Source organism: Lepidochelys olivacea, assembly GCF_965140295.1.
Source record: "Lepidochelys olivacea isolate rLepOli2 genome assembly, chromosome: 21".
NCBI lineage: Eukaryota > Metazoa > Chordata > Testudines > Cheloniidae > Lepidochelys > Lepidochelys olivacea.
The window spans coordinates 9577083-9811646 of record NC_140431.1 but is presented as its reverse complement, the minus strand read 5'-3'; the positions used below and the strand labels follow the sequence as shown (position 1 = coordinate 9811646).

At 49.7% G+C, this 234564-nt stretch overlaps 7 protein-coding genes across 8 annotated transcripts; 4 read left to right on the top strand and 3 right to left on the bottom strand.

The window, feature by feature from the left end:
- The first annotated feature begins 2791 nt into the window (after positions 1–2791).
- Positions 2792–41585, top strand: IP6K3 (inositol hexakisphosphate kinase 3). The gene is made up of 6 exons (XM_084611266.1): positions 2792–2896; positions 22835–23252; positions 35926–36133; positions 37535–37713; positions 38396–38571; positions 39762–41585. Exons 2-6 carry the CDS (start codon positions 23054–23056, stop codon positions 40236–40238), a joined length of 1239 nt encoding a protein of 412 aa, XP_084467392.1. The 5' UTR covers positions 2792–2896; positions 22835–23053; the 3' UTR covers positions 40239–41585.
- A 2686-nt stretch (positions 41586–44271) lies between these two features.
- Positions 44272–51799, top strand: UQCC2 (ubiquinol-cytochrome c reductase complex assembly factor 2). The gene is made up of 4 exons (XM_084611267.1): positions 44272–44486; positions 50234–50308; positions 50714–50783; positions 51597–51799. The coding sequence occupies exons 1-4, from the start codon at positions 44349–44351 to the stop codon at positions 51692–51694; spliced, it is 381 nt and encodes a 126-aa protein (XP_084467393.1). The 5' UTR covers positions 44272–44348; the 3' UTR covers positions 51695–51799.
- Positions 51800–51930: 131 nt separating this feature from the next.
- Positions 51931–133323, bottom strand: ITPR3 (inositol 1,4,5-trisphosphate receptor type 3). The gene is made up of 58 exons (XM_084611265.1): positions 133098–133323; positions 116521–116591; positions 104308–104429; positions 100573–100659; positions 99390–99548; positions 98657–98755; positions 98399–98482; positions 97764–97910; positions 96890–96985; positions 95798–95848; positions 94938–95080; positions 94282–94381; positions 93693–93853; positions 91732–91873; positions 90752–90913; positions 89720–89892; positions 88728–88847; positions 87525–87707; positions 86471–86722; positions 85812–85956; positions 85309–85456; positions 84233–84429; positions 83855–83984; positions 82841–82898; positions 82383–82548; positions 81620–81784; positions 80138–80206; positions 78783–78908; positions 77897–78019; positions 76896–77096; positions 75964–76215; positions 75411–75536; positions 74745–74870; positions 73843–73963; positions 73047–73231; positions 72363–72511; positions 72046–72154; positions 71584–71674; positions 70878–71047; positions 69583–69757; positions 69088–69269; positions 68402–68602; positions 66921–67031; positions 66291–66386; positions 65431–65532; positions 64393–64479; positions 63560–63670; positions 62927–63119; positions 60777–60902; positions 59718–59890; positions 59283–59447; positions 58559–58751; positions 57729–57824; positions 56876–57000; positions 56253–56418; positions 55125–55285; positions 54395–54556; positions 51931–53376 (listed from the first exon to the last, which is right to left on the bottom strand). Exons 1-58 carry the CDS (start codon positions 133184–133186, stop codon positions 53308–53310), a joined length of 7992 nt encoding a protein of 2663 aa, XP_084467391.1. The 5' UTR covers positions 133187–133323; the 3' UTR covers positions 51931–53307.
- A 23736-nt stretch (positions 133324–157059) lies between these two features.
- Positions 157060–167741, bottom strand: LOC311511136 (uncharacterized protein). The gene is made up of 6 exons (XM_084611507.1): positions 167137–167741; positions 166250–166368; positions 165554–165648; positions 163326–163447; positions 160308–160405; positions 157060–157334 (listed from the first exon to the last, which is right to left on the bottom strand). The coding sequence occupies exons 1-5, from the start codon at positions 167724–167726 to the stop codon at positions 160309–160311; spliced, it is 1023 nt and encodes a 340-aa protein (XP_084467633.1). The 5' UTR covers positions 167727–167741; the 3' UTR covers positions 157060–157334; position 160308.
- A 6015-nt stretch (positions 167742–173756) lies between these two features.
- BAK1 (BCL2 antagonist/killer 1) lies at positions 173757–209136 on the top strand. The gene is made up of 6 exons (XM_084611372.1): positions 173757–173894; positions 184549–184674; positions 196533–196668; positions 196823–196966; positions 200239–200419; positions 202240–209136. Exons 2-6 carry the CDS (start codon positions 184587–184589, stop codon positions 202342–202344), a joined length of 654 nt encoding a protein of 217 aa, XP_084467498.1. The 5' UTR covers positions 173757–173894; positions 184549–184586; the 3' UTR covers positions 202345–209136.
- A 140-nt stretch (positions 209137–209276) lies between these two features.
- On the bottom strand, positions 209277–222081 carry UNC5CL (unc-5 family C-terminal like; the record flags this gene model as incomplete). Its single annotated transcript, XM_084611580.1, is given in 9 exon segments — positions 209277–210623; positions 214169–214374; positions 215319–215364; positions 216761–216813; positions 217887–218018; positions 219678–219727; positions 220405–220669; positions 220671–220804; positions 222048–222081. Coding segments are annotated over 9 exon segments (1305 nt in total). The 3' UTR covers positions 209277–210238.
- A 1663-nt stretch (positions 222082–223744) lies between these two features.
- Positions 223745–228070, top strand: TSPO2 (translocator protein 2). Of its 2 annotated transcripts, none has more exons than XM_084611471.1 (4): positions 223745–224092; positions 225770–225996; positions 226772–226910; positions 227412–228070. In XM_084611471.1, exons 2-4 carry the CDS (start codon positions 225824–225826, stop codon positions 227592–227594), a joined length of 495 nt encoding a protein of 164 aa, XP_084467597.1. In that variant the 5' UTR covers positions 223745–224092; positions 225770–225823; the 3' UTR covers positions 227595–228070. The 2 variants fall into 2 exon arrangements, with proteins under 2 accessions (XP_084467597.1, XP_084467598.1); XM_084611472.1 differs by lacking the exon at positions 223745–224092 and adding an exon at positions 225455–225634.
- The last annotated feature ends 6494 nt before the right edge of the window (positions 228071–234564 follow it).

The following is a 234564-nucleotide window of genomic DNA, read 5'->3' as shown; positions in this document are numbered from 1 at the left end:
TTATTAGCCTCTTGATGGGAGGCAGCCCACAGTTCTCCCACCAATACAGGTACAAATTCCCAGCCCACAGCAAATAAGCAAAGTCAGGTGTCCAAGAATTTCCCCTGACCTCCATCTGTTGTGGTTTCTTAGAGGAGGTTGGGAGCTCTGCACCCACAAACCAGGTGACAGTATTGTTAATAATAATCCTGTTTATTACCGTAGTGCCTAAGAGCCAACTGAGAGGGGCCCCATGGTGCTAGGTGCTGTACATACATACACAGAATAGGATATGGTCCCTGCCCCTAAGAGCTTACGATCTGGATAGACAAGACAGAGGTACGGTGGGGCTGTGGGGAAGGGATATAACACCCAAGCAGAGTGAACAGTGTGATGGTAGCAAATGGCCTGAGATGAATGCATAGCTGATGGATGTGCTCTCCCCAATAACGTGAAGAACTCCTGCAGCGAGCAATCTGCGGGCAGAGAGAGAGCAGTTTGTCAGGCACTCGGGTTGAGTGAGCTTCTTGGCCGCTTGCTGAGGGCGGAGTTACGGCCTGGGCTGTATAAGAGGCGACATTTGGGAGGGTGCTCTTCTCCCACGGGGTCCTTAGGAGCCATTCTGGGCGCGGCGACTTGATGAGTAGCAGTGTGTCTGCTTGTGTATTTTATCTCCCCCAGACAAAGCTGGACTCTTAGAGCAGGGAGGTTTTGGTGGGGTGCAGGAAGTTTACGACTGGACTTGGAGAGATGTTAAAGAGCGGATCCAAGTCTAGATGCTGGCAAGTCAGCTACTGCCCTAGGAGCCTGTTCCTGATTCTGCACCCTTGACTTGGATGGGAGCAGGATTGGGCCCTGGGAGAATAAATGGACTTTGGCTGAACCGTAGGGTACTCATGGCCTTTCCGTGGCCAACTTGTCCTGATGGTGCACACCCACAAAGAAGCTCCTGTAGCAATTCCCTAATTCTGGGATGGTTTAGGGACAGCCCAAGGGCCGGGTCATCGCCCTGTCACTCATGTAAGGGGAACCAGAAAGGTCCTTAGCAGCCTCTTCAGCTCCCATGCCCCAAGCACATCTCTCCTGGTGCAAAGCAAATACCAAGCTCTTCCCCAGACCTTTAACTTGCCCATTGGGATTAGTCCACAACCCCGGCTCTGCTTTCTGACTCGGAGCATTAGCGGCTCGGCTTGGTTCTTCACCGCAGAGAATCCCCAGGACTTGAGCAGATTAGAAAAAAAGGCCCTAAAGCATGGCAGCCATTGCTGACACACCGAGCACAGATGTAGCTTCTCGTCATGACCCATGCAGGATTGGCACTTCTGCCGAACTGAAAGACCCCCTTGTGAATAGACCCAATGCCAGTTTAACAGCTGGGCATAAGCTCAGGAATGCCGAAGAACCACGCGTGAGCGTGATCCAGAGGGAACCACAGGGTCTGCCTGAGTCCAGCAGCCTCAGTAACCAATCTCTTTGCATTTACCACTGAGGAAGGATGGTCTAGTGGCTAGGGCACTAACCAGAAACCTGAGTTCAATTCCTTGCTCTGCCACAGACTGCCCCTGTGGCCTTGGGTGAGACGTTTATGGTATGTCTACATTGGGCTGGAAGGGTGCGATTCCCTGTTGGAGGAGACAGATCTGCACTCTCTCTGATTGAGCTAGCACGCTAACGATAGTGGGTAGGCGTGACACTGCAAGCAGCGAGGGGCTAGCTGATCCTGTCTGAGACCATAGATATGTACAGGAGGCAGTTGGCCACCATGGCCACCCTGCTACTTGTAACTCAGTTGAGCTAGCAGGGACATGCCTCCTTGAGCTGGAAATCACACCGCCAGCTCCATGTCATGGCCACCCCCTCAGTGGCTCTGTTCCCCTCACATGGCGATCACAGCACTGCCCTGCCTCACAGGGATGTTCTGAGCCCAAAAGCATTAAAGACTGTGAGGGGCTCAGATAGAAGAACCACGTGTGATCTAATTTCAGTATCAGAGACCAGCTATCGCTCCACAAGCCACTGTCTGGGAACAGCAGGCACAGAAGACCCCAAGTATTGGGGGTTTAAAGGTTTCCCCCAGGTCTGTAGACTGAGGCCCTGATCATAGGAGCTTGCAGAGACAGGCTGAGATGATAGCCCTGGGAGAAGGGAGACCCCTTCTCACCTCCATGGGCTGTTAACTCTAAAGTTGAATTACTTACCTGTGTTATTGAAAAGCTGGCAGATTTTTGGGGAGAACACATGCAGAAATGTAGATTCGGGGAGGAGGCTTGGGGTAAGGAATCCCCGGTGATGCTGGCCAAACTGTCCCTCTGATTTGTATTGTCTCTGTCTCTCTTGGGGGCTAAAATTATAGGCCAGGACTTTCAATAGGGCATAGCACTCACAAACCAGGCCAGATATTCAAAGAGGGTACGCACATTGGGAGCTGAGGTCTTTTGAAAATCCATCCCCAGTGGTGGGTGCCCAGCGCTTGAAAATCTCACCCTGAGCTCTGGTAAATTTGGCAATAAGGTCCACCTGCTCTAGCTGAATGCTGGGTTGTCTCTGAAAATGGACTGTACAGCCAGGGCATTTAGTATCTACCTCTATTCCATGTATCTATCTTTGCTGCTTCTCTGGGGGCTTTCAGAACAACCTGTTATCACAAAAAGAAGGGACTTTAAGACACAATCTTGTTTGCTCAAGTACTAAAGTGACTAGACGGTTCCTCACAGGGGGGAAAAATGAGATTAGCTTTTTCCCTCTTTCCTCAGACAAAGCAAAAGAAGAATTATGCTTTTTCATCTGTGCTGTGATGGTGGAGATAGAATGAGCCCGTTGCAGGCGCCTTTCCAGGATGCTGACTGTCTGTAACAAAGAGCTAATGGCACTCTTGCTGTCTGAGCATAAAAGCTCATCGTCTCCTTTACTGGCTTAGGTAAGATTGACTGAAAGAAGCCGGCTTTTACTGCTGTAATTTATAACTTGCTGGGAGTGCAGTTATTTTGCAGCCCGTGGCGTGCGGCTGACTCCACAGAGGCAAGAGAATGAAAGTTAGCTCTTGACCTTTCCACCAGATGTGTGCCTGTTTTCCCCGGGGCGGGGAGGAGATATGATAGGAAGGGATGGGCTGTCAAGTTAATCTATAATTACTGGCAGGTGGGCTGATGAGATGGAGGAGGCTCTGATGAGATCATTACATGGGGTGAAACTGAACCTCTGGTATTAATTTTGGTACGTTACATCCCAGAATCATAATAATGAGCCTGGCTAGGGCCCGCTGGTCAGCTCCTTGCTGCAATTAACTTCCTCCTGTGTCACTAAGTACAGGCAGGTTTCAGAGTGGTAGCCATGTTAGTCTGTATCAGCAAAAACACGAGGAGTCCTTGTGGCACCTTAGAGACTAACAAATTTATTTGGGCATAAGCTTTCATGGGCTAGAACCCACTTCATCAGATGCATGGAGTGGAAAATACAGGAGTGGGTATAAATACAATCTCCTTGTGGCCTGTGGAAGGGGCAGAGTTCTGCTGAGCGGGAGGCTCCCAGCCTCAGAGGGCCCGTCTTCACTGCAGAATTAGATGGGGTGATCTGCACCCAGGTGTGAGCAGCCACACTGCAGAGCTGTGCTTGAGTTACTGTGTCCTCACTGGTGCAACATGCCAGGTTTGTCGTGTTTCACCAAGCCCAGCTAGCCCCCAAGCAAGCTGCTCCTTCGCAAACCCGCGTTAAGCACAGCAGTTGTGTTGACAAGCCGTTGGAAAGCTCTCACCCCGCTATCTCGTGCAAAGCTTCACCAGGAGAGAGTGAGGGAGCCCTATGTCATGTCCCACAGCCACTCAGGGCACTCACCTGCAGTCCATGAGGGTCCCAAGGGGGTGGACCCAAGATACAGCATCCCCCAATACAGTGGTTTTCAAACCGTGGGTCGTGACCAGAACTGGGTTGCAGAATGGAAGGCACTGGATCGCGGCAGCTCTGGTCAGCACCACTGGCTGGGCTGTTAAAAGTCCCATCGGCGGTGCTGCCCGGCTAAGGCAGGCTAGTCCCAACCTGTTCCGACACCGTGCTGTGCCCCGGAAGCAGCCAGCAGCAGGTCCAGCTCCTAGGCAGGGGGGCCACGGGGCTCCGCGCGCTGCCCTGACCCCGAGCACCGTCTGGGGGGGATGGTGCCTGCAGACGAGAGCACCCCAGAGCCCACACCCCCAACCCAAAGCCCTGACTCCCTCCCACACCCCAACCCCCAGCCCAAAGCCCCCTCCCATACCTGGACCCCTCATTCCTGACCCCACCCCGCAGCCCTCACCCCCGCACCCCAGTCCTCTGTCCCAGCCCTGAGCCCCTCCCACACCCTAAACTCCTCATCCCCAGCTCCATTGGGTTGCAGGCATCAACAATTTTCTTCAACTGGGTTTCCAAAAAAACAGTTTGAAAACCACTGCCCTAATAAGTCTCTAGCTGAGCGCTTCTTTTGGGTGGTTCCCCAGGGCCAGCAGTCTGCCCCCAGCTCTGGGTGGGGGACACCTCTCAGTTCACAGCCCCCAGCAATGATGCCATCCTCCCCGCTCCCTGATGTTCCCTGCTGCACTCACTGGCCGACCACAGCCTCTTTTGGCCCTCGGGGGTGCCCGAGACCTGGACAGCTGCGACAGCAAGAACCCCGCCCCCCGTTGTGGTCCTGGCCCCATCCGCGGGAGACCACCAGAGTAAGACACCCCTGCTGCTGGCTTTTGCCTCTGCTGATCCAATGGATCCCGCTCCACCCTCTGCTCCGTTTATATTCCGCTCCTCTGCCTGCTCTGTCGTGCCGCACGCCCTGCCTCTCTCACAGGGGAATGTGCAAGAAGAGAAGCACCGGAGCAACCTTTCCTAGCAAGAATGGGGAGATACAGGCTCCAGTGAGCATGGGCCGACTCCCTCCTGCCCTCTGTGGCTGAGGTGCCCGTGGTGAAGCAGGAGGCTGAGATCTAGTCCCAGCCTGTTTAGTCTCAGGGAGACCAGCTGTTTCTCGGGGAAAGCCGACGCACAACACAGGGCAGAACGCTGGGTGTAAATCCCCCCAGAGGGACTGAGTGCGCAGTAGCTGAAAAGCACAAGGAGGGGCTCTCATGACGAGCCTGGCAAAATGGCAATTTATGAGCCCGGGGCACTGAGCACCCACGGTTAGCGCCGACCTCAGTGGGTGCTCAGCACCTGTGAAGAGCAGACCGGCTGTTTCGGACGTCGGAGCCGAGCTTCAGGCAGTGATGGGGCTGAAGTGTTGGCACCGGTCTGTTTGACCTCCCTTTAATGAAAAGATGCTTGACTTGTTTAAGGCCAGGGTGTTATAATACTGATATACAATGGCCATCTGTGTGGCCTTTCACGGTAGAGAAGAGCCAGGATTCTGTCTCTCGCAGGGACTTATCTGGCCCCCTTTCCCTGATGATATCTGAGCCCCTCACAGTCTTTAATGCATTTTCAGAATATCCCTGTGAGGCAGGGCAGTGCTGTGATCGCCATGTGAGGGGAACAGAGCCACTCAGGGGGTGGCCATGACATGGAGCTGGCGGTGTGATTTCCAGCTCAAGGAGCCATGTCCCTGCTAGCTCAACTGAGTTACAAGTAGCAGGGTGGCCATGGTGACCCAGACCTTAGCCCATATATTTCTTTCCTCCTTTGTTGTATCTGGCAAATAGGGGCCTGATCCTGTCAAGCCCCCTCAGCACCTCACAGGATCAGTCTCCAGTAGAACAGGAGAGTCCTTCAGCCTTCAGAGTAGTATCTTGATCGTGCTGTCGGTTTCCCATCAGTTTAAGGAATGACTGGTTTGTTTAGCGCTGAATCCCATTAATGATGGATCTAGCAGAGCCTTCTGGTACATTATGGGCATTCACCCACCTGTATTTTAAAGGCACATTCTCTGGCCACACCTGAGGTCTCTGTATCATTACCCCTCCTGTGTGTTCTTGGCCACTGTCACATATACATCCCCAGTGCTTGTTCTGCAGAGTCCTTGTCTGACAACCTAGCATGGGGCAGAGCACGCTTTCATGTGTGACCAGCTGCAACTCTTGTCGCTCACACGGCTGTCACCTGCCCTAAATAACTTTCCTCTGCACCTGGGAGCAATCAGGGACTCGGGCCAGGGAGAACAAGCCTCTCCTTTCCCCATCTCTTGCTCAGGGGGCAGGGGAGATGAGGGCTCCAGATAAATTAAACTCGTAAATTCTTGCTCCTCCAGTTCCCAGAGGGGACCAGGATTTGTTGTAGGACAAACTTAGTAAAGTGAGTGGAGAGAGACTAATTCCAAGGACACGTCTGTGATTTTTCTTTCCCTGCTTTGCAGGGTCTGGTTTTTCCCTATTGGCTTCAGTGAACTTAGACGAGAGGTGGATGCATCTCCTAGTTTCTTTAATCCAAGCACAATATTGATGTAACCTCTGGCAGCCCCTTTTCTCATTGCAGCGCTAGAAGCTGCAGTCAGAGCCGATTGCATTGCAACCAAGATGCGTTACCCCCCTGCCCCCAGAGAGACACCCGACCGTGCAGTCCTGAAACCACCTCCCCCTTAAAACAGGAAGCTTTTTAATTGGGGAGGGAAAGGGCAAATCAAAACATGATATAGAAGCACATTAATGCTCCCTTGTAAATCAGAGCCTTCTGCACACGAGGGCTGATTTGTCACTAGAGCTGAGCAGGGAACCAGTTTTCCCATCCCGAGAGAATTTTCAAGATGAAAAAAATTGTCTCCATCCCAAATCAGGACAAAAAGCCCAAATCTCAGCTCTCCAGGATGCGGTAATCTGAAGAAAAGCATTTGGATCAGGTTAATCGGAACGTCTCGCTTCGATAACTTGGCGACGGTGTGTTCAGCTTTTGACTCCTTCGCATTCTTTTGACCTTTTACGCTCTGCAAAACTGGCATTTTCTGACCCCCAAAAATCATTTCATCAGAAATTGCTCGTCCAGCTCTGCTTGTCACTGCGATTGTGGGTCCAGCCCTTGGATGGAGGGGGCTTCCCTGGCTGGTGGAATGGCTCTGCACCATCCCCTGCTTGTGGCAGAGGCCAGATAGGGTCTAAAAATAGCCACTGCCTAAGTACCGCCCCATCAGTAGGTACTGGGCAGCTAGCCCAAGCTTTCGCTCTACTGTTCTTGGAGGCTAGTTTGAGGAGAGCTGGTGTGCGTACATCTGCCTGAACACTGCCCTGCTGCTGTGTCGATTGTACCTTTAGGGTGTGCTCCTGGAGGTATGGCGTGTGGCCAGAGCATTGCGTGCACCTGCTGTTCCCTCCTCCCGGACCAGCGCCTGGGGACTACAGGCAGCCCGGTGCAGGTGAGACCAGCCCTGCTGCTGTTCTAACTCGGGTTGGGGGGCGGGGGGCCCGTTCGGCCCCGGCAGCCTGAAGGATCAGAGGAGCGTGAAGGTGTTATTAAGTCTGAACTCCGGCCCAGCTTGAAATCCTCTTCAACAAATGGACTTGGGGTTAGAGAGGGGCCCGAAGTGAAACCCTTGATCCCCAAATCCCTACACCTTCTGACCCAAGCTCGCCCCACCTTTACAACTGGCCGCACTGTGGGCCCAGCAGGAGCTGTGGGCACCCAACACCCTGCAGGATCAGCTCTTGATTGATAGAAAAGGAAGGAAACCCCCCTAGTGAATTTTGGGAGCCAGGCTTTGCAGCTAACGGGTCCAGGCTGTGCTTAGGATCCAGCCGGTGCAGTCATCTCTCAGGAATCCACCAGAACATCACATCATGTTAGTATCCCCTTGGCACCGACAGGGGGCCGCACAGCCCGCATGGAGCTTAAAGAGGCTTATTGCCTTGGGCCAGCCAGATAACCATGATGTTTTGCTATTCAATACTCGGCCCCTGATTTATTGAGCAATGCTCGACAATGCCTCCTGGCTTCTCTACAGAGCAGGATTCGTGACGGGTTTGAGTTGGGCAAGCGCCTTCTTGGCTACTAAGTTGATTTCTCTCTCAACCAGTCAGTGTAGTGGTTTCTTTCTCAGTCAGTGAACAGACACTGATACATCCCCATGGTTAATGGGCAGGAGGGGAAATGGCCTGGAAGGTGTGCTCTTGGGAGCCTTCTCCCCATGCTGGGACTCAGAGGGCCAGAGGCATCCCTGCACTGGGACTGTGATTCATTATTAGTATTACGCGGGCAATGCAGGGACCGAGGGGAGGGGCAAGCTATTTGGAGCCTCTGAGAGCTGTCCTAACTTGGGCCACTGATGAGATCCCCCCGATGGGCCACTGCAAGGATGCAGAATCGCCACCTCCCCCTTCCTCCTCCAGTCCACCCCAGAACAGCCCCGGTACCAGAGAATGGGGATAGGGTGGCCAACTGTCTAATTGCATAAACCCAAACACCCTTGCCCCGCCTCCTGCCCCGCCCCTTCCCTGAGGAGGGGGTTTGGGGTTCTGGCTCTGGGAGGAGGTTCAGGGCTGGAGCAGGGGATTGGGGTGTGGGAGGGGTTGAGGTGTGTGGGCTACAGCCGGGCGGTACTTATCTTGGACGGCTCCCAGTTGGCGGTGCAGCAGGGCTAAGGCAGGCTCCCTGCCTGCCCTGGCCCTGCACCACTCCCGGAAGCGGCCGGCACTTCCCTGGAGCCCCTGAAGAGTGGGTCAGGGGGCTCTGCCTGCAGGCACCATCCCCGCAGCTCCCACTGGCCACAGTTCCTGGCCAATGGGAGCTGTGGAGTCGGCGCTCAGGGCGGGGGCAGCATGCGGAGACCCACTGCCCCTCCCTCAGGGGCCGCAGGGATGTGCCAGCCACTTACGGGAGCAGCACAGGGCCAGGACAGGTAGGGAGCCTGCCTTAGCCCCGCTATGCCACCAGACTTTTGGCGACCTAAAATCTCCCTGTTTGGCTTCAGTAGCCTCCGGGAGATAGAGCCCAATTCGGGAGACTCCCGGCGAAACCGGGAGGGTTGGCAGCCCTAGGTGGGGATCCTGTGCAGGGGACACAGAGATGACTCTGTGCCCAGCATAGGGTCCAGTGCACTGGGAATACTCCTGGGTGAGGGGCTTGGTTTCTTTTTGCAGCAGCCTCGCAGTGGCAAAGGGGCTGCAGGGCAGCTGTGAACGTGGCCCTTACAGCCCGGCTTCTAGACCCAGCTTCCAAGCAATAATCCAAAGGGTTCTTGAGGGGCCTGATTCTCCCTAGATCGTGCCCTGCCCAGCCCTGTGCAATGTGGGGGTACAGCACTAGTGTTTTACATCACCTTGCACAGGTGTAAATGACCACCCCTGGTGTAGTTCAGCCGGGAGTCAGGCCTAGGGCACATAGGCCATTAAGCATAGGAGTCAGCATGAAAGAAGGTTTTTATAACTCCTACTTAGAAGTCTGATGACAACCCGATTTCCGTATGGAATTTTTCCCTTTGGCAAACGCTCATTCCCCTTTCCCCGCCCCTTCGCCAGTCTAATGCAACAGCTGCCGGCGTGGCTCCCTATTGTTTATTTCCTTTCTTGAGCGCCAGCAGCTTCGGTTATGTCACTGCAGGATTGCCGGCAGCCCCGGGATTAGCGCTTCTTAGCTAAATTGGCCAGCCAGGGCGTCTGCGGGGATCCTGTGTAAATCTTATCAACAAGGGGGGTTAGGTGTGGGAGGGATGTTCCTTAGTGATAGAGGGAAGCAGGCAGAGAGGTGAGGTGAGGTCAAGCTTGGTCGGTAGGGTCCCACCTGCATGCCTGCCTGCATAACAGGGGCAGGAGCCCTGCAGAGAACTCTTGTGTGATTTTGGCCTCAGGCTGTAAGTAAAGGTGCCTCAAGGTCAGGGATCCCTACAAAACCTAGGACCAGCTCGGGGGGCAAGAAGTCCTGGAAAACTTTTCCCGAGACTTGGAGTCTCTCCCTGGATTCTGTACCTAGCAGTGGAAAGCCACAGAGAACGCGGGAGCAGAGGAGAAGGGATCAGATGCAATTCCCTGGTAGGCTCCCTGTGGAAACACCATCTATTCTGGTCAGGGAGTTATAAAAAGAGATTGTATCACTTAGGAAAGTACAGAGCTGGGGGGGGGACCTGGTGTCATTCTCCACACACATCTGTGCAAAGTGGGTGTGAAACCCTGCCATTCTCATGGGGGCTGTTACCCCCACAGTGCACAACTGTAAATCACAGCGCAAGGTGCATGGCGGTGGGGTGGGGGGATTGAAGGCGAGTCTTTTCACTGCGCTTGATTCTCTGTTCCTCTGTTCCTGTGCTTGGGGCAGACATGGGAAGATGCAGATGCTTTAAGCCTCCTCTGCATTCCTTGTATTAGGACTCCATTCAGGGGCCGGCCTGCCACCACAGTGTAAGTTAGAGCAACTCCTGGGCTGCTCCTAGAGTCTGCTTTCCATAGCTCCCTCTGGGCTCTGAGATGCGGAGAACCATAATAGGGCAGTGCATTCTGGCCCCACCCTAATGCAGAGGCCTGGGAGGAGGGCCAGTGCAGAGCCTTTCAGTTGTGGGGGGTGGGAGGGAGTGGCTATTCTAAGGGGAAAGTTTCTGCCCCCTTTCAGGCCAGAGCAGCATAAAAGGGCCAGACAATAGCTGAGAATCAGATCCAATCAGTGCCTAAATAAGAAGGTGATAAGCATCTTAGAAATACCATTTCACAGATCAGAGAGGGCAGGATCCCGAAGTAATTCCACTGACATCAGTGGAATTACTCCAGATTTAAATGGGCATAACCGAGATCAGCATTCAGCCCCCGGCCTTGAACATACCTTCTTCACTCTGCTGGCCTAACTCCTCAGAATCACTTAAACCAACCGAGGAACTGCCCGAGGAAAATTTACTCAAAGTGAGGTCTCCAAAACCACATAAGATAAATGTTTTTTAAAAAATGCATAGGCTAGATGTTAGGACTAAAGAAAGAGATCAGAAATGACATTTTGTTGAGGGGGTTTCCTCGGGCTACGCAGAGAGAAAGACAAGGGGCAGGCTTTGATCAATTTTCCCAACAATTTTTCCTAACTGAAAAGGTTGTTTAATGGTTCTAAATTTTTCAGTGTCTTTTTTTTTTTTTTTGTAGCTGACCTTTCTTTCTCTCCCGCAAACCATCTCTTTTCAGAATGGAGGGGACTGACTCACAGCTGCCTTCACTTTGCGTGAGTTACCCTGGTGTAAAACTGAAGTAACACAGTGGGCTGTGTGCATACAAAAAGGACATGGCTTTAATTGTACCAGCGAAGTGAATGCGGCACAACCCTCCTAATGTAGGTGCCGTTATACAAGTGTAAATGCTTTTACCAGGATAGCTGTTCCTGTACGGGAAGGGAAATAAGTTAGACTGAGACAACTGCATCCACTCTAGTGGTTGTACCATATCGGTAAATAATTGTTATACAAGTACAAAAACGGTGCGTAGAGCAGACCTAAATCAGATGAGAATCTGGTCCTTTGTTTCATCTTCCAGATTCGTCATCTTCTGTCAGATTCTTAATCTCAGCCGCAGCCCCAGAGCATCAATTCAATTTCTCAGTGCTTTATGGTCCTGTTTTTCCCTGCCAGTAAGAGGGAATTATTATATCAATAGATTGTTATCTCAGCATCAAGATTTTCCTCTCAAATCCCTGCTGTTTTCATCCAGATCTTTTCAACTCCTTGTTCACTGCCACCATTGTGGCCTTAATTATGTGTAGTGATTTACGAATATCCACTGAGTTATTGTTTGATGAATCAGGGAGGCGGGGTGGAGATGAAAGCCGACAAGTGCCCTTTGTGATCACAGGGATTATTGTGGTGGTAGTTATATGACAGTAGTGCCTAAACAAACCACCAGTTGAGATTGGGGCCCCATTGTGCCTGGTGCTGTATAGACACATTAGTAAGAGACAGTCACTGTCCCAAGGCATTTATAATCTAAGTAGAAAACACAGACAAAGGAAGGAACAGATGGGGAAATCTAAGGCCCAGAGAGATCAAGTTATTTTACCCAAAATTATGCAAATTGGACTCCTGAGTCTGAGGCCCGCACCCTAACCACGAAGCCAGCCTTCCTCTCTCATAAAATTCATTTCTAGAGGCAGTTTGGGAGCAAAATGCTAAAGGCACCTCTTATCCATGGACTAGTCATGTGGGTAGGCGCTTGCCAGTGTGAGCAAGGGCTGCACAATCTACTCCTGGCTTGTTAGCAGATTTACTGGTGTAAAATCTGGAGCAACTCTTGATTTCAGTGAAAAGGTTCCAGATTTACGCCAGCGCCATTGAGATTAGAATCTGGCCCCTAATTTAAAAAAAAAAAAGGACGTCACCATGAGGTGTCCAGCACATTTTATCTAGTAAAGGGTTACACAGGCTTCGGGGATGGAGAGACGTGTCGTCACTCGATAATCTAATGCCACTGGGCAATGTTATATCTCTCCCGCTCTGTGGCCGGCATATGATTATCCTACGCAAGGTGGAAGAATTGGATGGTGGCGGCAGAGCTCTGGAGAGGTGGGTTTGTGGCTAAGGTATTAGGCTAGGACTCATCAGTTCCTGGCTCTGCCACTGACTGGCTGTATGGCCGTGGTCAAGTCACGTAGGATATGTCCGCACTGCAAACAGGAGGGATGACTGCGGTATGCGCAGGCCAACTTTGAGCTATCTCACTGAAAAGAGCCGTACAGCTGTTGTGGCACAGGCTATCCTGAGTACAGTCCCACCTGGGACCCAGGCCATTGCGGCTAAACTGCTGCTCTGAGTGAGCTGGTCAACCAAAGCTAATTCAGGTGTGCTGGCTAGGTCGACCCTCCGTCTGGCTTCTTCCCCACCTTTTACATGAGGATAACAAAACTACCTGGGACTGTCTTGTCCCTTTAGATTGCAAGCTCTCCAGGGCAGCAGGTTGTCTCTTTCCATGCATCTGTGCAGTGCTTAGCACGTTCCGATCTCAACTTCCAGCTGCTCCTATAATCCAGATGAGTACAGATGAGCACACCGGTTCTTGCAGAGGGCAGGGTAGTATTCCTGACCTCTGCAGGCGATCTGCTCTCTCACACATAACTTGAGTGCAAATGTTATTTAGGGTCAGAGCCTTGTCCAGCCTCTCTCCAAGTCCAGTGGCAGCATTTGCTTTGCTCTCCCGCTCCCCCGATCAGAACCTCACATGTGCCAACCACATGTGGCATAAAAAACAATGTCTCTTTGTTCTGGCTACAGCCCCCACTCCCCAGCACTAGGTGGGACACAGGTATATACATAGCTTTTATGGCCAGAAGGGACCATTGTCATCATCTAGCCTGGCCTCCTGTACAACACAGGCCAGGGAGCTTCCTCCGAATAATTCCTAGAGCAGATCTGTTAGAAAAACATTCCCATCTTGATTTAAAAAATTGTCAGTGATGGAGAATCCACCATGACCCTTGGGAAATTGTTTCAGTGGTTAATTACTCTCACTGTTAAACATGTAGGCCTTATTTCCAGTCTGAGATACAGCCATCTATCTCCATTTTTAGTTGTCAGCGAAAGGAACGTAGGGAACTAATATGCTGTCCTCACATACACTCTAAGGAACAATCCCACATTGGCAGGGAGCTGAATGAGCTAATAGGCCTTTTCCATCTCTCGCTCTTGAGTCAGGCACATTACAGGGAGATTCTGTGGGTATGTCTTCACTGCAGAGCAGGGGTAGGCATACCCATGTTAGCTTTTATCGACTTAGCATCGGTAACAATAATAGTGAAGACATGGCAACATGGACTAGCAACTTGAATATGTACCCAGGGTCCCTAGCCGGATTGTATTCGGGTTGCTAGCCACTTCTGCCACGTCTAAGCCACTGCATGCCTACCTGTGCTCTGATCACACTTTGACTTTGCAGAGAAGATGCCCTGAGTCAGTTTTCTCTAGGCAGCTGTACCACTAGCCTGTCAGCAGTGTGGTCTAGTGCAGGGTCCGTGTACCCCTGGGGCTACGCAGAGGTCCTCCAGGAGGTGCATCAACTACAGGCTGTATAAAAAGCACTAGTGAAGTCAGTACCTACTAAAATTTCATGCAGACCGTGCCTTGGTTCTACCGCTCTATGTATTATACCCTGAAAGGTAAGTACAGTCTTTATTTTCCAATCGATTTATTGTATAATTATATGGTAAAAATGAGAAAGTAGCAGTTTTTCAGTACTGGCGTGCTGTGACGCTTGTGTATTTTTGTCCGATTTTGTAAGCAAGTCGTATAAGTGAGGTGAAACTTGGGGTACACAAGACAAGTGAGATTCCTGAAAGGGGTTCATGAGTCTGAAAAGGTTGAGAGCCACTGGTCTGGAGGGTAGGGCGCGAGACAGGGAGTCAGGAGACCTGGGTTCTTTTCTCGGTTCTGCTGCTGAGTGAGTCACTTTCCCCTCTTTAGGTTTGTTGTCCCCTCTGTAAACAGTCTTTCTTTGCAAAGTGCTTTGAGATCTACAGATGAAAAGTGCTGTGTGAGAGCTAACTGGGGCTGGCTTGTCGCACCTCTGCCATTCTGCTTCCTAGTGCCGTTGCTTTCATGGAGCTGATATTCGCAAACCACAGGTGGCTGAAGGTGAAATCCCATTGTGTCACCCAGCCTGCCTCACTCCAGCAAAAGAGCACTAACATGTACGCACCCATCTGTCCAGGCTCATGGGATTAACAGATCAGAAGAATGTTTTTAGAACCACCTGGCTGGCTGTGTAGCTGGCTAGCTAATATCTGTCCCCAAACACCTGCTGAGTTTCACAGCCCGCCAAAGGTGAGCAAACAGGGGCCATATCCCCCTACTGATAGCAGCCAGCTTTGCAAAGGCCAAAGCTATCCCAGATGGAGCAGAGAGCCTTTTAAAAGGGAAGCAGGTGAGAGGCGAAAAACAATAGCTCAGTGAAGCTTTTACGAAAGATGATGCCGAAAATAAATTAGCGGGAAGCAGAGTTGTTTTCCTGGAGTGCTGATTGCAAAACCAAGCAAGGAGCTCTTACAACTAGCCAAGAAAAGGAACACACTGCTCCCTGCATCCAATGAAGTGAGCTGTAGCTCACGGAAGCTTATGCTTGAATAAATTGGTTAGTCTCTAAGGTGCCACAAGTACTCCTTTTCTTACTGCTCCCTCTAGGGATTCCCATGCAGCTCCCCTTTATTTGCCAACTTACTCCTAGCCAAGGCATCATTTTCTTTCCCTTATTGTTTGTGTTTTCTTCCTCCTTTCTCCCTGTAATCCCCTCCTTCCCCCACCCACTTGCCTCAGCTGTTGGCTGTACATAACCCACGGCTGCCAGGAATTTCCCATAAAGTCAGGTGACTCCCGCTGGATGTCAGCTCACTTCCCTGCCCTCCTCAATTCCATGTACCGAGGCTGGGCTTTCAAACTTAGGCTGCACTGAAGGGAGCCAACCGGGCTGACCAGCACCCAGACAAACTGGGATACTCATACAAAATCTCACTGCTGGGGTAAATGTCCTACCAGCCAGGCAGGCGCTGATGGGTGAGTATTTTTGTCATGGGGTAGTGTCGTGCGCTCGCTACACGCCTCCTTTAATAACTGCTTATTTGATTTTGCAAACGGGCAGGGAGATGATGAAGAGCTCTTTGAGCTTGGCCTGCCTTGGTAGTATGGATCGGCAAGCGGCAAAGGGAATGTAAGAAGAATGCAGGGTAACTGGCTGAAATGAAAATTCAAAAAGGGCTCATTAGACTGTGCAAAGATGAGGCTAATTTCCATTCTCAGTTGCCTTTCTGGGCTCTCCAGAAATCCTGTGGCTGACTGGCATAATTCTTACATATGCTTCATTATGTATTTGTATTATCGGACACAATCCCTTTGTGTTAGGCGCTGGACATATACAGAACAAACAGACAGTCCTAGCCCCAAAGAGCTTGCAGTTTAAATGTAAGACAAAGACAAGAGACAACCAGTTGATATAGACAGACAGGGGAGCAGAAATGCCTATGACCAGACAACACCTGGCTGTTGAATGGCAGTGTGGATTTGACGGTTGTGTTGACTAAACCCCAGGGATGGACAGAGCCGGGGCTATGTGGGAATCTCATGGATTTTGCTGGTTGCGGATTAGCTTTTCAAAGCCGGGGTCTGTTCTGATCCAGATCCCAATTTATCCAGACCTCAGTGATGGTGGGGGGAGTGGATTGGATAATTATTCTGAGGGCAAGATCCTCAGCTGGTGTAGATTGGTGTAGGGACATTAAAGTCACTGGAACTCCGCTGATTTGCACCAACTGAGGTGCAAGACACTAGTCTGGGTCCAATTCTGATTAATCCTGCCTGTAACAAAGCAAATTATTTTCCTTAGGTTGAAGAGCTCCCAAATAAAACACCTATTTGGTGTTCAGCTATTACAGGGATGATGCCTGTATAAGCACCCGGGTCGATGGATGGGGGCTCTAGAAATGGGTCTGCTCTAACCCCCCCTCAAACGCTGGGGTGTCTGAAAACTAGCTCTTGCTCAGAAGGTGGCAGATCCGGGCCTCCTCTTTGCTGTCACGTTGTGTATCAGTTTGTACATTTGCTCTAGGATGCAGTCGCTGAGCTGCTAAATGAGATGGGCTTTGGGGAGCTCTGCTTTAGTCTGTGCCTTTGACTCCAAAGTATTTTCCTGGCTACAGTGGAGCAGATTCCTCTGGCAGTCACGCTGGTCTAAATCCAGAGTAACGGCAGCAGCAGTGCCAATGAGCTAACTCTGGATTTACACCGCTGTCAACAAAATCCCAGTCTGTCCTGATGCATGTAACTAGGACACTTGGGAAAGGGGAGCCATAGCAGGAGGCAAAGCCTTCCCATCCGAGAACAGCAGCGTGTCTCGTTCAGGTTCACCCCAGGCCACGAGCTTCACTGCAGCGGGGGGAGTTAGGTAGGCTTAGCAGAACGGGCCCTGTGAGAGCAGCAGCCTTCCTTCGGCTAAGTTAGCATCAGCCCAGAACGGCGAGTGCAGTGTGCCGCGGAGGAGCAACTGGAGCTGACCCAGAACGAAAGGGTAAAAAGACACGGGTGTCTCCGTGAAGTTTCAGGCACCTAAGCAAAGGATGATGCAAGGACAGAACATTTATAATCACAACAACCATATGCCCACATGTCATGGCGCTGCACGGGCTGGGCAGCGTTGCCAAGGGCTTACAGAACGTTTACCCAGCTACCAGATCGTGACTGTTGCTTTGCACTTTATCCCAAACGCCCCAGCAATGGAAGGCAGAGGAAATATGTTTTTTAGCTGCCTATCAATCCAGGCTAATGCGATTTCTACCCTTCCTCCCTATGTCCTGCTGCTGTACAAAGCAGCTGAATAAATCCATCGGTGCCGCACACTGCATCTTTGCATCATGTTCATGAGGGACGTTGGCACCAGCCATAAACTTGATGAACATCAGATTCTTTCGGGAAGGGAGATGCAAGATAAAAGGGCTCAGGGCTTCTGGCCCTAAGGATTTCTGGGAGGATGGTTAGAGCTCCTTGCAGAGAACAGAGCTGTTCATTCTTGGCACTCTGCCCCCATAGGTAGCTATTCTTTCCCCATTTGGCCGTGGTCAAGGGAAGAGCAGAAAAAGCAGATTTTAAAATCCCTTGAGCGCGAATGTGGCACCTACTTGGCTGTGCATGAAAAGTCTGTGTGGAAATACAGCGAGGGCCGGATCTGAAGTTCAGGAAAAGGCTTATACTGATTCTGATGAATGTTGAATCCAGCCCAAAAGCAGCCTCCCGCCGAGGACACAAGGGTTTGTAAATAAGTCTGGGGCTCGGACGAGAAACCCACCTGTGCAAAAGAGAAGGGAGAGTTAATGATTCTAATAACGTTTGAAAAGGGGAAATTTAGGGCTGGTGAAACAAGGTCGGCTCCGGAGGCCTCTGTTGATCCACAGAGCAGGGACCCTGCATGGACAGCGCTTAGGGCAAACTGTTCCCACGCTGCTACAACCAGTGTGCCACATGCCAGAGCCCTGTGAAAGAGCGGGGATTTAACCTGACCGGTCAGCCCCCACGCTGTGTTGCAGGGAGGAGCTTTAGTGTGTTTTGAGGCCAAAGATCAAAGGGAAATGGTGTGGTAATACAGGATGTGGAAGAAATGTCTGTCTGTCTCTGAATCTGTAGCTATCTAATCTATGGGCCATATCCTCAGCTCCTAAACTGCATTAGCGCCATTGACGATTTATACCAGCTGACTATCTGCCCTGAAATCTGTCCGTCTACGGATTTATCAGCTCTGGAGCCTGGATTTATCAATAGACAGACAGATATTTTCTATTTCTTTTCGTCCAAGTAAAACATAAATAGCCCCCTAAATGTTTTTAACTAGATTGAATGAATGTCTTTATTTTAAATGCAGTAGAACCTCACTCAGAGTTACAAACATAGGGTTACCATATTTGAACATTCAAAAAAGAGGACACTCCACCAGGGGAGGAGGTATTTGCTCATGCCCCTCAGCCCCACCCCAACTCCACTCCTTCCCTGCCCTCATTCCAACTTCTTCCCCAAAGTCCCCGTCCCAGCTCTGCCCCTCCCTGCCCCATTGGACCCCTTCCCCAAATTCCCACCTCTGCCCCACCTCCTCCTCTGAGCGCGCCGTGTTTCCCCTCCTTCCCCCCTCCCTCCCAGCTGTGCGAAACAGCTGTTTTGTGGCGCACGCGCTGGGAGCTCGGGGGAGGGAAAGCGGGCACTCTCTCGAGTGATCAGCATTCACTTTCTTTCTCAAATGATCAACATTCACTCTCTTTCTTGAATGACCAACTCTTCTTTCGGGGAAAAATAATAATGGCAAAATCCCGGATGTTTTTAGATATTTAAAAATTCTTCCCAGATGGTGATTTAAGAACCAAAAAGCCGGACATGTCCGGGAAAATACGGACGTATGGTAACCCTATACAAACACCTCGGGAATGGAGGTTATTCATAACTGTGAGATGTTCTTAACTCTGAACAAAATGTTCTGGTTGTTCTTTCAAAAGTTTACAGCTGAACATTGACTTAATACAGCTTTGAAACTTTACTATGCAGAAGAAAGATGCTGCTTTCCCTTTTTTTTTTTTTAGTAGTTTACATTTAACAGAGTACTGTACTTGCTTTTTTTTTTTTTTTTGGTCTCGTCTCTGCTACTGCCTGATGTCATATTTCCGGTTCCAAACGAGGTGTGTGGTTGACTGGTCAGTTCATCTCTCTGGTGTTCGTAACTCTGAGGTTCTATTGTACAAGGCCAGATACTGTCTGTCTGTCTTTATTTTGCCCCATCACTGTAGAATCTGAGCAGTGAGATTTTTGCCTTGGGAAGAACCTAGTGGAAACTGAGTAAGGACCTCATGATTTGGACTTGATAATATATTTATTGTGCACGTGTATTGTAAGATCACAAATAAATAATATAAACTGCTTTCACTTTTAAAAGCTGGCCTGCTTGAATTGGTGGAACAGAAGAGCTAAGCCTGTGTGCATCATAGCCCTCTGCTGGCTAGAGTCTGCTGGCTTATAATTTATCTCTGCCTTGGGCAATACTTCCAACTCTTGTCCTCTAAAATGGGCATTGACTATAGGGCCTGACATCCGACACACCTAAGATAAGGAGTGTTTTTTAAATAGTGGAGCGTTTCCCCCTTCTAGTCCTTATGTGTGGGAAATGCAAATCACCGAAACACACACAAATGCACTTCTGTGTTTTCATAAGAGCTGACTGGGAGTTTGCGAACATTTTGAAGAAAAATGTTTTGAACAAGATTTTGAGAAAATGTTCAGGGATTTTGACCAAAAATATGGGGAGGAAAATTCACGAAACATGTTTCTTTTTTCAGACAAGTAAAAATTTCAAACATTTTGAGATTTTGTCAAAAAAAAAAAAAAGAAAGAAGAGGGGGGCATTTCCCGCTTCTTATATTTGGACTATCTCTTAGTTCTACCCACAGAGTCACTTTTTGCTACGTGGATTGCATCTCACCGTCTTTGGAGGAAAAATAAATCCCTGCAGTTTCTAATGAGAAAATTTGGAGGATTAAAAATGATTTGTAACCCTCAATGTTTTGGGTTTTTTTTGGCCTAAATATCTTTCATCACTTGAGATAATTTAAGCAACAGATGGGATTAATTTCAAGGCTCCCTTGTTTGAGACAAGCAGAGACACGCTACTGGTGACTCATTGAGGGCTCACGGTAACATTTATGTGGTCAGGATGGACTGCTTCAGAATGCCAGCAAATCAAAACAGCCCCTTTCACTTAGTGCAGCTCTTGTTCAGAGTTTTGCTGAGGTGTGAACAATAACAGCCTCGTGAAGCTGCTTTTATTCCTGACGCACATTGAGATGTGAAGGTTGCTAGGACGGTGAGCGCATTGTTTCAGTTATTTTCCAGCCTTGGAATATCTCCAAAGCAATACATGCTGGATTGAAATCACACTTTGTTCTCTGGCTTGAAAGGTGATTTACGATAAATCTATTAGCAAACAAACAAACAAAAAACACTTTAAAGAGCAAAATAATCGGTAAAAGTTGATGGAACTCAGAAATGTTAAATACTTTTGTTTGTTCTCGAGTGGCTCTAAAGACATACATTGAAAAACTCTCAGATAAATGGCTCAGCATTGTGCCTTCAGGAAGTAAGTGCTAGTTTAGACTGTATCTATGCAACGTTATGGCAAAAATCCCATTCTGTGGCATAGGGTGATGATAAAATTGGCAGGGGAAAGAAATCCTGGGAAATGTTAGAGCTTAAACACCTCAATTTGGGCAGAGTGGAGGGGAAGAAATTTCCCCCAGAAAGGGACTTGTTCTTAAACCTTTTCATCTCATTTCTCCTTGGGGACGAGTGTATGTTCCCTTAGTCCAGTTCATCTAACTTGAACAAGTCCTCCATGCGAAAACCAGGCACCCAAGCTGAAGTGTTCATTTATTCAGGGATTTCATTATTAACAGGAGAAAGTGTTGAAGCACTTGAGCGTTGATTCTCCTGGTGTTTTCAAGCAAGAGAACTTGTTAGATTGGGAGTCCACTGCTGCTAAAAGCAAATCAGAGCGTACAATGTTTATTTTCAGTTTGATGCCACATTGCAAAGAGGGAGAATGGCCCGGTGGTTAGAGCACTAGCTTGGGAGACCATCTTCAATACCTGGCTCCTCCACAGGGTTCCTGCGTGACCTTGGACAAGACATTTAATCTCTCTGTGCCTCCATTCTCCATCAGCAAGTGGGCAGAACAGCTCTTCCCTCCCTCACAGGGATATATGTGAGGATAAATGCATCGAAGATAGCAATGTGCTCGGATGCTGGGGTAAAGCGAACCATATGAGTACCTAAGATAGGTAGACTCTGCTATTCCCACTGAATAGTATCTTATGCCTTGAGCTCAGTGACACTTCTTGTACACTACGGTGTTACACAACATGGGGCAAGGCCACAAAACCTGTGTCTTTGGCTGAGAGGAAAGGAAGGGCAACAGAAAGGAATTTCTCCAGACCCTTTCCGTGCCCTCTTTTGACTGGAATGGTCAAGTGCTGGCAGGTTACTGGAAGGCCAGATCACCATCCCAGAATGTCTCTACCATGCACTTGTTTACATTCCCAGTGTCCCATTTCACTCACCAATCCTGCATGCATAAGAACACATCTCCCTCTCTGTTTTCCAGCATTGGCCATCGGAGTTGGGGCTGGGGAATTGCAAAGAAACTGTTCCTTCAGGTAGACTGGCTTTGTAGGGCCAAATTCATCTTCAGTGCAACTGCAATGCAGGCCCTTCAGCAGAGGGACATTCTGTGGCTGGGGGCTCTCCATGCCTTGGGGGAAACAAACCTTCACAGGTAGAGCGCTTCTGGCAGCAGAAGTCCTGTCCTCGTATTCAGCTGCCGTGGGGCAGAGTGAATTGGGCCTATTATTATTATCCCCAATAACTGAGTCTAATCTTGCTCCAAATGACATCAATGGGCAGTTTGGCTTAATAGAAATTGGGTAGGAGGGCCACCAGGACAAATACAGGGCTGTGTGTTTTTTTTCTAGTTGATTATTCTAGGCCTGGGGCCAAGTCCCATTTCTATGGAAGTCCATGGAAAGCTCCTATGGGGTCAGGATCAGGCCCTTTGGCGTAATGCATGTACTAGTTGTGGGTTTCCTTATGTTTTACCCCAGAATGGAGTATGTCTTGGAGAGATGCGGGGGGATTCGGGGTGGGAGCTGTTTATCAGCTTAGCTGTAGATTGTGGTCAGTGTTAATGTCACTACTGTTCCATCTTGACCTAGAATATCCTGATCCCAGCCTCCTTTAGAAAGGGGGAGGGAAACCTTTACTAATGTCCTAGTGTTAACTGACAAGGAATGTCCTGGTCTGAGGTTCCTCTAAGGGTAGGAGGTGGAGAAGCTTCCTGAGGAAGGGTAGGGGGTGGGAGATAGGCTTTATGTGAGAATGTCATTCACAGAGATTTCCAGAGTACAGAGGTCTTTATAAATAACCCACTGGCAGGGAATGTCCTAACCTTGGGACAACTTGAGAAAAGGTTGAGAACTTCATCAACAACGTGGTTTTAGCAGATCAGGATTATTATCCTAACCTCAGGTTACCTGTAGGAGGGGAAAGGAGCACCAAGATCATAGCTTGGTGTTAGCTGGCAGAAGGAATGCCCTGATCTAGCTAATCTCAGAGGGAGCCACATTAACCCGATAGCTCTCTTAGATTGCCCTTCCCTACTTTTTTTTGCCCCCCTCCACCAGATTTAAATTGGATCTGCAGCTCAAGCTCTGGACTCCAGCCATGTGCATGTATAGAGCTCACCTTATAAGGGTGGGATTTGCACATGCCTTCAATGTATAACTCTCCCTGCTTGCATGGGAGGCTTCTCTTGGGTTGGAGAGTGATGTATGCAGGAGCATAGGGGGAGCTATTGGAGGCAGCCTTAGCCTTGGGAGAGCTCCACTGAAAAGCAGGAAGGTGTTTGGAAGTGATTTGTTCCTGTTTTCTCACATTCTGTATTTATCCTTCACTTTGCAGAGATGTTCACTATAGCGCACTGAGAAGCCAGAAGACCTATTCGTGGTAAAGCAGCAAAGATCTAGGCTCCCTGGGGCTGATAAACCCAAGCCCATCTTCTGGTTGCTTCCCTGCAACAGACCCCGGTTCACTGCTACTTAAAAAAAAGAGGGCACTTCCATCAAGGAGCGTGTTTCGCTTTGGCCCAAGTACGAGTTGGCCCACAGGTCTCCAGATAGCATGGTGGTGCAGAATAAGTTGGACACGGGGGACCCCAGGAAAGCGGTCCTCTTGGAGCCATTCGTCCATCAGGTTGGGGGCCACATGAGCATGATGAAATACGATGAGCACACCGTCTGCAAACCCCTCATCTCCCAGGAGCAGTGGGTCTACGAGTCGCTCCCCACAGCCATTAAGCAGTTCACGGCTCAATACAAAGGTAAGAAGGAGCTGGATGATCCAGGAGAGAACTGCGGGGGCGGGAGAATTTATTAATGGTAGCCATGAGCAAAAGAGAAGATGTTAGCTACCCATAATTTCATGGATCCTTTCCTTCCCTTAATGAGACAAAGGGCCCGATTCTCTTCTGGCTTGTTGGGTTTAATGCCATTGGCTTCCATGAAGTCATTCCTCATTTACTCCGGTGTAAGAGGATATTCTGGGCCAGTCAACATACTTCCAAAATATGCCAAGCCCCGAGTGCCTTCACTTCACTTTTACTCATGCAAACTCCCATTCGTTTCAGTGTTTTGCCTGAGTATAGATGTCAGGATTTTGCTGTATGACTCCAGGACCTGCAAATGCAACTGGTTTTCTTTGCCTTTATTTTAAGCTTCCTGGGTTTGCAAAATTGAGTTGAGAAACTCACGTCAGGTTCTATCTCTTGAGTTCTCTGGTACTTGCTGTTTCCAGTGGGGCTGAAAATAATGCAAGAAATCCTTTCTTGTCGTATTTTGACTCTTAGCCCCCACTGGAAGCAAGTAGCGCATTACATAGAAAAAAATTAAATGCTATCCTAACATCTTACATCTTCAAAAAAGGCAGTTTCTCTTGTCTTCCAATTTTAATGGAGTCATTGAGGATGGGCAAATTGGGGGGGGAGGGAGAGAGAGAGAGAGAATGTGTGTGTAAAGGAGGTCTACTCTTTGGAATCTCCAACACTTAGTAGACTTTCTCAAAATTCTTAGCAATACTGGATGGTTCTTATACACACTCTCTTTCAGTCTTGCAATCACTGTAGAGAAAGTTGTGTGGATTTCTAAAAACTAGCAGATCCTCTCTGATGCCTAGATTGGGCGTCTTTCTAACAAAGAGTGCTCCTGTTCCACCGTAAGCTTTGGGCTAGATGCTGGAATCACTGTATGGCCTGTGTTATGCAGGAAGTCAGACTAGCGGCTCGTAATGGTCCCTTCTGAATCTATGAAGCAGTGAATTTTAACAAGAGGAGTAGGTGATAAAGCCTCAGTGCTTGCTAAATTCCAGGTAGGATTCCTCCAAATAACAGGGGTTTTGGCTGGACTCTCTAGAGGTTAGTGCTGCTGGGAAAGCATCACTCAACAGAAATGTGAATTCCTGCCAAGTGCCCCCTTTTGGAGCTTGGGTGTTTGAGCTAGTGAGTCATTTGAAGCTATCCAAAGGTTAACTGTTCATGAACATAAGAATGGCCAGACTGGGTCAGACCAAAGGTCCATCCAGCCCAGTATCCTGTCTTCCGGCAGTGGCCAATGCCAGGTGCCTCAGAGGGAGTGAACCTAACAGGTAACGATCAAGTGATCTCTCTCTCTCTCCTGCCGTCCATCTCCACCCACAGGCTCAGACTTTTTTGTCAGTGCTGGTGGGTGCTCATGCCCCCCCACCCTGCCCCCGCCCCGCCCCAACTCCACCCCTATTGGATCCCTCCCCAAATCCCCGCCCCAGCCCCACCTCCTCCCCCAAATGCCCCGTGTTCCCCCTCCTCCCTCCCAGGCTTGCCGTGTGAAACAGCTGTTTTGCGGCACAAGCGCTGGGAGGGAGAGGGGAAAAACAGGATGCAGCGGCGCGCTCAGGGGAGGAGGCAGAGCGGAGGCAGAGGTGAGCAGGGTGAGGAGCTGCCAGTGGGTGCAGAGCACCCACCAATTTTTCCCTGTGGGTCCTCCAACCCTGGAGCACCCACAGAGTCGGCGCCTACATCTCCACCCTCTGACAAACAGAGGCTAGGGACACCATTCCTTACCCATCCTGGCTAATAGCCATTAATGGACTTAACCTCCATGAATTTATCTAGTTCTCTTTTAAACTCTGTTATAGTCCTAGCCTTCACAACCTCCTCAGGCAAGGAGTTCCACAGGTTGACTGTGCGCTGTGTGAAGAATAACTTCCTTTTATTTGTTTGAAATCTGCTGCCCATTAATTTCATTTGGCGGCCCCTAGTTCTTATATTAGGGGAACAAGTAAATAACTTTTCCTTATTCACTTTCTCCACACCACTCATGATTTGCAAAGAGTGAGAGATTAGCGCTTAAGTCAATGTTGTTAGATCAACACTGTCAGTGCAGACACTGCGTCGCTTTCATCGACTCTTGCTGCCTTTCAGAAGCCGCCCCACAATGCTGCACACTAGCAGTTAAATCAGTGTAAGTGCTCCTGGTGAGGGGACACACCGCTGACACCAGCATATTGTGGATGTGTAAAACCGATTCAATTACTGTGGTGGCCTACAGCAACGTAACTTAAGTCAACTTACTGTTCTCCTATAGATTTGCCCTTTGTGTGTGGAAACTCTACACCAGTTTAAACTTGGCTCATGTAGGTGAATTAAGAGGTGCAAGCAAGGTGGATGTGAGCCAGGTTTAAACTGATATCAGGATGTCCACACACAAAGTTGCTCCAGTTTAATTATGTGGGTTGCAGCCTCACACCTTTAGTTAAACAGGTCCGCGCTATGGGCAGACCAGGCCCAGTAAGAGCAGCTCGAGGGAGAACAAGCGCTTGTGGCAGGTGTCATGCTGTCAGCTTCAGCCCACGCGATAGTCAGGATTCTGGGCCAAGGTCAGCACGGTGGCAGCAGTCTAGCCGGGAGGCGGGTGAGGCTGCCGAATTACGATCCAGGAAGAGGTGGAGGAGTAGGCGGTGCAAGAGGAGGGGAGGGCGCATGATCTTTCCTGAAGAGGTAGAAAAAGGAAAAGGGGACGAGGGGGAAGCCCGTTTGCACGTGGTGGTGACGAGAGCATCCAAAGACATCCCCATTTCACGTGCAGAGCCTCTTCCCGCCTGACGCAGCCGATCGGCTCCGGTAACGCGAGACTGAATCACCACGAGCCTGGTGGCATATTAGTGCTCGCGTGCTGTCTGCGTATATGAGATGCCAGTGACCAGCCTGGGAGAAACTGTCCTCCTGGCTGGGCATCACTGTCAGCCAGCGAAGCGAGTGGCTGCCTCAGCAACAGCAGCAAATAGTTGTTCGACGAGCAAGTTTCCTCCTCAAGCATTTCTCCTGGAGGGTTTTATTTTGGCCGCAACAAGAGGCGATGGAAAGCAGGGCTTGTGACGGCTGGCTGTGGAGCGTGTCTGTTTCAGAGACCTCCTGCCACTTCTCCTTACTAAGTAGCTGCTTTTGTAGTTGCCTGCATTCCCTCAGGGTGAAAGTCACCCCTGTGCTGAGAGCCCAGCACAAACTGGGCACTGCTCACATCATAAGAAGTTATAAGGGGGGTCTATGTGATCCATCCAAGGCTTGTGCTGTCTTGACCTTGACACACATCCCTGGTAATTTCTCTCCCCTAATAATACACCTAATTTCCCCTCCCTTGTGACCCTGACTGAGCTTTCTGTACTCCGCCCTCCTTGTCACTTGGCCTTCAGCTGGGGTAAGATCTTCCGTGCTAGGAAGCGAGCAGAGCAAGGGCCCTGCACCGTTATTCTCCTGCTTCTGAACAGCTGCAGAGATTAACATGAACTGGTGAGCTTGGCACCTGGGTACCTGCAGCCAGCAGGCGCTTCCCCACAGGAGGTCCAACAGAAGGGAGGGAAGCAGTCTGGGGGAGGAAGTGAGGTGGGGAGGGTACATCATGCCACTGGGCCCATTGTAGAAGAAGGATTATTATCATCACTGAGCTTCTGTCTCTTGCTGTAGCAAGCTCACATGGTGCTCCCAAATATCTGCCTGCTGCCAGCTAACTGAGCTCAGCGCACACCTGTGCCAAACGTGCATTGCAGCTGAATTGTCACCGATTATATGTCAGCAGCATGAGTCACATGCCTGTTGTTTTATTGCCAGTGGCTCGGGAAGAGGGTTCTACAGGAGAGTTTTTGGTGTGCTGGAGAAATGGGCCTGATCTGGTTGCCCCAACTCAGTCCACACCCCTACCCAACACCCATAGCAACCCAGCTTATAATTTCTCCGTATACACAGCACACATGTCCCTTATAATTTCTCCTCTAACTCAGTACACATTACATAGGCCTTATCACTCCTCCCTTAACTTAATACACATAGGCCCTTTTTTACACACACACACTCACACACACACACACATTCTCCATCGGCTTTAATTGTGCGATCTGTGGGCACTGAAGCCTCAACAACTGTAAAAGCGAGCCAAACAAAATGGAAGCTCATTCATTCCTTTCCTAGAACCCAGTACCTGTGTGTTTAGCCTGGGTAAGAATAGCAAGTTCTGACCCCCTAGTTAGCAGAAAATGAGAGAAATGTATGTAAAAGTTAGAGACCTCCAAGCCAAATGGTGCTCTATACAACTGTTTATCCGACAAGATATCGTGGAGGCCAGGGAGAAATAATACATTGCATTTCTATAGTGACTTTTGTCCTGAAAGATTCCAAAGCACAGAGAACCAGTGAGATGCAGCTATCTCCGGGGAGGCACTGTCAACCAGGAGGATGGGGCAGCCCATAACACAACAGTTTCCATGCTGAGAGGATGCCTTTTGTTCATTTGTGAATGTAAGCCCTTGAAATAGACTTCTCTTTATATACAGATAGCATTTAATTATCCCTCAAAAGGAAATGACTGATGCTGGCCTGTAAGCTGTCGTTCCCTCACTCAGCAATAACCTGGCCTTTTGTTAATGAGACTCCACCGCGGGTTGCCATGCAGAACTAGCCCAATGCCCCTGGGACAATGAGGAGTGAACAGGTTTGTGGCTGTCAGCCCCATCCAGCCTGGCCAGACTCTCACAGATAAAGAAAGTGTTCATTTTTTTAAAGGCTACTTTGGAATAATAGTCTCAGTTAAATTCCTGCATGCTGGCATCTATTAACCCTTTCAGTCTGAGTCGGGATATGAGTGAACTGATCTTGCTAAGAGACACAGCTCAGGGATGCTCTAAGCTATGCTGGTTTGTTGCAGCACCTCTAAGGGCCTTTATATATGTAGGGATTGCTGGTATACTATGTGTTCTGGCCATGCCCGCTCCTGATCTAATACACCCCTCTGCTTGGCGATGGATGGATGGAAAGAGAAGAGAGCTGGCTGTACAACAGGTGGGGATTCCCCCATGCCTGATCTTCAGAGGTGACAAGTAATTGTAGCACCAGTTGAAGTCAATGGAGACTGTGGGTTTCCAGCATCTCTGCAAATCAGACTCAGTATTTCCATTAGCTAGAAAAAGATAATTAAAAAAAAAATAGATTAGCCTTGAAAAAACATGAGTTTAAATTAGCTTTGTGAAACCAAAGCATAATAGTGAGATTTGGAAAACTTCCATAAGGTTTATCCCTTCCTGCTTGCCCCTTATTGCCATTGTTGCTGAGTGACTTCCAATCAATAACAGATTTCGTCCTTTGCTTGTGAGGAAGAGGAGTGTTCCATCTCCCTTTTACACAAGGGAAACTGAGGCACAGAGAGACTAAGTGATTTGCCCAAAGTTGCACAGGGAGTCTGTAGCAGAGCTAGCAATCAAACCCAGATCTTCAAAGTCAGACTCCAAAGACTTTATCGCCTTCCTACTATCGGTCCTTTAGCCCTCTTCCTGATGGGTCATTGGTAACCTTCACAGAAGACCACTGACTATGCAAACCTTAGGCCAGATCCTCTGCTGGTGGAAATCAGCATAGCTCTGTTGAAGTCAATGGGGCCTTATTGATTTCCACCAGCTGAGGATCTGCCCCTTATCTCCAGCACTTGTTGACTGGATGTCGGTGACCAGCAGCTGAGGTTTGACATTGATGGAATGAGAAATTGGAGCAGGGATAGACTAAACTTTTCACATACTCAAATCTCCACCCTCTCCAGTCCCTACTCTCCTGGGATCCATTGTCAGGGTCTCTAGATAACCAGACACATAATACCAGCTATCTTCTAACAAACTGAATCAGCTGCTGTGTCAAAGGCTAACCTTTCTGAGGTAAGAAATGACCCCTCTCTGCCTTCCAAATAAGCAACAAACTCTTTCTGTGCGCAAGATCCACCATAATGCCCCGTCTGTGCAATTTCAACATCCACCATAATGCCCCATGCTTTATGAGTTGACTCTCATTACTTTACAGTTTAAAGGGACACACCCTGTTCAGTGTAAGTCCAAATGTTCTATAAAATCTCATTTTAACCCACCATTGCATGAGTCTTTAAATTACTTTTTCCTCCCCAAATTTTTCCAGCGATGCCAACTCTCACTGTGGTATTGTGTCGCATGAAACTTAGTGTTTTTCTGAAAGCCCCAACTCCTGGAATCCTGTGATTAGGTGAGAAACTCAACTTTCATTTTTTTAAAAGAATAAGTTTATGTCCCTTATAATTGCAGAGAAAAGCTTGAAAACATGTCCTGAGTGCACCCTAAAGGCTCAAAAAACAGAAGACAAATAAATAGAACCCAAAACTTATTGTTTTTTGTTTTGTTTTGTTTTTTTAATTTCTTTGGTTTAAAAACCAATCTCCTGATTTGGGGGAGGCTGACCCATGATTTTGGAATGCTTGGTGTTGGAAAGAATGGATTTCCCTGCCATGTTTGCAACCCAGACACCACAGAATTGAAGTAATGTGTGGTAATTAAAGCCTTGATCCTGCAACTGTATCTGCATGGACCTTCCTCTGCATGCATGCAGAGCCCCAATTAAGTCTAAGATGCCCCAGGTGGAAGAAGGGACCGACCCATGCACGTGCAGTTGCACGATTGGAGCCTGAATTGATTAGAAATTGACCCAGCCGAGTTTCACTGTCCAATTTCTGTGAAATAATAATGAATAATAATAATTAATACCTAGCTCTTTTAGCGCTTCTCACCCATCGATCTCACAACTCTCTACAAAGGAGATCAATATCTTTATCCCTATTTTACACATTGGCCTGGTGGGTTTACATGACAATATTACACAGCTGCTTCAAGGAAAAGCACCTGCATTCTAAGCATTTTTCTGCAGCTCACCAGAATGCAGGACTGGATGAGCCTGACCCTGGGGTTTGTCCTGGAACTGTGCAGTGTTGCCTGGAGTAGGTAAGGCATCAAACGCCTGCAGATTTGGAGACAGCCTTGTTGTGTTGTTTTGTTTTTCCTTTTTGCCTGTGACATCTCGGTGAGTTTTGCAGTAAGGGGCGATAAAGCGGTGATCTGATCTTTCTCCAATCTATTGTTCTAGCACAGGTAGCTTTTGTCTCTTTCCCACGAATGAGCCACTGCTGGGAGAGATAAGGCTGTGCACATTAGAAAGAGGTGAACAAGGAGGAAGGGAAGGTTAAATGTCAAAAGGAATATTCTTGAGACCTCTGTCGCCAATTGGCACATATAGATGTCCCCTGTCTCTATTGTTAGCCCCTCTCGGGGCTTGGGGACCATTATGTAATGATGACACTGTGCATGGTATTGTTCAAATGTCATCATTTAAATCCAACACCGTGTTAGTGTTCTTTAAAGAGCATCTGCACAGACTTGGCAGCTCACTTACCCATTTCAGGCAGATTAGATGACCTTGAGACAAGCATTTTCCCTCCCTTCCACCCCACCCTGTCTCTCAGTGCTGTCTGTCTAGTTTTGAGCTGGCTACAGGATTATGGATTTATTTTTCAGACGCACTTCTGTTCAGATTCCTATTGCGCGTGGCAGTAAATAAACACACTTTTAAATTTAAAAATAAATACACGAGAGAAGAGGTAGCAAGCTACATAGCAAAACAGCTCCTGCAAATTGTAGAGATGCCTCTTGCATGCAGATAGCTTCTGTAAATATACTCTGTCTGCCTAGCTTGCTTTGTATGGAATGGGACAGAATTTTTGGTGGGACTGGAAGGAAGGGAATGGAAAGCACTTTAATGCGACAAAGCTTTGCTTTCAGATAATAAACCCACAGTTGGAATAAAAGAGAAGTAAAGTAGCAGCCAATATGCCTTAAACCATGTATTATATATTTGTTTTGTCAATTATGTGATATAAGCAAAATTCGCCCAGTCCCATAGTGCTATATAACATGAAACAAAATATATTTATTAAAGCTGGGATTTTCAAGGTGCCCCTTGCACCTTTGAAAAACGTCCCTGTTAATCTTCATATTAAGATATTTAAGACCTATCCATTTCATACTATATAGTACATTTAGGGCAAGACCAGCATGATTCAATGGAATTATTAGGCTGATTTACACCATCTGATGCTATGTAATTGGGACAGCTTTTGAATGTTGCACACAGCATTTGAGATATAGCTACAATGTATTTGATAAGTAATATACTCTGAAAACAGGTTTCAGAGTAACAGCCGTGTTAGTCTGTATTCGCAAAAAGAAAAGGAGGACTTGTGGCACCTTAGAGACTAACCAATTTATTTGAGCATAAGCTTTCGTGAGCTACAGCTCACTTCATCTGAAAACAGACTGTAGAGTTAACATTGAGGAGTCTTACGTTTGTCTCACAGTGATTGCATCGATTTACCTTAGATGAAATTGTTTTCTTATCTGCCTGCTATGCAAACTCAAACTGGGACTCTGAGAGGCAAGCTGGATGTTTTACTGGTTCTTGCATGATCATCTCTAATACAGATTTGGTAACTGGAATTTAGTTTACAATTCTGGGGGTGATGCACAAGCCAGAATAAAATCTAGCTCCCTCTCTTTAAACTGCGCTGGTGTTACAATGCTAGCACGAGGGGAGGGGGGGAAGATAAGGTCCAGATTTTCAGAAATGCTGAGCACCCACAACTCCACCTGAAGTGGATGCTCAGCACCTCCGTAATTCAGGCCATGAGCGCTTGTTTTAGTCTCTAGGGTGCCACAAGTCGTCCTGTTCTTTTTGCGGATACAGACTAACACGGCTGCTACTCTGAAACCTGTTTTAGTCAGCAAAGTCAGCAGATATGACTTTGAAGACAAGCAGGGGGGCAGTTCAGTGGAGTACGACACTGCCATTTTCACAGTCATTTCTGACGGTAATCTCTCTCTAAATGGAAAGAAGGGAGCCTCCATAATTGTTTCATCATATTTCCTTCGGAAAACAGAATTTCCTTTGTTCTAAACTTCGAAAATACATCTCCTTTCAAAGACTAATGAAACGGGGAGGTTTCCACCTAGGGATTTCTGGATAGGAAAACCAGATCTATATTTTGCCAAGTTGTGTGGTTCTTGCTGTTGGTGGCTTTTGTAGGTCCCTAAAGCCATTGTTACAAGCTGCTTTGGACTGTGGTTACCATTGTGGAAGTTGGAAATGACCAGGCACTGCTGTGAGAAGCTCACGTGGCTGGAATCCTGTCTAATATTGAAAGGGCAATGCTCTGACAATGCCTGTACTGCTGGACTCTGGGCTGGCGCGGCTGTGAGGAAGTTCACAAGGAATTGACAGAGGAGTCCTCCCTGTCAAATCAGGGCTGTTCTTAGCAAGGGGACCACTGCAATCAACCTTTCCCTTAAAGGTGATAGCTGCCTCGAATACAAGCCATGCCCATGAGTCATTTGTCATTTGAAGCGCTGAGGCAAGGGTCCCTGTTGTAAAACTTTGCTAAGAGAAGGGTAGATATGTAAAAGGTTGCATGGCAGAAAGGTTCAGCCATCTGATACCTATTAAAGTCAATGGAAGTTGCACAGCTAAAATACTGGGGGATGTTTTGAATATTCAAGGATGGTGCCTAATGGTTAGCACTCCAAGCTTTCGTAAGTCAAGCAAGAGAGAGGTATGTATCCAATTAGTGTTCTCTTCTGTTCCCCCCCATCCCCCCCTCCATGGCAAAGTATGGAGTGGTTGCAGAGGCAGTCTTCAATTCCTGATGGTCTTTAACTCCTAGGGAATAAACCATACAGTGCATTGGAAGGACAAGCCCAGGCCAGCATAGCTGATACACACAAAGGTAATTACTGTGGGCCAGTGTTCAGACCCGCACACACGCTTTAGCAGAACTGGCCCTGTGTATTTTCCTTAGTTTGCAATCGGAAGAATGTCCTCCAGCTGGGGCATTATTGGCTAATTCCACAGCCACTGATAGATTTCATGCTGCTGCCTACAAAAACCCCCACAAACCTTTTGGAATTCGGAAGGCTCTAAGTCACCAGGCTATCCTTTAACTTCAACAGTCCATTTGTTACAGTGCAAAGGGTGATAAAATAGGTCACGCTGCTAAGATACTTTTCAGAGTAGCAGCCGTGTTAGTCTGTATTGTGTTATGCTCAAATAAATTTGTTAGTCTCTAAGGTGCCACAAGTACTCCTGTTCTTTTTGCTAAGATACTGTTACGCTTGCTCTTGTTTCTAAAATAATCTGATAAAACTATTCAAGGCCAGCTTTCTAAGTAGTCAGTCTTCCTCTGTATTTTTCAATGGTAGTGTTTTTTCTTTTTTGCGGTCACTAAAAATGCCATTGGCCATTTATAAGAAATCTGAAGACTGACTTCAGTGGAGTTACATTAGAGATGAGTTTGGCTCAGAGCAATGGGGAAAACTGCAGAAATGAGCGAGAAATCTTTCGGTCAACAAAGCTATTTGACTACGTAACGTATTCATGGATGGATATATAATAGTTCTGCATGGCACTTGTATAGGACTTTTCATTGGCAGAGCTCACTGTGCCTTAGAAGAGTGTCTTTGTTGCCATGTGGGGAAGCTGAAGCACAGGGAGGCTTCAGCAGCAAGCGAGGGGCTCAACTTTGCTGAAAACCAAGCCCAAGATGTCTCAAATTGGGCTTCCCAAAAGCCCGGGTATCCAAAATTAGAGGCTACAATTGACACTGAGTCAAGGCAGAGCTGGGCCTGGAACTGTAGTCTCCTCGCCCAGAGTTCTGTCTGCCTCTCCTGGACAGAATGTTGAACCTGCTCAGATGCCACTGCCTGGAGAACCCTTGGAGACCACAAGACCATAATGCTGGTACAGGCAATGGGTCTGACTTAATGCTGAAGACCTATTACTTTGGAGCAGAAATTCCTTAGTTCTGTCCATGCTGATGACCATGAAGTCCTGTGTGGCCGTGGAATCATTGCAATAGGCACTTCCCGACCTGGGCTTTACTGAAACTCCTTATGCCAGTGCAGCACTTTTCCTGCAGACGTGGCTCTTCTAAGCTCCCGTGCTGTCGTGCAGACTGACATTTGTTTCACGGATTTCCCTCTCCCTTCCGACCCTCATTTTGTTCCCTGCTGCTGGAAAACTGCTCAAGAGCGAGAGACCTGAATGGCTCCTTGTCAGCGAGCCAAGCCCTCTAGAATCCTGCGTCTGGCCCTGTTGGTTTAGCTGTTACGTAGCTTGGAAAGAATGAATGCCCAGGGTGGAGTGGAGAATGCAAAGAACATGATGTACAGGACAGCTTCCATGTGAGGCAGGAAGGTGGGGGTTGGATGGAATGGTAGTACCTGGGGAAGAGAAAGGAGCATCTAAAAAGCCTGCAGCTATTTTCCAGAGGCTCAGGGACTGCTTACATTTACAGGGCAGAGGGTCTGATTTCAGCAGTTGCTAGAGCACTAAGCTATCTATAAGGTGGGTAGAAAGCTGGCTAGATTGTCGGGCTCAACGGGTAGTGATCAATGGCTCCATGTCTAGTTGGCAGCCGGTATCAAGTGGAGTGCCCCAAGGGTCGGTCCTGGGGCCGGTTTTGTTCAATATCTTCATAAATGATCTGGAGGATGGTGTGGATTGCACTCTCAGCAAATTTGCGGATGATACTAAACTGGGAGGAGTGGTAGATACACTGGAGGGGAGGGATAGGATACAGAAGGACCTAGACAAATTGGAGGATTGGGCCAAAAGAAATCTGATGAGGTTCAATAAGGATAAGTGCAGGGTCCTGCACTTAGGACGGAAGAACCCAATGCACAGCTACAGACTAGGGACCGAATGGCTAGGCAGCAGTTCTGCGGAAAAGGACCTAGGGGTGACAGTGGACGAGAAGCTGGATATGAGTCAGCAGTGTGCCCTTGTTGCCAAGAAGGCCAATGGCATTTTGGGATGTATAAGTAGGGGCATAGCAAGCAGATCGAGGGACGTGATCGTTCCCCTCTATTCGACATTGGTGAGGCCTCATCTGGAGTACTGTGTCCAGTTTTGGGCCCCACACTTCAAGAAGGATGTGGATAAATTGGAGAGAGTCCAGCAAAGGGCAACAAAAATGATTAGGGGTCTGGAACACATGAGTTATGAGGAGAGGCTGAGGGAGCTGGGATTGTTTAGCCTGCAGAAGAGAAGAATGAGGGGGGATTTGATAGCTGCTTTCAACTACCTGAAAGGGGGTTCCAAAGAGGATGGCTCTAGACTGTTCTCAATGGTAGCAGATGACAGAACGAGGAGTAATGGTCTCAAGTTGCAGTGGGGGAGGTTTAGATTGGATATTAGGAAAAACTTTTTCACTAAGAGGGTGGTGAAACACTGGAATGCGTTACCTAGGGAGGTGGTAGAATCTCCTTCCTTAGAGGTTTTTAAGGTCAGGCTTGACAAAGCCCTGGCTGGGATGATTTAACTGGGAATTGGTCCTGCTTCGAGCAGGGGGTTGGACTAGATGACCTTCTGGGGTCCCTTCCAACCCTGATATTCTATGATTCTATGATTCTATCCCTGGGTAAGTGCACTGCTAAAGTATCAAAGTTCTGATACAAGCACCTTGAACAGAGTGGGATAATAATGCAAGCAACGACTGGTCTGTAATGGCTCTGTGCAGGTCAACCCGTCGCCTGAGAGGGACATTTTTGCCACATTCACACGATCCTCCCTCCTTTTGTAGGTATCATCTCGGTGTGCCTCAGAAAGGACAGCTTGGGGAACGTAGGCCTGATAGCCAGCCCCAGCCTGCCGACCGACAACTGCAGCTCCTTGGATAAGGAGCATTCGGTGATGCTATGGCAGGAGATCAAGCGGACGTCAACCACCAGCAGTGAGCGCTTGTTTGTCGAATGGAGTCAGACACCTTTCCCAAAGACCATCAAAGACAGGTGGGTGCCCCATGCATGAGTCGAGGGGCTCTGAAGCAGCAGAAGCTCTGCTTGCAATCTGAGCCGAATACAAGACTGATCGCATTTATAGTCTGTGCCTTCTAGGCACGAAGCCCAGGTGTGTGGTATGCTTATGTTTGGCATAGGAATATTCCAAACAAATAATGGGCCGGCATCGGATCTTGCTCTGGTTTTGCAACGGTGTAACTCCAGTGGAGTGACTCCTGATTTACTGCAGTGTAAATTAGATCAGAATCCAGCCATTGGCTTCAGCGGCGTTCTCTCCCCGTAATCCCCCAAAACAATAGGCCAGATTCTGATGTCACTTACACAGGTGCCAATCTGGAGCGATTCCACTGACTAGTGGAGTCACTCCTGATTGACACCTAGGTGATTGTGACCAGGATTTGCATCTTTTTCACAAACACCTCTTATTTGATCTCCACTTGCCAACAGGCAGAATTGCAGTCCCTGAATTCTGGAGAGAGCAGGGGATGCTTTTCACCTCCTCTGCCAGGTTGCAGGGTGCCCCAAAGCAGCAGGAAGGAAGTGAGGCCATGGCTGTGCCCCGTGGCCCGCAATCACTGCCCAGAGAAGCTCAACAGTGACAAAAGCTGCACAAAGGACAGTGAGCTGCACCCTGTAAAAGGCTGTAAAGGGTACGTGTGCAGCCTTTACACTCATAAGAATACCTCCTGATAGTCTCCTTGCATGGAGCAGCTCTGGACCACCCCCAATGCTGGCTTATGTCTACAGCACTCAATGGAGCTCTGAACAGTTGCTCTGCTAGAATTGCAGGGGAGACCTGCCTTGACCTTTTACATTCTCAAATGTTTTCAGTGAGACGCAGGATCATTCACTCTAACTGGTTCAAAACAGACCCAGCTCAGCTATCGTTTAGGGGTACGATTCAGCTCCCATTAAAGCCAGTGGGAGTTTTGCCACTGACCTCGATGAGAGAGGAATCATACCCATAAGATGGATGAGACCAAGGGCTGAATATACAGGGAAAACGAATCCACTCTCCCCATCAGAGGTGGTCCCTCTAACCCACAGATAAGGCACGTTGGCAGGCAGTTTGTCTATGCTGCCCCTGTTAAGGGGATAAATGGAGATCCCAGGCTTCCGTGCAATGAATCTGGGCCCTTTCACAGAAGCCAAACTCGCTTTAAAATTGCAGTGAAAAAATATTGGCACCAAGCAACCGCCTAACTTCCTGAAAAGGACTTTGGTTCGGTAGCAAAGGATCCCTGCAGGTTAGCCAGGATGAATGCTTATTTCCCTGAGGGGCCCTGAAAATTTCCCATATCGGGTTTCGTACTCTACAAAAGGAGGGGAAAAGCCAGCTTTTTTTCTCGGAGCTTACAAACCAGATTTGCTGCTTTGGTGTACTTTGTCTAGCTGCCCAGGGAAGGCACTCTTTAGGACGGAACTTCAGTACCACACGGCCATCTCTTCGCTCATGGAGGATACAAATGGGAACCAGCCAGAAAGAAAGAGCTATAATCCCTGGGCACTGCACTGCCACCAACTGCACCTGAACCGCATGTCCTCCAAACTTGATGAGAACAAACTACATCGTATCCTTTTTCATTCCCGCCGTTCTTGCTGCACTTTGCTTATTGCATAGCGGTGATGCTGCGGGGGGAAAGACCAGCCTTCTGATGGAGAGTTTATAGTGTGTATATTGGCTGCTAATAATGGATCACAAGCGTAATCAATGAAACATTTTTATGTGTAGGTTATAACAGGCCCCAGAGCCCTTGGGCATGAACACAATGTAATTAACTGCATTCTGGAGCCTCTCAGTGTTTAAAAGAAACCCCACCTCAAAGGGTGGCCATCCAAAGTCAAGGGAGCCCTTCACGTAAAGGGATCAAAGCAGCAACAGCTTTTCTCCTTCGTAAGACATGTCATTTGATCACTGGTCATGTGATCAATGCCGTTTAACCCTGCCACCAACAGACGTGAGTGACTTCAGTGTTGATGAAAAGTGTTGGATTGACAGCTCTGAGCTGCATCCACACTAGAGAACTGAGCCATTGATAATTTACCTGGTGATATTGCACTTAGAATAAGTTGGCTGAAACTGGCGACAAGAGGCCAGTAGCCACGATGAGTGCTGGTAAAGGTGGATTGCAAAGTCTCATTACAATTGTGAATGATTATGGTGAACTTCAGAGGATGCACAGAGCCACCCCTGATTTAAGACCTATTTCAGTTGTACATTTAATAATAAGTCTCCTTAACTCATGTGTCCAGAGTTTCTGTTGCTTGAAAACGTGGTGTCAAAGTATCAATATCCCTGCATTCTGGACTTAAAGATGGGAACCAGGCAGCATGGAGATGATGCATCAGAAGAGAAGAAAGCACGCCACATAAAGAAGTGTGAACAGAGCACTTCTGGATCTCTTGGAGTTCGCATCTGCGGAATGCAGGTAGGGTGGCCTCTTGAGCCCTTCAATATTTCTGTTCTTCAAAACAAGCACAAGGAGTTACCACTTAATAAACTCTAAGGGCCAGATTCTCAGCTGGTATAAACTGCCATATCTTCATTCTTTATCTCAGTTGAGCTATCCCATTTTACACCAGCTATATATCTGGCCCTAGACACATACATTGCCCTGATTCTCTGCCTACGCTGTTCAGTGTTAGTCAGGACTAGAAGCTGGAAGAAAGAGGAACATAAACTTTCCATGCTCATTCATTTCTAGGAGCTGTCTAGTCTAGTCAGTGCAAATACCAGACACCCTTTTTGTGCTAAATATTACGGCTCTTCATGACTGAAATTGTCGCCCCTTCCTGCAAGATACTGAAAGCATAAATTTGTTTCACTTATGCCTCTGTGAAGATTTAGAACATTGCTCTGCTGTGTCTGCGGGATAATTATTATGATTAAAACACATATATAGCACTATAAATAGCTAGCGTCAAGTAGGTTCCTCTCCGGTCTTCAGCGTTCTGATACTGAACTGATTATCCTTTAAATTACATGTGGTATGGAAGCTAATTCTGTATCCACTCCCAGATCTTGATCGTGTCAATATTCCTGTCTAGATTTCCTTGTCATTCTTTATTTCTGTGCTTTGGAAAATAAGACTATAGCACTGTGCATTACCAGCTGAGGGCGGCACCTTTATTAAGGCCTTGTCTACAGTGGTTGTTTATCCCAGTTTCAGATACTGGTTTTGCTGCACTCGTGCAAACCCTTAGTGTAGATGGGGGTAAGTTGCTATAAATCACTATTTTCCCCTATGCATCTTATACCCATTTCAGGCAGGGGTAAATTGCACCAGTGCAAACTGCAGCTTATAGCCTGCCTACACTAGGGGTTTGTACCAGTGCAGCTATCCCAGTGGCTGGATAGCAGTAGCTTAAACCTCCCATGTAGACACGGTTTTAGATTCAGTTAGCGGCCTGCTGCATAAATTGCCGTATGCTGTTGAGACTGGAGAGGAACTAAGCATCTCATGTACCAGCTTGATTGTGGACCCTTTCATTTTAGATTAACTCTAAACTATGTGCTTTTCCTTCTGTCGAACTAGCTGGATTACTTACATGCAGGATGTTTCAAAGGTGCAATAATTTGAGAGAGAGACAATCTGGATTATTGTTCTTTTTATTCAAGGTTTACCAAGCAGATACTGGCCAATTTCTCTGCAAAGACAAGTATTATGGAAGGAAACTGTCACCTGATGGCTTCAGACAGGCCCTCTACCAGTTCCTTCACAATGGTAACCGTCTCAGAACAGATGTTTTAGAACCCATTGTGTCACAGCTAAAGGCTCTGCTTTCAGTCATCAAAAGCCAGAGTTCCTATCGATTCTACTCCAGCTCCCTTCTCATCATCTATGATGGACAGGAACCAAAGGAGAATAAAGAAACCTTAGACAACCATCCTCAGGGGTGTTTTCAGAACATAAACCGCACCATGCCACATGGGACGGGTTACCCCAAAGTTGACGTCCGCATGATAGATTTTGCTCACACCACTTATAAAGGTTCAAAGTATAATCATACCATCTACGACGGGCCAGACCATGGCTATATTTTCGGGCTAGAAAATCTTGTCAAAATTCTTGAGAATACCAGAGAAGGAGAATGACAAATGCTGTGACACAGCATGGACTTTGTGGTGATAAATATCCCAGGAAGGGACTGCCTATGCATGGGGCCCCTCCCGGCTTTTGAACATCCTGTGTACTGTTTGGAATGAGAGCATTGGTGCCTTGCTAGGAAAGCGCAGAAGATGCTACATGCCATTACCCAATCGAACTGTAAAAGCAAAGGATTGAAAAGAATCCATCGTGTCTGTGATCTCGCTAAAGATTTATTTTCCTTTCTTCTTTTACTGCTTTCCTTGATTTGTTTGAGAGCAAGAGGAAAGCATTACCTGAAAGAATCTTAAAATTAACATAGGGCCTGCTCACCTCCATATCACCTGCAAAGCCAAGAACGCTAAGCAAAGACCATGCAGTTGAAAGACTATTAAGAGGTGTTGGCAGGTCTTAACAAGTTGCAGCATTACTTTCAACCCAAGCTCAACATGATGGGCCAAGGACATTCAATGACACAAACAGAAGACAATTGCACTTTCTGATCTTCACGCCCCAAACACCTGGCACTTTTAAGACTGTGATAATGTGTGAAGCCCTCAGTACGGTGTGTATATATATATATATATACACGGTATATGTGGTGCTATATAAGAGGTGCTATGTTTAAGAGGTCCTTGGTGTAAGGAATTTATAGTCCCAAGGCATGAGTGAGGATGCTACAAAGCACAAACAGAATCGTACAAGTACTTAATATGCCCTGGAAGAATAAGGGGGCAGACTAAGGAGTTTTCTGAAGGAGGGGATGGAAAGGAGCCAGATATATCAGAGAGTGCTGAGTCTGTCTGATACTGATGTCAAGAGTGCCGATTAGGTGAGATACTGGTCATGAAAGGATTCTCATCAGGACCTGGTAGTGTGACATAAGGCTTGCCTGTGCATGAAACTTATTCCAGAATAAGGTACAGTGTGAATTCAAAGTGGAACAGCTGTTCCGAAATAACTCCGTGTGTGGGTGCTTGTATTCTGGAATAAGAGTGCCTTTTTCTGGCTTAGCTTAATCCACTTCCAAAGTGCAAAATAGTTATTCCGGAATAACTCCATGTTTGGACCGGCCCTCTGAGTCAGGAACTGGACATTTAGGGTCATTTTTTTTTGAACTGTGTATGTGTGCGTGAGTGTGTGCGTGTATGTGTTTGGAGAACACCCAATTGGGAAAATTTAACAAAATGCTTACAATATTTGTGGGCAGATAAGAATACGGAACAACCAATATAACCAATTCCTTCCTGTGCAATATGGGAAACCTGTTAGAATGTCCTTAAGTCAAGAACAGAGATACAAAGTGCAATTACTGGGGAGCTGAAGTGTAAATAAAATTGTCCAGGTCACTGTCACTTATTGTTGTCCACTTCTTTTCCTCACTTCCGGTGCCACCTGAAGTTGGGTTGTGTTTAGCACTGATTGCTTTAAAAGAACCATTCTTTTCACAGGTTTAAATATCCCCTTAAGAGAAACCCTTTCAGGTGTACTTTATTGCATGCAGCTGGTGAATATCCATAAATTATGGCTGGCAAATTCAATCGTCTGGCTGGCTTGTATGTTTTACTTAGGCAGGGTGAAATCAAGTTCTTTAATGGAAGTGGTTCTCGACACTGCATGTTCCTAGCATACAATCTCAGATGACCACAAAGAGCCACAGTAGCCCCACTTGAGCAGTCAAGGTGCCAAACCACTAACTGCTTTGGCCCAAATTGTACATATGTGATCCTAGCAGTACTTTAGAATAGATCACTCGATGATTACCTGTTCTGTTCATTGCCTCTGGGGCACCTGGCATTGGCCACTGTTGGAAGACAGGATACTGGGCTAGATGGACCTTTGGTCTGACCCAGTAGGGCCGTTCTTATGTTCACTTTCCAGCTTTGCCCAGACATTGCCCTTTTCTAAGATGAACATTTAGCTCTTTTCTTGCTGAGCATCCTCATTCTGCTAATACTGACATACAACCCTCCAAAAGGGAAAATATTCCCTCATTACTTATTGTTTACCTGGATAGATCAATGCACCCTTGTGCTGGTCTTCAAGAGTGCTATAACTCTGCAGTTGTAGTAAAGAGTGTGAGGAGACAAACTCAGGCCTACCTCCTGTCCTGGCTGCCACAGGAGGGGATCAGGAAGGGCTGAGGGTGAGGGGTTGGGTTGTGGTGTTCGATTGCTCCTCTGAAAAGGAGGAGTGTGCACCCTAGCCAGAGCTTCCTGCTGGATATAAACTATAGCCCTGCTGCTCTGTAGGTGCGCAAGAAGGGTGGAGGCCATAAGCAGCACAACTGCAGACTGTGAAGCATAGGGACTGCTCTCTCCAGGAGCCCCCTAAATGCAAGACACCCAAGAGGAGGCAGGGCCATGTCCTTGCTTTCCAATGCATTAGGGGCTCCTGCTGGTGTGCAGCTGAAGGCAGTGTCTAAATGCTGTAAATAGAACTCCTCTAGGACTGATGGAACAGGCCAAGAAAGTTTGGTTACATGCTGTGAAAGCCCCTGCGTTTCTCTAAGCAGGAGACAGGCTTCACTGCTACTTGCAAAGGGGTAAGAGGTTCCCTACTCGTCCTTTTCCTCTTTATGCAGTAGCACAGGGCAGGATTTAGCCTTCCGTCTGGCACGAGGTATGCCTCTGATTTAGAGTACAACCTTGCTAGCTGGGAGTGGAGATGGAGAAATGGATACGCCTTTCTATGCTTTTAAAATGGCCAGAAAGCGCGCTTGACATTAGCTATTCTGTGCCGCGCAGTCGGTAGCCTGGCATGGACATGTTTGCAGCACAGCAGAAACCAGATCCCTTTGTCAGTGGCAGAAAGCCTTGTACGTGGCAGAGTAGGCAGCAGGCTGTTAAATGACAGGGCAAAGCAACACCGTTCAGCAGCCGCCTTTCAAAACACACTGTTATTGCAGGCATGTTAGTCCCAGGATATGAGGACGACGAAGTGGGTGAGGTAATATCTTTTATTGGATCAACTTCTGTTGGTGGACAGGACAGGACAGGAAGGTACAAGCTTTCGAGCTACACAAAGTGAAGACTTCGGTATAGCTTGAAAGGATTTACCTTCCACCCCCAGAAGCTGGTCCAATAAAAGATATGACCTCACCTACTACCTTGTCTCTCTCAAATGACAGGTTATAAACCCGTGCATTAGTGACCCCTTTCACACAGCAAGCCTCTGAGTGTAACCCCCCCATAAATTAAAACACATTTTTTATATTTAACTCTATACTAAATGCTGGAGGAGAAGCGGGGTTTGGGGGTGGAAGCTCGTGACCTCCCACGTAATAACCTTGTGACCCTAAGGGGGGGTCACGACCCCCAGTTTGAGAACCCCTGTATACACCAAATGGATGATAGGCTTCAGAGTGTAGATTAAGAACTGCATTGCAAAGGGGGTCCTGACTTCCTTCTGCTCTTTCACCATCCCAGGGCTGTTTTTTCACAAGCAGGGGCCTCGCTGGGCTTGGTGGTCCGGTCAAAGCGCTGTGGCGTTAGTTGGAGCCTGGCTGCCCCAGTTCTCGAGGGAGAGCTCAGTGGTTTGAGCATTGGCCTGCTAAACCCAGGGTTGTGAGTTCAATCCTTGCGGGGGGGCCAGTTTAGGGATCAGGGGATCGGTCCTGCTTTGAGCAGGGGGCTGGACTAGATGACCTCCTGAAGTCCCTTCCAACCCTGTGATTCTCTGCAGCCCATGTCCCTGAGCTGCTGGTGCTGCTCCCAGGCACGGAGACATTCCCCTCCCCGCTCAGATCTGCCCCTATCCAGCACGCTGGCTGGAGGCAGGTCAGGCGCATGCCCCAGGCTCTGCCCCCTCCACCCCGCCTTCCCCGCTGCCAGCCACAGGGCGCTCAAGCTGCGTCTCAGGGTCAGGCTCTATGCGCATGCGTATCCGCCTCCGGCTGCCCCCAGCTCCAGCCCGCAGCGCATGGCTTCGCTGGACCGTGCTGCGCACGCGCCACTTGGCGGAAGACGAGCCGAGCGGCCGCTCTGATTCCGCATGCGTGCGGACCGGTCCCTCTCGCCCGCCGTACTTTTGAACAATTCGCCGGCTCATTCGCACGTTCGGAGTCACGTGACCGGTTAATCGTCTCTGGCGGGGGGGGCCTGGGCCTCAGTCCCGAGATGGCGGCCACCCGCTACCGGCGGTTTCTGAAGCTCTGCGAGGAGTGGCCGGTGGAAGAGACCAAGCGGGGCCGGGACCTGGGCACCTTCCTGCGGCAGCGGGTGGCCCAGGCCTTCCGGGAGGGGGAGAGCACCCAGGTGAGCGCCGCGGGGCGGGAGCGCGGCCGCGCCCCCAGCTGGGCCGGGGGGGCCGGGGCTTGGGCCCGGGGGGCCGGGGCTTGGGCCCAGGGGGGGAAACAGCCACGGCCCGCGCCTCGCAGCCCCCCCCCCCAGCTACTCCCGGGCACCTACACCCCGTGCAGCCCCCCAGCCACCCCCGGCTTCTCTCCCCTTCACAACCACTGCCCCACAGCTCCCCTGCCCCTCACAGCCCCCCTCAGCTACTCCCTGACACCTACACCCCGTGCACACCCCCTGCAGCCCCCCAGCCACCCCCAGCTTATCTCCCCTTCACGTCTGCTCACAACCACTGCCCCACAGCTCCCCTGCCCCCCCCCGGCCCCTCACAGCCCCCCCCCCAGCTACTCCCTGACACCTACACCCCGTGTAGCCATCCCCAGCTTATCTCCCCTTCACAACCACAGCTCCCCCGCCGCCCCGCCCCCACCCCCAGTGCCCCAGCTACTCCCTGAACCTACACCTCGTGTAGCCCCCCCCGGCTTATCTCCCCTTCACAACCGCTGCCCCACAGCCTGCCCCAGCCCCCCCCAGCCACTCCCTGACACCTACACCCCGTGCAGCCCCCCCAACTTATCTCCCCTGCCCCTCACGGACCCCCCCCAGCACCCCAGCTACTCCCTGATACCTACACCCCCTGCAGCCCCCCCAGCCACCCCCAGCTTATCTCCCCTTCACGTCTGCTCACAACCACTGCCCCACAGCTCCCCTGTCCCCCCTGGACCCTCACAGCCCCCCCAGCGCCCAGTCACCCCCTTACACCTGTCCCCCATACACGCCCCTTCAGCCACCTCTTCTCTTACATCTCTGCCTGCAGGCACTGCTCCCCCTCGCAGCCCCCCCAGCGCCCCCGCCACCTCCATCATCCCCTTACACCTGTACCCCATACACACCCCTTCAACCACCTCTTCTCTTACATCTCTGCCTGCAGTCACTGCCTCCCTCTCCCCCACCCTACACCTGTACCTCATACACACCCTTTCAACTGCCTCTTCTCTTACATCTCTGTCTACAGTCATTGCCTCCCTCCTGCCCCTCACAGCCCCCACCCCGCGATCCTCCCCAGGTCCTTTACACCTACATCCATCCCCAACACATCCCTTCAGCCACCTGTTTTTTTTTCCCAATGCTATTTCTACTACCCATTTAATAGCTAGTGTAGCTATCATCATTCAAATACTGGCAGGGTCATTTTAGGTCTGGATACAAAGTGTGCTTAGTCTGGAGATCAAGTATGGTGATACTGAGGGTATGTCTACACTACGGAATAAGGTTGAATTTATAGAAGTCGTTTTTTAGAAATCGGTTTTATATATTCAAGTGTGTGTCCCCCCACAGAAAATGCTCTAAGTGCATTAACTCGGCGGAGTGCTTCCACAGTACTGAGGCAAGCGTCGACTTCCGGAGTGTTGCACTGTGGGTGGCTATCCCGCAGTCTCCGCTGCCCATTGGAATTGTGGGTTGAGATTTCAGTGCCTGATGGGGCTAAAACATTGTCGCGGGTGGTTCTGGGTACATATCGTCAGGCCCCCGTTCCCTCCCTCCCTCCATGAAAGCCAGGGCAGACAATCGTTTCGCGCCTTTTTTCCTGAGTTACCTGTGCAGATGCCATACCACGGCAAGTATGGAGCCCGCTCAGCTCACTGTCACCGTATGTCTCCTGGGTGCTGGCAGACGCGGTACTGCATTGCTACACAGCAGCAGCAACCCATTGCCTTGTGGCAGCAGATGGTGCAATAGGACTGGTAGTCGTCATTGTCATGTCCGAGGTGCTCCTGGTCGCCTCTGTGAGGTCGATCAGGAGCGCCTGGGCAGACATGGGCACAGGGACTAAATTTGGAGTGACTTGATCAGGTCATTCTCTCTAGTCCTGCAGTCAGTCCTATTGAACCATCTTATGGTGAGCAGGCAGGTGATACGGATTGCTAGCAGTCCTATTGCATCATCTTCTGCCGGGCAGGCAAGAGATGAGGATGGCATGCAGTCCTTCTGCACCATCTGCTGCCAGCCAAAGATGTAAAAGTTAGATGGAGTGGATCAAAACAAGAAATAGACCAGATTTGTTTTGTACTCATTTGCAACCCCCCACCCCCCGTCTAGGGGACTCATTCCTCTAGGTCACACTGCAGTCACTCACAGAAGGTGCAGCGAGGTAAATCTAGCCATGTATCAATCAGAGGCCAGACTAACCTCCTTGTTCCAATAAGAACAGTAACTTAGGAGCACCATTTCTTATTGGAACCCTCCGTGAAGTCCTGCCTGAAATACTCCTTGATGTAAAGCCACCCCCTTTGTTGATTTTAATTCCCTGTAAGCCAATCCTGTAAGCCGTGTTTTCAGTCGCCCCTCCCTGCGTCAGAGCAACGGCAAACAATCGTGCATCTGAGTTGAGAGTGCTGTCCAGAGCAGTCATAATGGAGCACTCTGGGATAGCTCCCGGAGGCCAATACCGTCGAATTGTGTCCACAGTACCCCAAATTCGACCTGGCAAGGCCAATTTAAGCGCTAATCCACTTGTCAGGGGTGGAGTAAGGAAATCGATTTTAAGAGCCCTTTAAGTCGAAATAAAGGGCTTCATCGGGTGGACAGGTGCAGGTTTACATCGATTTAACGCTGCTAAATTCGACCTAAAGTCCTAGTGTAGACCAGGGCTTAGTGTTGACAGTTCACTATCTCTTTTTCCTGCCTCCAACAGCAGCCATTACCTGATGCTGTGGAGAAAGAACAATCACTTCTTAATTCTCCCAATTTGCTTAGTATATTATGCAGGTTTTTCTGTGTGCTATTTTTATGAAGTTATGCAGATAAGACCCCTACCCTCTAATTATAAAACACATTTATTTTCTCAGCCAGAGATAAAGTCGAAAGTGCACATGATACAACTGTAATGGTCTTCTTTGTAGCTCTGAATACAATGAAAAAGTACTTAAATAACAGTAATGATTCTTAGAAGGGCTGTAGAATGTTTTGTATGAATGTATTAGGTGAATAACAAAGTAGGACAACGGTCCTCTCCTAGTTCAGTTGCTCCTCTACCTTATGAGAAAGGACATGAAGTCCCGGGATCTGCTGTTTCTCAAGTGAGTGCCCTGATCACTGAAGTAAGGTATATTTTGCTCTTCATCTTTTATTAATTGAGCCAAAGCAAGAGGTAACTATAAGAAGCCTTCCTTAGTTCAGTGGTTATGGCACTGAGCTGTGGTGTTGGAGGCCCTGATTCAATTCCCACCTCTTCCTGCCTAGGCTGTTTTGTTTTTTTAATGAAGTGGGCACAGGAGTAAAAAAAAATAAAAATGAATCACTCTTATCCCGGACCCCTGTCCAGGCTGTGGGAGATCCAGTCCCGCCTCTGCCAGGGGCTTGAACATGGATCTCCCACATCCCAGGGACTGCCCCTCCTCTGCCCCCCACCTGGTGGGTGGTTCTTAATTCAAGCCCCCTTTCTTTCTCAGGAAGACAATGGCTCCTGTGAATGAGAGGGGATTTAAACAAGGACCCCCCCACCTTGGTCACCTGGGAGAGAGGAGAACCCTCTTCAAACCCCTTCTAAGGGGCAGAGAGAGGACTCAAACCGGGATCACCTGCATTCTGGGCGAGAGTCCTAGCCATGGGACTATAGAGTGATGATTCTAGCTTTTTAGTTGGCCCAATGAATAGTTAATTAAAGTGGAACTGCCTCAATTGGCAAGACTGAGGGAAGCTCCCTGTTCAGATCCCAGCTCCTCCTCAGGCAGAGGGGGGAATCAAACTAGGGTTGCTAGCATTCCAGTAGCAGACCCTAACCACCATGCTAGAGAGGGCTGCTCATGTTTGAGTCTTGCTTGGGCCCAGTTAATAGTGAATTAAAGTGGAACAGCTTCAATAGGAAAGACTGAGGGTACTCCCTGTTCAGAGCCCTTCTCCTCATCAGGTAGAGAGGGAAATTGAACGAAGATTTCCTATGGTACAGGCTGTGTGTGATTCTCTTAAGGTCCCTGACTTATGTGGGGTGGGGCTATAGCATGTACTGAGCACACTTTAGTCCCTGCTCAGCTCTGCATCAGTGCTGTTCATACCTCCAACTAAATCGCTGCTGGAGTGCTCCAGGTCAGAGGAAAGGGGAGGCTCTCATCACCCATGACCCCCAAATTGTACCTCAGCTGTCATGCTAGCACTCTGTCTGGCATACCAGTTCTCAAACCAGTCTGGCTCTGCATTTGCAGCTTAGAGCACTTTAAAATTAAGCACAAGTCCTTTGCCAGGAGGAGAGGAAAGCTGTATCTCAAGAACCCCATGACCCCAAATTTTCACCACCCATGGTACCCAAAGCCTGCTACTAGCATAGTTTACCTTTAAACAGAAATGTTACTGCAGCCTCTGTGGTTTCTTGCACCTGTTGGCATTCCTTTTCTTGCTCACAGCAGCACCCCTTTGCAGAAGCACTGTGGAAGTCTAATAATGCTCAGCTTATTGGGTTTGGGACTGTGTGTTTGTCAGATCACGGGAAGGCTGGTGAGATATGGCCTATGTGAACACTGCTGATTTTCCCTGCTAGCTTTGTACCAAACAAGTGATTTGAGCCCAGCCCAATAACAAGAGTGGACTATCAGCTGTGGTGAGTCAGTAACCTAACTGCATGCTGTTATTTATAAGCCTACTCCCATTACCTACCATGTGAGCAGTTTTCAGGGCAAGGAGGTGAAACATTTAGCCTTGGTCACATATCTGACAGGCTAGGAGGTAGCTATGTCTCTGCTTGTTGATGGCTTTACAAATTTATGACCATTACTTTGAATTCATGGCATGGACAGACCTGACCTAACCAGAGAGTTAATGAGGAACCAAGCACCATGCGTGCATGAGACTTTGGCCCAGCAGTTAACATCAAAAATATGTTTTATAATTAGGCACCAGGGGTCTTCTTATCTGCCTAATGTCATAGACAGAAAGACTATTTGCAGATCAGTCCATTCTGTAAATAATGACAAGATGGCATGTTACTACAGACTTTTGCTTTAACCAAAGGCAAAAAAGGGTGGGAAAATACCTAAAATCTATCACTTAGAGCTAAATAGTTCCCAAGCGTTCCATAACAGTACTCTTTCTGAGTACATTGTGCATTATTTAGAATTTTTCTGCCAATTTTGAGCAAAATTAGACTATGCTTTTTCAAGTTATGGCCCTTTTTGTGATTTTTATAATTTTTTCAGATTGGATGACCAATAATGTTTAAACACGATGTGATATAGAAAAATGGCACCACCTACATTCACCCAGGTGATGACCACCAGATATGTACCTACGCTTTGATAGCAATGAAATTTTTTTAACAGACAGATTACCCTAATTCATTAATAAGACACCTTTTAAAATCTGGCTGGTAGGCTATTTGAGTGAAGGAGCCTTTATTGCACATTACAGTAATGGTGGATGGGCATGAGGAGAAAACTGTCCAGCTCTATTTCTTTACCATTGAATATTTTGTTCACATTTGATCCAGCAAAACCTTATGAGCAGAGTTTTATCATTTTTACTAGAGGGTTGCATGTATAGGCCCAGCAGGAGGAGCGAGAACACAGTTTTTATCCTTGAACCTCTAGCAATTTTACAGGATACTGCCACTTCTGTTCCATTGTTAAGGTGCTCCTCTTCTCATTTTGCATGTGGCCTGTTACTTACAAGGAGAAGCATTTATTGTAGAGTTTCATAATGTTTCTGTTCCTTTTCAGATTGCTGACCCTGCAAACTGTGACCAAATGTATGAAAGTTTAGTCAGAATCCACACCAATTTCTATAAAAACAAGGTGAGCTCTTCAGGCCAGGGACCACGTGTTTGTACAGCACACTGGGGCCACAAATCGAATAGGGTTTTTTGGGTGCTCCTATAATAAACGTGCTGTCCGGCACCTTCGCTGTGAAAAACAAAGCTGAACTCATTTTGAGCAGCTCAAGCCTTCGAAAAGTTCAGTCATTTCAGAAGCAGCTCCCACCTTGTCTAAACTGATTTGTGTTCGAGCTTTCCTGGAGAGGAGCCTAAAGGCCACAGGGTGGCACTATGACTCTTGCCATTGCTAGTATTTCAACAGGAATGTTGTGCTTAGGATTTAGCAGATGGATAAGGATAAGCAAAGCACTGGCTTGGGGAGGGAGCAGAGAAAGAGTTTGGTTGAGTCAGTAAATTCTTGTTTTGTTTTGTTTTGTTTGGGAAGTATCCACGCCTAAAAGATACAAGCTTCACTGGAGTCACAGTGGAAGAATGCAAGCTGATCCTAGCAACAGGTAACGAGGCCCTGTTTGATTAGTCTGTGATTACTCTTCCCCCACTCAGGCTTACAGGAGTAGCTTGCATTGCTGGTACCTGGTCCCAGGGATAAACAGAATTTCACTCCTCAGGGCCCTTGGTGTGGCACTTCTTGAAAGCAATACCTTCCCATTAAAGAAAAAGATACAACACTTATGATTTCAGTTCTCTATATCACCTAGTTTTGGGGAGTCCGGGTGGGTAGTATTGTTAAGTGAAAAGTACTACTACTGTGCCCATGGCTAGAAAACCTCAGGGGACCTCCATACAAATATGGAGAAGTAACAGGGTTTATCAACCCCTGGGTTTGCTGCACTGATATTGTCTGTTCAGGTCATACTTAAGGTTCAGGAGCAGGGCTGCGGAGAAGAAACTTACTCTATGCCTGCCTCACCATATGTATTAAAAGTGCAAAAAATTCAACAAGTTTGTTTCAGTAGTTCTCAGCTGTCTTCTCAAAGGTTTAATTTTGCTCTTTACATCTTCCCTAATAGCAGCAAGCCTTTTAGAGAAAAACGAGTGCTGCTATGCACAACTACACTTGGCCAGCGTATTTATCAGGTGCAGTTGCAGTTTTGCTCTGCTCGGGTTCCTGACTTTTACTGCCGCATGTGGAAACTGACTATTTGTTGTTGGGCAGGGCAAGGATTGCCCCTGTGTTTGTTTGAATGAGAAAATAAACTTGCCTCCAGGCACTGAAATACAAACTCATTAGATTGAAGTTTGGAGAAGTCAGTTAAACAGAAATCTCATCCGCTTTTCTGCCTTCCCTCTTCTTCCCCCAATTGCAGACAGCGGGAAACAGATGGAGGAAATGAGAAAAGGTAAATGGAAAAAACTGCGAGAGAAGTTCTCTGCCAAGAATGTTGAAGAGGACTCAAAGTTATAACCTCTCTCCCCAGCCCCCACCCCCCCCCCCGTACATATTCCTAAAGCACTGTATATTGCCATGATGAATAAAGCCAATCATTCCTCTTAACAATAGCATTCAGAACTATGCCTGAGGGCTCTCCCTTTTGTTGTTCTAAAATCTGGGACTGAACGAGTATACTGATTGTGTGGGACAGTGTGTTTATATGGAAAATGAGACACTGAGATGAGAGAGTCAGGGGCAGAGTAGATGTGCCTGTTAGGATGATTATAATCTTAACAAAGCCACTAAAGTCTTGTTATGGTGGTCCTCTTCGGACTAGGTATTCACAAATTCTTGTGTGCGCTTGTCATTCTCTTGCACATCCTGTGGTTTAAGAATGGATGTTACTTCTCAGTGTCATTGATCCAAGTTCAAAATCTGATCACTCCATCTACTGAGGCCTATTTGCAATCTTCCTTAAAAGCTACTGCATACTTCAGTAGCAGCATCAGTGTCTGTTCCTGGGAGCCAGAGGACTGCTCCGTGTTGGTGCAGTGCCTTGGAGGGGGAAGAACTAATGGCCTCTTGCTGTTTTCCCCTGGCATGAACTGAAACCTGCAGCAGGATCTAGTCTAAAACTTCAGCAGACAAGCTGTGGTGTTTATGGTAGTTCTGCAATAAGAGATCTTTGTATGTCTATTGCACTCATCACCATCTTCTGAACTGAGTCCCCTCTGGGATGGGGACCTGTATTCACACAGCACCCTGCCTAATCAGGATCGAGGCCTCTGGATGCTATTATAAATATTATTAATTCATAACAGAGTGTTGAGAAGAGGTTCTTTGACCTCATTTCAGCTTTTACTATGACTTAACTAATATGTAAATTGCCTTAACTAAGTTAACACAAAATTAAGTAACAACAAAATAAAAAGTTTGTAAAACATTACATCAGAGATGAAAATAAACACAGAATACCTCTTCACAGTGAACTGCTGTAAACCTGCCGTTTCCCACTACTGCGCAAATAAAGTCTGTCCATGGAAGATAAAAGACTATGTCATACTAGCAACAGCTTTGCTGTTACTCATCAGATGCAATGTACTATCAATACATCTCGTTGAGTTTACTGCACCGCAGCGATAGATGGGATTCTTAAAATGGAGGAAAATCAGCGTTGTGAGGTACAGTGAACAAGATGTCTGGCTACTATGGACTTTCCACTGACTACTTGGAATAAGTTAAATATTGCAACTCTAATTGCTAATAACAATATTAATGCTATTGCCTCTGGAAGGGGGTAACCACCAAAATGTAGTGCATGGAGATGAAGAAAGATAATTCATGTTAAAGAACAAAAAGTTATTGCAATGAGGAACCAAAGTCCAAAATAATTTACCTTCCTTTGAGGGCATTGGGATAAATTGCAGGTCCAGGTACAGTGGGGAAATCTGGTAAGTTAGTGGTTCCTGGGCAAAATGTTTGCAGAGATGTAATGGAGAAGGCTGGCGTTGAAACCTTACAGCCGTAACCTAGGCTTTTGTCCAGCTTCTGAAAATGTGATCGATGCGCAGATGCCAGTGAAAACATCCTTGTTAGCCGATAACATGGATTTAGTTGGTTGGCAAAGCTGATGCTTTGTGTGTGCCTCAGTGATTCATGGTGTTCTGGGCATCCACAAAACCGATGCGCTGTCTGCGCTTCCTTTGCTCTGTCATCTAGAGTTAAAATAAGGACACAATGTAGTCAGGAAGACTGTTCTTGTTCCTTTTCCCCCTTTAGCCACACTAAGAGACCCATCCTTTAGGCTGGGGTCAAACATACACCTTCCAAGGGCTTTCAACTTCCAGGGATGCTGCTAAGCAGGTGGCAAAGAAAGCCCTACCCTGGACTGCATCCTGGGTTATGGAACAGCCTCCATATGAGGAGAGATTAAAAAGACTAGGATGTTCATCTCAGAAAAGAGACGACTAAGGGGGAATATGATGTGGAGAAAGTATCTAAGGAAGTGTTATTTAACCTTTCACATAACACAAGAACCAGGGGTCACCCACTGAAATTAACAGGCAGCATGTTTAAAACAAACAAAGGAAGTATTTCTTCACACAATCCACACTCAACCTGTGGAATTTGTTTCCAGGGGATGTTGTGAAGGCCAAAGGTATAACTGGGTTCAGAAATAATTAGCTAAGTTCATGGAGGATAGGTCCATCGAAACCCCATGCTTTGGGTACCCCAAAATCTCTGACTGCTAGAAGCTGGGGCTGGATCGCTCAAACTTGCCCTGTTCTGTTCAGTCCATCTGAAGTATCTGGGACAGGATACTGGGCTAGATGGAGCCAGTAGGGCTGTTCTTATGGAGATAATATGATGAGAGACCAAGGCAAGAGAGTTGTGCTTTAAGGTGTAGTTTTCCTGACAGAGGGGGAGTCTAGCTGTGTCCTCATGCAGCTGGTGAGGAATTCAGCTATTAAGGGAAACTCCTGGGCCAAGTGCCCCTGACTCAGTGAGTTGCTAAAACCTTTTCTTTCCCTTCCCTAGCTGTGCAGATTATGGAAGTCTGCCTGAGGCTGCATCCATTGATTCGGACTCGGGCCATCTTTGGATGCTACCCTAGCCAGAATATGACCCTAGAAACGTGTTTCAGTCACTCTGGATCCTGCTCTACTGCTTGGGATTTGTGCTTTGCCATTAAGCCATCCCCATTCTGAAGCATCCCTGTTTAAACTATAATACCTGCTCTTTCAGCTCATTCAGCTGTGAAGTGAGGTGAGACACCAGCTTCATAGTGGAGTTGAGCTTGTCTTGAAGACTCCGGATCTCGTTCTGTTCCCCTTCCCCTTCATTGCTGACCAACGACATGGCTCGCATCCGAGGGAACCAGTCCAGGTTCTTGTTCTGAATGATGAGAACTTCAGGTTGGCGGGGTGGGGGGGGGGAGCCTGATTTGAGCATACGTGCTAATTCACAAGAACTGGGTAATTGGCCCTATAAACCCTGTCTGTGCTAAGGGCTCCCCAGTACCTTTAAGGGTTTTCATTAATAGCCCATTAATTTTCCCAGTTTCTTTTTGTAGACTTCCAGGCACAAAGCAATCCCGTAAGTTTGACTGTAGGACGTTCAAAGGTTTTCCTATACCTTCCTCCCCCAACCTTTGTCACTGCCTTGAGTTCATGATAACTAGGTTGCTCCCGGTTCTGCTTTTCATTAAGTCCTGGCTTCTCTGAATATCTGGTAGTTGAATATAAAATAGCCAACAGATGATGCCTGGTTAGCTGGGCCCAACTTGGAAATAACCATACAAGGAAGAAGTGAGAGGCTTTTACAAAATTTAAAAAAATAATTCCAAGTGTTCCTTTGAAATCAAGTTTTCTCAACAAGTTATTGTTTAAAAACAAATAAAATTATTTCCTTGGGGGAGACACGTTCTCACTGTGTGTGACACCCTGTCTTAGGCAACACTCACCTTAATCATTTGTGCCACGTAACTCTCGGGCCCTGTGTAGTCAGTCTTATTCTTTACTCGCACCAGCACGATGAAGTACAGGTAGTTCCACATGTTGTGCTCATATTTAATGTGCTCCTCGAAGGACACAGTCTTATTATCGAACTTGTCCCTTTCGAGACCTGGGAGAGGCAGTGGAGAAAAAAGGAACTGAAAAAAACCCCACCAAAAACAAGCGTAAAAGGAAGAACAGATAATTGTGTCCTATCCCAGGTGTGAATTTCAAAGTGCGCTTTTAATAATTAGGCGGTGTTTAACATACAATAAGCATCCCAACTTATATTAGACAAATTACCTAGCTGTGTATTTAGAACACGTCTGTTTAAAGTGCTACTGAATACATTTCCTGTATACCAAATCTAAACTTCTAGCATAAAAACCACACAGTGGATCTCTCTTAAAAGTGATCTGCAAAGAAGGAAGAATTGGGTTGGTGTTGTGCTTGTTTTTTTATTATTTACATTTTGATTCCCCCTCCTCCCAAAATAAGGGGAATGCTTGCTTCCTTTTTTGTTTTGCTTTTTGATGCACAAATGTGGCCTGAGAAGGTTTTTTTTCCCCCTTCATGTTTTTTCTTAGTAATATCAGGCAAGTCAATTATGTTTTCTCCCTCTCCCCTTTTTTTGGGAGGATTTTTGGATTACTCAGATGAGGACTGAGAGCTTTCTCAGCTCAGAAGTTAAGGGTTTGGAGAAGTGACAAACCCTTCACAAAGAACACATTACTCTAGAGTGTTTTAGTTAATGCTTATTTAACCAAAAGCAACAGTTTGAATTACAAAAATCATTTCCTCTCTCAACTAATGAGGTTCATTTCATTTCTTTTATCTAAGCTGCTAGTTCTTCAGTGATCCATGGAGTCTTCTAGGATAAACAAGACCCGAATTTTTAACACAAACGTGAAAAAATAAATCAAGTCTTCTTTACACATAATAAAGAAGCATAAAAAGGACAACTCCCATTTTTCCCCTCTTCACACTCTTAAAATAAACAGCTGCTACTGGAATACACAAGTTAAGGGCTCAGTCCTGTGAGGATCTTGGCTGGGGTGTGCATGCGTTCATGTGATGTTCTTTGCCCTGGCACTCACCACATATGAAACATGTGGTCTTAAGAATTTCTTCCTTCTTTTGCTTCTCACTCCTCAGATCAGCAAAGGTGTCTATGATGACACCAAAGATAAGGTTGAGGACAATGATGATGACAATGAAGAAGAAGAGGAGGTCGTAGATAACCCGAGCAGGGAACAAGGACTCCTGCAAAGGACAGAAGGAAAATAGCCATAAACAAAACATGGTACTTCTCCCTTCCAGCCCTTTGCTCTAATAGTCATTAGATCACGCTGCTTCCTTACAATGGCCGGAGAAATGGCTTAAGGCCAAGGTAGGTGGAGGTTAATTGAGGAGCTAAGATCTAAATTCCACGTCATGAAAGAAATTTGGAGTATTGATGATAGGAATGGTGGCATGGAAAGAGGCATAAGCATAGAGGATGGAAGAGATAATTGCGTAAGGTGTGTAATGAAGGAAAGATGAGAAATTAGTTAGAGGGGTAAGTCAGCGTGTAAATGGAGAGATGAGTGGGGCGGGGGATAGGTCTGGCAGTGTCAGAAGCATGTACAGGGATGAGGGAGGGAGACATACATATAGCCGTGAACGTGACAGGTCTCTGCAGAAGAAAAGGGAATTGGCCCAGAGTGCCGTGTTAACTCACATCCTTGGATGGCTTCCTGAGAATGTCACCCACGCCCCCTCCGTTCCTCAGGCCGTGATTCAGGACAGTGACAATGCACATGAGCAGCGTGTCGCAGGCACGCTCTGAGTTATCCTCATCATCATCTGGAACACAAGCATAAACCAGTCAGGAGAGAGCAGATAAAGAGATCAGCCCACTGGAGGGAGCCAAGCAGTACAGAGAAGCCTTAGGTCACTGGCTCTGGAGTCTCTCTAATGGCTTTTCTTTCCTCCTTTTACTTTTATCTCCTGGAAGCAGGTGGTCACAGTATATACCAGAGCCAGCAGCAGAACGTGCCCAGAGAAAATCTGACTGGCTAACAATGTTCCAGCAACTGTGTTTTGCACACTAGTTAGCTGGAGGGGTCTCTCCTTGGAGAATATTTTGCTGCAACACGAGGAGATGGTTATTCCCTCTTCGTCCAGCGGAAGAGAGCTAGAACTTGGCGAGCATCTTGATGCTATGATATTAACTTGTAACTTGGAAGGGTCGAGCAGAACCAGCCTGTCCGCTCTGATGACTCGAGCTCCCTCTGAAATCCCTACTTTCCCATGCTGCTCCATGCAACCCTTGTTAGGCTGGGGCCACCTTCACTCTGAAGGGACATGGCTTACCTCCTTGTTAGATAGTGGGCTGCTTCTAAGTGACTCTGTTAAAGGGGCTGGATTTTGCCCGGCTGACTGCCAAATGAGAGGGGACCACCTCGCCCTATGTCCTGATTTCCACCCCCTCTGTATTAATTCAGTGGGATTCCTACCTAGGAGCACAGGCTGGGAAGGTGGGAAGTCTCTCTCCTCTATCTTAAATGCTTCTACCAGGGTAAGATATTTACCTCTCAACACATCAGGCACTGCAGAGCAGCTAATTTTGTCACCACTGCACGACTCCATAAAAGCCTCCATGTTCCTTTGCATCCCCAAGGGGCCGTCTGGAACACAAGAGACTGTGTCATCGCCAGAGTACCACTTATTTTTCCTCTTATTGGGGCCCCTCCTTCACTGCCCCCTAGCTGTAGCTTGAAAGGCTATTTGGGAAAGGTTCTTTTGGGTTCCTTCTCCTCATCGTTCACCATTCCCACTGATTCCCCCCCCAAACTTCAGTCGTAGAGCTTCCATCACCGACACACTGTCAGCGCGGAGCCCTGCTGGCAACAAGAATGGGACTGTCTAGCTGCACATTCTGAGCCCAGACTTCCACTGAGTCTGTGAATGGATGTCCTGGGGTCTTTTCAGCCCTGCTCAGTTTTCAAACGCGGGGGCCTTTAGAGGACAGCTACAGTCCTGAAACTTCCATTGCATCTGCCCAGAACCAGTACCACATTCCCTTTTACCCCCAAGCTCCTGGTTCCTCTGCCCAGAGATTGCAGTGCTGGGTCCCTGAAGTCTCTGGGAGCTGCTTTATTCTCTACCACCCAGAAGCTCAGCGGGACCAGGATTTTGACCCTTAACACACTACGTCTCACATCTCCTTTGCGAAAGAGGTATTATTTCCCCCATTTTACAGATGGGAAAACTGAGGGACAGCATGGTAAGTGACTTGTGTGCAACGTCCCGCAGGGAGTCAATGGCAGAATCTGGAAGAGAACCCAGTGCTACCTATCCCCTGCTCTGCCCACCGCACCACAACCCACACTTGCTGCGTGGCAGGGCAAGGTGGAGAGACCTTTGGACTTGTTGTCAGGCAGCCGATCCACCTCCATGATGAAGTCGTCTTTCAGGAAGAGGAAACCCACAATGGAGAAGAGGTAGACGAGGATGAGAGCCAGGAGGGCGGTCAGCAGGATGGAGCGTCCGTTCCGCGTCACGCTTTTGATGACATTGAACAAGGTCTCCTCACGGTAGATCAAGTCAAAGAGCTGAAATGGACAAAGCATGCCCATGTGGAGTTTAATTAGCCAGGGCAGAAATGCAGCAGCGGGCTTTTTGTGATAACATCTGGCCTTTCTATAGCACCTTGTAGCCTAGGATCTCAGAGTACTCGACAAATGCTAACTAAATTTCACAGGGGGCATTCAGTACCATCCCCATTTTACTGGTGAGTAGACTGAGAACAAAGAGGTAAAAACCTAACCCCTCCTGAAATCAATGGGAGTTGTGTTCCTAAATACCTTTGAGGATCTGGGCAGAAGTGACTTGTACACAACAGTCAGTCCAGAAATAGAACCCAGGAGTCCCGACTTGCAATCCCTTGCTCTAACCAGTAGATCACATTGCCTCCTAGCTGACCCAGATCAAAGGTAGATGATAGAAAGAGACGCAGATACAATACATACACGCAAAAAGCAGAAAGGCTGACCCACACAAATAACACTGGACAGGAATCTTTCAGTTCCCCACTGGGCATGGCTGTGCCATGTGCATTTCCCTAACAACTGCGTTTACCGTACCAAGATGCTGTAGAAGAGTTCATGTACAAAGAGCCCCAGAATGCTGGTCACAATGTAGGCCACATGGTAGAGAAACTCCATATCCATGATCATGGCTTTGTAGCCCCGGATAAATGTCCCACGGTTGCCCACAAAGCTCACCACGAACACAATCTTGTTGGTCAGCTAGGGAACAATCACAAGGAAGCAGGGTGGGTGAGAGCTGTATATTAATACAGTTTGCCTTTGTGAACTCAATATACAATGACGGTCGAGCGTGAATGCTCTCCCAGTTACAGCGCTGTAAATCCACTGACTTCAATGAGCGCAGGATTCAGCCCAGATACCTACAGGTACATTTCCAGTGGCCACTGATTTTCATTGCTGGGAGCCCAACTCGACACAGAGTGAGCCTGGGTTTAGGGGCGCTGCACTAACCTTCCCCAGGTAACTTACATTGAGAGTTCCCAGGATGTTCAGCGTGAGCCCAATCCCTAAATAATAGATCGATCGCAGGATCAATGCCACGAGGAGCGGTCTGATGCCGTAGCGCCGGGTAAACAGGGCCATGATGGAGAAGCAGATCAGAAACCAGAAGAGCAAGGAGATCAATGGGGAATCCAACACTCCTGGGAAGAAAAGGGGCACCATAGTTAAAGGGCATGGAAATCAAACACATATGATCAACTGGTCATACTTGATCTGTGTCAATCCATAGCAAACATCTGAGAGGAATTGTCCCTCAAAACTAAAGAGCCAGTCATCGAAAGAAAAAGAAAAGATACAACAAGTAACACAAAATAAGATGGTCCTTAATATTCATTACATGTATTATTTTATTATTAACACATTAAATGCTTCTCTAGCACCTTTCATCTGAGATCTCAGAGCTCTTTAAAAACACCAATAAATGAAGCTTCATAATAGGTATCTCATTATTATCCCCATTTTATAAACTGGGAGACAAGCACAGAGAGAAGTGAGTTTCTCAAGGACGCAGAACAAGTTAGTGGCAGAGTCAAGAGTAGAATCCAGGAGTCCTGGCACTCAGTCTCCTGCTCTCAGTCTTAGACCACACTCCCTTCCTCTCAGGGTATGTCCACACTGCGGCAGCGAGTCTCAGGGCTTGGGTCTACAGACGCGTGCTACGGGGCTACACACAGCAGTGTAGACGTCACGGCTCAGACAGGATGCAGGCTCTGTGGCCCACCCCCTACCCGGGCTTTGGAGCCTGAATGTTGTTTTTTATGCCATAGCATGAGCCCAAGTCTCTGAGACTCAGGCTCGGAGACCCAGGCTCCGAGACTCACAGCCGCAGGCTTTAAAAAGCAGCGAGCTTTAGAGGGTGAAGAGGAAATTGGTTTTAGGAAATAGAGGAAGATACTGAGTAGCTTTGGCAGGGAATGGGGCTGGTGAGACTGTATCTGCCAAGGGGTCAGTGTGCGTCAGTTCTCTCTTTGGACGAGGACACACTTTCCCTTGGTTTCTAAGAACAGAAGGAGATGGAGCGCTTACCCATAGAGGTGGCTTCGACGTAGGGGTAGAAGAAAGCAATGATGATGTTGATGAAGACAGCCAGGTTGAAGGAAATGCTTCCCCAGAGAGTCATTCTGCGGGAGAACCAGTACATCAGTGGCATGCCTAGGAAGAGGAAGGTAGGAGGTGACACACTGCGCAGTAAATCTCAGCTGATCATGTGCAACTTGGATATGGATTGTAACTTCTCCCAGAGACTTAACATGCTCAGTTCAACACATGCTCTGTGGGACTGACCTCCCATTTCCTCCACCCAGTAGCAAAAGTCCCCAGCATTGGGCTGAAATGGGACGGTGAATTCAGAATGTTACTGCTCACATTTCGTGGCTCTTCAGACCTTTGACCCACTCTGGTATTTGAAAATCAGCTCCAGTGTTACACCCTTCTTGTCTCTCTCTCATTACTTCCTACATCCTGGCCATTTGTGTGTTTCAAAAAACGGTGCCTCTGTTCTCTTGGCATTACTTCTCCGTCCCATAGGAGTCCCCAACAGCCTGCACTGCCAGCCATTTCCTATCCCAACTCGAAACTTGCTTCCTGTCTCATCGCTAACAGAATTCTGTTTTGGTTTTGCAAGTGTTTTCACTGCTACTATAATACATCTTCGCTGCTTATTGGCATTTATATGTTATCTCCTCATGATTCATGAATAAAAGCAACCTGATAAGTGCGAGGCCAACCTTTAAAATGGATAAGCACCCAAGTGTTTGGATGCTGATCTGAACTGTATCCAAACTCTCAAGTTTACAAAAGTGAGCTGGAAACCTCACAAGAGACCAGTTGCCTTCTATTTAAATGCTCTCTGGAAAGGAGATTTCCAGCGGGAGGCTTCCCGAAGGCAACTTCTCTAATGGTTCCACACTGAACTGTTTCAACCCTCAAGGATTCAAGTGTTGAACGAAGGCATAGTTCAGTTCTGATTTGGTTCAAGCTGATTCATCCACCCCTGGTTTGGATATGTGTGCAGGGTGTGTCTGTCTTTCATACCTCGGCATCCATTTATCCATGCCTCTATGTAGGCATGTCTGATGTGCCATGAGCTGCAGCCTCCGTTACCAAGGAAAGCCTTGTGTGATGAAATAGGTCTTACAGCACGCCATGTGACAACGCTTGGCCATATCCTGACCCCCAGAGGTAGGGACTTTCACAGCTGCGTGCTCCACCTTTGTACCCTCAGCTCCATCAGCCACAGCGTCCCCACTCATCACAGTTGTCTCAGTGGGTCACAGGGAGTGAGAGGGTTTCTCAGAGAGCTAGGTCTAAGTCCATTCAAGGATTTCAGGATTAGGACCAAGACATGGATCTGGAAGCCGAGAGGGAGCCAAATATCGAGTGCCCTGACAACCGTTAAACAGTTAACAGCAGCTTTGGCCAGCGCGTTTGAGTTCATCTGATCCCAAATGCCCATTCAGCCACTTAATAAGAAGGCAAGATGTTTGCCGCTCTGTATCCCCTTCTTCCTTGTGAATCTGCGCAGGGAATTGCCAGCTCTACACTCCCTGTCTCCTTTAAGCCCATATTTTTAAAACTGGTGCCTGCCTTCGGGTGTCCAGCCTGAGACACCCAGAGCCCGATTTTCAGAGGTGCTGAGCACCCCTGCGCCAACTGCCTTGAATTGCCTCTATGGGTATTTAACACCTCTGCACATCAGGGCTGGGTATCTGAGGCTTGGTACCCTAAAACAGAGGTACCCAAGCTTAGCGGCTACTTCTGAAAACAAGGTGTCATTACATCCCTTGGCAGGGGACTTACTTCCCTCTCTCTTCTCCACTCTATCGTTTTCTCTGCTTTATGTTGTTTGCTGAATATATTACAATACCCTATTTGGTTTGGGCCACATAGGAACTCCACTAATGAATCTCCCCCTGGTTTTGCATCTAGAAGCACGTAGCCTAGAGGGGGGCCTGCATTTTTTATTTGCTTCCAGTTGCCACATTCAAAGTCAACAAGGGATCGGGAAGCTACAAATGTGGAAAGTCTGAGGGACATATTGTCAGTGGAAGAGTTCAGGGCACTGCACGCAGCCAGGGGCATGGGATGCTGGGGGAGCTTTTTTGCAAGCCACCGTCTGGTGCTCATGGCTGTTTTAGAGCATTGCCGTTCTCAGGGGAGCTCCAGTTTGCCCTTACTGCGCAGTTTCTTCTGCCATTCCATCTCGTTGTGGAGGAAGGACGACTGGTCGAAGAAGTCGCTGACTTTGCTGCCCTGCTCGTCTTGTTCCGTGGTGGTGAACAGCCGGTACTTGGTCTCCCTGGTGACGAATTCGCAGATGCTGGGCACGGGGAAGATGATCTGCTCCATGCTCCGGTCCAGGCGCACAATCTGAATAGAGCAGGCAAAGAAACCGGGGTGCTCTTAGTCCCCCATCTGCACCACACTTATTTGCTCTGCCACGTAACCAGGAACCAGCCCCACACCAGCTCAGGGAAGGATCTATAAACTGCAACTCATTCTAAGCCACGCCCACAGCTTGATCCAGCACACACATCCCTGACCAGCACAAGGCTCCTGCGGTGGGAATCCTTGCTAGCACCGAGGACACGTGCTGCGGGAGACACAACAAACAAGAAGGGCAGTAGGAAAAAGATATCTGGGCACCGCTAAGTTGATCTACCTTTAAGTACTAGCCTGTATCTCCGGGGCACGACAACGATGAGGCTTGTCTATGAACTGCAGACACAGGGAGGTTTAGCCCCATGACCTAAATTAGCCAGCCATTAGTCCATGAAACGGAAATCTACCAGGACAACAACAAGTCCTACCTCAATCTGGGAGGTGTGCTTCTCGTAATACGCCAGCGGGTCTTCTTCCTCCTCCTGGATGGGAGCCGTTGATTTCAGCATCTGAGTCAGCTGCTTATTGTTTAAGCTGAGCTGGAGTAGAGGGGAGAATAAGGCAGGTGTCTTCAGCTGGCAAAGGCAGGAGGGATTCTGTTCTAACTGGGCATTAACAATGGTTCCTCACCATTTACTGAAAGCAAATCAAGGAAAGCTTTATAAAGGGCCCCAGCGGCTCTCCCCAGCCTCCCAGGGATGGCAATTCAACTCACTACCATAATTACCTCCCAAATGGGCTAATCCCCAAATTGCAAATCAATGCCCATAACGCCCGAGGGAAATCGCATTACAGCGGAGTAGCATTTGGGAGAGGAGACCAGGCCACACAAAGCAGGAAAATGACAGCGAAAGGATCAACCCTCCTACCTCTAGGAGGAGGGGCAAGGTGGGAACTGACACCACCAGGGAAGCTTAACCCCCATCAGCACTAATAGGAGCAGACCTTCTCCATGGCAACACGGGAACATATACCCTGAAGAACAGAACCAGCCACCCGTGAGCTCTACAGAGCTCTCCTTTCATATTACCCCAACGAGCTGGGTGATAATTGCAGAACATGTAGTTGTGGCTCAAACCCCACGCAAACCCCCCGGGAGGCATGAATTTTGTATCTCCACAGGAATCTCTAAAAAGATCAAGGCTTAAATGATGGAAAGCAGAGCAGCTAAGAAACCTCTGCTTAACCAGGCCTGGGGAAGTTTCTTAGCAACCCACTGCCACTGCGGAGATCCTGCATTCACTCCATGGATTTCTCATACCATAGAGGAGATGCCCTCCACCTCCTCCTCCTGGATTCGCTTCACTGGTTTCAGGAGATGCTGCAGCTGCTTGTTGTGCCGAGACAGCTGCAAAGAGAGAGAGGGACAGTGAGGAAGGAATAGGAGCATGAGACAGACGTGACAGGGCAGAATGTACTGTGAACATGTGACGATCCTTTGCTAGATGTGTAAAAGCCATGGAAGGATGAGGCATACACGTGCCAAGTCCTGATCCAACTAGAGCCAATGAAAGTTTTGCTGTTGACTTCTCTTGGATCAGGATTTAGCCCTTAGATATATGAAGAAAGAACAGCATCTGCAGTGACACTAGCTAGCATAAAACAAGGGATGTCAATCCCCATTCGTCAGGGAATAAGCTGGCCACCATACTGGGTCAGGAAGGATTTCAGCCCTTTGGTAATGTACGATTGCCCAGTTGGTGTGGAGGAGGTTCTGCCTTCTGCTAACACACCGAGGCTCGGTCACTGCTAGAGAGGAACCATTGCTCTGTCAGAGGACAGCACTGCTCATATGCCTAGGGCAACAGGACTTGTTGGGACATAAGCAGAATAGTGGATCATGGGGCCCAAATTTACCATTGGCACAAGTGGGTGAAACTTGATTGAAGTCCATGGTGCGGGGCAAGCTTATATGAGCAGTGACGTTAACCTGTGATGGGCCAGCACAGACTGATCTAGCTCTGAATGAAAGGAACCCTCCAAGGTGTCAGGGACCAAGCAAAGGTGTGGGTCAGGACTCAAAGAGCCCACTTTCTTTTCCGAGGCCACAAGCAAGTCTTCTACTTATGGATCCAGACTGGAACTTCACGGGTATCCCAGCAGAGCTGGGTCTTCTTAGGTTTGACTTGAGAAAGTATTTAAATAAATAGGGGGGGAACCTGGAAAGACTATCCCATGCTAACCAATGAACAAAGGCCACCATACCACGGGATGGAGGAGCTGGGGGAAGCCAGTCTTAGAAAGGAGAGGCTTCTGCAGACGGGCACCTATGGTAGAAAAACAGCCGAAGAGATGGTACCTGTAAGGCCAAGATATAGATGTTGTGCCCGACTTCCCGGGGGGAAATCTCAGAGTTCTCGCACTCTTCCTCCTGGAGATAGGCTTTTTTAATTACATCAACCTGTAAAGGCAACCATGGGAGCAAGTCAGTTGTGCACTTCGCCAGCCAGAAACGTGGCTAAAGTTTTGCACTGCCCTGGGGACGTTTGAAGCGATAATATTTTGTTTCTCTTCCCTGTCCCATTTGTTTTTCCCCGTAACCAAGGAAGGCTCCATGGACTACCACCAAAGAGGTGTGTGCGTGTAACTAGCGTCAGTTGTGGGAGTGGAGGTGTGATGCAGACAACTATCCACTGAGGAAGGAGGGATTAGTGATAGAGACTTGGGAGACCTGGGTTCAGTTCCCTGCTCTGCCACAGACTCCCTGTGTGACCTTGGGCAAGTCACTTAATCGTGCCGTGCCTCAGTTTCCCAACCTGTACAATGGAGATAACAACAGTGCCCTACCTCACCGGCGGGGGGCTGGGAGGATAAATACACTAAAGATTGTGAGGTGCTCAGGCAGTATGGTAATAGAGGCCAGATAAACTACCTTTGTTAGACAGTACTGCAGTGAGACCAGCTGTACCTCGATTCCACACACAACCACATGGCACAACCTCTCAGCCCTGACCCGAGGAAGTCAAGAGCAAGGGTGAGAAGGATGGGGAGGGAGAGCCACCTTGGCTCAAAGGCTCCCTGGAATTTTAGGTCTGTCCCAATGATTCAGACCTCTGTCCCTTCCCTTCCCCCATTTCTCTAACATGCAAAGTCCTGCATGTCTCCCAAAGGCAGTTATGCCCAGGCCAAGAGCATCCCTCCCTGCTTGCCCACCCTTACCAGTTCCTGAGGCCGAAGGCTGATGAGGATCCGCTCAGCATTCTCGCTGTCATGTCTGCTCTCCATCAGGGCCAGCAGGAGTTTGGAGGCATTGTCCTGGTGAAGAGACACCCACTTAGGTAAGCCAGGGTGTCACAGGCACCCTCTACCTCTGCCTGAGGCCCGTAAACATGCCACGCCATGCAGAAACATGGCCACCCATCCATAGCTCCCCTGCGCTAGAGACCAAGCCACACACCCACCCACTCTAGAGAGGCACGTTAGGGAGCCCACCAAGCCACGCTCTGCCACAGAGCCCACCTGCTCACACATGCTGGAGAGGGACTTCCTCACCCACGCTCAGTACCCCACGCTTTTCAGGGACCACACAAACACCGCTGCCACCACACCACCCATCCCGGATGTCCAGTGCTACACACGTTAAAGGTCCATAGACACACTACAGAGTCTGACAGACACGCTAGACTCGGATTCCAAGGCCAAAAGGAACCACTGTGGTCATCTAGTCTGACCCCCTGTGAGACACTGGCCGGAGACCTTCCACTACATAAACCCTCCTCAGCACCTGCTGCCCCCGCACGCGCACGAGACATCCCATCCTCACACCCCCTTCCAAGCTGCCCCACTGACCTTCAGCTGGAGGACAAGGTCCATTCTGTACTTGCAGAGGGGGCTGATCTCATTCAGGATCAGGGCCGTGATGATGTCAATGCCATTAGATTCGTGCGTCACAATGCAGCTCTGGGGAGTGACACACACGGGGTTTGTCCCACCGATTCTTTTCTGCTCTCTTGACCTCAGCTTTCCCCTCTGATGTCTCAGGCTCCCCACACACTCACAGGGGCTCAGGCTTAGGGGATGAAACGCCAGAGGCCCTAGGCCCCATCTACATGACCAGATCAGCTGCGTTTGACCAACGTGCTCCTAGCACAGTGGCCTAACTAGGTTATAAACACAGCAAAACTGAGGTATACATGGCTAAAAACTATCCAGACATAAAGCCTACAGCAGGTTTCAACCATGTTATTTGACCTTGTCCATACTGGCCAGCCATCGTTACAGCCTTGTTTGGCACAAGCCATGTTCACTCCCTCTTGCCTTGATGATGGCGATGGGATCTTTTTCTTAGATGCAGATAGCCAGGGTGAAAAATCGGGACAGGGTGGGGGGCGTAACAGGCATCTGTATCAGAGAAAGCCCCGAATATCGGGATTGTCCCTATGAAATCGGGACATCTGGTCCCCTAATGCAGACAGAAGGAATGATCAAGGACAGGAAGTTATTACATGCCCGGGGCAGGTCCAAGGGTGAAAGCCTCTAACACATGTTCCTTAAGAGCAAATGAAACACTAACCACCGTGAGAGCGACATCGACCCATTTCCAAGCATCGTTTGTGGGTACAGAGTTCCCACCTGTGCGGGAACGAGTCACATGACTACCCGGCTACGAATCCCCATCGGCCAATCACATCGCTCCTTCGTCTAAGCCCAAAGTTACAGGTGGGAGAGACGCAGGATTGTCCCCTGCAGCCCATTCTTCACTGCTCTGCCCTGCCTAGTCTGAAACGACTCAAGCAACCGGGCTCCAATGCCTTCCCCCTGGGGTGGCTACTGCCAGGAGGTTTCTCTTGAGAGTCAGCCTAAATGGTGCTTTCCTAATTCCATTGCATTGCTTCTAGTTGTGACTCTGAACAATTCCTTCCCTCCTGGGATATCATGGACAGCAACCAAGTTAGCCCAGCAGCACGCGTTAGTGATTGTAACCTCCGCCCACACGTCCATCCCCCCAGCGTTCATTGCTCTTCTCTGAACAGTCCCAATTCTGTACCTGCTGACACCCCAAAATCAGGGAGGCTGAATCAGCCTCAGCAGAACCATGGCCCTATTTGTCCCCAGCCTTCTGGAAAGGATGGAGCAGGGCTCCCTCAGCAGCGTCCCGAGAGCTGCCTGGGGAACACCAGGCCATTGGTACAAAATCCCAGGCATCCTGGGAACAAGCGAGCTCTAGAGCAATATGCAAAGGTCTCTAGCAGAGGATCTAGCCAGCCCCTCACTCCTTGCCCTCATAGCCAACCATGCTGTCTCTCCGTGGTGCTGGGTGTTTGGATTACCTGGTTCTCATGGCATGGTCCCTGGCAATACTCCGTCAAGGTCTCCAGGGTTTGGGTGATAAGGGCCACGTTGCATTCGTTGATGTAGAGGCCCAGCAGGCCCAGCCCCCCCGTGGTGCTGCCACACATGATGTCCAGGAACTGCAGAGTCTCACACACCAGGTTGTAGTTGGTCTTATTGTTCTGGCACCGGAGGAAGTTCTGCAGAACAAACCACCAGGCTAAAACCTCCAAGAGGGCCTGCAACTCAGCAGCCCCAGTCTCTGCAGCCCCCCTTCGCGCCCTTCCTGGTCCTCTCTTCCCCAGGGAAGCCAACGGGGTGCAGGTCAGGGCAGAATTTGGTACTGTGCCCCCTACACTAATGTTTGGCAGTGGGAGTGATCAGAGCTTTAAAGAGGGCCCTGAACATGTCTAGCCCATGCCATTTAACTATATATACAGACCGTGACCAGGACTTATGACAATAATAACACACAAAGCTTATCTAGCGCTTTTCTTCTGTAGATCGCAAAGCATTTACAAAGCAGGTGAGAATCATGGGGAAACTGAAGCACTGGAAGGGGAAGAGGCTTGTCCAAAGTCACCCAGCAGGCCAGTTGCAAAGCCAGGAATAGCACCCAGGTCTCCTGAGTCCCACTGCTCTACCCAGTGAGACAAACGTCCCCCCATCATCCCTGCTTACAAACCTGGAGGTCCCGGTTGTGGTTTTCACAGAGCAACTGCAGGAACCGAAGAATAGGCTCCATGATCAAGATCGACATTCCCATCTCATTGTTCTGGCTTCGCTCCTCAGTGTCGTGGCCCTTTCGAAACCCAATGGCCATGGGGTGCCGAGATGGGGCGTGGGACAGCATGAAGGTTCCTCGTCCTAAAGGGAAATCCAATCTCTATTACTGTCATACCCAGGAACTCTGGTTGCCTACCCAGAGAGAATGTACTCAAGGGGGACAAACACATCCCCTGATGGCTACTTGGATGGTGCCAGCTTGTATGCATCTTTAAGCTGGCTATCTAGAGAACCTGCCTCTGGCTAGATCAGGACCCTACTGCTAGGCAGTGTAACCCTGCCCTAGGGTTAGCGTTCCTATGGGTAGGATACTTGGAGCCAGGATTAGGATCACACAGGTAGATATGGTCCCTGCCCCACAGAGCTGACAACTGTACCCTCCCTTCCCATTTACCCTTAGTGACAGGGTCAGGGGTGTCTTTGTCCTCCTGGGGCTTGTTCCCAATGTCAGTCATGTTCACCGACACTATGGACTTGGTCTCCTGCTGCGCCTTCTTCATGCGTTCATGCAACACTTTAAAGAACTTCTCACACTTCTTGTCGCTCGTCATCAGGTTATAAAACGATTTCTGGGCAGAGAGGGAAGGGTGGAGGAAGCAAGACAAGAAGTAAAAATGTCCACATTACGATCCGAAGTTTCCCCAGCTGCCTCTGGGATTTGTCTCTCCCACTAAGTCTGATACGGTGCCTGGAGTTTTAAAAGAGCTGGATAGTTTCACGACCTTGTATCTACAGTTATACAGCTATGGTTAGGGTGACCACTTCTCATGCTTCAGGGCACAAGCTGGTCAAGCACAGGGGTCAGGAAGAAAGTCCTGCCCCTGCCTGTAGCTTTGCATGCTATAAAAGAGTTTTCATTATCTTCTACAACATCAAAGTACTGGGCATTGAAGGAAGCAGGATACCGGACTGAACAGACCAGTGATCTGGTTGCGTAAACCCAGAACTACACTACTTTCTTTTCTCATCACTCAGATGTGAATCAGGGTCGCTGACCAAGTCAAATCTCAAGGGCAGGGCCATGCACATGCAACCCCCCTAATCAAGTCCCAGGAAATAACAGTCCTTTTGGTGTACAGGGAATGGATAATTCACCTCCCCTTTCTTCCCTCTCTCATCCCACCCTCTACTACACGCTGAGCTTTAACTATCAAGGAAATCCAAAGGTAGAACCTGAAAAACACAAGCTGTAGCCAGTCAGCATCTTGGACCCTAGACTCATCGTGGGTGGTCTAGTTTGCATCCACGTTTCCTGAACAAAGGGTTCGAAAGAGCAAAGGAATATAACCCACCACTAGACTCAGAGCTGCAGCACCCTGTTATTTTAGAACTACCCGGCAGAGGGCGCTGACTACACTAGAGTCATAGGAAACTTGCACCTTTAGGTTCTCAGGATCTTTAGGCTGGAAACGTTAATCGCCAGCGATTTCTGGTGGGCCGAGGAACACAGCGTGAGCAGTCGGTCTGGTGGGATTTTATTACATCTGCCTTGGCCGGAACCACTAAGCGCAGGGATGGGCGAATATCCTAAAGACACTTTTTTCAAACTCTCAAATGCAGTATTCGCTCCAGTGAGAGTTTCAGACAAAGGTTTGCATTCACACAAACTGAACCCTCTCTCCTAAGTCATCCACGTCTGCTCTCCCCAGGGCTGGTGCACACGCTGGAAATGCTGCACTACCCCCAGACCTGTATCTCCGTGTTGCCGCCATCCAGCAGCCGGATGGCTAAGAGGATGCTCTCCTGGAAAATCTTCTCGTTTTTGGTGTTCATGATAAGGTCCGACACCAGCTTGGTGGCCCCTTCTCTGTCCAGCCGGCACTGGATGGCAGCAATAACTGACCAGTCCTGGTCTTGGCCTACGCATGGAAGAACATGGGAGGTAAGAACTGGAGCGAGGGGCAACACTGGGGAGGCGCAGTAGTGAATTCTACAGCCAAGCTAAGGAACAGAGGGTGGACTTTGGGTCGAGGCACTGAGCTGCCAGATTTCCTGTGTGACCCTGGAAAAGGCCCTCAGTCACTCCATGCCTCAGTTTCCCCATCTGCTCACAGGGGAGAGTTATAAGTCATTAACATTTGCAAAGCCCTTTCGTACTATGGCCACGGGGTCCTACGACTCCCTAGAACGGATCAATGGAATGATGAGACTGAAAACTCCAGTTCCACAGAACCCGCGTCTATTTCCCTGTGTATGGAATTGCAGGCAAAACCCTACTTCTGGTAAGGGCTGACCTCAGGGAAGCGAGGCTGATTCACACTAGCTGAAGATGTGGTCCCCTATGCTAAGGGCTTGAAATGCAGAAGCCCGAAGCCCAAGGCGTGTGGGTGAGCCTCAGAAGAGACAGGGAAGGAAGCCAGCGTGGAGGGGAGACAAAGGACACCAAGTTGCTCACCACCCCCAGTCGTGTCGACGATCTCCCCTTTGGAGCTCGACTTCTTGTTCTGCAGGTAGTTACTCACAAGCATTTTCCTCAGCGTGTTGCCCTGACGTGAGAAATAAACACCATGGGTCTGCGCTCAAGTGGCGGATGCCGGACAGCTCACAGACCAATCCCCTGCCTTTGGGGCAGTGAGATAAAGCTCCCCGGGTAGGGACAAATCTCCCAACCCCCCACCAGCTGCATAAGGTTCTGCATGTGCCACGTAAAAGGCCAGGGCGTGGGTGAAAGCCGAGTGTCTGCAAAACCCAGAGATGTGACTTCACCGACTGTAATATGGAGTCACTCCCGATTGACCCCGAGGCAAGGGAGAGGGGAAGCAAGCCTGAGAATTGTACGGAAAGGTCAGAGGGAGAAAAGAGGCACCAGGCTGGGGGGTTACTGTGGGTCTCCTGACCGTGTGCCTCAGGTACTCACCCTGTCCCCATATTTGTTCCTCTTCATGAGCATCTGCTGCAGCGTCCTCAGGACCCGGATGCACAACTTCTCCTCGCTCTCCATCAGGTCCTTAGTGTGCTGGACCAGCCTGGCCAAACACAGCAAGAACCCATCAGTTCCTTCTGCACCCTGAGCCCTCCCATCCTCTTCGGAAAGGACTCCACCTCCTTCCTCCTGTGGGTTCACACACATCCCACCGCCACCCGCAGGGGAGAGCAGAGGAGGGACCGACCCCTTCCAGCTGGACGCTGGGATCAGAGGCGGCTGTGAGGCTAACCCCTCCCCCACCCCCTTACTTGGAGAGGAAGCCCCCGCTCTCGCAGCGCTGGTAGGCATCGGTCCCCTCCATGAAGAGCAGCTCTGGGCGGTGCAGAACGTCCACCAGGACAGACACTTCGGCTTCCACCAGGGGTTTGAACCGTTCCTCCAGGGAGTTGATGATGTCCTGCAAACGACGACGCCATCAGGGTTGGGCCCAGGCCTCGCGTGCACCCGCAAGGCCAGACTGGGCCCACGAGGCACCGGCCTGTGCTGGGAATGGGACAGAGCTGCACTGGCTCGGGGGAACTCCTGGATGGATCAGGCCCTAAGTCTGCTGGAGCAGGTCAACTGACTGCCTCCCCGCTTCAGAGGCTGCTGCATGCAGGCTCCTCTGCAAGGAGGCGCACAGGGGGGAAAGCCACAGGGTCTGCATCCTCTCTGGCCCTCTGGAAGCGAGGGGCAGCCAGGAGAGGACAGGGACTGCACCATGCCTGGGTGCAGGCGTGGCCGGTCGTGGCGTGAAGGGAGCTGGTGGCAGGCTCAGCCGACAGGACCAGAATCAAATGGGCTGGGCCGGCTGAAGCAGAGGGAGGTCCCTGCAGCTCAGGGGTGTGGGCAGGAGGCACTGCTGCTGTTCTAATCCATCGGGAGTCCTCAATACCCCCGATTTCACCTGGAGCCAGGACCACCCCCCGGAAAGGGCTCCCCCCAGCCCGCACCTGCAGCTTCTCAATGATGTTTTTGTAGTCCCACTGGTTGGGCGTGGCCAAGCCACGGGGGAAGGTCCGTGTGGCTGTCTTGTAGCTGGAAGCGCTCCTCTGCAAGGCGCTGGTGGAGCTGCTGTTCAGCAGGGAGCTGACGTGGGCATTGAGGTCCATGGGCAGGGCGATGGAGCGGCTCTTGGCTGAAAGCAGAGCAGGCTCAGACGGAGCACGGAGGGCGGTACGCCACCCCACAGCGCCAGCTCTGCGGCGGATCCAGACCCGCGCTGGCTTGGGCGGCTCCGCAGGCCAAGTGCCTGGCACGCCCGGTGCTATGAGGTTGGTCATTTCCCTAACCAGGAGCAAAGCAACCTGGGCTGTTGCTTCCCTGTGCACCCCAAACAGATCAGTTCAGTGCTCAGCCCACACCCTGCCTCCATCTGACCCCCAGCACTGGTGTGTCCCAAACACGAATACATTTATCCCCCACCCCCCGAGAAGGAAGAGAAATAGCATTGCCCTCCTTTTCCAGAGGAGGAACTCTTAGGCACAGAGAGAATAAATAACATGTCCAAAAATCACATCGGAAAGTTTTGGGGGTTCAATTCCCAGCCCAGAGCATTCACCACTAAACCAGCCTCTCCCCTCTGTGACCCATCGCATTTATAGCCCTCCTCAAGAGTCAGACAGCAGCTGACGGGATGAGGGTCAAAGACTTAAGGGAAACCGGCACAAGTTCCAGCTTTATTTCAGGCCCCATCAGCTGCCAGAAATACCAGGAGTCTCCTGAGACACGGTCCCCTTAGCGCCTCACCAACCATGGCCAGGGTACGGATACAGGCCTCCACCGAGGTCTTGTGCTGCTGCTGTAGCCAGGAGCACTCCAGGAGCCTCATGGTGGACTGGAGGAGCTGCACGACAATGGTCTGGTGGGTCTGCAAGAGACAGGAGGCAGGTCCTTACCTGGGGCCATGGTGTGAGCTCTTATCAGACCCATCGCTGCTGCTGGTGCTTCTTACAGGCCTCTGCTAGGGCCCACACGCAGCCTGCCTCCTCTTTCAGTTCACACTGGGGTCTCCCCACCCCCCAAGCTCTGCTCCGGGTCTGAGGGACTGCTCCAGTTTGACCAGGTTGCAGTTCACTCCCTCCAGAAACCTGAGTGAGGGTGGTACCTTAGCCATCAACACAACCCAGTCAGGGGTCTGCCCTCTGTGAGACCCCTCCGGCCCCACTGGGCGCTGCCCCTCAATACCGCCCCGAGCTCTGCTGCCTGTGCCACAAACTCCACCAGCCCCGGCCCCCTTTGCCCTCCCTCGGCTTGTTTCTAAGTTTCCTCTCTGTGCACCGGGCCTGTGTCTCAGGTAGGGAAGGAAACCCCTCAGGAGGTGAAACTCAGCCGGTTTCCAGGTCTCCCAGCCCACTGCAGGGCAGGGCCCCTCCCCACATCAGTGCTCCTGCCATGCTAGAGGGAGGGTCTGGCCAGACCCCTGCCACACGCGGCCACTGTAGGTTGGGCCGGGTTTGGCTCTATGATCCAGAGACTTCCATCCCCAACAGCAACAGAACCGGTGGGATCCTGATGCTGAGGGTCATCGACTCTTGAGCCGCCTGCAGCTTCCAGGTCACAGACGGCACCTCTCCTGGCCTGGGCCACGTCAGGGGAGCTGGGGCCCTCAGTCTATTGCTGTGCTCGACTCTGGAAAGGGCCCTAGTTACCTGCAGGGAAGTGCTGTTCTCCGAGAAGGGGGAGCTGAAGAAGGCATTGATGGTGTCCAGCACCACGGTGAGCACGTACTTCTCCAGGGCGGGGTCCGTCAGACGCTTCTCTCGCTTCTTACACATCTGCAGGGAAGGAGACACCGGGTCGTTGCAGCCCGGGGGGTGGGCGCACACACTGGTACAAGTGCAACGCCGACGTGCACCCACCCAGCAGAGCTGCGAGGGCATCTCAGACACCCTGCGGGGCATGCCCTAGCCAGCACCTGCCCCCTGGGCTCCCAGGGGCCAGCTGTGCCCTGGAGAAGGCTCTGTACTGCTGCGGAGTGGATGTGTCCCCCAGTCCTGATGGCACAGCCGGGACAGCACGGCGTGGAGCAGCTCCTTGTTACGCCGAACACAGGTGCCACGTAGCACTGCCCCTGACCTGCCCATCCTGCTCCCAATGCTACAGCACGCTGGGCTCCAGCTATTTCTCCAGCTCCTTGGCTGGCTCCCCTCACCATGGTATCCGGCCTCCACCGCTGTTTCTAGGTTTCTGAGAAAGCTAGTGGAGCGTCCAGCAACTTTCGTCTCCTGGTGTCCACCCTCCCAAGGGAAGAGTTGTCAGTGGGAGCCTCCACCCCATTCCCCACCCCAAGATCCACTCCAGGCCCCGTCCCCCACCGTGGCCATGTCCAGGGTGAAGTTCTCGAAGAGCGTCCAGATGTGGTTGCTGGTGTAGATCTCCTTCATTTCCACCTCGGTGTCCACGTAGCAGTGGTTGACGAAGTTCACGTAGGCCATCTTCACCTGCAGGGGCAGAGGGGGACGGGCCCAGGGAGGGGAATTCAGTCCCTACACGAGGCCGTGGGAGAGCAGCAAGGCAAACACAGCCCCCAGCCTCCCTCCTGCCCTTTGAACTACGACTGCCCCCAGAGGGACCGAGGGGCACAAGAGGGGTTCAGCTCGAAGCACCGCAGCCAAATAACCACACGACCTCGGCGGCGGGAGCTCTGAACTCCCCAGCACAAATCCCGCTTTCCGCCAGGCAAGAGGTGGGACAAACCACAAGTCAGACCCCTTTCCCCAGCCTGCCTCATCCCCCCACTCTCCCCATTCTTGGGTGTGTTTCTCGCTCCCTCCTCTGGTCTCTCTCCAGTGCACCCACGGCTCTGAGTTCCCGGCCCATCTCCCTGGCTCTCTGAGTTGATGCCAGTGCCCTCCCCACCCCCAGTACCTCGGTGATGCAGTCCTCGTGCGTCACCACCTGCACAATGTCCTCCAGCGGCAGCAGGGATGTGCATTTGATCTCCGTGTAGACGTTCTTGCCCTCGGCACAGGCAGCCAGCAGGTCCACCAAGGAGATGTGGTACATGAGGGGGCTGTTCTCCTCCACCCCTTCCCGGGCCGCTGTCATCATCTCCAGCATGGTGGCCAGCGAGGCCTTGTCATTGTAGAAGACCACCACGTCGTCCCCGGCATTGGTGAGCTGTGGGGAAGGAGCAAAGGTCATGGATCTGTGGCGGGGGGATGGAAAAGCCTTGAAAGGCAACAGCCAGCTTCCCCCCTTCCAAAGGGGCCACTCAGGGATTAAAGGACAGTGCATTTACAATGGAAATAGGGCATTTTCCAACACAGCGCAGAAATTCCCAACCTATGGAACTCCCCGTTGCAGGATATTTCTAAGGCAAGCAGCTTAAAAACAGTCTAGGTGTGAAGGCCAGTATTCTTAAAAACTGCCACTGGCTTTGGGAGCCCAACATGAGACATGTTAGGCCTGATTGTCAAAGGTGAAAATTCAGCTGCATGAGTCTGCCCACGCAATGGTGGGAATGGTGCAAGCAACGACTGCGAGCACGGGGGTTAGCAAGGTTTCAGATGTAGTGCGGACAGCGCCTTCTCTGGGTAGGAACAATCTCTCCTCAGGCTGGGATGAAATTAGAAGGGTTCTTGTCCTGCTTTCTACATCTCCTCCAAAGGATGCGGCTTCCAAAAGTGCAGTGCCCCCTAGCAACCAGCTGGGGCCCTGGGATCTGCACAGGCGTCCCTCCTGAGCCCCCACCCTGCTCCCCGAGACAGCCCTGCTTCTTTGACTGGGTCTGTCTATACTCCTTAACACCCCCCCACACACCCCACACACACACCCCCCCAAGGGGAGGGGGCTCTCACCTCCGTCATGATCATGTCCTGGCACTTCTTGACGTACTTGCCCTCCGCCTTGATGATGCTGTGCAGGAAGTCGAGGTACTGCACGTGGCGGCCATGCGTGGCCAGGCAGTGGACGAAGTGCTGAAGCACCGTCTCGTTAATCTCCGAGCACAGCTGGTAGTTGTTCAGGAAGATGTGCTGCATCGTCTCGGCCTCCAGGAGCTGCGGGGGGGGAACAGCACCTGCGTGAGGCTGAGGGGCTACGCAGAGCCCCCAAACACCCAGGTACACTCCCAGCTCCCCCCCCCACTTGCTCTCCTTCTTGCAGGTATGCCTCTTCCCTTCTTTTGGGTCTCTCTCTCCTTTGTCCATGCTCTCCAAACACCCCTCCCTGCTCCTGGACCATTATCCTGAACCCCTAAACCCCCACCCACTGGGCCTTCACAACCCTTAGCCAAGCAACCCCCTGACCATCCTGCAGGGTTGCGTAGAACTTTCCTCCTTCCCTGTTCTGTTGGGGGGGGTGTGTGTGAAGGGGTGCTTTGCCACCCTCTAGCAATCTCCGTATTTATTTGTTGGCTTTTCTGTCAGCTTTGCTAGCATCTGAGCCTCCCAGATATTAGTGACTTTGCCTCACAACACCTTTGTGAGGCTGGGCCACATCCCCATCCCCATTTTACAGGTGGGGAAACTGAGGCACGGGGCGGTGAAGTGACTTGCCCGAGGTCATACAGCAAATGAGGGGCTGAGCCAATAATTGAAACCGGGTCTTCTAAGCCCCAGTCTAGTGCCTTTATCGCAAGGCCACTCTTGTAGAGAGCAAGCACTATCATGTGAAATGTTAGTGAACTATCCAGGACTGGCCAGCGGGGTAGAGGGACCAGGGTGGCCTAGATGACCTACCAGAATCGGTCTCTTCCATCTCTATTGTCTATGAATTCCCATCTATCCCCCAGCCCACTCCTCTGGTTCCATGTTGAGCTCTCCTGAGGGGAGGCGGGGGGAGAGGCCTCCTCTCTTACCCCAGGGGTGAGGAACAAGTTGAGATGTTTGTGCAGAAGGGCCTGGTTTCCTTGGTTCCCAGCGCAGAACTTCTGTAGGAACTGGTGGGTGTATCTCAGAATCTCCAGCATCTTTGCATCACCCTGAGCAAAGGGGGAGCAGAGAAGAATGTGAGTTCTTGGAGGAGGTGTCTGAGGAATTCTACCCAGAAGACATCCTAAGCCATGAGAAGCACAAGGACGCCCCTCCCAAGATGGCATTTCCTAGGATCACATTGTGGCACATCAAAGAACAAATCAATTGGGTTCGACGGCACCGAGAAGGTTTCTGCATCCACAGCTGGGTCAAGGAAGAAATCTCACCCCCTGGACACTATTGTGCAGACAGGCGCATTGGACCCGGGCTGAGGCATGCTGCTATAGACTGCATACCGTCCTGGATGGCTCCTCGGTCCATTCCTGTCTGTCAGAACTGACGTTATGCCATAAGACCCTGACCTCTCAAGGTCCCTTCCAGTCCTACTATTAGTAATTGCTGCATACAGACCTTTCCCCACAATGCACTTTGTAAGAGTGGGTAAGAGTTTTTTATCCCCATTTTACAGAGAAGGGCACTGAGGCCTGGGCAGATGAAGTGACTTGCCCGCGGTCGTGCAGTGAGTCAGTGGCCAAGCTGAGAAGAGAACCCAGGAGTCCCAGCAGCCAGTCTGCTGCTCTAGCTACTAGACACGCTGCCTCCGGGCATCCGGTATGTAGGAAACCACTGGCAAACCCAGAGCTGCATGGACTGAACGACTGACCCCCGCGCGGAGATATCCCAGCTGCTTGAACATGCGCTGGGGCTGCTGCCTTCGACTCCCATCCAGCCCAGCCCAGCCCCGCCCCGCCCTGTTTCCCACTCACCCACCTTCTCATAGGGGATCTGCAGCAGATCCAGCATCACTTTGTGGGCGTCCATGTTCTTCATCAGGCGCTGCTGCTTCTTGCGCACCTGCTCACCCACCCCACACATTTTATTGAGCCGCTCCAGGATCTGGAGAGAGAACCCCGCCCCCAGGGCACAAGAGAAGAGGAATAAGCGTTAGAACACACACACACACACACACGGCAGGACGCAGCCCTACACTGGCCCCAACGAGGCGGGCTGCCAGGCATGAACAGGGCCGTCCTAATCCCTGGATTCTAGGGTTCGGACCCTGGGTGCTCTCTAGCCAAGCTGCCAGGGGGCAGCCTGTCTGGGAACAGGTTGCAGATACATTCCATCCCCCAGGAGATCAAAGGCACGGTTCTCCTCCGGCCACCTCCTCTGAACCCAGCTTCCACAAGTGGGAGGCCAGCCTTGGCTGACGGAGTACGCTGCTCTCAGTTTCCCTGGTGTAAACCCAGAGCCACTCCACTGAGCACCGTGGAGTAAATGCTGCGTTTACATCGGTGTAGCCTGAGAATCTGGCCTGTGATCCTCCATGTTGCCAAATGGAAGGTGTCGCATTACGTATGGGCAGCTGCGATCTCACTTTTCCCCCTGCACCAACATCTGCAGCCCCAGCTGGCAGGCTGCACAGCCAGGCCCTGCCTTGCATTCATGACCCTTCAGGCTGGAAAAGATTAGGATGTCACGCACCAGCATTTACTGCCCTGGCTGCAGAATGTCAGCTGGGATTGTCCTGGAAGCCTTGCAAAATGTTGGGTCAAGTTTCTCCCAGGCGTACGCACTTAAAGTCACTGGGCTGCGTGGGTGAGACAGAGGGGAGAACAGGCCCCTTTGTGTCCAACTACAAGGGAGAGTCAATTCCATCACGCAACTCACCAAGCAGAATAGCAAAAATTAGCATAGGCCTCAATCAACTGAGAAACCCTCAAGTCCAGCAACATGACTCTGGGTCTCATTCATAAATCCTTGTGTCCCTCCTTGTGCAGAGTGAGAGTCCTGTGTGTCATTCACAAATCCTCACCTCTGTCCCCTAGCACAAGTCCTGCCTTTGCCTTTTATTGCACAGGGTTTGATGACTTCATAGGGCTCCCCCTGCACTAAGCTTTTAAATGTAAGCCCGAGTCTCACATGTCTTTGCACGCAAGCTGCCAGCTCCACCCCTGACTTCTCACAAGTCCCTTACCCATGGTGCAAGACGCTGTATGTAACACCATGAAGACCACTCCAGTCCAATGTTCCCCACTGACCTGGCTAGGTCAGGCAGTCCCACTGCACAGCTGGCTGGTGCTATGTGATGTTACCAGAGACAATATTTATTCGCTGTTACTTACCCCTTTGACTATCTTGTAATTCTCGCTGCTCTTCTCTTCAGGGGTACTGACCTCCTCATCTGCAGCGTGCTACAAAGGGAAGGAAAGAGAGGAACATCTCTCGGTACAAAAAGAGAAAACCCAATAATAATGGGTAGGTGTCCCATATTGACTGAGTGCATGGCTCCTCAGCATGGGATAGAATTTCTAGACCCCATTCATGACGGCTTCTTGGAGCAGCTAGTCCTGGTACCCACAAGGGGAGAGGCAATTCTTGATTTAGTCCCAAGTGGAGCACAGGATCTCAAGCAAGAAGTGAATATCGCTGAACTGCTTGGTAAGAGTGACCACAATGTAATTAAATTTAACATTCCTGTCAGGGGTAAAATACCAAAGAACCCCACCGCAGTAGCATTTAACTTCAAAAAGGGAGAACTACACAAAAATGAGGAAGCTAGTTAAACGGAAATGAAAACGAAGAGTCACAAGAGTGAAATGCCTGCAAGATGCATGGAAGCTATTTAAAAACACCACAATAGAGGCACAAACTAAATGTATACCTCAAATTAAAAAAAAACAGTAAGAGGACCAAAACCAAAATGCCACCCTGGCTAAACAACAGAGTAAAAGAGGCAATTAGTGGCAAAAAGATATTCTTTAAAAAGTGGGAATCAAATCCTACTGAGGAATACATAAAGGAGCTGGCAAGTCAAGTGGCAGGCCAAAAAAAGCATCTGAAGAGCAACTAGCAAAAGACACAAAAGCGAACAGCAAGAAAAATTTTAAATACAACAGAAGCAGGAAGCCTGTCAGACAATGATGGGGCCCCTGGACGAACAAGGTGCTAAAGAAGCACTCAAGGAAGAGAATGTTGTTGTGGAGAACTAAATGAATTCTTCGCATATGAATTCACTGAAGAGGATGTGGGGGAGATTCCCACACCTGAGCCATTCTTTTTAGGTGACAGACCTGAAGAACTGTCCCAGATTGAGGTATCCATATAAGAGGTATTGGAACAAATCGATAAATGAAAGAGTAATGTCACGCTAATTTTTATAAAAGACTCCAGAGGCAAACCTGGCAATTACAGGCTAACTTCAGTACCAGGCAAATTGATTGAAACTACAGTAAAGAACAGACACACAGATGAACACAATATGTTGGGGAAGAGTCAACTTAGCTTCTGTACAGGGAAATCATCCCTCACCAGTCTATTAGAATTTGTTGAGGGTGTCAACAAGCACGTGGACAAGAGTGAGCCAGGGTAGTTGGACCTTCAGCAAGCCTCGGACAAGGTTCCATACCTGCCCGTTTCCCCAGGAGCAGCTGCCTTCCTGCACTGAATGCCTCACTAACACCCACCTCTGGCATGCCCAATTCAGGGGGCTGAACCGAGAGAGAATATCCTTCCGTCACTGGCCTGAGCTGGATTTGAACCAATGGCACAGGGGTGTCTGTATCCAGCCCATCCCCTGCAATCTGGAGAGCTGCTCAGGTTCTTACCTCTTTCTTCTCCTTCTTGGCCCCTTCCCCTGCATCCTCCCCCTTGGGGCTGCCCTTCTTGTCCACCCAGAGTTCAGATTTCTCCACCATCATGCGCAGCTTGTCGAGCTCAGCCTTTATCACCTTGTAATTCTCAACATCCTGAGCCGAGATCAGGAGCTGGACCTGCAATGCGAGGAGAACCTCAGCCCCTTCTGCTCACCGAGGACCCGGTGTGCAATGAAAAGCCAAGCGTGGGTGTCCATCCGCCTTCTCCTCACTCAGCTCTCTGCTTCCCCCACCTTCAGTCCAGAAGACTCAGGGGCAGCTGTGGCTGAAACAGCTGATTAAAAGCTACTTTTATGGCATTATCAGGCCTGGGTGTGATGTTGTTACCCAACCCTGAGCATCCACCTCCCACAGATGAGGCTCTCAAGACCACTTAGACTTGATTCCTGCCGGGCATGGCCAGGATCTGCAGCAACCCTACCAGAGCAGTTTAAGGAAGGAGCTGCACCAATGGGACTCCCTTAGCTGGCACAGATCTGGCCATTCCACCATGCACCTTTTCTTGGTGCCAAACGCTGTGGACATGCACCAGCTAGCCGCTGGACTGACCTCACCCGCTCATTTCCACACCGCATTTGCTCCCTGCCAGCCTGGCTGGATTTAGACTCACACCTAGCGTAACCTATTTACAACCCCCTCAGCCAACTGCACCCCAGGTGTGGGCCAGGACTTGCGAGAGGGTCTGGGACACCTGGACTGCCCCCAGCCGTGTTACCTGTTTAAAGGTGTGCAGCACCTCCTGCCGCTGGCTGAAGTGTTTGAAGAGGAGCTGGAGGGAGCCGGAGACAAGCGGGGGATAGTTGTGCATCGTCAGGTGGATCAGCACACGGAGAAACATCCTCCCTCCTTCATCATCCACCTCTAACATGCTGCTCGACTTCCTGAAGCCAAGGGGAAAGCCCACGCCGTGAGTAACAATCCGCTCCTCAGGCCACAGTCCTCAGCAGCAATAAGGACTCCCTCTGGCTTTGTGCTGGCCCATTCCACTCCTGATGGCTGATAAGGGGCTCCTATGGTAGCCTTTATGGTAGCCCCAGGCCACCCACATTCTCTGCCCCCTGAGGCTTTCAGCCACCAGCAATCCACCTCTTCATAGGAGAGCAGGACTTATCTACAGGGAATAGCAAAGGACAGATTCACTTTCCGCTGGAAAGAAGGGACTGAGGCACTTACCCGACCCCGAACATGGCCTCTGCCTGCTCCCCTATTCTGTCCAAGTTCATTGCTGCATCTGAAAGGAGAGAAACCAAAGGGGCCATAAGCAGGGAGTTCAACCCCGCCCCAATGGAAGGTGACAACGAAACTTCTAGGGAACTCCTAGGGAAACAGTCTCAACTCCCAATCCAGGGAGGGGAAAGGGGTTTCCTGCCCTGCTGAACTCTGGATGGACTGGGCTATCTCTAGGTCGTCACAAGGTTGTTCATCAAGGGGTACCTGAGCATTCACCACCGTATCCGCAGATTCTTGACCTCCCCTGCCTTTAAGCACCTCCCTCGGTAGTTCTCTGCTGAGCCACTGGCCTCTTCTACGTACACACACGTCCTGCTGCTATTTCATGGTGAGGAAGGAGCATATGGGAAGTGGGGAGTAGGGTGACCAGAGAGCAAATGTGAAAAATTGGGACAGGGGGTGGGGGAGTAATAGGAGCCTATATAAGAAAAAGACCCAAAAATTGGGACTGTCCCTATAAAATCGGGACATCTGGTCACCTTAGCGGGGAGGAAGGTGTCACCACCTTTAACCTTGAGCTTAACTGTGGCAAAGGGAAAAGCTCACAACAACAGAAGGGGAGTGGGGAGCAAATCGGCAAAAGGAAAGAGAAGCCAGGGAAGGAAGATGCAGACCTTTATTACTGAGCTGATACTAGGTACCACGGGGAGAGACACCTTAGAAACACCAGAGTGAAAGTGTCTGTGTCCCTAATTTCCTTCAACCTCCATCTCCTCCAAGCAAAAGCCTCCCAAACCATTGCTGGGCCCTGGCACCAAATAATCAAATCCAGGTCCAACCCAGCCCATTCAATGCAGCATGTATCCCTCTCCATCTGCTAAGAAAGTTTATCAGAGCCATACAGTGTGTTCCCAATAATCAGCTGGTATTTAACATGCCATATGGGGCCCTTTAAATCTAAGCTGCACTGGAGACTGGAACTGCTGTAAAGAGCAAAAGGGATGGAGAGACAGTTACTTGTGGAGTCGAAGGCTGGAGCTGTCCCATCCGCGCTGCTGTCCTGCATGGGGTAGACTTCTATGAACTCCTTCTTGAAGACGGAGAGCAGGTAGGAGATCCTGTAGTCCAGCCGCACGTTCAGGATGAACTGGGGAGCAGCATGGGCAGAAGGAGTGTAGAAGTGAATCCCCCACCATGGAAACCACCCTCTTCACACTGCTGCAGCTTCCCGCCCCGTCCCCACCTTCCCTTCTGAACACCCCAGCCCTGCATTAACCAGAGGCCAGCGGCACTGGTCTATAGCAGAAGTCCACGGGAATCTGCAGCTTCCTCATTTCATTTGTTCCCTCCCTCTGAGCTTCATGCACCAGCTTTTCCATCACCGGGGGCTCCCACCTGCAAGATCTCCAAGATCTTCAGCTTGGTCTCCATCACAACAATGTTTTCATTCTCTATGGTCCTCTCCCGGTCCGTGGGCTCAGAGGCCACCACGGTGCTGAGGCTTGGGACACTGAAGACGGACTGTTTCCGGCTCAGGACCATGGTGGACATCATCTGGCCAACACCCTGGATGGACTTCCGCACGTTCTTCCCTAGGGAAGCAGCCAAGGTTGGCAAGAGGCTAATGTGTGAGGCCAGCTTTAATACACTGAGGGGGGCTAGAACTGGGCTTCCAAGTCCACCTTGCGGCTGGCATAAGGACCCACCCAAACTTCCACCAAACTGGAAACTGCTTTAATTTTATTGGAGGATAAATGGGGAGGCTGATTATTCACCTGGCGTGTCCCTGCATTTCTTACTTACTATTGCTGGCCAAATTCCGAGCTCCTCCCCCAGAATCTGAGAGAGGCCAAGCTCTTGCTAACCCCTGTCTCTCAGGCTTAGTCTACACTACAGAGTTAGGTTGACATAAGGCATGTCGTCAGTGTCTCCACTACAGCCTTGCGCCCACCAATATAATTGCCCTACTACGCCAACGTCATAACTCCATCTCCAGGAGAGGCGTAGGGTTTATGTCGATGCAGTTAGGGCGAAGCAGAGTCTATGTAGACACTGTGTTCCTTACATTGGCTGTTATTCTTGTCAATTACATGCCTCTGTTGGAGCCATGAAATTGACAAGAAAGCCAGCTCCCTGCCCCAGCGGGTCTCTGCTCCAAGCCAGGCTGCCACCCAGGCTCCCAGCTTTGGCTGCCGCCCGGGCTCCCCACTGCCTACTGGGAGCCCTGTTGCCCACCATGGTCCTGGCTCCCTGCACTGGGAGCACCAGTGCGGATCTACCCATCGGAGGCGAGAAGCCCCGGGCGACCTCCCCCCTGCTCCCGGCTGTGAGCGCAGAGGCGAGAAGCCCCAGGTAGCTGCCCCACCCCACACTTCCAGAGACAGTCAGGCCCACCAGTTTCAGCTGAGGTCATCAATGAATTGAGACCGTTCAGGGAAGCAGGTGCTTACAGGCCAGCCATGGAGCCTTACCCGCCATATCCTCATTGTACATGGACTGCATCATGAGCTGAGGGTTCTGGACACAGTCTATGATACCCAGCAGAGTGCGTGTCAGGCGTAGCAGCTCACTGAAGCTGTAGAAGCCAAAGTAGATGAGGTTGTGGGCGAGACTGACGACCTGCAGGAAGGACAGAAAGACTCCAGTTCTCTCCCACACCCCATGAGCAGACAAGGAATACAACCATACAGGGTAAGGACTCCCACGATGGCTGCCCAGTCTGCAGTGGCAATTGGCCATTCCAAGATGGCGGCCCAGTTTGCGCCAAGACTTGGCAGTTCCAAGATGGCCACCCATGGTGTGACCAGAAACTGGCCGCCAAGTTTTCGCAGGGCCCCTGTACAGCAGTGAGACGTGGCCTCCTTGCCTCTTCGAGGGAATAAGGCCCAGGCTGTGCTGAAATGCCCCCACTCGGGATTGCTTCAAAGCACTGATGAATGCCCCCTCCCCGGCAGGGCCAGAGCAGGCTTCTCACCTCAAAGGTGAGCTTGTTCTTCTCCTCGTTGGCGAACGGCACCGCCTCGCTCACCACGTTGTTGAGATAATCCTCCACGAACTCCATGGTGCTGGCGAACTTGTTCTTCTTGTCATCCCGGGAGTCGTTCAGGTTGGAGTCGTAGCTGCAAAGGGGAGGAGAGGCGCAGTGAGCCAGCAGGAGATGGGCCAAGTCTCTCTCAACGCCCTAGCCCTTCAAGTGCCTCTCCCGCGGAGGAGGAGCCCCTGCCTGGCTCTCCAGAAGGGCAGCACGTCGTGCCAGATGCAGTTCTCTGCATCGGATGGACAGGCCCGGAGGTCAGCGTCCTCTCCCCACAAAACCCCTGCCTGGCAGCAGCAAGGGCGAGTGTCCCAGTGACCCTGGCCTCGAAAGAGAGAGAGAGAGAGGAGAGCTCAGTCTCCAAAGCTCATTTCGTCACTGGCCTTGAGGACTGATCAGTTTTTTTTAAGGCTTTGCCCGTGAGGAGACCTGGCTAAGACCTGCCAGACCCATTCCACATGTGCCTCCCGCCTGCCTTCACTATGGCCATTTGGTCATTAATGACACAAATTGGATCTGAGCCAGGGATCTCTAGGGCGGGATGGGCTGGAATCCCCCATGCCACCCCCTTCACGGTGAGAAGCACCGGTTTGCCTCACTCTTTGATGGTGATGGCGGTGGGGATCTCCGTCCACAGCCGCGCAAACTTGACGGGCATCACCAACTCCTGGGGGTCCCGGTCTACATGCACGTGCAGCATGAGGTGGCAGAAGGAGGCCCGGAGGTCAAAGGGCAGCATCTCATCCGCCATGCAGAGGAAGATGAGTTCCACCCCCAGCTGCTTGGAGATCTCTTTGATCGCCAGGTACTGGCGGTCCAGGCACATGCGGGCAAACAGCTTCAGTTGATACCTGTTCGGGGATGAGAACGAGGGAGGAAGACACACAGAGACGGAGACGGGGGAAGAGATGAAAGGAGAAGGCGAGATGGATGGAGAGAGGGAGGGGATCTGTATTAGATCATTTGTGGAAGTGACAGACATCATCCCGCCCCTCTGCCGAGGGAACAAGACCCCGCTTCATGCCCAGCCGGTGCCCCTTGGGTAGCTGGTGAGGGCCTAACGGGGTGAGCAAGAAAGCTGGAGAGAGGTGGCTGGGCCAGGGGGCTGCTCTCCGAGCCCGCACAGCCAAGCTCTGTGAACGGAAACAAAGGCGCAGCTGTGCTCCCGTCGCTGAACTCCCACTGACTCCAGCAGCAACACATGCCCCATGGTGGCTGGCTGAGTGAGGGGGGGCCCCCACAAACATGCTCCTCTTCTGTTTCCCCTTCACCCGCACCCAGCCAGTGTCCCATGGGCACACCCCCTCAGCAGGGCTCCTTCAGAGCATGCTCGCCTTCACATTAGCGGAGCAGGTGGGTTACGTCCCCCACTGCCAGACAGGGAGATCGGCCGGACGGTCACCTCCCTGGCTCATCCCAGTGCCTGGGCGGGGGGGAAACTGGGCTGGCCCAGGAGTGGCTGAGCATGTGGAGACATGCCGAGGGCAGGGACAGCACTCACAGAGCCCAGCATCGGTTCCCTTGATGCGGAGTTCCAGTCCCTGGTGAACTCCCCCGAAAAGTCCAGCTCAGCCAGGGGTGGGATTTACTGTCCAATCCTCACGTTGTCCCCATCGGACACCCAGGAGGGTCGGGGAGGCCACATGGCGTTACCTGTAGTAACTCAGGACGTTCTCATCATGAGCGTTGCCCGCCCGCGCCTCCTGTGCCAGCTGCCGGATGCTTTTCTCTTGGGAGTCGTTGTTCTTGTCACTCCAGGTCAGCCAGACCTCCTCCTCGGAGTACTCGATGCTCAGGTATTCGTGGGTCTGGGACATCTCCTTTACTGGCCTCAGCCTACAATCACACCGCCACGTTCAACAGGGGTCCTTACTCCCCATTGTACGGATGGGGAAACCGAGGCACGGCGAGGTAACGGGACTCGCCCAAAGTCACATAAGGAGTCAGGATTTCAGACTCCCCAGGCCTGGGCTCTGACCATTTGACTACGCTACCTCCCATCTCACACAGGGCAGAGGAATAACCACAAAGGAAAGAAAACTCGTTGCGCTGGGAAGATCCTCTCCTAGACTGCTGATCAGGGAGCGGACCCAAGGGAGCAGAAGGCTGAGCCCAGAGAATCCACCTGTCCCAGACTGATGCTGGGCCCAGATGCTGGGAACTGTGGCGTGGGCAAGCTGAAGAAAGCCGATATTTCATACTGTGTCTTAGGCACTAATTTCAGGAGGCTCCCCGTAACAATGGTCCAGATCCATCCCTCTAGATGTTGGCCCCATCACAGTAGTATCTGAGCGCCTCACCATCTCTAATGGGTTCACCCTCACAACCCTGCTGTGAGGCTGGGCAGGGCTATTCTCCCCATGCTACAGAAGGGCAACTGAGGCACAGGGTAGATTAAGTGACTTACCCAAGGTCACCCAGGGAGTCGGTGGAAGAGCAGGGAATTGAGCCTGGGTGAGTATCCTAGCCCATCCTTCCTCACCAGAAAGGGGGTATTATCCCACTGGACAGATGGGGAATTGGGGCACAGAGCGAGTCAATGATGTGCCCAAGGAATTGAACCCAAACCTCCTGAGTCCCTGGCCAGGGCCTTAATCACTAGACCAACCTTTCTCTACCCCCTTGAAATCAATGGAGCAATGCCAATTTCCACCAACTGAGGCGCTGGCCCTGAAGATTGATGGGATGCGGTAAGATGGCCCTGAAGCCTCATACCACCCTATGGATTGACCGGGGTGAGGAGGGGGAGGGTATTCCCATGACTCTCCCCACTCCACACACAATGCTACAGTCCCGCACAGGGGGGGGTGGGGAAGGGCCCAGCACTCAGGGCCAAGCGGCCCCTGGGATACTCACTCCGTTTTAATCAGGATGTCGCTGTTCTTGGGGTCCAGCACGCACTTGCAGATCAGCTCCTGGGTGACAGGGATGGCGATGTGGTTGGACACACACAGGTCCGAGAGGTAATCTAAGAACCTGGGGCGAGCACAAGAGAGCCACAACTCACGGTCAGATGGGGCGGGGGGCTGGCTTGAAGGGGAAGGGCGCCCCAGTGGATGCTCTGGCCTCTCTCTCTCAGCTATTGTCTTCCCATGAACCTGGACCGGGGTTGCAGACCTTATGGAGCTGTTGGCCTGGCACACCAGGATAGGTCTTTGAGGCTTGAAGAGCGCATGCTCCCAACTGGTGAGAAATCCTGTTCTGGCATTCACACCTGGGAGGGTCCTCCTGCTCGAGCAGCAGGCTCAGCCCAATCTAGCCTTCAGCTGATGCTCCACGTTAGAGGGCGCCTGCCCTCTGTCTGAGTCTCCACCTCCCCAGGCCCCACGACTCTGCTCTCGTATGGCGCAGTTCTGCTTTTACCGCGCCAAGATCTGCAGCATCCGATGTCCCATCCCCTGACAGCATGAGCCACCCAGCGGGGCACTGCCAGCCACTGCGATCCTCCTGGGAGATATCTGCCCTCTTACACCACGAACACCCTGGAAGGTGCTTCCACTCCTCTGATACTCCTGGCCTCTGCAGTTCTGCCCCCGCAGGGCTCCGTTAGCCTCTCCGATCCCTCCAGGCCTTTGCAAGGCCTGCTACTTTCTCCACTACCCCAGCCTCTGGATTCCTCCTGTTCCCTGCGTGACTCCCTCTCCAGGGCACTGCTAGTCCCTGCTCTCGAAACCCCAAACATACCGCCCCCTTCACCAGCACAGTCCCTCTGCTGGCCAGCAACCTTTACGGCTGCAACACAGCAATATTCAGCTGGTTGGACACGACAGTCTTCAAACACCAGTGCACCGGGGTCCATCGCTCAGTGCACAGACTGCGAGACAGCAGCCAGGTTGCACGGCACGCACCTGGGCTCCCGGTTCTTGCGCACCAGGCTGACGAAGGTCTCCACCTCGGTCTTGGTGATGTGCTTCTCCAGCAGCTTGCGGTTGTTGTGCAGGAGGGCGGTGATGGTGTCCTCTGCCAGGATGTCGTAGCCGATCTGGGACTGCATCATGCCGAACTGCTTGGCGATATGTTCCTGGAAGAGCGGGGCAGAGATCAGGTGGGGGCAGGGGCAGAGCAGTTAGCAGGGGCCAGGGCTAGTACTGGGTGCCAATGGTGACCGCAAAATACACCCCCAGCATGAGGGACAAGTAGGGTGAGCGACATCTGGAATCTGTGCTCTGACACCAACTGAGGTGCCTGTCCAATGCAGAGACCCAGTGCCCGCAGACCCAACCTCTGGGGAAGATATCCAGGTTCCCCACTGGCTGATTATGGTTGGGTGTGGGCTCGGGTCCCACCCTCCACCCAGGTCCTGCTGCTGCCCTCAGGGCCACTCTCTGCTTCCGACACCTATCTCCTTCAAGGGCTTCCCCCCATAAGCCCTGCTCGCTGTCTGGCCAGCTGTGGAGAGAAGGATCCCCGCCCAGGGCTTCCCCATCAGCGTCAGTGTTAAATGGTGGCCAAGAGGAAGATCCAAGCTCCGGAGAGAGAGGACAAGGTTCCTGCCTGCCTTGGGGACAGCAGAGCTGGCGTGTGGTGAGGAGGCCAGGGGCCTGGAAACTCTGTCACTTCATGGCCCAAGTAGCTGACAACTCCAGTGGGAAGACAGGGAATTATCCGTATGGGAGATTCTGCTAGAGCAGCTGGAGTGCACGGGAGTCCTAAAGCCCACAGCCTGCTAGCCAAATCAGCAACACGTGCATGTGCGTTCCTGGAGAGCAGACGGAGATGGCTTGCTCCCTTTTTGTGATATGAACGTACAGTGCCTAGCACAACGGTGCCATGATCCCTGATTAGGGCCTCAAGGTGTTCCGCAATACAGATGACAGTGTATCACGTGGGGCCAGGAGCTCTGGCCAGGACGACCCGGCCGCCCTGCCACACGGACCCACCTGGTTCTTGCGATAGTCATCCTGGGAGTGCCGCAGCACCCGGTAGCAGAGGCGGAACATGTACTGATAGGGAGCGTTCTTCTGATCCGACAGCTCCTCCAGCCGCACCAGGGGGCCTTCCCCTCCCTTTTCCTTGAACGGAGCTTTCAGGATCCCGAAGATCTAATCGAACACAAAAGGGGGAAGCCGGAGGGAGTCAGATTCCAAGCTGCCCTCCGCAAATCTGCGTTCAGCGCTGCAGCTGAGTCCTCTCTGTTTAGTTACAGGTATTTCTATGGTGCTCGTTCCCTAGCAGGTGAGATAAGGGAGGCCTGCAGGCAGAGCCTGGTTAAACCACCCCTGCTGCTAACTCAAGGCCGTCCATGGTAGTTCAAGGGATGCAGTGGGTCCCCTCTGGAGGCCTCAACTCTGATCACAAGCAGAATGAATTGGACCGTCTCACGTAAGGCCTGCGTGGAGATTTTGTGACCTCAAATAAAGCACCCTACATTTCACTGGGCTCAAAAGGAACCCAAGGCTGGAATAAGAGCAGGGGCTGCAGGTCTCGTTTGATGAGTGTCAGCAGAGCTGCCTGTGGGGCACAGACTGATAGCCGTGGGGAGCTGCAGGTCAGGACTGATCGGCATCCGAGATGGAAGAGGACAGCTTTCATGACACCAGCACCAAGTATGCCTGTCCTCTGGTCAATTTCTAAGAGCCCCTTATTTTAATGACCTTTCAATTGACCAAATTTGCCCCTCACCCCCAACTATGTATAGCTTCTAACAATAACTCTATAAAAATGCCCCTGAAGAATACAAGCTGGCTTCACAGACGCACAGTCCACAATTCTCCAGTCTCTCTCTGACCAGCCTGTCCCCAAATTCCCGTTCCCCAGCCCACGTTTTCCCCACGGCTCAGTGAGGGTTCAGTGGCTGAATCACTTTGGTTCAAACCCAAATCCTTGTCCCTGTGTGTCCCTCCTCTCCCATCCTGCTCACCTGTTTCAGGATGTTCTGCTCCCGCATGAGTTTCTGCCTCTCCCGGTTGGGTTTGGTCACCATGATGTCCAACACATTCTGCCCGTTGTTGGGAACGTCGCTGACGAAAAACACCAGGTCCTCCAGCAGCTGGATCACAAACCTGCAAAGCGGGCAGCACGCAACATCATTATTGGCAGCGGGTGCATCCATGCCACCTGGGACCTCAGCAATGGGAGGGTTAATAACCAGAGAGCAGCCTAGAACCGCTCCTAGTCTCCAAACCAACCCCCAATGTTGGGTGGTTCATACAAAACTAATGAGACCCAAGTTGGGTTTTGAGGAACTTATGCAGTATGTAGAACATGTATCGGGCCTCTGTGCAGGAGAGAATTTGACCCCCATAATGTCCATGGGGAATTTATTCCCTGACCTCTTAGAGCTTGGTTTATGCCCTGAAGCATGAGGGTTTAGACCCCTTATAATTGTGTAGAATCAGAAAAAGAATTAGATAAGTTCCTGGAGGATAGGTCCATCAATGGCTATTAACCAAGATGGTCATGGATGCAACCTCATGCTTTGGGTGTCCCTAGCCTTTGACTGCCAGAAGCTGGGAATAGGCGACAGAGGATGGATCCCTTGATCATTACCTGTTCTGTTCATTCCCTCTGGGGCACCTGGCATTGGCCACTGTTGGCAGACAGGTTACTGGGCTAGATGGACCTTTGGTCTGACCCAGTCTGGCCGTTCTTATGTTCTCATGTGTATTCAAACTAAAAGTACATAAAGAATTTGGCTTGGACAACAGGACTAATATCCTCACACTTGTGAACAGTCAAGAGTTTGATCATCATGAGTGGTCAGAACCCTGGTTCTCTTCCACAAGACAAAGCCCTTCAGGCAAGTCTCTGGCGCACCGTAGCCCAAGGGACTCAGCTTGTCTTCTGGTGGAGGGGTGGCAAAGGGGAAGTGGCTTAGTCTATCTGCGTCACCGTATCGCTGTGTTTTGCTTAGGAAATGCCAAGAACCCACCCGCCTATAAATAACACCACGACTAACTAACCTGGCGCTATCTCAGGGCCACCTCCCAGCTCCTCATTTATTTCTCTTGTTGCAAAGGAGGGGCCCGACACACGCAATCGGATTTCCTTGCTGCGTCCCTGGGGAGGAGCAGGCTTGTAATCAGGCCACTGGCAGGGAAGCACGATGGTGCTGGCACAATGCTCTAGGCCGAGAGCCATGCTGTGCCATGAGTAACAGAGATATGGCCCGGCCCACGGACTCTGTCCTGCTGCCCCCTGCATCGGAGGACATGCTGCATTCTAGCAGTAGGACTGCATGCTTCCTTGCTTATTGTAGGCTGGATATCCAGCCAGGCCCTTTACACCCCCACATCCCTAGTGACCATTTGGTCAGGATACTGGGGGTGGGGAAGGGGGAGGCCTGGCCACAGTAGGGGTGATAAGATCAGCTGAGGGCGAGAGGCCTGGCTGGAGGGGGCTGGCCAGTGTTGGGGGCGGAGATGCCTGGCTGGGGGTGATCTCAGTTGGAATGGAGACTAGGGAGCCTGCCTGGAGGACCCACCTAACTGATTTCCACCAAGTCAGGCCCCCAGAGTGTCCATTTGGTACTGCAGGCAGAGGAAGATCTCTGGCACCCTAAGTCTACCCCCAACTTGGTGCTCACTGCCTCACCCCTGCACCCAGAGTGACTCTGTTCGCCTCCCACAGGCATCTGGAAGGCGACGGCCTCACCCCTATATCCGGCATGACAAAACTGTGATCTGAGTGGATATCAGGCTTTCCTGGGTTTCACCAAAACCCACAGGGCTCAGCACACTGGAGCCTCGGATGCTCCCCGAGACTCATCAAATGCAATGTTCAAAAGTCACCGTGTTACAGACAGGCAGAGAGATGCCTTCGCGTTGAGCGTGGGCCTGGCTTTGCTTGGCCAATGGTCAGGAGCATGGTTGGGTTTGTTACCTGCGGTCATTCTGGCTGATGAAGCCCTCGTTCATCTTCTCCACCACGTTGGCCAGCATGGAGCTGGCATCGTTGGCAAAATCCAGGTCCCGGATTTCTGACACTGGCACAGAGACAATGGCGAAAGCTTCTTTGTCCTCCTTGGTGGGGCAGGTGCCGAGCTGAAAGAGAGAACCCCGTGTCACCCCTCACCAAAACCCGCTTCAGCTCCAGCGACCGCATCTGCCGCAGGGTCAGACACACATGGACACCTTTCTCAACACTTCACCCACTTCAACGCTGGGCTCCGGGTACAACCCCTCCCTTCCGCACTGCTATTTACCACCACCATCACAGCACCGGTACTCCAACCATGGTGGGATGAATGAGCCACCCGACCCCATCCCTACCTCGTGGCTACTATCAGCTATTGCACTGGACAGATGAGTTGGGTTCTAGGTTGCTTTGGCTGGGTTCTAGGTTGCTTTGGTCGGGTTCTAGGTTGCTTTGGTCCTCCTGATGATGCTCAAGAACCTACAGGGACACGAACTCTGAATTCTAAGAGCTCATTAGACCCTGCAGCCAAGCTGTGACCAAGCATGGGACGTACCATGAGACGAATGGGTCTCTCTTCATCGATGTCAATGGGCACGTCGGTGCTCTGGATCCAAGTGTTCGTACAGAGGTGGCGCAGCCTCACGTAGGAGTTCCTGAAATCGGTACAATGAAGGTTCCGTGTTCCTATCGCGCTTTCCATCCAGAAAGGCCCGGAAGCACTTTCCAGATGCGCAGGTGGGAATCACGTCAAAACCTCCCCGTGCTGAAATGCAGCCACCCCTGGGGTGGGACACGACGGTCATTCTGCACCAGTTCCTGCACGGGAATTAGGGGAGTCGACACAGTCACTCAAGCGGGGATTGGGCCAGGACCCCATGGTGGTGCTGGTTTTCCAACACACAGCAACTCCAGCCACGCAGCTCCCACCAGCGTGCTGGCTCAGCACTGACTCGGAGAGAACAGGGCCACTTACACTTTTCCTTAGAGGTCCCCCCTTGCAAGAGTGGACCAGGTTTCAGTGCTAGGCTTTCAGGTTGTGTGACTGCTACTCCATGTTCCCTTCCTTGACCCCAAATCCTCCCCCCTTCTAAAGCAGCCCAACCTCCATGAGACTGCGCCCAACTGGCGAACTAGCTCTGAATTCCCACCAGGCCATGAAGCCGACTGAACCGGTGAGGTTTCACAGTGGGCCCGGGCGTTCCCGCATACCGAGGGACAAAGGAATCCGTCTTCTGCAGCGTGGTAGGGTCCAACTCAAAGAGGGAGGCAATGTCATTCCCGTGGGGCACGGCCACCAGCCGGTATTTGATCTTCTCCCCTGTTTTCCTCCGGCTGGAGCGAATGGTCCCGCCCTGCAGCAAGGGAAGCAGCTATGGAGTGTGGTACCAAGCGGTTGGATGCGGTACCAAGCTCCCGCATGCATGCGTACTCTAGGGGGAAGGCGGGTCAGTCTCGAGACACAGCAGAAGCTCCCAAGAACCTGGGCTGGGGTCTTGCAGCATGAAAACACATGAGAAGAGGGGTGGCATGCACCAGTGGACCTACAGGACCAACTCCACCTTCCCGAAGACACTTGGTAAACAGGGTAAAAGAACCCCTCTGCCACAGGGCTAGGAAGTCGTCTCTCTTCTACCTCCACCTCATCTGTATGCCCTTCCAGCGCGCTCTGGGCTGTGCGAACCCTCCAGGCCATTCGATTCCAACCAGATGTACGAACACCTGCCGGGGGTGCACTCGGGACACTTGGCCAGTGTGCTACATGGAGATGCCTCATAGAACAGGTACCCTGAGCAAGGCAGCCTTCCAGTACTGCCAGGAGCATCACATCCACCAGAGCACGATGCCGCTCCAGTGTCACCCTGAGCACCAGCTGCTGTGGTTTCCCTGAATCTAACTGCACCTGCTCCCTCCCTAGCTGGGCCAATGGCCCGTTCTGTTACGGTGCCGATTCCCTGTGTTCTCAACAGCCAGTCAGAGAGTCTAAGTGGACGAGCAAGGAAATTACTTCCAGGCCCAGAGAGCAGCAGCCGCTCAGCCACTAGCCAAGCAGAACACATCTCAAAGCTCACCATGGATGCAGACTTGGGATCGGCGGCATCTCCTTTGTAACTTGGGTTTTCCTACAAAGTGAAAGAAATATTAAATAAATAACAACATAAACACGCAAGTTGGGCCGTTGACTCTGACCCTTTCAAATTCCAAGCAAGGGGGTTTGTCACCTGCTCTTTCTTCCACTGACTCAACGGAGACATGCCAGATAAGTCTTTCTTGGATGTCTCGCTCTAAAATATAGGTTCTAGCCTTCACCGCACAATGTGGGCTCAAGGCAGGAATGGGTGGATGACGTTTTCTAGCCTGTGTTATGGAGGAGGTCAGACTAGGTCGGTGGTTTTCAACCTGTGGTCCATGGAACCCTGGGGATCCACAGACTCTGTCTTAGATTTCCAAAGGGGTCGGCACCTCCATTTGAAATTTTTCAGTGGTCCACAAAGTTTAAAAGGTTGAAAACCACTGGAGTAGATCTGATCATTCTGGCCCTGAAATCTGCAAATGCCCTAGAAGGCGAGCAAGAGCTGAATTTGGTCAGGAGTCAGAAAAAAAAGAGTTAAGCATGGCTGGCCAAATTCCTTTTTGTCAGAGCAACGGGGTTGTGGTGAAAGGATTGACTGTAGAGCTTGGCCCAGGATGAGCAAATAAAGGACAGCTCAGCCTGCTGGGCTGTGCATGCCGCAGGCCAAGCGGAAAGGGAGAACGTGAAGAGCAAGTTTGACAAGTGCGTGCCAGCTCTGGGGGCTTTTTGCTGGGCATATCCTAGCATGGCAAATGGGCAAACAGCAATGTTGTTCATGGCCCCAGGCCCAAGTCTTGGCGTCTCTGCCTCCTATAAGCAAGGAGGAACTGGAAGGGAGCTGCAGACCCTCCCATCAGCACGGGCAATGAGCCTCCCAGGCAAAAGATTCTCAAAGCTCCCTATAAACTAGATTAAGGTCAGTTTCCACCCCAAGGAAAATATGCAGGGCCCCCATGCAGAATGTGGCCCTGCGGAGAGCAGTCGCTGCTCTGCATTACAGGCAAGATTGCAGCCCCTTTGCAAGGGATTGCAAGACCTCGATGGCAGCAGGAGCCGGCCGTCTCCATCCAGCCCCCTCTGCCGCTCTTACCTCTGCGGCCAGGTAGTTCCCAGTGGCGAGATGCTTGAAGCGGTACAGGCCGTTCCAATGCCCGGCTCCACCTCGGCAGGGATCGTGATGGACCACCTGAAAGGCACGCGGGGAGAGAAAGGAGGATCCAGGGTTTAGGGTGCTAGCCTGGGACCTGGGAGACCACGCTGAATTCCCTGCTCCACTACAGACCTTGGGAAGTCACTTAGCCTCTCTGTGCCTCAGTTTCCCGCCTGTAAACTGGGGATAACCGCCCTGCCCTGCCTTGCAGGGGCGCTGTGAGGGGAAATGCATGAAAGGGAGTGAGGTGCTCAGAGCCTAAGTACCTAGAATAGCTCTGAGGTGGGTCAGGTGCGGTGGATGTGTCGGGGACACCCCAGGGCGGACATGGCTTCCAGCAGGCGACAGGAACAATTTGAACCCTCTTGGAGGTCACGGAGTACATCCCGGGCTCTGCTCTGGGCCTATTGTTAGCTCTGTGCAGCGATTAACCGCCCCTTTTCAGTGGGCAGTGCTGCAGCCACCGGGCTATGGCTGCGTTGCTAAGGGGCAGCGTTTGACGAGCAGCCCAGGCAGAGTGTCTAGGCCCGAAACGTACAGAAACAGCCATTCAGTCTGTCAAAGCATCCACTACGAAAGCATGAACTCAGCAAACCGCAGAGTCACCTGTCAGACTCCAGCCTCATGCTACCCCGGCGTGGGTCACCAGCAGGGCTGGAAGCTGGGACCGTCTGCACCAAAAAACACACCCCTCTCCTCTACCACCTGAGCTGCCATCAGCTGTCTGCAGTAGTAGGCTGTTATCCTCTGTGCACACCAGCCACTAGAGAGCGCCGACACGCTCTTCTGCAACCGTGCTACCCCTGGTGCTCACCTCGACTTCCCACAGTGCATTGGAGCTGGTGGCAGATGTGGCAGATTGCCTCAGGGTGGTACGGAGGAAGACGTGGATTTTGGCCTTGTACTCGTCGCAGGTGAGAAACTTCTCCTGCTCGGCATGGAACAGCCTCACCACATCCCCCTGCCAACCAGGGACACAGAGAGGAGGTTACGAGGGAGGTACTCACAAGACACACGCACAGGGATGGCACCTTTCGATCTGCTGGTTCCGTGGACACCCCTTCCCTAAGCTTCAGAGATAATACATGCACTCATGGGCCAATCAAGCTCAACCGCCTTTGGGCAGGGCTGTCGTCCTGCAGAGAGTCTTTGGGATTCAGGCAGCCATACCGGTGGCATGCTCAGCAGGGCAATTGCATCCAGACGCCCTACTGCCCCTTACCATTTCCTCCCCCCACTTCACTAGGTGGCGTGATGGGTGAAAGTGCAGGTTTTTCCTCTCGAAGGAGCAGAGCTTCTGTACCCTGTGTTGGTACAGACTGGCAAAGAAAATTCAGATTGATAGTCACAGGGGCTGGGCTGTCTCTCCCGCCGTGTTTGTACAGCACCTAGCACAACGGAATCCCTATCCAGCAGCTCTGGCATGAAGAACGGATGCTCGTTCATTACCCCTTTCAGCACTTCCTCCATGTGGTCCCGGAACTGCATGAACAGGTTGATTTTCCAGCTGGTGTTGCAATTGACCGAGTTCACCTGGGAAAAAAGACAGAGAGATTGAGATGCTAGTGACGGGCCTGAAACAAAACAGATTGGTTCCAAACAAGCGCTAAAGAAGTTCAGATCCAGACACGAGCATCGTGACTACTAGCCCTCCCACAGAATCCCTACAGTGGACTCGAACCCTTCCCTCCTCCCTGTTCTTGGTACCTCTTTGCAGCCGGCATTGTCGGCAAGCTCGTAGTTGCTGGCATGCAGTGGCTGCCCGGCGTTCACAGGGTTCAGGATCACTTTGTCTCCCACGACTACCTGGGGAGGAGAATTAGAGAGAGGGGGGGTGAGAGCATGAACATGGGGACTCTGCAGAGGGATGAGCCCTGGGCACGCTGCCTGCATGTCTCTTTCGTGGTTGCTGATGTGGAAGTCTTGCCCCTGAGCATGGTCCTGCCGCCCTCAGGATCCTCCACCAGCCCCCATCACCTTTATTCTGAGAGCCTCTCTCTACTCACTGGGATCTGCAACCAGGATGCAGAAAAGAGACTCTCCCTATCTGGGAATGCGCCATCAGCATTGTTGCACGAACAGGCTGGCCTTTGGGGGGCGGGCTGAGAAACAGGGTGTGTCCCCTCTGCTCCACCCTCATCTGCTTGAGAGTGACAGTTGAGCCCCTGAATCCTAGAGGACACTGAATTGCTCCACTACCCCCCAATCCATCCTGTAGTGGACCTGAGCTGAAGCAGCAGGAGGGAGCATGGCCTAGTGGTCAGGGCTGGAGACCAGGAGTCAGGACTCCTGGATTCTATCCCTGGCTCTGCCACTCACCTTGGGCAGGCCACTTAACCCTTACTGCCTCAGTTTCCCCAGCTGCCACACTGATCACCGAGTACGACCCCCCAACCCCGGAGCCTTCCCACCTCGGTTTCCGCCTCCCCACCATACTCACATTATCCCCGTTGCTCCTCAGTTTCCAGAAGGGCTGGATGAAGAGCCAGGAGCCCTCGTTGCCCGTCGCATCCAGCGTCACCCTCATGGCGTTCTTCTCCAGCAGGGCGGGGAGACGTTTGTTCACTGTCAGGTACTTGTTACTCTTCATGTGGAGAAGCTGGAAAGCCAAACACAGTGGCATCCCCAGTCCCCTCTACAGCACCTTAGCCCAGGCGGGGAATTAGGGAGCCCCTGCATGGTGACGCCAGGAAGCACAGGCTGGGAGCGAGAGAGACTCACAGAAGCCTCCTCCTTTCTATCCACTACTGCAGAGCCCTGTCTCTTCTCCACCACAAGGGACACCGCACGAGGAAGGCCTGGTCTGCCCACACTGCCTTTGGCTTTTGCCTGGTCCTCCAGCCTGGCTTGCTGCCTTGGTTCTGTGCATTACCCCAAGGCCCAAGTTACGGGGTGGCCCGAGGCTTTCAGGTCTCATGGAGTTGAGCAGTTGTACGCCAAAATCTAACCTGCCAGCAGCAGCCCTCAAACAAAGGTAACTGCCAGGTGACAAACAATCACAGGGTCCCGTGGGTGCAGGGCCAAGGCTGTACGCCAAAGCAAGTGTTTTACTTGCCTGCTAATACTCGCCTGCACCCTCACTTCCTGCACAAGCAGACCGGGCCGGGCTGCTGTTACAGAAGCCATAGCACTGCATAGGGCCCCCTGCGTTCCAAGGGGTGCGTTTCCAGCTGCCCCTTCAATGGAGCCCACCGATGGGTGAGAATTTACTCCAGTGCTATGTCACATCCTGGTGCGCCCATCCGCTAACCCACAGCCTGCAGGGTCTTAGCAATTCACCACCAGCCACCCAAACCCCTTCACATCGAACAGGCAGAAAGCTGTCCAGTCTCTGGCTGGGAATGGACCAGTCTTTAGCTACACCCCAGCTGGGGACTGAATCTGGATACTGATGGTTTACTGGGTCTACACTGCAATGAAACACCCTCCATTAGCTATTGCCTAGATGCTCCTACTAAAACGAACTCTTGAGTTCACAGGAGAAGCAATCAGGCAGCTGTGTAGGTTGCTTCAGACCCTATCCCTGGACATCCAGGGAGGAGATAAGAGGCCATGCCGTGAGCTATAGCCCAGAGCTGCCGGCAATGCTGAGCCCAAGGGAGGGGAGTGCTCGCGGCCCATACCTGGATGACGCTGCCGTACTTCACCACGTCCCCGTGCACCTTCTTATTCTCCGTATCGTTCTGCTTCTGCTCCATCTGCGCCGCATGCTGTCCGCAAAACACAGAGCAGGGCCCGGTGAGCTGCAGCCACCTCCCATTGGGGCGAGTGGGGGAGGAACACGGGGTAACGAGGGAAGCTTCACGCCAGCCACAGGGGGAGGCCAGGCTTGCGATCTACTTCTGGATCCCCTCCCCCTCGATGGCCACAGGCAAGCTCCCAGGCTTGGGGCCACGTTTCATAAAGCGGCCTGGGATTTGGGCTGCCTCAGTGTCTGGGTGCTCGACCTGAGACAACTCGGAGTGGCCAGAGCAGCTCTGCTTGAAGGCGGTGGGAGCCGTGGGTGCTCAGCAGCTCTGAGAATCAGGGCCTAGGGGACTCCAACTGGACACCCAGAAACCGATGCACCCCAAATCAGAGGGCGCCTTGGAAAAAAGTGGGTCCCAGTCTTCTGGGCAGGTTGGCTCCAGGTCTTACTGTGAACATGAAAACAAGGGAGTGCGTGCCTTTGCACGGGACTGCGCAAACTGCCTCCACTTGAAACCCTGCTGGTGCTGGGAGGCCCCAGGATTCGGGAGGTCCCCAGCAGTTACCAGGGCCAGCTCTCCTCGAAACACTGGCAGTTACTGCACACAGGAGGCTGCATGTTCTGACTCGCTAGCTGGAGATGGCCCCGTAGTAACCAGGAAGCTGGGAGAAAGATGCTGGAGTGGCCAACTGCCCGCTCTGAGATGCCCTGGAATAGGCCAGCCAGACTGTCTCCCCAAAACCACATGCATTATCCATGCCTCTTCGTGGTGTGTTGAACAGGAAAGTTACTGTTGAATATATGGAGCGAGGAATGAATTCTCCGTCAGGGCATATTTATACGGGGAGTATTGGGGTCCGACTACATCAGCAGCGTCTCTCCTGGATTGAATGCCAGGCTGTCAAATTGTCCAGCCCAGGGCAGTTTACAGGACCTATGTATGCCCTAGGGCTACCAGTTAGCCAAGATTGTTCTAGCAGAGGCTATGCTTACAGCCGGTGGTTCGAGGAGTGAAAGGTCCCTAACTTATGGCTATGAAGTCTATGCAGATGACTCTCAGCCAATGTCCATAAAGTTCTCGGTAGCCGGGGATTGCTACAGGGTGATTTTGCGGGTGGTTCACTGGGTTCAAGACACACTCCACTGAATTCTTGCAACTGCAGCAGGGTAAGGGGGATGGGAGAACCCGTGCCTTTCCCATCTACTCTTCTATTCCTAAACCAGATTGCACAACACCGGTCAGCCCAGCGGGTCTCCACCTTCTCCCCGGGTCACTCAGGAGAGAGGGGAAATGAATGTTGGTGAGATTGCTGTTCACATCGGTATCCTCCTGGCAAAGGACAGGAAGGAAGCTGGGGGAAGGGGAAAAGGAGCCCCAAGCTGCTGAGAATGGAACAGACAGAAGATCCAGGGCTGGAAACCTCCCTTGCCATGAGTCAGTCCCTTAAAAGCAAAAGTTGAAAACAATTACCCAAGCAGGCAGGGCCACAACTGCAAATTGGCCTTGGCAGACGCTGCTGCTTTCAGGCCGCTTCACTGACAATTAAAAGCTCTTTAAAACATTGCTGCTATTTTTCTTTAATTAATCCCTAATCCCTCGGAATCTCTGGATAAACATTTGCCTCTGTTGCCACTCCAGCGATGGGGGAGTGGGAGCCTGAGCATGCCCGGTTTGGACGGGACCCCGGGGCTCAGCAGAAACCAGGGCTGCAAAAAGGAACTGTAAGGAAAATAAGCAGATGTCCACACCCAGCAGCCCCCAGGGTGGATTTACAGGCAGCTTGGAAAAGAGCAACCCATTGAAACGGGTCCAGGGATGCAAGAAAGAGAAAAAGTACAACCCATTGCACCAGGGCTGCTTCTGAGAGCTCATTGTCTGCGGCACCGTGTGGCACGAAATCCAATTCCCCCCCCATGAATCCCAGGCTGTTCAGATCTGGGGGTCTGGCTCCAGTGTGTCTCAAATGGACAGAGCTCCCAGGCGGGAAAGGAGTTCGATGCTCCCAGCGGGTTTCTTACAAACTATTTGTCCTTGTCACAAAACCACCAGGTGAGACTGAAGCCTGGTCAACGCTAGACAATGAGGTCCATTTAACAATGTTGGTCAGGGGTGTGAAAAATCCACCCCCACCCCGAGCAGCGTGGTTAAACCGACCTAAATCCCTGTGTAGGTAGCGCTAAATTGCTGGAAGAATTCTTCCATCAACCTAGCTACTGCCCCTCGGGGAGGAAGATTAGCTACGCCGACGGGGTGGTAGGGTCTACACTCAAGCGCTGCAGAGGCGTAGCTGTGCTGCTGGAGTGTTTTAAGTGTGAGCGAGCCCTGACAGCCGCTTCTTGGGGGCTATCCGTAGGGAGGTGACAAGTCTTCACTGAGCAGCAGCTGCTGTGGGGAGGGAGATAGTGGGACTGGAATAGCAGGGAGCTGCAGGGCAGGATGCGGGGAGCATCCGCACAGCTGCAGAAGGGAAATCGTGCATAGCACCTGTCTGCGCCTCACGTCTCTCGTTGCGACTAGCAAAGTGAGACGCTTATAAATATTAAATTCCTCAAAAACCTCCACAAAAAGAGACACAAAAGGCCCCTACATCTGGCAACTAAACTTAGCACATTTCAGACCGCTGCAGACAGAACGCCAGGCCTGGATTTCCGCTCTTTATTTCTGGGCTGCTACTATTTCAGGAAATTATTTCCTCTGGTTGAAAGATGGTTTAAACCTAGCTGGGGACTTGGATAAATACAACCTTGAATGCCAGCTCTGTCCTGGGATCTACAAGGGGCTTCAACCTGGAGCCAGTGTGGGTAGTACATTGCATAAAACTCCTTCCTAGTCCAGGGATACCTACTGGCTTACAAATATAGGTGTAGATTTTAATATGGTGTACACACACGTTATGCTGAGAGGGCGGAAGGGGCGGAGCACGAAGTTGTGTAAGTTCTTTGGTACTAAATGAGATCAGGACTCAAATCAGAAACATTTAACAGAGGACATGACACACACACACACACAGTCTGCCAGTGCTCTGACTATAGTCAGTTGCAAATTTGCTTCCATTAACGGCAAGCATATCTGTTGATATTAGAAGTTGTTCTCTAACCCACGCAGGAAAAGAGAGGGTGCCTGTACACGAGGTAATGTTATCAGCACAGATGGGGCAGAATATAGCGATCATCTCTTGATGCCTTCAAATCAAGAGTGGATGCCTTTCTGGAAGATGCACTTTAGTGAAACGCAAGGTATTGGGTTCAATACAGGGGTAACTGGGTGAAATTCTCTGGCCTGCGTTACACAGGAGGTCAGACTAGATGATCTAATGGTCCCTTCTGGTCTTAAAAAAATCTTTTAATCCTCCTTACAAATGTACACAGTCATTTAAGACAACTGGCAACAGTTAGTGCGGGCCTTATCCAAAGTGAAAAGCAGTCTGACTTCTGTGGGCTTTGGATCAGTCCTATTTGCAGTATTTCCCAGGTTGCTTAGATCCTAATAGAGTGGGGGCAACCTTATGCATCTCAGAGAGCACTGCTATATTTCAAGGGCAGCTCCTGCCAGCCATGGACTGCATTAAGTGGATCTGCCGTCACTAAGGTTCTCTCAATGGTTCGGCCACCCACTGCAAGGATTGTGGCCTGGAATTTCACCGGCACTCACTGGCCGAGCTCGCCTCACCTGGAGTTTCTGCAGCAGTACCAGATCAGCAATCTTGTCCTTGTCCTGCTTGGTTTGCTTGGCCTTCCAGTACTGCTTCTGGGCAGAGTAGCGGTTCATGGGACATACTTTGAAGAGACAGTCTAGAATGACAGAAGGCCAAAGGGTTACAGTGTATCGCTCTAGGGACATGCTCAGGTCAGTCAGTGGCATATCCCCTATAGGAACCTGCGTCTGTGGCTGGGCAGTGTGGGAATAAGGCTAGTCACGTTCAAAGCCTGTAGGGACACTGTCCCCATTTCAGGACTGCTGAGCGAAGACCCTGATCTTGCAAGGAGTTAAGGGCACTCCATTCCATTTCCGGAGACCACACCCTCAGCTGGTGAAAGCCAGTGGGACGGTGGCAATTTACACCAGCTGAGTATCTGGTGTATTGTATCTATTGTATATATTGTATCTCAGCTTCAAATCTGGTAAGTATAGAGGAGAGGTCTTCAACCAGGGCTACGCGTAGCCCTGGAGGTACACAGAGGTCTTCCAGGGGTACGTCAACTCATTTACAGATTTGCCTAGTTTTACAACAGGCTACATAAAAAGCACTAGCAAAGCCAGTTCAAACTAAAATTTCATACGGGCAGTGACTTGTTTATACTGCTCTGTATACTACACACTGCAATGGAAGTACAATATTTATATTCCAACTGATTTATTTTACAATGATGTGGTAAAAATAAGAAAGTCAGCAATTTTTCAGTACTAGTGGCTGTGTCACTTTTGTATTTTCATGTCCAAATTTCTAAGAAAGTAGATGTTAAATGAGGTGAAACATGGGGATACGCAAGACAAATCAGACTCCCAAAAAGGAGACAGTCCTCTGGAAAGGTTGAGAGTCACTGGCGAGATGACTCAGTGGTTTAACCTGCTCCCCAACTTTCAGATCTATTTGCTCTCAACAGAAATTACTACACAAACTGGTAAGATTTTCAACCTGGGTGTTCTGCAGGGATAGTCCAGGTACATGCTGTGACAGATATGGCAATTTCCTTGGGGAGACCTTACTGAATTAAGTTTAACTCTCTTTGGGGTATATTGAATTAAATGCAAAGTTTCTGTATTAACATGGGCTGGGATTGTAGGTAACCTCTCTAGGGTGGAGATGTAATGTGAGGCCTGAGAGTTCAAAGGACTATATTGAAAGTGTGCAAGACAAGAATGGACTTTTGGGACAATAACTGTTAAGTGGATTTCCTGGGGAATACCTCAGGGGAGGTGAATGCAAATTCCCCTACTCTGGTTATACCCAAAACCTGCCTTTGGAAGGGACACCCTGAGAACAGGGTCATTGTCTGCTGATTGATCTTGTCTCCAGAACCAGGTAAAGACCCAAGCTGTATAAAGAAATGGCTGAACTGCCCCACCTGGTTCTGGTACTGATTCTGAGACAGTTATGAATCCATAACCATGGGGAAAACTCAGTTGTGGGGTTTGAAGGACTGACACCGACTAGAGCCTAAGGTTGGAACTGGGGTGACCTCTGCTAAGCTTATTAGCATGTATGCAGCTTCTTTCATTGTTTTTAATACGTTTTTTCTGTGATGCTTTCACCTTAAGAATAAATGTGCTTGCTTAGCAAGAGCTGTGTGGTAACTTATAACTGTAGGCAATGCACTGGGAAAGCAAAGTGCAGATGCAGGGCCTTTTAGCCAGTCTGGCTTGCTAGGGATATCACAGAATAGGCAGGGAACTGCGCAGCCTGGAACAACCACGGTCAGGAGGGAGGGAGACACAGGTCTCTACCTAAGAGAGGTGACAGGTGGGAGATGAAACCTTTAAGCTGGTGCCCTTGGTGGAGCATGGAGGGGGAACACAGGTTCGGTTTCCCTAAAACTTTGACACTTGCCTCAAACAGGTCACTGTGCACATACGTACCTATCTGCACACAGTTATTACCTCTTCTGACTGTGCCAAAAACATGGTCTGCACACATGCTGAGCCAAGTCAAACACCAAAGACGAGATTGTGATGTCGTTTACAGCAGTGCAATCTAGCTTAACTCCTTTCTATTATGTGGAGTCACGCAGAATTTACCCTGGTGAAACCGACAGCAGAATCCAGCCCAAAGATTTAGAGGTGCGGCCCCTTAACGAAGACCATATGTGAAATGTTCTAAACAATTGGGTTCTTTCCCTCTGTTGTATTTGGAATAAAGTACAAGAGAAACTGGCAGTAAAACCAGAAAAAACACAGTTAAGACGATCAAGTCAACTGTTCTCTGAATTCACCAGGAAATCCCACAGGATACTGAGTGACTGAGCATTCGGTCCATGAAATGCAGCTTCAAAGTGCATCATCTCTCTTTGGCTGGGTATACCATGCAGGAAGGACACCCAGACACAGAAGCTGTGGGAGTTTTTTACTCCTTTAGCAGTTGTCAAAGTGTGACAAAGTCATGTAACGCACTGGCTTAGTGTAAGTGCAATATTGCTCTCTAGTGATTACTCATAGAGAGGATAATAGACTTACTATTGGTACCAGTAGCTATGAAAATGTCTTTAAGTTCATTGGGTAAAGGCCTGTGTTTCAGGAGCCAAAGTTCAAGGGGTCTGACCCTCGCTCCCCAAATGTGTGAATTATCTGACAACATTAGATAGATAGATCCCAAGAGAGGTGTGATCGTTCCATTACAGCCTCCCCACTCCGCTATGCTGTTCAGTGTTGAGAGGTGTTTTTGTGAGGGAAGGGACCATGCAATGATCCAGACACCCTATTCGTGATTTGTGAATTGAAAAAGCAAGGTCATACCCCTGGAAAACAGCCTCAGAGACTGCATTTTTGATCTGGATCAGAAGGGGCTGGAGGAGGAAGAGATCACAGGCCTCAATCTTCCTTGTTGCTCCTGAAATAGCAGTCCAGAAACTTCAGCCAGAAGAAAAAAAATCATTTTCCATCCTTGGCTCCCGTCCTGAGTTGCTGGTGAGCATGTATTGATTTACCTGGGAGCGACAAACGAACAGGCACAGGGCACAGTTCTCTGTGCCTCTGGAGGGAAGCCAGGTTTCAGGTCTCATTTCACAGGTCTGTTTGCTTATGGCATATCCCACGCCAAGGAGCCCTTGTGATGCTGTACCACTAGAATGGGACTCCAGGGTGGCTCTATCCTGCCCTCATGATGGCTACTGGGTTTAAGACTGGCCCCAAATACCACTCTAGGGGAGATGGCCAGGGAATCTCTGAGTCCAGATCAAAGGGCTGTGTTGCCACCTCCTACACGGACCTGGAGTTATATTGATGGTATCCTACATTCCCCCACAATGTGGTGGTTATAACAGGGTTACTGAGAGAAAGACTCTGTTAGCCCGCACCGGCTTCTATCCAAGGATTTCAGAGCACTTTCATTACCTCGTTAATGAGGTTGCAAAGGAGCCTGATGAGGTAGGCACCGAGACAGTACGGCTATTAAGAGATGGATCCAAATCAAAGCCCTGGATCCAAACTGCTCCTCAACCTCAGGGGATTTGCAATCAAGAGCTGAGCATTAGACCTGGCCGAGAACATTTCTGCAAAATGGTTTTGTGTCAAAAAATGCCAATTTACCGAGACCAAAACTATTCGCCGAACTGTCAGTACTTCCCAAGCAGTCAAAAAAAATCCAATTTTCCAGTGGAAAACAGGTTTATGTTTTGAAATTAAACCTAATTAGACTAAAAAAACTTTTAAAAAGAAAAAAAAAAAAGAGGTCAAAATAGGAACAAACATTTTGATTGACCCAGAACAAACAAACAAGTTTTTCGGTTTGTGACTATTTGAGATTTCAACTTTCCATCCCGATTTGAGATGGGCAAAACTCTTGAAAATATTCCCAGGCCAGGAAAACTATTTCCCACCCAGCTCTCCTGAACATGGCAGCTCATGCCCATCTTAGTATTATCCCCATTTTGCAGACAGGGACGCCAAAGCAGAGAGATACAGTGACTTGCGCACTATCATGAAGAAACCAGAAAGCCTGTAGCAAAGGCAGGATTTGAAGTCTAGTGTTTGACTCCCAGCCCTGTGATCTAACCACTGTTCCACCCACCAACCCACTGGGAGCGAAGAGTTAATGGTGGCAGGCTGGGAGAAGCTCTTAGCCAACATTATGTTAGTTTCACCACTGCCCTCCACTGCACTCCTTAGAGCAAACCCAGGGCAGCTCACACATGCTCTCAAGTAGATCATGGCAGGGGTTAAACTGAACTGAATTTAAACACCTGGAGAAACCCCCTGCGGAGCAGGAACCAGAATCTTCCAGTCCAAAGGTTGAGCACAGGAGCGAATACATTGCTGAAATTTTTCAGGCCTTGCCAATCCAGCGAGGTGCTGAGCCCCTGCAGGATGCTGAGTGTGCATAGCACCTGACAGGCGGCACCCAGCACCGGGCAGAATCATGCCCCACATGTCCTTGTTCCATATACTCACACGCAGCAATTACGCTGTCTGTTACACCCCACACAAAAGTCCATTAAAAAAAACACACACACACACACACACAGACACACTGTCATCTGCCCAACACCGTGGAGGAGTTAAACGCCTGGTTTGCTTTGTCCCAACATGTCTCAACGTGGGGCTGTGCCTCTGACAGGAGCCTCGGGGGGGAGGGGAGGGGGGAACCACAAAAAAGCAAGCAAACAGGACTCAGAAGGATGTGTTGCCCTGGCCAGCCCAGACACTACACAGCTGAACTCTGCCTTTCTAGCCTCGGGGCAGCTGGAGGGAGAGACTCCCACGATATTTTTCAAACCATCGGCCGGATTCTCACTTGCATGACAGTCCCTTTAGGCCACTCTGGCAGCAGCAAGGAGTCTTAAAAGGGGCAGAAGCACCTCCCCGAGAATCCCCATGTGGTGTAAGGGCTCTTTGCCAGCACTGCACCCCAATACAGGGCTTGGATCAGTGCATGGCCGGAATGCACTGCTTTATGGCTACTTGCCGCTTCCTGGGGCCCATATGGGAAGCAGGGCATCATTTAGAGCAGCGGTTCTCAGCCTTTCCAGGCTACTGTACCCTTGCAGGAGTCTGATTTGTCTTGCGTACCCCCAACTTTCACCTCACTTCAAAACTATTTGCTTACAAAATCAGACCTAAGAATACAAAAGTGTCACAGCACATTAGTCCTGAAACATGGCTGACTTTCTCGTGTTTACCATATAATTATACAATAAATCGATTGGAATATAAATATTGCACTGACATTTCAGCGTATAGTATATAGAGCCGTATAAACAAGTCATTGTAGGAAATTTTAGTTTGTACTGACTTTGTAAGTGCTTTTTATGTAGCCTGTTGTAAAACTAGGCAAATGCCTGGGATGAGTTGATGTCCCCCCTGGAAGGCCTCTGTGTACCCCCACGGATACATGCACCACTGGTTCAGAATCACTGAGTTAGAGCAGCCCTGAGGTTATTCTAACTTACACCAGGTAGGGCCCTGCACAGCCACAGAAGGCAGAGAAAGCAAAGAGGGCTTAAAGTCACCTTAAGCCCCCCTTTGTCCCTGGCCCAAGAGTGACAATGGAGTAACACACAATCAGGATCATTGTTTGGTTTTTTCCCCCTCCTCCTTCACAGTGAAATGTATTTACAACAGATCAAAAGGGACTGCTACTTTCCTAGCCATTATAACAAGGGGCTGAACACTACAGTCTGATTCGCTGTGGAGTAGAAAAGGGCTGGGCCAGAACTGAACCTTCAAAGTCTGGAGGAGTTTGGATCCAGGGTTTTGATCCACGCCCATCTCTACGGAGTGAGATTCTCCTGGCTGTTAGGACAAGGAACCATGACTCCTTAACTGCTTGCACAGGTTTCACCATGATCATCTTAGGCTGCTCCCATCCAAGTCAAAGACAAGAGTACCACTGGCATCAGGAGAGCAGGATGGTGCCCTGGGGCTGCAAAAAGCTTGCAGGCTTTTGCTCTGAGTGTCAAATGCATGCCACCCCAGGATGGCAAAGCAGAACCACACACTTGCAAGGTCTATTCCACCTTGAAAGCTCACCAAAGTCACAGGACACAAGATTTTTTGGGGGGGTGGGAGGAGGGGGGAGGAGGAGGAGGAGGAGCTTTTGTCCCCATTACACATCTTTCCATGCCAAAAGCGTAACTGCTCACTTTTACTCTGGGTCCAAGCAAGGGAAACTAAGTAAGGACCAGAGTAAAACCTGCATGTGAGAACACAGAGAAAGAGAGAGAGAGAGAGAGAGAAAGTGAATGTGTGTGTCCCAGATCACGCTCAATCAACCCAAACACACAAAATGGCAGCTGCCCTGCAGCAGAAAGCAATGCCAATCGCTTTCTATTTCAACTGGATACAAGTAGAAACTCCTACAGCAACATGTAATGATAGCTGTGGAACTCACTGCTATAAGATACTATTAAAGCAAACAGCTAAGATTTGAAAGAAGATTAGGCACACAGCAGGGTGTGAGAAACAGCCCTGGAAGTTACCGTAGCAAGGATAAGAGACGCAAATAACAATGACAATCATCATCAAGAATATAACCTGCAGCTGGGGAAATTTTTTCTCCTGCTGGGACACTGTGGTATTGCTCCATATCTGCATTGCTTGCAGTGTACACCATGCTGTGGAAAGAGTGCCTGGTGTATTCTGCATCTGGACTACACCATCTAATCAAATTAAAACAGAAGCTCCTTGGAGTAGGGACTGCTGCTTCCTTTATATTTTGCACAGCACCAAGCGCCCTAGGTGCATGCCATAAACACTAATAATGCCCAAGGAGGTGTATTATGGGGGAGGCATGTTTATACCTTTCTCACATGCATTTGGTTCGGTTTTTGAGCCATCCCAGTACTGCCCTCTGGCAGCCTCAGGGGTTAGCAGGGGGTGCACAATTTCCCCAGACATGGGCAAAATGAGAAATGTTTGCATTAATTATCATTAGTAGGTAGTGGTGTTGTAGCCATGTCGGTCCCAGCATATTAGAGAGACAAGGTGGGTGAGGTAATAGCTTTTATTGGACCAACTTCTGATGGTGAAAGAGACGAACTTTTGAGCTACACAGAGCTCTTCTTCAGGTCTGGGAAAGGTTCGGAGAGCGTCACAGCTAAATACAAGATCCAACAGATAGTTAAGTGTAAAAGTAGTTAGCACATATTCTATTCTAAAGGTCCCTTCAAGGTGAAGTGGCCGGTTAACACCCCTGCAGTCACAGGACAAAAAGAGGGGGTTAGTGGGTTGTTGTAATAAGCCCTAAATCCTGTGTCTTCATTCAGACCTTGATTTTCAGTGTCTAGCAAAGTTACGAATTTAAGCTCCCAGGCTCGTCTTTTGAAAGTGTCGTGCAGGTTTCCTTTGAGGATGACTGAGAGGTCAGATATAGAGTGATCACTTTGTGAAAAGTTTTCACCCACAGGTAATACGGTGTTTTTGTCTTTCCTGTTGGAGTTCATTCAAGAGCGTATTGATGGTTTGGTTTCACCCACATAGTGGTGGGCATTGATCATTGTATCAGTGGAGATATGTTTGCAGGTTTTGCACCTGTTGCTCTGGTAGGGTCTGGTGCCGCTTTGAGTTGGTGTGTCCTGGTCTGTGGGGAGCTTGCTTCAGATAATGAGCTTAGAGAGGTTGGGGGGAGGGTTTCTTTTTTGAAGGCCAGAAGAGGGGGTTCAGGAAAGATTTTTTTCAGGATGGGGTCCCCATCAAGTTTGAGCTGTAGTCATTTGATGATAATCCATATGGGTTCCAGTGTGCGGTGGTAAGTGACAACGAGGGGTGTGCAGTCAGAGGGGGGTTTATTTCTGTATTGAAGCAGGTTCTCTCAGGGTATTTGGGTGGCCCATTCCATGATGTGATCTACTTTTCTGGCAGAGTGTCCTTGTTTGGCGAAGGCGGTTTTAAGTGTGTTAAGATGCATATCCCAGACTTTCTCTTTGGAGCATGTTCTGTGGTCTCTGAGTGCCTGGCTGTAGATAACGGCTTTCTTCATGTGCTTGGGGCAGTTACTGGATCTGGGAAGGTAGGTGTGCTGGTCCAGGGTCTCTTGCATATTGTTGTCTGGAGGGTTCCATTGCTGACACTGATCATGGTGTCGAGGAAGTTGATGCTAGCGTGGGAGTGTTCCAGAGAGAGTTTAATAAATGGATGGTGGTTGTTAAAGTTGTGGTGGAAATCTAGGAGGGCGTTTAAGTCGTCTGTCCAGAAGATGAAAATATCACTGGTGTCTCTCAGGTATATCATTGGTTTGGTGGTGCATTTGTCAAGAAATTCTTCTTCAAGGTGGCCCATGAAAATGTTGGCATACTGGGGAGCCGTCCTAGTACGTTGTTCCTGTGGTTTGGACAACGTGTTTGCTGTTAAAGGTAAAACTGTTATGGGTGAGGGTGAAATGGATGAGTGTGGTGATGTGTTTGGGGTGGATATCTGAGGGTTGTCCATTGTCTTGTAAATATTTGGGGCAGGGAGCTATGCTGTCATTGTGGGGGACGTTGGTGGATAGGGAAGTGACATCCGTGGGAGGTTGTTAATGTTGTGGAGTTTGTGGAAGAAGTCTGTTGTGCTGTGGAGGAAGCTGGCCCTTTGTGCACTGAGTGGTTTGAGGATGGTTTCTAGGAGTCCCGATATTTCTTCAGTAAGTGCCGTGGCCAGCTATGATGGATCTGCCTGGGTTCCCCTGTATCTTGGGAAGCACGTAGAAGGTCCCGGGGGTGGTTTAATGGGGAATGAGTTGGTAGGTCTTGGAGTTGTTTGGGGAAGGATTTGATGACATCCTTAAATTCCTGGGTAGATTGTGGTGTGGGGTTGTCTTTGAATTCTTTACAGTAAGTGGTGTCAGAGAGTTGTCAGTAGGCCTCGTTTATGTAGTTATTACAGTGGAGGACTATGATGGTGCCCCCTTTGTCTGCTGGGTTGATCGTTATCTGGTGGTTAGATTTCAGGGCCTGTATAGCTGGCCTCTCGGCAGTGGAGAGACTATGCCGGATGCGATGTTTGTTAAGGACTTCACTTTTTTTTTTCCTAAGCAGTCAATCAGTGTAATGAACAAGACTGGTTTCATCCGCTCTGTGGCGTCAAGTCAGACAATTCTTTTTTCTCGTGATTACCAGTGGGGATGTGGCAATTGTGAGTGGCGTCGGCACTGTTGTGAAAGAATTCTTTGAGGCGGAGTTGGTGGAAGGATTCTTCCAGTTCTCTACCTGTTAGCAAGGTCTCAGGTTCCGTGGTGCGGCAGAAGTTCAGCCCCTGAGAGAGTACAGCTACCTTCAGCTCCAGTTAGGGGCAGTCTGGATAAACTGGTGATGTTTGAGTGTCGTGCCGTTAATTATTATTTAACATTTATACTGCGGTCGCACCTGGAGTTCTCCACCAAATCGAGGCCCCGCTGCACTAGGCACTGTACATACAGGTCGTAACGGGACCACATCTTCCAAGCCCAACGCGAGCATCTGCAAGACCTCCTGGCTGTCCTCCTTCAAACCCCTCTTCTCTGCTGCAGTGCCTCCAATCAGCTTGGCAATGGGGGTGCTGTGACCTCTGCCTTCGCTGCTCCTTGTGCTTCCTCAGTCGGTCCGTCTGCATCTACTTGTCATCTCTTGCTTGGTTCCTAGATTGGAAGCTTTTGGGGGCAGGGCCTCTCATTTTTGTTCCGTGTCTGTACAGCACCGAGCACAAAGGGGTCCTGGGCCATGACTGGGGCCCCTAGGAACTACCCTACAAGACAAGGAATAGTGTCTGCTTCTGTGTGAGAGGGAAGGCAGCCCCGGAAAGCCGAATTCCTTCAAGAGCAATATGGCTGAGCATGTGGTGCCTTGAAGGCCAGGTCCGAGGAGAGAGTCGCAGATCCCAGGGGCGGAGAATCCCTGCTCACTCGCCTTGTCACCTCTCCTTACACCAGAGAGAGCAGCGGAGCCGTGACCCAAAGGAGTGAAGAGGAAGAGAGAGAGTCCATTGCTCTCCTCAGCACACAGGCTCAGGGGCTGGAAGAACTGGGTAAGAGACCTGACTCTTGACCCAAGTCCCAAGCCTGAGAGGAGCTGGCAGCTGAGGGTGCTCAGTGGGCCTCACCAGATTGGACACGGAAGGGCTAGAAATGGAAGGTGTGCAGGAAAGAGAGAGGAAAGTTCTGGCTTCACTAGCCCATTTCCACAAGCCAGGAGCCGCCCTGCCCCTCACTAGATTCATCGCCTTTTCCATTTGGATCAGGACTCCAGAAAGCCAGCTCAACAAGGGAACTCTGCAGCAGCTGTGTCTCGCTGAGAATGGGAAATAACGACGGAGGCTCGCACCAGGATGGGGTGGGGCAGCTGGAGCATGACAGCCGAGGATGGATGGGGATTTAATGCATCTCCCTAAATCCTGCCTGCCTCATCAAAGAGCAGCTTAATCTCTGCCTGGGAGGTGCAGCGAAGCAAAGCAAGCACTAGGCCTCTGGCACAGTTAGTTCCTAGAGCCAAAAACCCTGCCACAGCCCAGATGCTTGTTGCCGTCTCTGCATCCCTCCCAGTCACACATCCCTTCCCACTCCCAAGGTTTTTGCTCCACCAGCAGCCAGGATACACTAACTCAGGCACAGCAAGGAACATGCCTCAGAATATCAGGTCGACCTTCAGAGAGGAAGGATAGACTGTGGTGAAGGCACTGGAGTGGTACTCAAGAGACTGGATTCAATTGCTCGCTCTGCCTCAGACTCCGCCGGCCTCGCTTCCCCACAGGGCTAATAATCATTCCGTCATCTGTCCGGTCTATTCAGATTCCAAGCTTTCAAGCTCTTTAGGCGGAGACTGTCTCTCACCTTGCACAATGGAGCCCTGACCTCGGGGTTGGTGCTATTGTAGTAGAAACAAAAACCATCATCTCTCGCCTTTAAGCAACCAGATCTGGGGAGGGGTATGAATTCTCCTTCTCGTTCACAGCGAAGCCCAGGCACTGTGAGAGTCAGTTTCTCCAAGTCATAAAGCCAGTGGCCACTGGAGGAATCAAGAACAATATTCTGGCCTCCCATGGTTAAGAAAGATGAATTCAAACTGGAAGAGGTGCAGAGAAGGGCCACCAGGATGATCTGAGGAATGGAAAACCTACCTTCCGAGATGAAATGCAAAGAGCTTGGCTTGTTTAGAAGTCTGAGGGGAGATATGATTGCTTTCTATAAATACATCAGAGGGATAAATACCAGGGAGGGAGAGGAGTTATTTAAGTTAAGCTCCAATGTGGACACAAGAACAAATGGATACAAACTGGCCATCAACAAGTTCAGGCTTGAAATTAGCGGAAGGTTTCTAACAATCAGAGCAGTGACATTCTGGAACAACCTTCCAAGGGGAGCAGCAGGGCAAAAAGCCTAACTGGCTTTAAGACTGAGCTTGATACTTTTATGGAGGGGATGGCACGATGACGCTGCCTATGATGGCATGTAGCCGACCTTTGACCGCTAGCAGCAAATATCTCCAATGGCCGGTGATGGGACACCAGATGGGGAGGGCTCTGAGTTACTACAGAGAATTCTTTTTCTCATGTATCTGCCTGGTAGGTCTTGCCCACAGGCTCAGGCTCCAACTGATCACCATATTTGGAGTCAGGAAGGAATTTTCTCCCGGGTCAGACTGGCAGAGACCCTGGGGGGGTTTTGCCTTCCTCTACAGCATGCGGCACGGATCACTTGCAGGTTTAAACTACTATAAATGGCAGATTCTCTGTTATTTGAAGTCTTTCGTTTAAATCATGATTTGAGGACTTCAGTAACTCAGCCAGAGGTCTATTACGAATGGGCAGGCGAGGTTCTGAGGTCTGTGATGTGTGGGAGATCAGACTAGACAATCACGATGGTCCCTTCTGGCCTTAAAGTCTGAGAGTCTAAGAAGCCAGAAAGGCTACAATGGTGCAGGATGATTATTTCCCAGCTTGACAGCCCTGGAGACTGACAACTCTGTCAATCCAAAGCATGTGTGGCAGCAGGGCAAGCTTCCCCCACAATGGTGCACAAATGGCATTCCACCCTAACGCAGAGAGGGGCTAAGGATCTACAGGCCATTCAGTCCTTGGCCTCTCTGCTCAGGCTGCCACGACTGGCACCAGTTAACACAGAGGAGATGGGGCAGGTTTGAGATACTGACGCCCATACGACTGCTATAATAGAAGAGTGCAAGCTGGGGCCCACATTCTGAAGCAGAAGGTAGCGTGCCCCAGTAGCAGGCTTCATAAGGAACACAACAGTAGCTGCTCCCCAGGCACCACGTGGCCTCTTACCCCGGAACTTCTTGGGTGGATTATCCAGATCGCCAGCTGCCGGCTCCACCACACACCGATCATCCACCAGCCTGGAAAACAAGCAAGCAAACAACATTTCAGAGACAACGACATTACAGCCCATACTTCAGCGTGCTCAGCGGCCTCGCCACAAACCACAGAGCTGCCAAAGAAGCTGTGCTATTATCACACGTTTCAGGTCTAAACGTCGCTAACGTTACACAATGCTGGACCCACAAGACGACTTCCTGTGTTGTCGACCTAGATATCTGGACTCCATAAATACCTATCACCATAGCAGTTAGGTCCTCAATCAACTTCTACTGGTCAGGATCCTCCACCCTGTATAACCTCCTGGGGTTTTCACCATCCAGCGTTATGGGCTGCACGCTTGCCCATCTCTCAGTCCCCTAGGATGAACCACTGCAGATATGCATTGCTGGCAAAGCTTCTGATGTTCTCTATTGAGAATGCCCCCACTAGAACGCCTCTGCACCTTATTTACCAATCCAGGCGGCAAAATCTCACATATAAATCCTGAAGGTGCTACTGAAGGGGAATCCTGTACTTAGCTTGGAGATACTCTGTTGCCAAGTATGGCACCGAAATAGGTGGCTGAGTAAACAGCCATCCTGCCTCCTGGAACACCTAGGATTCCCGGCAGTATTTTGGAGCTTCTGCTTCTAACCCCAGCATAACTCGGTGGACAAAAAAAAAAAAAAAAAAAAAATGAACCAACTGTACAAGAGGGATAGCATGAGACACAAAGATGAGCTCCAGACTGGAGCTTTCCCAAAAGTTTGGGACTGTTTGGATCCAGGGCTTTGCCCTGGGCCTCTCTGTAAAACACATCCAGTTAAGTGAACTGTTTTGAAGGGAGTTTTGAGCTCAGTTCTCATCTTCTCCAAACCAGTTCAACCATCCCCTTGTTTTAGCCTGCACTGCTCTGGCCCTTTGTATGTAATTATTCCGCCCTGATATGAGAATTCAGGATCACATAACTTGGTAGGCAAGCGTCCTGTCTTATTAAATGTGCAACTCCATGCTCCTTGGGCCTTGCAACTCTAAGTGTTACAGCCCCCTTTTCTTCATGCTTTCGGTGGGTCCTCCAAGAGCCACCGCTCATCTTATTTCTAAGCGAATGATCTGATATTATTACTGGGAAAAAGCATGCAATGGCAATACTGTTATGCAGTGGGGCTGGAACAATTTTTATAGTGAGGGTCCTGAGAGCCATTGAACCAAACTGTAAACCCTGTACATAATGGAAACCACTTCAAGCCAGGGGGTGCGGCAGCCGCCCCAGTTCCAGGACCTGTGCTGTTGTGGATGAATAGTTGCTACTAAGAACTAGGGAATCACACACTTCGGTGCTTCTGTCAGCTAAGCTCACTGAACTCAACAGGGCCTCTCATCCTTCCATTTTCTTCATCAGGTCGCTGTGTGTCATGCCCCCCTTCCATCCCTCTCTATTTCAGGGACCCCAATACCACCTCCCTCATGCCCAGGTCTCTGCATGTCCCCCATTCTCCCCTCACACTGGGGGCTCTGGGTGTGTCCCCTCAGTTTTAGGGGCATATGTAAAAACATAAGTAGTTAAACTTGTATAATTTCTAAAGTGTTGAAATAAGTCTTTTCTTTCTGGCTGGGAGATCAGTCATTCAGGATGTCAATATTTAAAACTCCATTTAGATAATGGGCAGAGATGAAATGAGGGTATTATGCAGGAAGCTATTAATGGATAACATCAGCTGATGCTTTGATCTATAGACAATTACAGACCTCATTAAAGATGATAGGTCTGCTAACCAAATGCCCGGGGCTCCATGTTCCCCCTATTTCCTTCTTTTGGGCTTTTCTGATTTTCAAGAAAATCCACAGGGTTCTGCCCTTTGATGCCTAGAACTTTCCCTGACATTTTGGCATTGATTGGATATGGTGCTCAGAAGTTATTTTGCTCCAGACAGACAGAGAAATGCCATCATGTTGAGTGTAGGACTTCACTTCACCAAACAGACCAAAGCCAGACCTCCCTCCCCATGATACCTGATCCAAAACATGCCCAGATTTTGTTCTGCCAAACAAAATAACTTGACAGACGAGGGCTTGCAAAAGCAAAGCCGCACCCTGTTTTGCCCACCTCTCATCCGAGTGTTACTCAACTGCTGCTCCACTTGCCTCATCCTATCCACACATACCACCTTGTAGGCGTCAGGATCTCCCCCAGGCCCTGCAAGGACCAGGCATAACTGGGGAACAAGCTCCTCCAGTGAGGCAAGCCGTACCTGCTATTCTACTTCATCTTTCCAGCCCGGCCATTTAGGAGAGATATGCTGAGGGAAACTGCATGCTCTGGTAAGCACTTGTCTGCCAAAGGGGAACATAAGAACGGCCATACTGGGTCAGACGAATGGTCCATCTAGCCCAGTATCCTGTCTTGTGACAGTGGCCAATGCCAGGTGCTATACAGATAATGAACAGAACAGGGCAATCATTGAGTGATCCACCCCGTTGTCCACACCTAGCTTCTGGCAAAGAGAGGCTAGAGATGCTCAGAGTATGGGGTTGCATCTCTGCCCATCCTCCTTAATTGTCATCGATGGACCTATCCTCCATGAACATATCTAGTTCTATTTTTAGCCCTGTTATAGTTTTGGCCTTCACAACATCCCCTGGCAAGGAGTTCCACAGGTTGACTGTGCATTGTGTGAAGAAGCACTTCCTAGCATTTGTTTTAAACCTGTCTATTAATTTCATTGGGTGACCCCTTGTTCTTGTGTTGTGTGTGGGAGTAAATAACGCTTCTTTATTCACTTTCTCCACCCCATTAATGATTGTGTGGACCTCTCTCATCCCCCCCCTTAGTTGTCTCTTCCAAGCTGAAAAGTCCCAGTCTTTTTAAATCTCTTCTCATATGGAAGCCGTCCCGTACCTCTAATCATTTTTGTTGCCCTTCTCTGTACACCTTTTTCAATTCTAATATATCTTTTTTTGTGATGGGGCAACCAGATCTGCATGCAGGGTTCAGGGTGTGAGTATACCATGGATCTATAAAGAGGCATTATGATATTCTCTGTCTTATCTATCCCTTTCCCAACAGTTCTTGACACTGTTAGCTTTTTTGATTGCCACTGCAAACGGAGCAGATGTTTGCAGAGATATCAGAGGCCCCTGCCTGCCGCAGGCTGCTAAAGACAATGGGGCTGAATTCAGCCCTCGGACAAATCGTGGAGTGGCTGGAGGAAGGCAGATGGGATGCAGACTCCAAGGGATCCGAGATCAACCAATGGGCCATCATCAGCCCTCATGCACAGAGCGGGAACAGAGGCAGAGAGAGACTAAACAATTTACCCAGCATTACCCAGGCATTTGTGGCAGAGCTGGGAACCGAACAGGATCTCGTGAGTCCTGGGCCAATGCCTTAACCACACCACCACCCTTCCTCGCGGGATCGTGCCACCTGGTTGCACCAAAGTAATCTCACAAGTGGTTTTGCCACGAGCCTGCAGCAGGACACGACACCTCAGAGGATTGACAATGGCATCCAGGGACTCAGAGGTTTCTGGTTCCAATCAGACACTAACTGGCTTGCCCAGGCCGAGGACTGCACTGAGCCACACAGACTACGCTCCTCTCTCCTCCCCTTGAGGCTGCTGCTCCAGCTCAGCATGGAGACACCTCGAGGGGGCTGCAGAATGAAGCTTCGGCTGCCATTGCCCGAGCTGAACTTGGTCTGGGCATAAAGAGACTCCGTTCCCACCCCCGCTAAATTCTGTCCTCAGTACACGACCATGGGCCAGCCCCCTCTCTGCAGTAACCCCACTGCAATCAAGGGGATTATGCCACGGAGCAGTGCAGCCCAATTTAATGTTGGCAGGTAGAATACAAGGAGGGAAAGCTTCCCAGAGCTCTGCCTTTCGGGGCAACCCAGGTTAGCACCACCCACCAACTCCGCAAGCACAGCTCAAGCCTTACAGCTCACTTCCCCGAGCTCAGACACCCCCAGCCCACCTCTGAAATAGCCATGAGCCGGAAAACCACTGGCAGCATTCATATCCGAGCTCCTGGGTACAAACTGAACGCACCGAGCAGGGCTTGGGCCTGCGCTTATGCACAGACATTCCCCGGTGTCTCCAAGCAAGCTGGATATTCGGTTTGCAGAGAACTTCCCTCTTCCCCCGCGTTTGAACTGCTCTTCACCAACAGCGCTCTGGCTGTGGGGAAAATGCCTTTCGATTGCTCCATCCCGAGGAATTTGGACTCTGCTCTAACTCATGGGGAGCCAGGAGACCCCCAAAGAGAGGAAAATGCCACAGCGTCCTTGAAATAGGCGGCATGGGCAAGCGGAGACCAGAGAGGTGATTAAAAAGAGAGAAAGCCAGGAAGCCGATCTCAGTCACATTGGTATCAATCCAGAAGCCACTCTGGATTGACACCCGTGTGTCTCAGCAGTCAGAATCTTACCCAAGTCTTTACCAACACCTCCTTCAAGTGACCTCTCCCTCCCCCTTCCCTATTTGCTGGAAGTCTGGGTCAGGGAAATGGCTACTTCCTGTTTAATTCTCTCAGATGTCTTTTAAAGCTATTGCAACAGAAGCTCTCAGGTGCATCAGAGATCAGTACAGCACCTGGCACAATGGGGGCCTAAATTAATAGTAATAAAGTTCCGTCTGCCACCCTGATTCTGCCTGGCCCTCTCCCCATTCTCACCCAGCTACTCAGCAGCAGGTTTGAGGAGAACAACCCTCCAGCAGTTGAGTTTATTGGGAATTGGTCACACGTAGCTCTGTCCAGTAACCTCTGCCAGGACGTGGGTTACAGGCAGATCCTATGAACTGGGAGCCTGACACGAAGTCCATGGAATCCACGAAGAAGACTCCCAGGGACTACACTAGGCTTTGGAGGAGAGGACGTGGGATCGGGTGGGCATTGTACTGAACCAATGCAATGTCTGTAAACCAATGCTGCACCGCAAAGAGGACGATTGTGCTGCTGGAGTTGTAAATGACGTCAGAAGTGCATTCAGCCGTGGTCAACTCCCGGGCTACCGTCATAAGGCTTGTGAGCCCCCGATGTTTTCTTCAGGCACCAGCTCCTGGAGTCATGGGATAATACAAGACTCTCAGCTTTCACTTAAAAAGAAAGGCAAGTCCCTAGCCCTCTGGTTGCAGAGAAAAGCTTAAAGGCTCAAAAAAACCAGAAAGTAAATAGCCCTTCCCCTCCACCCAATGTATATGATTTTCAAATCTCATGATCTTAAGTCCATTTCACGACAGGGGGTGGGGAGGGAAGCTGACTCATGATGTTTGAGCACATGGAGTTGCCAATAGCGTGGATGGGAAGGAGACTGGACAACAGGGACACTTTCCCCAAGGCCAGCATACTGTCTGCACCGCGCTGCTAGAAGCAAGCATGTGCTGCTGGAGTCTGACCTGGCATCAGAAGAGCGTGGCAATGCTGGAATCTCAAAGGGGTGGGGGTAGGCACAGGCCAGAAAGGGAGGGGAAAGAAGGGAACAGAGAGGAAGGGGGAGCCAGATACAGAGAAATGGGGCAGAGAGGGAAGCTTCATTTTGCACAGCACACACAGAAGCGGCGGAAGTGCAATGCCTCAAACAGGCCCGACTTCAGGGCTTGGGGGTTTTATTACCCAAGGGGGCAGTTTTCTCAAACAAACTTTGACTGTAGTCAAATGGCAGCAGTTAGACTGCAAGCAAATTAGGGGGGTTTCCCCCCTTATCTGTAGCCCAGGCTTCCTATGTGTACACACTTCCTCTAAAGCAGTCTCCCCTCCTGCCTTGCCGTTCCCCAGCTGTGGCACTAGGAGGAAAGGGCAAGTAGCAAGAGATACACGAGAAGGGAGAGTGCCCGTACTCCGCCCGCCCAGCTGGCTACATGCATACTGGGAACGCAGGTATGCAGCACACGCACAGAGCCTGGTTCGGGGGGGGTCCAGGCAGAACTAGCATGGACTTCAGTGTGGGCTCGGCCTGAGTAAATCCCAAGGGAGGGACATCGGACTTGATCTCTGGAACAGGAAAAGTCTCCACTGCACCTGCAGCCATGAGCAGCTAGCTCAGCAAGAAGTGGAACGAGGAGACGTCCTTAAATGACAGCAGCCGGAATTATATATACACTCAGTAGGGACCCATGTGGGGCCTGCAGAAATTGTCCTTGCTCTTTGTATGCCTAACTTCATCAAAAAAGCTCTAAGCAGATGCACTTGTCTCTCTCCCTCCCCGCACTGTCATTCTGGATTGCGCTCTGACAAACTGGGAGCTTACTGGCTGTGCTACTGACTCATTGCCTGTCCTTGGGCAAGTCCCTTCGGCCAAAGTTTTCAAATTTAGAGCTAGGATTTTGGACGGAGCTGACAGGGTTCAGTCAGTCCAGCATCTATCCCCCATGGACTGTCAATGAGCTTTGGATGTCTGACACTCTTAGGCTACTCAGTCCTAGACTAAACCCAGATTTCAAAGGTATTTAGGTGTTTAAAGATGCAGCTGCTAAAGCACCTGAGCAAAGTGGGCCCCTAATTCCCATTGATTTCCAGGAGATTTATGTGCCTTTTTCTAAAGGATCTGCTCTAGGAATTGTTTGGAGGAAGTTCTCTGCCCCACGCTCTGCAGGAGGTTGGACCAGATGATCATAGTGGTCCCTTCTGGTCACAGACTCTGACACTAAACTTCTTCGGTGCTTTTCAAATCCCCGTAGGTGCCTAAATAGAAGTGGCCTGATTGACAGCAGTTCTAAGCACCCCCGGCTCCCACCGACTCCGGCCAAGTTCAAAAATTTGGGCCTTAACCGCTCTTCACCGGCATTTACCCATCCATAACACAGGATTAACAACATAGACCTAGCTCACTCCAAGCCTAAATCCATTAATGATCACAAAGTGGTTTCAGCTCCTTAGATCCTGGGATTACAAACTCTGTAGGAATCCAGAGTCTTATTTTTATTAAGCTGGTACCCTGAAATAACGTTCTCCCATAAAATATCTGAAAACAAAGGCTCCTCAGGCTGTTGACATGAGTCATCTGTAATAGCGCAGAGGCACAAATATGACTCAACTCATGCCTGGTATTAGATGCTACTTGTTGGTGTGAGAAAGCTCACACAGGTGGAGCTATCCCTCCTATTAGAAGAGTACGGAGATGTGGGGGCCAATTTACATTCTGGATTTGGATAGCTGCTGGCAGGGCACTGGGGTGCTAAGATAGTTGCTAGAGTTGGTCGGTAAATGAGAATCAGGCCTTCAGCGTTTAAGCATCTGAAGAAAGTACATTGAGAAGCAGCAGCCATGAATGTGTTTGTGAAACAAACAAATCAAGGCACCTTTGAGAAAATTTCACCCTTTGGGAGGTTAACCAATGTAGGGCCTGATGCTGCATGGTGTGGTTTATTGCCCTCCATCCAGCAAAGCACATAAGCATCTGATTAACTTTAAGTACTCCTGTGGATATTAATGGGACTACTTGCACACTTCAAGTTAAGTGTGTGCTTAAGTGCCTTACTGGATTGGGGCCAGCATGCTTGTCCCATTGCAGGATCAGGATCAGGCTTTTAATGGATAGTTCAATGGAAGCAGCAAATGTCAGCACTTGAAACACATTTGATAGGCCCCTAACTTTCTCCCGGGGGAAGTCAGCCAGCTGTGGACTATATGCAATCACCATATAGGACAACGCTAGCTCTCAGGAAAAAGCTTAATACCTTTAAGAACCATTTGGCCAGCAAAACTAGATTCCTCGGGAAGATGAAGAGTCAACAGTTGTAGCTTTCAACAGAGGTGCATTGGGCTGGGGGGGGGGGGGGGGGTTAGAGAAAAAGGGGCCAAATTCTGCTCTTAGTTCCCTGCAGTGGCATCAGTGCATTTGAAAGCAGATCTGAGCCCTGTGAATTCAAGCTTGCTGCCATGCAGCTGAGATGGTCTATCCAAGTTTGCAAGCCAAGTTACAGTAGGGTGGTAGCACTCCTCTAGTTAAGGTGGAGACTAATTCACTGTTTAACAGCCAGTTTTCTTAAGTGCCCAAAATAATTGTACGAGTAAGCTGCAGCTTACTCACAGATACCCTGCAGGAGTCTCTCTCCCCGTAGCGAGGCCTGCACATGCATTGGCCTGGATCCTGGCAGCTGCATTAGGATGATGAACCTGTCACATCCCATGAGCCATAAATTATTATTACTGAAGCACTTCCAGCAGCCCAGCTGCAGGGAGGTACTGAGTTTGTGGCTGTATTTCTTATTGCCTGGAGCTGTGGCTTAAGCAGAGTCCGCTCAACTCCTCTGGAGCCCTTTCAAAAATTAACCACCATGCAGCGAATGCAGTGCTGACGTCAGGGACCTGCTGGACAACACTGAAGATTAAGGTCCTCTCATCACAGAGTGGGGACAGCACAGACGCTTTTCGGCCCACCTTTGGGAACCCTATTCTGACCTTCGCCTCTCTGCAGAGGCTGCTAGTAATGGCACTGCATTAATGCTGGTTCTGTCACACAGACACCGGTACTCTAAGCTCTGGACCAAAACCAGCAATGCTTCTCCCATGGGTTAGCTGAAGTTAACTATTGGGCCTTCCCAGCCTCGGCCGGATTCAAGCCAGCCAGCTGAAAGCGAGAGTCTCTGTATCCCTTTACCAACCCTCAAACCAGCCAGTCCCCTATCGGCTCACTTAGAACTACACCACTCTGTCTACAACCCCTTCCGAGAAGGACATGCAGAATCACAACCGTGGCAGCTACAAAAGTGGGGCTGTTTGTTGCTCTGAGGCTGGCTCAGTCAATGCCAGGAGGAAAACACTTCCTCTGTGTCTCTCTCTCCTTTTAATTGCCTGGAGGCACGTGCTCTTTGACCCCGTAGGTAGAGTTACCCTTCACCCAGCTCCATTTCCCTGAACCACCCCACCTCTTCAATCCACCTGCAATCACAATAACAGTTATCAAAGGCGTGATTTCAAATTAAACAGACACTTATTCAAGTATGTTTACACACAGCCCTTCCCCCTTGCGAGGCCCGGAATATGCAAGATGCGTGCCCAGTGACTCATGCCCACTCGCTGCTTGTCCATGAGCGCCATTCTTCACGTGGCTTAGCTGACGAGTCCCAGGCATTGTATCCCCTGGAGATCCCTGAAAGGGCTTGCTAATGGGTGTGGCCTGAATCAGCTCTCTAACAATCCTTCTCGTGAGAGACTGAGCCCCAAAGGCACTTCTGCGCAGCCCTGGTTCAGTTTATTCTGCTTTGGCCATTAGAACTCAGGGTTGGAAGGGAGATGGCAAACAGCAAAGAGGCAGAAAGTGATTAGAGCCTGGGCTCTAATCCCTGTTTGGCCTTGGCCTTGCAGTGTGATCACATTAAAAAAACCAAAACCAAACTTCTGTGCCTCAGTTTCCCCATCTATAAATGAGGATAACAATTGTTGGTCTTTGAAGTTTGAAATCCTTAGATGGAAAAGCCTATATCAGTACCTAGTCTTACTTACTACTAGCAAGAACGCCAGGGGATTGGTCACATCTTGGGGACACCTCTCCAGATTCCTCACCAGGATTTTGAAACCACCAAAGAAGAGACTATCCTCCACAGACTCCTCCCCAGGTTTTACAGCAAGCCCAGTGCCAGGCTTTATGCCTCTAGTCACTGCTGGGCAAGGTACCCGGGCAGGGAGGTTCCATAAAGCTCAGAATTCTGTACCTCGTGATCAAGGCTCCATGCTTGGTTTCAAGCAGCTAAACAATAGGCACAAACCAGGATTGTGGGGAGGATGAGAGCGCGCGAATGAGTCACAGGCCAGACGTTGCACTGGTGGAAGGGTGCTCAGATGCTACAGCGCTGATGGCAGTAGAAGCGCCCTCATAGAACTGACAAGAACTGGCCCTAGCATCAGACCTGCCCATGTGGACTTTGGATGATTGGAGGGCATGGCTTAAGTGTTGCCTTAAGGCGGCACTCCAGGAAACAGGTCAGCTTTCACACCATCCCACTATCACCTTTTAAGTGCTTTGTGTCTCTTTCCTGGAAGCATTTTCCATCCCCAAAGAGAAATAGGGCACCTGGGGACAGAGGTGGTATTGGCCTCTGATAAGTTCCAGCAGTTAAACGCTCCCCAGATCACTCTGCACGGGATGCTTTTAATAGTATTATTACTTAGCACTTAATATGTCAGGGACTGGGAGGGGTCCTCAGTGGTTAGGACTCCTGGGTTCCATTTCCAGCTCTGGAAGGAAGATGTGCTCAAAGCAGAAAACTGAGAGGCAGGATTCCTGGGTTCCTTTCTCTCTCCTCAGCCACCGACTCGCAGTGTAACCGTGCGTCATCTGTACAGTGGCCATAACAAAGATTGCTCCCTCACCATAACATGGGGGTTGGGAGGCTTCCTTCATTAGTGTCTGTAAAGACCTTTGAGATTTTCACTTGCAAGGTGCCGTCTGAGAGAAGCGTTAGTACTACAGAGAGAGATTTGCCAAGGCAGAAAGGGGACTTAGATGCTGAAAGTCAATAGGAGTTGGATGCTTAGCTACCCATTACACCTTTATAAATCTCATCCTGAAGCGATCTGTAGATGTAGGGCAAGGAGTGAACGGGTATAAACTATTAGAAACATTCCCTAAGTGGCAAACACACTAGAAGGATTAAAGCACCAATGAATTGACTCAAGTTTTTCTCTCCCGAGCCCTTTGCTTAGCAAAGTGTGTGACACGTAACTCCATGACCTTTGCAGCTGCTTTTGTCCTGGGCTGTTTGAAACCGCCGTTTCTCTAGACATCTTTTATGGGCAGCAGCCAAATGACTTTCAGCAAAGTCATGCAGCAGCCATTCCCCTCGGTTCACAAGTAGCTTCTAATCAGGCCTGGAGGGGAAGACTGAGATCAGGGTTCGGGTTTCTCCATCAAAGCAGCTCCTGGGGGGGCATACAGCCAGATAAAAAACTACCGCAAAGTCTGGCACTGTTAATACTTCTCCCCCCGCATTTTCCTCCACTGGGTTAATGGGAAACCTCTAACACACTAACACTCTGGTTAAACACTATGCATCCGATGAAGTGAGCTGTAGCTCACGAAAGCTTATGCTCAAATAAATTGGTTAGTCTCTAAGGTGCCACAAGTCCTCCTTTTCTTTTTGCGAATACAGACTAACCCGGCTGCTACTCTGAAACCTGTCACTATGGTTAAAGGGTGTCATTGCAATGTTGTTTAGCCCTAGGATAATTTTCCCCACACATTTGGTCACTGCCACTATCTTTAGAGATCATCCTTTCATTTCTCCAGGGAGTCTTTAATTACCTCCTCTCTTTGTTCTAACTTGGTCATTTCTTCTAATTTAAGCATTCCGGTTAGTTTTATGCCCCAGTCCAGCAAAGCCCTGAAGCACATGCGTTGGTTTGAGAAAGTGAGCAGTCCCATTCCCTGCAGTTGGGCTTTTCTCAACTGAGCCCATGATACCACAAGTGATTCAGGGGAACAGCTTGTCTAGTGGTTAAAGCAGGAGACTGAAGCCCTGACTGCCCTCAGCTCCCAACAAAGTCAGTGGGAGTTGAGGAGGCTCAGCATAGTGCAAAACTCAACCCTGGGCGTTAGGGTCCCGAGTTCTATTCATGGTTCTGTCACGGAGCGCCCTTAAGCAAGTTTCTTCCCTGCTCTATACCTGTTTCCCTATCTGTAAGATGGGGGTGAATGACACCCACCCCCCCCAGACAAGTGGGGATTGCGAGGCTTAATTAACATTAACGAAGGCCCGGATTCTGATAGCTTTACTCCACAGGGGGGCCCACTGATCTCAGTGAGGTTGTTTGAAGAGTAAAGTACCATACAGCATGGATAAAGCTATCGGAATCGGGGCAAAGTGCTTGGAGATCTTCCTGTGAAAGCTAGAGAAGTGCTGGTGTTTACTCTTAACAAGGGTCTCCATTCATGGACGCCACGGACCCCAAGAATATAAGCTCACACAAGCCTCCATGCAGCCACAACAAAAATTTAGTCGGGTTCCCTTGCAAGGTAGTGATATAATTTGCATTTGTGTGTGTTTATGTAGGACATAAACCTAGAGATTAGTTGGCCAATAGGTTCCTTGGTTGCTGCATGCCATAACAGATAGCTCAATGATCTATTTTGGTGGCAACAGCTTGATCATTAACTGTTCAAGATGCCGCTTCGCTATATTCTGGTCAAATTAGAATATAAGAGCCGCCATACTGGGTCAGACCAAGGGCCCAGTATCCTGTCTGCTGACAGTGGCCAATGCCAGGTGTCCCAGAGGGAATGAACAGCACAGGGAATCATTAAGTGATCCATCCCCTGTCGCCCATTCCCAGCTTCTGGCAGAGGCTGGGTACACCATCCCTGCCAATAGCCATTGATGGACCTATCCTCCATGAATTTATCTAGTTCTTTTTGGAACCCTGTTGTTGTCTTTGTCTTCACAACATCCTCTGGCAAGGAGTTCCACAGGTTCACTGTGCATTGTGTGGGGAAAAAAATACTTCCTTTTGTTTTAAACTTGCTGCCTATTATCTTCATTTGGTGACCCCTGGTTCTTGTGTTATGAGAAGGAGTAAACACCACTTATTTACTTTCTCTACACCAGTCATGATTTTTTTAGACCTCTATCACATTCCTCCTTAGCCATCTCTTTTCCAAGCTGAAGAGTCCCAGTCATATTACTCTCTGCTCATATGGCAGCCGTTCCATACCCCTAATCATTTTTGTTGCCCATTCTGAACCTTTTCCCAATTCCAATATATCTTTTTCGAGATGGGGCGACCAGATCTGCATGCAGTATTTAAGATGTGGGCGTAGCATGGATTTATATAGAGGCAATATGATATTTTCCTCTTATTAGCTCTCCCTTTCTTAATGATTCCCAACATTGTTTGCTCTTTTGACGGCAGCTGCACATGGAGTGGATGTTTTCAAAGAACTCTCCACAATGACTCCAAGATCTCTTTCTTGAGTGCTAACAGCTAATTTAGACCCCCATCATTTTATATGTACAGTTGGGATTATATTCTCCCCTTAGAAACGCACACACAACTCCCATTGCCTCCACTAACAAATCATGCTGGTGTCCAAGGGCAGAAGTTGGCCCGGTGCCTTCCATCCCACCCGAGGCTCTGAGCCGTAGCAGGGGGATGCTTCCGCTCCATGTACTAACAAGAGAACAAGTCCCACAGTTTAAGACCACCCCTAGAGAGATGGTTCACCATAGATAGCAACAATCACAGAACTTCAGCCAGGGCAATTCCCACTTCATAGACCCTTTTTAAAAAAATATTTGTATTACCATAGCATCTAGCAATCCCAGTCATTGTGCTAGGCACTGTACAAACCACAGAACAAGACAACTGCCCCTGCCCAAAGAGCTTGCAATCTAAATAATTAAATCATCAAGTTCATCCCACTGCACGCCTTTGAGGATTGTTCCTTATACACTATTCTCGGAAGTTCTATCAGTCTCCTTTTAAATGACTCAAGCAACTACTTCCCTCAGGAGATAACCCTGGTTCGTGTTCTGCTCCCTGTTACAGCCACTAAAGAAATTCTCTGGAGGAGGAGATCCAAGTTCCAGTTCACCTGGTGCATGTAGCCATCCAACACCAAAGAGATCCTCAGAAAGGCAGAACCTTCTGTGTTTTTTTTTTATTAAACAAAAAAAGGCCTCTCAATGTCCCCTGAGAGTGCTAATTTTTATTTTTCCTACATATGCCACTGGGCTGAGTTCCGATCTCGCTCACACAGGTGCCAATCTGCCAGAACCCCAGCGATGTCTATGGAGGGGCACTGTTGTAAGCCCCATGCCAGCGAGAGGAGCAATTGGGCCCATTACACGGGCAGACAGTTTCAGATACGATCCTACCCTACATCATGCTTCCACGCATCATGTTCACTTGGCGCCTAGAACGGGCTTCTGTCATTCAAGACACTCCAGCTAACCAAAAGGATCACACTTCAGATTCTCTTTGTCAGCAATTCACCTTCCAGAACTGCAGCTTACTTTCCTCTCTGCTCTCTGGTTGCTGCTAGGGAGGATGTCAACACAGACGGATGGGGAGCTTCCGGTACTCTGCTCAGCTGACTATGAAGCACTAGGGCCGGGACTAGCTAAGCTATTTGACTAGCAAATGAACTAAACAAGATGTACAATGTGAAGAGGGCTCAGGAGACGCACTCTCAGCGGGTAACTCCACTTCTTTATCACAGCAATGATTTAAAGTATGATTGTGCTCTTCCTAGCATCCAGTACAAGGATTTCATGCCCTGGTCAGAGTGGGGGTGTAACTGGGATGAATGCAATAACGATGAGTAAAGAATAAGATATAAGTCCAAATACAATGTCCCAATAGTGAGATCTGTTAGTGTGTGGAATCATCTCCCAAGGGAAGGGGCGGGAACCCCATTGCTTGAGTCACTGCCAACAAGATTGAACAAACCAACCATGGGGAAGAGAGACCTGAAGAACTGACCATAGGGAACAATGCTGCATCGGCCTGGGAGGGCCCGGAAGGTCCAACAGGCCCGTGTCAGATGTAACATCACCAGTCTGGCATAGGGACTACCCAGCACAGAACTGCAGAGGTTAAAGAGAATCTGCGTCAGTGACAGGGACACCTCTAGCATGGAGCCAGGTGGCCAGCGTAGAGATCTCACCAAAATGATTGTGGGAACATTCTCACTAGTTCAGGGCCATGCACAGTACTTGCGTGTCTGCATATGTACATGTAAATTTGTGTGCAAGTGGGTCTGTTTGTGAGTGTGAAAATTAATGTGGGGTCAGGAAGGAATTTCCCCCAGGTCAGATTGGCAGCATCCTTGGGGGGTGGTTTCAACTTCCTTTGCAGCATGTGGATGCAGGTCACTTGCCAGGACCCTGCCATTGAAGAGTCTTGGTGCATTTCGGTCCCTCATACTCTCTGCCTGTAGCATAGTAATCGCTTACAGCCCACGGGAGACTAATATGCGAGTCTCATTTCAGTTGTTGGGTTTAGGGTGCGGGGGGGAGGGGGGTGTTGGTGGCTTGTGACATACAGGAGAGCAAACTGGATGATCTGCTGGTCTCCTCTGGCTTTAAACTCTGTGAGCACATTGTACAGTTGTGTTCACATACGGGTTTATAAACTTGGGTGCATGGCTGTAGGTGTGTTTTGTGCAGACATGCGCATGTGTCCATATCTGCCATCGCAGTGTGTATTTACACCCATGGCTGTCCGTAGGCAAACGTGGGGAGCGGAGTGTGCGCGCGTCAAGGTGCGTGAGACAATATCTTTTGGGATCGAATTCTGCTGGCGAGAGAGACTAGCTTCTCTGTGTGGCTCGAAAGCTTGTCTCTTATTGGACCCACTTCTGTTGATGAAAGATTCCTTCACCCAGGTTCTCTCCAATATCCTGGAACGGACACTGCTACAGCTACACTGCATATCTGTGTGGGTCAGCAGGGACTCCGTCAGAGAGAACCATAGGGTGTGTCCATGTCCAGCAGCCTGAATAAAGAACCCTCTTTGCATGCAACACAGCCCAGTCCTGCCTCCTCGCTATACCACAGGGGAATCCTCAGAGTCTCCCCAGGGTACAAAAGACTCCTGTGGGGTAGTTGGAGAGGTAAAGAAACCAGGGTAAACAGAGGGGAACCTTTAGCACCCAGGACACACAGCTGTGCGCTATCCAGCCAGTCCCCAATTCATATGATGGATTTGCCGGCACTGCTTCGCTCGAGTGGCTTGCCTGGGGGAAAGTTCGGCAAGAAGATGCCCAGGGCAGGGGGTATGTCCCCGGCACCCAAAAAAACCCACAGAGAGAATAGCCTGGCAGAGCCCCCAGGGTAAAGGATATAGTCCTCTCCTGCCTCCCCCAATGCACATGGTTCAGACTTCATGCAGGGGAATCATACAAGTTCAATATGGGAGCGACATACCAGAGCATCAGCACAGATCCTTGCAGGTACAGAACCCAGCCTCCCCTGCACCGACCGGAGAGAGGACCAAAGCTTAGTTTGTAAGGAAAGAGGTGCCAGGGCACAAGCAATTTAACTTTCTTAACTGATGCAGCGAGTGGCCCAGAGGTGCCGGAGCTATGAACTGCTCCGCTTTGGCACAATTTAAGCCCTGGGACCATCAGCTACCGAACAAACCCAATTCTTAAATATTACTCTTGTTCCGCTGCCACGGAACCTTGCCGGGCATGTCCCAGGGCATCTCACCCCCGCTCTCTAGGGGATCCCAATTCCCACTCCAGCAACAGGTGGAAGGGAAGCGCAGCCAGCCCAGGCGAGGGGACGGGGCTGCAGGCAGGCAGCAATGGTCAGAGTGGAGCAGAGGCAAGGGCCATCCCGTCCAGGATCTGGTCTCCAGCAGCTGCTTCAGAGGAAGGCGCAAGGAACCTCACCGCAGAACCTGCCTCCGCACGGGTCTCACCCTGACCTCTCCAGCGCCTTTGACCCGAGGCAGGCAGCCAGCCCTTTCGGCCTCTACCTAGCCACCGTGTCACTTCCCTTTTTGTCACATAAATGAAGATAATCCGGCTCACTTCCCAGGGGGCCCCCCCTTCCCCCCCCGGCTCAGCCTCCCCCCCCCCCAGGCGCTAGTCTACTCACCCCAGCGTGCTGATGAACCCATTGACCGACCCTTCGGCGTACAGGGAGACGATGTCCCCGATGTGCAAGAAGCTGGACATCTCATTCATGATTCCCGCGACCGGCCCCCCTCTTCCTGGAGTGGCGGTCCTCAGCTCACTTCCACCGCCACGTGGGGGCACCGCAGCCGGCGGTCCAAGGGAGCCTGCCCCACCCCCGGAGCGGAGCCAGGGGGGGAGAAGGTGGGTGGATGCGAGGGCGGGGGGGGGGGGGGTTTACATGTGCTCCCCAGCGCAGGAGCGCGCAAACAGGCAGCGCTGGAGCTGGGCTTGCGGGGGGGGGGGGGGGGCTCAATTACAGCTTTGCAGGAGGGCTCCGGCTTAGTTTGCTACCTGCAGCCAATGACAGCCGAGCAGGAAGTCCTGCTGAACCCAGGCATGCAAATCTCGCCCGCGTGGGGTGCCCCGCCGGCCCAGGCCCCACCCCTCCTCCCTCCAACTTTGGGGAACTTCTTGCTGGCCCGGGCAGCGGCGCCCAGGGCCCCCATGCAGCGGGCGGTGGGGGGGGGGGGGTGACTCACACTCACGCACCCCGCGGCTAGCTCCCACCGCGCCCGTTCACACGGGGCGAGGCGAAGCGGGGAGGGCGAAGGCTGCTCCGCTTAGTGCAGCCCGGGCGGTGGCTTCCTGTGGCTGGGGTGTAGGACCACTTTGTATAGTGGGGGGGGGGGGGCGCTGAGAGCCATTGAACCAGCCTGTAACCCCTGGATACGATGGAAACCGCTTCAAGCTGGGGGGGGCGATACCCCCAGTTCCAGCACCTATGTCCTGTGGGTGCCCAGGGGGCTCAGCCAGCGGGCCAGAGCCTTGGGGGCAGTTTCGCGGCTTTCCCCTCTGATTGGGCTAGCAGCCCCTCGCTGGTACAGGCCACAGGGCGATTTAACCCCAGCTGATGCATTTGCAAGTTGGACCTGCACCAGATCTCAGGGGAGCCACTAGGAAAGAGGGGAGGGAGGGTTAAACTGTGCAATGGGACTTTGTACCACCCTGTCTTTAAAAAAAAAAAAAAAAAAAAAAAAAGCTCAGTGATTTGGTTAAAGTCATCTCCCCCTGACATACACACACACTTAGGGGTTACACAGCCAGTTAGTGGCAGAGCTGGAAGTACAAGCCAGGAATCTGGACTCCTGGTCCCCTGTGCTCTAACCCATAGACCCCACTACTCCCTCAGAGCCAGGAACCGAACCCAGGAGTTGGCCCTCCCAGCTTCTCCTCTCTTCTAACCCCCACACTCCCCTCCCATCACAGGGCTGGGAACAACCCCAGAGTGCGTGTTCCCGGTCCACTGCTCTAACCATTGGACCATACTCCCCTCCTAGATGTGGGAGTCCTGACTCACAGCCCACCCTTCTCTAATCCACTAATCCCTGCGAGCTAGGAACTGAACACCCCTGAGTCCTGGTCTCCTTGCTCTGATTTCTGGGTGCTGAGATTAAGGATGAGAAGTTCCCTCACGGAAGGAACATTTGGGAGGAAGAGCTGAGTGTTCAGGAGAGAACAGCTTTTTTGCACACAGCTGGAGAAGCCAATGAGGGTTTATTAAACAGGGAGATTTTGACCCATGGCATTCTCTCTGGAACTTGCTGGGGGGGAAAAATAAAATTAAATTAAAAAAAATGAAATCAGCATCCACTGCACATGGGAATCCTTGGAGCTAGTCACCTCTGACTGGTTGCAAAGCTCTCTGCCAGCTTGCTCCAGCCTGCCTCAGAGATCTGATGTTTCTCCACCCTTGGCTCATCCATCCCCAGCCCTCCCTCTGTCCTGCAGTCTGGCCCTAGGGGATAAGAGAGCCTTCGTCTCCGCAGCCTACAAACAAATAATGATGATAAAGCCTCAATTAGGGCCTGGTTGGTCCCCACCCACGTCTGAGGCAGGGACCGGCCACTCTTGCAACCTGTGAGGACTAGCCACCCCAGAGGGCTTTGGGGGAAGTGGAATTGGCCAGTTGTGGCCGGGACCGTGCCAGGTTCAGCACATTGGGAGGAGGTTTGGCTTGGGGCTCTAATCTGGGCCATGCATAGCAAGGCACTTTGAGAGGTAGTCTTATTACCCTAGAACACCCTCTGGAGAGCTGTGGGGTGGAGCTGTTCCCAAAGCTTGGCTGGGTCTTATTGGCACAATACACCTCACTGCACACAACACGGCCAAGAATCAGAGTTGTGAGGCCACTGCAGCCCATGCAAGAATAAGGATTAGGAGGAGACCAATGTGGGGGCAGAATATCCCACATCTGCCTACTGCAGGGTTCCTGGACCTTCCTCTGAAGCATCTGCTGCTGGCCAGAGCCAGGTTCCTGGACTAGAGGGATCCCAAGTCTGACCCAATCTGGCAGCTCCTTTGTTCCTAATAAAGCATCAGCGGAACAGCACAATATTCTCAGAGTATCTGATGGACACTGTAGTCATTCCAGTTCCACACATTTAAATGTAATTCTCTTTCTTGCCTGCTATCGGCAACATTAGAAAAACCAAAACAAAAAAAAAACAAACAAACAAACATGCTTTTGTGATTCATTTCCCCCTGCCCTTCCTTGCCAACACCCCTCCCCATGACTTCTGAAATCTAAATCTTGCCTTATATGCTGGTTTGTTTTTTTCTGCTAGGAAACAAACAAATCCCCTGGCAGAACAGGGAAATCTAGTGCAATTCCTACAGGGAAGCTGTGAGTTCAGGTCCAGCAGGATTAGCTGCCTTTTCAACACAGGACAAATTTAGCATCCCCTATCTCACGGTGATGGAGGGGAGAAACTTATCTGGCTTTAGCGGCAGTGAAGTTTTCTCAACACTGGCTCAGAGAAAATACCTCCAAGAATCAAAGATGAAAGCTTACCCACAAATACTCAACTGCTCTGATAAGAAGGGGAAACAGCCTCTCAGACATCACGTCAGGTGTAATATATTGTTCTAGGGATTAGAGCACAGGACTCCTGGATTCTTTTCCTGGCCCCATCACTCTTTGGCTGCATAACCTTGGACGAGTCGTGATCTCTCTATGCCTCAGGAAAATGGGGGTCATGACATTAGTCACTCACACGGGGTTTGGTTAATTAGCATTTGCAATGTGCTTTTGAGATCCCTAAGTGAAACTCGCTTCAGAAGTGCAAAATATTGTACTGAACCAATGCAAGGCTGGCCTGATTTCTGCTCACCAAGAGAATAGGGGACATGAAGCAGAATCCATTTAAAATAATGTTATAAATAAGACCCAGCTCAGACAGTCAGACCTCATTTCTAGCACAGTCTGGTTCACAGCATCACAGGACTGGATATTTTAGCTCAGCTCAGCAACCCATCCAATTTGGTAGTACTGGCCAATACTTTATGTTTCGAAGGAAGGTGGAAACACTCTCCCAACACACCTCATTGTATTGTAAAATGCTGTCCAGGGCTGGGGGGGTAAAGAACAGGTTCAGATATTTGGCACGTACAGGCAGAGCCTTTTACAATGCTGGGAAGGTCCCATTATGCCAGATAGGGAACAGATATGTACAGATAAGGAAACTGTGGCTAAAATGCAGGTGATAGGACTTACCCAACATAATGCAGTGTTCTTCCTGGCTCTGCTATGGGTAAACCCCAAATCCTCTGCTTCTCCAACTTGATGCTCTAACAATTGGGCCATGCTGCATCCTAGAGGACAGCTCTTCAGTTAAATGGTTAATCCATAGAACAGAGAAGCCTCAATCAAAACCTAAAAAGAAAAGGAGTACTTGTGGCACCTTAGACTAACCAATTTATTTGAGCATGAGCTTTCATGAGCTACAGCTCACTTCATCGGTAACTTCACTCCGATGAAGTGAGCTGTAGCTCATGAAAGTTCATGCTCAAATAAATTGGTTAGTCTAAGGTGCCACAAGTACTCCTTTTCTTTTTGCGAATACAGACTAACACGGCTGTTACTCTGAAACCAATCAAAACCTAGGATCCCAGTCACCCCACATCCCCCGCAACTGTAGGACAGATCAGATCCACAAAATCCAAAAGTTCAGTCTCAGCCCCTCCTCCCATGGGGTTAAACCTCTTTGAGCTCAGCTGGTGCAAACCTTAAACTTCACATACATCAATATTGGATACAAATAGATCGATCCCCGTGGCACGCAGTAAATGGAGGGGCCTCACCAACCACTCAAACTATTTGAAACAAGAATCCAGCACTGCGGGCAGACAATTTCTAGGGGATTACTGTATTTGTCTGGTGGTTCAGGGGCTGAGCCACCACCCCAGACATGCTAGAATCACTCAGAAAGCCACATGGCAGGCAGTGCCTTTTGCCTAATGAATCTCTGCTTATTCACTTTCAGACTGATGGACTTTTACAGTTTGCTGGGGGAGTATGAAATTGGGTGGGTTTTGTACCCGTCGGGTCTCAGTTTAAGATACTGGATTAAATGCAGGAGATGAGCAGAGGATGTACTGTACGCACAGGGCACAGTAGAGAGAGGACCCAGGGCTCCCAACAGATGCTTAGTCCCTACTGACTGACTTCAACAGGCATTTGGGCTAAGGAAAGGGCCAGGATTGGGCCCATTACTACATAGCCAGGTAGAACTAGGGCAGGCCTTAAGCTCCTTGGGTCTGAATAGAAGTTAACTCCTTGGTCAGACAGATGGCCAGCCAAGTGGAGGTGAGAGCCACTGGACACATGGGTTGTGTGTCCCCAGTCCAAGAGAGTAGGGGTACGTTGCTGCTCCCCACTCCAGAGCCCAGCTCTTTGACTCAAGCTGTAATGACTCATGCTTGTAGAACTCAGCCCTGGGTTGAGACCCAACAGCTTGATAGTTCAACCCTCCAGGGCTGGGCTTGAGCTGAGAGGTTGTTGAGCCTGCGGTTGGCCCCTGAGGGGTGGTGGAGGGAGAGGTAGCCTCATCACAGGGGTCTAATTTCTCATTTTGTGTTTTAAAAGGGACCCTCATTCTTGGGGGGGGGGAGAGGCTTGATTTGCTTCTAGAAGAGGGAGCTGTTTGAGGGGGAGATGGCCCAGGGAGCGAGTGCATAGGGGCTATTGGTGGAAAGCGTGTGGGGTTAAGGAAGGAGAAGACAAGAGACAGGCCACAGCAAACCTGCCATTGTTTGGGCCACCTCTGGGCCTCCCGGCCCCCTCTCTCTCCTCTGCACTCCTTCACTCTACAGGCCTGGTTTTCAGAGGCGTGGAGCACCCACAGTTCCAGCTGGAGTCAATGGGAGCTGCAGCTGGCCAGCACCGCTGGCAAACTAGGCCAGAAGCACGTAAGCAAAGCAGCCCCTTGGCACAGGACACCATGGGGATGCCCTGCCTGCCATGCTCTCTCCCCACTCCCGCCAGGCACTGGGCCCTGAGCCTCATGGCTGGGGGAGATAGGGTAGTTATAAATAAGTTTCCTTCCTCCCCCTTTAAGCCCCATGATAAATAGCACTGAGTTTCTCCCTCCCGGAAAGGAAGCGGCTGTGGATGCAAGGCTGGTGACTCAGTGCAGTAACAGCAGAGTCATCCCCCGGCTCCAAGGTGTGGTCTCCATGCCTGGCACAGCTGCAGATACATTCCTTTCCGGTGGTGCAATCCACCCCTCCACGGGCCGCTGCTTCAGCGCCGGGTCCTTCCCGCCTCGCCCAGCGCCCTAGAGGCTCCTCTCCGCCCACCCACACGCCCTGCTAAGCTGGTCACTTTCACACCACTGCCTTGCATAGCCAGGCACCTGCCCTACTCCTGCTGCCAGCATCTGTACGGGCTCAGCCAGACCCTTTTCATCCAACAGGCTCCCACACAGGTGAGGGCAAGACCCAGATTCGGGTGGCTATGGAGGACCAGTTCAGAGCTAAACACCTCTTAAAGGCCTGGGACCACAGCCAGGCTGTCCATCACGTCCAGTTTGTGACGGGCTGCTCTGTGTCCTCATGGCATGGCAAAGAGCCAGGGAGGGAAGCGCTCACTGGTGGGGCAAGGCTGTAGGATGGGAACGTAGGGGGCGACCTGTCTGAAGGGACCGGTGAAAGCGGGCTGCCTGGCAGAGGTGGGCCTTTGCATAGGGAACAAGAGACCGCATGGCGATACCTGAACATGAGCCCTTAGCACAAGGGGAGGCCCTGTTGGGAATGGTCCTTCACAGCACTAAATAACCAAAATGGGCATTTGTCATCCACAGCCATTGTGCCCTTAACACGTGGGGCCAAAGGGAAGCCAGAGCTGGCCCAGGCCAAAGGCTGAGAGCTCCTCCACAGGTAAAGGGGTGGAGATAAGGAGGAAAAGGCAGAGGTAAAATACTGCAGTCAGGCAGCTAGGGCGTGGGTCACACTCAGGAGCCTGGGGTTCTAGCCTGGGCTCTGCTGTTGACTTGCTATATGACTTCATACAAGTGAGTCACTTCCCACTCTGTGCCTCGGTTTCCCCATCAACTAGCACGTAGGTGAGAGCCGGAGTGTGGTGCTCAGGAGAGAGACAGGGAGTAGATAGATCTATATCTGGGAGCTGTAGCTTTACAGGGGAAAGCTAAGGAGCTAGCTGGGTACATCAACACTGCAGCGGGGATGGAGCTGCCCAGCCCAGACAGACGCCTGCTAGCTCTGCTTGAGCTAATGCACTGAAAACAGCAGCATTGTGGCTCAGGTCGCTAGCTAGCCTAGTCTCTGCCACCATCCAGGGGGTCTATTTCTAGTGAACTAGTGCAAGTCTCTCTACCCAGGCTGGGGGGCCTTGCTCCCAGCTGCAGTGCAGACATACCTCTAGAGACCAAAGCGGGAGCCAAATAACCTTCCTCCTAGTCAGTGTGTGTTACAGTTCCCCATCTGTGCTCAGTCCACTGAGGGCATGAGTCTGCAATAGCCCCAGCTCTGGAGCCTTGATTCTCTATCTTGAGCAGGAGCAGCTCATGCTTTTAGCTCTGGAGATCTGTGGTCCAGTCTACAGCGTGCCAGCCATCACAGACACATGGGGGGGGGGGGCAGGAACCAACTGCAGCCTCTGAACGGGCCTTGTGCAGAGCCTGCTCCCCAATAGCATCACCTGGGCCACTAGCCACCCTAGAGGGATCACAGACGAGACCGAGCCAGTGCAGGCATGCGCTAGGAGGTGGTATAGTGGGTATAAAGCCTGCCGGAGGCATATCTTCCTAAGCTTGCCGGGGACAATTCAGCACACAGGCCAATGCCCTGGCTCTAGCCATCTGGTGCAATAAGTCAGGGTTGAATGTATAACAAATAACTTGAAGTCACTCAGCCAGCAACTGCGGGGCACTGGAAGAGTGAAGCAGCTCACCATGTGAAATAGAAAGTAACTGCAGGCTCCTTTGTTTCAGGAGGAGACACTGGGGCCCTTGTATCCGTAGCAGAGTCAGAGAGGAAGGAATTCTCTGGCAAGGAGAGCACATAAAAGGGGGATTCTTAGGCTGCGAGACAAGTTTCTCTCCCACCCCACTGGCTTTGGCTACATTCTGAGCTCAAATGCGGCCCAGACATACAGTGAAATGAGGCAGGGTTCTGTGTGGCGGCTTTCACGCAAGCGAGGTCTGCCCTCCCACCCCAAAACATTTCTCAGAGAACAGTGGAGGGTGGGAGAAGGGACAGATCCAAACTAGCCCAAAGTTCATAGCTACTTGGATCCAGAGATTTACTTTAGCCCCATCCACTTCTGAGCCCCCTGCTGGGAATTAGGCAAGACAATAAGAGGGAAAGATGCAGGAAAGGCTATTGCACACAGGGGAGAAGACTCTTGCCCATCAGTGGTGATGCTATGTGAAGAGGTGGTCTGGTTGGAGCAGAGGAAGATGGGAGGGGAGGATAGGAAAGGTCCATGAAATCTGTTGCAGCAGATCTACTGTGGGTGTGAACACACAAATGGGCTACGAAACCTCCTGGCAAAGTGTGTTGCATCCCCCTCTAGTGGGCTGCTCCAGTAGAGAGGATAAGAGCTCAGTGCAACTTCCATCTAATGGAATTGCTACTGTCAATGTCAATGCTGAAGGTTGCAGGTGTGATCCCTGCTAGCCATCCCATCAGCAAGGTTGATCTCAACTTCTACAGCGCTGCACACTGGAGAAACCAAATATAAATTTCCTTTAAAAAAAGGGAGGGGGGGGGAATCAACATTTCCTTGTGCAGAGTTTAATAATCCCCTATGGTCACTTGATTAATCATCTAACACAAAGGCCAGTTTCCTCCCAGCCATCCCATCTGCTCCTTCTGCTTGCTCATAATGTAGGATTTGTAGCATCCTAAGGGGTCCTTTGCATGGCAACATACCCTGATGAAATATCCTGGGGGATGAAGTCATCTGATCAGCTGGTTAAGGCACGAGAAGTCAGGTTGGCAGAGAGGGAATGACAGATACCGGTACGGTATGGGGGAAAACACACATTTACTGGCAAAGCACGCTGCTCTCTTATTCAAGTTCTTCTCTCTTGTCAATTTCACCCAGAAAGTCCCTCAAGCTTCCAACAAGTCCATTTCTTAATTTATGGCTGTTTCCAGCTGGTAGATGCTTGTGCTTTAGGGATATTGCTGATAGGGGGTGCTTCATCAAGAATCGAGGAAGATGATCCAGCCCTGCCACCCATCTGCTGCTCAGAACTTTTGTCAGGATCAGACCCTGAGCTATCCCGACTTTGCACTGATCTCTATGGCCATGACCAATAGCCCCTTCCATGAGTCATCAGCAGGATTCAGACCTCACCACCAGAGCACAGACCTCTGCCACTTGAGCTAAAGAAGTAACTCCATTAGGTGGCCACAGAAAGCGGTTATCCTCTGAACAGACTAGCTTCTGGAGGGGGCACAATACGCACACTATACAAGTGAGCGTGTGTCTCTCCACCCCCTCTCCACAGCTAACTTCTTTCCCTTTGGCATTTTACAAATCACCATGTCCAGAATGTAGCTTGGCTGGGAATACGTGCCCGGAAGCTGGTAATTGGGAATCAGATGATCTAGTTGCAGTCAGGAGAGGTGTATCAGCCCTGGGGAGGAAGGGGGTCCGGCCAAGTGAGGAAATTATGAGAGGGGGAAGAGCTATGTTTATGAAGTATCACCTCCTAGCTACTGATGAGCAGAAGGAGAGAAACCACAAACCAGAATTCTCATCTTCCCATGCTGTGAAATTGAATTCAGCACTGATGACACTTTGAACTTGGGTTTAAAAATATACTCAATCCCCTGTCTGCTTAGCTCTATGTGAGTTGCAGGTAAATTTCCATAGTTGAGCCAATAACCTTCCCAAGGGAAATTTAGGCTTTTGTATGATTAAAGGGGCAAAACTAATAGTGGGAAATTAAATAAAATATGGAACAACAACAACAACAAAAACAATTAACAGCTGCCATTAGCGACACTGGGCCAGCACTGGGATGGGCGCGGCAGCCGGGTGGAAAGGGACGAGGCTGGGGGAAACATTAAAGAGTGGCTATCGGAAATCATAGCCAGCTTCTCTTGGCACAGAGATTCTTTCACTCCCTGGCTGGGCTGGGCCTGGTGATTGGACAAGGGAATTCTAGGCTTGGAACCGCCAAGGCCCTGCAGGCAGCTTGCCCAGAGCTGGGCAGTCACACGTAATTGGCATATAAATTTGGTAGCATTTCTATCAAAAGCAAACATGTCCAAGAACAATTTGCTTGTGCGTGTAACTTCCTTGGTAGGTGAATACAATCTGAGCTCTCCAGTGGGGTGGAGTGCTAACATAGGCCCTTCCCCTGTTAAGCAGGGAGCAGCCAGCAGGGACAGGAAGACAAGGGGAAAGCATTCAACCCTCCTCTCTTTGCCCCTCCACCCAACTTTCACCCCTCAGCCTGCTGACACCCCCCTGCCCCCGACACCTGGTAACTTTCTACTCAGCACTCTTGTTCCACTGGCTGACCGTCAGTTGATCACTCCTGGTTAATTGCCTGGTCTGATCAGCAGATTGCCAATGGGGGACAGAGCCAATGTGGACATGCTTAACTACTTTGCACCTAACTGCCTGATTTGTTGATCACTGGCCATTTCATTGGCTCCTGTTTAATTGATTCACTGATTACTTGACTGGCTCCTCATCTAATGTATTTGCTGTACATTCACTGACCTGTACCCTAATCAAGATCTCCCTTTAACCACGCTGAGCCCTCACGGTCCCCCTTCCTTCCTACTCTCTTCCACATCTTCCATGTCCTCTTCTTTGTCAGCCTCTGCACATCTTACCTCCATCCCACCCCCATATTTCCACGGCCTCTTCTGCCACCTCCTTCTTTCCTCCAGTAACACTCCCCCCACCCCATCCCAGCTCTCCCACCACACACGCACAGATTGCAAGCATACAGGTAAGAATTGCATGGCTTTGATTGTACCCCTCTCCTCTCACTCTTCACAAGTCATTTGTCATTTGCCTACAAGCCCTTTGAGGCAGAGACTGCACAGTGCCCAGACTTATTTGGGGCCTGTGGGGTGCTCTTGTAATGCAAATATAAAATGACAGTGGTCGTAACATAAGAACTGCCATTCTTGATCAGACTGTGGTCCATATAGGCCCATATCCTGTCCCTGATGGCTGACAGGATCAGATGCTTCACTGGAAGGCAAGATACCTGCACACTTGAAAATTACATAATAACCTGCTCAGAGAGGCAGTGTCTTCCTCACCCCAGCCAGTCGGCTCATAACCTGATGGTTTTATACCCATTCGACATTTATGGCCAGATTTTCAGAAGTGCCCAGCTCCCAACATGCTGAGCATTGCTGCCAACTTGGCCACTTATTATGGGGCCTAGGTGGGAGCCGAGTTCTCTTGAAAACCGGCCATTTCTAGAACATAATTTATCCCCAAGAAGAAAATGATAGAGTGCCACACTGAACAGGGCCACCTTGGAGGATAAAACAACACTGCCTCTCTCAACAGCTCTCCCATGTGCCCGGAGAGATTGATTACCGAGTCAATTAGCATTTCCGCTATATCCCAGGGGCCTGCACCAGCCCCATTGCCTGGATTGCACTCAACGCACAGCATTGAAAATGCTTCTTATCAGAGAACGGATGGGAAGTATACTCCCACTACAGCTTATAAGTGCAGGCCATGGGCACCATGCCCATAACAGGGAGGAAGAGTTCCAGAGAAAGTGCACGTTCCAACCTCACAGCTTCAGAGCTCAGAAAGGGGCAGTTCTGAATTCTTCCACTGACCTACCGCTGGCTACACTGGAGGTTAGGTCAGCTTAACTACGCTGCTCAAGGGTGTGAATTTTTCATACCCTGACCAACGTCATTTAACCCACCTAATTTTCTAATGTAGACCAGGCCTAAGAAGAGGGGGAAAGCCAAGACCTGGTCTATAGCTAGAAAATTAAGTCTGCTTAACTGTATCACTCAGGGGTGTGAAAAAGCCACACGGAGGTGGATTACCTATGGTGATGGGAGAATCCCTTCTGTTGGCATAGTGTCTACACTGAAGCGTTACAGCTATAGCATTTCAAGCGTGAACAAGCCCTAAGAGGTCTCAATTTCCTCCCTTCCCTCTGGCCTTAAAACTTTATCTAAAATAGCCGGTTTTAGATTCGTCCCCTCCCCTGGTAACTTTTTATACTAGGGACTGCCAAACAAAGTTTAAATTACAGCCTTGGTATAGCCACATGCTGGGCTACTGAGTGGCTCGGGTTACTGCTAGACGGGCTTATGGCCAGGCCTGCCCCCGGCAGGCTGAGCCACTAACTCGCTCCCTGGGGAAAGCAGGTAAGATGCAGAAGCTCAAGGGGAAAACAAACAAACAAACAAATAAATAAATAAATAAAAATAAATCAGAGATTACCTCTCAGCTTAGCTTTCCCCAGGCAACAAAGTGCCAGAAACAAGGGCTAAGTAGCCCTGTGGGAAGCATGGCTGCCAAGATTTGCATTTGGGATCGGTTTTATGGGCCTCTTTGATGTGGGGATGAAAGGAAACGCACTGTGGGAAGGAATGGGCTGATGCAGCCATTTTATGGCACTGGGATCCATGGAGTTTGCACTGTGTAAACTGGAGTCACACCAGGGGAAAAAGGAGAATTGGCTCACTGTGTGGGAGTTGCACACTGCTGGATGGGATTGAGAGGCAAAGGAGTTCTGCGCAGGCCTTGCACGCTCTGGGGATACGCCTCCATCTCACCAGCGCAAACAAGGCCATTTGCATTGGAGGAGCTCACTGTCATTTCCAGCAGGGGATAGCCACTCTGCTGAGAGTCACGGCTTGCATGGCCTGCCATAAGGGTTTGTGTCACTGCAACCCAGGGCTTAATTTGTGCCAGGGCAGCCCTGGCACCTCTAGGCTTGCTGCATCAGTTATGAAAGTAAAACATAAATAAATAATTAAAATTGCTTGAGCCCCTGCACCTCTTTCATTACAAATTAAGCACTGCTGCACCCACCCTGACAGCTAACATGGGACAAATCGCCAGTGTAGACAAGGCCTTAGGAAGAGATCCTGGCTCTAGTGTGGCTGGAGGAGTTTTGCTATTGGATTTCATGGGATCCTAATTTGACCCCAGTAGCACTTTCTGAAACTCTGCAGCCCACCTGCATGATTCTTGGGGACCCCCAGGAGCCTGACCTCACCAAGCTGAGCTCCCACAGCATGGTCTGGGGGAATGAGCAGTGAGCGAGGAGTCAGACAGACCCAACTTCTAGTTCCAGTCCTGTCAGGCCCTACCCCAGGCTCTCTATTTTATGCCTCACTTTCCCCAACAATGAAACTGAGATAACACCGCTCGCCTCACAAGGAAGTTGTGAGGACTAATTAGCTCACTCTTGCACAAAACAGATCATGACATACTATAAGTTATTGCCAATTCCCACAGGATCAATTTATGATCATCTGGGGTACTCTTAAAAGGGCACAGACAGTTACCAAGGAACAGGAGACTGCCAATATCCTGCCTCTGCACAAGACTCACCTGGCACTACAGTCAGACACATGCAACAGTTAGACACACACGGCAGCCCCTGAGAAGTGAATTATTGACTAGTACAAGCCAGGGCTTTCTCTCTGTCCTATTATTAATGGGTCTAGGACAGGACTCTCTGCAGCAGGCCACTGAATATCAGTCCCCGTCTTCCATAGAAGCCACTTGGGAATCACTGCCCTCTCCTGGAGGGTGGCCCCTTACTCTGGGAGGCCTGGAAGAAGGAATAGAGAGCACTGGAACAACGCACCAATATTTCTACATCAAGATACATCAGAGCCCAGCCCTGTTCACAGTTAAATGAGCAGAGAAGGGGTCAGTTTTCGAAGCACCACATGCAAGACTGAAGCACAAATGCTGCTCAGACATCTGTCCCAGACAAACACTTCCCCCACACGCACATGCATCAGCCATTTAGCAAGGGCATGCCTATGCCAAAACCCTGCAATGCTCTGAGCCCCGCAAAGGGAGCAGGCTGAGGGGCCAAAGTACTCACACCTGTGCACAGTGGGTCTCACCTATTCATCTCTCTAGGGCAGGGAGTACATGCTGTACAGCTAGGCTGGCCTTGAGTCCGAGCACTTACTTGTTGCTTTTTCCTGATAGAGGGCGGCACGGGCTGCTGGCTAGTGAGACAAATCTCCACACCTGGCTCCCACAGGAAGTAGTCTCAACCCTTTCAGGCAGAATGCAGATGGACTACTTTTAAAGGCCTCATTACATCTAATTAAGGAGGTAGAGGCAATGTACTCAGGGGCTCTTCTTCCCACCTGGAGCCTGCTCAAACAAGAGAGAAGCAGGAGAACTTAAGGAGAAGGGAAGTGCAGAGATCCTAGCTCAGGCCTGTGGTGGCTCCTACTCCTCATCTGCCCCACTTGATAGCAGACATCTTGCTGTACCATGGCAATTCATGTTTCATAAACTAGCAAGGGAGATGCTGGCTTTGGTGGTGCTAAGGGCTATGCCCTGCCTCCTAAGGTACGTCTTCACTGTAGCATTAACCTGGGCTATAGCCCCCTGTTGCTGACCACACAGAAGAACCTCTAACCTGGTTTTGAGGGTACTTTAAACTCAGCTTAGCAGACACAAAGATATGAGCTCAGAATTCCCTTCAACCTACGCTGGCAACCTGCCTGCTTTGGAGTGAGAGTGCAAGTTAATGAAGCACAGGTGCTGTTAATCCTACAATCCTATCTCCCAACTGGACCAGGCTATTGTGTGGTCAAGCTTGCTGTGAACTGGAAACCAAACCGATCCAAATCCCATCCCCAAGCAGAGAAGCCCCGATGTTGCCAATGCTGGTGATTTAATCACTCTCATGATACTTGTGGTGGTGGTGGTTGGTTTTAAAGCACTGCCTCCGAGAGCCAAGTGATTACGAGTGAGCCTCAACTTTCATTTCCTTGTCCTTGTGGCTGTAGAGAAACACTTGAAGGCCCCAAGTGTAATTTAAAGGCTCAAACACCATACGGCGAATTAAAAGAACCTCAAAATGTATTATTTTTTCAGTCTTATGATTTTAAGTCAATCTCATGGTTTGTTGGAGTCTGACTCATGACTTGGCACTACCGTGTCCGCATAGTGATAGCAGCTTCTCTCCAAGGGTCTCCCAGTCCTGTCCAATTAACTAAGCCTCCCAGCATCCCTGAGCACAATGGTGCTGGAACAATTTTTATGGGGGAGGGGGGGGCTACTGAAAGCAGAAACTATGTATTTGGGTTGTTATGACTACTTCAAGCCAGCACCCCCCCCACCCCTAGTTCCAGCACCTATGCCTAAGCAGTATGTATCCTTGTACCAACAGGTAAACTGAGGCACTGTTGTCCTCACACAGTCAGGCTGACAGTAGAACTCAGGAGTCCTGATGTCTATGCCCTGGCTCCATCTTGTAACCTAACTCCCCACTGAAGAATGCTATTAACATTTTTTAACCTCCCGTTTAATGCAAAAGGAACAGGTAACCATGCTATTGTTCCACAACTGCTGAGTCACTAAACACCCCTAGAGCCCAGTGTGGAACAGGAGGAGTGGGGGCAGAGAGCTGTGTATCAATCAAAGGACGTTCTGATGGTGCGATAAACCAGAGATACTCAAACTGAGGCTCATGTGCCACAAGTGGCTTTTTAATGCGGCTCTTTGCAGCACATGATATTAAGACACTGTGCGACTTAGTGATTAACCCATCAGGAGGCTTTTCCTCTGTTATTAACCAACCGTAGTTGATAAAATAATAACTTGGTCTGTCAATTTGCTGTGAGAACAATAGAGTAAATGAAACCATGAATTCACACTGTTGTGTCTCTTCAGGGTAATGTTGATCCCTAATTTGGCTCCTGAACCACAGAGGTATGAATATCACTGTTCTAAAACATAGGAGACCATCCCAAGCTAACAGAAGGGACAGTAGGTTCAGAGGCTATTAAAAAGGGAAATACAGAGAGTTTTTTATTTACAGGACCATGGATGGCTTTTAAAAACTGGATTGTGAGTAACAGATTAATGTTACATCGTATACAGCACCTTCCAGCCCACCAGATCCAAAAGCACTAGACACTAGATAAGGATCCCTTCACTTACCATTAAGGTACAGCCGTTTGGGCAGACTTCTCAGATGGGCTCAGAGCCCAGCATGCTGGGTGCGGAACATTGGTTAGAAAAACTGGCTCTAATTGTGGATTGCCGAGCTCCTGAAAATCTGGCCTCAGCTGGGCAGGAGGCAGCAGCACTCACAACTCTTTAGGACAGGAAGTGAAGCACAGTTATTGGTGTGAATGCAACTGCCCCAGTTGGAATGTCGAACTGGGACGTGAATCACACCGACTTGTAAAGCGCCATGTTCTCTCTGATGGCCCCAAGCAGTCAGGACTACCATGAACATCTCATCTAAAGGCCTCTGGTAGCACCGCAAACCCTAGCCCTGTGCTGGGACATTAGTTCATTATTAATTCAGAGAGACAACACGGTTGTGTCTCAGATTACTGGGAGCTGCTCCAATCCAAGCCACAGCACTTGCTGGTGAGATATCATTAGACCACAGCAGGTGATGAATGCAGTGTAAAAAATATGGATTGAGAGGTGAATAACTGAAGTTCATTGATCCTGTCCAACCGCTTGGCTGTGCACCTGGCAATGATTAAATTCCCAAAGTCCTCTCCCATTCCACACTGCACTCATTATAAAACCCGGGATGGCTTTTCAGGGGGCTGGTCCTTTGGTTGTTCCACAGTTCTGGTCAGGAATATAGAAAAGATGTTGCTAGGGCTTTAAACACACACCGTAGCAGCACGCTGAATTTTCCTTGGCCATCTCCCATGCAAATATCGAGCAGACCCAATTTTGCTAAGTTTATGTACGCTATATCTACTCCCTATGGCACTCTGTCCCCCTCTAGTGGTGGCTAAGCCACATGGAGGTTGATGTACCTGCTAGAACCATGGTTAAAGGAACATCTACACTTACTGTGGCATTAGAGTACAGACACGGCAGGCCCAGCTACCATGGGTATAAATAGCCGTGTAGATGGTGAGGCATGGCTCAGGTGAGTAAAGTGTCCTACCCCCGAGTATATATCCTAGAAGGGCTCTCTACGTGCCCAAGAAGTGCTCACCACTGCCAGAGCCTTTCCCCACTGCCTTTCACCCACCAGAGCCTTTCCTTGCCGTAGCGAAAGGCTCTGGAAGTGGGGAACTGCCAGAGCCTTTCACTGCAGCATGTAGCTGCGCTGCACAGAGACAAGTGTGGACATGGCCAGCCTGCACTGTGGCGTGCAGCTATATGTGTGGTACCTGTCCTGCGCATGCCGCCAGGAGTGCAGACATAGTCTAAGAGCTGGCTCTTTCAGTTCAGGCAGTAGTGGCTCATGCATTGAGATCCAGAGTTCCCAGGTTCGATCCCTGTTTCTGATGACCCACTTGGGGACACAGGAGTTATGTTTGCAAGATCCCACAGGAGGAGAATCCAAGGCCTTTAGTTGGGAAAAGAAAGGAAGACTCTCCTTTTTGTTCAGGGGTGGACCAGGAAGACTGCCAGGACTCATGCCAAACGATAGGAAGTGAGACGCTAACAGGCTGGAATTGAGATGGCTCAGACTCAGCCCTTCAAGGGTTAAACTTCATGTCTCTTTCTCATCCTCCTCTTATTACCCAAGTGGCCTGCATAGGCAGCTCTCTGAAGTTGCTAGGTGCAAATGTCCAGCCCTCAGGACGTGTTCAGCCAATGGGAACATTCTGGTGCTGTCCTGCTTCTGCCTCACGGTCTGCCAGCCGTGGATGTTATCGATCAATCTCTTGTTGGTGAGGGTGTGGATTAAAATTTGGAATAAAACAGAGTGTATTGGTGTAATGTGCCGCACCACAACAGGGTTTGAATTCAGCACCTTCAGCATGAAAGCATATACTTCTGCTTTTTGCTCTTAAGAAGAAGTGCTGTTAACCTGCTGCAGTAGTAGGCTATTATCCCATGTGGACAAGCCTCTAGAAGGGCCATGATGCATATTTTACAAGCTCACTCATGTAGACTAATTGAGCTCTTCCGCTCTTACTCAACAATGTCTGTTTTCTTTTGCAGCTTGCCTCCAGCATTTACATTACTTTTCATTCCAAGCATGACAGGAAGGATTTGCCTGAAAACAGGATCTTTGTTTCTCAACAGTGCATCTGCTCATTATTTCCTCCATCTTGGAGTCCTAAGAATCCTTTGTTGGTTAAATTACATCCAGTTTCACAGCAGCCAGTGATCATGCTACCAACTAAGGTTGTGACATCATCAGGGTCACATCTGAACTGAATCTGAAGATTCTATTTCTGCACTAATGCCTTGGAAAGAGGAAATCTGGGGTGTACACTTAGAGAAGCAGGAATGTTCCTGGAAAATAGTGGGCCAGATCCTCAGCTGTTGTAAATTTGTTCTTGTGTGAAACTATGACAAAGAGGTCCATTGGTGGTTCACTACTCTGTGTCAGCAACTCAGGTGTGGTGAGTATACCAAGTCCCACAAAACACACTGTTGTCATAGTACATCCCCCAAAGGTGTCCAGTAATATAGCACTGGAAAACTCATAACTCACTGATCATTAATATTCTTGCATGGTGTATGTACAGGGTGTGCATAGAGTTATAAATACTTGCTAGAATTATGTTCTTAAAATGTGCTTGGTGAGCAATGCATAAGCCCAGTCTGTCCTGGACAAAGAAATGTGTATTTGCTTGTCTGGACCGACCTGGTCAACAATGAAGGTATATCTCTATGCAAGCTAAACAAAGCCATCAAACCAGTAGTGGGGGAGATAGCCTCTTAGCTATATAATCAGGGGGGTCTGGACCTCAACTGATAAGCAATTGAATCAACTCATTCTATACAATGTTACCGTATTACACAAATGTATTCTGTAAGGTCTTTTAAGTGACACACTGTGGATTAAACATCATTGTGAAATTTCTGCATTAACACTATGTGAGGAATTATGGCTACTCACTGATATTATGCTTTAAAGTCTGTGACCAAACACAGAGAGCAATAGGTTTTCTCCCAGACAGGAGTAAAGGCAGCTATTTACCTGTCTCCAATGTCAATTAAGCTGCAAGGAATCAAAACAATGGAAGCCTCATTTGCATACAGGGGGATGGAGACTGCATCCCTAGGAGCCTTCCTACCTCTTGAAGCCGGGCCAATGAACTTCGGGACGAAAGCATGGCATCTACATTCCAGCAGGAGAGAAAAGCTTGGTCTGGGCTTACTTTTCAAAGAATACATTACAAAGGTTGACTGGAGTATAAAAAGACAGGGAAGAGAACCCCATAGGGGTCCACCACTTTGGGGATTCAAGGAACCAGAGCTCATAGAATCATAGAATATTAGGGTTGGAAGAGACCTCAGGAGGTCATTAGTCCAGTCCCCTGTTCAAAGCAGGACCAACACCAACTAAATCATCCCAGCCAGGGCTTTGTCAAGCCGGGCCTTAAAAACCTCTAAGGATGGACCTCTTGAAATCACAGAACGTTGAGTCCTTCAACCAAAAGGGCTGAAATTTCTGGGAATTGAATATAGATGAGAAACCTGCATAGGAAAAGGTTGTAACTGGCTGACACTACATTTTAGTCTTAGATACCTATTTTTACTTTTCTTTGTAACCATTTGTATCCTTACTCCTCATACTTGGTATCACTTCACTTTTTGTTTAATAAACTTGTTTTACTTTTACACTATAAACCAATCCAGTGCTGTGATTGAAATAAGAATGTTTGTCAAACCCCAGTTAAACTAATAAACTGCAGTGTATTATCTCTTTAAAAGAGCAATGGACTTAACTTCTGTGAGCGTTCAGTGAGACAGCTGAATTCTGCAGGGAGACGGTTTGGGGAAAAGTTGGGAGAGGCAGGTGTTGAGGTCACTTTACCAAAAGTAACTGGTCAGTACAAGCCAGCATGTGATTTGTATGCTGGCTGCGGGTGTCAGGACTGTGAGCCACGGCAGAATAAAACTTACGCCACCCTAAATTGCAGGGGTGACAACTCCTCACTGTTCTGGATTGAACCCTGACACATTCCAGGGGCACACAGGTATTTTGATGACTTCAATGGGAGTTAGGCACCTATGTACTTTTGAGGACCTGGCCAAAGAGACTGAGTGTTTCATGACACTAGGTTACGCAAGAAATCTATGGCAGCAAAGGGCCTTAAACGCAGGGCTCCCAAATCCCAGGGTGGCACCTACCACTGGAGCCTGGATCTTCTCAATATGATGTGCTTTGTGTGCTCCAGCATTTGATAATCTAATTATATCAACAGATGGAAAAAATGAGGTTAACAGAGGGTTGGATATTACACAGCATTTGTTCATGTCCCAGATTTGCTCTCAAGTGTCACATGAATGTTTGTAAACAAAAAGTTCTTAAAATACATTTTACAGAATGTAGGAATGCGCTGTGATCTTACAGCTTCTTGTGAACTAAATGGGCCAGATTCTGATCTCACTCATGGTGGAATAATTCAGAGTAACTCAGTAAATTTACTTCCAATTAACACCACTAAGGACATACGGCTCAAGAGTGCCAAACCTTGACATTCACACTAGTTGACACACATTTACTTGCAAAGCAAACATTGTACCACTTTGTTAATGACAAGCACCTTCAGACTGTCGGGTGGGCAGAGGGCAGAAGGGTTTGTTAATTGGAGAATTATATTCCATGACCATTCCTTTCAGAGTCTAAATTTCACTGGAAGGCAGCATAGTCCAGGGGATAGCGCACTTGATTTGGAATCAATTCCCAGCTCTGTCTCGGGCCTGCTGGGTGACCTTGTGCAAATGACTTTCCTGTGGATGCCTCAGTTTCTCTACCTGTGAAATGGGATTAATGATACTTTGTAAAGTACTGGGAGATCTAGCGATAAGAGCAAGGTAGAATTATATTATAAAGTTCAGAGGTCAAATCCTACTATCTTTACGCAGGAAAGATTCCCATCAGGAATAGATCAGGCCTGAGGTCCATCTAGTCCAGCCTCCCATCTGAGAGCGACCAACAGCATCTGCTTCACAGGAAGGTGCATGAACTGCTGTAGTGAATCATTATGGAGGAACCTGCTGACAGGAAAATCTTCCTTGTTGGTTTATGTCCCAACAGGAGGATTTGGAATAATCCCTAGCTCTTACCTAGCACTTTTTGTCAGTAGCTCTCAAAGCACTTTTCAAAGGTGTTCAGTGTCAATATCCCCATTTCACAGATGGGGAAACTGAAGTACAGAACAGGGAAGTGACTTGTCTACAATCTTCCAGCAAGTGAGCCACAGAAATAGAACAAAGATCTCCTGGATCCTAGTCCAGTGTTGAAGCCACTAAGCAACACTGTCTTTCTATTATACATTCGTATATCCTTTATACATTTTAACCCATTTAAGATAGCCAGGACTGTTCTCAGTGGCCATATAAATGTCCAATCCCTTTTTGAGCTCATAGCTTCAAAGACATCTTGTGGCAATGAATTCTAGTTGGTCACTGCAATGTGCATTACCATGCATCTGCCATCAGCTTGTCCACTCACCTGGCTTTATTTAGAACTTCTGACGTTCCTCGCCGGCTCCTCTGGCTTTGACCTTCATAATGGTGTGTCCTCTCCAAACTCTGCCATCTCACTGCTCACCCCTTATCCAGGCATATATGTTATTTTTATATATATATACACCAGATATACCAAATTTCAGCAGCCCTAGAGTCGAACCCAGGGGGACCTGACTATAAGCTTTTGTCCTGACAAGTATCGGGGGGGAGCCGTGTTAGTCTGTATCCATGAAAACAGCAAGGAGTCTGGTGGCACCTGAAAGACTAACAGATTTATTTGGGCATAAGCTTTTGTGGGTAAAAAACCTCACTTCTTCAGGTGCATCCACAAAAGCTTATGCCCAAATAAATCTGTTCGTCTTTAAGGTGCCACTGGACTCCTTGTTGTCCTGACAAGTGTTATTCCAAAGCTGTCTTTAGCCATTTTCTAATCAACGACGGCCCTTTGCTTTTCACCTGTGGCACTTTGATTTCTTCAATAGCCTCTTGTGAAATACTTTGCTAAAGGCTTGCTGAAGGCAAGTGGAGTTATGCCCATGTAAGGACCACAGGGGTGGGCCTTATGTCAGGCTAAAAGGCAGTGTGAGATAGTGTGACCTAGTGGATAGAGCACTGGCCTGGAACTCAGGAAACCTGGGGTCTATTTCTATTTCTGCCATGGGCCTGCTGAGTGACCTTGGGCAAGCTAAGTATTACTAATAAAACTCCACCGATTCTGATCTTGGTTAGGCAAATGTAAATTCAGACTAACCTCACTTCCTGGATTGGAGCTACTCCAGATTTACAGGGCCTTCAGGTAAGCACTGCTCAGCTTCACTTCCCAGCCCTGAGCTGCTCCTGAGAGCATGCTCTATTGCATAAGCCTGAGTTAGAAATCACAGTCATACAAGGTAAACACCTGAGTTTCCTCCAGATGGATTCATGGAGCCATCCCATTTCCCTTTGACGTCAGTCTTAGCTGATCACCTTAGTCTCCCATTTAATTACTGCTGCATTTACCACTTGACAGCGAGAGAGCTGTTGCTGCAGCAATAAATCCCAGCCCCATCCTTCTCTGCACAGAGGGCTATTGGGTCCAGCGAGGTGCCTCTCCAAGACAGAAGGGCCAGTGCCTATCTTGGAAGATGTTACACTTCTGCCTCCAACCAAGTGACCGGCTCGGCCACAAAATGGTTTCACAACGCGGGAGGTGGATTCCTCGGAGATGAAGCTAGGCCAGGCCTTAAATCGAGCTGTATCCTGGAGAAAGCACTGTGGGAACAGACAGTGTCACTCCCTAAGGGTTACCTTTGGGTTAAGGGCCTGTGGTCACCGCAGCATTCACTCTGGTGCAGTACGCTGGAAGTCCAGGTCAATTACAAAATGGGGGTGTTCACCGACCCAAAACACAGGCAGGGTAGAAGTGACTTATGTTTATGTCAAATTCAATTCCTTGTCTCTGTCCTTCAATCGCTAGTTTTCCGTGTGCTGCGGGTTGTTGCATTGATGGCACAGAACTGGTCTGGAGGTTTGGCTGGAGGTTCCGACAGGTGGGCAGAAGTTACCTGCAGCTTTGGGCACCCCGGAAGGCAGGCTGGGAATGTGGGATGTTGCATGCTGGCTGGATAGTTCTGTGCAAATGATCGGCAGTGAAATAACAAACCATGTTGCCGTGTAAACTGCTGACCCTGGTTCCGGAGTAAACGCCCCCTTGTGGTGAACGGGGATAGTTCACACCTCTCAAAGCCATTGTTTCAGGCTGTCGGCAGGTTCAGGAATTACATACAGGTTTAGAAGGTACGTTGTGGCCCCAACAACTAGGTAAGATATTTTGAAACCACTGAAAGTTTAGATGGTGGAGCACGATTCTGCGGTGAGGGAGGGTGTCTGTGGGAAATTCAGCAGCATCATAGAATATATGGGACCCTGTTTTAGGGGCAGGAATTGATAGAAATGGAGAGCCATCTGGGTGCCTTGTTCATACTGGAGCACAACAGTCCTGCATCCACAGCTACGTGGCAAAAGCAGGTGCATGGTTGCTTCGTACCCTAGCCTCCATGGAGCCCCTGGAACTAAACCAGCATGGCATTAGGGCTGGGAAACAGTCAAAAATAGCCGCAGCTCTGCACAGGAACACCCCTGGGAGCTGATTTGTATATTGCAGGCTTTGTCTTCTGGCAGGTTGGCTGGGCGTGTGCTTCCTGTCATAGAATTCCCAGATTAGCCTGGGCCTTGGGCTGCCAGCCGCTGCTGCAGCTCAGCTCACACAGCCTGTCCGGAAGAGCCGGGGATTGGCCCAATGTCCTCATTGAGGCCAAGGCAGAGTTCGGAGAACACTTCCCCGAGGTCGCTGGTTGAAGCGCCCAGCGCTGGTCAAACATGGGGTGGAAGTGCAGGATGAAGCGAGATCAGCCGCCACCTCCCAGGCTCGGGGTTTGTGGCCACCATTTGACGCAGTGCCTGTGTGTAAGGGTGTCTGACAGGTAATTGTGGCACACTGCTGATGGTGCAGTGACTCCACACCAGCACAGAGCCGGGGGTCCCCGTAACAAGAGGGATGGGTTTCTGTCATCCCCTAATACCCAGGCTACCCATCAGCAAATGGAGGAGGTGGGATTCCTCTCTCTCCAGTGAGCGACATAGCCAGGGAAGAGGAGATCTCATTTCTCACTCTGCAATCGGGGGAGATTCCCCAAAGCAAACAGAGGGGTTCCCTCTCTTTCCCTTCCCCAAATGAATGGAAGATGCTCTGTATCCCTAGTCAATCCTGCTTTGGTGAGGAAGTGGACTAGGTAACCTAACAATAGATTATTCTCCTCTCTAAACTCGGCCACGAGTGGGGGAAGGCAGGAGAGATTTGTCCATCTTTATGCTCCCTGCAATTTTCTAAATGATTTTTTGAACACGGAGTATACAAAGAACCAGCAGCAACAACTACAACAAAAAACCCAAAATCAAGAAGGAAATTAATTCAACACAGAACTCCATTTAATAAGGGGGGAGGAGTCTGTGATCTTAGGGGGAACTGAGAACAATCAATCAACGTAAAACACTTACTCTAAAAATACAGTGGATGCCAGCCTAGGCAAGGGGATAAACATTCAAAGGGGGGAGGCATAGACACTGAAAGAGGGAACAGGAACAAGCTTGCAGCTAACAGGCTTTGTCCCAGACACCAGCTTGGTGGGGACCAAAGAACTGGTCTCAATCTTCTTTCTTCATCTTCATCTGCAGACTCACCGTGATCAAAACATAAGCTTGTTCTTGGGGCCGCTGTCCCATCTCTTCTAGGAGCAGGCTCTGGCCAGGGCAGAGAGAAAGCGTGTTACCGAATCACACTGGCGAATGCAGAGCTGTCTGATCAATATCACTGCCTGCTGCCCAATCCCACCAGCTCCTGGCACACAAGGGAACTGAGAAGTGAATCCTGCTCCGAGGGCCAGTCTCATGTGTATGGAAGAGGGATGGTCAGTCTCTACTGAAGTAGGTTCTCGGAGGTCAGCCAAGATGTTCATACTGGTCCCTTCTGGCCTGGAAGTCTATGAATCTGGAGTCTCTCCCCTTCCCCTTTTGCTCACCCGCCAATGGCCTCCACGCTCCCCTCCCACAATCGTGGCATCACAGGTGCAAGAGCCTTCTCCTCTGCACGTCCAGCCGTGTGCACCGGCTCCCCAAACCTCACTGGCTCCGGCTCGCTCCAGCCCCCAGCTGAAGAGTTGCTCCCCTTCCCCATGGCTCTTCACGTCCCTTTCCATTCGTTGCCATTTCACCTCAGAAGCTGTTACGAGCAGGGGCACGAGTGTCAGTGTAGACTGGGCTCAGGCATTCCCAGCATGGGGCCCTGAGGCCGGGGCTGGAAAAGGGCGCGGAGCCTGGACTTCACTGGCTTGTCCCGCTGCTAGCACCAGTGCTGAAAAATGGGCCCTACAGTTACTAGTATCGATGAGGCCCAAGGGTTCCTCTCCCTCTGGCTGGTCTGGTGCTCACGCTCGTCCCCTCCTGCGCTTGCCCCCGGCTCCGCCCTTGACAGTGAGAATGGGTGCGGAAGGACTCTGGGTTCTAGTCCCACTGACTCAGTTTGTTGCCGTAGTTGCTATATGGCCTCAGTTTCAGAGATGCCAACACCGGCGGGTCCCTGTTGGCTTCCGGGCCCCTGGAAATCCAGCCCTTAACCTCTGTGCCTCAGTTTACCATCTGCAAATGAAGATCACACCTATCCACGTCGCTGGCTTAATTACTGCGTGCGGAGCCCTCCGAGAGCCTCAGAGGACAGGCGCTGCGGCTGTGCACAGGGTCAGGATCACACCCACACCCTGGGAACACAGTTCGGAGGAGGGGAGGAAGAGCATTGATTGGCTGGGGCAGGGGAGGGGCAGAAGAAGCTATAATCGTCCTTAGCAGTAAGTCCCCAGGTGCCATCACAACCTCTTATACAAACTGCCACTGCCTGCCCATCACACAGAGAGCCAGCCACGTCCAGGCTCGTGTGCGGGGAAAAAACCCCTACATGCCACGTTCTGCATGAGACAAGGCAAAGCAGCCGCCTCCGCACGAGGTTTTTAAAATGATAATTGGGTGCTTCCCCTCCCCCCACCCCCCCCACGCAGCTACCAGAGAAAAGACAAACAATTGCACTTTGATCGAGCGAGAAACAAAATCCTGCAAAGAATTCCACACCCACCCACCTGCCCAGGGCCGGGGAGTGGGCACAGGAGCCCAGCTGCTTCGCGGAGGGCTGCGCTATGCTTTGCTGCATTCCAGATGGGCTCTTCCCACGTGGGGTAGGGAGCAAGTAGCTTTGTCCTTGCTTCCATTTGTCCGCGCTTTATAAGGGAGCTTGCTGATCCCTACTGGCTCCGGCCTTGCCCCAGCGCTGGACTCGGGCAATGGGAGTGATATGGAACCACAAGCACAGTACCGTTTTTTTAAGACTAATGTTTGAAAAGTCACCACTCTTCCTCCTCCTAGGGACTGGCGGTTTCTTTCACCAATGATTTTATAGCATGCTGAACTTCCTCCCAGAATCTCTAGGCATTTTATAAACACTGCACTAATTCCAGCAACATGCCTGAGAAGAACAACTGTTATACATTCCATTGGAGAAATGGGGAAACTGAGGCACAGGTGGTTGAGGCCTAAACTTAGGCTCCTGAGTCCAACGTTTAGTCACCTAAATAAGTGGCCTGATTTTCAAAGTGCTGAGCTCCTATGGGAGCTTCAGTGGGAGCTGCAGGGCGTTCAGCACCATTGAAAATCAGCTCATCTACTTGGGTGCCTAAATATAGACTTAGAGCCTAACTTGAGGTCCCCTTCTTTCAAAAGCCTTGGCCATCGGGACTCAGCCTTGGTCACACAGTCAACAGCAGCAGAGGCAGGAATAGAACCCAGGAGTCCTGCCGCCTCGTCAGCTGATGTAACCAGAAGAGCACAGGCCATCTGGGCATATCCCACCTAACCAATCCCCCGCCTTCGCTCTCGCCTCTCCTCTGCCCTGTGGCATGCAACAATGTCGTCTGCTGACGACTGAAATGCTTTAGTTTAACCCAAGTTTTGGGGCTTCCCCGGGGAACTGGTGCAATACAATGGCCTGAAGAGGTCAGACTAGATGATCTAATGGTCTCTTCCACCCCTAAACTCTATGGGTGTGTCTACCCTGCACACAGTTTATGGCAGCATGTAGAGTACACACCCCAGCAGCTCCCCAGCATGGCTCTCAACAGCGGTGTAGACGGTGAGGTGCAGCTTAGGTGAGTAAAGACGGTACGTACCCTACGCGGCCCTCTGCAAGCCAAGCAGCGCCTCCCCCATCTATACCGCTGCTTCTGCCTCCCTGCTGCTGGAGTCTCCCCCTCCTGCAGGAAAAGGCTCCAGCAGTAGGGAAAGGCTCTGGCAGTGGGGAGGAAGAGGGGAAAGGAGCCTTTTCCCACTGTCTCGCCTCTGCCGGAGCCTTTCACTGAGGCACATAGTGACACCCCACCATGCGGACGCAGCCTACTGTTCACCGTGGCCTGGAGCCACACATAACTTACACCCCGCTGCCAGCAATCTGCAGTGCAGACCCAGCCTCGGAGATCTAGGTGTGGGGCTGGCATTTTGAACACTCAAAACACCCCGTACAGAGGAGCCGTTTACCACCAGAGTGTAACTTGGATCGACAAACAGCAGCCCCGTAAGAAAAGGGAACGTGCAGGGCACCAGTGCCCAATCTCACAGAGCTCCTGGGGGCTGCAACTCGGTGGCCCAGTCCAGACTGCTCTTCTGTTCCTGACTGACCTCAGTCTGCTTCAGCAGCTTCCAGTCCATTGGTCCTCAGGTCTCCCTGGGCTCTCCCAAAGTGGCCAACAGTTTCCCCAGCTCTGTCATCGGGAAACCTGGATTGGAGAAATAAGTTCATCAGGAGAGACAATCACTGGAATTTACCCCGCACGTGCTCAAGAAACTAGGAATAATACTTTGCACTAATCTAGCATCGTCCAAACACTTAGTGGATGAAGCCCCATAAATCCTCTGCAAACTAAATATTATCCCCAGTTTACGGACGAGGTTAAAAGAGAGCGACTCAGTGGCAGAGCTGGGACTAGAACCCAGGAGTCCTGACTCCATCCCCTGTCACAGTCATTAGAACATGCTGCCTCCAGCAATAAACGTGACAGATATTGAACGCGCTGAATAGAAGTGGCACAGAGCCAAATTCTGATCCTGAGCAGTGAGAACCAGAATCTCTCCCCTGCAGCCCAGCGAGTGACTCTGGATGTGCACTGCTGTGACTCAGAACAGAACTGGGCCCACTGTCTGTGCACCAGTATGTTTCTCCTCCATTGAAAAGTGGGTAAGTCCCAAGCCCATTCTACACCTTCAGACTTTCTAATCTTACTGCCAGCTAGCAGACCCAGAAACAAGCTCCCTAGTCAGTGTCTGAGCATGCACCAGCTTTCTGATAATGGTCATAGATAAAACAACACTTCACAGACAATACACCTATTAAACAGTAAGGTCAGACTGTCCCACAGCCTGAGAGCAGTTGAACTAACTACCTCTCCTGCATCAGCAAGAGCCCTCAGGAGCTAATGGGTCGTTAGCCCAACAAAGAGATTCCCACATTACAGGCCTGTAGGACCTCTCCCCAGTGGCTGCCCATGTGGAGGAGACAGAACTCTGTGTGTCTGCAGGAGTCTAGGCAGCAGGTTTACGTGGTTCCCATACTTCACCCTTCTCAGCCCACAAAGATGTAGCCGTTCATGATTTAGCTTGATTCAAAGGAAGCTCCATTAGATGTTGGATTCAACCTCCAAGGGAAGGGGTGGGAGACCGATACCTGGCACATTTCCAAACAGACACACAAAAGCCCTGGGGAATGGACTATAGCAAACAATCTTGCACTGGGAGGTGAGGGGAAAGGAGATGGATAAATGATCAGCAGGCCTTTTCCATCCCCAGGTGTTGTGTGGCTGTACAAAGAACTTCTATAGGACTTGGACACTTGGAACGTACATGGCTTTAGCTGCCACACAATAGCTCCACGTGGCAGCAGGCACCCCCTCTTTGTTCCCTTGTTTGTACAACAGAATATCACAAAACATATTTGTAAATTCTTTTGTTCTAACCAGGTAACAGTGATGCTCTCCAAATGCTTGAAAAGCACAGCCTGGCTTCGGCTGGATTCTCTGGACATGGGCAAAGAGATCCCTTGACTAATGTAGCACACCGTACCGCAGCTATTATAAGAGGGAGGCCTGGGTCTGTTGTGTTTTTAACTGATTAGGCAAATTTAGTGTAAGTGAAAAGTGCTGGGCCTGGAGACTGATTTCCTCTCTTCATCCAGAGCCTAGATACAGCACAGCAATAATAACTTCAGCTTTGAGATCCCCACCATGGACAAAAAGGGATTTTGCTCTCTCTGACCCACTTATTTCTTGGCCTCTGCTTAGAATGCCAGGATGTGCATGAGGTCATGGTTTATACATTTTGGATGTCTGAGAGCGACCAGTTCATTTCAGAGCCGGAGAGCTGGGAATGAAGTACACCTGGACTCCTCTTAAAGCACTTGTCATCAGTGACTTTAAAAAATGGCACCTTCTTACTAACTGTATGAACGCCCTGTGTATCATCAAGTCAGAGCATGTGACTTGACTAACACAAACCGACCTTTCCTCCTGCAGATGCAGTTATAGGAGAGTGAGCTAGAGTATATTCTGCCTCACCCATTGTCTGAAATGAATCCTTATCAAGAAGCACCTGCACAGGACAGAAATACCTATGGTCTGACCAAGGCTGATGCTAAAGGGGAATTATATATGTGCAGCCCGGTAAAGCACTGGCTTTTTTGCAATAACATCTTAATTATTTGTATTTATTATTTGTACTGCGGCAGCACCTAGAGTCCCAATCGTGAACCAGGGCCCCATTGTGCTAGGTGCTGTACAGACACAGAACAAAGAGGCATTTCCAGCCCCAAAGTACAAGCTCACGGTTAATGTGCGGCCCACGGTATGAGATCAGTGGTTTTAGTATAGCTCAGTGATACAGGAAGCTGTGCAGAAACATTCACATATTTACCTCTAGGTTGCTTCCCATAGAGACAAGTGTGTGCCTGTGAGTGTGTGTGTGTGTGTGTGTGTGTGTAAACTGCTGCCCTCTATTGGATGGAATGGGAACTGCTCAAGAGTGGGTCAGGATCCCTGCTGCTCTCAGTTTGTGATTTTCCTTTAGCCCTGTTGTTGCCAATAAATTCGAAGCAGCTAGCCAGGACAGCATCACAATGTTTTCTATTATACTGTCTTGTATTCAGTGTATTTGAACACCAGGATAGCTTATTCACTAATGTACATGGGGAAATATTTATTCAGTCTATTTTGGGAAATAGATGATTTGGCCCATGTGGGTTTGGAGATCAATTTCCCCCTCTCTAAGGGACCCTGTTCATACCACTCAGCTGTACTGAAGACATTTTCAGCCCATCTCTGGGTTTGGTTTTTTAAGTCACACGGTGCCACCTAGTGGTCAGAGAAAGTATGACCACGCTTCGGCTTCCAGTTCAGCACATTCTCTCAACTAACTGCATCCGATGAAGTGAGCTGTAGCTCACGAAAGCTCATGCTCAAATAAATTGGTTAGTCTCTAAGGTGCCACAAGTCCTCCTTTTCTTTCAACTGCACTGGTAACTGCATCGCTTGTCCTGAAAAAATTCTTAAATACAGTTCGGCTTTGTGAAACTAGACAGAATTTGGACCGTGTCTGATTGGGGTTGTGTGTATGCTTCCTTTCTTTGTCGAAGAGCGTGGTGGATCTCACCTATAGATCAGGGCAGTACCAGAGGATTCTGAAGAGATGAGATGAGGCTCGGGTGTTGCAAATTCATAAACAGTTAGATTCAGAGTGGCTCCCTCTTCCATTTCCAGCTGCACTGGGTGTTCCTGGAGATGGAAGTGCAGGAAAATGGAGGTTGAGGACAGATGAGAATAGAGAAAAGGGACTTGCATCAAGGCACTTTCGACACTGCAGTTTGAATCAAGTCGGGAAACTATTTTCAGAAGCTGACCTTGAAACACATTGTCCTTCTATATCAAGATTTCTATCAAAGGATCTCAACAGATTTTATCTTGTAGAATATGATATTGTCCCTGTTACAGATGGGGAAACTGAGGCACAGACGGGGTGGGGTGGGGGGAACAAATTGCCCAGGGTCACACACAGCGCCAGTGACAGAGCTCAGAGCCAAGTCTTCTGACTCCCAGTCCCCTGTTCTCACCACTGGACATTCCTACCTCCCCCAGTTTGTCAAACAGCTTCAGATACCGTAAGGTGGTTCTGCTGGCTGACATGGGCAGGGGAAATCTAACAAAAATCCTTTGATCTAGGACAGTTTCCCTGCACCATTTTAAAAACCTTGCCCCTGTCCATGTTGTGTGTCACTGGCCAACAGATCATTTCTTGAAGATGGTGTCTTAATACAACCCACATTGCAGCAGAGATGGGGCCTGACTTCTTCATTGTCTTGCACCCAAATGCTATGACATTTCCACACCTAGGCAGAGAAACGCTCATACACAACTGCTTTATTGAGTTGCTAACTCCTCAGCTACCCTGAGTTCACTTCCTGCAGCTCTACCAGTTCCTGGGTCAGCTTTAAAGTGACAAAGTCTCTTGGCTGAACAAACATATTGTACTGCAGACAGTATCGAGGAAGGCAGCAGCAAAGAAAGGATGGCCCAGTGTCTAGAGGACTGGCCCAGGATTGAGAAGACCTGGGTTTAAGTCCCTGCTCTGCTACAGACTTCCTCTATGACCTTGGCCAAGTCACTTAGTCTCTCTGTGCCTCAGTTCCCCATCTATAAAAAGGGGGTAGTAGCATTGCTCTGCCTTTCAGAGGTGCTGCAAGGTGCCCAGATACTATGATAAAGGGGCCGTATAAGTGCTGAAGACAGATAGCACCTAGAAATCTAGCTAGACAGAGAAGTGCATATTTGAGTGTCTGAGTAAGAGTGGGGCCTGGAGGGTCAAATGTAGCACTCCTTGCAGTAGAGAAATGGGGCTCGGTTGGACCCATTTATAGTCTATCTGTGTGAGACCGAACCACTTGCCTCCATCTCAGAACCCTTTTTGGTGTCACTAAAACTGCCTTGCTATGACATTTAACAGAGGTAATGCCGGACAGTGGGAACTGTACAGCATCCAGTGCTATGAATTTGGCCACCCTTTGAACTGAAGGCCTCGGAGAAGGGTCAGATTGAGTCATTGTGTCTCCTCTTGCACTGGCTGGAATGTTAATTAGGAAATTGCAGGTGCCTTTTCAATGGGATTGTCAAAGAAGGCAAAATGACTTTTGCAGACATTACCTCCTTTCGTCCAAAGGACTCGATAGGCGAATTAAGCCTCACAGCACACCTCTGTCAGGTGATATGTATCCTTATCTTACAGATGCCTTGAGAAGTTAACTGACTATGGTCACAGAGGGTCAGTAGCAGATCTGGGAATAGAACCCAAAGGCCCTGAATACCAGTTCCCTGCTCTAACCACTACACTGCACTACTTAGGTTTTAGCATTCATTTTTTCATCCTTCCCAGCTCTAAGTGCCTCCAAGGCACCTCCGTATTGCAATCAGGGAGGCCAGCTGTGTTGTCAGGACCACTCAGCTTGCAGTTACCTAACCCGGCAGCGGCTTTAGGTCATCTCTAGCAGGAACTTCAGGGGCATAATCTAGAAATCTTGCTAGGCCCTGACTGCAGAATCTCGATTAGGGGCAAGGATGAAAGAGGCAGAGAGGACCCAGCAGGATTTTCTGATCCCAGTTGGGTTTACAGCATTAGCAGTCGCAAAAATATAATGTAAAAATCACTGATTTGATTTGGAAGCAGAGCAAACGATATCTGGGACCAGCACGAGGGAATAAAGGAGAGCCCCAGGCTGTCCTTTTTACAGTTCCTTTTCCGAACGGGTGAGCGCTTATCCCTGCTTGTAAAGTAAAAGTGAAAGTACCTCACCGTTAGTTTAGCCCACTGCTCTGTATTATATAACCAACCTTAGGAACAGGAAGCTTCCATCTCTGCTTGTACATGTTGATGAGTTTGTTCCATGGAGACAGCTCTGCCTTCGGAGATCCTCCATTTAGATCCTCTGTTTACAAAACCCCACAAATAAAGCAGTGAATCCTCTGAGCGGTCTCATCGTACATCCCATATGGAAGGGTAATACATGTCCCAGATACATTATATGATCAAGGGCCAACCCCTTTGTTGGCATATCTCCAGTGAAGTGAATGGTGTTAGGCCAGTAGAGAACTCAGCCCCTGGTATTTAAACAGATGACAGCATATAAAATGAACTAAAATGGGTTATAAAGGGTGGTCACATACTGTGGTGATAAGGAACATAAATGCACTTGGATCAAAGTGTCATTTCTCAGCTGGACTCTTCATGGCTACGGAAAGGGCTTCTATTCTGCTTTTGACCCATCCACAGTGGCTTCTCCTCCCCAATGCTGAGACCTGCTCTCCATGTCCATTGGACTGAGCCCAGAGACTTTCCCAATACAGCACAGAGTGCCTACAGTAATTGAGTTCTCAAGATTCAGGGATCAGCATGGATGTGAAGGACTAGACCGAGGTATTTGGAAACCTCGTCTACCTACCAGAATACCTGACAATTCTCAAGAGATGTAATTCCCAAATGGATCAGGAGGGATTCCCTTTATCTACAGCCTCTCTACCATTCCTCACCTTTCAGGAGGTGCTCTCTCTCTTCCTTGGCACAGAAGTCCTGGGCGGTCAGTGCCAGGGGTCCTGCAGTTGGTGTGATTCCTTCGTTGTCAGCACGCGGAACCTGTGAGATCCCAGCCCTGAACCCAGAACACAGTTACACGTGGCTGGGTGCTCATGAACAGGATGGCACTCAAGTGACCACACGCTCGCTCACTCACTCCAACCACGAGAACAAGGCCTTCGCCCAGTTCAAAGCGAAGAGGCGGAATCACATTTAAAACACCAGCACAACTGGCACTGATTGTCCCACTTGTTGACGGACTTGACCTAAAGAGGCCGAGGACTGGAAGGGGCCACAATGCTGATCGCTCATGTACACCAGGTTAAGTGCAAAGCAACTCCATGGACCTCAGTGGCGTTAGTCCAGATTTCCACTGGAGTTCCTCCACATTTACACTGGATCTCCTCCACATTTACGCTGGCATAGCTGGAAGCAGAACCCGGCCCTTTCACTTACAAGGTCAGGAGTGGGGCCCGGTGACTGTACATCCCAGGATGTATAGCCCAGCTACAGCTGTGGGTGACAGGGCCTGACAACAGAGACAAAGAGGCTCACTTAAATGCAACAGTAAAGAGCAAATAAGATGCTGCTTGCTTAGTGATCTTCAGTAAAACCCAAACTAGTGGCCCCCTACAAAAAGACCATTGCCCAGGATCTGACAGGTTCCCGTTGTCTATATGGGCCCACAACAAATTCATATTTACTCTGAGACAACCCACAACCCTCTCCACTATCTAAAGGCTGAATGCTTGTCCCAGATCTGTGTGGGAGGGGGACTGGGAGTTTGGCCACCTATCTCAGTGAGGCCAGGATCTGGCCTTGTGTCGCTAACAACCAAACTTACTTTTCCCATGTTCCTGTGTCACCAGAAGCTTCTCCCACCCTCTCTGCTTCCCTGCCAGAGATTCTGTTGCACGGATCCTGGGCTGTTTTATCTTTGCCCACAGCAGCGTTAACAAAGCCACCGGCATCTCCCATCTCCATGCCACTGTGGTCCAGCGTAGGAGGGGATCTCCTGCCACGGCTGGAAGGGGTGCCCCCAAGACTGCTATTCTTCAGTTCTCCAAGGATCTCCCCCATGCGGTCGCCTGTTGCATCTCCATGGGGCTCATCGGTCGGGTGGTCGCCAGTTAGCTCTTTGCCCACTGGCTGGCTGGTCTCAGACTCAGCCCCAGCGGGCACCAGGGAGCTGTCTTCTTCTCGGTCCCTGACGTCCCCTCTCTCTTGTGTGTCTGCTCTGGTTTCTGGGTCCTCCTGTGCGCTCTGCCTGAGCCCAAAGAGGTTCCTAACAAGCTGGAGCACCGAGGGCCTGCTGGAAACAGGGGCAACGGTCAGAGGATCCATCTCTCTTGGCCGCCACAGGAGGGGATCTGGTGAGGTCACCCTGACAGCTGGGCTGGGGTTTCTCAACAGTTTGGAACCAGGGATTCCCATTGAAATATGGCCGCCTTCAGAATTCAGAACTGCCCCAGAGTTCTGCAGGGGAGGCGGAAGGCCAATCGAGCTGAGCTGCTGTACAAGAAGGGAGCAGCCAGAGAAATGGTGGGCGCTCATGAAACATTCAGTAATAGCAAGATGACTTATTTATATGGAATTCCCCCTCCACCCCCCAGCCCAGTCATTTGGCATTGATTTGAAAGCTCTCCACTTTGAACTGTCACAACAAGATGGAAGGAAAAGAAAGGTCAGCGGAAATGTGGGCGAATTGCTCCAGAAAGGGATACTGGTTAAATAAGGAAGCTAAAAATATTACTTTTGCTGTAGGTATGGTTAGAGCAAATGGTCCAAAAGGAAACAACTCCACTGGCCACTGGGAGATAATTCATTCCTTGCAACAATAATAAAAAAGCAAAGAAAGAAGTCCATTTCTGATGGTTTTACAGCTCCACGGATGAGTTCGGCCAGGTCTACACTAGAAATTTTTGCTGGCTCCCACTGGCTCACAGCAGTGTTGACAAAACCACTGGAGTCTCCCGTCTCCAAGCCACTGGGGTCCAGCACAGGAGGGGAAATGGTGGGTAGGGGTGTGATTTTTTTGGTGTCTTTTCTATACTGGCAAAAGCCCTAATCCTTTACTAGTGTGAACTGCGTCTACACTAGGAGCATTCGTCAGTGTAGCTACACCAGTAAACCTTTTCAAGTGTAGACCTCGGTCTTAGTTCTCAGTTGTTGTGCAGGCTGCTTTTTGCAGGGCAACATTTTTCCACATCAGCTCTAAGGTCACTTGTGCATCGTGACAATCAGGGACCCTTATTCTCCACAGTCCTGCACCCCACCATTTACACCAGTCCACGGTGGGTATAAAACACTGCCATTCTGATCTGGGAGCATCTGCCACCCTCCTTGCACTGGCATACAGGACTCTGCAAAGCCAGGGCAATGGAGAATCAGGGCCAGGGTGCGTGGGATCTCTGATCTGAGGCGGTTAAAAGAGATAGCTCAGTCTTGCAATGAAGGTTAGCCCAAGCAGCATTAGCACCAAGTTCCTGAATCATGCAGCGACCTTGGACGCTGCTGAGCTCCAGCACAATTCAGTCGCATCGCCCTGCACGACCAAACCGTGCCTTCCCCACGTCAGCAGAGCATTGCATTGTACTTGGATCCCCCTTCACAGTCGATACATAAGAGATGGGATCTCAAAGATCTGATGCTCTTAATTACCTTCAGCTGTCAACACCATCTCCCAGTGGTCTTAGTACCTCTCCCCGCTTCACACTTAACACTTTCAAACCCATTTCCTGGCATCCTTGATACCTCTCCCCCCCCGCCCCCACACACACTCCAGCCACACCCATTTGCAGATGTATCATGTTACTAGTGAGAGGAGACGCCTGTTGTTTGAATCGTAGCTTCCCCCAGGCTGGAATTGCTGGGAAGCTCATAGGCCTAGAGCAGAATCTCTCGCAACTCTTCTGTGGCCCAAGGAGCAGGTTCTGGTGGCCCACGAAGAGCCGGCTGATCAGTTGATACAAGTTCTCCTCCTTGTTTCCAGCCCCTGAACTGGATTAAGGACAGCCACACAAGAGAAACATAGGATTGTAACTGAGCAATGAGTGCGTCTTCTATAAGGCTGTGTCCAGACTGGTATTTATCTTACCATCTCTCCCCCTTGCTATGGTGATAGTGACAGTGGAGTTGCTAGCATAGCGTGTTCAGAGCAGGTCTGGACAGCAGAGTGATCAAACACCAGCAGCCAGTGCACACTAGCAGAGCAGCAACAGCGTTAATGGGCCGTTTTAAGAGCAAAAAAAAAAACAGGCCTAAAACTCAGATCTGCCATTAGCTAGACCGAGCCACGGACGACAAACTTGTTAATGCAGAAATAAGATTGCTTGGAGCTGCCTTGTGCCTTTCCAGAACGTTAAGGTCAGCTGCACTCAAACCTTCGAAACCAGGAAATAGAAAGTGAGCTCACTGAAAAGTTAAATCAACAGCACGCGAAGACAACGCTGTTACATTGCACCAGTGCTCAGGAAATAGCACGGCAAAGCTGCCTCCCCCTGACCCTGAATATTCTTATGACTAATCACAAACAGCAGGGGTTGGATTCAGTCCACTCACGCCGCTGGAGTTACACTTTGCCCGTAGTGCTTCCGAGTCTTTCATTCACTCCTATGTGATTTGCAGCCCCATCCCTGCTCCCTACTTCCCATCAGCCGTCTGTGTCATCAATGCCTTACCTCCCCAAGGGCCATCTCTCAGCAGATGCTCCTCCCACATCTCCTGTCCCAGGGCGCTGCCCGCATGCCTCCCCTGTTGCTCCACTTCCCATGCTCTGCTTCTCCTCCTCGTCCACACTGGCGCCAATGCAGCTCCCGCTCTCGGAGAGGTCTGACAAGGCCCAGTCACCAGGGTCTCCCATCTCCATGCCCCTGTGGTCTGGCGTCGGAGGGGATCTCCTGCCACGGCTGGAAGGGGTGCCCCCAAGACTGATATCCTTCAGCTCGCCATGGAGCTCCCCTATGAGGTCGCCTGTTGCATCTCCATGGGGCTCATCGGTCGGGTGGTCGCCAGTTAGCTCTTTGCCCACTGGCTGGCTGGTCTCAGACTCAGCCCCAGCAGGCACCAGGGAGCTGTTTTCTTCTCGGTCCCCAACATTACTCCGCTCTTGTGCGTCTGCTCTGGTGTCTGGGCCCTCCTGTGCGCTCTGCCTGAGCCCAAAGAGGTTCCTAACAAGCTGGAGCACCGAGGGCCTGCTGGAAACAGGGGCAACGGTCAGAGGATCCATCTCTCTCGGCCGCCACGGGAGGGGATCTGGTGAGGTCACCCGGACAGCCGGGCTGAGGTTTCTCAACAGTTTAGAACCAAGGATTCAAATTGAAACTCCCCCCCTCCTCCCTCCAACAGTTCAGAAACTCCCAGGAGTTCTAGTTCCACGGGGGAGGGAAGGGATGCAGATAATCTATCAATAACGACTATTCTATCGCTTAGATTGTAAGGGCAGGGACCGTCTTTTTGTTCTGTGTCTGTACAGCACCTAGCACAATGGCGTCCTGGGCCATGACTGGGGTTCCTTGGTGTGACTGTAATAAACAATAATAATATACAGGAATCAGTTATTATTATTTGTCACTGTTCATCCGAGCGCTGTCCATGTAAAATGGACAGCGAAATCCCTAGTGACATTGCTGTGTCACTAGAAGGGCTAGGCGAGATTTTATTAATTTACTTCCCCCCCCCACCAGCCCATATGGCTAGAATTTTCAAAAGAGCTCAGTGCTCATTTAGGAACCAAAAATATCTGGCAATTTAGTGTAACAAAAGGGAGCTTCTGGGTGAAGATCTAGCCCCTATTGCGGGTGGAAATCTCCCCCGAAGTGACTTATTATTCTCGTTTTGCCCCCCATTTATTTCCTTTATCTGTATAAGATTCTAGGAATGTTGCTCTGTGTGTCAAGCTGAAGCCTCAAACGTCTGTTGGGTCAGTGAGAAGCGCGGGAAGCAGCTACAAGCATGGCTGAGAGCCCTTTTTGCTTAGAATATCCCCACGTTCAATCATCCCTGGTCTCCACGATCCGTTACCACCCAGTTTTTAAGTTCATAGCCATTTTGACCTTTTGAATTACACCCGTGCACCACACAGCTACAGTCATGCATGAATCTACCATGATACATAAACTGCTCATACACTTAATACAATATGGTCTCCCCAAGTTATTTCAGGAAGTTGCCCTATCTGTCACAGCCACTGTACAGGCTTTTAGCTACTAGCTCTTTGTATTGAGGTAGCACCTAAAACAGTGACTCTGAACCTTTCCAGACTGCAGTATCCCTTTCGAGAGTCTGAGTTGTCTTGCGTACCCTCAGGTTTCACTTCATTTAAAAACTACTTGTTTACAAAATCAGACATAAAAATACAGAAGTGTCACAGCACGCTAGTACTGAAAAATTGTTGCCTTTCTCATTTTTACCATATCATTATAAAACAAATCATTTGGAATATAAATATTGTGCTTACATTTCAGTGTATAGTATATAGAGCAGTATAAACAAATCATTGTCTGTATGAAATTTTAGTTTGTACTGATCTCACTAGTGCTGTCTATGCAGCCTGTTGTAAAACTAGGTAAATATCTGGATGAGTCGATGTACCCCCTGGAAGGGGTATGCATGTACCCCTGGTTGAGAACCACTGACCTAGAGGCCCCAGCCATGATCCGGGCCCTGTTCAGCTAGGTGCCTATGAATATATAGTGGGAAAAAGTCTAGCAACCATAACACTCCCCAAACTCTGTCCCTTCCAACAGCTTCCTGATATTCCTCAGGTTCACAGCAAACTCACCCTCCAAGATTTTAACTCCCCTACTCTTTGCTCCTCTTTTCTCTACCTCCTCCGCATCCACAACTGGGGACACTCTTTCACTGGTATTGTCTTCTCACCTCCCTCCAGTCCCTTGAATTCTTGTCCACTTAGCACACTCTCACACCCAGGGTCCCAGGAAGCCCATGCAGAGCCACCATAGGAATCACCGAAGTGTAGGACTGGAATGACTCAATAGGTTATCTAACCCAGCCCCCTGCACTCAAGGCAGGATTTAGGCCATGTCTACATTACAGCCTATGTTGGCATAATTTATGTCACTCAGGGGTGTGAATAAACCACCCCCGAGTGACATAAATTACACTGACATAAGCACTCTTGCGCACAGTGCTATGTTGGCAGGAGATCTTCTCCAGCCACCATAGCTTCTGCCGTTCGTGGAAGTGGTTTCTTCATCCTGACGGGAGAGCTCTCCCGTTGGCATAGAGCATCTTCATCCCATGTGGCGCATGTGTAGACATAGCCTAAGTAATAACTAGACCACTCCTGACAGGTGTTTGTCTAACCCAAACTTCATTGCACGGCGACCCCCTTCTGACAACGAACTTATTACATGACCTTGGGGGTGGGAGGGTGCAGACCAAGCCTCGCCACCCTGGGTGGGGGTGGAGCTTGGGTTTCAGCTTCAGCCCTGGGTCCCAGCAAGTCCAATACTGGCCCTGTCCACCCCATTAAAATGGGGTCACGACCCAATTTTGGGTCCTGACTCAGAGAACCCCTGCTCTAACCTGCTCTTAAAAAACTCCAATTGCAGAGAATCCACCATCTCCCTAGGCAATTTGTTCCAGTGCTAAACCACCCTGACAGGAAGTACTTTTTCCTAATGTCCAACCTAAACCTCCCTTGCTGCAATTTAAGACCATTGCTTGTTGTCCTATCCTCAGAGATAAATGAGAACAATTTTTCACCCTCCTCCTTGGAACAACCTTTTACATACTTGAAAACGGTTATCATGTCCCTCCCCTCAGACTTCTCCTCTCCAAACCAAACAACCCCCATTTTTTCGCTCTTTCCTCGTAGGTCATGTTTTCTAGACCTTTAATCGTTTTTGACGCTCTCCTCTGAACTTTCTCCCTTTGTCCACATCCTTCCAGAAATGTGGTGCCCAGACCTGGATACTCCAACGGAGGCCTTATCAGTGCGGAGTAGAGCAGAAGAATTGCTTCTCCTCTTTTGATGCATGGGAGGGATAGCTCCCTGGTTTGAGCACTGGCCTGCTAAACCCAGAGTTGCCAGTTCAATCCTTGAGGGGGCCATTTAGGGATCTGGGGCAAAAAAAATCGGGGATTGGGCCTGCTTTGAGCAGGGGGGTTGGACTAGATGATCTCCGGAGGTCCCTTCCAACGCTGATATTCTATGATACTGTTGTGTTTGCTTTTCCCTGAAGAAAGCTATTTCCCAGAAAGGTTCCTGTGAGCATAGTGGCTGATTCAGCCCCCTTCCCGTGTCTGAAATCCGCATGGCCCCAGCACCCAGCCACGGTGGAAGGAGCTCTGGAAGGACCCAGTGAGCAGCTTTGGGCGAGAAGGAGCCTCTAGAGGGAGCTGAAGCGGTCTCCCGATTTGCATCTATGGTCGATTCGTTTTCTCCACTCCTTCCTTTCGCATGCAATCGGTCCCCCCCCCCCCCCCCCCCCCCCGCTTTCCTAGGGCGAGGAAGCCGGCGCAGAAGCAGGCAGGGAAGCCGGGGAGCATGAACTAGCGCGCAGCGGCAGCTCCAGCCGCATCGGTCCCGCTCTGAGCGCTGCAAAGCTCCGGTGCAGAGACGGGAGGAGGAATTGGGTGAGGACCAGCCGCGCGGGCGCTTCCTCCCCTCTCCCAGCCCAGCGCCCCGGGGTGCAGCATCCCAGCCGCGAGCGGGACAAAGGGGAAGGGAGGGGTCCAGCGAGCTGGCGGCCGCTGGGGTTGGGACACCGCAGCTCCCGGGATGCGGCAAGGCTCGCGGCGCCTGTTTCCCCTGGGGGGGCACAGGACTAAAGCAACAGCTGCGATCTGCAGGAATCCAGCCACTGGTGCCTAGGAGCTTGCGTGGCGACGGTGCAGGGCTCCCCCGTGGGGGGGGGGCACTCAGGCGCAGCCCCGAGGCCAGTGACAGCTCTGGGGGCATCACTGGCAGGTCCTGCTGGTTTGGTTTGGGGGGGGGGGGTCTCATGGGCGGGCGGTGGGGAGAAGTGATTAGCCCAGGGGTCTGGAAAACAGGCACGCCAAGCTGGTCCAGTTGCACCGTGGGCGAGTCGCCGCCCGTCTCCGGGCCTCCATTTCCCCACCTATAAAATGGGGCTAATGCCACTTGACGACCTCCCCTGGGGTTGTGAGGGTTAACTAGAAAGGGCTTGGGAATGTACAGTCCTCTGTCACTGGTCAGGACAATTAAGGGCCCTAATCATAGACGTGTAGGACTGGAAGGGCCCTTGAAAAATCATCTAGTCCAGTCCCTTGCATTCATGGCTGGACTGCGTAATAACTAGACCATTCCTGACAGGTGTTTGTCTAACTTGTTGTTTAAAATCTCCCATGGCGGGGATTCCACAACCTCCCAGAGAAATTTATTCCAGTGCTTAACCACCCTGACAGTTTGGAAGTTTTTCCTGATATCCAATCTAAACCTCCCTTGCTGCAATTTAGCCCCATTGCTTCTTGTCCTATCCTCAGAGGTTAACAAAATATGCTTGAATTAGGCATATGAGCAGATGAGTTAATACCATTCAAGTGCTTAATGTTAAATGTGTAAATAAGTATTTGCAGGATCAGGGCCAAAGATTTCACTGTAAGTTGACTGCTAGAAGAGGGGGCGTGGAACCCCTTTGTTAAAATATATTCTCCAGTGTTTTATAGTCATGCCAAAACACGACAACCTACAGCAGTGAATCAGGACAGCCCTGCAGTGTTTTCTTATAAAACAAGTAAATGAAGGTGGATTAAAGGCTTAAATACACCCAAATGATTTTTGAATTTGGATTGGGATGCGTTTCTGGGTTAATGCTGCAGAAATCTGCAGTCCCCTGGCTCACCGTGTCTCTGCAGCCACGGGCACTGTCTTCCCAGGCTGACTTACCAGACATAACCAGTCACGTGTATGGTTTTGAAATTAATGAATCATTTCAGCACCTTCCCAGGTGGCAGTGCGGGGGGGCCCCCAGCTGCACGGGCCAGCAGCACTCTCTGTTTGGCCTGTGCGTGCAGACAGGAAGGGAGCAGAGGGGGCAGATGTGTGGCTTTCTGTCAGAGCAAGTCGTAAAGGGGAATGGGGAAGTTGTTGGGGTGGCTACTTCTCTGGGGTCAGGAGCTATGGAGCCTGGTGACCCTCGTTTGCCAGCCCTGTGGCTGTGAGTTGTGCTTCCTGGAATAATATTAGCCGTAGGAGTATTCATTTGTAATGCAGCATTGCCCCGAGGCCCAAGCTGTTAGGTGCTGTACATACATACACACACTGCAGGCAAGTGTTTAGTTACCGTCCTGTCCGCTGTGCATCCAGTGGTGGAATTTGCCCCAAGTTCCTTTGTGTGGGCTAAGGCCTTGCCTAGAACATGTTTCCTTCGGGAGATATGTATGCACTTCCTGAAACAGCATCAGACTGTACAACACACGAATGGCAGTTTTATTGCTCCCACAGAAAAGGGTGAGCCGGCTTCTGCTCAGAGCTACAGCTGCTACTCAGAGTCTCTCTGGCTCTCCTTCCCCTTCTGTGCTTCTGCGGATCCCCCTTTGCCCCATGATATGCAATGTTTTCCCACCTCCCTGCTGGCCTTTCTCCTCGACACAGGGCCAGTGGCTGAATTTCCACATCACCTTTTATTGAGGTGGGTGGGGAAGCCTCTGACAGGATTAGGTCTCAGGGAAAGGTGCTGAGTGGGTTTGGCGGATGGGGAGGCAAGTGAGGGACAGGTGCTCCAGGAAGAACAGGAAACTCACCCGAAACCTTTAAGCAAAGTGGAGGAGCGGGAGGGGAAATGCACTCAAGGCAAAGGTCTGTTTTAGTCGGCAATAAAGATAAGCTGCTTTGCCATCTCTGAGGTGCTGCTGCGCCCACGTGTCACTGTGGCTTTAACCCTTCGTGAAAGTGAGGGCTGGGTAAGCTGGGAGGTGATTAATACCTCGGTAGTAGGTGAAGGCTAAACACAGCTCCTAGCAAATCAGAATCCTGGGGATGCTGGCATAGGTGGCGAGTTATATGGGCTCGTGGTGCCCGGGCTTCACCAATATTCAGGAATGTGGGCCCGGCTCCACCATTGTTTGGACTTATATTTAATCAGAGCCATCCCTTCCATAGGACGGACCGGGGCAACTGCCCCGGACCCTGCGCTTTGTGGGGCCCCAAGCTTCAGGGGCAGCCTGGGAGGTTAACAGGGGGCCTGGGGCCAGCAGCAGCAAGTGACCCAGCCCCAGCCCACCCACCTCCACCCCCATTCCGCTCCTTCCCCCCCACCCCTGCCTCGCCTCTTTCTGGCTTCTGCTCCCCTCCCCCAAGCAACATCGGGAGCCGGCGTGGCGGAGTGGGCTGGGGCCTGGTCACTTGCTGCTGCTGGCGGCAGGCCCCCAGCTAACCCCCCAGGCCGCCCTGGACCCCGCATCCCCCTGAAGCATGGGGCTCCCCAAAGTGCGGGGCCCAAGGGGGGTTGCCCAAATCAGTCCTATGGATGGGACAGCTCTGCTTGGACCCGTTCTGGGCACCACTAAAAATTATACAAACCTGGTGCCCATGGACGCTGGGGGAATCGTACTCTCAGCCCTCCCACCCCGTTCCTGGCCTCTTTGGGCCACAAGGTGACTAAAGCCCTTGTTCCTGGGAGCCTAGGGACCTCTTGAAAACGTGGGTGGCAGGTCCTCCTCTACTCTTTCTCAGGGCCATAGGGATTGGTCCCCATTAGATTGGTCCGACTCCAGATTAGCTTGGAAGTGGTCAAACGTGGAAGGAGAAGAGGCTCTTCTGGTGCTTGGCACTCTGGTCAGCCGAAGATCTCGTTCAGATCTTAATCCGTTCCTCTTTGCTGCCATTGGGGAAGATGCGTATTAGCAGCAGTTGGCTGTGGATTGGTGTTTCAAATGGGTGAGAGGCAGGTGGTAGTTCCCGATGAGTTCGAGAAATGTGACTTACACACCCCTGCATGACTTGACTTTAGAGTGGAAGAGAAGGGATTTGTGTAAGAAATGCCATGTGATGGGAAAAGGCCCCAGAAAAAAAAAAACAACACCTGAAATTTTCCCTTCTTAGAAATGATAAGCAGAAGAGGAACCAGCCTGACAAAAGGGGCTCACTTCCTTGTAGGTTTTGCAAAGGGTAAACATGAAAAATAAGAGCAAACAACTGCGTCATGAACCCAGAAATAGCATCAGCGAGGACAAGCTGAGACTAGGAATCTTTCAGATGCAGAAACCTGCTCTACACTAGAAGAATTCCCCCTTGCCAATGGTGGGTGTTGGCAATGACTACAGCTGGATGGGTACTAAACACAACTGAGCTGCAAGGGTGGACAAGGATGACGAGTGTTCAGGACCGGGCTAGAATCTGTGGTTAAGGCTTGCACCAAGCAAGCTGCAGGTGTTACCAGTGGTGGGTCACCCTTCGAATATGGCCAGATCCACCAACCAGCAAGCCCCTACCCTTGCACCTGAACCAGAGTGACTTACAAATAAACAAAGGGGTCCCTTCCAGCTCTGCTTTTCTACGATTCTGTATTTAAAATTAAACCAATCTGGAGTGAGTACAGCAGTTGGGTGTCCATTAGGTTCGATTCACTGACTTCAATTGGCCTACATAGATTTGTACCAGCTGATGATCTGGTCCTTTGTTCTTTCCAAGTCCTGTTATTTTTATTACCACCGCATCCCTAGGAGGCTGAGTTGTGGACTAGAACCCCATTCTGCGAAGTGCGGTACAAACACAGAACGAAAAGATGGTTGAGGAATTTCCCCTCAATTTTTGTTCCTGTAGAATATTAAACTTGGTTTTAAGAAGCCCTGGTCATCACACAGGTGCCAAAGTGCTTTATAAACTCCAGGTAAAATTCCACACTCCGATCAAGCTATAGTATTATTATGTATTGAGCATTAATGGTGTGCTTTGTTCAGAGAGGGAGAGCTGGTCTCTGCTACGTGGAGCAGGGAATTTAGAGCAGATCTACATGGGAAGTTATACCAGTGTAAGATACAGTGTGAATTTACACCCCTATAGTTATACTGGCAAAACTCCCCATGGGGACAGTCTAATTCTGGAGTGAGAGTGGCTTTTTCTGATTTAACTTACGTTGCTTTGGAAGCAGCTAAAGCTATTCTGGAAAAAGACACTTAATTACTCTGGAATTAGAGAGTCCACCTGGGGAGTTACCAGTATAACTATAGTGGTGTAATTATACTGGCATAGTTTTACTGCTCAATTTCCCAGGTAGACAAGCCCTTACAGTCTAAGTCTCCCCATAGAATCATTGGACTGGAAGGGACCTCGAAAGGTCTTCTAGTCCAGTCCTCTGTACTCAAGGAAGGATTAAGTATCTAGACCATCACTGACAACCTGCTCTTAAAAACCTCCAATGACGGGGATTCCACAACCTCCCTAGGCAATTTATTCTGGTGCTTAACCACCCTGACAGGTAGGAAGTTTTTCCCATTTTGCAACTGGATCTAAACTGATGGTACAGATCTCAAAACAATGCACAAAGGAGGTCAGTTTCATTATCGCTTTTTACAGATGGGGAAACTCCGGCACAGTTTGGGGACATGACTTGCCCAAGGTGAATCTGTGGCTGAGTGTGGGATAGAACACAAGTCTCCTAGTTCTATGCTTTGTCCAATGTACCCTGCCTCTCTTGTACATTGGGTGTTTCATGTATCCTGTGATCTACTGAACCTTTAAACCAGTGAGACTCAGACTGAGGCTCGTGAGCCGCACGTGGCTCTTTAATGCATCTCCTGTGGTATTAAAAGATACACATGATATTAAAACACCAAGAGATTTAATGATTGACCAATCAGGAGGCTTTGACTATATTATTAACCAATTGCAGTTGATGAAATAATAATACTTGGTCGGTCATTTTGCTGTGAGACTATATAAACTATTTCCCCTGTCCCTCTGTTTAAATATGGATCTATAGTACTAGAGTAACGAATGAATTCACACGACGGTGGCTCTTTTGGGTAATGTTGATTGCTAATGTGGCTCTTGAACCACTGATGTCTGAGCATCACTGCTTTAAACTAAGACCCTTCAGAGGGTGCATGTCTCGGAGTAGCATCCAAGCAGCAACTAATGATGCATGAATCAATGGGAGGACTAGAAGAGGGTGTCCCTCGATACCAGCAGGGTAGAATTGCCGTGACACTCAGTTCTTGCTCAGCAGCAGTCTGCCAAGGGGCAGGCACAAGCTGCACCCTGGCCTGGGGTTTCCACTCACCAAGTCCGTCAGGATGTGTCCCCCATTAGCACTAAGGGCAGGTCTACACTACGGAATTACTTCGGTATCACTACATCACTCAGGGGTGTGAAAAATCCACAGCCCCTGAGCGACGCCGTTATCCCCACCTACGCGGCAGCGAAGACAGTGCGATGTCGGTGGCAGATCGTCTCCTGCCCACACAGCTAGCGCCTCTCACAGAGGTGGATTAACTACACCAACGGCAGAGCTCTCTCCCGTCGGCGTAGCGCAGCTTCATTCAAGCTCTACAGCGGCGCAGCTGCATCAGTGCAGCGTTTTAAGTGTAGACCTGCCCTAAGCTAACTCAGTCTGGAGAGGTGAAACAAGTTACCCATTCAGGGAGCAATGTTAACTGAGAGCCACGCAGGAAGTTCTCCTTCCTGCCCTTTTCCAGGAGGGGAAGGAGCGAGGTCTAGACTAGTGGCTCTCAACCTTTCCAGGCGATTGTACCCCTTTCAGGAGTCTGATTTGTCTTGCGTACCCACAAGTTTCACCTCACTTAAAAACGACTTGCTTACAAAATCAGACATAAACACACAAAAGTGTCACAGCACATTAGTACTGAAACATTGCTGACTTTCTCATGTTTACCATATAATTATAAAATAAACCATTTGGAATATAAATATTGTATTTATATTTCAGTGTATAGAGCAGGATAAACAACTCGTTGCCTGTATGAAATTTTCCTTTGTACTGACTTTCCTCGGGCTTTTTATGTAGCCTGTTGTAAAACTAGGCAAATAGCTGGATGAGTTGATGTGCCCCCGGAAGACCTCTGAGTACCTCCAGGGGTACATGTACCCCTGGTTGGGAACTGCTAGTCTAGACTAGAGCCAGGGAGTCAGGACTGCTGGCTTCTATTCCTCATTCTGCCAGACCCTGTAACCTTGGGCAAATCACTTCCGTCTTTGTGCCTAAGCTTCAACATCTATAAAAGGGGGATAATGATTCTCACGTGCCCTTGTGAAACACTTTGAGCCCTTCACATGAAAAAGCACAATAAAAGCACCGTATAAACCTTTGTAGAACTGGCTGGGGCGTGAGGGAGGTCACTGAGGGTTTTCCTCACTCAGAAGATGGGGACTCTAAATTCGAAGGCAACCTGCTTCATCTCCACCCAAGCTCCAGAGCAGAAACCAGCAGGGGGAGGTTAGTCTCTCAGGATTGCAGCCAGATGGCAGAGGATTAGGGAGTCTAGCCCTCGTGAGGGGGTGATGAGGCCACCCCTCCTCCCGTGCTGTACTCTGAACCCCAGCTTTAATCCTTCCAACCCCTACACAGCCTTTCCCTTCTCCCTAGCCCTCTTGGAGAAGTGCTGCAAGAGGAACCCGTGGGTCACAATCGAACCACCCTCGCTGGGCACATTTGAAGTCGGGGGAGGGAGGAGAAAAGAGGGGATAGCGTACAGGAAAGACTCTCACGAAAGCTTATGCTCAAATACATTTGTTAGTCTCTAAGGTGCCACAAGTCCTCCTTTTCTTTTTGCGAATACAGACTAACAGGGCTGCTACTCTGAAACAAGTCACCCTCCAGGCACAATCCAAACCTCCGGTTTGTTCCCAAGACACCTAGCAAGGAGTACCTGTCAGCTGGCATTGTCTTCTGAGCATTGAGATGCAAATGAGCATTCAGCAATTTCCTAAGCCCTGTTGATAAGTAAGCTGTGCATTCTTTTAGGTCCCTTCCCCTCCCAGCACCATTGTCACTTCGTTGTGGTGAATGATGGACTGTATTTCACACCTCTGTTGTTGACCTTCTGCCTCTGGAGACAATATGCTCTAAGGCTTGGAAAACAGGGATAGCCCTGGACTGGCTACTTATCCAACCCCTTTAAGGGCTCCACCCAAAACTAATTTAACATGGCTAACCAATACCAGATGGAAACAACCCATATATTATTAATTGAGGTACAACTTACACTAGGCCACACTGCCTTTCCAAATGTTTATCTTCAGCTACTGTACACCTCAACAATGAGGAGTCCTTGTGGCACCTTAGAGGCTAACAAATATATTTGGGCATAAGCTTTCATGGGCTATAACCCACTTCATCAGATGCATGGAGTGGAAAATACAGTAGAGTAGCTCCATTGAAGACACTGCAAATCCTGATTTACAGCCACTGAGAATCTGGTCCAGAAGTGTGTACTAGTGCTGTAGTTCACAGACTTTATTGTTCAAATGACACCTTCGTGAAGAACTGATGTTTGAAGTACCCCGTGCACATTTAATCCTTTTGGTGCCCTCTTGGTTTAGATCTTAATAGCGTTAATTAAGATATTTAGAGACAAATGAGTTTTGTATGTGGCTGGTGGAGATCTGCCTGGGGGAATTAGAAGAGAAGGGAGTTTGGCTAGGGGAGTCCGTTTGGGAGGGTTAGAGGACATGAGGTTTAGAGCAGGTTGGGAGTTTTTCACCGAAATGCTGTGACGTTTTCCAAGGAAAATGTGTCAGACCCAAGACTTGTCACAGCAACGAACAGGTTTCTAGGTCCAGGCTGGAATTTCTGATAAAATTAGGGGGCGGGGTAGGAGCGGGGGTGGGAGGAGGATGGAGGGGGGGAATCATAAACTTGAACTAGGATTGCCCGTGACCCATCGTGCCCTAACCACTGTGCTCTTGGCTGTTTTAGGGCAGGTGAGTCACTTTTATTTATTTACTGTATTTATTATTTTGAAAACAAATTCAGTTTGTCTGGGGGAAAGTTCTGAAATCCTGGAAAGATGGAAAAAAACCCACTTTCTGCCCAGGTCTAATGAGGTTAGGGTCAGGTGACGGGGGTGGGGGAGAGTGTGTGTGTGTAAGTAAATAAATGGGCAGGGAAGGCTTAGGCTATGGCTACACTATGAGGCTTTTAGCAGCACTTGCAGTGTAGCTGCTGTTGGTCAGCCGGAGAGAGCTCTCCTGCTGACAAAAGACTTCCCCCCCACCTGAGCAGCAGCGGCGTTGTCGGCAGGAGAGCGCTCTTGCCAACGAAGAAGGACACTTTTCGTCACTAAAACTTTTGTGGCTCGGGTATGTGTCTGTGTGTGTTTTAACACCCCGAACAACAAAAGTTTTGCCGACAAAGTGCCAATGTAGACAAAGCCTCAAAGGGGAGCTAGGGAGGTGGGGGAATCTTGGGAAGGCTCCCAGCTCCCTGCCCAGGGAGCTTTGCCGGTCCCACTAAAGACCCTGGCCTCTTAGAAGAATCTTTCTGACAGGCCTTCTGTTGTGGACTCACAACTCTTTCCTCTTGGCTAGGGAATTCCACAACCTGCCACCTTGGGGTGGGCTGTGACTCGGGCAGGCTCCCCCAGCCCACTAGTCTCTGTTCTGGTTCTAGAGTAACAGCCGTGTTAGTCTGTATTCGCAAAAAGAAAAGGAGTACTTGTGGCACCTTAGAGCACCCATCCCAGGGAGCCTGTCTCCTGACTTGATGCTCCCCTGTAATTCTCCTCTTCAAGCCGTGTGCCTCTCTCCTCCTGGGGGTCACCTAACAGCTGGGTTTTATCCTGTTGAGGAGGTAGACACCTGATCAACACCTCCCCCTCCCCGCTTCCTCAATTAGTCTGCTGCTCCTAAAAAGGGCCATGTCATGGAACAGGGGTTGGCTGGCCGCAGTCCCAGTACTTCCAGGGATAGACCACCCTGATACAGTGTACCACTTCCAACAAGCTCACGTGCCACGAGTGGTACATGGACCACAGTTTGGAAACCCCTGCACTAGTGGACCGAGCAGGCGACTAGGAACTAGCAGTTTTTTCTTCCCAGCCCTAAAATCGACTCACCATGCAACTGCAGGCAAGCCCTCTGCGTGACTCAGTTTCGCCCACTGCAAAAGCTGAGTGAATACCCACCTGGCAGGCAGGTTCATAAAGTGTCGATAATGAGCTGTATACATGCTAAGCATTGTGAGTAGAGATTTGCACTCGCTGTAAAATTGAGGCCTGGGTTTGGGATGACTGGGCGTTCAGGGATTTGGGTTCTAATGAATTTTTAATTGTAGTTATTTTTTTAAGGGGATCTGTGAGATGATGAACAGGAGGAAATAGTAGCTCCAGAATAAAGAGAAATGGGAAACTAATAAGACTGAGAATAGGCACACTGTTTGGGTGAATAGTGCACCGGAGAGGTGAAAACAGCTCCAACCTCTCCTGGGGATACAATGGCCATGTCTACACTAGGGCACTGAACCAGTTCAGTGCATCCGAGCTGGTTGGGCGGAACCATTTTAAGAGCTTGCCCTGCATCTGCGCTCGCACCGCTCTCAACCGTTGCGGCTGCAGTGCCTTCTGGGAAACTGTCCCCCAGTTTCTGCGGCACAGCTCCCCGAGAGCAATGGATTGCAGTGGATTTTGAAAGGTCACCAGTGCGCTAGAAGTAGGGCTGTTGGAACCAGTTGTGGGATGACACCAGTGACGTCCATCCACACGGGGACTCAATGGTACAGACTGGAATGGTAACTAGCCTCGCTGAAGGCAAGTTCAGTCCAGATGGTGTCAGATGAGCATGCAGCCCGTGGAGGAGCACCTTTTTGTGTGGTCGTGAGGTGCTTCACAAGAGTGCTAGGGGAACCTCATTGTCTTGAGCATGATAAATTTCCCTCAAGCGACAAGGCCAGGGAGGGAGAGCTGCCAGACTTGTGGGCGTGGGAGTGATCCTGTAGATGAAGGAGGAGCCTGAGGATGTATTTGAGGGAACTAATGCTATCCAGCCAGAGAGATCAAGGAACCTTGGTGTGGGTGGGGATTTTTGAGAGTGGGATAGGGTGGGGAGGAGCCAGGAGGCTGTCAGATGTGCAGAGATAGGAAGGCGGGAGGCCAAGTGCTCAGAGGAGAAACTCTAGGTGAACTATAGAAGAATTATCTTGGGGCCTAAGACTGTCCCTCGAGGTGTGTAAGGATCCAAGGCCAAAGAACAGACCTTGAGTCTTCCGTTGTCTCCTCTAGCATCACCAGACTGGTCACAGCTTGCAGCTCCCCAGAGCCCTTCACTGAGCAATCCGGTTCACCCTGCCTACCGTTGTTTCTCCCTCTGCAGGGTAAACCTGATCCCCTCTCCCCAAGCTCCCCTCCACCATGGCCTCTGGGAACAGCAGCGACCCACCGGACCCTCATCGGCGCAGGGGCAGCGAAGGGCATAGGCAGTCGCTGAGACTCAATTCAGGTAACAAGGTCTCTATTACAAACTCGGGTTTAATGTGTCTCTTTTAAATTCCTTTCTGTTTTGATTATAATTCTTGTATCCTGTCAGGTTCCTTTAAAAAGTGGAGAGGGAGAGGTACATGGGCCGGTCAAGGTTTAATCTCTGGGGACTTGGTTTCAAATCTGTGGCAACACCGGCCAAGTCTTTGCTCAGACCAGGACTGAGGTGCACTGGTGGAGCGTGTTTGTGTGTGTCTCTGTCACGCGCCCAAGACTGGAATACCAGGGGGCTGCAGGACAGAAGTGAGATCACTGGCAGAGCACCGTGTGTGGGGGTGGGGTGGGGGGGGAGTCCAGGACTGGAATAGCAAAGGGAGCTGCACGTCAGGATTGAAATGCATTGGGGGCGGGGCAGGACTGCAATAGCAGTGGGATGCAGAGGATTGAGGTGCATTGGCAGAGTGATGGGTGGGAAGCTGGCACAGCTCTTGCTTAGTTTCATTGCCATTATCTCCTCCCATTCCTATAGCCAAATGTACTCCATGTGTAAGAGACCCGTGCCAGGCCAGGCAATGCTTAATGGCTGTGCAGTTGAGTTGAGTCTGAGGACGTCAGCTGTTCGGTAAAATTGAACCCTGATGACTTTCCAAAAGGTGGCTTGTCACATCCACAGTAGCAGATTTATGGGGCAAAACATTGAAAATGTTCTGAGAACTGAGACCAAAACAAATCGAAAGGATCTGCTCCTCATGTCTGTCCCAAATAAATAGAATTCCTCGGCACTGCAACCTTTTAAGCATGGGTGACTCTTTAACCTGTTTTACAGGTAGACTTGTAAATAAGCATGAGTCACTGCAGCTCTGTCAATAACACCACTTCAGTAACTACACCTAACTGTTTATGCAGTTCAGATCCAGCTCAGAGCTGTTTTACTGTCACGATTATATTATTATTTGCATTGTGGTAGCATCTGGAGGCCCAGCTAGGTTCAGAATCCCATTGTTCTGTGTGCTGGACAAACGCATAATAAGGAAGTCCCTGCCTTACCGAAGTTTGTAAGGTATTAAAATAAAATAAAATAAAATAAAATAAAATCAAGGCAGTCCTTATGCAGAGCACGCATTGTAGCCAGAGGGATTTTGCTTGAATAAAAATTGTAGAATCAGGCTGTAAACTATAACCACATGTGTTATACACACACACACGCAATCTGAGTGGGATTCAGTGTTGGCCTCGCTCTGCTCCCAGTGAAGTCAAGAGGAAGCTCTGTCTATATTTACATCCAGATATAACTTAGTGTTTGAAATTAACCTAAGTTCCCGTCTCAGGCAAAAACTGCATTGACGTCAATGCAAATGGAGCTATGTGTCTCCCTCAGAGGCATGCTGTGGGGTCGCTGGGTGGATGAAAGTTTTAGTGACTGGTTTGGTTTAATTTTTTGGGTTCTGATTTTCCTCATGGTTCTTTGTCCATTTTCTTTTGCTGTTGATAGGGAGCTAAGGGATTTATCTGCTGCTCAGGAAAAAAAAAATTCTCCCCCCAAGAGGATCACTCTGCACTACCAAATGTCTCTTAGGGCATGATCAGGGCTTCAGCATCCTTGCCTATCCTGGGTTGCTTCTGGCATGTCCCCTATGTTGTTAAAGCATCACTGGTTGCTTAAAAAAGGCACAGGAACTGAACTTGCTACAACTACCAGGTGAAGAAGAGGAACAAGCTAGGAAATATGGAAAGGGTCCTGCGTAAATGGGAGCGAGATATTGTACCAGGGAAGAAGGATGGTTCATTGGTTAGGGCATTAGCCTAGGAGTCCGGAGTCTATGTTTCTTCCAACCCTGCAAATCAGATTGCTGACACACCCAATAGGCATGTTCTGTAGGATTTTCCCACCAAGTTATATTTCTACTCCATAGATATAATCAGTGGGAAGTCAAATGAAATAAGGAATATACCCTAAATGAATCAATTCAATTGATGCGCCGTCAGGCAGCAGTGTGGAAGATGGAAGTGCCGATCTTGGCTCAAAGGGCATCTGCAGTCCCATGGCTAAGGTATCACCTTAGATTTTGGGGACAGGAGCACCACAGCAGCCTGTAATATGCAACTGGTGCAGCAATCTGTATCCGTAGTTAAGGTCTGGGGGAGGCTCTGGTGTCTAGGGCTTAAAACAGGAAACCAGGACTCTGCCAAATCCCTGTGGGGCCCCGAGCAAGTCACAGCTCTGTGCAAGGGGTGGCTTTTCCCCTTGACCAGACTGTGTTTGTCAAATCTGCATTTAAATGTACCCAGGGAGCCTTTGACATTAGCGCCTTGTTAGAGCGATAGGGGCTAGAGATGGCTGTAGATCCAGCTATAACTTAGCTAGAGCGAGGCTGGGTGAATAGGTCATGAACATTATTATTTATTGTTCAGAGTGGCAGCCGTGTTAGTCTGTATTAGCAAAAAGAATGAGGAGGACTTGTGGCACCTTAGAGACTAACAAATTTATTTGAGCATAAGCTTTGGGTTTTAGCCCATGAAAGCTTATGCTCAAATAAATTTGTTAGTCTCTAAGGTGTCACGAGTACTCCTCGTTCTTTTTATTATTTATCATGTTTATTATGCTAGTGCCTAAGGGCCAGCCAAGAACAGGGGGGCCCCATTGTGCGAGGTGCTCTAGAAACAGAGTAGCAGACTGTCCCTGTTCTGAGCGGTTTACAGACTAAGCAGACACAACAGACAGGTGGGCGAACGAGCAGAACACACAAGCAGAGTGAACCATGTGATGGCGGTAAATGGCATGTTAATTCCATGGTGGGGGGAACTTAGGAGGGGATCAGCTAAATGGAAAGAAAAAGGAAGGGAAGGGGTGAAAAGGACAGAGCAGGGGAAAAGAGGGTAAGAGGGGCAGGTGTGGTGTGAAGCTAAGGGGAGGGAGCGGGTTGGAGCAAGCAGCACAGGGCAGAGAAAGTCCAGGCTAAACTATAGACTGTTCCCTGATTCACAGGACTGGCCCCGCCATGGAAGGAGATGGGAATGGGAGGTGGGTACTTTTTAATGAAAGCTGTTGGCTCCTATAGAAAGCAATGGAAAATGCAGGAAGAGGCCAGGCTGGCTGGGTCTGTTCCTGTCTGGTCATTTGTGTGACTGTGAGACAGGCTGACCCATACCAGCTTGCACTGGTTGTGGCTGCTGGGTGGGACACAAGGTTTGGGAATGAATTAGTCACCTTGCAAAGGCAGAAATGCCAGCCAACCGTCAGTATAATCTAACCGTTTTGCCTCAGAGGTCGGAATGATTGATCAGAGATCCAATCAGCCATAGATCCATCTGGAAGCGCGATGTTGTGGGTATAGCACAGGGCTGGGAGTTGGGACTTTGGGGTTCTGGCCACGGCTTTGCTACCAAATTGCTGTATGGCCTTGGGCAAGTCACTTTACCTCTTTGTGCCTCAGTTTTTCTATCTGTAAAATGAAGGTAATAGAGCATCCTGTGGAGTGGATGGAGGTCTGTTGCTGGGCAAAGGAGAGAGATCTGGCCAAGGTGTCTGCGCTGTGGGGCTAGCTATCCCTTCCCCCAACTCCCAGCTCTCTGATGCACAAGCAAGCAGGTTATTTCTGTCCTGTCAATTGGGGAAGCAGCATGTCCAGGCAAGATTTACGGGGCCCATCTACTACCATGCTGTAATACAACCGATTTCCCCCCTCCCCCAGGCCGTGCACCCCACTCTACGTCCAAGCGCTCTGCAGCGATATTAATGCATGCTGTTTCCTGTGTCGGTTTGTTCTGCGGTGAACTCACTGGCAGAGGCAAATGAGTAAACACTTAGCACCTACCTCAGCGCAAGGGGAAGTGACCTGCCTGAGTCAGAGGCCGCGTGGGGACTGAAAAATATCCACCCACAACTGAAATCAAAGGTTGAACAGAGCAAGGTGAGCCTTCGGGCTGCAGCCCCAGGGCTTTGCTTACTCCTTGCTGTGCAGTTCTGTGACAGCCTGGCAGCTCTGGAGAAGGATGGCGATCGTCCCGCATTGCCATGCCAGCATGACTCAAGCCTGACCTGACCTGACCTGGAGGACTCTCCTCTAGAGTGAGAAGATGGATCAGTCCCCAGGGCTCATTCAATCCCTGGCCTCTGCTGAGTTTGCCCCTGATCAGGAGTCAGCTAGTGCCCCTGGTGGGTGGTGGGTTTTATGATGGGGACGCTTGTCCACTGGGAACTGAACTGAGACCCACCAAATTCATTTCACACAGACCGTTGCACATCTATCAGCTGGCAGCCACTTTACATTACTGTTGATGTGGGCTAGAGTCAATCTTTCACCTTCACATTACATTTCCAGCCCCCTGAGCTATCTAATTCCCCCCTTGGTGTTGCGCAGATTTCTAAAAAGCAGAGTTTGAAAATCACAGCGATGGTTTTAAGATATCAAGATGCAGCAAATATTGTCCCAACTTCTGCCGCCCCACCAAGGGAGAGCTAGCATACAGGGGAAACTTCCCCTTATGGCAAAGACAATTTGGCCCTCGCTCACTAAGATAGCTAGGCCAGAGGAGACGGTTCCATCCAGTACTTTGGAAGGGAAACCCCTTCCACTGTATACTTGCCAGACTCTTACTCGGTACCCCCTGAGATGTATTTGGCATGATGTCGAATGAAACTGCTGGCCCACTTCTAATTTCACTTAAACCAGGGTTATTAATAATAAAGCACTTCACAAAGGAGGTTAGCATCATTGTCCCCAATTTAAAGATGGGGAAACTGAGGCACGGAGCAGTGGGGTGACTTTCCCAGGGCCACCCAGTTGGCTACTGGTGGAGTTGAGAATCAACCCAGCTCTCCTGAGTCCTAGTCCAGTGCTCTACTCTGGACAAAGAGTAACACTGCTGGAGTCAGGGGGAGCCTGGATTTTCAGAGGTGCTGACCATCCTGCTGCAATGGGAGCTGCCGGTGCTCCGCAGTGGGGATTGAACTGGGGACTTCCAGAGCTACACATGTAGGGCTTTACACCTTAAGCTAAACAGACAGGGGCTGTAAGAGCCTCACACCCTGTGTGCATCTGGCACACACAACACTCTGCTCCTTGAAAAATTGGGCTTTGGAGCTGCCTTGTTGTAAAGCCAGGGTGAGACCAGAAAAGGGCCCTGTCTTTTTTCAGATGTGATGGGAATTGCTCGATGGGTTTGGGACCCTGTGACAAAAACCAGCTGCATGGGCTAGGGGATTTTTAGCGTCCGCTGGTATCTGATTGTGTTGCATCCATTGTCAGGGTGAGGTAAGCTGCAGCAGGTACAGTTTGGTCTGTAGCCGCGCTTTGATAACAGGGTGCTTTTCAGCCTTTGTATAAACAAATGCACCTTACAATTTAAGGCTTTGTCTACACTAGCACTTTTGTCGGTCAGGGGTGTGAAAAAACCACGCACCCCACTGACCGATATAAGTGTCACCGACAAAAGCGCCAGTGTGGACAGCAACATGTCATAGACTATCAGGGTTGGAAGGGACCTGAGGAGGTCATCTAGTCCAACGCCCTGCTCAAAGCAGGACCAATCCCCAATTTTTGCCCCAGATCCCAAATGGCCCCCTCAAGGATTGAACTCATAACCCTGGGTTTAGCAGGCCAATGCGCAAACTACTGAGCTATTCCCCCCCCCCCCCGCCGCCTCTCTCCTGCTGCCATTGCTACCAGGGCTCCTTGGAGGTGGTTTAATTATGCCATCAGGAGAGCTTTCTCCTGCCGGCATAAAGCAGCGGTACAGCTGGGCCGCTGTCAGGTCTGTAGCGTCGACATGGCCTAAAAGACAATGGGGTAGATTCTTCCTCGCAGAGCATCTGTTTTGCACCACTCTGCAGGCAGACTGTAGCCTTGAAGCTGCCCCAGAGGATCACCCCAGTGCAAGGTGTGGGGCGTAGAGCCAGCGTAGGGGCTTTTATGCTGCTCCCGCTCCCCACTGCTGGCATAGCAAGGAAAATGGGTCTTGGCTACAGGGAAAGGGAGGTGGCCAGGATGCCCCCACGCCACATTGATCCCTGGCTGCAGTTTGATCCACAGGTAGCCAGCTGAAGTAAAGCAGGCTAGCTCTGCACTAGAAGGGGGATAGTGCGAAGGGGAGCTGAGTTTTAAGCCACCTTTGCACAATCCCCCTCTAAGCAGCACTCTGTGCAAAGCAACTGCATGCCAAGAATCTGACTCAGAATGTACTGGGAGCGGGTCATGACTTGGCCTATCTTTTTTCTTTTAAAGGGTGGAGGAGATTTCCAAATGGTAGACCTGACGGTATTACACTGATGTCGGGTAGCATTTGAAAAATATGTATTTCAAAAAGGTTATTTATACTGTTGGAGCACCTAGGACCCCAATCCTGGACCAGCTAGGGGCTGTACAAACACAGAACAAAAAGACGGGCCCTGTCCCAGAATACTTCTGTCCCTATGTTACTAGCAATACCATCTGGGGCTTTTAAAACAGAAAGTGGTTTTTTGTTTTTTAGCCTATCTCCTCCTTGCTGTTCATGCTGCTTGTTTACTTTTCTGTGTTTCATTGAAACTGTGAGTCAGTCAGTTTCGTTTTCTAGTTCCCCTTTGGCCAGCACTGCACCCTTGCCTTCGACGTCGCTGTTTACATCCAAATAAATCTGTTCTCGCTGAATCAAAAACAACGCCAGAAAGTATCAGGGTGTGTATGTGTTTGTCATTGCCCCCCCCCCCCCATCCATTTATTTACACAACCTACAGTTTATGTAACCTCACCATGTCTCTGACTCACTGTCTGCATCCATCTGTCCATTAGTCAATTACCCAGTCATCTAGTTCCCAGCCATAATTGTGTTATTGGGGTGATCTTGGGCTTGATTTCTCAGACTTGCTAAGGACCCACAAATCCGCCTGAAGTCAATGGGGACTGCAAGTGCTCTGCACCTCTGAAACTCATATGAATGGCCCATGTCCAGACCTGAGTTTAAATGTATATGGGCCCCGTACTTCACTGCTTTGCTCCTTGTGTCGACATTTAGACTCTGATTCTACAAATGCTTATGCACGTACTTTATATTTAAGCAGGTGAATAGTCTTAATTGAGCCAATACGTTTGTCTTCACTAGGCAAAAAATTGTGCTGTTTAAAATGTTTATCCAAGCGTAGACAAGGCAATTTGTAATTTAACACAGATTAGCTGGTTGGGGTCAACCATAGGGACCCTGATCTATGTAATACTGGGCTTTATAAGGTGTCTATTACCACCGGTTTTTAAGAGCTGCGATGCTTAGCTGGGGGCTCCCTACATGGGGACATTCTGATTCTGGAATAGCTGTTATGGCAAATTTTCAAGTGGAGACAAGCCCTAACACAGGTCTCGTGTCCACTAAATTTTTCCTTCCAGCATGGGAGCCATCAATGTCAAGAGAACACTAGCTGCCTGTCTGCACTGGTGCTCTTGCGGCTGATGGAGCTTAACCCATGATAGCAACAGCAGGGAAACACTACCCCAGCCTTTGTTCTGTGGATCCAGCCACCTTTACCCAGTTGGCTCACTTTCTAAGCATGTGTGGGAGCCTGCTTTGTGTTTTTTTCCTTGCACAGTCAGCCAGGTGACATTACTGCTCCGCATGTTATGCGTTGAGCCCAGAATACCTGGCGTTCCAAGCCGAGAGCTGTTTACAACCCTGACTCTGGAGAAGAAGAGGCTGTGTCCAGAAACAATCACAGGCTTATCCAAAACAACCCCTACCTCCGGCTGAACCTCAGACCCATCCTGCCGAGCTAGTGACTTATCTCTCCTGTCTTTGTTTGTTATCAAAGCAGAGGGTTTGGACTCCTGCTGGTGCAGAGCAGGGATGGGGATGTCTGGCAGGGTGAGCAGCAGCCGTTCTGCAGGGCAGCTCGGCTTCAGATGCATCACCTGGGTTTCAGCGAGGTTCCTGTTTTGCAGCAGCGCAGTTCTCTGGGGCTTTGGGAGTCAAGCGACTGGCCTGAAGTCGCACTAAAAGTCACCTCTGTGCAGAGGGGTCAGAACAAGGCCTGTGCCTGGCTCGAGTGCTCCAGAGAGACATTTCAGCCATGAGAAGGAAACATTCTTTGTCCCTGGTTTGATGTTGCTGAAGCCACATGGTGTGAGTGTGTGTGGAATTTAGTGGTTAAAGCATCTGAAGCAATGCTGTGTGAGAGCACGGCTTTCTTCCGGTTATTGTCACCAGGTCACACAAAGGACACAGAAACCCAGATGGTTTTTGTAGCTGCCAGACAAACTGGTGTAAGTGAGCTCAGACAGCAAGTGATTAAATAAGAAGGGACGGCACAAAAATGGCTTAGGCAAGCCTTCGTTGTCCACAATCACCTGGCGGATCTATACAACTGCACAAGAATCCTCGCAGGGAAAGTGGTGGCAGCCCCATTGCGTGGCTATTTATAACTAGAGCGGATGTATTGTTAGGAAATACCCCATAGGGAACAATCCTGCAGTGGCTGCAGAGCGATGCCGGGCTGGGTTGATGGGTTGGCTCCCACATGCCAGACATTTATAGAATTCCGGTAACAATTCACATTGAATCATTCACACTTGCGAACAACAAGGCATATATATGGGCGGTATGGCCAACCTCAAGTGTTCAAAAATTATTATTGGCATTGGAGTCTCAGTCCTGGACCAGGACCCGATTGTGCCAGGCCTCTGCCCTCCCAAAAAAAAAAAAAAAAAAACAGAATGAGATTTTCAAAACTAATCAATATTGAATTCTTTTCATTTGCCTCCCAGTGTTTGAACTTGGCACATCTCACCTAACCTATTCCCTGCCATTGCAATGGGCTCTTGTATCAATGTACCTCAGTCTTTCCTGTTCTCTGCCAGCGGCACATGATGGTTTAGACTTCGGAGGACTGAAATGTTTTAATTTAACTCATTATTGGGCTCTTTACAGCAGTATCTGGGTGAAATGCAATGGTCTGTGATGTGCAGGAGGTCAGGCTAGGTGATCTAATGGTCCTTTCTGACAGTAAGCTGTATGAAAAGAAGGATTAATGCCCTTGTATGAGGCACTGGTAAGACCTTGTCTGGAATCCTGCGTACAGTTTGGGTGCAAGAAAGATGAATTCAAACCAGAACAAGTGCAGAGAAGAGCTATTAGGATGATCAGGGCCTAGCTTATGAGAGGAGCCTGGAAGAGCTTGGCTTGTTTAATGAATCAATAAGGCCGATGGTGCTAGGATTACTCTCTATAAATACCAGGGAGGATGCAGTTATTTAAGCAGAAGGGTGTTTTTGGGACAAGAACAAATGGACGTAAACGGGCCATGAGCAAACTGGGGCTGGGAATTAGAAGAAGGTTTCTAACCATCGGAAGGGTGAGGTTCTGGGACAGGCTCCCACTAGGAGTTAGTGGGAAGGGGGAAGGGCTAAGCAATTTAATTTGTTTTGAGAGCTGGACAAATTTATGAGCCTGATTTTATGATGGGGTTGTTTGTGATGGTGTGGGGAGCACTCAGCAGCCCTCAGGCTCACTTCTGGTTTATGTCTTATGTTTCTAAAAGCTCATGCTTCAGGGTTTCAGCCAGACTTGAGCAGGGGTCAGGAAGGAATTTTGCTCCCCACGCTCCAGTGTATTCTGGGAGGGTTCCCCCTTCCTTTGAGGCACCAGAGATGGGCACAGCTGGAGATGGGACATTGGACTGGAAGAGCCACGGTTCTGAGGTGGCACTGAGCATCCTCTGTCTTGGGTGCTTGGCTGGCTGGTTCTTGCTCATGTGCTCAAGGTCTAACTGATATGTGGGGTCAGGAAGGAATTTCTCCCCAGGTCAGCTTGGCAGTGAACTTGGGTTGTTGTTTTTTTCACCTGTCTCTGCAGTATGGGGCACAGGTTATCTGCCAGGATTATCTGGGGGTCTCTCAATCTTTCGCTGCCATTGTCGAGGCCTTGGGCATTGATATACTTCTGTCCCTCCTGTTCTCTGCCTGTGGCTCATAATAGTCTAGTCTCCTGGGAGCTGTAATACTTTGGTCTCATTCTGGTTGTTTGGTCAGTGTGCAGGTGCAGGGTGTGTTGGTGGCCCATGCTACAAAGGAGATCAGACTGCATGATCTAGCGTTCCCATTTGGCCATAAACTATCTGACTAGCTCTCTGAAACAGTTAGGAATCTTCATTTTCAAGCTTTTCTCCACAAACACAAAGGACATAAACTATTTTTTTTTTACATCATCACCCGACTCCAGCAGCTGGGTCTTTAAGAATGACATCAACTATTGTGAAACCTGTGATAAAATCATGAGAATTGGCATCGCTCCCCAGGGATAAAAATTCTCCAGTACGTCTCATTTTCCGAAAGCCACTCATAAGAAAAAAGAAAAGGAGTACTTGTGGCACCTTAGAGACTAACCAATTTATTTGAGCATGAGCTTTCGTTAGCTACAGCTCACTTCATCAGATGCATAAAGTTTTGCATAAAGTGGAAAGCTTTATGCATCCGATGAAGTGAGCTGTAGCTCACGAAAGCTTATGCTCAAATAAATTTGTTAGTCTGTAAGGTGCCACAAGTCCTCCTTTTCTTTTTGCGAATACAGACTAACACGGCTGCTACTCTGAAACCACTCATAAGAAAGTTTGCTTTGGTTTGTTTGTGTGGGTGCATGTTTGTGTAAAAGCAATAAAGCATGAAGCTAACACTTTTGAAGTTGACCACTGAATTTGTTTTGGCAGCCTCTGGGGCTTTTCTCAGTGCCTGACTTCGGACACCTTGGGGCCGGGATTTTCAGAGGTTCTGAGCACCTGCAGCTGCAGTTGAAATCAGTGCGAGCTGTGGGTTCTCAGCACTTCTGAAAAATCTAAGTCTCAAGTCAAGCAGCCAAAAAACAGGCTGTCCGAGATGTGACTGCATCGTATCTGTTTGAATTCCTCTCCTTCTGGAGCGTGCTCTGTGCATGTAACTTGGGGTGGGAGCCCCATGGTCTGTGGTTGTATCTTTGACATGGGAGTCCTCCTGTTTTTAAGGGTCTCCCAGTTAGCCCTCGACTTGTTTTGTTTTGAATGTCTCTAATTTTCTTACCCTATTTGCCACTGATACGTACCCTCCAAGGTCCAAGTTCAGCCCTCATTCGATCCTGTAGCGAGGCTTGTTGCTAAGGCCTTGTCTAACTTAAAAAATGGCACTGGTTTAGTTATATGGGTACAAAGTCCTGTGTGGAAATGCTTATTTCAGTTTGAGTGGCTTTATTACGGGAGGCAGTATGGGACAGTGGAGAGTGCACTGGACAGGGACTCAGGAGACTTGGGTTCTGTTCCTAGCTGTGTCAGTGGCCTGCTGGGTGAACCTGGGCAAGTGATGTCCCTACTCTGTGCCTCAGTTTCCCCATCTGTAAAACGGGGATGATAATACTGACCTCTGTATGAGAGAGAGAGATGAAAAGCATATCTGAGTATTATAATTTCAGTTCATTTTAAACCCCTTTCTAATTGACTTCAGCTAAACTGAAACAACACTGGGTCAGGCCAGAATAAGGGCAGCCCGACCGCCTTTGGCACTGGTTTAATTTAATCAAACTGGTGCAGCTCTGCATGGAGGGCAAGCCCGGCCGGTGTTTCACGTGGCATCTGGCAGTGCTTCAAGCCTCAGAGGGCTCCTCTGCTGGTTTGTAGAGCCCCCAAAGCACAGCAGGCCTGTGCAGACCAATCTGCAGAGCCAGTCCCTGGTGCGAAGGGCATGCTGCCTAAGGAGCACAGTGGTCATTTGGTCCATCAGAATGACAGAGAATGCAGCAGAACAGGGGTTAGTGCCGTGGGGACACACTGTCTCAAAGGATATGGGGGAGGCCACACAGGTTCCCCAGTGTTTTAAGATAAGGAGGGGTTTCCTCACTCCTGCGCACCCTGGGGAGCTGCCTGCCTGACCCTGCCAATCCTTGTCTCTCCCTCAGAAGATCAGGTGGCCCAGGAGACCGAGGAGGTGTTCCGGAGCTATGCCTTCTACCGCTACCAGCAGGAGAGGGAAGAGGGTGGAGGGGAGGTGCCGATGGACCCTGAGATTGCAGAGATCCAGCAGGAGCCGGGCAGGTAAAGCTCTTCCCATTACAGGCTGAATCGTACGTCCCCCAACACAATCCATGTTCAGGGTGGGATTCGCACCCCATTTGTGGCCTGACCCTGCATCCTCTTGGCCCTGCTTGGAAGTTGGGCCCATCGCTAATGCTTTCCATCCTCTTGGCAGCACCAGCAACCAGGTGGGTAGGCGCCTGGCCATCATCGGAGATGACATCAACATGCGGTATGACGCAGAGTTCCGGAACATGCTGAAGACCCTGCAGCCCACGAAGGACAATGCCTACGAGTACTTCACTAAGATAGCCTCCAGGTAAGGCAGCCAGCTCCCCGCACTCCCAAGGAACGCTGGTGATGTTGCAGAGAGGGTCCGACTGGCACGCAGGGTGAAAAATCAGAGGAGCGAAAATTGGCATTGTTTTACCCAAGCTCTGCCCACAATGCCAGGACAGCTGGCACCCAAATTCTGCCCCCAAGCCCAGCCCACAGCCCCAGAGAAGCTGGTATCAGTCGTGAACCAGTTCACAATGGAAGGCTGGCGTTTCATGAAGCAGTGTCTGAAATAAGCCCGCGTTTTCCGCCTGTCTGCTCTTGCGCCTGTCATTGTACATCCATGTCAGATGTTGGCAGCGTGTAAATGGGTCTTCGGTCCCATTTTAAATGCACTGGCAGTCCTTGCACGTGCTAGTGAGCATGCAGAAGGATGGATGGCCTGCTGGCCTCCTGTTGTGAAAATCTACCCCATCACTCTCAAGCCTAATCATGACAACTAAACACCGGTTGAGCGGGCAGAGCTGTGGGGCCTGGCTCTCCTCTCTGTGACATCAGGAGGGAGTTTACCAATGTCTGGAGTTACATTGGTATAAAACCAGCATGAGAAGGGAATATAGTCACTGTTTCATTCCTGGGCAGCCCTGCGTCAGCCCCCATTGGGAAGGTTTTTCTTCACAGTCAGAAAGGCTTGACGGTTAAAAGCGCAGGGCCTGATTTCCAGTCTGTGCTAAGCAAACACAGCTTCAGGCAGCAGGCCCTGCAGGGGCTCAGTGCCTCTGACAATCAGCCTTGAACCGGCTCAGTCCAGCCTTTGACCTAGGTACCATGCAGGCCTCCTTACTCTGCAGTCCCTTAAGGAAGGTGTTGTCTGTCCGTCCTCTTGGGTGTGGGTGTGTGAAAAGTGAAAGCAGAGAGTCTGAGGAGTTGGGACTCTGATCATCTAGCTTGCTCGTTCTCAGCGGGAGGAGAGTCTCTCTCAGAGGTCAGTGGGTGGAGAGGGAGCCTGGTCTGGTAGTGCAGAAAACGCACAAGGCTAGATCTTCCCATGTGATCCTCCCTGGATCTGGATCCTGGGCTGGATTCTGGCTGTAACTGACCATCTCTGTGTGAACTCTGAGCTGGCAAAAAGCTGGTGGCGCTGGCTTCTGGGCTGGGCATGCTCCACCCCTGTGGAGGGGGAAGGGCAGAGCTCCACTTTGTTACAACAGTCCTCAGTCTCCCAGGCTGCTGTAACTCACACCAGGACTGGCATAGACCCTCTCATCGGTTCCCGGTGCCCCTTATGCTGAGAAGAGCTTGGACGCAGGGGAGAAGCCTGCTCCCTCTGTCTAAAACCGAGCAACGGACCCGCAGTGCCCGGAAACCTTCCGATTTCAAGAGCAGCCCGATGCACTTGGCGCGTTGACTAATGCATGCTGTGTTGAAATGGCTGCAGAGATGCAGGGGGATCGGGGCAGCTTCCTAGAGTGCTGGATTCCGTGCAGTCCAGTGGCCCCATCTGCCCTTTAGATGTCCCTCCCATATCAGAGAGGAGATAGAGGAAAGCGCTTCACCCCTCAGCTGCTACTGCTTGTCTGGCCACAGGTGAGGTGGCTTACCCCGGTGTGAAGGGGAAGACAGCAGGTATGTCTGGTGAACCCAAAGCTTGGTGGCAGCAGGGAAAGGACCCTGAGGAGACTGTGGTTCCCCTCCCACTTGCCCGCCGGCTATCTCCCCTATTTTGTGGTAGCCCCTAGAGGCTAGCCAGGTCATGACCTCATTCTGTCTAGGTACTGTCATGCCCTGCATTGCCACAGTATCCGAGCACCTCACAACCACCAATGGATTCTATCCCTGCAGGCCCCCTGCGATGGGGGGAAGGCTTAGCTCTGTTTCGCAGATGGAGATCAGAGGCACAGAGAAGATGAAGCAATTTGCCTAAGGCTGAGCTGGGATTGAAACTTGAGGCCCAGTCTAATTCCCAATCCACTTCCTCCCTCGTTAGGCCAGGCCTTGTACAAATGATAGCCCAGTGTCTTGACGCTGACAGGCTCCACACCAACACCCCTCTCCTAGCCTTCCCCCTGGGCACACAGTGTACATTGCCTAACTGTCTCTTCTGTCCTTTCTTCCTGCTCCCTTTCTTCGGGAAGCCACGCTTTGCCATCCTGAGGCGGGTAACGCACAGCAAACAGGTAAATTAACCTCTGTCACTCACTCTCCATCCTGCCTTTTCAGTGTTGTTCCTTCCTCCGTCTCCACTAACTCGCCTCTTGCCATGACATGCTCTGGAAGGCCCCCGTCTGCACTCTGAAGAGCCTTATCTTTATGCTGTGGGTCGGGACAGATACCTGCATTAGAACAGTTTCTCTGCAGCAGTGCGAACAGAAATAGACATGACAGGCACCCAGGTTAAAACCCAGGGCCTGATTCTTGTCACACATACTCTGGTGTAAATCAGGAGTAACTCAGTATAGTGACACTGGTGCGAAACCCCATATAAACGGCAGTTGTTTGTATGCACCTGGAAGCTCAGATCAGGACTGGGACCCCATTGGGTTGATGCTGCATGGATATATGTTGGAAGTCCATCCTTGCCTTAAGGGGCTGGCAGGCTAAAATGAGATCAGAATCCAGCCCTGTGGGAAGTATTTAATTTTAATGCATCCAGGCGAAGAAAAAGTCATGTCCTAATATGCCTGGGCCACTGTCCGGTTCAAACCTGCATATCTCTGTTGCATAGATAAAGCCCCAGGGCGAATGTGTTCCTTCCAGGATAGCTACAGCTCACAGAGTGCAAACTGTTAGTGGTTGTGGTTGAGCATGTGGGAGAGCAGAACTACGCAGTTAGTTGTGTTTGTTTTTCACCACTAAGCTGTTAGTAAATTTGTTTGGGTAGGATTCAGAGTAACAGCCGGGTTAGTCTGTATTCGCAAAAGGAAAAGGAGGACTTGTGGCACCTTAGAGACTAACCAATTTATTTGAGCATGAGCTTTCGTGAGCTACAGCTCACTTCATCGGATGCATAAAGTTTTGCATAAATTGGAAAACTTTATGCATCCGATGAAGTGAGCTGTAGCTCACGAAAGCTCATGCTCAAATAAATTGGTTAGTCTCTAAGGTGCCACAAGTCCTCCTTTTCTTTTTGGGTAGGATGTAGCTTGAGGGCCCAGAGTGCTCCAGGTGTGCAGAGAACACGCCTGTGAACCCCTGGACATTCCACCAGCTGCAGGGTAACGTGAATGGACGGAGCAGCCCAACAGGGGGCGGCAGAGCACCAGAGCCAGCCTGTTGTGGTTTTTTTTTTAACCAGGAGGTTTGGTTCTGTTACAGCTTGTTTGACAGCGGCATTAACTGGGGCAGGGTGATTGCGCTGCTGGGGTTCGGTTACCGGATGGCGATTCATGTGTACCAGCTCGGGGTGACCGGCTTCCTCCGGAGCATCGCTCGCTACGTGGCAGAATTCGTGCTCCGCAACCGCATCGCCCAGTGGATTGCCGACCAAGGAGGATGGGTAAGTGAGCCTGGCTTTTCTTCTCTGCTGGGCGCCTGGGCTGAGCTAGGGTCAGCATGATTCCTCGCATAGCTGGGCTTGTGAGCAGTGTTGCTGGTCAAATTGAGTCAGAGGAGCTTGCAGCTGAGCTCTGACCAGTTCGGGGTACCGTGACGCAGAGGGGGAGGCCTCAGAATGCAGCCAGCTGTGGGGATGCTTCAGGACGTAGGCCAAAATGTTCAAACTTGGAACCTAAGATTAGGTACTTAATCCACACTTAAACACCAGTATCTGTTTATCTACGGTACTTACATGGCCTCCATCTCCATGATATTTGGGCACCTCACAAACTTTTCCATATTTATCTTCGCAACACCTCCGTGTAGCAGGCCAGTGGTATTATCTCCACTGTACAGGTGGGAAACTGAGGCACTGAGAGGCTAAATGACTTGCCTAAGGTCACACAGGGAGCCTGTGGCAGAGCAGGGAATTGAACCGGGGTTTCCCCAGCCCTAGTCTAGTACCCTAAGCACCCTCCCTGTGTGTACAAGCAACCCAGTTCTTAGGAGGTCTAGCCAGCCACAGCTCCTGTTGTCTCCGGTGGGAGTTGAATGTGCTCAGCAAATCACACCCTGCTTGTTTAAAGCTGGACATCTGAAAAAAGAGGCACTCCAAATTTGAGGGCAGTATAGAAAGTGTAGCTCTGAGTGAGGTCCTTCCCCTGCCACATTAGTGAGTGTCCGATAATAGAAGAGATGAGAGCCATATCCCCTTAGGAAAGGGATAGATAATAAGATGGAAAATATCATAATGCCATTATATAAATCCATGGTTCACCCACACCTGCATACAGTTCTGGTCACCCCATCTCAAAAAAGATATATTAGAATTGGAAAAGGTACAGAGAAGGGCAACTAAAATGATTAAGAATATGAAACAGCCTCCATATGAGGAGAGATTAAGAAAACTGGGACTTTTCAGCTTGTAAAAGAGACAGCTAATGGGGGTGGGATATGATAGAGGTCTGTAAAATCCATGGATGGTGTGGAGAAAGTGAATAGGGATGTGTTATTTACCCCTTCTCGTAACACAAGAAACAGAGAATCTAATTCTTGTGTTACGAGAAGGGGGAAATGAAATTAGGAGGCAGCAGTTTTAACACAATCAAAAGGAAGTACTTCTTCACGCCATGCACAGTCAACCTGTGGAACTCCTTGCCAGGGGGATGTTGTGAAGGCCAAAACTATAGTGGGGCTCAAAAAAGAATTAGATAAGTTCATAGAGGATAGGTCCATCGATGGCTATTAGCCAAAATGGTCAGGGATGCAACCCCATGCCCTGGATGTCCCTAGCGCTGATTGCCAGAAGCTGGGAAAGGATGACGGGATGGATCCCTGCCTGTTCTGTTCAGTCCTTCTGAAGCATCTGGCATTGGCCACTGTCGGAAGACAGGATACTGGGCTAAAGGGACCATTGGTCTGACCCAATCTGGCCGTTCTTATATCGAAACTGCTGCACTGAAAGTAAAGGGCTGATTGGACCCCTTAGCTTCGGCAGGCATGCCTACTGTGTGTACCCTAGAGCTGGCTGGGGGATGTAAAAGCTTATTCACTGATAATGATCTGAAGTTACTGTGGATTTACTATGGTGTAAATCAGATCAGAATCTGGTTTATTCAGTTGCAGGGCGGAGCACGAGCATATTTGAATGAATCCAATGCTGCCAAGTTTGTGCAAAAAGTAACCCAGGTGATGTCTGAGTGCCAGGCATGCCAGCAACACAAGTGCAATTGGATCATCCTGTTGTTGTGTCTTTCACCTGCCACTTCTCTCTCCTGCTAGGTGGCAGCACTGGAGTTGGATAACGTTTACGTGTTGTACATGATGGGGGTGTTGGTCGTGGTCCTGCTGGGTCATTTGGTGGTACGACGCTTCTTCAGCCCATGACTGGAGTGGAGGCCGAGGCCGGTGATCCGGCCAAACTCTCTCTCAATAGTCCACTCCGTCATAAAGACATCTCCTGAGAGAGAGGGGCTCAGGGAACAAACAAGGGAGAGCAGTTTGGATATGACGACTCCTCTTCTGAGACAGCACCATCCACGGAGAGACTGCCATCTGTGGGGAGACTGCCAAGAACTACACAGAGAGGCATTAATGGGGGGCTTTGGGGTGTGGGGCGGGATTGATGATCTCATCCAGAGGTTGAATGCTTCAGTCAGGAACATCAGTGCAATGACGTTCCCAGCATGCAGCGATGGGTGAGGGTTACAGGCTTCTGCAGTGTACAGAGACCGTAGAAGCCCCATTAGAGGAACAAACATGTTGTTTGGGTAATGCACGTGTCTCCCGCATCCACTCAGTGGCATTCTCAAGAGCCCTCCCAAGGAAAGGCACGGAACATCCTCTAATGGATCTCAGCCCAGATCTCGCCGGCCTTCACATAACAGGATTACAGCCACAGCCGTTACAGTCTCTGCTTGTAAGTCATTGGAGGGGGTCAGCCAGTGCTGGAGAGTCCAGGGAGGTTTTGCTCTTACCTTCTCTTGCTCCCAGCATGCCAAGCCCCAGATTCTTAGCTTTCCCAGTTGCTTTTAAAAAGCATCCCTGTCCACCTCTAAACAAATACACTGTTTGGCATGTGACAGTCATGACTAGAAATCCAGTTGCCCCCCAGACAAAATGACAGACTGATCCTGTCAGGATCTGAATTTGGAGATGTGCTTTTTCCCCCCACCCAGGAACATCACAGACACCTAAACAGAGCAGCATCCTAGGACTGTGCTACTTGTCCTGGTTGCCAGCCCTTCCTAGGGGAATGCAGAAGCCTGAACTTCAGGGTGGCAGCAGATGTATAAAGGAACGGCTTGTTTTCAAACACTAAAATACAGTCAGGTTAAAAATCCTGGGGTAAATCAGGAGTGAATGTCCTGGGTTGCGATGCACCATCCCAAGTCTGTGGTGTTTGGCTTACAGGCACAGCAGACGATGGTCTTCATCCAAACATAAACTTTTTTATGGAGAATCCGTCTGGCGGGGCCCCTCTCACCTGACTCCTGTATCTCTGTGCATGATTGGAGATGTAAACCGCTCCCTGTCGGCTGTTATTCAGAGTGGTGGCAAAGCAGAGTCCACGCTCTGAAATCCCCTGAGCTTTTGTGCGGTGAGTGCAGGAGTTTCTAAATCTGGCTCTGAGCCTTGAGGCTTGGGTCCATCTGTGCTTCCCACTTCAGGTTACTGTGTAAAGCTTGCAAACTGTGACTGGATTTAGGCTGTGTCCACCTGAGCCTCAGACTGGGTTCAGACCCAATTCCTGCTAACCCTGTTTCTAGCGCTGTTCGGCCAGCCAGTGGGGAGGGAGCAGGAGAGTGGGAGAGCCAGGTCTCAGCTCATACATGGCTTCAGTGCCCTGAAGCTGGCTTCTGTCTAAAGGCTACTGTAGCTGGGGCCAAGGCTACTTAAGTTTATCCTGGAGACTGGATAGAAGAAGCAGCAGCAATAAGACTAAAAGTATCTCAAGCGTTCTCAGGGATTTTTCCGTTCTTACCTGTGTCGTGAACCTTTGCTGGTTGCGGTGCACAGCTTGCTGAAGTAGGACGGGAGGAGGCAGCTGGGATGGCTGGTAAAGGGATGCTGTGATTACTCTTCTAGGCAGTTGCAGTGGTGGATCTCGTAGGGATTGCCAGAGTGCATCAGACCCTTGTCTAGTCTGGTAACCTGGCTCAGACGTGCTTCAGAGGAAAGTGAAAGAAGCCCGCCGTAGGAAAATGTGGGGTAATCTGCCCCCATGAAGGCCTCATTCTAATCCCTAATAGTTAAGAGATTGGCTTTAACTCTGAAGCATGAGGTTTAATATCCCTTCTGAAATTTGTGTTAGCATTAACTGTGATAACTCTGGCTGTTCCTGTTATCCATCTAAATTCCCACGCCCTCTTTGAATCCTGGTAAATGCTAATCATCAGCAACATCTGCATTGGTTCCTCTATCTAATTATACTTTATATAGAAACAGTATTTCCTTTTATCAGTTTAGAATGACACAGCTTTTATTTGTTCCAAGAAAGGAGAACATTAGCTCCCCTTCTCTAGACCATTCATTATTTTATATACTTGTCCTCTCTTATTCTTTTCCTTTCTAAGGTAAAATGGTAGCAAACGTCCCGTCATATGAGTGTTCTTCCAGGCCCTTGACCATTTTCTTCACCTGTCTCTGAACCTCCTCCTATAGAATCATAGAAGATCAGGGTTGGAAGAGACCTCAGGAGGTCATCTAGTCCAACCCCTGCTCAAAGCAGGACCAGCACCAACTAAATCATCTCAGCCAGGGTTTTGTCAAGCCGGGCCTTAAAAACCTCTAAGGATGGAGATTCCACCACCTCCCTACGTAACCCATTCCAGTGCTTCACCACCCTCCTGGTGAGATAGTGTTTCCTAATATTCAACTTAGACCTCTCCAACTGCAACTTGAGACCATTGCTCCTTGTTCTGTCATCTGCCACCACTGAGAACAGCTGAGCTCCATCCTCTTTGGAATTCCCTTTCAGGTAGTTGAAGGCTGCTCTCAATTCCCCCCTCACTGTTTCTTCTGCAGACTAAACAAGCCCAGTTCCCTCAGCCTCTCATCGTAAGTCATGTGCTCCAGCCCCAATCATTTTTGTTGCCCTCCGCTGGACTCTTTCCTTGTTGAACCTCATCAGATTTCTTTTGGCCAAATCCTCCAATTTATCTAGGTCACTCTGGACCCTGTCCCCACCCTCTTGTTATGCAATATCCTTTTGAAAATGGGGTGCCACGTACTACACAGTATCTGCAAACCACAGATTTTTAAAGACAGAATATGTTCCATAGCATGCTGCATCCGATTCCTTATACACCCTGCCATCTTGTTCGCCATTTTTCACCAGCTGCACATTGAGTGAAGGTCTCACTGAGCCCTGACATCCAGGCCCTTCTCCTGAGTTGATACAGTTAATTTGGAACCCTGTAAGCTGTTTAAGTAGCTCTTTCTCCCCCCTCCCCTCCCTTCAGTGTGCATTACTTTGCATTGATCAACACTAAGCATCACTTCCCATCATGCTGCCAATTCATCGGGCTTGATTAGGTCCCTCTGGAATTCCTCAGTGTTCTCTCTGGTCTCGCCTAACCTAAATAACTGGGTATTATTTGCAAATGTTGTTACGGCAGTGCTCACCCTCTCTTCCAGAGGACACTGAACTCCAGCCCTAGCACAGCACCCTGAGGCACTCTGCTGTTAATCTTTTTGACCCAAGCCAATGATTCTTCGTGACTAATTATAGCCTCTTGTGCAGGACCTTGTCAGAGGCCTTTGGAAAATCTAAATAAATTATGTCAACTGGTTCTGTTGATAAGTTCCAAGCAATCTAGTAGGTTAGTGAGACATGATTTTCCTTTGTAAGAACCATGCTGGTTAGACTTTATCATCTTGATCCGGAACAGTTTACCAAGAGCCATGCTGGATTCTCCATCAGTGACCATTTTAAATCATGATTAGATGTTTTTTTTTCTAGAATATCTGCTCTAGAAATTATTTTGGAGAAATTATATGGCTAGGGCTATCTAGGAGGTCAGACGAGATGACCATAGTGGTCCCTTCTGCCCTTGCGATCTGTGAATCTGCCAGATGTGTGAGTTATCTGTTTTTTGTTTCAACCAATTTCCCAGGTACCAGATTTAAGGCTAATAGATATTTTTTAAAATAAGATGCTTTATGGTAAGTGATCAAGTCCCAGTGGAGTCAGTCATACGGGACCCAAGAAGGGAACCTTTAAAACTTGAACCTTTGCTTTTTTTACCACTTTTATTCTCTGCCACCTCCAAAAATATTCAACTGGGCCCCGTCAAACTCAACCCACTGCAAGGACTGTCTCGGGGCATTTGTTTGTTACCCCCGTAACCTTACTAGACAATCATCCCTGTTGCTAGCACTAATTTCTAAGTGGACAGAAGGCAGGTTTGAACTGGGAGATGAGACAAATAGGGCAAGGAGCTGCTAAATGAATGATTGATCTGCAGTACTGTATTCAGTCCCTGGCTGGCACTGTTGTATAACTAGCCAGCTACCAAAGGCATTGAGGAGAGGAGCAGAGAAGGGATATCTTACGTTTAAGTTTATTTGGAACCTACCTTGGAACAGGGAGAGAATCCAGTGGGGAAAACTGCTGTGTGATTTTTAACAGTATCTTACATTGGTCCAGTTGGCCCCATGTTTCATCTGCTAAACCCAGCACTCATTGGGAGCTGCTTTGAAATAAGAATGTCATTTTCATCTGTTGTTAATTGGGCTGCTGGTCAGGGAGGCACTGGATGCTTTGGGGGACAGGGTTGGGAATGGGCCAGGATAGCCTTTTCTCCTTGGCCCTGCAGGTTCAACACCAGCGCAGAAGAGAGAGGACCAAAAAACTGTAGAACAAGTGGGTGAACTCAGTCCAGAGAGCTGTGGACAGGTGTCTACCTTAACCTCCGCCACCACTGGCCCTCATTAGCTGTCTCAGCAAGGGAAGCTTGCAGCTGGGCTGTCTGCAGGGGTGTTATTTCAGAAAAATGGCTGGGGCAGGGGAGGCAGGCAGTGGAACAAAGTTGTGTCAGCATATAGACCATTATATGTGATTATATTATAGCCTGTGAAGTTGAGAGGATTGGGGGATGGGGTGGGGCATACAGACCTATGAAAAATCTGGGGGAGGGGAGGGAACTGCCCCCCTTACCCTATAGCAAATGACACCCCTGGCTGCCTGTGCTGTGCACAGAGCATTTCAATCTCTGGGTTAAACAATGCCACCAATCCCTTTCCCCCCGTCTTTTTTTTTTTTTCTTTTCTTTCCTTGAAAGGAACCCTCCTTGCTCTAAGGAAATGAAAACCCTATGAAGGGGGAACTTGGTTACAGTCCTTGCAATAATCCCAACCCACAAACCTGTGGTGAAAGCAGCCAGCGTGTAAAGATGCCGGTGATGGGTGGTGATGAAGTTGACTGTCTGAGTGTACGCTGGAGGCTAACAGCCTGCCTCCGTAACTCCTCCTTGCTCCTGGTCAGAAAATGTGGGTGTTTGTTGCACTGAACAGCAGGGGTTTCCCTGCAGAGTCCTACTGTAATGCTCCTCACCATGGGATACTAACTTGTGGCCAAACCACTACAAAAGCAACACCTAGTACGGCATGCTCGTCCCCACAGTGGGGACAGACAGAATTCTGGACCCGAGTGAGGGGCTCAGGAGGAGAGGAGGAGACAGGTGGGTGCTGGAAGAGGAATGTTGGGCAGTGATCTAGTTCTTACATGGGCGTGGGAGGGGAGGGATTAATACAGATTGCTGGGTGTTGATCAGGTGCTGAACTGGCAGCCAGCTAAAGAGGGGAAAAGCCATTTGAGCAGGAGATCGACTGTGGTTGAGGAACAATCCTTCCTGCCCAGCTTCAGCTCTAGCCCCAACCGTTGGTACCAGTGACCATGAGGTTTTACTGACTGTTGGGGATTAGGCAGGGGTTGGTTCTCCCAGGGAGCTGTGCCTAGTAATCTGCCCTCCCCGCATGCCTCTAATGGACTCCTTAGTACGGCATGCCCACAGGGTTCCCATCTGTCACCCCTTCCTGCTGAATGTCCAGCCATCACAGTGCCCAGCGTAAGCTGTAAATCTCAGTGGCAGCAGATAGGTGGCTGGCAGGAAGCCAGTTATAGCTCCCTGATTCTCTGCCTTGGTCCCAGAGCAGTTTAGAGCAGCTCCCCCATCCCTCCCAGACTGTGCCAGCTGGCTCTGGTCCCCATAGAGACCGTACATCAGCTGGGGATTGTCAGAGCTACCATGCTTGCCTCACTTCCCTTTCCTGTCCCTGATGTGCCTCTTGTGGCAAGGGCTGGCTCTGTGGCTGCTGGGGACTCCCGAGGAAGGGTCTTAAGGGAGCGGAGTGGCGCTAGCCATCTGGCCCAAGAACTCTTGTTTAGAGTAGAAACAAAAATAGAAGAGCGGGGAGATGTGAAATCTAAATCAGAGCATTTGATGTGATGTGTGAAGAGAGTCAGGAGTTCAAGGGCATTAGCTCGAGCTACAGATCACGTCTGACTCACCCATTCCTTGCAGCCACATCCCCAATTCCAGACGGCCGAGAATGGGGGAAAGTGCAGTGACAGGCGGATTTCAGGAAGAAGCTCGTAATGTCCTGCCAGTCTGGCTTGCAGAGCGTGGAAGGGCTCAACACTGTCCTAGAGGGGGACTTGTCCCTTGACAATCAAGACTGGTGGTGGCCCTCTGTGAAACTTTGTGGGTGTGGGATGGGGGGAGGGGTTACATGTATACTTGAAAGCCATACTGTAGCTATTACTGACTCTGTTTTGCTTTATTAATGGTTTCTGGAAAGCCTGTTGTTCCACAGATCACTTCCTCTGAGCCCTCCAGTGATTCCTGACTGCCCCAATATGACTGGGTAGCAGGGGACCTCCAGTGAGGGGATAAGGGGATACAGTACATGGGGAGCAGTAAGACACACATCATGCCGCCTCAAATGACGAGGAGCTTGCAGTATCTTCCCTCAGCATGGTGGTGGTTGTACCCCTGAAGAAGACATGGGTAATCCCCTTTTGATCCCCCCCATGTATGTAAACCATCTTTAATAACAGCTCAGGGGCAAGAGGTGTCGAACACATTGGGTTGTTTTCCTGGAAAACCATTTCCTTGCAAATAGTCTTTAAAAAAAGTTTGTTTTTTTTTCCAAAATAAAAGTTATGTGCACTTACAGGTCTCCCTTATATTGGTGTGAGCGCACACGTCTCATACATCCATATGTATAGTGAGGCTTTCTTGGAGGAGTTCTAGTCCACTTCCGCAGCTCTTGCCAACTCAGAGTGGGAGGAGGGATGCCCTTGTGGTTCGGGTGTTAGCCTGCAACTCGGGTTCAGGTCCCTACTCTCCCACACATTCTAGCTGTAGATGGGAGATAATGATTCTCTCTCCCTCCCCAGGGGTGCGCTGGCCTAGCCAAGCCTATGAGGGCCTAAGGATGCCTGGTTGAGCAAGGCGGTTGCAGCTTGTGGACTGGACATGGGCAACCTGCAGTTAGGGGTCTAGAACGTCGTGTTTACTAGAGCCAGACCCTGTCTATTCCCTACACTTGCTGCATGGGCTAGGATGCCATCTCCTCCACTCCACAGCAAGCCCATTTGCTCACTGAGGGAGAGACCCTTGCACAAAGTACCAGCTTTCCAAAAAAACCCAAAGGCTGCATACTTGATGCTACTGAGCGGTAGCAGTTACAATGTCACGAGCCACCCCCAATGGGGCAGTGCTGTCAAATTAAGGGACTGCCTTGGGCAAGCTGGGAGGAGCATTCCTGTTTCCATTAACAGGAGCAGAGCTAGCCCACAAGGGGGATGCATACCCAGCGAGGAAGAGGGGTCCCAGCTCAGAGGATGCTTGGTCTCACGCTGTCCCCCAAACACAAGAGCTGCTGCAGTTCTTCACCTTTAAGCAGAACGACGACGTCCCTCCCCTTGACAGACAGAGATTGCTCTCTATGTACCCTGCTCCCCCTTCTGCTGCCTGGAAGCACGAGTCTGGTGCCCTCCCTTAGACACTTTGCTTCACTGGCGAGCCTCAGAAATGTCCCCCTCAAGCTTGCCTACTAACCACATGGCCGGGAGAGAGCACAAGAGGCTTCCCAGATGTCAGGGAAAAACCAGGATGGGTGGGGAGTGACCACAGGCTGTAACTGGGCACAAGTGTCCGTGCATGGAGAAGCTGAGTCTAGCCAACAGGGAGGGAGTTGCAGGGCTCTCTGTGCTCCTGTTGCTCGCAATGGTGCAGGGGTGAGATTCTTCCAGCTCATTCCAGAGTCCTCCTTAGCATCTATGCAGCCTGCCTCCAGAATTCAAGTGGAGGGGAAAGCCAGTGCAGATTGGGGAGCACCAGCCACTGCAGCTTAAACGTTCTCCTTTCGTAAGCTCTCGACGGCAGGATCCTTGTCCTAGGGGACCAGGCTGTGGGCTGCCTGTGCTCTTGCCATTCATGTTCCAAGGTCTGTCTATGCCTGCCTGGCTAGGGGCACTGGTGGCCAGCGTGCAACAGTGCCCTCTGCTTTTTCCATTCAGGAAACCTTCAATGACCAAGGCGCAGTCTGACCTGCCCATGGCCACCATGATGATGTAGAGATCCCTCAGGTTCCCGTTCTGCTCCTCAAAGACCTCTAAGATGGCAGCCGCTGGGCTTTGCTGGCATGCAAAATACCTGCCGAAAGGAAGACCAGTCAGAACATCCAGGCTTTCCACACGACTGCATTTGGACCAAGCAGAATCGGGGAGACGGTGGGGAACTACAAGGCTCAAATGGAGACAGTGGCTAGTGCAGGACTGGGACTCAAGCAACCTGAGTTCCATTCCCAGCTCTACCAATGACTCCCTCTATCCTTGGGCAGGTCACATCCACATCCCCATAGTGACTCCATTTCCCCATTTATAAAATGGGGATAAATAAATCTCTCCTGCCCTTGCAAAGCGCTCTGAGCGCTATACAAGTGCGAACTGTTCAAATCACAATTAAACGGGAGAGAGATTCATTTCTGAGCCAAAACTTTTCTCCCATGGCAACTTGACCAAGGATGTCATTCTTTCTATACAACGGTCCGAGTGGGGAGGCCAGTGGTTGTGTGTTTGCGTAGCCCAGCAGCAAATGGGAACACGGGGCCTGATCCAACACCCATTTGCAGTCCGTGGCAAACCTCCCATTGTCAACGAGCATTGGAGCTGATCAGGGGAGATCAAATTCCTCTCCCACCACAAGGGAACCTCCAGTCAGAAGGGTAACCACTCAGGGCACTGGAGCGATAAGTCTAGCCTCTCTCCCCACAGCCTCCAGTCAGCTGGCTGACCTCAAGAGTATAACCAGTCTTCCACAAGACTGACAGAAAAACAGATGAAAGGTGGGGAAGCCAACAGGCTGGTCCACTGTGGGAATAATTATTAAGCTCAGATCCTTGCAAAATCCTGTTTCTCTGGTGCATCTCTTCACTTGTTTTCTGAGAATCAGGCCGAGGATCCGTCAGTTCATAGTCCAGGTTTCTGGCTAGTGTTATTTCACATGCTGACTTTCCAAGCAGAATCCTAGCTGCCCAAGTTAGCTGGGACTCTGAACTAGTCTGTGAATAATCACAGGAAACAGATGCGACGCCTGCTCAGGACAAAACGTGGCCTGAGATTTTCAAAGGGGATTTAGACACATTCATTAAATAAAACCGCATTTAAGTTCTCTAGGACTGCCTGGAAACTCTCCGCCACAGCTTTTGCTGGGAAAAGCAGATTTCATCATTAACTTTCCACTTAGCTTGAAGCAGTAGCTATTCCAGTCGGTGTCTTCACCACTCTGCCTGTTGTCCAGAAAAAGTGTTTACTGAAATCCGTAGAGCTTAAGGCCAGAAGGGAGCACCAGAACATCTCGTCTGACCTCCTGCACATCACAGGCCACCAGTATCACCCAGCACCCGCACACTAAACCCACCCACAGATGTGAGACCAAAGTACTACAGCCCCCAGGAGACTGGGCTGTTCTGTGCCACAGGCAGAAAACAGGAAGGACTGAGATGCACCAGTGCTCAAGGCACTGCAATGGCAAGGAAATGATGGAGAGAGACCCAGCCAATCCTGGCAAGTGACCCACACGCTGCAGAGGAAGGTGAAATCCCCCCAAGCTGGCCTGGGGAGGGGGCAAATAGACCACATAGAGTGATCATTTAGTGGTCCTGGCGCACACAGCCACCTTTTCTAACAGTGGCCAATGATTCCATATTCTTCCAGTTTTGGATGCGCAATCTCGACTAGGTTCTCAGAGCTGCTGAGCACTCACCGTGGCATTACTCCTGAATCAGCCCTTGAATTCCCCTCTCGCTCCAGGAGCATGGAGCTTCTGGTTCCCTCAGCAAGACTAGCCCACAGAGCCCTATAAGTGCGGGGCCCAGATGCCAGAGTATGCTCAGGTAGGTGCCCCTCCCACCTTGGTCGCTTGCCCCGAATGGCCTTTCAGCTGGACTCTGTGCCACCAGAACCCCAGCAATGCAGCGTGAAGGAGCCAAAGTGCAATTCCATCATCTCACGGTAAGGGCAGCCTCTCAGGCTCTGCCTGCCTGTCCAGAACATCACACGGGCTCTCTTGTTCCCAGACTTGTTACATAGGGCCTGATGTTCGACGGTGCTGAGCACCCACAGCTACCCTTGGCTTCAACGGGAGCTGCAGGTGCTCAGTCCCAAGCGAACTCTGGATTCCAGTAATTACTGAAGCCTAGAATGAGACAGAAGGAGATATCCTCCGGGCCCAGTCTCCCATCTGGCTGAGATCTGGTGCACTATCCCCTCTGGCCCCCAAGGATACCCCCTCTGCCTGGCCAAGGACAGCTGCATAAGTATGTGCTGTGTCATCACCCCCTCGGCTCTACTGGCTGGGAGGATGAGGATCTTATCTCTGAGAGGACCACACCTTGCTGACTCAAGACAATCAACAAGGGAAATTGCTGGTGAAAACCAATAACAGAGGAACACGAAGGGGGATCATTCCAAGTGGCCAGTGTTATCGGCGGCAGGCCACACAGGGACATTTCTGACACATACAAAACCCAGAGCTGCCACTGGCTTCCTGGTGAAGAGCTAGCCTGGTTGGCAATAATATCTACCAGTAGCTGATAGGCGTGAAATGATGGTGGAAAGAGAGGGGTTACATGGTGGAGCTGAGTGATGGGAGGTAGGATGGAACAGGCCACAGGGGGCTGTAATTATGGTACTTAGCACTTATAAGGTACTTTAACTATATACTATACACAGTCTTCCCCATTATTTTTCTTGAATATCAAATCCAGATCTCTGGGCTCCTGCTGTTTAGTTCTGCCCCCTTCCCTACCTCTCCTTTTATAATGAACCTGCTACAGAACAGCATCCAAATACAGGGCCTTTGCCTTCTGTTTAACACAAACGCAGTAGTACTGTACTGTACTTGCCCTCACTGAGACCTGATCCTACCTGGTCTCCTCTCTCCCCCATCCCATCCTGCTCCTTTAACCTGAGATGAGTCTTGCAAGTTATCTGATTTTCATTCTGCACATGCCCAGCCTGGATGCCAGCTTGCACCAGCTGTTCTCACTGATGCTATTTGGATCCAGCAGCACCTGTAGCTGCTCAAAGAGCTCGCGGGGGATTTTGGAAGGGAGAAAACACACAGCTCTTTCAGCGTCACCCAGCCAGGTGGGATCACTGAAGCTGAAGGCCTGGTGCTAGCTCAGTGAACTGACTCTTCTACACCCCAGCCCATCACTGGCACTGCTTTAGCTTTAGCTTTCTGGCTTGTCTGGGTCATAGAAGCCACCACGTCCCTTTGAGGTGGACCATTCACAGAACCCACTACTTGCGCCCATTGTGGGCCAGGCAATACTGAGGTGGACCATCGCCTCTGAGACGGAGGATACTGCTTCCCAGCCCCATCGATATGGATCTGTTTCTGCACCAGTGATTTCCAGGCGGCTACGGAGTTCAAGTCTCCTGATCTGAGTTCACGGGTCCTTAGAATTTTGGCTGGTATGTGCCTTCAGATATGCCAGTCCCAGCCTATGTCACCCAGTGGGGGATACAGGCTAGGACGGGAAACTCATGACTACCACGGTTCCTGCCTCCCCCAGTTAGAGTTGCTGTAAGGAATGGGGCAGAAGTGCTTTCGGTAGAAGGAGACTGCTCCCAGCCCAGCAGCCGCTAGAAGTAAGGTACAAATCACCTCTCTTCAGCAGACCCCATACTTGCCTGTTACAGTGAGGGGTGGAAGAGATTCTGGTCTCCGGAAAGCCGCTCCCTGGGGCCTGGAATCGCAAGATTTCCACATACTTCGTCTCCAGGCCCTGAAGCAAGGGGGAAAATGAGAGAGACAGGGCAGAGTAAGAGTCATTTCGCTGAACTGTGCATGCGTGCCCTGGGGAACAGCCTTCCCAGGGCTGGCTCACATCCTGGCTCTGAGATTATTGGTGCAATGGCAGAGAGCCTGTGTCTGCTTCGTGCACACCAGTGCCAATACGTTGCAGCCAGTGGCCTTACGCTGATGGGGCTATGATCAAAATTAGCCCCAGAGCGCTAACAGCTTCGGAGTGGCGACTGAGTCAGCGAAAGCAGCCTATGGGAGGACTTTGTACCCAGCTGGTAATATCGCGTTGCTGAGTCAGGGCTGGGAATGAGGGTGCATGGAAGTTCAGACTTGTGGCTCCTGATGCAGGGCCAGGAGTGATCGTGAATGCAGCCTGCCCTTGTGCCAGAAACGACTTCCTCCTCGCTCTCATCCTGCGCTTACATACAGGGCCAGATTTTCAAGTGGTGTAAATCGGCATAGCTCCACTGCCTTCAAAAGAGAGACACTGATTTACACCAGCTGAGGATCTGGGCCTCTACAGCTAATGCTGTTCCCCTGTGCCAACTGGAGGACATTCCTCCCACACCTGCACTGAGCGCTGCTACCAACCCTTCACGAAGTTCTGCATGGCTAGTGGGATTGTTTCTCTACTCCAGGGGCAGGATTGTTCAGTCTTTTGTACATCCCCCACCCCACACACACACTCATGTGTTTAGTGGGGAGAGCATACAATTAATACGGTCCCCAGATTTAAAGCTGGCCTTAGTTGGCACTACGCCTGGGTATGGTGGGCACGACTGAAGCGTAAAACTCGCAGCTTTGGGCACTGAAGTTAGATGCAACTGCCTAGCCTGAATATAAAACAAAGGCCACCATCCTCTCGCCAGGTTAGCTGTGAATCAGAGCTGCTCAATACCTCCCCATCCCCTGGACATTGCAAGGGTATCTCTCTGTCTCTGAGTTTTCTATAGCACCCATCACTGTAGCACCAAAGCCTGTTCACTCCAACTCCCATTGAAACATGTTACAGGGGCCTGGATTTAGGGATCCTACCTCTGGAACCCCTGTAATAAAAGTAGGCGATAAAGACTGCATGCTGCTGAAGAAATAGAGTGTGAGGCGGTGCAGCCGGTGGGAAAGCCAATCCCCTCCGCCAGTGGAGCATGGCATGAATCCCTGGGAATCAGGGGGCTCTGGGCGCCATTTAACAATTGCTGGTGCAGAGAAGTGGAGCTCAGGCTCCTCCCAGTGCTAACAGCCTTCAGAAACCTCACTGTTACAATATCCCCCAGCCACTGCTCCCATCTTCTATAAATACCTTTATTGCAGAGCTGCCAGACTGGCACTTCAGAGCCATCACAGTGAAACCCAAGTGAGGTTACAATGTATTCCTGGTCATGCGATCTCATTCTGAACGACTGACTTAGCTGACAAGTTTAATATACACATGCTACCCTGCCACCGCTCACTTTCTTTGTTCAGGGGAAGGTTAAATTTTACAAAAGATAAATGGCCCTAATAAAAAAGTCAACTGTCTCTGTAATCCATACTGCCTCCTGCTTATAACACTAGCTTGGGCTTCTTCTCTTGAGCTGAATTAAGTTACCAACAGAAATAAAAGGCCACATCATTTTAAAGATTCTTTTTTGACTAATTTAAACAGACACTGACGTGGGCCAGAATTCAAGATCCAAGAACCAGGAATGCTGGGCAAGTCTGAATCCAGATCTGGGCATTGTGACTAGTTTCTTAGCTCTATCATGGGCCGAACAAAACCTCTGGATCTGAGCTGCCCTGAGTTTTGAGGCTGTTTGGAACAGATCTGAACTACTGCTACTCAGACCCATCTCTCACTGGAAATGGCATCTTTGGGTCTCAGCAGGTCAGATGGGCTGTGTGAAAGAAAACACTGAAGCTTAACGCTCATAAGCACAGAGAAATAACCGCAGGCTGGTGCATGCTGGACAGTGAAAACCGTCTCCTCCTCAGCATGGGGCAGCTTAGTGCTTCAGGTATAACACAGATTGGCACATACAGATATTGCTGCCCAGGTTCTACGGTGATGGGCACATTATAAATGCCCAGAATAGATTAGGTAGGTAGATTAGCTAGATAGAGTATGTAGACAGAGTAAGTAGGTAAACAGTATTAATGAGGGAAGTAAAGAGATAATTAGGTATAAAGATAGACAGGGAAGTACATTAAGTAGGTAGATAGGTTAAGTGGGTAGGAAGGCAGGGATTAGTTGGGGGTGTGTAAACAGGCATGTAGACAGAGTAGCTAGGTAGCTAGATTAAATTAGGTTAAACAGATTAGACAGGTAGCTAGGTTCAGTAGACTTTGTACAGGCAGGTGCTGGTGTATGTACACAGGCAGGTAGACAGAAGAGATGGGTAAACAGGTGAAGTAGGTAGCTAGGTTCACTAGCTAGATTAGGTCGGTAGCTGGGTTGAGCAGGAAGAGTAGCTATTTAGACAGAAGTCTAGAACTCACACTATCTGTGCCTTGTAACAATGACTTCATTGGTCAGTGCTGTCCATTCTTCATTCTGATTGGCTCAAATGGAAAGAAAATAAACAAGTCAAAACAGCAGTTCAGAAAAAACGATGATCTCAATAAAACCCCAACTAAACAGTTAACGTTCGTCATAATAAAGAAAAGAAACCTGAGCCTGTTTCTTTTTTCCCTTGCTTAGCAAATATTAAATACTTTGCCCTTCTGAAATGCCTTTCATCCTGCAGCCATTCATTCGTTAGCCCTGGCAACCCCCTGGGAAGTGGTACTTATTGCACCCATTCTGAAGCGGGTGAAACTGAGGCACAGAGAAGAGATGTGATTTGCCCAAAGTCACAAAAGGAGTCCATGAGAGAGATGGGAATAAAACCAGTCCTCTGACTCATAGTCCCTTGCTATACCCATTAGATAATGTTCCTAGACCCCTGGGGCAGGGACTGTCTTTTTGTTCTGTGTTTATACAGTAGAACCTCAGAGTTACGAACTGACCACTCAACCACACACCTCATTTGGAATCGGAAGTACACAATCAGGCAGCAGCAAAGACAAAAAAAATAAAAAGCAAATACAGTAAGTACTGTGTTAAATGTAAATTACTAAAAAAATAAAGGGGAAGTTTAAAAAAAGATTTGACAAGGTAAGGAAACTGTTTCTGTGCTTCTTTCATTTAAATTATGAAGGTTAAAAGCAGCATTTTTCTTCTGCACAGTAAAGTTTCAAACCTGTGTTAAGTCAATGTTCAGGTAAACTTCTGAAAGAACAACCAGAACGTTTTGTTCAGAGTTATGAACAGTTCAGAGTTGCAAACAACCTCCATTCCCAAGGGGTTCGTAACTCTGGGTTCTACTGTGCAATGCCTGGCACAATGGTGTTCTGGTGTGTTACTAGGGTCTCTGAGCACTCCAGCAATACAAATAATAAATAATAATAGAGCCCAGAAGTGAACCCAGGAGTCTGGTTTTCCAGCGCCCCCTGGTTTAACCACTAGGTGACACCCTTCAAAGAGACTTTTTAATTCCACGGGCTGCTCTGAATGAGAAATGGCCAAGAACAATTACACTGACAGAAACCACAGAGTCAGGCAAACTGCTGCAGACCGGAGGCTACCTGCTTCCTCCAGAAACAAAAGGAGCGAAACGGGCATTTTCCGTGCCCGATGTGGAGGTGAGGAATGGACTGGCAGCTGCTGTCATCCATGTTTTTCCAGCCTGCAATGGGCAAAGTGGTTACAGTCAAGCTCTAAAATGACACTGGTTCAGCATGATGCCTAGCATGACTTCCACTAGTAAAGGCCCTGTTTGGTCCCTAGGTTCCTTGAATCAAAGCACTGAGACTTGACAGTGAGGTGCGTGACTCTGAGCACGACTGATTGTGCATGGGGATCCACACAGCACTCACTATGCTCTCGAGGTCAGATCCTCAATTGGTGTAAACCCATGCAACTCCATTGACTTCAGTAGGGCTACACTGATTTACACCAGCTGAGGACCTGGCTCTTAAAGTCCTTTCTTAGCCAGCACCAGGCTCCATGTAAATCATGGTCAGAATTTTCTCACAATTGTCCCTTCTCTGGTTGTTCCAAAGACCCACTGAGCTGCATGGAAAGATACTCCCTGGGCATGACATTTGGCAATGCACTCTTCTCAGCCCCCAGTCATTCATATCTAGGCACTGTCACAGGTCAAAGTCTGTGGGCTTTTCTGGTTAGTTACCGGGAAGTGAAACAAGAACTGGCACGAGCCAAGAATGCTGCACTGATTTTTATTGTCATCATAATTTTATTTAACAGCAATAAAATAAATACAACTTCTCAAGTCACAGATGAGTTTTCTTTGCTTGACACTTGTAGTTTTGTCACCTGCCTGGAAAAACCTCAGCATTTTGGCTGAGATTCAGTGTAATGTCAGTGTAATATCTAGTACCTGCTCCCTCTCTCATGCACAGCAATGGATTCACCAATCTCACTTCTTTCCTGATACCTATGATCCCCTGGGAACCGGGAGCACTGAGATACATGGACTTTGATCTCTCAGCAGAAATAGGAATATTGCATTACTCAATGATTCACAATAAAAATCCCTAATGTACCCTATAGCAACAGTGCATTAGTGATAAAACTGGAAGAATACTTCTTAACAGATTATTTATTAGACCAGTTTTGCTTTTCCTCCTCATGAATCATCTGTAAGCAGACAACGTTTTATCTAATGTTTTATCTAACGTTCTCTGAACAGTGTCCTTGACTATTTCTTGCTGTGTTGCTGATTTGCAGGTGGCTTCTTGGAAGCATTTAAAATTTAGAACATTTTGAATAGCTACATGGGTCACATGGTATCTTCCTCTTCTTTGATTGGATTTGATTCTTTGATACTCTTTGTATCAGACAGTCAAGGTGCATACCTGTGTAATGTGACCCGATTCCCCTGGATTGGGATTGAACCTTGGAGGTCTGGGTCTAAAAGCATGAGCCTGTCCTGCCTGAGCGAAAAGATCCAACTCTGTTAGCACAAACCCAGTAATGGGCTCATAAACCTCTATGAAAGGAGACAGCACTACATTATGGCAGGGTGTGTTACACTTGTATTTTACAAATTCACAATCCCCTCTCTGGGAATTGCCCAATAGTTGCTTGAAATTTGCTCTGTTCATGGACAGTCAACTTGTTCGTTAGACTATTTGAGGGAAGTGAACACAAGACAGGCGTGAACCCGGGCAAAGCAAGTGTGTATAAGAACTGGGAGGAAGAGTCACAGAACACTGTTTGCAATATCTGCCCAATGCTGTAGGGTGACCGAAGTTGTGCTCAATCAGGGCACTGGTGCATTCCGCGTGGATACTAACCCTGCACTAAAGGACTCGGATGCTGTTCTCACTCAGGATTTACACCATGAATCTCACTGGAGTTATTCCCGATTTGCATTGCAGAATCAGGGCCAAAGTGTGGACAGCTGAAATCAAAGGGGGACGGGATAACTCAGGGCTTTGGTAAAGAGTTATAAGAACCAAATGCGGCTCTTGGACATGCCAATGAAACGGCACTAACTCCAGTATTATGAACAGAAACACGCGTCTTCCAGCTGGGAATCTCAAAGCATCTCACAGCCCAGCCTCCCACGGCATGAGTGAGGCAGGTTAGTGTTATGATCCCCATAGGGATCGCATCTCCTCCTGGCCTTCCAGCCCACAAGGAGCAGCTGCTTTCTGCCCCAGCAGGTTCCGGGCCCTGCAGTGAGATTCCTTACAGACCAGCACATGAGGGAGACTTTCTTATTGCTCTGAAGTGTGTCTCAGGAAAGCACCAAGCACCACAATACACATTATATAGAGTTACACTGAGGTACAAGGCCAGTTAAACAGCTGGATAAACAGCCTCATTTCTAACGGGGCTGAGCCATTGAAGCCAATGGGGTCTCTGGGTACTTAGTACCTCTGAAAGTCAGGCCACTAATTCAACTCTCTGAATATGGATTTAAGTGCCTGATTTTAGACACCCTCCTGGAAAATGCTGCTGGAAATGACTTGCCCTAGCTCACACCACGAGTCAGTGAGAAAGTTGAGACTAGAATCCAGGTGTCCTGAGGTTCCAATCTCCTGCTCTAATCTCTAGATAACACTGCTTCCTAACTGGTCCCACAGATCGGAAAGCTGGTTGGGATGCTAAGTATGGTGATGCAAAGCAGACATTTGGGAAAGCAGAAGAAAAGCACTGACCTGAAGTGAGAGAGGTGTATCCGGCATTCATCACTCGTGGTCTCTGCCCTCATCCCTTCCCTGACCCAGACGGGATGCCAGGTCTTGCTGCTGAGGAGGTCAGTGTTACTGGTGCAAGCCCGGGCCTGGGTCGCGTTCCCTGAACAGTGCTTGAACACCAGCAAGCAGGGTTTCCGGAACAATCTGGGTCCCATGGGGCCTGCAGTAAACAACAGGACTGATGAGGGCCTCTGAGCCGGAGAGCTGGGGAGAGTCCAATAGGTCCCAGACTAGCACCAGGGAGATCTTTTCTGGCCGTCCCAGGGCCACTGCCCCTGCAAATCACAAACAGCAATGCTGATGGGCTAAGTATTTAGCAGTGATTCTATCAGACTCTATCAGGCTCTAGCTTTCCACCCTCCCTTTGTTCCTCTCCCGTGATGCAACTCATAAGATTACTCACCGCAATACCTTAAAGTGCTGGTGCTTCCTTTAATTAACATTGACTTGCTTAGTGCCCGTCCCAAACGCTGGAGGCTAGTACAAAGGCTTGTTTACATGTAGCGCACTCAAAGGTACAATGTAGGAGGCTGGGTTTGCAAATGCTGCCATAAAACACGAGGGGGAAATATTCTCTCTGAATGGACCAATTGGGTGGGTGTGCTGTGGGCCCAGCAAAAACACGCAGAACGGCTTTGCTTTTTCCTGTAAAGGCCTCTTGTTCATGACATTGACAGCTGGGCACTTAGTGGGGCTTTAGGCCTCTAAAACAATTTAAGGATTGCATTAATAAACAAAGGAAACATTGAGTTTGGAAAGGAAGCTTATTTAGCACACTTTTTAAAACAAGCACACATTTAGTGATTGCACAAAACTGCTCATTAAAGCGATATTCATAAGCTATTATTTTATTATTTTTAACTAACCTCCCCCCAAATAAAAAATGCTGTCTACGCCCCCTGTCTCTGGCTCATACCGGCTGTGAGTCGAATTCACTGACAAAGGCTGCTTTGTAAACAGTACCTTGTTCTGACTTGCCCAAGATCCTTTCTCTGGCAGAAAGGCGGAGGGTGTCAAAGAGAGAAAGAAAAACTAACAGCAGGGAAAGAAATGTAAAAATCCCAAATGCACAGGACCAGGTCCTCAGCTGGTATAAATCGGCATATCTTTGTAGAAGTCAATGGAGCTGTTTCTGTGCACACTAGCTGAGGATTTAAACTGGCTGATGAACAGGGCCCTAGCAAATTCACAGCCATGAAAAATGCATCACAGACCATGAAATCTGGTCTCCCCCCATGAAACCTGGTCTTTTGTGTGCTTTTATCCTATACTATACATATATCATGAGGGAGACCGGTGTTTCTCAAAGTGGGAGTCCTGTCCCAAAAGGGAGTTGCGGAAGGGGTGCCGCAAGGTTATTTTAGTGGGGGGGTCATTGTATTGCCACCCGTATTTCTGTGCTGCTGCCTTCAGAGCTGGGCTCCTGGCCAGCAGGTGCCGCTCTCCAGCTGCCCAGCTCTGATGGCATGCTCACTGCATGCTCCTTTTCTCCAGCAATGTCCCCAAAACAACCCCTACATGGGAAGCTGCTGGGAGAGTCACATAGTGCCATTATGCCAGCTATATGCCTACACAGGGAAATTCTCCATGGCCAGTTATAGAGGTTTTATAGCTTCTGTGCCAGTGAAGCCAGGGCTCTCATGAACTGGGCCATTAATTTTTTAGATGAAATATTTAATTTCACCAGCATCCTAATCTGTAAAATGGGCTAGGAATTTGACAGACCCAGGCCTAGGTATGATCTGGGTTATACCGAAATCCATCAAGTAGCAGATTACTCTGAATAGTGATCTTTTTGCACCCTGTCCCTGGGAAGGAAACACTGGCAGCTAAAAATTGTTGACAGAGTACTTTCCAGCGTAGTCATGAAGGAAGCATGAGCCAGTGCTCTGCATTATTCCTACTCTAGTGGAACATCAGCAGCCAACCGGCTGATCGCACTAGAAACTGCTCTGTCATGCACAATAGCAGCATTGTTGAATGATGGGCTTTTCCATTTCCATCTTCATTGGGGTGGGATCCAAAAATGAGATGCAAGTGGCTATAGTTCAATTAATGTATGTGTTGCATGTCTTATTTTACAGTGATAGTTTAATTACCCTATGGAAACACAACACTTCAATGGAGCTACGCTGATTTACAGCAGCTAAGGGAATGACTACACTGCAATAAAAGACCCATGGTGCGGCCACTGCTGGGCCAGGTCTGCTGACTCAGATTCATGGGGCTCGGGCTGCGGGGCTATAAAATTGCAATGTAGATATTCGGTCTCCAACTGGAGCCCGGGCTCTGAGTCCCTGTGAGTGGGGAGGGATTCAAAACCCAGACTGTAGCCCAAGCCTGAACATCTACACCACTATTTTTAGCCCCGCAGCCTGCGTCATCTGACCTGGTCTTTGAGACTCAGTACCGCACAGTGTAGACGTACGCTAAGAGTCTGGGTTTCTCCCCACCCTTCGCAAAACAGTAATTTTCTTCTGCTCCTTTTGAGTGCAATAAAATTAAAGGATCTGACTGGGTCTGCGTTATAATGGAAATATTACACTCCCCCAAGAGACATTAACCTTGCTTCAGACCATGAAATTCAGGTAATGACCCATAGCAGAAGTGAATTAGTGTTTAATTCTCCACCCCTTGCAGGCAGCCTCCTAATGATTTCTAGGTCTCTCCCTCCCTCCCTCTGCCATTTAACATGCATTTGTAATGTCTTTACTTTAGATTCAAGAGGCTTTTGCCAATTTTGGCTAAGAGGGAAGTGGAGGGGAGATCACAGAGAGCCTCTGGTTAATGAAAGTTCTGATATGCAGCACATGGATGATTAAAACTGCAGACACCCATTCACACACAGAGAGCATGTTCTCTCTCTCACTCACACACTGTTGTGCATAGAGAAGACAGACTTGCACTGGGCCAGCTCCTGAGCTAGTGCAAATCAGCAGAGCTCTATTGATACCCATAGAGTTACTCCAATTTACACCAGATGAGGATCGGGCCATCTGTCTCTCTCATTAACGCACTAGCACACAAATACACAATCCCACATACAGGACACATTCTCACCGCCACACAAGTTCTTCACGTAACACTCATATACACATACACACTCTTACATGCACAAACGCTCATATATACACCATTCACGCATGTTCAAGTACTCAACACATGGTCTCTCATACACAACGCATTCACACCACATACACAAACAGAATAAACACATTCTCTCTCTCTTTCACACACACACCCTCACTGACTCTCAGAGGGATTCCCTCATCGGATCAAGCAGAGATGTAGAGTCTCACATACTGCCTGAGTGTGTGTGAATTTGACAGGTTGGATCCGCCCTCTGCAGACAGTTACACAAACACCACTGAAGGAATCCTCAATAATTCTTTCAGACTACAGGCTCCACACACGCGCGCCCCTTTGTGTGCTACTTCAACGTAACTCCGATGACAATTTCTTCATTGTGTAGAAGCAGGAACAGAGCCAGAGGCTGGCCTCAGAAATCCATCTGTTTGCTTGTTGTGTTTTCCTGGCGAAGGGGGAAAATCAACTGGGAGAAGGTGAGTGAAGGCTGCTGTTCCTATAGATTTAGCCTTGTCAGTATCAGCAGCTGTGTTTCAAATTAGAATGTTATGACAATTAAGTGTCTGTTTCACCCCTTAGTTACTTCAGCAATCTGTAACAAATTAGCCTAGCATTTCCAGTGTTTGTTTGTTTGTTTGTTTTGCAAACCCTGGCAGTAACAATTTGCTCTGCGGCAGAGAAATTGAAATGCAGCCTGTGCCCTTATATAATTTTAAATTAGGATCAACTCCTCTTGTTTTGCTCAGCGCAAGGCAGGTTTTCTGGTCCATAAACTGTCTGGTAAAGGTCTTGTTTATTTGCTATGACGTCTGTGTGTATTTGGTCTTTACTGATGCAGACCTTTGCTTGCTGGCTCCGGGTTTTTAAGATGACCTTTTCTTGCATAATATTAATAATGAGTATGGGCTGTCAGTGTTAGTTCTGGATCAAAGTCCGAAACTGAGAAGACTGTTCAGGTCAGTGCTCTTCTCCTGATCTATATCCCCCGACAAGTGCAAAGTAACAGAATAGATGGATTCCCAAGGACAGTGGTGCTGCAGCTAGGGGTGCAAGGGTTGCTGCCACACCCCCTGCCTTGAAGTAGTAATAACAAACACCAAATACATGGTTTCCATCATCAGCACCCCCACTATAGAAATTGTTCCAGCACCCCTGCCCAGGGACTTTTTTTTCTGAAAGATGTATTCTGAACCCCTTCCCCTGCCCTCCCTTACATTGCCAAAGACAACCACCTTTTTGAAGTCTTTTGCTCAGACTCTCACAGTGATGCTAAGCGTGATAGGTATGATCTTTTACTGCCAGGAAGAACATTCCACATATTCCTGCAGATTAATGAGATTGGATTTAAAGTTATGAATGGATCCAAAAAGAAAAGGGTTGGTCCACTGAGAGGCTAGACAGGCACATATCAATCTGCCCCTGAGGGTGAGAAGCATGTTGAGGACTGGGGAACACTCAGCCCTGATGCTAGACATTGCCCATAGTCATGTAACGACTGTGTGACTGTCTTTAAAAAGGGAGGGCGTGTGTAATGGTTAGGGCAGGGGATTGAGACTCGACATTCCTTGGTTCTGGTTCTATGCCTGGATCTGGAAGGGAATCACTGTATGATCTAGACAAGTCAATAAACCCCTCTGTGCCTCAGTTTACCCCTTTGCGAAATGGGGGGATAATAATCCCTTTCTGCCTTTCAGGAGAGCAAAAAGAATTAAATAATGTTAGTAAGGCACTTTGAAATATTGTGATGAAAAAACGCTCACTACAGATGTTTATTTAAAATACAAATATATGGTGACAGATTAGCTGAAGAGAGAAGAAAATGGAGGTCCCACAACAAACTGCCTGTTTTTTCCTACTGAGAGTAGCATGCAGCAGAGAGATAATAGCTGCATTGAGAGGTCTAGCAGCATACATGCAGGAGAGTTTGCCCACTCTGTGAGCTGTGGCATTTCGACAAGCACTGAGAAAAGTGTCTTCAGTCCTGTCTTCTAAGGATGGTTTCAATGCAGCCACGTTAGGTAAATAATGAAATTGCAGCAGCCGGTGCAATGACAGGGAGTGGGGATTAGAGTAAAGCAAAGACCTGGAAGGTCTTGGTCAATATGGAAATAACCAATGTCCTTTGTAAATGATGCTCACTTATTGCTTTTCAGTTACAAAAGGCCCGGACCAGCCACCCAAAGTGCAGTTCAATCCAGTAAGGAGGGATGTGGGCTCATGCTTTTGGGTTCTCTGCCTTGCCTCATATTGGGGGATTTCTTGGCTGGTTCTTGACACGAAAGGAAGTGCCTACTTGGTTTGAAAGCCTGAAGAAACCCTCTTGGCGTCCACCCAACAAAATGTTCCCGGTCATGTGGACTACCTTGTACACAGGCATGGGGTAAGGTTCCGTGTACTACTCCTTCTCTGTACACAGGCATGGGGTGAGGTTCCGTGTACTACTCCTTCTCTGCTTCTGTGGGTCTTTATCTCTAGGGGAGACGTTACTTCACTCTCCTCCATTGCTCATTTTGGAGCTTTCCTTCTCATGGACCAAGTGGGCAGGAAAGGGACGTTTATTTTCAGAAGAGGAACATAACACCCCACTAGGTATTGAGCTGAGTTCATCGGCTCCACCTGGAACTTTTATTTTTGCCGGGGACTTTGTCTACACTGGGTTTATTTTGCACAGAGGATCACGATGACAACTGTAGAACTTTGAGAACCCAGGTAAGATCAGGGTCCCAATGTGCTAGGCACTGTACACATACACAGAGACATTCCCTGCCAGATGAACTTACTGCCTAAATAGATAAGAAAGATCATGAGTCTGAGGTGATGCCAGGCCACAGATGTAGGTGCACCAAGGCTGTGCTGGTGCAAACCCATTACTGCAAGTCACTTTTGCATCCGTGTGGTATGTCTAGACTAGGGGTTACATCAGTGTAGCTACATTGGTGCAACCCTGCCCCCTCACCCTCAAAACCCGGTGTAGACAAGCCATAAGAGCTGCCTTTGGCTAGGGTGGGATCTGCCCTTGGAGCTGTCTTCCAGTAATTAGAATTCTATGGCGCAAAATCCGGTGCCTCCTGGTAGAATAGTGCCTGATCCCACAGCATTGTGGAGAGAAGCCAGGTGGGACAGCAAAATGTTAATTGTGATTTTCCTCTTCACAGCTATGCTTCATACTTGGTGTGGAATGACTTAGGGGGCTTCAACAGCAAAGCCATCATCCCGCTGGGCCTCTACGGGGCTCAGCTTGCCTTGAACTGGGCTTGGACGCCCCTATTCTTTGGAGCTCATAAGCTAAAACTGGTATCGTGTCTGTGCATATTTGTCTTGTGTTGTCTGTGTCCTGCGCCACTGGTTTGGAGCCTTTAGGAAGGTCCACAGCGAGCACCAGGAAGTGCTGTACCCTGTGTCAGCTGTAAAGGCATCTTAGCAGAGCTCTGCATCTGCTCACACAGCACTTGATTCTAACCCGTGTTATCAGTCCTTCGCATTCCTGACCCGAAAAGCAGGGCGGTTAGGGAGCCAGTGTTCTGGCTGCTGCATTTTTCTGTTAAGAATTTACGGCGAGAGATAAGCCTCCTTGAGCGTCACACCCTAGTCCAACCAGAGGCAGGGCCATGAACTTCAAGGGGGCCACACTATTCATGGATGGCTTATCAGCCTATAAAATACACTGTCAACAAGAGAGTCCATAACAGCCTTACTCTCGTTGGACTGCCTTCGATAAGAGTTACTCTTACAGTGCATAGGGAGAATACGATTCCAGTGGTCGATGCCTCAATCATTTCCTTCTCTCTTCTTCAGGCTCTGGTGGACATCCTGTGCCTATACGGCCTGGTGCTTGGCACCATGTACTCTTGGTACCCCATTAACAAGATGGCGACAATGCTGATGGTGCCTTACCTGGCCTGGCTGACCTTGGCTTCTTCTCTCACCTTCTGCATCTGGAGGGACAATCCTGAGGAGGAAAAAGGAAAGAGCGACTAAGACAAAGAGAAGCTTGTGAAATAAAGTCATTCTATGAAACCAATCCATCCTGATGTGGTGGACCAAGAGCTGATAGCCTGGGGGTGGTTAATTTTATTAAGATGGGTACCTGAACATACATATCATTTGCAAAGGGTGTATGGGGAAAATTTTGCACAATGCAATGGGATATCCCTTTAAGGTTACCATACACCTTTAACCTGAGAATCCCTGCCTCTCTTTTTCTCCAACAATGCTGGGGTTTTGGGGTTACAGCTGTACGGTGGCCTTAAGGGGACACAAGTTAAATCTCATAGGCCAATTTCTGCTCTGTTATGCCACTGTAAATTCAGAGTCACTCCACTGAAGACAATGGAGTTATTCTGGATTTATATCAGTGCAACTGAGAGCAGAATTTGCTTGCATACATTCAAAAAAATTCTCACCTGTGTGACGAAAAACACCTGAGATGATTAAAACAGGACAATTTTTACAAACCTAATGGCTTTTTGTCATTCCTGCTGTTTAATTTTTGCATAGGACTCAGTTTGGACTTTTTACCATTAGCCATTAACTTCTCACCATCTAGCTCATTACTTGCCTTTCTCTCTGCCAGCGAAATGAAAATGGCCAGGTTCATCTTCTGCTTTTAGTCTATTGTGCTTCTTGATTCTCATGCCCCTGTACAATGCTGCAATGACTGGAGTACAAATAACTGTACTGAAGGGAAATGTTTATCTGTCCCACCTCCAAAATACCCCTCCCCACAACTCCCCCCCCCCCCCGACTCTGCATTCACTGAAATAAAACAACCCTCGAACACGGACTGACACATTTATGTTGCTAATATGCTTTGTAAAACCTTCAAACCAACCCCTCTAAATGTTGTGCCTTAAACTACCAGACAGCAGCTGGGATTTTCAAAGGTGCACAAGGGAGTTAGATGCCTAAATCCCATTGAAATTCAGTGGAAATTGAGCACCTGACTCCTTTAAAATCCCAGGCAGTACCACTTTGGCATTTTCCAGGATAGCGGAAGTGGTGCCCAATTCATGGAACAAATAGGCCCATAAGGACCGCTCATGTGAGAAAATGCTTGCGGTGTAGCCATTTAGGCATGGACTAGAGCCTGGGGTTAGGACTAGGACTAGGACCTTGCGAGGTGGAAGGAGGGAATGGACCACACTGCAATTAAACAGCCCCTTAGCCTAAGTCCTGTGAGCCCGTGTCAGCTGGCACGGGCCAGCCGTGGATGTCTAATTGCAGTGTAGACACACCCTTAGAGCATAGGGTTGCCAGTTTTGGTTGGACGTATTCCTGGAGGTTTCATCACATGACATAATCTTTAACTGAAGATTAATCTTTAATTCCTGGAGAACCCAGGACCATCCTGGAGGGCTGGCAGCCCTATGAGAGGAAGGTCCATTCCAACCTCCCCCATTCTGATCTTTCCTTCTGCTGTCTAGGCATTAGATGTTCCCTGTTTAGAGATAGGATTTACTATTTTTTTTACGAAATAAAAACCATGTATGGATCTCTTTAATGGATCTTTTTACTGGCAGCTGATTGTCAGGGTGAAGGGCATTATTTTGGGTAGTGTAGTTTGAACTGCAGATGTAGAGACGTATTTGCTTTTAATAAAACCAAGATTTTTTGTTTGCAAAAAGAAAAAAAAAATCCATTGTTTGTGGTTCTGGGTTCGCAAAAGGGCTGGGAAAGGTTCAAGGAACCCTGACTAGAGCCCATGGCTTTTGCACGGAACTCAGAAGGAAGGGGAAATGGCATTAGGCACTAGTTCTGTGAAAGGTTCCAAGGAACCCACTGAACCTTGTGGAAAAAAGCTCCTCAATGCACAGGTTAGAGCAAACGAAACTGCTCACCCCCTGCTCGAGCTGATATGGTAATCTTGCCTTCCACAGGGAGGGAAAGAGGTGATATGCCAATAGGATGGGGCCAGATGGCTGGCCATGAGAATGGTTATGGAGGAAGCCACATCTCAAATACAGCAGGGACTCCCTTTTCCTCCCTGGGAGACACTAGGCTGGGTTTCTACGCCTTTAATTCAGTAGGGCCGAAAGTTTCCAAAGGGCCCTCTAATTTTGGGTACCCATCTTGGGCCTGATTTTCAGAGGTACTGTGTTCCCCGACTCCAACTAAAGCAAGTAGGAGTGGCAGGTGCTTGGCTCCTCTGAAAACTAGGCCCACGGTGAAATGAGCATCTACAAATCAAGACACCTGAAATCAGTGGCTATTTTTGAAAATTTGGCCCTGTACTTTGTTTCCTCACCTTGATCCAACCTTGCCATCAGTCCTTTCCACTGGTAAAAGGTATTACACAACACAGCGGAACTCTGCCATAAGGGTAAAGCTTGCTGGGCAGAAGAAAGAGCTTTCTTGAGGACTGTAACCAGGTGGCTCACCCTTGAAGGGCTGGAGGGCTGGGGCTAGCCATCCCTGATTACAGAGTGAGCCACACCTGGGTGGCATGGATTCACCAAGGGAAGGTCATGCCTGACTAATCTAATCGCCTTCTATGATGAGATTACTGGTTCCGTGGATGAAGAGAAAGCAGTGGATATATTGTTTCTTGACTTTAGCAAAGCTTTTGACACGGTCTCCCACAGTATTCTTGTCAGCAAGTTAAAGAAGTATGGGCTGTATGAATGCACTATAAGGTGGGTAGAAAGTTGGCTAGTTTGTCGGGCTCAACGGGTAGTGATCAATGGCTCCATGTCTAGTTGGCAGCCGGTGTCAAGTGGAGTGCCCCAGGGATCAGTCCTGAGGCTGGTTTTGTTCAATATCTTCATAAATGATCTGGAGGATGGTGTGGATTGCACTCTCAGCAAATTTGCGGATGATACTAAACTGGGAGGAGTGGTAGATATGCCAGAGGGCAGGGATAGGATACAGAGGGACCTAGACAAATTGGAGGATTGGGCCAAAAGAAATCTGATGAGGTTCAATAACGATAAGTGCAGGGTCCTGCACTTAGGATGGAAGAACCCAATGCACAGCTACAGACTAGGGACTGAATGGCTAGGCAGCAGTTCTGCAGAAAAGGACCTAGGGGTGACAGTGGACGAGAAGCTGGATATGAGTCAGCAGTGTGCCTTTGTTGCCAAGAAGGCCAATGGCATTTTGAGATGTATAAGTAGGGGCATAGCGAGCAGATCGAGGGATGTGATCGTTCCCCTCTATTCGACATTGGTGAGGCCTCATCTGGAGTACTGTGTCCAGTTTTGGGCCCCACACTACAAGAAGGATGTGGATAAATTGGAGAGAGTCCAGCGAAGGGCAACAAAAATTATGAGGGGTCTGGAACACATGACTTATGAGGAGAGGCTGAGGGAACTGGAATTGTTTAGTCTGCAGAAGAGAAGAATGAGGGGGGATTTGATAGCTGCTTTCAACTACCTGAGAGGTGGTTCCAGAGAGGATGGTTCTAGACTATTCTCAGTGGTAGAAGAGGACAGGACAAGGAGTAATGGTCTCAAGTTGCAGTGGGGGAGGTTTAGGTTGGATATTAGGAAAAACTTTTTCACTAGGAGGGTGGTGAAACACTGGAATGTGTTACCTAGGGAGGTGGTAGAACCTCCTTCCTTAGAAGTTTTTAAGGTCAGGCTTGACAAAGCCCTGGCTGGGATGATATAATTGGGGATTGGTCCTGCTTTGAGCAGGGGGTTGGACTAGATGACCTCCTGAGGTCCCTTCCAACCCTGATATTCTATGATTCTATGATTCTATGACTGTCCTATAAAGAGTAGCAAAAAGCTGCAACGAAGGGGCAATGCTCAGGGATTAGAGATTGCTAGGCTTGAGCATCAGCACTGAAACACCAGCCAAGGAGGGCCTGGAAGTGCCTGCCAAAGCAGGAAAGACCCCAGGCAGGAAGGCCTACAAAGAGGAATCATGAGAAACTTTTGTTTGGATGGACTTTTTGGATGGACTTTGAAACTTTATTTTAAAGTTTGTTAATTTAATAAAGCACAACCCGACAAGGGATGGGAATGGACAAAAGTGTTTTTCAGTTTCTTGAACAGTCTAAGAGGGAAAACTGAGGCAGGATGCTTGTAGAAGGACCCTAGGCCAAGAGGGGGCACATGGGAGGTAGCTGGCCCACTATAGGGACCAACCCAAGACTGAGGGCTAGTCTGGTGAACACGCTCTATGCTGTTGGGTGAGAGCTCTGCCATCAGCATAATTACTCCACCTCCGTGACAGGCAGAGGCTATATCAGCGAGAGAGCATCTCCTACCGACGTAGCACTGGTGTGGACAGCGCTTAGGCTACTGGAACTGGCTTCGCTCAGCGGGGTGGCGTTTTCACGCCCCTGAGCGACATAAGTTATATCGACATAAGCAGTAGTGTAGATCTGCCCTGTGGAATGAACTCCCATAGGAACTAAGGACCAAGACAAACCCCATCACTTCTCCTCCAAGTGCAAGGTGCACTTCTTTGACCTTGACTTCTCTAAACACAGAGTAACATGTGTTAGTCTCTAAGGTGCCACAAGTACTCCTTTTCTTTTTGTGAATATAGACTAACACGGCTGCTACTCTGAAACGCGCGTGTGTGTGTGTGTATTTTATATATATAAAAAAATTCTCCACCCATTGCACACACTTCTTCCCCTCTGGAGAGGACAAAAGAACAAACACATGACAGATGGTAGTCACACTGTTCAATGCCCTGCTGGACGATGCTCACCTACACAGTGATGAGTGCAATATAGAAACCTACATATGCTTGGCCGAACATTTATTTTATTGTTTTGTAATTTTGATGGGATAATATCAATGTTTATTTCTAAGCATGTTTTTTTCAATTTTTATCATTTTACATTTTCACAGCGGCACAAATGTATGGCTTTTAAGCATTTTTAAAATGTTTATGAGTTTCAATTTTCACAGTTGGGGAAATTATTGGGGGAGTCAGAAAATGGGAGGGGGTCAGACAATAATTATTTAATGGCAGTCGACAAGATTCAGAAAGTTAAAGCTTTATAACCATTAAAACACAAATTGTCACCATCGTATGTCAAAATGTACAAATATCCTTAAACTAATAAGAGCTCAAGCAGCATTTTTCTTACTCCGTTGATCTGTAAATTTCAATTATTATCAGTGGCAATTTTTTCATTGGTTTGTGTGTGTATGGTGAAATTGGTGTTTACCAATAAAAAATGAATCCTTCCAAGCCTGCAATGGAATAGACATCCCTGGAGATTGAAGTACTCTATGCATCTGTAGAAAGGATCAAATTCTGCTCTCTGCTACGTGGGTGCAACATTCTTTGAAACTACAGGGAGTTGCATCTTCCTAGTTGAGAGCAGAACATGGTCCAACAAGTACAGCATTGACCACACCAGTGCAAGCTCTTTGCCATACATTCATCTATCTCTCTATCAATCTATCTATCTATCTATCTAAAGGTTTTTATATAATGCCTAGATAACATGGTTATAGGCACGATATCAAAATGACAATAGATAAGATTAGGTTCAAATCTTGGCTTCTCTCCTGAGACAATTAATACCAGTTGTCTGGTGTGGAGCCGAAGAAATGCACTGGGACCAGCTTCTTGCACAAAGCTAAAAGGTTTTATAGGGGGAAACGCTCCCCCTTCTTTCCCTCCAATCTCTCTATCTATCCCTACCTTTAGACTATATCTATGACAAGGACCCCTTGGAAATCTTTGCAGTATGAGGCCTGGTCCTGAAGAGGGGAGGAAGAGAGGGAGCAGACAGCTGATGGGCCAAGGGGGCTGAGAGAAGGAAAGCTGGCTCTGCACATCACTGTTGGTGGGGGGTATTTATTTATCGAGTAACGGTAGTTACAGCTGGAAAAACAGGAGGAGGATCACTGCCAAACAATGTATCTAGGGAGATGTTTTGTTACTGCCATCAGCTGTCACCTTGGAATAAAGAGCACGTCCCAGCTATGACTAATACAGCCAGTGTCTTATTTCACTCTTGGATCCTGCCAAGGAATGTTTCTCTGGCCTAAGAATACAATGAACTCCCTAGCAAGATTCTTCTTTGCAGCCAGGTCTCTTCTCCTCCATTCCCAGACTCCTGAATCCCTCTTCAAAATGCTGGATAATGTTATGATCAGATTATAAATACATTTGTAATTATGCAACTAAAATTCTAGCAACTAAATCTCATGCTTCTGTAACCCTTCTGCCCGTCAGAGTTGGCAGCAACAAGGGCCGGGTTCAATATCTAGGGGTTCCATTCCAATAACACAATGCAAACCGGCTCGAGCCCCCACCCAGTGACCTGGGAAAAATATATACCACCCCCGCTGGGCGCCTCCAAGAGGCAATACTTCCCCTCTCGCAAGCACATAGTCTGAGTGTAGCAAAAGTCTTTTAATAACAGAGAGAAACAATGTGGCATTATGTTGGGGAAACACCACCAACAGGATTCATAACACAACCCATGAGCAAAAAACAACCCCACCCCAGGCAAATTGGGGCATGCCCTTTTCCCTTTGGTTCTTGAGTCCAGCAACCCCAAATCACCCAAAGTCCCAAAAGTCCAATGCCCCAAAAGTCTCTGTCCCTGGTCAGGGCAGCCCCAGAGTTCGAAAGTTTATCGGCGGAGCTTTACCTCCCAACCTGGGTGGAAATGGGACAGGGGTAAGAGGCACCTTACGTGATCTGAAGCTGACCGCCCCATAGCTCCATAGCGGCGCTCCGCCAGCCGCCCCACGAACTCCTTCGCTCAGCTGCGCTCCGCTCCGCCAGCCGCCCCACGAACTCCTTCGCTCAGCTGCGCTCCGCTCCGCCAGCCGCCCCACGAACTCCTTCGCTCAGCTGCGCTCCGCTCCGCCAGCCGCCCCACGAACTCCTTCGCTCAGCTGCGCTCCGCTCCGCCAGCCGCCCCACGAACTCCTTCGCTCAGCTGCGCTCCGCCAGCCGCCCCACGAACTCCTTCGCTCAGCTGCCCCACGAACTCAGCTCCACGGCCCACAAGCAGCTCCTGCCA

Coding starts and splice junctions, on each gene's coding strand:
- BAK1 (XM_084611372.1), top strand. CDS start 184,587: ATGGCCTCTGGGAACAGCAGCGACCCACCGGACCCTCATCGGCGCAGG. Junction 184,675..196,532: donor GTCGCTGAGACTCAATTCAG/GTAACAAGGTCT, acceptor TCTCTCCCTCAG/AAGATCAGGTGGCCCAGGAG. Junction 196,967..200,238: donor TTCACTAAGATAGCCTCCAG/GTAAGGCAGCCA, acceptor GTTCTGTTACAG/CTTGTTTGACAGCGGCATTA.
- ITPR3 (XM_084611265.1), bottom strand. CDS start 133,186: ATGAATGAGATGTCCAGCTTCTTGCACATCGGGGACATCGTCTCCCTG. Junction 82,549..82,840: donor GAGGCCATGTTCGGGGTCGG/GTAAGTGCCTCA, acceptor CCTTGGCTTCAG/GAAGTCGAGCAGCATGTTAG. Junction 53,377..54,394: donor TGAATGAGCTGAAAGAGCAG/GTATTATAGTTT, acceptor TTTTAACTCTAG/ATGACAGAGCAAAGGAAGCG.
- TSPO2 (XM_084611471.1), top strand. CDS start 225,824: ATGTGGGCTCATGCTTTTGGGTTCTCTGCCTTGCCTCATATTGGGGGA. Junction 225,997..226,771: donor ACCTTGTACACAGGCATGGG/GTAAGGTTCCGT, acceptor TCCTCTTCACAG/CTATGCTTCATACTTGGTGT. Junction 226,911..227,411: donor GAGCTCATAAGCTAAAACTG/GTATCGTGTCTG, acceptor TCTCTTCTTCAG/GCTCTGGTGGACATCCTGTG.
- UQCC2 (XM_084611267.1), top strand. CDS start 44,349: ATGGCGGCCACCCGCTACCGGCGGTTTCTGAAGCTCTGCGAGGAGTGG. Junction 44,487..50,233: donor GGGAGGGGGAGAGCACCCAG/GTGAGCGCCGCG, acceptor GTTCCTTTTCAG/ATTGCTGACCCTGCAAACTG. Junction 50,309..50,713: donor CCAATTTCTATAAAAACAAG/GTGAGCTCTTCA, acceptor TTGTTTGGGAAG/TATCCACGCCTAAAAGATAC.
- IP6K3 (XM_084611266.1), top strand. CDS start 23,054: ATGGTGGTGCAGAATAAGTTGGACACGGGGGACCCCAGGAAAGCGGTC. Junction 23,253..35,925: donor GTTCACGGCTCAATACAAAG/GTAAGAAGGAGC, acceptor CTCCTTTTGTAG/GTATCATCTCGGTGTGCCTC. Junction 36,134..37,534: donor CCAAAGACCATCAAAGACAG/GTGGGTGCCCCA, acceptor TACTTTGTCTAG/CTGCCCAGGGAAGGCACTCT.
- LOC311511136 (XM_084611507.1), bottom strand. CDS start 167,726: ATGGGAATCCCTGGTTCCAAACTGTTGAGAAACCCCAGCCCAGCTGTC. Junction 166,369..167,136: donor GACACAGGAACATGGGAAAA/GTAAGTTTGGTT, acceptor TTCTGGGTTCAG/GGCTGGGATCTCACAGGTTC. Junction 163,448..165,553: donor GGAAGCTTCCTGTTCCTAAG/GTTGGTTATATA, acceptor TTCCATCTCCAG/GAACACCCAGTGCAGCTGGA.